A 288358-nucleotide genomic window follows, 5' to 3' on the forward strand; every position below is an offset into this window, starting at 1 on the left:
GGCAGCACATTACACTTGTTCGTATGCTAAACCAATACATGCTTGCTCATCGGCAAAGGAAATGGAAAATTACACTTACAAAATCCCACATATGCCACAGATTTCAGAGTTTTCTGTAAATTGTTTTACATTCTTTGCTGCTCTTTTTTATGTTGGTTTATTTGATCTAGGTCATCCCCACCCCCCAAAGCTAAGAGGGTAGTTGGGAAGATCTGGAAAACCTGTATTTGTGAGCAAGCAGTGCGGAAATAACAAAGGTAGAAGGAAGAGAGAAGAGGTAATAAGTGTATCAGAGAAATAAAGGGAAAAAATGAAACAAGAGGCAAAGCAGAGGGAATACAAATGGCAAAATGTACCTTATTGCCTCTGTGGGCTTCAGGTTTATTTTGATTTGTTTCAGATTTTAATTTATGTCTTTGAATAAGAGTCGGTTATACTAAAATATACTGTTCTACCACACACAGTACAAATTTAGGGCCTGATTTTCAGAAGCATTTACACGCGTAAAACTGGGTTTTACACGTGTAAATGCTAGGGATGTGAATCGTGTCCTCGATCGTCTTAACGATCGATTTCGGCTGGGAGGGGGAGGGAATCGTATTGTTGCCGTTTGGGGGGGGTAAAATATCGTGAAAAATCGTTAAAAATCGTGAAAAATCGAAAAATCGAAAAATCAAAAAATCGAAAAACCGGCACATTAAAACCCCCTAAAACCCACCCCCGACCCTTTAAATTAAATCCCCCACCCTCCCGAACCCCCCCCCAAATAACTTAAATAACCTGCGGGTCCAGCGGCGGTCCGGAACGGCAGCGGTCCGGAACGGGCTCCTGCTCTGAATCTTGTCGTCTTCAGCCGGCGCCATTTTCCAAAATGGCGCCGAAAAATGGCGGCGGCCATAGACGAAAAAGATTGGACGGCAGGAGGTCCTTCCGGACCCCCGCTGGACTTTTGGCAAGTCTCGTGGGGGTCAGGAGGCCCCCCACAAGCTGGCCAAAAGTTCCTGGAGGTCCAGCGGGGGTCAGGGAGCGATTTCCCGCCGCGAATCGTTTTCGTACGGAAAATGGCGCCGGCAGGAGATCGACTGCAGGAGGTCGTTCAGCGAGGCGCCGGAACCCTCGCTGAACGACCTCCTGCAGTCAATCTCCTGCCGGCGCCATTTTCCGTACGAAAACGATTCGCGGCGGGAAATCGCTCCCTGACCCCCGCTGGACCTCCAGGAACTTTTGGCCAGCTTGTGGGGGGCCTCCTGACCCCCACGAGACTTGCCAAAAGTCCAGCGGGGGTCCGGAAGGACCTCCTGCCGTCCAATCTTTTTCGTCTATGGCCGCCGCCATTTTTCGGCGCCATTTTGGAAAATGGCGCCGGCTGAAGACGACAAGATTCAGAGCAGGAGCCCGTTCCGGACCGCTGCCGTTCCGGACCGCCGCTGGACCCGCAGGTTATTTAAGTTATTTGGGGGGGGGTTCGGGAGGGTGGGGGATTTAATTTAAAGGGTCGGGGGTGGGTTTTAGGGGGTTTTAGTGTGCCGGCTCACGATTCTAACGATTTATAACGATAAATCGTTAGAATCTGTATTGTATTGTGTTCCATAACGGTTTAAGACGATATTAAAATTATCGGACGATAATTTTAATCGTCCTAAAACGATTCACATCCCTAGTAAATGCACTTTGCTTGTGTAAGTGGGCTTTTGAAAATTGATACAATATAAGTCATTGAATTGTCCATAGGATATTCATGTATAAGTGCACCTTACACATGTAAACAGCTTTTTACAATTACCATGATAGCACAGTATGTTACATTTACATGTGTAACTCCTTTTAACATTTCCTCCATAGTGAATACAGTAAATATTTCAAACATATTTTTCACATGCACCTTTACTTTCACTCTGGCAACGTGTGAGGCCATTAAGGTCTGGCCTGATGAGTTTGATTTCTAGAATCACAAGTATTGTTTTCTGAAACTGCACAAAATGAAGGCTTATTATTGTATAGGTGAGATCTCTTTCCTTCTCATAGGGCCAGATTTTCAAAGGGGTACGTGCGTAAGATACGCGCGTACCCCCCGAAAACCTGGCCCAAACTCCTCCTGTGCGCGTCGAGCCTATGTTGAGTAGGCTCAGCGGCGTGCGCAAGCCCCGGGACGCGCGTAAGTCCCGGGGCTTTCCTAGGGGGGGCGTTCCGGGAGGCATGTCGGGAGGCTTGTCGCGGCCAGCGCACCATCGGGGCGTTCTCGGGGGCGTGTCACTGCCTGCGCGTCATCAGGGGCGCTCCGGGGGGCGTGGCCGTAGCCTCCGGACCAGCCCCTGGACCGGACCCTGATTCGCCGGCGGCCGGCCAAACGCGCGCAAATTATGCCTGCTTCGAGCAGGCGTAACTTGTACAACAAAGGTAGGGGGGGGTTTAGATAGGGATGGGGGGGTGGGTTAGGTAGGGGAAGGGAGGGGAAGGTGAGGGGAGGCCGAAGGAAAGTTCCCTCCAAGGCCGCTCCGATTTTGGAGCGGTCTCAGAGGGAACGGAGGCAGGCTGCGCGGCTTGGTGCTTGCAGGCTGCCGATTTTGGGCAGCCTTGTGTGCGCCGACCCCGGATTTTAATGGATACGCGCGGCTACGCGCGTATATATTGAAATCCCGCGTACTCTTATTTGTGCCTGCTGAGTGAACAAAAGTACGTGTGTGCGCAAATTTATAAAATCTACCCCATAGTTTCCTTTCCTATAATCCGTCTCGGCCTGGAGCACATTTCTGGGGCTACACCACATTTTAGTAGTGATACTCCGTTTCACAGTGGCCATGGGCACAATCTTTTACGGAGAAAAGATCTATTACCGGTACCAGTACTTAAAGCCTCTCTCTCTCTCTCTCTCCCCCTGATTCACGCTACCCCCGTCACTAGAACTCCACTCCCAGACCTCGCCGATATCCGCGACGCAGTGTGCGACTCCTTCACTTTCAAAACAAATGCCGCCCTCACCCGCACTAACAACTGATTTTAATGCGTGTGTTAGCAGGCAATTTAATATCCAATTTACTAAAGGGCATAGGGAGGGAAACCTTCAAACTCCATGTGGCCACCTATAAGTGTGTTTATGGCTGGCTGGAGATCTAATACAGTATTTTATAACATGTGAGTATCTGGTCCACACAGATTATAAACTATGTATGTGTCTACCCATCACTTATGTTTGATTACATGTGAATATCAGCGAGGCATTGAAAGTGCATACTATTTTTTTTACCTATTTGATAAACATATGGACATACAAGTATATTTTAAAAGGAATTCCATGTGTAACATACTAACATAGCTATTTTCAAAAGTGAATTAAGTGCTTGAAGAGCACCTATGCAGGTAAAACCCGTGCATGGAATTGAAATTGTCAGTTTTTTGATACCTCCACCAGTTTACCTAGGTCATTGAGACCCTCCTAATTCTTCACCCTGAACCCCAGACCTCCCACCCAACAATAGCAGATGAGTCTGTTTTCAGTTGCGCTGTTTAATTAGCAGGGGTAAAATTGCACAAATAACTTGCCTCATGTATTCCCATAAATCTCTTATAAAACAGCAACTTATGTGTGTTCCTCTTGTCTTCACCCAAGAATGCCCCTAAATGCCCAATTTGCTCAGGTAAATATGCACATGAAACTAAAAATACACACATAATTTAGATGTTTATAAAATAGAATGTACACAAATATAAGATACTTATGCACATATATGCTAATTTTATGCGCCTTACGCCGTTGAAAATTCACTCCTATGCCTTATGTAAATCCAATGTTAAATGCCTCCACCTTCCTGGCCTCCAAAATAAAAGTGCCAATGGTCACCCCCTTCCCAACCTCCTGGAAACCAGAACAAGGGGCTCAATGTCCCAGTGTTGGCCTCCCTTCCCCAAAACATGACAAACAGGGGATTGAGGGTCCCAATCCACCCACCAGGGCTGGGTTTTAAGAAAGAGGCAGGGTAATTTCCTGGGGTTCCAATGCCACAAGATGTCCCTACTGAAAAACACTGAGTAGTGTTAGTGAAGCAGAGCTTCAGGGCACCTGGCACTGGTTGGGCCTACTTCTTCTTAGTATCTGACCTGGGCCGCAGTGCATCTAATGCTGGATGACAACTCTGGGCCCCCTACTTCTCCGCACCTCTAACTGCCTATGGTTTCTGAGGTCTTGAAATAGTAAATTAGGGGAGGAGGAAGCATTCACCTCTCCTACCACTGCTGCCAAGATGAACAAGTAAGAAAAAGACTGCAGAGTAATTTGTATAAGTACCTTTTTTTTTCTTTGTAAAAGCAAACAAAACACATAGAAACATAGAAATGATGGCAGAAAAGGGCCAAATGATCCATCCAGTCTGTCCAGCAAGCTTATGGTAGTATCTGCCACGCTATACAAGTCAACCCCATACTTAAGTTTCCCAGACCATCAAAGTCAGGGTCCCTGTTAGTTGCTGTTTGAGTCCAATTCCCTGTTACTTCTTGCCGTTGAAGCAGAGAGCAATGTTGAAGTTGATCAAAAGTATGAGGTTTATAGGTTAAGAGCAGTAATAGTAATATCAGCAAGTTACCCCCATGCTTATTTGTTTTCCCGAACCTCAAAATTCAATGTCCTTGTTGGTTGCTGTCTGAATTTAATTTCCCTTTTTCTGTTTTCCTCTTGCTGTTGAAGCAGAGAGCAACGATGGAGTTGCATCATCAGTATGAAGGTTTATTGGTAAAGGGTAGTAACCGCCACACTAGCAAGTTACCCCATGCACTCTTTTCTTCATTTCCATCCTCTAACCTTTAGGGATCCACGGTGTTTATCCCATACCCCTTTGAAATCTTTCACAGTTTTTTTCTTCACCATCTCTTCTGGAAGGGCATTCCAGGCACCCCTCATCCTCTCTGTGAAGAAATATTTCCTGACATTGGTTCTGAGTCAGCCTCTCTGGAATTTTTTTTCATGAATCCTAATTCTACTGATTTCTTTCTAGAAGAAAAGATTTGTTGTTTGTGCATCATGAAAACCTTTCAGGTATCTGAAGGTCTATATCATATCTGCCCTGCACCTCCTCTCCTCCAGGGTATTCATAGTTAGGTCCTTCAACCGCTCCTCATAAATCATTTGATGGAGACCACCCTCCATTTAGGTTGCCCTTTTTTGGACTGCCTCCATCCTGTCTCTGTCCCTTTTGAGATACGGTCACCAGAACTGAACACATTACTCCAAAGACCAGTACAAGGGGATTATCATCTCTTTTTTTCTTTCTGGTGTTATTCCTTTCTCCTTGCAGCCCAGCATTTTTCTGGCTTTAGCTATTGCCTTGTCACATTGCTTCACTGTCTTCAGATCGCTAAACACTATGGGGTAGATTTTAAAAGGAGCGCATGCGGCGTACATATGCGTGCGCTACCTGGCGCGCACACATGTAGGCCGGATTTTATAACTTGCGTGTGCAGGTGCGCGCAAGTTATAAAATCAGGGGTCGGTGCACGCAAGGGGGTGCACAATTGTGCACCTTGCGCATGCCAAGCTGCGCTGCCTTCCCCCGTTCCCTACCCCCACCTCACCTTCCCTTCCCCTACCTCCCCCTTCCTTTCCCCTCTACATTTTTTTTTCTGCTTTTTTTTATTTCACAATTTACTTCAGCCCTGGGGCTGAAGTAAGTTGCGCGTGCCAGCCGACTGCCAGTGTGCAATCCCCGGCACAGCAGCAAATATGGCCGCTGTGCCGGGAGACTCACCCCACCCCCACCCCGCCCCTGCCTCTGTTTGTAAGCTCTGGGATTTACACACATCTCGGGGCTTTATGCACGTTGCCGGGCCTTTTTAAAATAGGCGCAACACGCGTAGACCCAGTTATGCGCGTAACCCTTTTAAAATCTGGTCCTATCACCCCAAGGTCCCTCTCTTGCTCCGGGCACAACGGCCCTTCATCACTCATCTCATACAGCTCTTTTTGATTACCACATCCCAGATGCATGATTCTGCATTTCTTGGCATTGAATTCCAGCTGCCATATTTTCGACCACTGTTCAAGCTTTCTTAAATCACATCTCATTCTCTCTACTCCTTCCAGTGTGTCCATTCTGTTGCAGATCTTAGTATCATTTGCAAATAGACAAATTTTACTTTCAATCCCTTGTGCAATGCCACTGACAAAGATATTGAACAGAACCGGTCCTAACACTGATCCTTGTGGCACTCCCCTTAAAACTGTTCTCTCTTCAGAGTAAATTCCATTTAATATTATACGCTGTCTTCTATCCGTCAACCAGTTTGTAATCCATGCCACTACCTTATTCACAAACTTCTCATTTTATTCACAAGCCTCTTATGCGGGACTGTATCAAAAACTTTGCTGAAATCCAAGTAGATCACATCGAGCACTCTTCCTCGATCCAATTCTTTAGTCAACCAATCAAAAAAATTAATGAGATTTGTCTAACAGGTCCTTCCCCTGGTGAATCCATGCTGCCTCGGGTCTAGCAATCAGGAGGATTTTCATTCAAATTGCTATACTGTGCTTAACAAGTGATACACGCAAGAAGCAGGAGAAGTCAGGAGTAGATAGTTCTCTATCCTTTCCTTCAGCAGTGTCTCCATTAATTTTTCCACCACCGAGGCGAGGCTAACCACCCTGTAGTTTCCAGCTTCCTTTCTGCTATCACTCTTGTAGAGTGGGACCACTGCGGTTCTTCTCCAATCACTCGACACATTACCGTTTCCAGGGATCTATTCAATAGGTCATGCAGCAGACCTGCCAGTACATCTCTGAGATGCCTCAGTATACAGGTAAGGCCCCATGGCCTTGTCCACTTTCAGTTTTCCTAGCTCTTCCCATACATTCTCTTCTGTAAATGAAGTTTCATCTACCCCCATCTCCATTTACGGTCTTGTCAACCAGCAACAGTCCTTCTCCAGGGTCTTCTTTAGTGAACACCTGAACTGAAGTATGTGTTTAATATTTCCACCAAGTCTTATTCTCCCTCCACACAGTGTTCCTTGTCACCTTTCAATTTTACTATACCACTTTGGGCCTCCCTTCTCTGATATATCTCAAAAATGTTTTGTCTCCTCTCTTTACCTCTTTGGCAACCCTAATGATTGTAAAACATAAGCTGATGAGCAAGAAGTACGGAAATAAGTCTCGCCACCACCCCTGGGCAGCTGGAGATGGGAAAGGGGGGAACTAGAGCTTTGGAGGGGGTCCTGTCCTGTTTCAGAAGTCCTGCTTTCTGATGTCTATCATCACTTCTCATTACTCAGGAGCACTAATAGGGCAGGAAGTGCAACAGCTCACTCAAGGTGATGTCTAGACTGGTTCCAAAAATACAATGCCCTCGCCCGTCTGCTCTTAAATCTCATGGGGATCCCCTCCACTTCACTCTTCAATACCTCTGTGGGGGGGGGGGGGGGGGGGGCAAGTTCTGTAACCTTAGGATACAATCTTGGTCTGGAACTAAAGTGACATAGATTAGGTAAGAATTTTTGTAAATAAGACGTTCTTGGTCTCAATGTACAGGAATTTCAATTTTACAAAGCAATTTATTTTTGATGGATGAGATGAGAAACTCTGTTGGATGCAAAGATTGATTAATCTGTTTTAATTTTTTTCTTTTATTTTCTTTTTCAATATTTTTCAAAATTGTTTTTATTATTTTTAAATTTTGGGTTACATGCATAAAATGAATGGGGAAAAACATTTCTTTTCCAATTTTGGGCTAGATCTATAAGTTTAAGGGCAAAACATCATATATATTATTAGGATATACCTATCCTGAAAATGTGGTTGCTACAGGTTTAATGGTTCAGGATACAGTGTGTACACAGAAAAACAGGGAAAGCAAATACATATGCACATTTTATTTTAGAAAAAAGTGTTAAAAATGGCATCAGATGACCTCACATTTGCTCTGCAAGATAGGAGGAGCAATGAAGCACATGAGGTCATCGAGCAGTGTTTTTCATTGCAGCCACTGCAGGAGAGGATTTAGCAATAGTTTCCCAGCTTAGCATTTCAAGATCTCAGAAGGGGGCAGGTTGGTAGGGTTAGGAGGGAGAGGGATGGCACCTGGAGTAAGGGGTGGATCAGTGCTGAACCCACTGTTGACAGCTTTTAGGGATGGAAGGGTAGGTTTGGGGCATTGGATTCCCATGTTGCCAGTACTCAGGGGGTAAGGGGATCAAACTACAATCAGGAGGCCAGAAGAGTGGGAGGGGGGCTGTTGTTGGGTTTAGTTTAGATGCCAAGAGGGTGAGAGACCACTCTGAGAGCTTTAATTTTGGAGGCCGGCGGGGGGGGGCGTTCACAACCAAAGATGGACCAATGTTATAACCACTGGAGGTTACCGCTACATTTTGATTGCGCCCCTAAGATGAAACTAAGCTTTAGCATCAGCTGGTGGATTGACAGAAAGGGCCAATCTCTCTTTCCTTTTTGAAAACAGTGGCTAAACAAGGAAGCATTCAGCTTGAGAAAGTTCTGTTATCCATAAACCCCTTGGACTGGATCATCTGCATACAAGAGCACTCCAAGTGCATTTACTCAACCGTACAGGAAAGATGGGTAACATAATGTTGGATTTTATTCAAGAAAGACTGTTTCCACAGGTACAGAATGGGGAGTTAGGGGACATCATTTTTGTGTGAGAAAGTTGTACTTCCATCCCTGTGAACAGAATTTCATCTAATTTTAGAGATGATGATTTGTAGTGGGATTTCCATTTTTAGTTAATATTTTCACATGTGAAGTAAAGCAGAGAGTCCCAGATAACCAGAAAGCAGCCTGGGGATCCGCTGGAGCCTGGCATCCAGCTTTAGGTTTTTGTTTCAAAAGTCAAATAAATCGATGCTTACAGAAATGAGCGGCACATCCTTCTCATTCAAAATGTCCTTAGTCATGATTTCACTTCAGCTGGAGTGGAGCATCATCTAGAAATATGCTAAATGTCAGTATGTTTGCACTAGTTTTAGAGAGATTTGAATAACAAATCTAGCCAGTTACTGCGACATTTGCGCGGACAACTTTGCCATTTGGCTGCCCTATATCTTAACTGCAAAGTTTTGTAGATTTAGCTGCATATTCTACCGCACACTTTACCGGTTAAGTGTGGCTTAACATCTGGACAAAGTTGGCTGGTTGACCTCTGCTGTTGCCCTCCGTCAGCTCCTTATTGTTCATTCACTGTTAGAGCATACTGAAATCTGGAAAGGCTGCAATATACAAAAATGTGAGCTCTGCATTTTTTCATATGCCAGAAATAACAACGAGGTGCCCAGCCTCAAATGTTATTGAGCTCATAGAGAAAACTAATCACCCTATTTTTCCATGCATTTTTTCTTTATTTTTTTTACTAGGCAAAGAGAAATATTTTGCAGGAAATATCCTGTTTTCCTCCTCACAGTTTTTTTCATGTCAGTCTCTCGCAAATTCTCTCATTTTCTTTCTCCTTGGTGCTCCTTTTCAGCATCAGACGTTCTGTTGTATTCAGCAATTGTTTTCTCTTTCCTTGCTTTTTCCCTGTCTTCTCATACTGAAGAGCTGGGCATGTAAATGGCAGATAAAACTTACCATAATGTGGGCAAGTGCACAGTGATGTACATAGGGAAAAATTATGTTTCCCATGAGAAGCACCACCCAAGAAAAGGATCTTGGTGCCATTCTGAAAAATACTTTGAAATCCTTCAGGAAAGCAATTAAAAAGTTAGGCTATTTGGAAAAGAATGGAGAAAAAAACCCCCCCCACTGAATTTAATAATGTCTTTGTATAGATCCATGGCACAAATGCTATTTAATAAACGATTAATCAAAATTAGAAAAGGTAGCGAGAAGGGCAATAAGAAATGAAAAAAGGGAAGGAACAGCTTATGGCTATGAAGAAAAGTGAAACAGCTTAGGGCTCTTCAGTTTGGTGATGACTGAGAGGGCATATGAGGGAGGTTTATAAAATCATTAGTAAGGTGGAACAGATACTGTAAATAGGGGGACAGCTATTTACCCTTTCAAATAGTACTAACACTAGGGGACATGCCATAAAACAAACAGCATATTTAAGACAAATTGAGAAAGTATTTTTTCACTCAGTACCCAAATTGGGGAATTTGTTGTCAGAGGATGTGATCAAGGCATTTAGCTTAACTGGTTTAAAAAGGGACAAGGACAAGTTCCTGGGGGAAAAGTCTATTGTTGACCAGATGGACATGAGAAAGCCACCGCTTATTCCTGGGAGATATTCTTTGGGATTTGCTGGGTTCTTCCTACTTATCCAGATTGGTCACTATTGAAAAAGAGGATGCTCGTCCTGATGGACCTTTGGTCTGAGTCAGCATGGCACATCTTATGTTCCTATGTCCCCTCACCCTTGCTTTTCTATTGCCCAATCTCCCTCACACCTGTATTTTTCCCTCCTTTTGAGCACTGTACCCAATATTGCCCCTATCTCAACAGTCCAGTCCTGTCTCCTTTCCCCTCTGACATCTCCTAGTTCCTTCTCTCACTGACTGCTTATCATTTGATATTTTCCAGCACCAAGCAGTGAGAAATTAACCTCATTTTCTTTAAGTCACAATCCAGAGCAGAGGGACTGACGTGAGGAAGCAGCAATGGCATTCAAACGGATGGCAGAGTCCATTCTTAAGCACTTTAACCATCCTCTGCCTAGTTCATGGCTTCCCAAAACTGTCCTGGTGACCCCAAAACCAGGATATACACAATAAATATAATTTTATTTATTTGTATGTTTTTTTATACCGAAGTATTAGCGTCGGCCTTCACCCCGGTTTACAATTATAACGATTGGCAACCTAGACTATTTAAACTGATTGCATGCATATTCATTATGGATATCCTGAAAGCAGACTGGCTGTGGGATCCCAATGTCAGGTTTGGGAAGCCCTGGCTCAGTTCCTCTTATGAGAAATATAATTAGGTCTCTTAAGGGACTGTGTCATGCAGCAGTCCCAGCCAAAAGCAGAGTGCTGGGATATGAAAAAAAAAAAAATCACATTAGCGATATTGATAGTGGCAGCAAATTTGGTATTTTAGCTACTTCCTCCTTCCCGTTCATTATTGAATATTGCGACGTTTTCAATGCACCAGCAGGATCAGGTTGTGGAAACAGTCCTGGTCCAGATCAGAGGGCCAGGTCCCGAGAGGAGACAAGGCAGCAGCAATTAAATCAGCTGCAGAAGTGGTAAACTTTAAAAATAAAGAGGATGTGTCTCATACGTTACCTGGCCATATGAAAGAATGATGCATATGAGTAGGTGACTTGGTAATAAAGGAGAAGCTATCCTTTGAACTGTGTATGATGATCACTTAGATGTTGCGTGTTTTTGTGGAATGAAAGTATTACTGCTGTAGGTGGGGTTTTCTAAAGCAGGAATACAAAATTCCTCCCCTAGATGGGCATAAGTAATGTTGTTGTGTTTCAGGTTAACCAAGCTGTACAAATTTAACCAGATGTATTACATGATTATTAATTGTGATTAGCTTGAAAATCAGAACAGTTTGCAGCCCTTGAGCACTGGAATTGTACATCCCTGATCTAAGGTAAGGATGAGTGGTTTGACTATAGTAAAGCACAGCAGCTGTTTCACCTCCTCATCCCAACGCCACTGTTAAGCCTGGACCAGTAGTAAGCAGGAAACCAAAGCCCTGCTGGTGGGTAAAGGAAAATGCAGAGCTATGATGAACTGTGTAGGTTCTACTGAGAGTATCTGCATGGATTATTAAGCAAAAATCAAGAGATAAGAGAAAAAAAAAAAGTGAAATGTGATGGTTTTACAAATGGGGATCTGGGACAAAGTTCTGCCTTGCCAAGCTACCTAGATAGAATCTAGCTAGGCCCACAGCAGCTGTTTGTACCTATTTCAAATTTGCTACAACATGGAGGGCAATTTTCAGACACTACTTAGCTTAAATGTCTCTGCTTGGTACCCATGTACCTTATGTTCGTAGGGAACTACACAGGTGGTTTCCCTTTGAAAACCACAGATTTGCAGATCAAATCTATGTGCACTGTGTCCATAGCTGCCCTCTCCCGACCCACAGGATGCATGTTTTTATCCAGCCGGGGCCCAGTTCATGCAGGCCTATTGACCTGCAGAAATGGTTTGGAAAAGTGGCTTCATAAAATTAAGCTAAAACTTGATAATTTGAATGTATTCTGTATGTACTAAAGTCCAGTTCTGTATTATTTTATGTAGAGCTAAATGCCAGAAACCCCAAAATCAAACATGTAAGCCCTCAATTTGTTTGAAGTCTAAGTAGCTATTTCAGATTTCATCTTTTTTCAATTTGACATCACAGTTTGAGCAAGCTCAGTGTGCTTTCTCCACCCATATTGCATAGAAGCATAAGGTCTTCCAAAGAGACGCATGCCCAAAATATGGGAGAGAGTAAAATGAAATCGATAAGGTACTTTTCAGCATGGAACAGGAGTATCCTTAAAAAAAAAATCATATTAACCAACCACACTATCATAAGAGATCTAAACAAGGCAACACCACTCCCAAAGCATATAATTAGGGCGGTATTTCATTCGCCATAGCCATCAATGAAATCTGGGACTCTTTCTGGCATGAATATCAGATGGACTCATAATTTGAAATGAATCTAACACATGTTTTTTTTAAATCTCCAACTCTGTTGAGTAAATAAATGCAGGACTGGCATTAGGAGGCAGCAAATAGGTTCATTTCCCAAGGTCCCAAAGCCACAATGGGCTCCATTTCAAAGTCACGTTGCATCACCAAGCCTTGGTCAGTGATGCATTATGAGGCCCTGCTTCTGCAGCTAAAAGGAAGATGGGGCTGGCCCCCTCTCTGCTACCTTTTGCCACCATCTCACAATTCCCATTACGAAAAACTGGGGACAGGGGAGCGGGGAATGAAGGGAAAAGCTGAAAGACTCGGGAGCGGAAAGAGAGGGCCTAGGATCTGGGAGGGAGCTTCTACCATGGGTCCTAGTGTGTCTAACATCGACCCTTCACAAATGCACTAGATTTACTGATTGAACAATTAAAAATATATATATATGTACCATGGGCAAAATTCTTTTGAAAATAATGTTCCCAAATGCTTTCAACTAAAAGATTTTTTTTCCTAGCAATGTTTTAAATTAATTGTGTCACAGCCATTTACAGATTTAGGATTTTGGCAGCCCTAGGCACTGTAGATGTTGTTGCCCCCCCCCCAAGGTTGGCCAACAGGGAGAAGAAGTGTAAGGCACATTCCCCTCATTTCCAGTGCAGCTCAGGGGTAGATTCTGTGGCAAAAATTTAAAAAATTCTATAGCAAATTGACAAACATTATACATTACATTGCATTACACAAATAGTTTTACAGCGTCATTTATTTTACTTTTATTGGGTGAGGATCTCAAGTATCAGTATAGGAAGGAGACCTCAGGGATGGGAAGAGGATCAGGAATGGGGTCTGGAGAAAGCAGAAGGACTAGAGATGGGGAGGATGGGAGAAAGGGAAGATTAGGAATCTGGGGTGGGGGAAAGGAGGGTGAGAGAGGGAGTCGATTCCAGGATCTGGGGAGAAAGGAGGAGGTAGGAAAGAAAGGAGGTGCCAGGGTCTGGGGGAGAGAACACAAGATCAAGGGAGGGAGGATCTGAATTATAACGGGGTCCCTACCATGTTCCAGTCCTGCTCTTCCTTACAGTCCCTCTAGCATCCCACTCAATATAACATACACACACACTTGGCACCAATTATTTCTCGTACACACGAACATTGCTCACCTATCCTCCTTGTTCCCCTCTCTCTCACACACAGACACATGCCCTCCATCTGATCCCCCAGCATTTATTCCCACCCTCCCAATGATCTCTACCCAGACCCTCTTAATCTCCTCAAAATGATCTCCCTTTGCTCTGTCTGTTACAGGCTCACTTCCCCTCCTCTCCCATTCCCTGCACGCTACCTGAAGGAAGGCTGGAGAAGAAAACAGAGGGCTGTTCTCTGAGATTCAGCATAACTAATAGGCAGCAAATATTCAACCAGTCTACTCCCCCCCGAGTTTTGCTGCTCTGGGCACAGGCTTAGAGTGCTTGCAGACAAATCCAGGCTGGATTTTACCAACAAGCACAGGTCGATAGAGCAACATACTGTTAGGGCTAGCATTCTGCATATTACATCGGGGTGTGCATTGTACAAAGTTTTGTTTAGTTTGCTTTCATTTCATTTTTATTTTTTTTTCATTCCTTTAGCTACGTTTTATATCACTTCTTTTGTTTTTCAACTTCAGTTTTGTTTTTAATGTGCACTGAATGAAATTAGTGTGCGCTAACTTGAAACAGTACTCGCTAGTTTGAATTAATGTGCACTATTTCATTTTAGTGTGCACTAAAACTGAAAAAACAAAAATTGCCATTCATTAAAAAAATGACATGAAATGTCATTGCCTCTGTCATTTCGAACTAAAGCACATCCCTAAGTCTACAGTAACTGGCTTGCACGGTAAATTTTCCCATTTATTGAAACTGATTTTCAGAAATAATAATTCCCAGAAAAATCTTTAGCACAATTCACCTTTCTTTACAACAGAAATCTGAAAACCTGTCACAATGAACGTGATAATGAATCTAGACACCGCAGTCTTGAGGATATCAGCTGCCAGATTTATTTATCTATCAGAAAAAAAAAATAAATGAAAACAGAATTTTAAATAAATCTTTAGATAACATTGATCCTCCCCCCCCAACCACCACCACCACAAGTTGAACAGTTCAGATTTCATTTTACAGGGACTTGCATTGTGCTGGGTGTTTTGTTCAGTGAGTCATTGCCATGTACAATAAATACATGGTATTTTTTCCCTGATGACGCCTTCTTTCTTAGTACCCTACAGTTCCACTCCAGGCAGTAAGTATCCCACACAGACATTAAAGAACAGAAAGCATGTAATCAATATTTTATCATACTGAGTTTCACTGAGGCTATGACTAACTAAAAGCCCAATTTTTGGAGGGATGCTTTTTCCCTGAACTCAGTATCAGCCATTCCATTGTCCGGGGAGGATTTTATTTTTTCCATATTTAGGTGCCTTTTATCTACATGTTAATAAAGAGCAGATGAAGAAAATCTTGAAAGTGCAAGCCATATTTATTCTCATAACATGTAGGAACATGTATAGGAAGCTGTACATAATGGGGTCATTTTGTAACATTGCAGATAAGTTACGCGCACTTGCCCACTTTGAAAATGATCCTGGCAAAGCGTTGCACAAAAGTGATACCTGCCGAAACGTCTGCACAAATCCTTCCCTTAAAATGTATGTGCATATGTTGTAAAATCCGAAAGTGTGCACATAAATCCAAACTCCTCCCCCCAGTTCCAGCCCCAGGAATGCCTCCGTTCCGTCCAGATAAACTCACACCCAAACACAATACACACGCATAGATTTACCTGCATTTCAGATTGACAGTTTTGTAAAAGATGATTTTGGCGGGTAAAACAGTTTTACCCACAGACGTCCCTTTGATGATTATCCTCCCTAAGGGCTAGATTTTCCTATGTCGCAGGGCTCCCTGAATCGTGCGTTAATGGGGGCTTTTGCACCCAATAGCGCCATCATAAAAGGTGGTGGTATCGGGCACGAAATAGGCAGCAAAAAGGCTCCTTACCTTTTCGCTGTCCACGCTGTCTTCGTGGCGTTCGCCCCGGTGCCGCCCTGATTCCTCCTGTTCCGGTCTTGACGCCACCCCTTTTTAGCGATCGCACGCGACTTTTCACGGGCGATCGCTTTGGAAAATAACCCCCTCGGGATCAGTTTGAAAAGCATTTCCACAGGTAAAACAGTGTTATGCCTACAGATTTGAACTTTTAAAAAAATGAGCCTGCTTGATATGAGGGTAAACTCATGTGCGTATATAATGTTTGCACCTGAGTATACCCGGATTGAACGGAGGCATTCCTGGGGGTGGACACTGGGGAGGATTTTGGATTTAAATGCATACTTTTGGATTTTAAAGTATGCACACACACATTTTCATCGGAAAATCTGTGCAGATATTTTAGTAGGTGTAACCTGTGAGTGTAGTTTTGCCAGGATCATTTCCAAAGTGAACTTATGCATGTAAGTCCAATCTGAAAGCTGGTGCATCTTATGCATTATGTTACAAAATTACCCCCAGTAAATCTATTAAAGGCATCAAAGGCTTCTTGTGACATCTCCAGGCTTGAGGGTTTTGAGATCCCAAGAAACTTTCCATGCTTTTAAACGGCCTCAATTTATATTTTTGCTCATAAAGGAGAACTATCATTTTAGGGGCAATTTTCAAAATACCCACATAAACGCAAAGTCCATGGTTGCTTCTACCTGTGGACTTTGCAGCAATTATCAAAAGGGAAATTACAAGCATACTTTCCCTTTCAAAAGTGTCCATAGAGATTTGCACCTGCTTTTTCTGTGGATACTTTTTCCCTATAAAATAATGGATGTAAATTTGAAAATAGCACATATAGATGATCTTTCCCATTCCTGGAATGCCTATTCTCAATGTGGGGAAGAGCAATGCACATTGTTCACTTCCCGCGCACACTTTTACCAGGGCAATGGGTGTGCAATTTTCAAAAATCAAAATACCTGGGTAAGTGGCTTTTTAAAACTATACTGCTCATCAGACAGTAATCATGTGAGTTGTACAAAGCAAGAGCAAAACATCTGGGCAATCAAATTCCAAGTATTTTCCATTGTAAAGATTGTATGCATACACAATGCTTTGATTTACAAAACAGTTAATGTGCCGAGAAAAAAAAAATGTGTTTACAGTAACAGTGATGCCGTCAAAGACATTGCATCTCATTTCAGTACAACTCGGTGGAACTAACAAATGCTTTTGTTTTTCATTTTTCCTCAAATTGCTCGTTTGGAACTTTCCATCTGCATGAAGGGGGGGGGAGGGAGGAACATACAGCTCCAAGACAGGCAGGCCCAGCCCTGTTTTTGCCCCTCCTCATGCAGGGAGAGGAAGCTCCTAATTTCCCAACTGATTTATCTCAGAAACACAGAACTGCATTCACACATATGTAAAAAAAACCAGGACTGGCTCAACTTGGCCCCACTATCCCCCCATCCCAGGATATGGGACTAAATGATCCACCTATTAAACATTACACATGTGCAACAGTTAAAAAAACAAACAAACAAAAAACAAAGATAAATGCTATTTCAATGGTTAATCCTGAATAACACAGTTAACAGGAGAGTGTCATTTTACATACGTTATGTAAAAAAACCGGGAACAATAGAAATAATTAGGTTGCGTAGTATATTGCTGTTGCTTTGTACAACACAGCTTATTATCTCCCAACTTAACGAAAGCTCCACGATTTTTGTTATAAATGGGTTTTAAAATTCCTCTCCTCCCTCCACCTCTGTTCGTCTTTCTCTCCTACATTTTGCAGTAAGTGTACACCTTCCCATTTCAGTGCAGTAAATGGCATGGATTCTGTCAGCCCCAGTCCTTCTCTGGTAACCTTCTCAACTGCTTAGAGATCACTAATAAATTGTAATACGCCTGAAATCGTTGACTGCAGCTTTCTAATTACTATGAATTCCCTTATACCACCGGTTGCCAAAGGGCAAGCTTTAACTCCAAAGGACACTAACAGGGGGTGGTGGGATAGACAAGTATCTATTTGAATTAACAAAACTATCTTGGTTAACATAAAATCAATATTAAAGTGTTTCTGTTCCTTATTTTTCAAATAGTTTTGTATGGAAAGGGTTTTACATTATTATTATTATTTTTTTTTAACATATCCATGTCCAAACTTTTCATTGTAACAAAAATATACTGCAAACCTATTGCATCAAAGGATCATTGGCATACACTGTCTCCACCGTGTATTCAAAACTATCTCTAAAAGCATTCTAAGATGGCTTATTGTGAACTGGAAATACATTTCCATGCTTACTGGAGAAGGAAACTTAAATGAAATTTACATTCTACTTTAGATCAGATGCATGACCAGAATGCCATTCTGCCAGTGTGGATGCAACCGTCCCACGTTTCAGTTTTGGCTGAATTGCATAATAAAAATGTATAGCTTATTAATCTGTTTATTTTTTTTTTATAATTGCCTTTATCAACTTAACCATTGCCCAAAGGTAGCTTTGCAATCACATCCACTACAATTTTCCAAGTGAAAGTTTTTTTTATTATTATTATTATTATTATTATTAATAAGGATTTCTTTTCATTTTCTTTCAGAATTTGAAAAGGAGGCACTCCTGTGAAGTATTTCCTTTCCTAACTCACTGGACAGCTTAAATTCCATTTTTCCTCAAACTACTGTAGGAAGCAGAAGTTTCAAAAAGGTGCTAATAAATCTTGAATAACAGCATAGGGTTTTGTTTTTTTTTTTTACATACTGAATTAATACATTTCTTGCTTTTGCAATTCCCTTTCTAAAAGAAAATTTTAAAAACTCAAAAACATTAAATTGTCTTCCAAGCATATTGGCTCACGTTTAGACTTAGTATCCAAAACAAGTTGATTGATATAATCAGTGCCAGCACTACACACTCACGCAGTGACTTCATTGTATTTTTTGACAGTTTGCAAATAAGTGAAGTCTCTGTTCCACCCCTCCCCCCCAAAAAAAATGTTACAAAAGGTTCTGTAGAGTTTTCCCTTAGCAAGATGACGCTTACTGTCCATTTGTCAATGCGCATAAAAGCTGCTTACAGCATAGCTAGGGTGTAAGCTATTGTCTAAGCAATAAATGGTTCAAGTTACCTATTTTGTCCTGAAATGCTACCTGTAGTTACAGCACTGCTTATAATGGCCATAGTAAATTCAGCATCAAGGAGAATATTACAGAAAAGACAGCAGAAGAAGCATTAGCGTTATCTAGTATTTATATATATTATCAACGTAACACAGCAGTAAAAGGTTTAAATGCATATTAATGGGTACTGTGTCTAAAAATTACTAAAGTACCTATTTAGTGTATTGGATATATTTCCAAGGAGTGCTTGCTGTGTCTAGAACAGCATAATTAGATATGTGACTTAGTACAGTTAATTCCTATTGATTAAATAACTTATTTAAGTATGAAGGGAAATGGAAGGAAATAGATGTTTTTCCCTCATCATGAGTCCTTATTTACTGCTGACACAAAAAAAAAGAAAAAAAGAAAGAAAAGACACACACACTACATGTCATTATTTCACCCAAGATGACTTTGAAAGGTTGATAAAATGAAGTTGTGCTGTGTTGAAACAGCAAGGTGGCACCAGATGCAATGTGTTTTGTTGCACGTCTGAGATTTACTTTGCGGAAGATTCACAGGAACAGAGAGAGAACATCAGCTTTCATATGCACTAACAGTCCAATAAGATAAAATGAAAAATAGAGCTCTTTAAACACCCATTAAAAAAAAAAAAAACAAAAAGAGGAAAGGCACAAACACTTTTAGCTTCTAAATATAAATTCTTCGTTTCAGATTTAGTATTTTATAATTGGCATGACACAATTGGGAATGACAAAAATTTCTAAGGAATGATTAGCTGAAAACATTATTCCAAACTGCTATTTACACAATGAGAGTTAACTGTACTACTGACACGCAGAGAAAATGTACAATATATCTTATGCATGTGTGAAACAAAACAGACATGAATATAGCATCGCTGTACTTGAAACTTGTATGTTCTCTTCCCAAGCTTAAGTAAATAGTAAACCCACCCTTTTCTTCCTGTTACATACAAGACAAGTTTAGATTCCGACCCACCCCCTAAAATAAAGTGCGCTGTCCATGGCAGACCATAGGAATAATGCAACAGGAAAAGCCCCTCTGCGTACTATTTAATAAAAAAAAATAATAATGAATTGAAGTGAATTTTGCTTTTCTCAAGGTCTTGCAAAAGAAGAAAAGCAGGGCCTCTTGTCCTGTCGCTGCTGTTAGTACACATAGCCTTCGTTGTACGGATGGGGGTTGCAGTAGCCGCCCTCTTGCATGTAGGCCATACTCTCATCAAAGTGGGAGAGTGGCACCGTATCCTCCTCGTTAATGTGACGTTCCATATCCGTCTTTAGCAATGGCCGCTGGTTGTCTGGAAAGGCCATGGAGAAAAGCGCTTCTGGGTCACACACAAATTTGTAGACATATCTCTCTCCAGCCACCTTGAAAAACAAAAAATAAACATGCAAAGTCTGCCTCAGTGAGACTTTCATTAGCAAACCCATTACAGTTAAATGAGCTCATGGAAAAAAACGTTTCATTCCTTAATGTTTCTTACTTTAATTCATGGATTACACTAAAGCTCACTGTTACTTGTAATATATGTTTTACAAAAATGTCCTCAAGAAAGAGGGAGAACTGGTGTCTGAATCATTACAAAAGTCAATGGAAAAATACTTGTCATGTTTACTAACAAATACTGACATTAGATAGCACCTTTCTTTCTCCTCCCTCCTCTTCCCCTCTTCATGATAAGCATCCACAATAAGTGGATCTTCCTCTTCCCTTTCTACCCCTACCAGCCTCATTCTTTTTTTCTCCTTTTCCAATGCCACCCCCCCCACCATAATTCCCCTGATCCCATCCTGGCACCAACACAGTATGGGAGATCAATGGGAGCACATGCCTATGGTTGCTATTGCTCTGATCCTATAGGTTTTCCTGTTTGGAGAGGAAACTTAAAGGGGTAGACCAGCTGTGGGAACTGGCAGCGCATGTTCCATGTGTCCCTGCACTACTGCTGCCTTTCATCCCACTGCCTTGGAGGATTAGACACACGTTAAAGGGGAGGAGGAGGGATAACGAGGTGAGAGGAAAGGAAAGGAACCCAGACGGAGGAAGGAGTGGAGCCTGAGCGTATGAGATCAGGAAGAAGAGAAAAACATGGAAGGGGAGGAGGAAGAAGGCGAGAGCAAGAGAGAAAAGGGTGGATAGGGGATTAGGGTGAAAGGGAAGAGAAGAAATAAGAGAACAGAGCAGAAGAAAAGCAAAACTAAAAACATGAACAGGTAGCCTGAAGGAAGCAGGATGATAGATCTCATCCTTGTAACAAAGTTTCATAATATCACCCAACCCATGGATAGCATTGTGGTGCACATGGAGTGTTTATGGAGATCACTGTAACTAGTCACCCTAAATGGATTTGCTCAGTGCCTAATAAATAAAAGGAAAATCTTAACAAATAAATATTTTGTGGGCCTAAAAAAGAACCATCCCGGAACCCCTATCTCTTGAAATCTCCCCATTAAAGATGTATGGCTGGATTTGCTCTCATAACACTCCACATAGTGTGAGCTTCCAAAGGTGGCTAAGGATCCCCTGAACTTCCAATGATGCACAATTTTTCCTGCTGTCCTGTGCGAACTAACTCTTCTGTGTAGTGACCCTCCTCCCGACAAAACTTAAAATTACAGCTGTGTGCTTGGCAGAGGCTGCTGCCCCTAGATGAGTGCCTAGAAATCTAGCCTGTATACGTGCTTCCAGAATCGGCAGAAACAAATCTAACAGTACTCAACAATATGTTCAATATACTGCTTGGTAATTACATGATCTAGATCTGACATTTAAACAGCAGTGTCTCTTTGAGGTTGGTACACTATCTCTCATCATTTATGGAAATGAATTGGCTTTGGTATTTTTTGTCTCTGGATTTTTTTTCATTTCTAATTTTATATTGTTTCTTTTCCTGATTGGTCCTAGTAATGTCTGTGGCTTCTGTTTTTTATTGCTCCTTTTTGTCCACTGTGGTAACAATTTACTTCCCAGGTAGTAAAAATGAACAAGAAACTTCAAGCTAATTTTCAAAGAGAAACTACCCTGACATTCTCTCTAGTTTTAGCAAGGTCTGTGGGCACAGATGGGTACCATGGACTCTGTACCTCTCACTGAGGGCAGAGTCCACTCAGGAAAGTACACATGGGGGAATTCAAAATCAAATCTCCTGTGCACTCCCCATGCCCAGGGTAGACACCCTATGATTAAATCTATCCACCATGTGGAAATAGACAGTGGGGCGGATTTTAAGAGCCCTGCTCGCCTAAATCCGCCCAAAACCGGGCGGATTTAGGCGAGCAGGGCCCTGCGCGCCGGTGAGCCTATTTTACATAGGCCTACCGGCGCGTGCAGAGCCCCGGGACTCGCATAAGTCCCGGGGTTTTCGGAGGGGGGCGTGTCGGGGGCGGGGCCGAGCACCGCGCCGTTTTGGGGGCATGTCGGGAGCGTTTTTGGGGGGCGGGCCCGGGGGCGTGGTTACGGCCCGGGGCGGTCCGGGGGGTGTGGTCGCGCCCTCCGTACCCGCCCCAGGTCACGTCCCGGCACGCTAGCGGCCCGCTGGCGCGCGGGGATTTACGCCTCCCTCTGGGAGGCGTAAATCCCCCGACAAAGGTAAGGATGGGGTTTAGACAGGGCCGGGCGGGTGGGTTAGGTAGGGGAAGGGAGGGGAAGGTGAGGGGAGGGCAAAAGAAAGTTCCCTCCGCGGCCGCTCCGATTTCGGAGCGGCCTTGGAGGGAACGGAGGTAGGCTGCGCGGCTCGGCGCGCGCCGGCTATACAGAATCCATAGCCTTGCGCGCGCCGATCCCGGATTTTAGCGGCTCCGCGCGTATCTACTAAAATCCAGCGTACTTTTGCTTGCGCCTGATGCGCCAGCAAAAGTAGGCCAAATTGCGCGGTTTGAAAATCTACCCCAGTTAGTTCTAGTCACTAATGGCTGGGCAATTTTCAGCACCCTGGATTTAGCCAGGAAATTCTCTAGTCTATTTAACCAGCAGAGCAGGGCTTCTCATACTTCTTTTGGTGGCCCCACATCTAGTCAGTTTTTAGGATCTACATAATAAATATGCATGTGATAAATCTGCATTTAAACTAGAACAAGGAGGAAAGCAGACAGTCACTCAGCAGTGCATGGTTTGGAGGAATGTATAGAGAGGTTCCAATAAAAGCAAACATAGTCCATGTGCCTACATGTAACAAATCACCTTAGCTAAAGATTTCCAAATTATCAACTGAAAATCAGGTTGTTACTACAAACAAAAAACACACTTTGAAATGTCTGTAAGATGGGAGAGTTCGTGTATAGCAGTAAATGATGAGATTGACATAATTGGCATCATAGAGACCTGGTGGAAGAAGGATAACCAATGGGACAGGGCTATATCAGGGTACAAATTATATTGCAATGATAGGGAGGATCAACTTGGCGGGGGTGTGGCACTTTATGTCCAGGAGGATATAGAGTGCAACAGGATAAAGATCATACAAGAGACTAAATGCTCAGTAGAATCTATATGGGTTGAAATCGCATGTGTGTTGGGTTAGAGTATAGTGATAGGAGTATACTACCGTCCAGCTGGACAAAATGGTCAGACAGATGATGAAATGATAAGAGAAATCAGGCAAGCTAACCAATTTAGCAGTGCAGTAATAATGGTAGATTTCAATTACCCCAATATTGACTGGGTAAATGTAACATCAGGACATGCTAAAGACATAAAGTTCCTGGATGTAATAAATGACTGCTTCATAGAGCAACTGGTTCAGGAACCAATGATAGAGGGAGCTATTTTATATTTAATTCTTAGTGGAACACAGGATTTGGTGAGAGAGGTAACGGTGGTGGGGCCATTTGGCAATAGTTATCATAACATGATCAAATTTAAACTAATAACTGGATGGGGGATAATAAGTAAATCTACTGTTCTAACACTAAATTTTCAAAAGGGAAACTTTGATAAAATGAGGAAAATAGTTAGAAAAAAAACTGAAAGGTGCAGCTGCAAAGGCTAAAAGTGTTCAACAGGAATGGGCATTGTTTAAAAATACAATCCTAGACGCACAGTCCAAATGTATTCCACACATTAAGAAAGGTGGAAGGAAGGAAGGCAGAATGATTACCAGCATGGTTAAAAGGTGAGTTGAAAGAGTCTATTTTAGCCAAAAAAACATCCTTCAAAAATTGGAAGGAGCCATCTGAAGAAAATAGGAAAAAGCATAAGCATTGTCAAGTTAAGTGCAAAACATTGATAAGACAGGCGAAGGGAGAATTTGAAATGAAGTTGGCCATATAGGCAAAAGCTCATAATAAAAATGTTTTAAAATATATCTGAAGAAAGAAACCTATGAGGGAGTAGGTTGGACCATTAGATGACTGAGGGATTAAAGGGGCTCTTAGGAAAGATAAGGCCATTGCAGAAAGACTAAATTAATTCTTTGCTTCTGTGTTTACTAATGAGAATGTTGGGGAGATACCAGTTCCGGAGATGGTTTTCAAGGATGATGAGTCAGATGAACTGAACCAAATCACTTTGGACCTGGAAGGTATAGTACGCAAGATTGACAAACTAAAGAGTAGCAAATCACCTGGACCAGATGGTATGCATCCTAGGGTTCTGAAGGAAATCAAAATGAAATTTCTGATCTATTAGTTAAAATTTGTAACCTATCATTAAAATAATCCATTGTACCTGAAGACTGGAGGGTGGCCAAAGTAACACCAATATTTAAAAAGGGCTCCAGGGGTGATCCGGGAAACTATAGACCAGTGAGACTGACTTCAGTGCTGGGAAAAATAGTGGAAACTATCCTAAAGATCAAAATCACAGAGCATATAGAAAGACATGGTTTAATGGAACACAGTCAACATGGATTTACCCAAAGGAAGGCTTGCCTCACAAATCTGCTTCATTTTTTTGAAGGGGTTAATAAACTTGTGCATAAAGGTGAACCGGTAGATGTAGTGTATTTGGATTTTCAGAAGGTGGTTGACAAAGTCCCTCATGAGAGGCTTCTAAGAAAACTAAAATGTCATGGGATAGGAGTCGATGTCCTTTCGTGGATTACAAACCGGTTAAAAGACAGGAAACAGAGAGTAGGATTAAATGGTCAATTTTCTCAGTGGAAAAGGGAAAACAGTGGAGTGCCTGAGGGATCGGTACTTGGACTGATGCTTTTTAATATATTTATAAATGATCTGGAAAGGAATACGATGAGTGAGGTTATCAAATTTGCAGATGATACAAAATTATTCATAGTAGTTAAATCACAAGCGGATTGTGATACATTACAGGAGGACCTTGCAAGACTGGAAGATTGGGCATCCAAATGGCAGATGAAATTTAATGTGGACAAGTGCAAGGTGTTGCATATAGGGAAAAATAACCCTTGCTGTAGTTACACAGTTAGGTTCCATATTAGAAGCTACCACCCAGGAAAAAATCTAGGCATCATAGTGAAATTGTCGGCTCAGGGTGCTGCAGCAGTCAAAAAAGCAAACAGAATGTTAGGATTTATTAAGAAGGGAATGATTAACAAAATGAAAAATATCATAATGCCTCTGTTTCGCTCATGGTGAGAAAGCACCTTGAATACTGTGTATAATTCTGGTCGCCCTATCTCAAAAAAGATATAGTTGCGATGGAGAAGGTACAGAGAAGGGCAACAAAAATGATAAAGGGGATGGAACAGCTCCCCTATGAGGAAAGGCTAAAGAGGTTAGGACTTTTCAGATGGAGAAGAGATGGCTGAGGGGAGATATGATAGAGGTCTTTAAAATCATGAGAGGTCTTGAACGAGTAGATGTGAATCGGTTATTTACACTTTCAGAAATAGAAGGACTTGGGGGCACTCCATGAAGTTAGCAAGCACATTTAAGACTAATCAGAGAAAATTCGTTTTCACTCAACACACAATTTAGCTCTGGAATTTGTTGCCAGAGGATGTGGTTAGTGCAGTTAGTGTAGCTGGATTTAAAAAAGGCTTGGATAAGTTCTTGGAGGAGTAGTCCATTATCTGCTATTAATCAAGTTGACTTAGGGAATGGCCTCTGCTATTACTGGCATTAGTAGCATGGGATCTTCTTAGTGTTCGGGTACTTGCTAGGTTCTTGTGGCTTGGTTTGGTCTCTGTTGGAAACAGGATGCTGGGCTTGATGGACCCTTGGTCTGACCCAGCATGGTAATTTCTTATGTTCTTATGACCCAGCAAAAGCCAGTTAATCTCATGCCTATTAATTGCAGATTTCCTGAAATCCAGACTAGTTTTAGGGTCAATAGAAGAATTTTGGGAAGCCCTGCAATAGAAACTCTTTTCTCTAAAGAGTGCAAGGTATGGCTACAAACTGGAAAACTTGAAAAGGGTACAGGTGACTATATTTAAATTAGATCCTCAAAATTATTTTTAAAGCTATTTTTTTTATTAATTCTGAGAAGCAAATTACTAACAAGATAGGTAGAAGGTCATCGTGTGCATCACTCCAGCTTTATGAGAACTGAGAACATGGGAGCTACTAATGTAAAGGAATTTATATCAATAAATAGAATTTCTATTGACTCAAACGAAAATGGTTTACGATTTAGGAAAATGTAATGTATAAGTGGTGGTTCCCCACTGGTATAAAAGCTGTTCATCCTTGAACAAATGAGCCTGCACCCAGCTAATCTGATCTTCAGGCTATCCACAATGAATATGCATGAGATATATTTGCAAACAATGAATGTATCTGCATCACTTAGTGTTATTACATGTAAAGGATGTTCTATAAACCATCCAGCAATAGAATTCTAGTCAATGAAATGGATCCCTATATAAATACAATTAATATATTAAGTGACATATGTTCATGTATGTTTAAACTAGCAACATGTGAACTATAGAGTTAAGTAGTCAAGCAGGTGAAACATTAGCAACAGAAATATCAGGAGAGGCTATCCTTTCAGCATGACCTACAAAACCAACATATTCCAGTGCAGTTTTTAATCACCCTTTTCCCCTATTTATACATCTCCCGCTCCAGAAAACATGCTTGGACAACTCAAAAACCCTCCAAAGCTTAGACGATAGAGGGAAGCCTCCTCGGAGACTGATGCTCTATGACCTTTCTGGCCTGGATAGGTCACTGCAATAGAAGGTCGATTTTAAAAGGAGCGCGTGCGTATCCATGAACGAGAGGGTCCCGGCATGCGCACATGGACGCGATCATTCTATAACATGCACGCGGGGTGGGGGAATATTCTAAAGTATGCACGGCGACACAATCGGGCCTTTGCCCAGTTCCCTCCCAGTCTGCGCCAATTCAGAAGTGAACTGGGAGGGAACTTTCCTACCCCTACCCCTATCCTTCCTCCCTCTTCCCCTCTCCTCCCCGACCCCTAACCTTCCCCATTTTTTAAATTTTTATACTTACTGCTCCTCGGGAGCAGAAGTAAACTCTGCGTGCCAGCCGGCTGCCAGAGCGTGCTTCCCCGGGACAGCGGCTAATGGCGCTGTCCCAATCTGCCCCCCACCCCACCCCCACCCCTTTTGCAGGGCTCGGGGGTTATGTGCGTGGCCGGGCCTATTTTAAAATCCGTGCGGCCCTTTTAAAATCAGGCCATGATCGCAAGCAATCTTCTCTCCTTGCTCAGAACTGGGCATATCCCCTCTAATGCATGGCCATGCCCTGCCTGCCCTGTCAAAGTGCTGTGAACTGAGGATTGGCTGCATTCCAGTGTGTGTTAATGCAGCCTTAGGATCTCACCTTTTGCATGATTCCCTTCTCATAATAGTAGCGGAGTGAACGGCTAAGCTTATCATAGTTCATAGCTGGTCTATTTTTCTGAATCCCCCAGCGACGTGCCACCTGCCACAGAAAAGAATAATTATTGATTTGTTTAAATGAACCTAACAAGTGAATTCTGCTCTCAGAAACTCTGTTAAAAAAAACATGTTGCATGCATCTGCAAGAGAAAAGAAATGGTTACTATGAGACAACCTCCATCTGATCACATTACAATATATAAGCTAAAGATAACTTTCTCTCTCATTGCATCCTTTCTAAAAAAAAAAGAAAACCACTGGTATAAAAGCTGTTCATCCTTGAACAAATGAGCCTGCAAACTGAGCATGACAATGGGAAATTTACATGACCGTTTCAGGGTTGCAAGAAGATTAATAACAGTGAAATTTGTACCTGTTCCCTCTACAATGAGCAGGGAAATGCCTGGCCCCGAGTATGAGCAGTCCAGCTCACTCACAAATTTTCAGTGCCAGGTAGATGCATCAGGCAGGATGTAATGATGCCGAGCTAACCTAGCGCATTAGGATTTTAATTTAAACGTAATTACAACCTTAGAAACTGTTTTTGCAGGTAAACTAGCACAAAGTGGACTACAACAACATTAAAACACACACAACACTGCATAACAATTACAATATCACAGTTAAAATTCAGAATAAATTAAAAGCTATGGAGGCCAATTTTTGAAGAGATTTGCACAGGTAAATGAACATTCACCTGTGGAAAACCCCCTTTGAAAATGGCCTTCCCCTTCCGTGGGTGTATATAATTTTCCCAGTGGGGAAAGAGACAGAACCAGGGGCTGGTAGGTTGAGATACATTGGGGGATTTCATTTTGCATGTGGGATAAACATGTGTTATTTATCCCACATGCAAAATATGCAGGTAAAAAAAATATATATTTTAGGAAGTTATGGTCAACCTCTATCTTGCTCAAGCAACTCAAGTTAAGAGGAAAGGTTTTGTATCTTTTTGGCAGGAAATTATTTCCTTTGGGTTTTCCTTTGTACTCCGTTACCCCTGTAAATACGTCAATAGGGGTGACAAATGTTTTATTTTGTTCCTGCCTGAACAATTTTATAGAGGCCCAAAGGCCACTTACCTCCTCCCTGTACCCCAAGTATCTTAGAGCTATAAGCATTATACCGCTGTTATTACTATGTTATTGCCTTTTCTTTGATTATGGTTATCTTCAGTATACTCTCTTTTGTTATTTCCTTCCTCTCTCCAGGTATTTTCTGCATTGATGTAGATAACTACATTGTGACTGTCGATTTGAATTAGCATTTTTCTTTACATTTTGATTTCTACTGTAGAAACCATGTATTTCTGTAACAAGCAATTAACTTTGTAATTTAAAATCTCATAAATAATTTAAAAATTGCTACAATACGTGCCATAGGATTTACTCACGTAAGTGCACTTTACTCGAATAAATGGCTTTTGAAAATTTCTATAATGTGTTACATTTAAACGTCTAATTCCTTTGAACATTAACTCCATAATTTTTAAAAAGTGAAACCAAAAGCTAAAAATGAAATTTACCCAACCACCCTGTCTACCCCCTCAATCGTAATTTCCATCAAATCCCTCAAGCACCTCCCACACCTCCTCCAACTTTTAGGCCCCTTCATATTTAGACGCTATTGACAAAATTTAAGAGGAATTCCAAATTTTAAAGTTTTTTTTTTTTATCTCTGATCACAGGGGTAGAAGTAAAAAAAAAAAAAAAAATCAAGTTTCTATTAAAAATATACAGTGAAAATGTGCTGAAAGGCAAATTTGCTTACCATAAATGGGGTTGTCCTAAGATAGCAGGATGAATTAATTATGATATATATGTGACATTATCTGACGGCACCATACAGATCCATCTCTCTAGCTCAGTAACATTTTACCACTGATCATGCATGAGAGTTCCCACATGCACACCCTGCCGTATGAGCCCTTCGGTCGATTGTAGAACTTAGCTTTAGATAGGTAGTTCTCTCCAGGGATGTGGGTGGGTATTAAGTATGGCTAATTCATCCTGCTGCCTACAGTAAGAAAACTTACCTTCTTCATTGGCAAACCGGTCTGAATTAGCCATGACATGTGGGCAGTCCCAAATGAGGTTGCAGTAGCGCACTTACTGAAAAAACCAACCTGAACCCCTTATGGAGAGTGGAATATTGGGTGAACAGGATGGGCAAAACTGCTTGCCCAAAGCTACTGTGAATTCTAGAGAGATTGTCTAGATTGTAATGGGACATGACGGTATAAACTGATGACCAAGTTGCAGCTTTACTTTTAGGTGAGTCATTGATTTAGCCATAGCTCTTACTTGATGCGCCTTTGCAGAATCTGGAATCTGGAGGCCAGCCAGAGCATAGCAATGTGCGATACAGTCTGAAAGCTAGTTGAACAAAATGTGCTTGGCAACAGCTATTCCCTGTCTGTTAGGATCATAAGAGATGAAAAACTGAGAAGCCTGACGATGGGGTTGCGATCTCTTTAGATAATAAGTCAAGGCCCTTTTGCAGGGCAGTGACTGGAAGGCCTTATCCCTTTATGTGCATGAGGTCTTGGAAAGGACATAAGCAAAACAATGGCTCAATTCAATTAAATGCCGAAACTTGGGGTGAGAGTGAAGCCCCACTTTGCTGTGGAAAAACTGTAGATATAGAGAGTAGTGAATAAATGCTTGTAGCTCGTTGACCCTGCTAGCTGAAGTGATAGCAACTAGAAACACCAATTTCCACATGAGAAATTTCAAGGAAGCTGACTCCAGAGGTTCATAGGGAGGCTTCATCTGTTGCGCCAAGATGACATTGAGATCTCAAGGCATTGGTGGGCATTGTTTGCCATAAATCTGAGCTTCAAAACCAGAGGATGGACAGAGATTGGCTTTCCATCCACTTGCCAATGGTACGGTGATTTACTTTGACCGATGATGCACTAGGGACCAAAGAGAAGGGGAGAACAAGTACTGAAGAGGATCTTTTGGAGTAGAGGTGAACAGATTCGAGAGGCCTGCCTGACACCAAGATGAAAAATATTTCCGTTTAAAACTATACTCTCATCCAATGAACAGCTTTCTGGCCAAAATCACAATGTCCTCAACCTCAGACAGTGATAATGTTGGACAATTGAGCACTCAACATTCATGCTGCCAAGTTCAGAGAGGGTAGGATCAGATGACACAGACAACCGTCCTTTTGGGTTAGTAAAACTGGATTGTGCCCCAGGGGGATAGGCAGGCAGATTGGCAACCTAATTAAGGGAGCCATACTTGCCTGGGCCAAGGTAGAGAAATTAGGATAAGATGTACCCAGTCTTTGAGTACGTTCTACACTGTCCTCACTACCAGCAGAAGTAGATGAAAGGCATAAAGCAGATCTGCATCCCACTTAAGCAGAAAAACATCTGTAGTGGATCTGAACTTGCTTTGAAGAATAGATTAAAAATTTTCAACTTTCTTGTTGTCTTCTGAAGTGAACAAGTTGATTGAAGGGCGACCACAGCGGTCGAATAGCCTGTCTGCCAAACTGGTCTAAGGACCACTCATGGGAGCAAAACATCCTGATGAGGTGATCCACTTGGAGAAAAGCTTGGTGATTGTGAGCCCACTCTCAAATTCTCAGCGATTTCTGGAAAAAGGTTCAGAACCCTATGCCTCCTTGTCTAACTCATCCCCTCCTGTGAGCAGTGTCCCTCCCACTTACGATGGCAAATACGTTTAATAGGGTTTCTGTGTTGAATCACTGGATACTGCATGCAAGAGTGGGAGCTACAAGAGAATAAAAGTTCAACTTCCAACCAGGGATCCAATAGGAAAGAGGGTCTGAAACCCACCCAGCTAATCTCCCAGGGGTAGAGAGGGAAGGCAGGGGTTAAATCAAACCAGATGGAATCAAAATTAATTTGGAGATTTCAATATTTCAACTATATTATTTCATAAATATTAATCAAGCTGCAATATTCAGTAGTGAAAACAATTTTTATACAACTATAGCAAATAATATAACATTTAAAAGAGCTATTTTCAAAAGCTATAAAACTATTTGAAACTGGTTCTCACTTATGTTAGGCTGTAATCATCAGATAAAATAATATATTACACTACAGACTGTTTTATAATAAGAATATTTTTCTGGTGTTAATTTCAAAGAATGTGTTTCTTTGATTTTTTTTTTTTTGCATATGTGATAACACTTCTCACAGAAACACTGTAAGGTAAGAATGTTAATGTATTGTTTTGGTTTTTTTTATTTTCTTGGTAGTTGTTTGTATTTTAGTTTCTTCTTTTTCTTTCTCTTGTGTTTGTATTTCTGTTTCTGTGATGTTAACTTTCACTTTGTTTCTATGGATGCTTCTGTCTAGCTAGACCTCGCTCTGACTCAGTTTGTGTATATACACTAAGCTGTAAATTTCTTGAATATGCAGCTTGTGTTTGAGACTTGCAAATGTAGCTAGAATCCAGTGATTCATCTCCCCACCATAGCTAGCTTGCAGGTTACTGCTAGCATGAGTGACCTACTGTTATGACTGTCGGTCGCAGACGGCTGCGACCGATTCAACTCACGTCTTGTGCTGCCCTGCTCTCCTCTCCGGGTCTACTCGCAGCTGGGGCCAGCCGCTGCTGCCGCATACCTCAAAGCTCCGCATGGCGGCTGGGATGCCGCTGCCACCCACGCCGACTCTGGGCCTTCCTAGGCGCGTGCGCGCGCTCCCAGACTTTCCTTTGAAGACCCAAGGGCGGGAACCTCAGGGGCGTCCCCACCGGATGACATCACTAGGTTGGGATTCTTAAGCACTGCCTTCGCCCCTAGCAAACTGACTTGGCAACGAGTTCCTTTGCTACTGGTATTCCTGCTATCTCTCGGACCGTGGCTCCTGTTCGGACCTTTCTGCGACTCTAGACCTGGGATTGGGTACCTGCTCCTGGGGGCCTGCTGCACTTTACTTGGAGACTCGGTCTCCTGGCCTCCCCCGCTCCTCGGGCTAGCCCTGTGCCTCCCAGAGATCCTGGTTGCTGGTTTGGAGATTCGACGAGCTGCTTCCCCGCTCCTCGGGACAGTGCCTACACCAGAGAGTGCACCTGCGCCTCCCCACTCCTTGGGGCAGTGTCTACATTCTACACCAGTGACTTGCCTGTGCTTCCCTGCTCCTTGGGGCAGTGCCTACGTTCTACACCAGTGACTGTACTCTGCACCTCCCCCGTTCCTCGGGGCAGTGCCTCAGTTTCTCCATTGGAGATTCCTTCGTGCGCATACCCCGCTCCTCGGGGTTGCTGACGTCACTACTTCGGAGATTCAACTTGGGCTTCCCCGACCCACGGGACGGCCTATGTCATCAACCAGAGCCTCTCTCGCTACGCAGCCCCGCCCCCGAGACAGTCTCTGCTGCCTACCTCCAGAAGTTCCTGTCTCGCGCTCCCCGCTCCTCGGGGCCTGCCTAGCGCCTCACCGTTGGAGGTTCCTGCTCTGGCACCTGCATCTCCAGCTCTCCTTGACTACTGTGAGTTCCTCTCCGAACTGTGTCTCTTACCCCGCTCCTCAGGATCTCTCACAGTACTCTCTCTACAGGCTCCTGCGGTCACGTGGCAGTGACACAGGTCGCTCTTCTCCTCTACCATCATCTCCTGCTGCAGCTGACCTCACCTCCCGACGGTGAGGACCTGTGGGGCTCCTCCCCGCAGATTGCATCAACCCTCACCTCGGGCCAAGGGCCCAAACCCACGAATCCTAACACATGCATAGCTAGGGAGCACTATTCTCTCTTGCTTTTCACCGCTTTCAGTGTGCTGTCTCTCCTGTAGCCTTCCCATCGATATCCTGTACTTAAAATAATCTTAAAAGGAAATATACTCTCTACTCTGGCACCAGTACGTCATGCATCTAAATGTTCTCTGGGTGTTGTCCTATAATTTTGCTGAAACTGGTTTTATAACTAGTATAAAATAAATAATTGAATCCCCCTAAGGTTAATTCTTGAAAGAATTATTATATTGTTTTCATACACTCACTTTTCTGTCTGTATGGAACAGTTTCTTTTCTGGAAACATATTAACTTAAACATTATATATTGAAGTAAGATGTTGTTTGAAATGGTGATTTACAAGTTGTAGTACTTTAGTCACAAAACCTTTTTATGGTACATAGTAACATAATAACATAACAATGATATCAGAAAAAGACCAACTGGTCCATCCAGTCTCCCCAGTATGTTTCTTATAGTAGTAACTGCCACTCAGTGCAGGTAACCTCCAAGCCTTATGTTAAGGGTAGTAATATTTACAATCAAAACCAAGTAACTATCAAATGCATAACAAAATTACTGCTCGGAACATTTTTGCAGGATGAGCAGCCTTCTTGATAATTCAGACAATGCTGCTTGAACATGCTTTGGACGTGGCTGAAGAAGCAGTCCTGCACTTTTTCCCTAATGTCTGTGTATCAGTACCCCAGACCGAAAAAATCAGGGCCCAGCGTTGGCTGTCATCTGAATCCAATTCCCTTTCCCCCCTGCTGTCGAAGCAGACAGCGATGGTGAAGTTGTGTCAAAATCATAAAAGATAATTGGTTAAGGGTAGTAATGCAGTGCCTTCTGTTAAGGGTGATAGCTGCCGCTCCATGCAGGTCACCCCCATGCACTCTTTTCTTCATTTCCACCTCTAGCCTTTAGGGATCCACAGTGTTTATCCCATGTCTTTTTGAATTCGTTTACTGTTTCTGTCCTCTTCATCTCTTCCAGAAGGGCATTCCTGGCATCCAACACCCTCTCCGTGAAGAAATGTTTCCTGATGTTGGTTCTGAGCTATCTCCCCCCACACCCCCACCTCAATTTACAATTTGTGACCCCTAGTTCTACTGTTTGCTTTCCAATGGAAAAGGTTTGAAGATCATGCATCATTAAAACCTTTCATGTATCTGCAGGTCTGTATCATATCCCCCCCTGAGCCTCCGTTCTTCCAGGTGCACATACTTATATCCTTCAGCCTCTCCTCATATCTTTTCCGATACAGACTCCACACCTTTTTGGTCGCCTCTTCTGTGGACTGTTTTCATACTGTCTCTATCCTTTTTTGAGATGTGGTCTCCAGAACTGAAAAACAGTACTCCAGGTGAGGACTCACCAAAGACCTGTACAAGGGCATCACCACCTCCTTTTTCTTACTGGTTATTCCTCTCCCTATGCAGCCCAGCATTCTTCTGGTGTTAGCTATCGCCTTGTCACATTGCTTCACTGCCTTCATATCTCCAAACTCTATTACCCCAAGATCCCTCTCCCAATCCGTGCACAACAGTCTTTCAACCCCCGCCACATACAGCCCCCATCACTAAACTTCTCACTAGCTTTCTTCAACCACTTGTCATATGTATACATTACAGACTGCTACTATTTTTTTGTATGCGCAATATGCTTCAAGGAATAACTCCAGCTTCTTTTAAGAATTTACTTCTCAGTGTTTGTTGTCACCCTAAAATTGCAACAACTGTATTAACTCTGTTAGAACTGAGGCAATAGATAGCACTCAGCTTATTTTTCGCCCATTTGTTTCTTTTGAGAATTCTCTAAACAATCTTTCATACTTCTATAAAAGCTGGTAAATGTTCTCCATGCAATCCAGCTAGAGAATTATTCTTAACAACTCTATCTCTTACCTTTAGGTTTTCTCTCCAATTTTTTTTAACAAGAATATTTTCCCATTTATACTAAAACAGACACATCAATGTGCCTACAATTGTTCCTTCAAAATCTATAGAGCATTCACTGTATATCTGCATTTAAAGCAGAGTTCAGCTGCAGCACTTCTGACAAGCACAACAGAAAAATGTTTTCTCCTCAGAGATTCTAGACTGACAGATTTTTCCATCCTAGAGATATCCTTCTTCTTCTGACGTTATAAGAGAAAGTAGTGCTTATGTGATACTTTAAAATGCTGTTTATGGTATTGTATACCTCTGCCTAAGATAGTATTATAGGAAATAATTTTTTGATATCATTAGTTTTTAATAAAATGGCCCAAGAAACTCCAGAGGAGATGGTCACAGGATAGCTTAGATGTTCTTACTCTGGCTATCTCACCCTGTTGTGAACATTTCTGACACATGAGCCAGCTTGGTTGCTATGGCGATGGCTTCAGTACCTGTTTCAAATAGCAATTCTGCCAAGCCATGCTCTAACATGCCAAAAACCCGGACTGGACTATCTACAGTTGTCTGGACTGGAGTCTTTTTATGCAATAAATTTGTATTTTTACATTCTTTTTCTCTAATTATGTTTATTAGACATTTTAAGAGATGTCTGATGTGAGCTTTGCCAATCCTAACCTTTATTTTGCCCCATTTAATCTTAAAGAATACATCAATTTTAATTGTTATTAAACTTTTCTCTTAATTTTTAAATGTAATGAAGGCTAATTTGGAGGTCTCTCATGTCTAGACTGAAATCCCCTGTGCTTTCTTTTACATATTCTGTGAATTTTAAGTGATTTTAATCACTTTTTGTTGGCACTGGAATAATCACTATTTTTGTAGTTTTTAATCTTTGAAAACCCCATCTGGGGTTTCTGTAGGGCTCACTGACCTGTTTTATTTCCTCGTTTTTAAAGGTATTTTATTTTTCTTCAGTTCCACCATGGTCCTGGAAGTGATGTCATTGTGGCATCATGAAACATCATGGCCTGCATCTGACCTTGGCCCCCTTAGACAGCAGCAGCAGCTCCCTAACACTGCTGCCGCATGAGCAAACTCTGTAGCAATAAAGAAGGGCCACCATGAACTCCGCCCCCACAGACCAGGAAGAAGCAAAATACCTCACCCCAGCAACACATCATTGTCACAAAACTGATTCATTCCCACACTCTACCTCCTGCCTTAACCCCGCAGTGCTGCCAGGAAGCCTTTCACAGCCTAGTGGCTGACAACAAACACAGCCTTATGCTTTCTGGACTCTGCAGCTATATGCTGCTCCAAAATTCTGCCTCCACCATTTCTACAGGCTAGCACTGCTCCTAAAACATGGACTCATCAGTATAGCTATGGGTCATGACAGCTCCTTAAGCGAGGAGAGAGAAAAAAAATGTCTCTGTAGCACAACTCTGCCCTGCTTTCCAGCCCTGTCAGCTCTATCACATGTGTCAGCCACGAAGAATTCAAACCGGAACTTTAATGTTTTTAATTTAATTACGAAGGCCTCTTCTGTTGCCCATATTACATTTGTTTGTTAACAGAGAACATTTCTAATTGGTTTTTGGCTTGGATCAAAATTCTTTTTTCCTTGAAGGAGATGCAAGAATACTCTCAATGCATATCAGCTGGCACATAGCTCCAAATGGGGCCTCCATATCTGGTGGGATCACCCTGTGAAAGTTGAATTCATGTTTTGAATTCAAAGTCTTGAATTAATGTTCCATGAATTCAAAACTTTAACAATAGTTCACAATGCAATTTACAAAGAAGACAACTCCGCCCTCAATAACATGATTCAGAAACACAAATCTCAACGTACAACCAGAACAGCCTGCAAGCTACACCTAGACATACCCTCTCTTCCTTTAGCAAAGCTTACCAATACTAGGAACAGAGCCTTCTCCATCGCAGGACCCAAATTATATGGAACTCCTTACCACAGTACCTAAGCACACTTAGCGACATCAAAAAGGAACTCCTTCAAATTCCTTCAAATTCCTTCAAAAAGGAACTCAAAACATGGTTATTCAGCCAAACTTTCAGAGATGGTGTTGGTTAAACTGCATGCAACTTCCAAACTCATTCCCCACCTCTGCTTGACACACACTAATCTTCTCGAATGTTCCCCTCTCTCATTTCTCACCTTACCAAATCCCTCACCCATCCATGGACTCCTAATGTTGTAGCTTTTTCAGTGAATAAAAAGTCTTGCCCCCTCCGCCTACCGAATTCGGACTCTTCCTTCAGACCAACATACCCATACACGAAGAGCTATATGCACCCTATGTCCGACGACAAACGCACCTTATGTTCGACGATGTACTCTAGTTTCTATGTAACTTGCTTAAAATTATCTTTTGGTCCACTCATATACATGGTCAATTCATGTGTTGTTAGAAATGTTCGTTTCTAGATTGTAATAGTCGTTCAATTAATAAGTCTCTCGTTCAAATGTACATTTACTGTTATAACAGTAAATGTACATTTACTGTTATAAGTTGCACTAATGTTCATAAAATCATAAAAATGTTCATAAAATCGTTTACCTGTGTGAATTTTAATAACCTTTCCTTTCTCTTCCTTCTCAGCCAAGTTCTTATCACCCTGTTATATGTAACTGCCTTTTCAACACCATTGTTATAGTTATGTTTACTATGCACCCCTGTTTTATGTGAACCAGCACGATGTGACTGCTGTCTCGAATGCCGGTATATAAAAATCTGAAATAAATAAATAAATAAATAAATAAAATGTATTAAGTTGTTCTCATGTAAACCGGAGTGAAGGCAGATTGCTATACTTCGGTATATAAAAGACCAGATATAAATAAATAAATAAATAAATAAATGTTGAGGCGGGTCATTGGGACCACATACACTCCTGCTACCCTGTGCACCAGGGCAACCAGGATTGCTTAGGCCGAATCTTGATCCCTTTGTGGTAAATTATGGACCATTGTTTGAAGACAATATGCCAGATATGATGCAAGGAATATGTTCTCCTCTAATCAGTCTGTCCATGCTACAATGCACTTAATTCTCTGGGAAGTAACTAGGTTTGACTTGGCAAAGTTGATTATGAACTCTAGTAACTGAAGGAGGTGGCTTGTCTTCTGCAGGGAATACAACAAATCTGCTTAGGAAGGTCCTGTCACTAGCCAGTTGTCTAGGTAAAGAAAGTCACAAAATCCCTGGCAACAAAAGTGTGCCACCAATACTGCTAGGCATTTTGTGAAGATCCTCAGAGCTGCTGACAGCTTGAAGGGAAGAACCTTGTATTGGTAGTGAGTAGAATCCACTGCATAACTGAGGTATTTCTATTGAGATTGATGGATGGTTATATGAGCATATACATCTATCAGATTCAGGGTATACATCCAGTTTCCTGCTTAAATGAAGGACAGGATGGTATGGAGGGAATAGGCTCTTGTTCAATCTTCATAAATCCAGGATGGGACTCAACCCCCATAGGAAATAGCAGGAATAGAATCCCTGTCATGGTCTTTGGGAGAGATGGGCTCTATCGCCAGATGCCTGAGAAGCAATTTCACTTAGAGATGGAACTGGGTCAAGTGAGACAGATCTGAATTGACGGCTAAACATTGGTGCAGCACTGGAAAATGGAAGAAGTGCAAATGGTAATCAGACTCCACAGTTTTGAGTACTCAACCATTCTTGGTGATCTTCAGCCACTCTTCAAGGAACAGATAATCCTTCTACCACAGCCTGAGGGTTGAGTTTCATAAAAAAACAGGTCAAGGCTTAGGCTAGGCCTGTTGCAGGGTCTTAGGCTGATGTCTCTCATGTGGACATCTGTATGCCAAAAGCTACTGGTGATATAGCACATGTGGGGCGCAATACCGTTGAAATTGGCGAAACGGGCATCTCTGGAAGGAGGAGCACTTAAAAGCAAAGTAAAGATGACTAGAGGAAGAAGATTGCTCTGATCTTGTCAATAAGGACTGAATGGCGGCATGTTTTTCCTTAACCTGGGTGGTGCTTTTTCTGATCTTAGCCCTGAAGAGATTGTAATCCAAACCTGGAACATCAGCCAACTTGTCATGCAGGCTGCTAGTTCTCAACCAAGCCATCTGGCATGTTCCAATTGCTGCCACAGAAGATCTTGCCGCAGTGCCAAATGATTCATACAATGACCTCTGGATGCATTTGCACTCTTTCATATCCAGAAAAGCCCACTGATAGCTTTTCTATACCTGTCAAGAGATTCTACTAGAGGCTCAGCTTGTCAATGTAGTCATGTAAGTATTGTATCATACATAGTTGGCAGGCCACAATGTGCATATTGAGCATCGAGGTCTGAAAGACTTTCCTCCCCAACAGCCTAGGACCCTTACCCGGAGGGTAGTTGAAGATTCTAGTCTTTTAAACTCATTTTAGCACCAATTTCACTACACCTAAATAGCACAATAGTTGAACTAACCCAAAACCAAGAGCTTGTTGAACTAAGAACATAAGTTATGCTGGTCAGACTAAGGTCCATCAAGCCCAGCATTCTGTCTCAAACAGTGGCCAGTTCAGGTCACAATTACCCAGCAAATCCCAATAGTTGATATATTTCTTGAATCTCACTCTCAGGGATAAGTGTGGGCTTTCCCAAGCCTAGCCAGCTAATAACATTTATGGACTTTTCCTTCAGGAACTTACCCAATCATCTTTTGAACCCCACTATGTCAGTTTCCATGACCATGTACTCCAGCAATAAATTCCATAGCTTGATTGTGTGCAGAGTGAAAAAATACTTCCTACAATTTGTTTATCTGCTGGTTGCTAGTTTCAGGGATTGCCATCTATCCCTAGTGTTGTTTGAAAGGGTAAATAATAATTCTCTAATTACCTGTTCTCCCCACTCATCATTTTATAAATTTCAATGATATCCCCTCTGTCATCCCTTTTTCAAGCTAAAGAGTCCTAATCTGTTTATCCTTTCTCCATAAGGGAGCTTTTTCATGTTCTTCATCATTTTTTTTGCCCTTCTCTATACCTTTTCTATGTCTGTTTTGAGATGAGACAACCAGAACTACACACATTACTCAAGGTGAAGTCAAACGATGGCTCTAATCAAAGGCATTATATTATTCTCTGTTTTGTTTACTGTTCCTTTCCAAATGATGCCTAACATTTTATTTGCCCTTTTGACTGCTGCCACACACTGACCCAAAGTTTTCAAGCTATTTTTCACAAGGACTCCAAGATCCTTTTCCTGTGTAATGACTCCTAACAGATAACTCAGCATTGTGTACCTGGAGTTGGGATTATTTTTCTCTACATGCATTACTTTGCACTTGTCCACAATAAATAGCATCTGCCATTTAGAAGTCCAGTCTCCTAGTCTCACAAGATCTTTCTGCAGTTTTTCATAATCCACTACCTTTTTATCAACTGAAAACAATTTTGTGTCATCTGCAAATCTGGTCACATCACTCAAGGCTCCTTTCTTCATATCATTTATGAATATGCTAAATAACACAAGTCCTGATAAAGAACCTTCAGGCAATCCACTAACAACCTTTTCTCCATTTCAAAAACGGATCTATTAGTCCTACTCTCTGTTTCCTGTCTTTTATCCAGTAACCAATCCACAATAAGCCACTGCCTCTGAACCCATGACCACCCAATTTCCAGAGGAATCAAAAGCCTAAAAATCCAAATATGATATATCAACCATCTCACCATTATTTGCATGTTTATTTACACCCTCAAAAATTCTAGTAAATTGGTAAGGCAAGACTTTCCTTTGCAAAAGCCATGTTGACTTCCCGCCATTAAATCATCTCCATTTATGTGGTCAGTAATTTTACTTTTAAGTTAGCTTTGACCATTTTACCCAGCACTGATGTCAAGTTCATCTGTCTATAGATTCCTGAATCACCACTGGAGCCCTTTTTTAAAAACTGGCATAACATTGGTCACGCTCAAGTCTTCTGAGCGTCTTCTGCTGTTTTAAATGACAGGCTGCAAATCACCAGAAATAGGTCTGCAATTTCATTTTTTAGTTCTTTTAGAACTCTGGGGTGAATACCATATGGTCCCAGCGATTTGTTATTCTTTAGACTGTCAATCTGAGTTATTATGTCCTCCAGTTTCACAGTGATTCCATTTAGTCACTTACTCATCACCATCAAAAAACGGTTCAGTGAGCATATGACCCTGACATCCTTCTCAGTAAAGACAGAGTCAAAGAATTAATTTAATTTTTCTGCTATTTTCTTGACCTCCCTGACCATCCCTTTTAGCCATCAGTCATCTAGTGGCCCAATTAACTCCCTCACAGGCATTTTGCTTCAAATATACTTGAAAAAGTTTTTATTACTTGTTTTTACCTCTACGGCAAGTTTATTTTCAAATTCCCTCTTAGACTGCTTTATTACATCTAACTTGCCAGTGCTTATGCTCTTCTCTGTTTTTCTCATTTGAGTCTGCTTTCCATTTTTTGAATGATTCCCTTTTGGCCTTAATTGCCTTTTTAATCTCACTATTAAACCATGCTGGCAATCCTTTGGTTTTCCTTCAACATTTCTTAATGCACAGAATACATTTTGTCTGGGCCTCAAGGACAGTCATTTTACACAGGGCCATGCCTCCTGCAAGTTTTTAACTTTGTGGATTGCTCCTTTTCACTTTTTTCCTAACAAATATAATTGTATCATACTCTCTCCTTTTATAGTTAAACGCTACTGCAGTAGTCTCCCTTAGTATTTGCCTTCCAGTGATTATGTCAAATTTTATTACATTATGATCATTGCTGCCAAACAGATCCACCACTTTTATCTCTTGCACTAGGTCCTGCAATCTAGGTCTAATTTAGTTCCCCCTGTCATTGATTCCATGACCAACTACAGCATGAAGCATTCATTGATGGCATCTAGGAACTGTTCCTCCTTTGCATATCATGAAGTGACATTTACCCAACTAATACTCAGGAATTGAAGTCTCCCATTATAATTGTGTTGCCAATTTTACTAGACAGTCTAATTTATGTTAGCATTTTAATGTCTGAGTCCTCATCCTCGCCTAGTGGGCAATAATATATACACCACTACAATACTCTTCCCTTTTAACTTTTGAATCTAGGTCTAATTTAGTTCCCCCTGTCATTGATTCCATGACCAACTACAGCATGAAGCATTCATTGATGGCATCTAGGAACTGTTCCTCCTTTGCATATCATGAAGTGACATTTACCCAACTAATACTCAGGAATTGAAGTCTCCCATTATAATTGTGTTGCCAATTTTACTAGACAGTCTAATTTATGTTAGCATTTTAATGTCTGAGTCCTCATCCTCGCCTAGTGGGCAATAATATATACACCACTACAATACTCTTCCCTTTTAACTTTTGAATATCTAGCCATAAGGATTCCAGAGTACAGTTTGTTTCCTGCAAAATTCTTTACCCTGCTTGACTCTATGCCATCCTTAATAGAGTGCCTCTCCTCCACCAATATATCTGCCCTGTCATGTAGATATAATTTGTAACCAAGCATCACAATTTCCCATTGGTTATCCTTTCCACCATGTTTCTGAGTTACCTATTATGTCTATATCTACCTTTAGCGCCATACATTCTAACTCTCCAGTCTTATTTTTCAGACTTTGGCATTTGCATACAGATGTTTTAAAGTAGATTTATTTGTACTTCTATTTTTATATGTCCCCACCAACCTGCTTATTATCAGATGGTACAGGCACTTTGGAGTCATTTTTATCTGTGTGCTCTATATTTAGATATATCTAGGTTTTTTCGGCTTTTACAACCACCTCTATTGGCACATTCTAATTTACTTGTTTTGCTAGTATTCTGCAAGGATACTTAAGAACATAAGAACATGCAATACTGGGTTAGACCAAGGGTCCATCAAGCCCAGCATCCTGTTTCCAACAGTGGCCAATCCAGGCCATAAGAACCTGGCAAGTACCCAAAAACTAAGTCTATTTCATGTTACCGTTGCTATTAATAGCAGTGGCTATTTTCTAAGTCAACTTAATTAATAGCAGGTAATGGACTTCTTCTCCAAGAACTTATCCAATCCTTTTTTAAACACAGCTATACTAACTGAACTAACCACATCCTCTGGCACCAAATTCCAGAGTTTAATTGTGCGTCGAGTGAAGAACTTTCTCCAATTAGTTTTAAACGTGCCACATACTAACTTCATGGTGTGCCCCCTAGTCTTTCTATTATCTGAAAGACTAAATAACCGATTCATATTTATTTATTTATTTATTTTTAATTTTTACATACCGACATTCTTATATCCGATGTAAATCATACCGGTTTACATTAAACAGAATAGCAGGAAATATCTACCCGTTCTAGACCTCTCATGATTTTAAACACCTCTATCATATCCCCCCTCAGCCATCTCTTCTCTAAGCTGAAAAGTCCTAACCTCTTTAGTCTTTCCTCATAGGGGAGCTGTTCCATTCCCATTATCATTTTGGTCACCCTTCTCTGTACCTTCTCCATCGCAATTATATTTATTTTGAGATACGGCGACCAGAATTGTACACAGTATTCAAAGGGGAGTCTCACCATGGAGCGGATACAGAGGCATTATGACATTTTCCGTTTTATTCACCATTCCCTTCCTAATAATTCCCAACATTCTGTTTGCTGTTTTGACTGCCGCAGCACACTGAACCGACGATTCCAATGTGTTATCTACTATGACGCCTAGATCTCTTTCTTGGGTTGTAGCACCTAATATGGAACCTAACATTGGTTAATTATAGCATGGGTTATTTTTCCCTATGTGCATCACCTTGCACTTATCCACATTAAATTTCATCTGCCATTTCGATGCCCAATTTTCCAGTTTCACAAGGTCTTCCTGCAATTTATCACAATCTGCTTGTGATTTAACTACACTGAACAATTTTGTATCATCTGCAAATTTGATTACCTCACTCGTCATATTTCTTTCCAGATCATTTATACTGTATATATATATTGAAAAGTAAGGGTCCCAATCAGATCCCTGAGGCACTCCACTGCCCACTCCCTTCCACTGAGAAAATTGTCCATTTAATCCTACTCTCTGTTTCCTGTCTTTTAGCCAGTTTGTAATCCATGAAAGGACATCGCCACCTATCCCATGACATTTTACTTTTCCTAGAAGCCTCTCATGAGGAACTTTGTCAAATGCCTTCTGAAAATCCAAGTACGCTACATCTACCGGTTCACCTTTATCCACATGTTTATTAACTCCTTCAAAAACGTGAAGCAGATTTGTGAGGCAAGACTTGTCTTGGTAAAGTCATGCTGTCTTTGTTCCATTAAACCATGTCTTTCTATATGTTCTGTGATTTTGATGCTTAGAACATTTTCCACTATTTTTCCTGGCACTGAAGTCAGGCTAACCGGTCTGTAGTTTCCCGGATCGCTCCTGGAGCTCATTTTAAATATTGGGGTTACATTAGCTATCCTCCAGTCTTCAGGTACAATGGATGATTTTAATGATAGGTTACAAATTTTTACTAATAGGTCTGAAATTTCATTTTTTAGATCCTTCAGAACCTTAGGGGCGGATTTTAAAACGAGCGCAAATAGCCTACTTTTGTTTGCGCTCCAGGCGCAAACAAAAGTACGCTGGATTTTAGTAGATACGCGCGGAGCCGCGCGTATCCGCTAAAATCCTGGATCAGCGCGCGCAAGGCTATCAATTACGTATAGCCGGCGCGTGCCGAGCCGCGCAGCCTACCCCCGTTCCCTCCAAGGCCGCTCCGAAATCGGAGCGGCCTCGGAGGGAACTTTCCTTTGCCCTCCCCTCACCTTCCCCTCCCTTCCCCTACCTAACTCACCCGCCCGGCCCTGTCTAAACCCCCCCCCCTTACCTTTGTCGGGGGATTTACGCCTCCCGGAGGGAGGCGTAAATCCCCGCGCGTCAGCGGGCCTCCTGCGCGCCGGGACGCGACCTGGGGGCGGGTCCGGAGGGCGCGGCCACGCCCCCGGGCCACCCCGGGCCATAGCCACGCCCACGGGCCCGCCCCCGGAACGCTCCCGACACGCTCCGAAAATGCCGCGCGGTTCGGGCCCGCCCCCCGACACGCCCCCTCCGAAAATCCCGGGACTTACGCGAGTCCCGGGGCTCTGCGCGCGCCGGTAGGCCTATGTAAAATAGGCTTCCCGGCGCGCAGGGCCCTGCTTGCGTAAATCCGCCCGGTTTTGGGCGGATTTACGCGAGCAGGGCTCTGAAAATCCGCCCCTTAGGGTGTATACCATCCGGTCCAGGTGATTTACTACTTTTCAGTTTATCAATCAGGCCTACCACATCTTCTAGGTTCACCGTGTTTTGGTTCAGTCCATCTGAATCATTACCCATGAAAACCTTCTCCGGAACGGGTATCTCCCCAACATACTCTTTAGTAAACACCGAAGCAAAGAAATTATTTAATCTTTCCGCAATGACCTTATCTTCTCTAAGTGCCCCTTTAACCCCTCGATCATCTAACGGTCCAACTGACTCCCCCACAGGCTTTCTGCTTCGGATATATTTTAAAAAGTTTTTACTGTGAGTTTTTGCCTCTACGGCCAACTTCTTTTCAAATTATCTCTTAGCTTGTCTTATCAATGTCTTACATTTAACTTGCCAACACTTATGTATTATCCTATTTTCTTCTGTTGGATCCTTCTTCCAATTTTGGAATGAAGATCTTTTGGCTAAAATAGCTTCTTTCACCTCCCCTTTTAACCATGCCGGTAATCGTTTTGCCTTCTTTCCACCATTTTTAATGTGTGGAATACATCTGGATTGTGCTCCTAGGATGGTATTTTTTAACAATGACCACGCCTCTTGCACACTTTTTACCTTTGTAGCTGCTCCTTTCAGTTTTTTTCTTACAATTTTTCTCATTTTAATAAAAGTTTCCCTTTTGAAAGTTTAGCACGAGAGCCGTGGATTTGCTTACTGTCCCTCTTCCAGTCATTATTTCAAATTTGATCATATTATGATCACTATTGCCAAGCGGCCTCACCACCATTACCTCTCTCACCAAATCCTGTCCTCCACTGAGAATTAGATCTAAAATTGCTCCCTCTCTTGTCGGTTCCTGGACCAATTGCGCCATAAAAATGTAATTTATTCCATCCAGGAACTTTATATCTCTAGCATGTACTGATGATACATTTATCCAGTCAATATTGAGGTAATTGAAGTCTCCCATTATTACCGCACTACCAATTTAGTTAGCTTCCCTAATTTCTCTTAGCATTTCACTATCAGTATCACCATCTTGACCAGGTGGACGGTAGTATACTCCTATCACTATAGTCTTCCCCGACACACAAGGGATTTCTACCCATAAAGATTCAATTGTGCATTTAGTCTTAGGCAGGATGTTTATCCTGTTGGACTCTATGCCATCCCGGACATAAAGCGCCACACCGCCTCCCGGGTGCTCCTCTCTGTCATTGTGATATAGTTTGTATCCCGGTATAGCACTGTCCATTGGTTGTCCTCCTTCCACTATGTCACTGAGATGCCAGTTAAGTCTATGTCATCATTCACTGCTATACATTCTAATTCTCCCATCTTACTTCTTAGATTTCTGGCAGTAGCATACAAACATTTCAAAGTTTGTTTTTTGTTTGTATTTTCATTCTGCTTTTTAACGGATAGGGATAAGTTAGAATTTTTTAGCTCAGCTGAGTTTTTAGTTACAGGCACTTGGACTACTTTTCTTATAATTGGAACCTCACTGTCAGGATGCCCTAATTCTAAGGTCCAATAAAGCAAATCGGAAGGCGGTCCCACGTAGCCAAGGCAAAAAACAACAAAGGGACTACCTTACACCGTGGAAGATTTTATTAGAGGTGCCCGACTCGAACTGAGTTTCGCCAACAAGGCTGCATCAGGGGCTTTATGCTGTAAACATACTCTCACCACAGTAAGAGTCAATATACCAATCTGTGTATTGATTGTTGCAATAAAACTTACAACGCAGCGATCTGTCAAAGAACAAATAATACTGCAATTAAGTCCATGTCATCATTCACTGCTATACATTCTAATTCTCCCATCTTACTTCTTAGATTTCTGGCATTAGCATACAAACATTTCAAAGTTTGTTTTTTGTTTGTAAGAACATAAGAACATAAGAAATTGCCATACTGGATCAGACCAAGGGTCCATCAAGCCCAGCATCCTGTTTCCAACAGTGGCCAATCCAGGCCACAAGAACCTGGCAAGTACCCAAAAACCAAGTCCATTCCATGTAACCATTGCTAATGGCAGTGGCTATTCTCTAAGTGAACTTAATAGCAGGTAATGGACTTCTCCTCCAAGAACTTATCCAATCCTTTTTTAAACACAGCTATACTAACTGCACGAACCACATTCTCTGGCAACAAATTCCAGAGTTTAATTGTGCGTTGAGTAAAAAAGAACTTTCTCTGATTAGTTTTAAATGTGCCCCATGCTAACTTCATGGAGTGCTCCCTAGTCTTTCTACTATCCGAAAGAGTAAATAACCGATTCACATCCACCCGTTCTAGACCTCTCATGATTTTAAACACCTCTATCATATCCCCCCTCAGTCGTCTCTTCTCCAAGCTGAAAAGTCCTAACCTCTTTAGTCTTTCCTCATAGGGGAGTTGTTCCATTCCCTTTATCATTTTGGTAGCCCTTCTCTGTACCTTCTCCATCGCAATTATATCTTTTTTGAGATGCGGCGACCAGAATTGTACACAGTATTCAAGGTGCGGTCTCACCATGGAGCGATACAGAGGCATTATGACATTTTCCATTTTATTCATCATTCCTTTTCTAATAATTCCCAACATTCTGTTTGCTTTTTTGACTGCCGCAGCACACTGCACCGACAATTTCAATGTGTTGTCCACTATGACACCTAGATCTCTTTCTTAGGTTGTAGCACCTAATATGGAACCCAACATTGTGTAATTATAGCATGGGTTATTTTTCCCTATATGCATCACCTTGCACTTATCCACATTAAATTTCATCTGCCATTTGGATGCCCAATTTTCCAGTCTCACAAGGTCTTCCTGCAATTTATCACAATCTGCTTGTGATTTAACTACTCTGAACAATTTTGTGTCATCTGCAAATTTGATTATCTCACTCGTCGTATTTCTTTCCAGATCATTTATAAATATATTGAACAGTAAGGGTCCCAATACAGATCCCTGAGGCACTCCACTGTCCACTCCCTTCCACTGAGAAAATTGCCCATTTAATCCTACTCTCTGTTTCCTGTCTTTTAGCCAGTTTGCAATCCACGAAAGGACATCGCCACCTATCCCATGACTTTTTACTTTTCCTAGAAGCCTCTCATGAGGAACTTTGTCAAACGCCTTCTGAAAATCCAAGTATACTATATCTACCGGTTCACCTTTATCCACATGTTGATTAACTCCTTCAAAAAAGTGAAGCAGATTTGTGAGGCAAGACTTGCCCTGGGTAAAGCCATGCTGACTTTGTTCCATTAAACCATGTCTTTCTATATGTTCTGTGATTTTGATGTTTAGAACACTTTCCACTATTTTTCCTGGCACTGAAGTCAGGCTAACCGGTCTGTAGTTTCCCGGATCGCCCCTGGAGCCCTTTTTAAATATTGGGGTTACATTTGCTATCCTCCAGTCTTCAGGTACAATGGATGATTTTAATGATAAGTTACAAATTTTTACTAATAGGTCTGAAATTTCATTTTTTATTCCTTCAGAACTCTGGGGTGTATACCATCCGGTCCAGGTGATTTACTACTCTTCAGTTTGTTAATCAGGCCTACCACATCTTCTAGGTTCACCGTGATTTGAATCAGTCCATTCTGCTTTTTAACGGATAGGGATAAGTTAGAATTTTTTAGCTCAGCTGAGTTTTTAGTTACAGGCACTTGGACTACTTTTCTTATAATTGGAACCTCACTGTCAGGATGCCCTAATTCTAATACATCACTAGTATCCTTTGAAGATACCTCTTTCCAAACCATGCACTGCTGAGCAACTGTCGGCTTTCCCCTTTGTTCTAGTTTAAAAGCTGCTCTATCTCCTTTTTAAAAGTTAGCGCCAGCAGACTGATTCCACCTTGGTTAAGGTGGAGCCCATCCCTTCGGAAGAGACTCCCCTTTCCCCAAAAGGTTCCCCAGTCCTAACAAAACTGAATGCCTCTTCTTTGCACCATCGTCTCATCCACGCATTGAGACTCCGGAGCTCTGCCTGCCTCTGGGGACCTGCGAATGGAACAGGGAGCATTTCAGACAATGCTACCCTGGAGGTTCTGGATTTAAGGTTTATCAAACGCCTTCTGAAAATCCAAGAACACTATATCTACCGGTTCACCTTTATCCACATGTTTATTAACTCCTTCAAAAAAGTGAAGCCAACATTTATATACATGGAAGCACTTGTTTCTTCACTTGTTTCTTCTGAAACAAGTGCTGCTGAGCAAATGTTGGCTTTCTTCCATGTATATTCCTCCATGTTATAGTATTAAAGCTAGCACCAGCAACCTGGTTCCACTTGGTGGAACCCATCCTGTCAGAATAGGCTCTAACTTCCCTAGAATGTTCCCCAGTTCCTAACAAACTCTATTTAAGTTTCATTTTCCTGGCTACTGGGGGAGCAGGAGGTTGAGTTCGCCCATTTTCTCATTTGTAAATCCCGCAGGATTTAGGGTTGGAAGGTGTTTACAGAATCCAAAAGTAGTCTTTGGTTCAAGAATCTTTGTCCTTATGGTTGTTGACGCCAATCACCTTGACCAACTTGTCCAGGAATTTAGATTACAAAAGGTATTCTGGTGGAGATGAATGCTCTGGCAGGTCAGTTAAGGGGTTTGAGGGGATCCACTCAGACCCTTCCTTGCAACCAAGAGGTAGAAGGCCACTAACCCATGACCCTGATGAATATGATGGTGATTGTGGCATGATCCTCAGTCATCTCAGAGGGGAATATTCCCAGGGCATGCTCCAGACAGTGGTGTCCTGTGCCCCATCCTTGGACTGGCTAGATTCCTTTGCAGAGAGGGACTGGTGAAGGCTAGATCACACCTCTAGGATCTCTGATGGGTACTTCCAAGGTGCAGAGGTGAGAGAGACCCTCTGCTGGGGGAACAAATCCAACATTCTGGACAGGAGAGATCAAAGGGTGCTCTCCTTATTACTTGCTGCCAACAAGGTAAATAAAGTCTTCATCAATTGAGCCATTTGGTCTATGGACTGTTGTGTCCTTTGACTTGGAACTGGGAATGAAACATCCTCCTCTGAAACTAGCATAAGGTCCTGTGGAGCTACTGCTGGAAAGGGCCCTGTACCTGGGTTAACTGTGCTGGTGCCTGCATAGTGACCAGAGGCACCTTAGAGCATATAATATCCTGAGTCTCCAAACAAATTTAATGATCAAGGAGGTGAAATGAAGATAAAGACACCAATCAAAATGGCATGAGCTGACTATAAGGAATCTCCTCCAGGACCAATGCAAGGCCTGTTTTGCATCAAGTGTGCTGAAAGTGTCAATAGCACCAAGGACCGGTGTGCTGAGGTCCTGTGCATCGGCAATGCCAATGGATGTATTAACAAAGCCAAGATTGGATACAATGATGGAGCAGAAGCTTTATCTAGCTTGAAACATCAGACTTCAAGTCTGATGTTTCAAGGCCCTGTTCATTGAAAATGCATGCATTGGCAATGATTTCAGCTTCAGTGGTGCCAACTGCATTGCCAGCTCTGACAAATGGTGCTTCTTCTTATTTTTCTTCTGAGATGAGCCCTAAGAGGCGAGGGAAGCAGCCTGTGGTGTACTGAGGTGCTCGTTGGCTCTTGTTCTTCATGTTTCCATGTCTTACATGACCACTGAACTATGGTAGATCCAGAACCCAGTGCCGCAATTTGGTGAGTTTTGCTTGAGGAGCTGTGGCTCAACTAGGTACTGAGGAAGCCTGAACAGGCCCGGTTCTGAGAGAAAGAATGACTTTGAGTTTTCATTGACCTTCAAAATTCTTCCATCTTCCAGGCCCTGTTCTTTTGGGACCTTGGTGTCATTCAATCATAGTCGTAACAGTTAGCTGAGTAATGATTGGGTCCCAGGTATCTGTAACAGATGTCATGGCCTCACTGGGGACATCATGTCACAATCAAAGTCCTTGAAGCCAGTGGAGGTGGCCTTCTTGAAGCCAAACATCTTTTTTTTGTGTAGCTTTGAAAAGTACCGTTGAGGGGCTGCTGAGGCAGAAGGCAACTTGAAAGTGAGTTAGAACTTATATAGAAGTTAAAAATTAAATTAAGCAGAGAGAGAGGGAACACATCCAGGAGGAAGCTTGGACAGAAAAAACTGAGGGGCTCACGAGGCAGTGCACTTGCTCAGTAGCTAAAATTTTACTGACGTAGAGAAATGGGTCCATTCAGTGCTGTTGGATGACATCACCCATGCGTCATGGGTAATTCAGCACTGTTTGTCGACAAAAAAACCAAGAAATTATAATTTTGATCTATGTTAATCAATTCAATCATCATGAAGAATGACTCTTTGTGTATGTTTAGCCCATATAAGAAGACGTTTCTATTATATTCCTACTTTTAAAAATATTGCTTGTAGTTTAAGTAACTCAGGAGCTGATGAACCAAAGTGCACTGACATAGGGGTAGATTTTAATAAAGTACGCCGGCGCGAACAAGAGTACGTTGGATTTTAATAGATACGCACGTACCCCTTTGAAAATCTGCCCCAAAGTGTCTAAAAGTGCATACTGGTCATGCAGAGTTTATTGTATGTATTAAAAAATAATGTTAATGAGATGTAAATGTGGCCCACATTACTGCAGATGCTAAAGTACATGTACACATGTCTCCAAAGCATTTTGCACAAGCACTTTTTTTGTTGTGCAAACAGGTGAGCTATTTTGTATTATAGGGCAGATTTTAAAACCTGTGCGCAGTCACAGATTTGTTCACGCAACATGGCGCAAAAATATTTACGCCTGATTTTATAACATGCGCGCGCAGCCGCACCCGCTGCACCCGCACCCGCCCCTCCCCCTCCCTAACCTGCCTCCCAGCCCTATCTAAACCCCCTCCCCCATACTTTTGTTGAAGACGTTACACTTGTCGGCCCGCGATCCCAGGCACAGCGGCAAATGGACGCTGTGCCTGGAGGCTCAGGCCACTCCCCCTCCCCGCCCCTTTTTGCAAGCCCCGGGACATACGCGCCTCCCGGGGCTTGCGTGCACCGCCAAGCCTATGCAAGATAGGCTTGGCGCACGCAGGGGCAGCTTTTCGGGGGTTACGCGCGAAACCCTTTGAAAATCTACCCCATGTCATTAGCATAAATTTCACTTTAACATTGTCGCAAGCTAACTTATGCTTCTTAACAGTGCCGTTAGCCACTTGCAATAGCATTTAACTTGAATAAACACTTGTCACAGTGTTAACACCCCTAATAGTTTTTATAGGATGCAGCTGAATATTTTTCAGGCCTTGATACCTTTTAAAGGACCTTTAAGGGACCAACGTATGAACAATCCAGAGCCAAAGCAGTATCTGAACTTTCTAGAACATATATGTCCCCTCTCAGATGTGACCATCAAAAAGGGACAGATCTGAAGAAGAGACATGCAAGGTCTTGAAAGCTCAGGTACATCATCATCCCTGCATAATTCTTACGCTGATCAAACAAAAGATAACCACCTCTGAAGAATCCAGTTTTTTTTAAGGATCAATATGGGTCCTAATACTCTGCTTTATAGGTGGGAAGGAGAATAAAAACCTGAAAATATCTAGCAAGCTGAGCTATGGCTTCACTACATTCAAAATCAAATCAAAATTTCTTGAATTTGCCTTTCCCAAGGTGACTCAGGTCAGGGTAAAACATTAAGGGCCGGATTTTAAAAAGGTTACGCGTGCCAGGCCTATTTTCAAAAGACCCGGTGACGTGCGTAAAGCCCTGGGACGCGTGTAAGTCCCGGGGCTTGCAAAAGGGGGCGGGGAGGGGGCGGAGCCAGAGGCCTGCAACACAGCGGCTATTGCCGCTGTGTCGAGGGATCGCGTGCTGGCAGCCTGCTGGTGCACGCAAAAGGTAAAATAAAAAAAATTTTTTTGGGGGGGGGGAAGAGTAGAGCTAGGGTGGAGGAAAGGTTAGGGGAAGGGCTGGGAACATCAGGTTAGGGGGAACGGGGGAAGGCAGTGTGGCTCGGCGCGCACAAGGTGCACACGCACATGTACGCCTCTTTATAAAATCTACCTCTAAATAAGCATATGCAATTCCACTAATTTCAAGACCATCAAATACGGTACAGGATTACATTCAGAAAGAAATGCCAACAGTTCAGGATGCATGGCCATTACAGACAAATGAAAGGCTCATTTATGTACTGGCCTCAGGAACTAACTCATATTTCAGTAAAAGGAACTGCAGAGTACTGGTGTACCCAGTATGTTTCAACATGACACTGCAAGATTCGATAGATGCACTTATTTAGAATCAAATACTTGAGTGTATATTCGTTAAACAAATGTGACAGTTGTCCTATTCTCAGATTTCCATTTTTAAGGGGGGCAACTTTCAAACTGTCCACACTGGGACAGAGAGCATGCTTTTACCCATGGGCTTTGCACTAATTCTCAAAGTGGAAGTGTGCATGATTTCTCACTCTGAAATCATCTGAAGGCACAAAGTGCACACAGTCACATCTGCTTTTATTCTGTAGGTCAGATTTTGCTGAAAAAGTGCACACCTAAAGATGAAAATGCCATCTATGTGCGTACCTTTGGCAACATTGGGGGTGGGGGAGGAGGAATACATTTTTTAGACAGCAAGTTAAATGGGTAAAACACTTAAGAAAAACATTAAGAGAGAAAGTATAAAAAGCAACGGTAGTCTAAAACATCCATCTTTATTAAAAAATACTTACAAAAATGTCAGACGCTACATTTATTTCTTGTATCAGCGGTGCAATTAAAAATACTATATCATATTAGGGCTTTCAAATAAAGAGCAGCAAGTCACATGTACCAAAACTGGTACTATCAATTCACGGCATAAGATATAATCATTAGCCCATGCTGTGTTTTCTCTTTTTTTTTTGCTTCTTTTTTTGTTTTATCTTGTTTCTTATGCACTGTAATTAGAAACCATTTACCTCATATGCTATTGTGCTGTTTCTCAAAAATGGACAAAACCCATACTGTTACTCCTACGAGAAAAAACGTAACTTTTTTTTTTATAAGGGCTTTTTTTTTTTTTTCAATTAAACCACTTGAATACAAAATACTGTTGCTATCACTTTGTACTCTTTTAAGTTATAACCCACTACCACACATAGCTTGAATTGTTGATTACACCAACTATTACAACAACCCGACGCAGTACTGCGTTTCGAGATGCCACAAATCAATGATCTCTGCGTCAGGAAAAATAAATAAAATGTACTTAACAGCAGTTCACATATTCTAGTGTGAGATCCCCATACAGCCAGAGGGGCATTGATGACATAGAGATAGACTGGGCAAACTAGTGGACTAATTGGTAAAACTGGTCATTTCCTTCATGCAAACATTGTAAAATGTGCTCACTTACATATATAAAAGCTGACTAGTCCTAAGGAAAATACGCAAACAACATTTCCTCATATAACTGCTTAAAATTAGGAACACACATATGCTCACTAGGTGTATTTTATACAGGGATCGATTTTAAGACTCGCGCACACGCGTCAATGTGCGCATGGTTCCCAGCACGCGCACATGGACACTCTGATTTTATAACATGCATGTGCTGGCACACGCATGTTACAAAATCTGATGGCTGCATGCGCGCGCGCAGATTTTAAAATCCGTGCACATATGTGCTGGCGGCCAGTGGCACGCGCACTGGGGGGGGGAATGTTCAAATTACGCATGGTGATGCGATCAGCCTTTTTTCCAGTTCCTTCCCAGTCCACTTCAATAAAGGAGTGGACTTGGAGGGAACTTCCCTAGCCCCCTACTTAACCTTCCTCCCCTTTCCCCTCTCCCCTCTGACCCCTACCCCCTACCTACGTACCCTTATTTTTTTTTGTTCTGTAACTTAACCTCGCACTCTTCTTCTGCAACAAAATCTCCAAACTCTTGCAACGCTTTCCTTCCACTTCCTAGCCCACTACACCCCTCACGCCACACTAAATGTCTTTGAACCTACCTCCTCCTCTGAGACAGAAGCTATACTAAAGAAAATGAAACCAGCACGGCACCCTTCTGATACCATCCCCACTAAATCTCTCTTGTCCATACCTAGTATAATAGCCAAACCCATCGCTGAAATCATTAACTGCTCCCTTATCCTTGGAAACGTACCGCCAACCCTTAAAGCAAGCTACCATCGAACCCATTCTCAAAAAACCTAATCTTGACCCTTCTGATCCCTCTAACTTCTGTCCCATCTCAAAACTTCTTTTCTTGGCTAAAGTACTTGAAAAAGTAGTAAACCTCCAGCTTTCTGACCACCTGGAAAAACATAACATCCTTTTCCCATCACAATTTGGCTTCCACAGATTCTTCAATACCGAGACACTCCTAATTTCCCTCACTGACGCCATTCTAAAAGGTTTTGACAAAGGCCAATCATACATACTTGCCCTACTTGACATATCCTCTGCCTTTGACACTGTAAATCACAGCATCCTATTAACGCATCTCAAAGAAATTGGAATATCTGGAACCCCCCCTCCACTGGTTTGAATCGTATCTAAACAACAGACTCTACAAGGTTAGAATAGATGACAGGTAATCTAAACCTATCCACCTATCCAGGGGTGTTCCTCAAGGCTTCACCCTCTCCTCCACCCTCTTCAATATCTACTTGCTGCCACTCTGCCAACTCCTCTCCGATTTAGGCCTCACTCACTTTATTTATGTGGACGACGTCCAAATCCTTATCCCCATCACAGACTCCTTAGCTAATACCCTTAAAACCTGGGAAAACGCCCTATCTTCGATCTACAGCCTCCTCAACAGCCTAAACCTGGCCCTCAAAACCTCCAAAACGCAACTTATTATCATCTCGCCACCCCATAACCCCATAAGCGCCCCACCCCAAGCAACTACATTCTCCCAACAAGTATGAGACCTCGGTGTCACTATAGATAACCACCTCAACCTAAAAAGATCCATTGGCTCGACAATGAAAAATTGTTAATTTAAACTAAACACCCTAAAGAAACTTAGACCGCTCCTCCACCTTAACAATTTCCGCACTGTACTCCAAGCCACTATACTTTCCAAAATAAATTACTGCAATTCCCTACTCCTCGGTCTCCCCAAAGCCTCGATTAAACCTCTACAAATGCTTCAAAACTCTGCTGCTAGAATACTCACAAATTCCCGCAAAAGAGATCATATCACCCCCTTCCTCAGAGATCTTCACTGGCTCCCTATCTCCTACCGTATCGTCTACAAAACTCTCACCATCATACATAAAACCTTACATAACCAGAGCATGCACTGGCTAAATGACTCCCTACAATTTCACACCCACAATAGACCTACCAGATCATCCTATAAAGGCACTCTTTGCATACCTTCACCTAAGCTTTCCCACCTTACCACTACAAAAGAACGTGCACTATCCATTGCAGGTCCATCAACCTGGAATTCCATGCCACCCGATCTCTGACAAGAACAATGCACTCAGAAATTTAAGAAAAAACTCAAAACCTGGCTTTTCAAACAAGCTTACCCTTAACCCATCATACTGCACTTTCAACTCCTTGTTTGATGCCTAATCCATGGTTTTTGTAACCACTCAGTTTTTGTTCCTATCTCATTGTTCGCTTATTATTATTATATTGTTATTACCCTATCTCTTGAAATTCCTTACTCATTGTTTGCACATTGTCATCATATTGTTATTAACCTATCTCTTGAAATCCCTTTTATCTTTTGTTAACAATGCTCCAGTTTTATGTAACTCTCTATCCTGTTAATACTGTTCTATGTAAACCGGCATGATGTACCTACGAATGTCGGTAGATAAAAACCCTCAAATAAGTAAATAAATAAATAAATAAATACTTCTCTGATAAGCAGAAGTAAGTTATGTGTGCCGGCCTGCTGCCGGCGCGTGCTTCCCCAGGACACTGTAGAATGGTGCTGTCCCGGCCCATCCCGCCTCTTTGGAGAAGCCTGGCACTTCGGCATGTAACAGGGGTTATGCGCATAGCTGTGCCCTTCCGAAAATGCACGCAGCACGCGCAAGGCCTAGCCACGTGCATAACCCCCATTATTTACGTGCATGGCCCTTTTAAAATCAAGTCGATAATGTGCACGCACTTGCGCGGACAATATAAAATTCAAGCGCATGTGTGTTCACGCCCATATGTGCGAGTATATGGACATGTGCATGCGTGTTTTAAAGTTACTGTTCCTGCAAAATGAGATGAAAATGGATTGTGAAACATTTGCATCATTTTGTGTAACAAAGATCAATGATTTGGTCAGAACTCTAGATTATTCTAAATCTTAATAATCTACCAGTTTAAATTCCTAGCCAATTATGGCCAGCTAGAATAATTTTGAATTATCTACATTAATGGAAATTGAAAAATATCTCAGGCAATTGAGACATTCCATTTGTGTAATTGACCCATGTCCTATTGGGGCTTTAATAATTGGTAAAGAATTATTTTTAAACGTAATCTTTCACATTGTTAGATGTTCTCTATGGATTGGTATTTTTCCTGAAGTATTCAAAAGAGCTATTGTAAGCCTAATTTTAAAGTGCGGTACTCTATCCATAGATTCCTGTTCGTGCTATAGGCCTATTTCAAATTTACCAATCATGTCCAAGGTCCTAGAAAAGTTGTTTTACAACAGCTAACAACGTATCTGAATGATCATGAAATTCTAAGTCCTCATCAGTGTGGTTTTAGACAAAGACATAGCACAGAAACTCTTTTAGTATCGGTACTGGATTTTCATCTTCGTACAATTGAAGCAAATAAAACAGGATTGCTGTCTTCCTTGGTCAGTGCAGCATTTGATACAGTAAATTGTTTATGCCTATTTTAGAATTTTAGGGCAGATCTATGACTGGTTCACTTCTTATATAACATCAGGATGCAGGACACCAGCAACAATCCACATGAACTCTTTGAAAACTGGGGTCCCACAAGGATCCATTTTATCAGTAACCTTATTTAACATCTATATTGGTCCATTAGCTGTAATTCTAGATAAATATGTCTCATTCTATAAGATTTATGGTGATCTCCACCAAAAACATGAACTCCCAAGTCAGGTACTTCAGGTCAAAGGTCAAAATGAGTTTTCATCAGCTGAGCTAACACCACGTTGAATTCCCAAGACATAGCAGGAAGCATTAGAAGAGGCTTCAACTGAAGCAGGCCCCACATGAATCATACAACAGAGATGGCCGTACCATCTACACCTTGGTGGTATGTGCCAATTGCACTGAGATGAACTCTAACAGAGTTGGTTTTTAAGCCAGTTTCCTATAGGTGTAGAAGGTAATCAAGCAGTTTTTGTGTGGGGCAGGAGAATGGATCTAGGACCTTCTGCTCATCCCACATGGAAAACCTCCTCCACTTCAGTCCATAGGACTTTCTAGTGGACGGCTTTCAAAAAGCCACAAGGATCTGAGACACATCCTCTGAGAGATCGAGCAGTTGCAATATTAACCTTTCAACGTCCAGGCTGTGAGCGACAGGGCCTGGAGGTTGGCATGCCATAACCTGCCTCGATGTTGCAAGAGCATCCTTTGCATTTCTCCAATATATGAAGCTATAAACATGCACATCTCTCCAGGAAAAGAGAATATTTTCTTTTTAACTCAACAGAAAACCTTTTTCAAGCAACAAGTTTTGATATTTGTTGTAGAAAGCAAGAAGCGAAAAATCCTAAATAATATCAAAACAGGATTACAAGGAATAGAAAAACCCACATTATCAGCCATATATAGCAGAACTTTACGCCAGAATCTGTGGCGTAAAGAGATTCATGGCCAGAAAGTATGACTCAAAGTATCAAGAAGACAGGAGCATTTCAAACAGGTTTCACTGGAAGCTATGTTCCCCCAAAAAGCTCTACACTGGGAAATATAAAAACAAGTGAGGAAGTTACATTGTGTTTCTTGTAAGAGCATATTAGTAGATCTTTAGAATTTTTATATATCTTTGAGCCTGTCATTCAACTGTAGCACAAAAAAACTAAGCAACATCTTTTAAAGCTATTTACAAAATGGTAACCTGTCAATGGATCTAAACTTAAGTGGTAAATCAAGTCACAAGTACTTGGCAAGTACTCAAACCTTAAATGAATAGATCCCAAGCTAATAATCTTTATTGATTAATAGCAGTTTATGGACATCTGCTCTTGGAACTAATCCAAACCTTTCTTAAACCCAACTATACTAACTGCTGTAACCACATCCTCTGGCAATAAATTCCGAAGCAGCCCGCTGGCGCACGCAGATTTACGCCTGCCTCTGGCAGGCGTAAATCTGTGGATAAAGGTAGGAGGGGGGTTTAGATAGGGCCGGGGGGGTGGGTTAGGTAGGGGAAGGGAGGGGAAGGTGAGGGGAGGGCACACACTTAGGGGAAACTATCCCTTAATCCTCTAACAATGGTACCTTAAAGTTCCTGATGATCCAGGGCCCCACAAGCACCTTTTCTTAAAATGGCACCAGTTGCAAAATATATTTTTACAGAGCCAATACAGTTACGTAGCTATTTAGATAGACCATCTTGTACCTAAGTGAATCTAGGAGTAGTTGGATAAGAGTAATCACGGTTATTGGCTAACCTCAAGTCTCAGTATTCAATTTCAAATTATTTAGATTACCTATGATCTGCTTAATATAATCTTGGTCTTCCCCTATTTCCTAAATATATTACAATGTGTACCAGACCAGGATATTGTATTTTCCTTTTGTTGTAAAGTGAAGTATGTTCACAATTATATTGTTTTTTTCTTTTCTGGAACATGGAGAACGCATTGAAATATTTTCTTGTAATTGAAATTATAAAATTAATAAAGTATAAATTTAAAAAAAAAATAAAAAAATAAAATGGCACCAGTTGACCCCTGACATTTCCTACTCCCCCTCCACCCTGCAAAGGATTACCAGGTGTTAACCAGTATCATTTTGAAGGGCACTGATGAGCCAGGGGCAAGCGGGGATTGCTCATTTTCCCATTGGACCACCAGGGATTTTGAGGTCTTTGTTGAAAGTTTGGGGGGTGGGTTCCGTAAGAGCAGGGATGCCCGTTACCTTTACATGGAGGGGCAGGACTTGGGTGGTCTTTGATAATACTTCTGAGGTCCAGGTGGGAGTGTGGGTAGAGGGGACTGGTGTGACACCATTACTCCACTAGGGACATGCGCCCTTGGATGTGGACATTTCAGCATATTGTGAGCTCTTTAAAAAATTGGCAGCCCCAGAACTGGAGACCGGAAACGTGCAAAGCTCCTGACCACAGTAATGCATTATTTATTAAACTGTGGTACTCAGATATCATAATTTAGTAAATCATGTGGTAATTTTCCTGCAGTGAAACAACATGGTACTGTGTTTTTTAACTACAACTTAGTAAATTGGCATCTAAATTAGATAAATTTAGCCAGTTAAATTTTAACCAAGTACATTTAAGAAATATTCTGCAGTAAACCTAGCCAGTTAGGTTTAGCCGAAAATTCACCAAATGGTAACTGGCTATAATTTAGCCAGATATCTTGTCTGCTTAGCAGCTGCCTGAAAACTGACCTCTATGGGGATGATTTTATAACAGCTCTCCTAAATTATGCAGCTATTTGTCATGCAAGATAGCCTAATTTTAAAAGCATACGTCAGCTATGAAAATTTTCCCACCAAATGTACTTCTACAAAATTATATCTGCTGTTGTGGGTGCAGAAACGTTTTGGGGAAAAGGTATGCACATACTTCTGAAAATTCCAAATTATGCATCTAAGTTCACATCCCTCTCCAACTCTGCACCTGGGAACGCTTCCGTTCCGAACAGGTAAACTTACACGTGGACAGGCAGCACGCACCTAAGCTTTCCTGCACCATCAGCTGGGCAATTTTGTAAAAGGCCATTTCTATGGGTAAAGCACTGCTTTTAACAATGGAAATGCCTTTGAAAATTGCACTCCCAATGTTTAAAATATTAGCAGAGGTGCCTGGATAGGTGATGCCTTTCTGTTATCTGGCTCTCAGTTTATTTTACATATTCCATAAAACTGTATAGAGAGCAGTACATTTATTTTATTCTGTTTATATTCTGCTTCTAATAGGCACCCCCAAAGCAGATTACAATAAACATTACATACAACATCAGACAAATATTAAAAAAAAAAACCTTACAGGCAGGAGAGAGGATCAATAAGCATCCATCGTGTAATCCCTGTCAATAGATTAAAATGAGAAGGGCTTCCTGTGACCGTGGGCAAGTCACTTCCCCCTCCAATGTCTTAGGTACAAACTTTAGATTGTAAACCCTCTGAGAATATGGAAATATCTATAGTACCTGAAAGTAATTCACTTCGAAGTGTCAGAAAAGTGAAAAAAAAAAATCCCCTGATGTTTTGGTTTCAAGAGATCGATGCAGAAGCACTTAAAAAAAAAAAAAGAAAAGCAAAACAGAAAAGGCCATCTCAGCAGTCACACTATGTGCAGCTTTGCAGGAGGCATGGCTCCTACCTATTGGGCTGCAAGTGCTGCAGAGGTAGCACCAACACACCTGCAGGGAATGCCAACAGTATGTTTCAAGCACTGTTCACTTGTGACACGTGAGGGCTGAAGGACTGGATCAAAGGTTGCTATGCAGCCTCATTGCTTAATTTGAGGCAGAGTCCCGATTTGGAACTGTAAGGTAAAGGAAATGCCAGACCTGCGATAACTTGTGTCATAGCATAGAGCCTCACTGAAAAATAAAAGGTTGATCTGCTTTCCTTGCCCTGCCTGTCCGAAGTCTAGCACAGCTCTCTGTCGGGAGTGAAGGGGGCCAGAAAGGGCTCCAAATAAAAAAAAAAAAAAATGCTCAAAGGACCAGCGGCGCTGCAGGAAGGGTTACGGGCTGGTGGATACGATTCTAGTTGGACATAAGCCCTGATCTCTGTAAGGGAAAGGGTATAAGGGATGGAGGGGGGGTTGGGGTGGGGTGCGAGTGCTGTGGCATGACGGGAGTGTGGTGTGAATGGTGATGTGTGGGTTACTGGAGTTTGCAGGTATTGTGGGGGGAAGGGTTGAGGGGAGAAATGGTAAAATGTGTTGGGATGGAGACGTGGTCGCTGTTCTGTTATTGTGTACCACCTGTTTTTCCTTGGGTTGTATCAGTTGATATGCATCCTGTTTTTATTTGCTGTAATGTGGGACTTAATGTCTGCCAATGTTTCCTCTCAATAAAAAATTATTTTGCAAAAAAAAAGGACCAAGTTGCTCCTTCACCTCAGCCACGTGTATTTATTTATTTTTCAGTAAGTGCACTATTTCTAAATTTGAACAAATAAGCACTTATAAAAGTAGATACTTAGCAAAAAAAAGTGCAACAAAAGCTGAAATCAGTGAGTAGCCGCAGTCCATTACCTGTCGTTTGTTCCTCCCTTTTGTAAATAAAGCCAAAATTATTTAAGAAAGAAAGAAAAAAGTCACATACTGTTCTTTTATTCATGACCTCTGCTTGAGAAGCAACACCTACCTCCTCAGGTTCAATCAGCTTAAACTCCATGCCTCGGCCTGTCCAAGCAATGAAGTGAGAATTTGAGGGGTCATCAAGGAGAGCTACCAAAAACTGCCAGAGCTGAAGTGAGCCCCTCCGTTGATATGTGGGCCCCTCACGGTACAGTCCAGGCTCCTGTTTAATATCACCTGAAACATATATTAAACAATTAGCTCTTGACTTGCTGTGGAAACTGAGCTTGTAGTCTATAAGCTTAATTTTAAAAATAACTCTGGCAGTAAACCTTCCAGTACTTAAAAAAAAGCAAAGCAAAACAAAAAGATAGGGAAAGCATGCAGAAGCGTGAATTTGGGAATGCTTTCTGACACGGGTGTGGGGTATGGCTGTGTACTGAGAAAGTGGAGGAGTAGGTCACGTGACTTGGGTCCGATCCACAGTCCTTACCCCAGTCACATGGCTGAGGCAAGGGCAGGTCAGCGCCATTTTGGAAAATGGTGCCAACCGGGTCAGGTGCATGGGTGCACACTATTAAAGGGGGGTTCTGGAAGGGGGGTGGGGGTCAGGGGTGGGAGGGGTCCAGCACCTGTTTTTTTGATGGGGTGGGGTTTTGATTGTTGGTCTTTAGGGGGGTACAGGGGACTGAGGGGGGCTTGATTGTTGGACTTTGGGGGGGTCAGAGTTTTGATTGTTGGAATTTAGGAGCCGGGGAGGGGGAGGAGTACTAAATGGACTTTGGAGGGACCAGGGGGTAGGAAGGGGATGCCTGATGGACTTCGGGGAGGCTGGAGCCTCAAATTAATTTTATGGACTGGGGGATCTTCTAGATGTTCTTGGGGAAAGGAGGAATTCTGGATGGAGATGAGGGGAGGGGTGTGGGGGGGCCATCGCTGCCGATTGGCAGCCCCAGGTTGAGTGGGTGTCAGCACTGACCTCCGCTCAAACTACCATTTGCTGCTTTTTTTTTTTCTCTCTCTTTAAATGCGTGGCGGGAGCCTCGGGATCCACATTATTGTCCTGGGCCTCCTGTAGCACATCTAATGCATTTCAAGTAGGAGTAGATATTTTATCGCAGCTGACCACCTTCTTGGTCGGCCAAGATAAAATATTTACATAAAACTGACTAGTAATGGCCTTCTTTGCATGTATTTGCAATATTCATGCATGCAAATCACATGCAAAGAAGATCACCGTAATAGGGAAGGGTATGTGTGTGGGGAGATGCAAAATATCATGCAATGTAACACATGCTAGAGCCCTAACACGGTTTGATGAATCACCTGGTAAGTTTGTACAGGAGCCAATGGAGGGTAAAGTGACTTGCCTAAGGTCCTAAGGAGCAGCAATGGGATTTGAACCTTCTTGCGTAGCCCTCTGCTCTAATCACTAGGCTATTCCACCACTCCAATTCACTTACATCTTCTAACACTTCAACCTGAACCCACTCAGACCTCCCATCCAAAAGCTATAGACAAAAGACAAATTCAATTTCAGCTGTGCATGCCAATTAGCAGGCATAAAAATATATGCATGCTTACTGCTTACAAAACAGCAACTTATGCATGTACTTCTGAATCCTGCCGGAACACCTCCAGGCAACCCTTTAATTTCCCCTGTTAATATTTATGCACGACATTGCAAGTAGGTGCATTCATGCACAATTTAAATATGCTTTGATAATCAGACCCCTTTAGAGGTCGATATTCAGTGCCAATTAGCTGGATATCTGGCCAAGCAGTGCTGTTTGAATATTTGGCTGTGTTCAGCAGCTGCCACGTAACAAGATAAATATCCGGCTAACTAATCAACTGGCTAAACAGTGTGCGGGAGAGGGACATTCTATGGCATGGTCCGTGGGATAAGTTAGACCAGCCACTGAGCAGATCTAAAGTTAGCCCAATAAACTTATCCAGCTATTAGTTATCCGGGTATATTCAGTGACATAGCTGCACCACTGAGAGGCCGATATTCTAAAGGAATTTAGATGGATAACTGAAATATTATGTATCTAAATGGCCGAACCACAATATTAAATGGCTTAAGTGGGGGGCATTCCTGGGGTGGGAGGCAGGCAGAGTTAGGTCTACTAACTCCAATATTCAGAGTTAGGTCTACTAACTCCAATATTCAGAGTTAGGTCTACTAACTCCAATATTCAGAGTTAGGTCTACTAACTCCAATATTCAGAGTTAGGTCTACTAACTCCAATATTCATAGTTAGGTCTACTAACTCCAATATTCAGAGTTAGGTCTACTAACTCCAATATTCAGAGTTAGGTCTACTAACTCCAATATTCAGAGTTAGGTCTACTAACTCCAATATTCAGAGTTAGGTCTACTAACTCCAATATTCATAGTTAGGTCTACTAACTCCAATATTCATAGTTAGGTCTACTAACTCCAATATTCATAGTTAGGTCTACTAACTCCAATATTCAGAGTTAGTCGGTGAACCTATCCGGCTAGCTCTGGCTGTGCTGTAGGGCTGATCTAAAGATAGCCAGATATACATATTCGGCTTACCTTTAACATAGCTGGGTATATTCAGCAGCACTGCTGAGCCTCTGAATATCCTGGTTAAGTTAGCTGGATAAGTGCATCTGGCTAACCAACGTAGCCTCTCAGCACCTGAATATGCGCCCCTGAATATCCCAGACAACTTAGCTGGATATGTTCATCCGGCTAACTTGTTCAGCTAGGAAACAGCTGTATATGAACCCCTTAGTCTTCTAAAATTTGCCCCTACATGGGCAGTAATTATTACGTGTGTCCATCAGTGAATATGCATTCTCAACAGGTGTGCAAGGTGTTTTGTGGTAAAATTAGAATATAGGATAAGGGAACAGAATGTATTGGTAACTCTAGCACTTAACAGCATATTCTGCCATTTCTAACACATAGGCACTCGCTATTAACAACTAGGGTTGTGCAGGGAAAAAATATTTGTTTTCGTTTTCGGGAGTTTTTTTTCCCTATGAATTTCAGTTCCTGGATTGCTTGATTTGTTTAATTTGTGAGAAAAAAACAAAGCAAAATTTAAAAAAAAATTTAAAAAAATGGCCTAAAATAAAAAATGGGGGCATCAGGGGCTCCTGCACGCCCGGAAAAATGCCGGGGCCAGGAACCCCCCCCCCCCCCAGTCCCTACTTACCCAGTCCAGAGGGATCTGCTGGTGAGGCCTCGGCCCAGGCCGAAGCCTCGGCCTTGCGTAGGTCGAGGTCGTGGCGACTTTACTGCTCCCTCAGCCCACTCAAGGCCGATGCCTCGGGCAAACCCAGGCCCTGACATCAGGGCGTGGCCCGGAGGCCGGGTCCCGAAGCCTGAGCCTCGGCCAGAGCCCCGACTCAGGCCTGATGCTGCGACCCGGCCCAGAAGCCAGGTCCGGACCCCGGGGCGTAAGCCCGGAGGCCGGGTCCCGATGACGCGGCCTAGACCTGGACCTAGGCCTGATGACGGAGCCTGGCCTGGAGGCCGGGTCCCAACGTCTGGGCCTCGGCCTAGGGTCAGGCCCAGAGCCCAGAGCCCAGGCCTCGTGGCTGCTCCCTCATCGTCCTCTTCTTTCTTCTGACGCTGTCTGCCGGGGTTTTGCCGGAGTTTCCTCCGCATACTCACGTAGCAGACGGCGTGATGTTGATGCACGGCGATTGTACGGCGATGCTGTACATCAAAATGTCGCCACTCGCTGCGGTGAATGCGCCGGGGTTAATTAACTCCGGCGCAACCCCAACGGATGCGTCCAAAGAAAGAAGAGGACAATGAGGGAGCAGCCGTGAGGCCTGGGCTCCGGGCCTTGCCCTGACCTAAGGCCGAGGCGTCAGGCCTAAGTCCGGATTGTGGCCTAGGCCGAGACCCAGACATTGAGACCTGGCCTCTGGCCAGGTTGTAGTGTCTGGCCTGGGTCTGGGCCATGGCCCCTACTTTGGGCCTTGGCCTATGCTTTAGGCGATGTCCTGGCTTTGGGTCTAGACCTAGGCCCGATGCATTAATTTCAAACAAATGTAATGAATAAGGTTAGTTTCATTTGGGGGGGGGGTCCGATTTAGTTCAGTCCCCCCCCCCCACCGAATGTAATGAATTGCCCCTATTCTTCGTGTTTTTTAAATTTGTTTGAAAAAAAAATGCATATCCCTATTACCCATTAAAGTACATGACAACAAGCTCCTGACAATTAAAGGCAAATCTTAGTTGCTGTGAAATATTTTATCTTTTTTTGCTCAGGTTAGTTGCTATTCAAATATTTCACCAAAGTATAAATCTTTAAAGAATAACCTTAAATGCACTTCTGCAACTTGGTAGTTCCAAGAAAGTAATGAATTGTTTTTCTGTTTCCAGAGTGGCAGGAAGAAAAGAGGCTGTAGAACTGAAGGGATCTGTAGACACATATGCAATATCTTTCAGCTGGTGGCGAGTGGTGGGGAGTTTTGGGATGCAATCTGATTGCAACAAATTAGGGAGCTCGGTTCATCCTTAATGGGGGGAAATAATAATCAAATTGCCCACATTGGTACAAACCCTGAGGATATTTTTCACCAGTGTGAAAAAGTACCCAGTGACATTTGTATTTATTTCTATGGGTTTTTTTTCCCCTTGGAAATAACGTGCATACCTTTGAAAATATTATCCATGCACATTATTTCCTTACCCGGACCTTAAACTACCTTAATACCTCCTCTCAATAGAGGTAAAATGACCTACGTTTTAGGACAAAGCACAGAACTTTACCCACACTGAGGGGGGGGCATTTTTGAAAAAGCCCATTTCAGTGAGAAAATAACTTTTTTAACCATAGAAATGGCTTTGATTATTTCCCTACCCATTAAAAACAAACCTTATTGGACAGCACAGGAAAAATATTGTTGTATATTTAAATATAATGTAATGTTATTTCAGTCATACTGCACTGAAGGTGAAAATTCAGATTCCTCCAAACAAGGGCATCATGCTAATACGACACAAAACTTTGAAGTGAACTCTCCCACCCAGATGTTACGTTTGCTCTTTACTGAACTGTCTCCCTGTTTAAAACCATGTTGCTCACAGGTCCCTCTTTTCTTCTGGCATCACAGCTGAGAAAGGCAGAGGCTGGAATACAGATGTGCTTTTATTCCAGCATCGCATGAATCTATTATTCTCTAATAATAGCACATGATATACACAGCATTGCACATCACTTAGAACCTACTCTCTTATGCCATCCTCCAAAAAAAACAAACAAACCCCTTTTTCAAGAATGAGCCACTTACTTAGCTGAGGGCAGAGGCCAAGTCAACCTTTTGGCAACAGTACCTCATGCTTTCTTGCGAGGATAATCGCACGGCTATGCCAATTGGTTTGCTTGTATTCAAGAAAGCTGGGAAAAGGCTTGATTAAAAGATGTGCTCTTTAAAATGAGTCATGGAATTCCTATAAATGCTAACTGATTATGGGTACTTTATCCAAATGCCTAATTTCCTTTCCTTGAATCGACACACAGATGGATAAGGGCATTAACTTGCATCTGATGAACTGTCTGGATGGAGTAGTGTGCTTCTGACATTTAATCAACATTAGACATTTATTAACTGTTACTGCTATTTTCATTGCCGGTTATTACTTTGCTAAACCAAACTTTATTTTATTAAGTTCCTACTGCAAGCTGGAGTTTAACAAAGAGGCTGCCTTAGCTGGCAACTGAGCTAATCTTTACTAGAATAACCAAGCCATTAGATTTATAATAAATATGGTTTTAATTTGGGAATGTTTAGCCACTATTTGTTTTATTTATTTACACTTTTAGATGGTGCTTTTCCCAGGCACCTTTACAACAAAGGTGCAGCGTTATCCATAGTCACACGGTGCATGATAATGAATGCAAGTCAAACAGCGGAGAAAATCAGGAATTGGGACAAGCCTATTTAACAAGATGAAGTTTTGTGACCAAAGACAGAGGCTCTTGGACATCAGGAAAAGAGACTGCGCGAAAGATGAGCTGCTGAAAGAGAAAAGGCCTGAAAGTGAGAAGCAGCCTCTTTGGTACATGGGATGTAGAGAAACCCATGGGATACAGAGTGCAGAGAGTAAGACGGCATGTAGTGACAGAAAAGAGCAGATAGATAGTGAGGAGCAAGCCCACAGATACATACCAAGGGTAAAAATGACAAGCGGCAGTGGCACTTTATAGAATAATCATCTGACAAAGTGGAGTGTGTCCTCGAAAGCTCATGCCTCACTCAATAAACTACTTAGTCTACAAGATGCCACTCGCCTTCTGTCATTTTTGCCACACCAAACTAACACGGCTATCCCTCTGAAGAGTCCCACCACATCCTGAGGATAATTTCCAAAGACATTTCTGCAGGTAAGACAGTGCTGTAACCAGGGAAATGGCCTATTATAAAACTGCCTATCCAATATGAGAGTAAAGGTACTGGCGTGAGTCCTGTATGCCCATATGTTTACCTGGACTGAGCCGAGGCATGACAGAGGGAGGGGAGGGGGCACAGGAGATGGGGAAGGGTTTGTACTTTGGGGCACAATTTTCAAAATGCATGTACATTTTCTTGAAAATTTTCCATGCACACAATAGCAAGTTTAATTGTGTGCAAATAAAACTGGTGGGCTAATTTCCGAAGCAAACTTGTGCATGAACACCCGTGCAACGAATCTGTTTATTTTGCCAGCAAATGTATAGTAAGATTGTAACAGCGTCAGAAAAAGACCAAAAGGTCAAAAGGTACAGCAAGGTACAGCAAGTTTCCTAAGGTAGTAACCGCTGCTCCGTGCAAGTTACCCCTATGTCTCTTTAAGAACATAAGACATTGCCATGCTGGGTCAGACCAAGGGTCCATCAAGCCCAGCATCCTGTTTCCAACAGAGGCCAAACCAGGCCACAAGAACCTGGCAATTACCCAAAATTACCCAAAAGAAGATCCCATGCTACTAATGCCAGTAATAGCAGTGGCTATTCCCTAAGTCAACTTGATTAATAGCAGTTAATGGACTTCTCCTCCAAGAACTTATCCAATCCTTTTTTGAACCCAGCTACACTAACTGCACTAACCACATCCTCTGGCAACAAATTCCAGAGCTTTATTGTGCGTTGAGTGAAAAAGAATTTTCTCCGATTAGTCTTAAATGTGCTACTTGCTTACTTCATGGAATGCCCCCTAGTCCTTCTATTATTCAAAAGTGTAAATAACCGATTCACATCTACTCATTCAAGACCTCTCATGACCTTAAAGACCTCTATTATATCCCCCCTCAGCTGACTCTTCTCCAAGCTGAATAGCCCTAACCTCTTCAGCCTTTCCTCATAGGGGAAGTGTTCCATCCCCTTTATCATTTTGGTTGCCCTTCTCTGTACCTTCTCCATCACAACTATATCTTTTTTGAGATGCGGCAACCAGAATTGTACACAGTATTCAAGGTGTGGTCTCACCATGGAGCAATACAGAGGCATTATGACATTTTCCGTTCTATTAACCATTCCCTTCCTAATAATTCTTAACATTCTGTTTGCTTTTTTGACTGCTGCAGCACACTGAGCTGACAATTTTAAAGTATTATCCACTATGATGTCTAGATCATTTTCCTGGGTGGTAGCTCCTAATATGGAACCCAACATTGTGTAACTATAGCAAGGGTTATTTTTCCCTATATGCAACACCTTGCACTTGTCCACATTAAATTTCATCTGCCATTTGGATGCCCAATCTTCCAGTCTTACAAGGTCCTCCTGTAATGTATCACAGTCTGCTTGTGATTTAACTACTCTGAATAATTTTGTATCATCCGCAAATTTGATATCCTCACTCGTCATATTCCTTTCCTGATCTTTTTAGGGTAGTAACTGCCACTTGCTGGTTACCCTCAAGTCTTATGTTAAAGGTAGTAATATTTAAACTCAGACATGTTACCTGAACATGCTTTGCTTTTGATCTAGGCTGCAGAAGCAGTCCTGTGCTTTTTCCCCTGATGTGTGCGTATCAGTAACCCAGACCATAAAAGTCGGGGCCCAGCATTGTCTGTTGTCAGAATCCAATTCTCCTCCACCCCCCTACCCCAGCTTGGTGGAGAGCAATGTTGTAGTCGCACCAAAAGCATCAAGGTGAATCAATTAATGGTAGTAATCCCATGCCTTCTGATTAAGGGTAGTAACTGCCGCTCCAGGCAGGTTACCCCCATGCACACTTTTCTTCATTTCCTACCTGAAGGCAAGGGTACATGGGGTAACCTGCCTGGAGCGGCAGTTACTATGCAGGCTATTAAAAAATTACCCTCTTAAAGCTGGAGACAAGAAAACTTAAATATTGCTTGGAACTTAATCAACAGCAAGTACTTGACAGCTCAGTACTTAATTGGCAGTGTAACAAACACAAGAGCAGAGTAAATGAAAAAAATATATACACTAGAACTGAATATGTGCCACAAAATTCTGAAGAAGCTGGAGAGGTCAACTAGAGCAGTTAGGAAGACCACAAGAAGATTTTAGCAATAGTCTAAGCAAGGGAAGAACAGAGCTTGTAGAAGAATATGACATACTTCCTAAGTAAGAGAGAAGTAGATCTTGCATATGCTTCAAAGATGATTGATAGTGAAATAGATTAGAAATGTGCAAACTGAGAGAAAATATGGGACTCATACTTACCAAAGGATTATTGAGAATAATGGACTTATGCCTCCTTGAACATAAGAAATGCCATTCTGGGTCAGCTCAAAGTCCATCAAGCCCACCATCCTGTCTTTAATAGTGGCTATACAAAAAAACTGGCTGGTGCGACAATGAAAAGTTGGTAAACCAGTAGTTGCATTGAATTACTAATAAAAAAAAAAGAGAGGTTTTTATAACCCATGATTGCAACTACTGGTTTCAATAAAATCTGACGGTATAAGTTCAGTCAATATCAGTGCTGAGGTCTTTTCTTCTCCGATACAAAGTATCAATGTTAAAGATAATTTGTAACTAAATAATAGCAACTTTTCATTGTCCCACCAGCCAGTTTTTTGTATAGTTCTAATAAGATACTGGTGTTTCCCAAGGATCTTGTATCTGCTTATGCTCATTAATAAAAATGATTTGGCCTCTGTTGGAAACAGGATGTTGGGCTTGATGGACCCTTGGTCTGACCCAGCATGGCAATTTCTTATGTTCTTAAAAGAAGCTAAGTAAGCAATCATATGGTGGCAGCTAGTGGCCAGTCCTGATTTCTAGAAGGAAGCTCAGTTTGTGGCACATGGCCTAGGACTTTTACTGCAAAAGCTGGGCTGAATTAGAGAAAGAGAGGCAGATATTTTCCAATGAAGGCTGGTTCCAATTGAGCTGGAATCCCAAAGGAAAAGGAGGAAAATGACAGGCCAAAAAATAAGGCAAGAATATTTTCAAAGGGAAAGGTAAACATTCCCATTCTCTGCGCTAGTTTATTGTGATACGGAAGATCACAGTCTTCAATTACAGACTGGCAAATGTATATAATACTTAAATCTTTACATCATATTATTGTTCTGTACAGCGCACTGTAAATTCCTAGGAACTCTGCTAATAAGCTCACTTCATAATGAGATAATTGGAATGATTCTGTTTCATGTTGGCACAGCAAAGTTGAAAATTCAAAGACAAAAACCACAGAACTAACCAAAGCAATTAATGATTGAATTTGTACTCCAGCTGACCCTGCAGACTTCCATCACAGTCATGAAAGCAGAAAAGATTAGGTCTGACTTGAAAGTGCTACTGACTGGCTTTAAGTATATTCCTAACAAGATGACAAATGCTACTGAAAGCACGTCCTAGTGCACCTCCTAGTATAAAATATTTTTTTTAATAACTGGGCAACTTTTATGTATAATAATTCACCGTTCTTTGGACAACATGGGGCATGTGGCTGCGTTGATCATCTGTAAATCCAACACAGCTTTCTGTTCCACTTTGTTAATTACAGGACCAGCTTTCAATAAAGCTCTAACAGACTCTATGGGGTAGATTTTCAAATACCGCAAATAGGCGTACTTTTGCTGGCGCATCAGGCGCCAGCAAAAGTACGCGGGATTTTAGTGGATACGCGCGTAGGTGTGAGGTAATAGCTACGACTGAGGAAACACTGTCCAGCTTCTACAGCTTAACCAGTGGGAGGGGCTTCCCTCACAGCTGAATCAACATTAAATTCTGAGTTCATTCTCACTACTGTAAGCCAGCTGTCACCAACCATAATATCTACTGTTCACAAGTATCTCAGTGGGGTAGGGGAGAGGGAATTGCAGAGCCTCAAAGCCCCTCTCCTCTAGACTCATGTTTCCTTTTCATAGTCCCATTGCACACTGGACACTTGAGAGGGCAATACTGAAAGAGAATTCCATAGGTAACAAGAGTATGCTGAAGGAAAAAGGCTCTTTGAATACTGCCCAACCTATATGTATTAATTTGTTTACTTATTTATTTAAAAAACTTGTGCACCTTGCGCACGCCGAGCCCTAGGGGAGCCCCGATGGCTTTCCCTGTTCCCTCCGAGGCCGCTCTGAAATCAAAGCGGCCTCAGAGGGAACTTTCCTTCCGCCCCCCCCCCCCCCCCCCACCACCTTCCCCTCCCTACCTAACCCGCCCCCCAGCCCTACCTAAACACCCCCCTAACCTTTATTTAGCAAGTTGCACCTGCCTCTGGGCAGGCGTAGTTTGCACGCACCGGACAAGTGCCAGCGCACAATCCCTCAGCCTAGCGGCCCTAGGGAGGCCTCTGGCCCCTGCCCTGCCCCGGACCACCCATGCCCCACCCCTTTTTTCAAGCCTCGGGACATACGTGCATCCCGGGACTTGCGCGCGTTGCCGGGCCTATGCAAAATAGGCTCAGTGCGTGTAACCCCCCTGCGCGCGTAAATCCAGCTGGATTTACACGTGTAGGGCTTTTAAAATTTCCCCCACTGTTTCCAAAAGAGAAATTACCCATAGAGAATGCAGATGTAAATCTCTGCAGGTAATTTTTCTAGGAGGCAATAATCAAAGCAAACTATCTGCGTAAAAAAAGTACAGAAAAGGGCAACCAAAATAATAAAGGGGATGGAATAATTCCCCTATGAGCAAAAGGCTAAAGAGGTTAGGACTGAATAAACACGACTGAATAAACACGAATTGGTTGTTAACTCTTACAAAAAGTACAACTCTTACAAAAAGTACAAAGACTAAGTTGTACATTTAAAAATACTAAGTTGTACATTTAAAAATAATAAGAGAAAATATTTTTTTTTACACAACACATAATTAAGCTCTTGAATTTGTTGCTAGAGGATATGATGAAAGCTGTTAGTGTAGCTGTGTTTAAAAATGTTTGCACAAGTTCCCGGAGGAAAATTCCATAAACCATTATTAATACAGAAACATAGAAATGACAGCAGAAAAGAACCATATGGTCCATCCAGTCTGCCCAGCAAGCTTCTTAAGGTAGTAACAGCCACTCTGTGCAGGTTACTCCCATGTTTCTCTTAAGGATAGTAACTTAATGTTGAGTTGCAGAAATCCACTGCTTATCCCTGGGATAAGCGGCATGGTATCCATCTACCCCTTAGGATCCTGCCAGGTACTTGTGATTGGCTTGGCTACTGCTGGAAACAGGATACTGGGCTTGATGGAACTTTGGTCTGACTCAGTATGGCAAGTCTTATGTTCTAAGTATCCACAGAGTTGGTAGTTTGATTATTACTTCCTTAAGAAAAGATTCAGAACAACCCTCATTTTTTCTTGCAATGCTCAAGTGGTGAAAGAAATGCCAGAAGATCAAGAAGTTGTTCTTACGCTGGAATGTCTGGGATAAGGGAATGGTTTCTATTTATTTCTAATAAAAATGTCTTCTCTTCCCACCATTAGAAAAATAGAGTAGGTGTACAGAAGTTGCTTGTGACTTGGTTTACGAAGCATTCCAAATTCTCAAATGTTCCTAGTCTAATGGAAATCCATTTTAATGGAGTTCATCTGACTTTTTCTCAGTCCAATCTTTAGAAAACATGAACTTTCACCTCTGAAATGTCAACATTTTCAAAATCTTGGAAACATTTTGCAAATTTCAAGTACATTTTGGAAGTGGAAGTCAAAACCTGACATTCTTCCCCGGTGAACATTTTTATCGTTTGCACATTTCATTGCACACCCTAAAAGAGGTATCCTAACTTAACTTAAATATCAAGGGCCTATTCCGTTAGTGCCAAGCCAGTAAAGTTCCATTTACTTCCTAATCACAACAAAATGTTTGCTAAAGTTTGTTGGGAGATGTAATTTACCCATCAGTAATACATAACACTACTTAAAGCCCCCTCCCCCCCAGCAAAGATAAATATTGTAATATTTCCAGAACAAAGAGCAAAGAAATGTGGACAATAACATACCATCAAACTTCTCTGGAACCACGCAAGTGTCGTCATAAAATTGCCTGGGTCCCTTCTCAAACATGCAGCCTGTAAGTGGAAAACATGAATTTGTTTACTAAGTGCAGAACAAGAATATTGTACTTAACCTACACTGGGCAATTTTCACAACCAAGCTCTTGGCCTGTCATTATCCCTTTCAGAGCAGTTAAAACCTATGCCTGGGTGTTCACAATATGTGGATTTTTAGCCACACTGAAAAGAGGGGGTTCTTCTAGTTGTGTTTAGTTTGGGGGAGTGACACAGCGCGTGGCATTTTCCAAAACAGGCATGCTATGTTACCATCATCCTCTCCCTCCCCCGCCCAAAGCCGTCTGCACAAATAGCAAGTGTAGAGCAGGCAGCTGCATTTAGCACACACACTTCTCGACAGCTAATATTCAAAAGGAAACTTCCCAGATCATTTCCCTTTGAAAAATTAGGTTAAAAAGTACCTATACACTTTGCAAATGCATGAGCTATTCAAAACTCCTCCCACACAGATTAAGGGGTAGATTTTCGGCAAACCGCTCAGGAGGCCAAACAGATTGTGGTGGAGAATTCTCCTGAAGTGTGCCTGCTTTCTTTAATCAGCCTGCTCTCTGCACAGAAGCTCCTAAGGTTAGCTGGCTAGATTTAAGCCACCTGGCCCTGTGAATTGGAATGGCTGGCCAGCTCAGCAAGCTAGCCCTGAAAATCAGAGCTCCCTCCAGCCCCACCACACTCCTGGGACTGCCCAGAATATCAGTGGCTAAGTCTACCCGCCTAGTTTCACTAGGCAGCTAGATTAACCTGCACTGCAGGGCTACATCTTCAAAGGGAGCAATCTAAATGGCTAACTCCACAGATGGCTAAGATCACTTTGAAAACCTAGCCCCAAACTCTCCAATTTGCTTTACCTGCAATTATCTTAACATTTGCTAGGAACCTTCCGCAGAGTAAAAGTACATGCTCTGTGGCACTGCCCGGGAAAAAGAATTCAGACGCTATTTTCTGAAGAATGAACCGCAATGCTTCCAAATTATCGGCATTACCAATTCCCCCAAGTAAAGCTGCAATCTAAAAAGAACAGGCCTCCTCCTCATATTACAGATGCCTGTGCAACATCTGACCCGCAGAGCAGGTGAGTGATACTGTTTGCTGATTTAATTCTTTATGTAACCCATGTAAAGGCCACAACGTCACAAAACTTGCCTTCTGTTCTGTTGGGGTGAGCCAGGAAACCTTCTTGCCGCATGTAAATGGAGTGGCAGCTAGGCACTTCTGCAAGAAGAAGACAACGGAAGTCAGGAAAGTGTCTCAAAAATGAAACCGCTGCAAGTTAGCACTCGGGCAGGCTGAAGACAGAAGGCTGACGGAAAAAGGGGGGGGAGGGGGACAAGTCGCAGCAAGAGCGAATCTGTCAACAAATAGCATTTCAGAGGGGAGTACAGGGGGCACAGCCAAAAGAAACCCACGACAAGACGCATGCTGATTGCGTCTTAACGCAGGCATTCAAACACTTTCCTTGTAATCTACTTCAATAAACATCAGCAACCGCACTGGTCAGAACTCATTTACACAAATGCAAAGCTACATTGTATTTTCTGTTATTTTACTGCCACTTACATGATAAGGCACCTATTTTATAAACAATTTAAGCAGTCGATTCACCCCTTGGCATTTTGAGCATTCACTTGGTGATGAGCGGCAGACATATAGGGTGTGCAGAATAGAAACTGCAGGAAAAAAGATTTACTTGGTGGGATATTAAGAGCAGGCAAATCTCTTTTCAACAGGATTTAGAAAAAGAAATTCAGGGCACAGAGGCACAGCTGCCACCCCATGCACCATTAACACCCTAAGCTCCACCTCTGAATTGACACAGTAGGGGTTAGTCACACAAGCGCCCATATTCAGGCGCTAGGAGGCTGTGCCCTTCAGCCAGTTATACATAACCGGCTAACTAGTGGTGGATATTCAGCAGAGCAGCCGCACCGGTGAATATACCCAGCTATTTTAAATATAGCCAGGACAGCCCTTCAGTTAGCCAGTTAACTTATCCATATAACTCCGTTCTTCCTTGGAACTCCTCCCACCCTGCCTTGGTCACAATCCTGAGTGAAAAGTTTCATAGACTATGTTCAGCATGCATATGTGTGACTTGTCTGGCAGGGACAAGCTACAAAAGACACTTTCTGGACTTCCGTGGTAGAAGGAAACTGCAGAAACATCTTGCACAATATTCCTGGGTGAAGACAAGTCTCAGAACCTGCCTTCACCTGCTCCATAGAACACAGCATGGCGAGCCCTCCAGCTCCCAGAGAGTAAGACCTAAAGCATTATCTGCCTGGTAATTTAGCAAATCTTACTTTCTGCTACTCATTTTGTCTAAGATCACAAGGCAAAGTAAATAAGGGCAAAGGCTTAAATTTATCTTCTGTACTAAGCAGGAGTCACCATAAACTATTACTGTAATTTGTACTAAGGTAATAAACTATCAGACTGATTGACTTCCTGGTCTCTCAAATTATTTTCGTCTTGTTACTAGTCTTATTCCTAATTCCACTAAGAGATAACACCATCCCCTTCCACAATTTATTTACCTCTCCGATCCATCTACACAAAATATATTTATTGCTGAGAAGAGCACAAGTAACTTTCTAGGGTTTCCCTTTTTTTCATGTAGTTCCCTTTATCTTCTCTGAGAAGAAAAATGATACATTTTTATTTTCCTCTTAAGAAAAAATTGTGGGAGCTGGGTTGTACCATTTTCTTTCCTGTTTCTCTTTCATAATGCATTTATGTGTAGCAAGAAGGATAGAGCTCTCGAAAAACGCCATCTCGGAAACCTTTCTCACTGCCTTTAAAGAGACAGTAGTGCTTTCTTCCTGCCTATCCAAAAGCTCCTTGATGGGATTGGCATGCTGCAAGGGCAATATTTACAATCCCTGCTGGGAGAGAGTCTCACCCCTTCCTTACTGGTGACCCTTAGAGGGTAATTTTCAAAGTCAATCCTTTACCTGCCAATATAGGATTTTTGAAACTTGCTCCTCCTATACGCAGGTAAACACATGCATGTAGTGCCACTAAGCACATACTTTTACTGAAGAAGAAGAAGTGGAAATCATTCTTGGGGGCTGGGTTTGGAATTGTGCTGCTACTTCTGAAAGTTCAAAAGCATGTGCGTCATTTTAGTCAGAAAAATTCCGCACGAAACAGCAAGTCAGGGCGAGTAAATTTCCTTAGGCAATTCTCAAAGTGAAAGCGCACGCGGACGTTCATTTTGAAAATTAGTGCAGGTGTGCAGGCAAAATGACTTTGGAGATATGCGGCCAGTCTGAAAATTAACTCCACGGTGGCCAGGTTTAGGGGCCTCTGCAATAAACTTTAGAGTGCATATCACGACCTTTGTGTGCATACTATGTAGGAAGACATTCCTGGGCACGTTAAAGGGATCTGAAAAGAAGTTATTGTTATTATTACTATTATTTAAATACCGTCAATCTGGGATACAAACTTGGCGGTTTACAATAAAGCTAAAATAAAATGCATAACAAATAATTAAATCATACATTAAAATCAAAATACAAGTCTGCCTCAAAAAAAATGAACATGATAAATAATCAAAAGTTTTTTCAAACTGACTTCCATCCATGTTAACCTATGACTGCTATCCTTTATCTGGGAGCTGAAATGCAATTCCAAATAACCATGTTTTTAGGTCTTTTTTAAAACACTTGGTTTCTGATTCCAGTCTCAATTTTCCTGGCATGGTGTTCCAGAGTTTGGGTTTGGCCACTAAAATGCATCTATCCCTGACTTCGCTCAAGCATGCCCCCAGTATAGTAGGGATTTACAGCAGACCTTTATTAGCTGATTTTAAAGTTCTATTTGGGGAGTATAGATGCATTTAACCATTCCATTTTATTATTATATAGAGAATTATGTATAATTGTTGTTTTGTATTGTGCTTGAAATGTGAGTGGAAGGCAATGCAAGGGTTGGTGTAATGTGTTATAATTTATTACAGCCTGTAAGAATTCTTGCCATCGCATTCTGTAGAATTTGAAATGGTCGTATTGTTGAATATGGTAGACCATGTAAAAGTGAATTGCAGTAGTCAAATTCACTGAAAATTAGTGTATGAAGAACTGTTCTAAAATCAGTTAAATGTAAAAGTGATTTTAGTCATTTTAGTATGTTTAACTTATGATAACTATTCTTTAATTTTGATTAAAGTTTTTTTTCATTGAGATGCCCAAATCACACCCATAAGAACATAAGAAATTGCCATGCTGGGTCAGACCAAGGGTCCATCAAGCCCAGCATCCTGTTTTCAACAGAGGCCAAATCAGGCCACAAGAACTTGGCAATTACCCAAACACTAAGATCCCATGCTACTGATGCAAATGATAGCACTGGCTATTCCCTAAGTAAACTTGATTAATAGCCGTTAATGGACTTCTCCTCCAAGAACTTATCCAAACCTTTTTTGAACCCAGCAACACTAACTGCACTAACCGCATCCTCTGGAAACAAATTCCAGAGCTTTATTGTGCATTGAGTGAAAAAGAATTTTCTCTGATTAGTCTTAAATGTTTTACTTGCTAACTTCATGGAATGCCCCCTAGTCCTTCTATTATTCGAAAGTGTAAATAACCAATTCACATCTACTCATTCAAGAACGCTCATGATCTTAAAGACCTCTATCATATCCCCCCTCAGCCGTCTCTTCTCCAAGCTGAACAGCCCTAACCTCTTCAGCCTTTCCTCATAGGGGAGCTGTTCCATCCCCTTTATCATTTTGGTTGCCCTTCTCTGTACTTTCTCTATCGCAACTATATCTTTTTTGAGATACGGCGACCAGAATTGTACACAATATTCAAGGTGCAGTCTCACCATGTAGCAATATAGAGGCATTATGACATTTTCCGTTTTATTAACCATTCCCTTCCTAATAATTCCTAACATTCTGTTTGCTTTTTTGACTGCTGCAGCATACTGAGCCGACGATTTTAAAGTATTATCCACTATGATGCCTAGATCTTTTTCCTGGGTGGTAGTTCCTAATATGGAACCTAACATCGTGTAACTACAGCAAGGGTTATTTTTCCCTATATGCAACACCTTGCACTTGTCCACATTAAATTTCATCTGCCATTTGGATGCCCAATCTTCCAGTCTTGCAAGGTCCTCCAATAATATATCACAATCTGCTTGTGATTTACCTACTCTGAATAATTTTGTAACATCCGCAAATTTGATAACCTCACTCGTCATATTCCTTTCCAGATCATTTATATATATATTGAAAAGCACCGGTCCAAGTACAGATCCCTGAGGCACTCCACTGTTTACCCTTTTCCACTGAGAAAATTGACCATGTAATCCTAGTCTCTGTTTCCTGTCTTTTAACCAGTTTGTAGACCACGACAGGATATCACCTCCTATCCCATAACTTTTTAGTTTTCATAGAAGCCTCTCATGAGGGACTTTGTCAAACGCCTTCTGAAAATCCAAATACACTACATCTACCGGTTCACCTTTATCCACATGTTTATTAACCCCTTCAAAAAAATGAAACAGATTTGTTAGGCAAGACTTCCCTTGGGTAAATCCATGTTGACTGTGTTCCATTAAACCATGTCTTTCTATATGCTCAACGATTTTGATCTTGAGAATAGTTTCTAATATTTTTCCCGGCACTGAAGTCAGGCTCACTGGTCTATAGTTACCCGGATCGCCCCTGGTGCTTTTTTAAATATTGGGGTTACATTGGCCACCCTCCAGTCTTCAGGTACAATGGATGATTTTAATGATAGGTTACAAATTTTAACTAATAGATCAGAAATTTCATTTTTGAGTTCCTTAAGTACCCTAGGATGCATACCATCAGGTCCAGGTGATTTCCCACTCTTTAGTTTGTCAATCTGGCCTACTACATCTTCCAGGTTCACAGTGATTTCGTTCAGTTCATCTGACTCATCACCCCTGAAAACCATCTCAGGAACTGGTATCTCCCCAACATCCTCATTAGTAAACACGGAAGCAAAGAATTCATTTAGTCTTTCTGCAATGGCTTTATCTTCCCTAAGAGCCCCTTTAACCCCTTGGTCATCTAAAGGTCCAACCGACTCTCTCACGAAACAATGCGACAAGGCGATAGCAAAAGCCAGAAGAATGCTGGGCTGCATAGAGAGAGGAATATCGAGTAAGAAAAGGGAAGCGATTATTCCCTTGTACAGGTCCTTGGTGAGGCCTCACCTGGAATACTGTGTTCAGTTCTGGAGACCGTATCTACAAAAAGACAAGGACAAGATGGAAGCGGTACAGAGAAGGGCGACCAGGAAGGTGGAGGATCTTCATCGGATGACGTACGATGAGAGATTGAAGAATCTAAATATGTACACCCTGGAGGAAAGGAGGAGCAGAGGTGATATGATACAGACCTTCAGATACTTGAAAGGTTTTAATGATCCAAAGACAACGACAAACCTTTTCCGTAGGAAAAAAATCAGCAGAACCAGGGGTCACGATTTGAAGCTCCAGGGAGAAAGATTCAGAACCAATGTTAGGAAGTATTTCTTCACGGAGAGGGTGGTGGATGCCTGGAATGCCCTTCCGGAGGATGTGGTGAAGACCAGAACTGTGAAGGACTTCAAAGGGGCGTGGGATAAATACTGTGGATCCATAAAGTCAAGAGGCCGCCAATGAAGAGTGGGTGACTCGCCAGAATGTCAAGAGGCCGCCAATGAAGAGTGGGTGACTCGCCAGAATGATGGCTACTGCCTGGAGACAATACCCTTATTCAATAAACGTACACATGCTTACTGTGACTCCAACATCATTCTAGCTTCAACAGCAAGAGGAAATGTGGAATAAAGGATCTGCACTCACAAAGGGGAGTAGCTGGCTTGTTACGGCGGTTACTACCCCAAACCAAATAAGCCTGTTACTTCAATTTCTATGCAAATACAGCAGAGCTCTCTGCTTCAACGGCAGGGGAGAAGGAAAAAGGGTTCACACTCACAAAGCGGGGAGTAGCTGGCTTGTTACGGCGGTTACTACCCCAAACCAAATATGCCTGATACTTCACTTTCGATGCATATCCAGCATAGCTCCCTGCTTCAACGGCAGGGGAGAAGAAAAACAACCAATAAGGGCTGTATAACATAGTCTGAGTAAAACAAATAAGCATGGGTGTAGCTTGCTTATTGCGGCGGTTACTACCCCTACTACCCCTAACTTATCAGCTAGATATTCACTTGGATGCAGCTCCATCACTGCTTTCTACATTAATGGTGGGGGTGGAAGGGAAATAGAACCAAGAGCTAAGAGAAACAGATAAGTATGAGAGAAAAAAGTGTGTGAAGCTTGCTGGGCAGACTGGATGGACCATTTGGTCTTCTTCTGCCGTCGTTTCTATGTTTCTATGTTTCTTGCTTCGGATATATTTAAAAATGTTTTTATTATGAGTTTTTGCCTCTATGGCCAACTTCATTTCAAATTCTCTCTTTGCCTGTCTTATCAATGTTTTACACTTACCTTGACAATGCTTATGTTTTATCCTATTTTCTTCAGATGGATCCTTCTTCTAATTTTTGAAGGATGTTTTTCTGGCTAAAATAGCCTCCTTCACCTCACCTTTTAACCATGATGGTAATCGTTTTGCCTTCCTTCCACCTTTCTTAATGTGTGGAATACATATGGACTGCGCCTCTAGAATTGTATTTTTAAACAATGTCCATGCCTGTTGAACACTTTTAACCTTTGCAGCTGCACCTTTCAGTTTTTTTCTAACTGTTTTCCTCATTTTATCAAAGTTTCCCTTTTGAAAGTTTAGTGTTAGAGCTGTAGATTTACTTATTGTCCCCCTTCCAGTTATTAGTTTAAATTTGATCATGTTATGATCACTATTACCAAGTGGCCACCCCACCGTTACCTCTCTCACCAAATCCTGAGTTCCACTAAGAATTAAATCTAAAATAGCTCCCTCTCTTGTTGGTTCCTGAACCAATTGCTCCATGAAGCAGTCATTTATTATATCCAGGAACTTTATGTCTCTAGCAAGTCTTGATGTTACATTTACCCAGTCAATGTTGGGGTAATTGGAATCTCCCATTATTATTGCACTGCCAAATTGGTTAGCTTCCCTGATTTCTCTTAGCATTTCATCATCTGTCTGACCATGATGCCCAAATCACACCCATATTCTGATAGTTCTATTTTTGTTTATTTAGCTGTGCAATAGATGATTGGGATAGAATGCCCATGCATGGACATGAAGCAAAACTATAACAGTAAGTTTTGCTGGCTGAATTCAAACGTGGAGACCTTACTTTGAAGGGGGATAATTTTATTAAATTGTTTTTCTTTTAATTTTCGAAAAAAGGATTTTTTAATTGCTTTTTTTGTTTCTTGGGCATTTTTTCTACTTAGTTTTAGAAAGGAAGAGTAGAAGGAAGGCCTTTTAATTTAAATTTAGAAATTCCCCACACCGTATCAAAATTTTAATCATTCCCTTGTAGGTCACTACCAGATAAGTAGTGAATACACTAATACATTTAAAGGACTCAAACTGTACTCCAACAGAAACCTAAACGTAACTAGGAACTGAACAAAATTAAGAAGAAGGCAGCAGCCCAGCAGCAAGAGGGGCCTTCTAGTTATTTGCATCAAGTATTACATGTATGTATGATTTTTTTTTACTCGCCAGTGAGAGGTTCTATATGTGCACCCGGTGCAAAGAGCTCCCGTTTCTCAGAGAACAAGTCTGATCTCTAGAGGCTAGAGTGGCAGACCTGGAGGAATTGAAGCAAACAGATAGGTAGATAGACGAGACCTTCAGGGACACAGTAGCCAAGTCTGGCAGCCCTGCTGCTGCCTTGGAGGAGGAAAGTCTCCTGGTTGGAGAGCATCAACCTGGTATGGCAGGAAATGATCCTACAGCAAGGACCTGCTCTCCAGGTGATGCAATGTCCTCTCACACCGAGGATGTCTCTCCCAGGGCTACAGCCCAGGAAGGAAGGGTTAGGTCGGCCGTCACAGTTGGTGATTCCAGTATTTGGAATGTAGATAGCTGGGTGGCTGGTGGGCGTGAGGATCGCCTGGTAACATGCCTACCTGGTACGAAGGTGGCAGACCTCACGAGTCACCTAGATAGGATTTTATATAGTGCTGGTGAGGAGCTGGATGTCGTGGTACATCTGGGCACCAATGAAAAAGGAAAATGTGGGAGGGAAGTTTTGGAATCTAAATTTAGGCTCTTAGGTAGAAAGCTGAAAACCAGAACCTCCAGGGTAGCATTCTCTGAAATGCTCCCTGTTCCATGCGCAGATCCCCAGAGGCAGGCAGAGCTCCGGAGTCTCAATGTGTGGATGAGACGATGGTGAAAGGAAGAAGGATTCAGTTTTGTAAGGAACTGGGGAACCTTTTCGAGAAGGGGGAGTCTTTTCTGAAAGGATGGGCTCCACCTTAACTAGGGTAGAATCAGCATGCTGGCGCTAACCTTTGAAAAGGAGTTAAAGCTAGAACAAAGGGGAAAGCGGATAGTCACTCAGCAGTGCATGGTTCCGAGGTAGTTATCTTCGAAGGATATTAATGAAACATTAGAGTTAGGGAATGCAAACAGAGAGATCCAATAATAAGAAAAGTAGTCCATGTGCCAATAAGTAAAGAATCACCTGAGCTAAAAGATTCCAAATTATCCATGACAAATGAAAAGCAGATTTTTAATACAAACAAAAAACACACTTTGAAATGTTTGTATTCTAATGCCAGAAGTCTAAGAAGTAAGATGGGAGAATTAGACTGTATAGCAGTGAATGATGACATAAACTTAACTGGCATCTCAGAGAAATGGTGGAAGGAGGATAACCAACGGGACAGTGCTATACTGGGGTACAAATTATATCGCAATGATAGAAAGGAGTGGGGTGGCGCTTTAAGTCCGGGATGGCATAGAGTCCAACAGGATAAAGATCCTGCAAGAGACTAAATTCACAATTGACTCTTTATGGGTAGAAATAGCTTGTGGCTGGGGAAGAGTATAGTAATGAGTATACTACCGTCCACCTGGCCAAAATGATGAGACGGACAGTGAAATGTTAAGAGAAATTAGGGAGTCCAATGAAATTGGTCGTGCAGTAATAACAGGAGATTTCAATTACTCCAATATTTACTGGGTAAATGTAACATAGGACATGCTAGAGAGATAAAGTTCCTGGATGGAATAAATGACAGTTTTATGGAGCAATTGGTTCAGGAAATGAAAAGAGAGGGAGCAATTTTAGATCTAATTCTCAGTAGAGACCAGGATCTGGTGAGAGAGATAATGGTGATAGGGCCGCTTGGCAATAGTAATCATAACATGATCAAATTTGAATTAATGAAAGGAAGGGAGACAGTAAGTAAACCTATGGCTCAAAGTTTCAAAAGGGAAACTTTGACAAAATGAGGAAAATAAATAAAAAAACTAAAAGGTGCAGCTACAAAGGTAAAGAGTGTGCAACAGGAGTGGACATTGTTTAAAAATACCATCTTAGAAGCACAGTCCAGATGTATTCCATGCATTAAGAAAGGTGGAAGGAAGGCCAAACGATTGCTGGCATGGTTAAAAAGTGAGGTGAAAGAGGCTATTTAGCCAAAAGATCTTCATTCAAAAATTGAAGAAGGATACATCAGAGGAAAATAGGATAAAGTATAAGCATTGGCAAGTTAAATGTAAGACATTAATAAGACAGGCTAAGAGAGAATTTGAAAAGAAATTGGCCATAAAGGCAAAAACTCATAATAAAACTTTTTAAAATTATCCAAAGAAGAAAGCCTGAGAGGGAATGGATTGGATTGTTAGATGATCAAGGGATTAAAGGGGAACTTAGGGAAAATAAGGCCATTGCAGAAAGATTAAATTATTTCTTTGCTTTGGTGTTTATTGAAGAGGATTGTTGGGGAGTTACCTGTTCCGGAGACAGTTTTCAAGGGTGATGGTTCAGAGGAACTGAACCAAATCATGGTGAACTTGGAAGATGTAGTAGGTCAGATTAACAAACTGAAGAGTAGTAAACCACCTGGACCAGATGGTATACACCCCAGGATTCTGAAAAAACCCAAAATGAAATTTCAGAAGTATTAGTAAAAATTTGGAACCTATCATTAAAATTGTCCATTGTAGCTGAAGACTGGAGGGGGCCAATGTAACTTCGATATTTAAATAGGGGTCCAGGGAAGATCCAGGAAACTATTAAGTGGTGAGCCTGACTTCAGTACCGGGAAAAATCGTGGAAATTTGCCTACCCAAGGGAAGTCTTGCCTCACAAATCTCCTACATTTTTATGAAGGGGTGAATAAGCATGTGGACAAAGGTAAACCAGCAGATGTGGTATATCTGAATTTTCAGAAGGTGTTCGACAAAGTCCCTCATGAGAGGCTTCTAAGAAAACTTAAAAATCATGGGCTAGGAGGCGATGTCCTTTTGTGGATTGCAAACTGCTTAAAATACAGGAAACAAAGAGTAGGATTAAATGGTCTGTTTTCACAGTGGAAAAAGGAAAACACTGGAGTGCCTCAGGGATCTGTACCAAGACCGGTGCTTTTTAATATATTTATAAATGATCAGGAAAGGGCAAGACGAGTGAGGTACTTAAATTTGCAGATGACATGAAATTATGCAGAGTAGATAAATCTCAAGCAGATTGTGATAAACTGCAGGAGAACCTTGTGAGACAGGAAGATTGGGCATCTAAATGGCAGATGAAACTTCATGTGGACAAGTGCAAGGTGATGCATATAAGGAAAAATAACCCTTGCTGTGGTTACCACCCAGGAAAGAGATCTAGGTGTCATAGTGGATAATACATTGAAATTATCAGGTCAGTGTGCTGTGGTGGTCAAAATTAGCAAACAAAATGTTGGGAATTATTAGGAAGGGAATGGTTAATAGAATGGAAAATGTCATAATGCCTCTGTATTGCTCCATGGTGAGACCGCACCTTGAATACTATGTGCAGTTTTGGTCACCATATCTCAAAAAAGATATAGTTGCACTGGGGAAAGTGCAAAGAAGGATGACCAAAATGATAAAGGGGATGGAATGGCTCCGCTATGAGGAAATGCTAAAGAGGTTAGGGCTGTTCAGCTTGGAGAAGAGATGGCTGAGGGGGGATATGATAGAGGTCTACAAAATCATGAAATGACTTAAACAGGTAAATGTGAATTGGTTATTTACTCTTTTGGATAATACAAGATTAGGGGGCACTCCATGAAGTTAACAAGTAGCTCATTTAAAACAAATCGGAAAAAAATTCTTTTTCACTCAACACATAATTAAGCTCTGGAATTCATTGACAAAGGATGTGGTTATGGCAGTTATTGTAACTGGGTTTAAAAAAGGTTTAGTTAAGTTCCTAGAGCAGAAATCCATAAACTGCTTTTAATCAATAAGGAGTAGTAGAGGAAAATTGGTTCTTACCTGCCAATTTTCATTCCTGTATTACCACAAATCATTCCAGACTCCTGGGATTTGCCTCCTTTCCAGCAGATGGAGACAGAAAAAGTTTCACTCACACTGCCACATAACCCAAGTGCCATCTGCAATCCCTCAGTATTGATAAGTACCTATGCCAAGATAGTTACAATACCAACAGCAACAATGAAATAATATCCCCTGAACGAGCAGTAGGAAATAGAAACTTAGAACAAATAACTTTGCCTACACTAAAAAACCTTTGCCATTCTTCAGATTAATTACAATAGCAGATTGAGTGGACTGTCCAAATCTCCCTTTCCTCAACTGGGTGGGATTCTGGACTTATCTGTGATACTACAGGAATGAAAATTAGCAGGTAAGAACCAGTTTTCCTTTCCCAATATGAACCCAGATCAGTCCAGACTCCTGGGATGTACCAAAGCTTCCCTAAATGGCGTGGGACTGCAGGAGTCCCACTCGAAGTGCACTCTCACCAAACCCCATGGCCTCTGGGGACTGTACATCCAAATGATAATGCCTGGCAAAAGTGTGCAATGACTTCCAAGTAGCCACCCTGCAAATATATTGCAGCAAAACCTGCTGACTTTCGGCCCAGGAGGCCACCTGGGAATGAGAAGAATGAGCATTAACCCCTCTGGGACAGGATGACCCTGATAGATGTATACAGAACCAATGGCTTCCTTTAACCAGCACGCTTTTGACATCTTATGACCCTTTTCTGCGCCACTCCTTAGCACAAAAAGATGATCCGAGAAACGGAAGCTGTTAGTGACATTAAGATACTGAGACAATGCACACTTGACATCCAAGAGTCGCAACTCTCTTGCATGAGGTGCCATAGCCTCCAAACTTGTGAAAGACGGGAGCTCTACCAACTGACTTAAGTGGAATGATGATAACACCTTCGACAGAAAGGAAGGAGCCATCCTCAAGGAGACCCCCAAATCCAAAATTCTCAAAAACAGCTCTCTACATGACAAGGCCTGATGTTCTGAGGTTCTCCAAGCAGAACAAATTGCCAAGAAAACCACCTTCAAAGTGAGATCTTTCATAGTAGCTCTTTTAAGAGGTTCGAAAGGCGCCGTACACATACTCTTATGGACTAAGTTAAGGCTCCTGGAGGGGCATAGCTTCTGAACCAGAGAATGCAAATGCTACGCCCCCTGGAAAAAACACATCACATCCAGATGCACAGCTAGAGCCTTTCCCTGTACCTTGCCTTGAAAGCAGCCCAAAGCCACCACCTGAACTCTGAGTGAGTTAAAGGACAAACCCTTCAAAGATGATTTTCTTTGCAGAAAAGCCAGAATATGTGCCATGGAGGCCCACATAGGATCAATCCCTTGCTCTGCACACAAAGCCTCAAAAACTCTTCATATCCTCACATACGCCAAGGAGGTGGAAGTCTTTCTAGCCTGCAAAAGAGTAGAAATGATATCCTCAGAATGTCCTTTTTTCCTTAAGCGCTTCCTCTCAAAAGCCAAACCGCTAGACAAAAGCGAGCTGCCTGATCTCAAAATATGGGGCCTTGATCCAGAAGCTTTGGCAGATGAACAAGCCTCAATGGACCATCCACCGCTAGGTCGATCAGGTCTGCAAACCAAGGCTGCCTCGGCCACTCTGGCACTACTAGAATTACCTCACCCGGATGGATCTCCATACGCCGCAAGATTTTGCCCACCAGCGGCCACAGTGGAAACACAGAAGAATGCTCCTCGGTCAAGGCAGAACTAAGGCATCGACTCCTTCTGCCCCTCATTCCCTTCTTTGACTGAAGAACCACGGGGCCTTGGTATTTCGGTAAGTTGCCATTAGATCCAGGTGTGGCCTGGCCCATCTGTGACTGATGAGGCGCATTGCTTGCTCTGACAGCTCCCACTCTCCGGTATCTAGCTGTTGCCAGCTGAGAAAATCTGCTTGCACATTGTCCATGCCTGTGATGTGAGAGGCTGCTAACAACGCCGGATGCTGCTCTGCCCAGCTGATTAATTTCTGGGCTTCCTGAGCCACCACCTGACTCGATGCTACCCTGTCAGTTGATGTAAGCCACTGTTGTTGCATTGTCCGACAAGATCCTCACTGGCTTCCCCCGCAACAGAGGTAGAAATGCATGCAGAGCCAAATATACAACCCTTATCTCTAAGCGACTGATGGACCGCAATGCTTCCTCTGCTGACCACTGCCCCTGTACAAATGGTCCTGGCACACCACTCCCCACCCGGAGAGACTGGCATTGGTGGTAACAATCATCCAGTTCGGAACCTCCAAGTCCAGTCCTCACCTCAACTTGTCTTGAACAAACCACCACGAGAGACTGGATCTAGCTAACTCTATAAGAGTTAGCAGAAGCTGAAACTGCTCCAACTGATCCCAGCGGGAAAGCAACACTAACTGTAGAGGCCACATATGAGCAAATGCCCAAGGAACCAACTCCAAGGTGGAAGCCATAGAACCGAGAAACATCAAGTAATCCCAGACCCTGGGCACCTGCTTCTCCAAATATCTGTTGACTTACGCCTGCAATTTAGTAATGCGCTCCTTGGTGAGAAAATCCTTCCCCACCTTGGTATCGAAACATGCCCCAGAAATTCCAAGACCTGAGTAGGGGAAAGATGACTCTTGGACAGATTGACTATCCACCCCAGTGATCTCAGGTGCTGGAGGACCAAGCCCACTGCCTGCCGGCAAAGGACCTCTGACTTCGCCCAAATCAGCCAGTTGTCCAGATATGGGTGAACCAAAATGCCTTCCCTCTGGAGGGCCGCTGCCACCATGACCATCACTTTGGTGAAAGTCCTGGGAGCTGTCGCCAAACCGAACAGAAGGGCGCAAAACTGAAAATGCTTTCCCAGGACCATGAATCTTAGATATCTTTGATGACTGGGCCAGATTCCTATGTGAAAGTACGCCTCGTCCAAGTCCAGGGAAGCTAGGAACTCCCCCTTGTGCCCTGCCACAATTACAGAATGCAGGGTCCCCATTTGAAAATGAGGAACCTTGAGAGCTACATGTACTTTCTTCAAGCCCAAAATTGGGTGGAACGATCGTTCCTTTTGGGAACGACAAAATTAATGGAATAGCGACTTGTCCCCGTTCCTCCAGGGGAAGAGGAACAATGGCTCTCAGCATTTGAAGGCGACTGACAGTTTGCTGCACCATCAGCCTTTTTCCCTTGAAAGTGCAGGGGGAAACCATGTACAAGTCTCATAGTGGATGAGCAAATTCTAAAGCATAACCTTGTCTTATCACGCTTAAGACCCACTGGTTCAATATGATCTTAGCCCACTCCTCATAAAAAAGAATCAACAAACCCCCTATAGCCGGAACCAAGAAGTGGACCATTCTCGCTTCATTGGGCCAATTTGGCACCGCTCTGGCTACAGCCATCTCTATTCAGCCTTGCCTATGAAAGGACTGGTTTCAGGACGATTGCCTCCCCAAGGACTGCTTCTGGATGTCACTTGAAACCCTGCTAGGCCAAAAATGCTTATTCCCTCTGAAACGAGACTGCAAAGGAAAGGACTCTTTCCTTACTGTGGCTTATCCTCAGGCAATTTATGACCTTTATTCTCCCACAGATGTTTGATCAGCTCCTGCAAGTCCCGCCCAAAAGAGCAGCTTCCCTTTAAAAGGTAACGCTCCCAACTGAGACTTGGATGAAACATCCACCAAGTTCCTCAACCAGAGGAGTCTCCTGGCTGAAACCAATGACATCATTGTTCTGGAAGAAGTCATAATGAGGTCATATAACGCTTCAGCTCCATAGGCTACCACAGCCATGGGCCGCTCCATATGTTTCGCCTCTGAGCTAGACATGGCCTTTGTCCACCTGCAACTGCTGCACCCAGTGCACACCTGCCCTCAGCATAAAGCTGCTGCACACTGCTGCACGAATGCCAAGGGCAGATACCTCAAAAATCTTCTTGAAGTGAACTTCATGCTTCCTATCCTGAAGGTCCTTTAGCACTGTAGAACCAGCCACTGGAATGGTAATTTTCTTAGCGACAGCCAAAACCGAGGCATCCACCTTCAGGAGCTCAAGAATATGCTCAGGCAAAGGATATAACTTGTTCATTGCTCTACTATCCTTCAAGCCAGTCTCAGGAGTACCCCATTCCCTGAATACCAACCTCTTAACTGACCTATGGAAAGGTAAGGTTTTCGCCGGACCACGTAAGACATCCATGACCGTGTCTATGTCTTCCTGATCCGACTCCTCTCGTGGGACCTTTATCTCCAATTCCTCCAGAACATGGGGTATCAGGGGACTCAATTTATCCTTGTGGAACAGCCTAATCACCTGTGGATCGTCCCCTTCTACAGCTGGGGCCTTCCCCAGTGTTTCTTCCGGGTCCTGGTTCACCATAGCTGGATCTGCATCCTGCGAATCCTGTGCCCGCAGATCTTCATCCTCTGAAACCTCAGGGAGGTTATCTGCCACGCTCGCTGGTGTGGACATCCCTGGGACTCACCGAACCTTCGTAGCCCCCACAGCTTGTGAGAGTCTAGCCCTCTTCTCTAGCCACAGATGAACCAACTCCTCCTGCTCAGCCATGTGCTGTCCCATGGCTTTTCTGGCCATGTAAGCCCTGTGAAGCAACAGGACAAAGTCAGATGAAAAATTAGAGGAGTCATCCAAAGCCTCCTCTAGGAGGTCCTCACCTTCTGACTGAACCCCCGGAGCCTCCTGGCCTCCTCCAGAGGTCTTATCAGCTGAGGATATAGGAGGAGGGAAATCCCCTATCCCCTTCACGGCCCGCAAAGCAGCCACGAATGTGGATAAAATGACCACCGTTTCCGCGCTTACTGGGAAGGGGTCCTCCACAGCGTGCAACGTACCAGAAACCCTTCTAGGTACACGCCACCTACCCAATACTGCTGCGAGTATACCTAAGATGTCCTCTCCCCCAGAGAGGCACCATGAGCAACAGCATTCACGGGAAAGATGCACGTGCGTCACTACAGATCATTTATTTATTTATTTATTTAGGATTTTTATATACCGGCATTCATGATACAATCATATCATGCTGGTTTACAATTAACAGGGGGTGTAAACAGTAAAAGTACTGGAACAAGTGAGAAGAAGCATTGAAGTTACAATAAACAAAGGATGATCAAAACTGGGAAGAGAAGGAAAGACTATAGGAATTTAATATAAGAGAGGAGAATTATTTACAATGTTCTGCAGTGGCTGACTATGGATGTTGATGAATTGAGATTTAGTTGGAGTCTGGAAAGGCTTGTTTAAACAGCCAAGTCTTAAGCCTTTTTCTAAAAGTTGGAAGGCAGGGCTCCTGTCAGAGATCAGGTGGAATGGAGTTCCATAACGATGGTCCAGCTGTTGAGAAGGCCCGCTCTCTCAAAATTAGATCATGCAGCTCAAACCACACATCATGTCACCAGAGCACCAGGACCGCGACTACTAATAGCCGCCAGAGGATTGGGGGGAAAAGAGAGCCACATGAACCTCTCTTAAGAGGGACAGGTTCCTCTGCCAGCCCACCATCAAGCACACACACTGCTTTTCACTGTTTGTTTTGTTTTTCTTTTTACAAACATTAGTAGGGCTGTCAAATCCACAAAGAGTAACTAAAGAACACTTCCCTGCAAAATGAAGACTAGCCACAGGATCTATCTGTCCTCCTGATGGCGAGGGAACTGGGACCACCAGTTTTCTGCCCCTACCGGTGATCAAGAACTGAGCAATAAAGGGTCCCCAACCCCCTGCTCATCCGCCTCAAAAACAAGGGGGAATGGCCCCACCACTACCTGGGAGGCTATCTCAAATAGCCCAATTCTTGTTTCCCTCTTTTCTTTTTTTTTAATTAATCTCAGACTGCAGGTTTTGCACCTCCACCATCTGCTGGAGACAGAGAAATACTGAGGTACTGCAGGTGGCACCTTGGGTTATGTGGCAGTGTCAGTGAAACTTTCTCTGTCTCCATCTGCTGGACGGGAGGCAAAACCCAGGAGTCTGGACTGATCTGGGTATGTACAGGGAACTTGGGACCTATTCTCATTTAATGTTTGGGTATTTGCCAGGTTCTTGTGACTTGATTGGCCACTGCTGGACACAGGATACTGGGCTAACCCAATATGGCATATCTTATGTTCTTAAGGAGCATCATACGGAAATGAAGGGTAAGTGTGTGCTTGTTAAATAACGTGGTATGCTCATCTTCCACACTATTTACCAAGCACTCACTAATAAATGCTATATAATATCTATCTCCGACTGGTGTTAACTTACTAACATGAGCCTCTTATTGAGTGAACGCTAAATAGCATGTTCATGCTAAATTGAGCATGCCCATGAGAGAGTACAGCTAACTGGAAACAGCCTCAAAAAAGGGTAATGGGCAGGAGATGGCACTGTATAACTGTAACCACAGTTCCACAGAGATGAATGCATTTGTTCACATTTTCTCTTTGGTAAAATAAAACTTCAGATAAATACACTCTTTTTGAGGGCATTTTTACCAGCATCCACATATTTCAGTACATACTGCAAATATGTCTTCTCCAATAAAACAAACAGTTACACCTCACAGAGGCTTTTCAACTATTGCTTCTTATTTCACAATGAGCAAGGCACAGAGTTTTCATACAGGACTGGAAACATACAGGCTCTAGTCCTGGCATGATTTATTTATTTTATTTATTTATTTAAAAATTTTGTATACCGACGTTCGTTATGCAAACATCACATCGGTTTCCATGCAACATAAAACTGGCCAACAGGGCTTTACAATGAAACTGATAGAAGAACTGGGGGGTGGTAAGAGGGGGGAAACCTGAAGGGAAATTATTGTACAAGAAAGATATAAGCGAGGTAATATGATTATAAGCGTGGGAGCATGATTATATATAGGCAATAAAATTATATACAGAAATTATATACAAGTAAATTTTTTACAATGAAGATGATTTGGGTAAGGGGGGGAGGGGAGAGGGGCAGGGGAGGGGTTTGGAGAGGAGGAGTGGAGGAGTGAAAGGCGGGGGGTTCAAGTGTATGCTCGTGCGAAAAGCCACGTCTTGAGGTTTTGTCTGAATTTTTTGGGGCAGGTTTCGTGGCGTAGATAGGTGGGGATAGAGTTCCATAAGGAGGGTCCAGCTAGGGAAAGCGCACGTTGTTTGGTGGTTGTTAGGTGGTAGAGTTTGGGGGATGGAGTGTGAATGTTTGCTGTGTAGGGTGTTCTGGTGGGTTTGGAGGGGAGACGGATGTGTAGACTGTCAGAGAACCATAGCATGTCAGGATTGTGAACGGCTTTGTGTATGAGGGTGAGGGTTTTAAACTGGATTCTGGCAGTGATAGGAAGCCAATGTAGTTGTTTGAGGACAGGTGTAATGTGTTCTTTTCTGCGGGAGCCGGTTAAAATACGTGCAGCTGCGTTTTGCAGTAGTTGAAGGGGGGCAAGGCTGTTTTTCGGGAGACCTAGGAGCAAAGAATTTGAGTAGTCTATTTTGGTCAAAATAAGGGCCAACTGTGGGTTCATTGGCCAGTAAACACTGCTGACACTTACATGTCTGTCCATGAACAAACTTTTTGTGGGAGGGCCAAACCCCACCCTCTGGCTAATCACAAAAGCAGAAGCTGACTAGCCAGTGCTGACCCCCACCAACCACCACTACTGTTCTTCCTCTACATCCCCTCTCCAATGTGAATATAAGTTTTCACAGGGTACCAGCAAGATAGTGCAGACATGGAAGAGACGGAGAAAATGAAGCGACAGAGGAGACACAGTTCAGCATGCCAAATATAAATCTGCCTTTCTTTACACTACGTAAATGTACATCCAAGCAATAGTTCTCAAAAAACAAAAATGTTTACTGCCATTGACATTGTTATTGTGGTCAGAGACCATGGTAGGTATTCAGAGATTTGAAACTGAACTAGTCTGAGACTCAAATGCTTTTTTTCAGTTGGCCAGTTGTTTTGGTTTGAGTGAAGAGCTCATTTCTTTGAGCTTTTAAATAGCAGTAGGCTGTCTTGTGCAGCCATCGTAATTCTTATACTACAGGGTTGTTGTAGAGACAGTGAATGGTCACATGCCAGTTCTCTTCTTAGTTTGGGTAGCCAAATTCCTCCCCAAGTCTCTTCTTTGCATGTTCTCCTTTGTCCCCAACCACATCCACTCACACTGCTATCTGAGGTTCCTTACTGACAAAGAAGACAAATGGCTCTAAACATGCACTCATGCGAGTTTTCTGCTTTCCTGGAACTCTCTGCTGTCCTTTGAGCTCTTCATCTGGAATGTACTAGCTCTTCCACATATTCCGTCTGCATATATAAGCAACCCCAATGTGTTAGGATTACTCCTCCTGGAAGACAGCAGGAGTCATTAAGAAAAAAAGAGAACTGAGCATGTTCAATTCAGTGTGCTCAAACTATTTAGCTTCCCCTCAGTTATTAGGATCCCACTATTTAGCCAGTGCATTTTAGGGTTTTTGTGTATGAGAACATCATGACCATGCTATTGGGGACATCTCTGGCCATGCTCAGACAGGGAGGCTAACTTTCAAACAACTGCGTGTGGCAGCAAATACACATGTATGTGGGTGTGAGTAGATTTATTTATTTATTTATTTATTTTTTGTTTTTATATACCGATCTTCCTACATTAGATGCAAATCAAACCGGTTTACATAGAACAAAAGAAACTTGCCTGAAGGCATTACATGAAACAATGAACATTTATGCAACTTTAAGTAACATAGTCAAAGAGAAGAAGAACCAAGTATACAATGTGAATTATATAGTAAACACTGTAAATAAGAATTGGGTAACATATTAATGAAGGTCATAAGTAATAAAGTCTAACAAAAGAATAAACCAACAATTTGTTGTCCTTGTACTAAGCTTAGTTAGGGAGAAGGAAAGAAGATAAGTAGAAATAGGAGTGGAGAATATCGGAAGAACCAATAAAAAGGAAAGAAATAAAATAAAATAAAAATAAAATAAGATAAAGATAAAAATAAAAATAAATAAATAAATAATAATAACATAAAGGAAAAGTCAAAGAAGTGACTGAGGGTCTCTTCAAAGGGAGCCTGAGTAAATGTGAGAGACTAATAACAATAACAGAGAGGTGTAGCGAGAGATGGAGAGAATGCTTTAAGCTAACAAGAGGATTCTGGAAAAGCAAGCTTGAATAACCAAGTTTTAAGTTTTTTCTTAAAGGAGATTGGGCAAGTCTCTTGTCGGAGGTCAGGAGGGAGAGTGTTCCAGTTAGAGGGACCTGCAGTGGAAAAGGCCCTTTTTCTTAGAGATGTTTTAGCTTGAGGGATGAAGAGGGTACCTAGGTATGCTTTTCTCAAAGGTCTGGTGGAATAGTTAGGGCGAATCTGGAAAGTGAGATCGAGTGGGGCAAGATTGTGTAGGTTTTTGTGCATGATGGTAAGCACTTTGTAGATGATTCTATATTTGATGGGGAGCCAGTGGAGGTTGTAAAGGATTGGAGTGATGTGATCCCTCTTTTTTGTATTTGTCAAAATCCTGGCAGCTGAGTTCTGTAACATCTGTAATGGCTTTATAGTTACAGCAGGGAGACCGAGCAACAAAGAGTTACAGTAATCAATTTTAGTGAGTAAGATTGATTGGAGAACCGAACGGAAATCATAGAAGTGTAGAAGGGGTTTAAGTTTTTTAAGGACTTGTAATTTGAAAAAGCAATCTTTAGTCGTATTGTTGACAAATCTTTTAAAGTTGAACTGGTTGTCCAAGAGGGTGCCTAAATCTCTTACGTACGAAGAATTTTTGAAGTTATCAGGTATTGTTGAAGGGAAGGTAGGAGGAGAGCGGTTATCAGCCTGAGGTTGAACATTTGGGTGAAAGGTTGTTTCTCTAGTAAGGAGGTTTTCATCATGAGAGATGATTAGGAATTCTGTCTTGTCTTTGTTGATGACTAGGTTAATCTTAAAGAGGAGAGAGCTGATTTCCTGGAAGCAACTGTCCCAAAAAATGATAGTTTTTTGTAAAGACTCCTTGATGGGTATGAGAATTTGGATATCATCCGCATATATGTAATGCTTGATTTTCATCTTGGTGAGGAGGAGGCAGAGAGGAAGAAGATAAATGTTGAAAAGGGTAGGAGAAAGTGCAGAGCCTTGTGGAACACCCAATTTGGAACTGATTGAATGTGATTGATTATTATTGATTTTTACCTTGCATGATCTATTACGAAGGAAGGAACTGAACCAGTCTAAGGCAGAGCCCGATATGCCAATATCCATGAATCTGTCAAGCAGAATTGAATGGTTGACTGTATCAAAGGCAGCCGAAAGATCAAGTAGAATCAGGAGGTGCGATTGTTTTTTGTCCATGTTCACAATGATGGAGTCAGTAAGCGAGATCAGAAGTGATTCCGTGCTTAGAGATTTACGAAAACCATATTGATAGAATCTTGTGTTCCTCCAGGAATTCTGTGAGTTGTTTATTCACTATTTTCTCCATGATCTTGGCAATGAAAGGCAGGTTGGCAATGGGGCGGAAATTTGCTGGGTCAGTAGTTGATAAATTGGGTTTTTTTAGGAGAGGTTTCAAAATAGCTTGTTTTAGAGAATCGGGAACTAGTCCTTGAGATAACGAACAGTTGATGATTTTTGCAATGGGTTTGGCAATGGTATTTGCTATTGAAATGAGGAGGTTTGATGGGATGGAATCTAGAGGATGAGATGAGGATTTAAGTTTTTTCAAAATATTTTCCACTTCAAGAGAGGAGGTGGTTTCAAAGGAGTCTAACCTGGCAGTCGTCTGTGGTAATGGTGTTGTCTGATGGGGGTTGGGAGGGTTGGGTGTAGTAAACTGAATGGTGAGATTAGTAATTTTGTTTTCAAAGAAGTTGGCCAATTCATTAGCTTTGATGAGAGCGTGGTCATCATGAATAGATGGTGGCAATGGTTTTGTGAGGGCCGAGATGTAGGAAAAAAGAGCTTTAGAATCGAAAATGAAGTGGTGAATTTTTTTTGTGAAAAATTCTCTCTTTATTTTGAAAATAGAGTTCCTGTAGGTATTGAGGGTGGATTTGTAGCTTGCTAAAGTTGAGGGAGACGGATTTCTACGCCAGATATGTTCTTTATTTCTGAGTTGAAGTTTGATTGCTTTCAGTTCAGGCGTGAACCAAGGTTTTCTATTGTCTTGAGCTTTGTGAATCACCTTAGTGGTTAGGGGGCAGGTTTGGTCTGCGACTTTGTTGATAATAGAATGCCAAGAATTAATGGAGGAGATTGCATTTGAGAGGTCTAGCTGTGGTAGTTCCTTTTCAAGGTGATTAGTTAGGACTTCTGTAGAACATGGTTTTCTGAAATGAACCGTAGTTTTAGGGAAGGATGGGGGAAGAGTGTTAGCTATTTCGAGGGATGTGGTAATAATTTGGTGGTCCGACCAGGGTACTGGATTACATGTCGGAGTAGATGCGAGAGAAATACCTTCATTAATGAAAATCAAGTCCAAGGTGTGGCTTGCTTTATGAGTTGGGTTGTTAATGATCTGTATGAAACCCATGTTCTGAAGTGAAGATAAGAAGATTTCACAGTTGTGGGAGAGAACAGCCGAATCTACATGAAGGTTGAAGTCACCCATTATTAAAGCAGGAGAGTCGTAGTTGATGTGTTTAGCAATGTATTCAATGATGGGAGATGGTTCAGCATCAATAATTCCAGGTGGAGCGAAGATTAGGCATATTTGTAACTCTTTAGATTTGAAGTATGCACATTCAATATTAGCAATTTGGTTTGAGTGTTGTAAGGTAATTTTTAGGCCTTTCTTAGCTGCAAGTAACAGGTCACCACCTCTTTTCTTCAGTCTGGGAATCGAGAAGATGTCATATGATTGTGTGGGGAGTTGATTAATGATTACTGAGTCTGTGGATTTTAACCAAGTCTCTGTGATGGCACAGATATCAGGATTGGTGTCTGAGAGAAAATCATTGAGTATGTGAGATTTTTTAGAGAGTGATTGTGCATTGAAAAGGGATAGGGTAAAAAGGGAGAGCCCAAGAAATTGTGTGATAGGAGAAATAATGATAGGGATTAGCCTTTTTTGCTGGTAGGTGTGAAATTGAGGTATTTTCTCTTTAATTCTCTGGTGATTGTGAATAATGGGGATGTTAAAAGCGTGCATTTTGAGCGTGGGTAAGAAGAGGCGAGAGAAACCGAGTATAAGAGTACTAAAGGAGTCTGGCTTAAAGAGACAGCAAAAAAGCCAAAATAAATTAGAATAGAGATAGCCCTCAGGGAGTGCACGAAGGGGCGCACAAAGGGGCCAGTCCCTTTGTCGCGCACCTTTGGCGTGCGATGCAGGCGCGCGGCGCCTGAAGAGCAGGGAATTTAAAAGTCCCTCTAGCTTTCTGATTGGCTGTAGGTTAGCTAGTTGTTTTTGCTGGTAGGCGGGTCTTAGAGCCGCGCTGATGGGCGGTGCGGCAGGCTAGATGGGCAGCGTGATCGGTGGCCGGATTCGCCGGGGGCAAGGAGGAGTTGGAAGGCCTTACCCAGACGGGTCTGGGCGCCGATCGCGCAGGCCTCCCTCCTTCCGAACATGGCAGCAGCGGCAGCAGCGGAGCTCCAAAAAAGGTAGCGCGGCGCCTGAAGAGCAGGGAATTTAAAAGTCCCTCTAGCTTTCTGATTGGCTGTAGGTTAGCTAGTTGTTTTTGCCGGTAGGCGGGTCTTAGAGCCACGCTGATGGGCGGCGCGGCAGGCTAGATGGGCAGCGTGATCAGTGGCCGGATTCGCCGGGGGCAAGGAGGAGTTGGAAGGCCTTACCCCGACGGGTCTGGGCGATGATCGCGCAGGCCTCCCTCCTTCCGAACTATATTTACTATATTATTTTACAACATGCACGTATCTCTATCTTGCAAATTATGTACATTTGTAGACTTAAGTGTGAATCTGTTCAATAGAGATGTGCTTCGGGTAAAAACTATGCGTCGGCTTTGTTTCGGCCCCCCCCCTCCCCCCGGCGGGAATTTCATTTTTCCTGTGGTTCGGATTTTTTTTTGAGGAGGCCCCGATTTTTGGGTTAGTGCGCACTAACCTGGCAGAGTTAGTGCGCACTGCCGGCAGTTAGCGCACACTAACTCAAAAATGAATGTTTTCCGAAATTTCGGAAAATATTCAATCGTTTTTTGGTTCTCCTGAACCATTCCGAATTAGGCAATTTCGTTGGCATTGCCTAATTCTGGAAAAATGATTGCACATCCCTAATGTTCAGTGCATTGAAACCATGTATATCAATGTATTGATTGTGTGACTTTACCCACCTATTTTAAAAATATGCATGTGTATATTTTACTCATGAAAAAAAACCTAGGACTTACTCGTGTAAGTCCTGATTTATGTAAGTTGGTGTATTTTATTACATGCATGTGCCAATGTTACCAGTTTTACCAATTAGTCCACCATCTTACCCAGTCCTTCTCCAGGTCATTGAGGCTCTCCTGGTTCTTCAACCTGAACTCCCCCCAGTTCACCCAGACCTCCCACCCAGTCAGCACTACACAATAAATGCATTTAATATCATTTACACCAGATAATTAGCACATGTAAAAATATGCAAGCAAGTTGGAAAATGTATGCATTTGTCTTTTAAAATAATAACTTACACACGTAACTGTTGCCCCCCCCCCCCCCCCCGGGCATGCCCCTTTTTTACACATGTATTTCTGTGCAAAATTGAAAATATATGTATATGGTGGACTTTTATAAAATACAGAATATGCGAGTAAAATCTACTTTAAAAGTATTTGCTCATTTTTATGCATATAACATTTTGAAAATTCCTTTCATCTTTTTGAATCACTCAGACACATAAGGGGAAGCATGTTCATTTCATATTTCTTGGTTGTTGTCACATACTGTATCTTTGATATATAGACCTTTATTATACGTATTCTATGTCTTTTGGAATTATTCACATGCTAACAGTTTCTATCTATTATCATCTCAGGATGGGCTGTGTGCAGTAGCGAGTTTGCAAGATTGGGGGAGTAGGCGAGGGGAGGGAATAGGGGAGAAAATTACAGAAGCTTTATTTGTATTGGTCCTTTCATGAGTTAGTTTGCTTTGGTATTTGATTATTGCTGTGATAATCCTGGGGCTTGTTGAGCATATGTTTGACAATTCATAGACAAAATATTTTGTTGATGTATTTACATTGCTTCATTTAACTCAATAAAAATGGTTGGAAAAAAAACATGCAAGTTAGATATTTTTTCAAGGATTTGATAAACATTTTTTTAGTAAAACTTTTATTACATAGGACCCTTAGGAGTGAATTTTCAAATGAGTTACAAACTTAAATATAGCATATACTGCAGCAATTTTCAAAAGCCAATTTACACACATATCCATTTACTTGCATAAAACCTTTTGAAAATTACATCCTTAGGGTCTACATTAGCTGGCTTCTGAAGAGAGCCATGGTTTGTGTCCCTTCTTGAGGACAGTCACTGGTCTTAGCTGGGAAGGAGATACAAAAATAGAGGAACAACGCTGGATAATTGCAAATGAAAACTGATTGCACTATATCTCAGCCCTTCTCTGAATGAAGTGAAAGTACAAAGGAATAAGATGAAATGGTTAGACCAAACCCAAACCATTAGAATGACCATCTAAATAGCCTTGTTAAAATCCCCATGTATTTCTTTTGGAAAAGGTTTTGTGGTCTGATGAAACCAAAGTGAAATATTTTGATCTCAATGCTATGCCATGGGTATGGTGTAAAACAACAAAGCACATCACCCTGCTAATAAATTTCTTATAGTAAAACATAGCGGTGACAGCATTATGTTGCAGGGATGTGCATTCATTGGGTCATTTGTTTTGGCCATGTGTGCATATCACCTGATCAGCATGTATGCGCACAAAAACGATGATATTCACGCATGTAGGTACCCACCTGAGTATGTGCATACTATCAGTTTTGTGCACATACATTTTTATTTTTATTTATTTATTTAGAGTCTCTTCTATACCGATAGCCATTTGCACATCGTATCGGTTTACATAAAACTAATAACTTTTGGGCATGGCCCTTACAAAGAACAATCGAAAGACAAGTAACAAAAAATATATACATGCTGATCAGGGGATACACGCACATGGCTGAAACAAATGAAACGAATGGCCCAACGAATACAGATCCGTATTACGTTGTGAGGATGATTTGCAGTGGTGGGGACAGGGAGGCTCAGGAAGATTGAGGGAAAGATGGATTGTGCAAAGTGCAGGCAGTTTCTGGACGAAATTCTGTTCCAGTTTGCCATGGATCTGATATTGAGGAGAAGATTCACCTTTGGGCAGGACAAAGCAAAAACAACAATGGCGTGGCACTGCAAGTTGAAAGTGAATGTCTGAATGGTCCAGACAAAGCCCACACCTGAATCCAACAGAAAATCTTTGACAAGATGTGATAGTGTAGAGTCGTCTTTGGATTTAGGGAGGCTTGCAAGAGGATAGAAAACCAGCTAGCCTCCGGCTTTCAACAAAAAAGCACTTTTATTCTTCGCATAAACAGAAATACAGTAAAAAGCCCGCTTAGCTCAGCAGTGTTACATTAGAAGTCAACAAGGTTCTGGCATAGTTCCTTGAGCTTCCATCTCCCTTTTTGGGTCAATGTGCTCCTTTCTGAGTGTGAGCTTTTATTCCCCTCTCCTGGAAAATGCCCTGTGGCCTGAATTCCCACTCTGGGTATTTAAGATGTTCTGGAGTTCCAGTCTATAGACCTCTTCACACAAGACTTGAAGACAGCAGTCTACATATAATCGCCAGCCAACTTGAAAGTTCTTAAACTCTTCTGCCAAAAAGAATGAGCAAAAACTGCAAAATCCCACTGAGTAAAGTTGGTAGACACTTACCCTAAATGACTCATGGCTGTTACTGCTGTAAAAGGGGTTTCCACCTAATATTGAGTAAAGGGGTGTGGAGAGTTATACAATCCAGAATGTTTGTATTTGCTTTCTTAATTACTTTTGAGATACCTCCACACAAATTAGCTTGGTGGAGTTAGGTACAGATGCTGCAAAGTTATAAGGGGGGAGAAACATACACAAACACAAAATGCAACACACACAGACATTTCCCATCCGATAACTTTGTTTGTACTGAGCAAATGCTAAAAAGAAAGCAGCTTGGCAGAACCTATCTACGACATATGCTTGCCAACACACTCATTTAATCACACATGTCCCACATTCTCACATGCTCTCCCACACATATACACTACTTGCACTTGTAGCTACACTGTAAAAATCATAACCAGACACCTACACAAATTAACATCAATCATACTCATACACCACAAAAACTATTTAAAAAAAAAAAAACCTCATAGGACACTAGTGACCAAAAACAATTTTCTTTCACCTTTTTTTTGTACAAAAATGTAAAATTCCAAAGAAATAAAACTTTGTTCTTTTTTCATATCTCTCTTGGGACAGAGTGACTTGCCAGGTTACTGGCACCTCTACCTCAGCGGTGGAGGGCCTCCTTCTCCAAAGTGGGGACAGGTTCCTCCACTCCTGAGGAGCATCAGGTCATAGTGAGGCTATAAAAGAAAAAACAGTGTATTAGACAGCACATAACACAAACACCAGTGAACCAAGGAAATGGAAAAAAAAGGTGAGATACAGCACACATGTATAGCTCTACTTTTAAGAGGGGCCATGCTTTCCACTCCAGAGTAAACCCCAAGGGCACACATGCATACATGCATTCAATGGTGGTAAATCCAGACTGGTGAACTCAAGCTTTTCAAGAGGCAGCTCTATGGTCTGAGTACTCAGAAGAAATAAGAGGCGGGAAAACAATAACATACCAGAAAAATAAAGTAATAACTTAAGAATAAAAAGGCAACATGCAAAGAAGAAAACCCATTCAAAGCCCAATTTTATAACAGCTTACCCTAGGGCTGAATTCCACGAGTACTTTGTATACAGGAACATTAGCCCTAATTTTCAAAACAGATTTATGCAAGTTAAGTCTGCTTTGAAAATCAGTGGGAACATGTGTACCTTTTCATGGAACAGGAGCAGAGATTTCCACCTGCTAGAGAGCAGGTGGTGTAAATGTCCATGTGGATACTGATGCACATACTTTGAAAATTAAAAGTACGTGTGTAAATGATTTCTCTGCCCCATCTCTGTCCCTGGGAATGCCTCTTTGCAGTATGTGTAAAAGTGCACATGAAATCACTTCCATGTATACTTTTATGCGTACAATCCCCGAGGTAATTTTCAAAAGCTTATTTGCAGACATACAATTATGATTTACATATGTATATGCTTTCAGAAATTACCCCCTCAGTGTAAAAATGAACACGACATTTGGAATTTGCATGAGAAACTCCACATGCCTTTCCTTCACATACAAAAAAAATGAGGAACCCTTATGAGTGAAAAAAAAACCCAAAAACATACCTAATTTATTTCATTCACATAGACAGGAACATACATTCACCTGAACAATTTATTTAATTATATGTAAAGACTTCATAAAGGAAAGATCCAAGACTGCTCCATATGGTTTGTCAGTGCCTTATGAAAACACCATGACAGGCTTCAAGACCATTCATTCCTCGGTCGTATGTTCATTTGTGAAAAGAGTTGCAAATTATTTTACACAAATACTCAACACTTCTTCAGGGGTTAATGTTGAGATACAGCGATGAGAAGTCATAAGGATCTCTTTGAACTTTGACAGCCGGTTGGTGTCTTCATCCTCATTGCTGAATCTCAACCTTAACCCCTGAAGAAGAAAGACATTTTCAAAATGCAGCAGTGTTGGTTATTTTTGTAAAAGAATTTGCAACTCGCTTCACAAATGAACATACCACCGAGGAATGAATGGTCTTGAAGCCTGTCATGGTGTTTTCATATTTCTATGACCTGAAATAAATATTGGCTTTCCATGTTACCTGTTTTGATCTCGTCTGAGGCATTTTACTTGCATTTCAAAAAACTTAAAAAAAAATAAGCATAAAAAAAAACCAAGCAATCTCAGAGGGTGAACTAAACTTTCTAAGGCCGATTGGAAACATTAAGGCACAGTTTGATAGGACATAAGGTACTGACAAGCCATATGGAGCAGTCCTGGAGCTTTCCTTTATGAGGTCTTTACATATAATTAAATAAATTGTTCAGGTGGATGCATCTTCCTGTCTATGTGAATGAAATAATTTACTTATGCTTCTTTTGTATCCAGGAGGGAAATGTGCCCCAAGCATAGAAATGAAACAATGCCACAGCAAGCGCACATGCACACACACACACACACACACACACACACACACACACAACATAGACATAAGAAATAGGTGTGCATATGGTACAGATGGATTGTCAGACAAAACACTGTACAAAGTACCACAACTCAACACTTGTTACATCAGCTTGCCATCCAGATATGGCTACCATAGGAAGTCTTCCGTTCTGCCTCATAGAGACATTCAGAAAGGAAAGCATGTAACATAAAATACTCACGAGGCTGACAACCAAGACCAGGCTTCAGGGATCTCACGTTCTTACAGGTCCTTCATAAGCCATTGAGGCACCCCTGCACCAACTAACTGATCCTCCTGATGGCCAGGAGGCACGGTGCTCCACTCCAATTCCCAGAAGAAGTAATGATGGGGGTCTCGGTCTGAAAAACACAAATAAGAGAACAAACTAACTAGTTATTGGCATACAAATAATTCACAGCTAATTCTTAATCCACTGTTAATAATCATTCACTACCTGGTAGCACACAAAAGACCCATCAACAATGTGTGAGAACCCTACACTTCTCATACACACAATATGAGAAAAAAGATGGATACTTACTGGCTCTGACAGATCCTGCTAAGTGGTCATGTTGGGGATCTCAATACTGGTGCTGGAAGACCAACTATGCAAAGCCTGAAAGAGGGTGGCTGGCAGCGGCAGCTGTTGGCAATACCTTCAAGGCTCTCAGCCAGGCAACGATCATGACCATGTGTTGCCTTTGTGCTTAGAAAGGGCAATTTATTTGATTAACGGACTGAGATAACCCTGTCTGAAAATTGCCCTTCTTAGCTCGGCTAAAAACTTGCATACTTTTAATAGACTGAGGATGCACGCCCAGAGGTGCGATTCAATAGCCAGAGTATGAGGCATTTCTAAACATAGGTGCACTATTTTCCCTCTCAGCTGGTCAGACAAAAGAGCAGGGGCAAAGCACGCAGGTGCTTTTAATGCAAATCCTTTTAGGATGTTTTTCTTTCACAATTAGTGTAATTCATGCACACCAAAAGTGCGTGGAATGATTCCCCTATGAGGAAAGGCTAAAGAGGTTAGGGCTTTTCAGCTTGGAGAAGAGACACCTGAGGGGAGATATGAATCATGAAAAATCAATAAAATCATGAGTGGAATGGAACGAATAAACACAAATCGATTGTTTACTCTTTCCAATAGTACAAAGATTAGGGGTCCTGAATTTGTTGCTGGAAGATGTGATAAAAGCTGTTAGTATAGCTGGGTTTAAAAAAAGATTTTTACTAGTTCCTGGAAGAAAATCCATAAACCATTTTTAAGTGGACTTGTGGAAATCCACTGCTTATCTCTAGGATAAGCAGCATGGAATCTATTGACCTTTGGGATCTTGCCAGGTACTTGTGACCTAGACTAACCACTGTTGGCAGCAGGATACTGGGCTTGGTCTGATCAGAATGGAGAATCTTATGTTCTTATGCCTGTGCAGGCTATTTGAGAATTATCCTCATGGTGTTCTCCACCACTGTAAAGCTAGTGCATCTGAACTATTTAATAGGTTCTACATCTGTCTGCACGCTTTTAACATGCAGCTAGGTAGACATTGCATGAAGCTAGGTAGAGAGAACATGGTACACATCTACTCTTCTTTCACCTTTCATCCCTCCAAATCACATTAAATCTTCACTGATGGTAACTGTGCTGTTCGTACGTATGACTGTGCATGTAAAATTGCCTCCAGAACCACCCCGCCCCGAGTTACTAGTGCCCCTCTTATAGCGGGTATAAATAGTAAACTTTTTTGTGAGCTTCTACAGAGGCTCTCTCTCTCGCGCTCTCTCTTGCCAGCAGCAGTGATAAAAGCCTGTCTGGGCACTTCTCAGCTTGCAATGTGAAAATATCACAGGTGCAATAACTTTATCATATGTTGAGGTAAAATATCTATGCGAAGCAGTGCCAGGAAAATTACCCTAACCATGCCCCTTTTTTTATCGCAAAATGATAAATCTAGGCCTCTGTTTGGTAAGTATCCAATATTAGTGTAACATGGCATATTGACAATAAAGTTGGATAAGAGTCATCAGGAATGGGCAGTAAAGTTGTAGAGGAGTCAGGAAAAGCAGATAGAAGAGAATTCTGTTCCAGTTCTATATTTAATAGAAGTTCAAACAATGAAATTATATATTTACAGATTCAAACTGTACTAAGTGATTTACTAAAGCCCATATTTACCTTAACTAGTTAAGCATGGTTCCTTTAAAGCAAACCTTGACTAGGAACAGCAGACTAACTGCATCTCTTCTTCATCCTTTTCCCTCAGAGTGAACAAAGTGATGAATTAGTTTAGACACTGCTTGAGTGAAAGGCAACAGAGAAAGACAGTAAATGGAATTCATGCCGATGAAAGAAAGGCAGTTAGTGGAGTGCCTCAGGGATTGGCCCTTGAGGCAGCTGTGAGCTATATTGCAGTGGGATTAGAAGGCAAAGTGTGCCTTTTTGCAGATGACACAAACATCTGCAGAGGAATGGATAGCCTTGAGAAAACAGACAGAATGAGATGGGATCTAAGAAAGCTTGAGGAATCACTGAGTGCAGGACAGTTCATCTTCAGAGCAAAAAAAGTGCAGAATCATGCATCTGGGGAGCAGAAATACAAGAGAGCAGTATTTAATTGGGGAGGGGAAGGAGTGAGATACCAATATATATCAAACAGGAGACCTCTGGGTGATCATGTCTGATGATCTCTAGGGAGTAAAGCAATGTGATAAGGCAGTAGACAAAAAGAGGGATGATAGACTGCAGTGAAAAATATATTACCAACAGAAATAATAAGGTGATAATGCCTTTCTACAGGTCAGTGGTGCCATCTCATCTAGAATATTGTGTTTAGTTCCAAATACCATACCTCTGAAAGGATACAGACAGGGTGGAGAAGCTCCAGAGAAATGCTACCACAATGCCATTCAAGTTGCTACCCTCTCTCCCCATGCTCCGTTTCCCACCCTACCCTCTTTCCCTCCTCAATCTCCTTCTTCACCTTACCTGCCCACCCATCCATCCCCATCCACCCATCCATCCCCACCCACCCATCCCCATCATGATATTAATTAGCTTTAAATAACAGAAATGTCTTCGGTGCAATATAGAAATTGTATCCACTCTCAGAACCGGTATTGTATTAGATACTATTTAGTTTTTGTGTTGGTTTGTAAAGGTTTAATAGTTACATCAATATTTTATTGTATGTTATACATTATTGGATGGTCCACAGTCTGTACAGCCTGTTTTCCATCAAAACTGTTATATGGAATTTATTTTATTTAATACCTATTAATAATGTCAATGTAAAGCTTGTTGCTAAGTTATTGTTAAATGTAAACCGCGATGATGTATTTCTCTACGTACTGTGGTATATAAAAACCCTTAATTAATTAAATAAATAAATAAATAAATAAATAAATGGTACAGGGTATGTACCAAAAACTGTATGAGATGAGAGGTAAGGATCTAAATAAGAATCCCTAGAAGTTTGGAGAGAGAGGGGCGATATAATAGGGTCATTCCATATCAAGTGGACCAGGGGTCCATGCTCAACCTCCTCCAAATCGAACAAAGTTTTGCAAGGATTTTCTCTAGGGTCTCAAACAAAACTGTATTACATTTTTCACCTGGACCTCCATTGGTTGGAGAACTAGAAGCAATTGAATGGAGGTCACCTCTGAGTACCATGCTCTGCGCAACTTAAAATGGCCATTTTAGTAGTAGAGTGAGGGAAAGAGCCATATCTATCGCTGGGCCTAAATTATGAAATTCACTTCCGGTTGATTTGAGATTGCAGACACATTTTTTAATATTTAAAAAAAATCTAAAAACCTGACTTTTTAGACAAGCATATGGAGATGTAAACCAAATTAAGCTATAGACGAGTGTGGAAACAGTTTGAAGTAATGTATCGAGCTGGAATACCGACATGAGTAAATGAGGCTACAATTAGATGGTATGTTGGTTTATGATTTATTTGATTTTGATGTTTATTTCACAATTTTATTTGAGTTTACAGTTTATTTGTTTTTATAGATGATTTTAATTATAATTATTTATATGAATTTTATGATGTTTTATTTTAATGAGCTAACCATTTTAAATTTTAGTTAATTTTATTTTTATGCTGTAAACCATTACAATTATAATCAAAATATCAGTATATAAAATATTATAAACAAATAAATAGATATAGTGGGGGTAATTTTCAAAAGGAGTTACACATGTAAATGTAACTACTATTGTAGCAATTTTCAAAAGCCATTTACTGGAGTAAAGTGCACTTACACAAGTAAATCCTATGGACAATTCATGGCATATATTGTAGCAATTTTCGAAAGCCCACTTACTCAAGTAAAGTGCATTTACTCGAGTAAAACTCTGTTTTACTCGAGTAAATGCTTTTTAAAATCAGGCCCATAGTCTAGATGCTACAGCCTGACAAGACCCCTCAGGGACTTGAAATTTTGTGGATTAGTACAACCCCAGGTGGTAAGTCCGAGTGCAAAGTTTGGAACATAACGTGAGCCTGCCTCCCTTATTATGGGCCAGCAAAGTACCGGTATGTGAAAAATTTTACAAAAGAAACATAAGGCCAACTTTGACTCCTCATTGCTCCTGACCTATACTTTGATTCAGGCTCTGACACGACCATTAGTCATGGCCCATGGCATATACGTATAAGATTTGCTCTAAGAGGCTTTACAGGCAACTGGAAGCAAAGGTAAAATTATATAAAGACACGATGTCACTTTTTTATGCAAAGTTTTGCCAATTTTCAGGTGCAAATATTTTCTACTGTATAGTTTTTAAATCTTTGCTTTTTTCTGTCATTTGAAAGAGCATCTTTTTTTTTCTACAAAAGTTACCCTGTTTCATTCTGGACTTGATCTTGTTTTTGGTCAGAATTAAGAGCCCCAATGATATACATCATTTGCATGCATGGATGTGCTATGTTAAATAAAGGCATCTTTGGCGCCCTGCTGTGTAACATGCAAATAAGCTAGAGATTTATTTTATTTATTTTTTTTATATACCGACATTCACCCGTGGGTATCATATCGGTTTACAAGATAACTTTTTTGATAATGTGACAGTGGTCATATTATCTTTACATTGTAACATAGTAACAAACATTGTGCAGTGCTTACCATACTTGTAGCTTATGACACATCTTGCTTCAACATACTTTGATAAATAACCCCTCAAAATGTACATTTTATTGTGCTGTGTTATTTACTGCATGCAAGCCTAAAACATGTAAAAATATAACCTTCACAAGGAACTTTGCTAATGTCATGTTAGCAGTGTGTTGTGACAGAGATTTTGGGAACGTGCCCTGGCCTGTGACACCATTGTGCGCTTTGTGGTATCAAATTATTCTTTGTTCCAAAGGAGGACATTGAAGCAATCAGACCTGTTCAGGATGAGAGGTTTAGCAAAGGTCATATACTTGCTGGCACAAGGGAAAATCATCAATTCAAGCCCATTAATGCAACTAAAATTTGCATTAGCAACATTTCAAATGACGTCACCTTATTCATTACAAGGATTCTACAACATGAACGTGAATATTTTCCTGCCCTTCTGACCTGGTCAGTATTTAGCTTATCCCTGGAGTCCTGCCAGGTCATTTTACTGGCCTCCCCCTAGAGACACCTGTTGGATTCCAGAAGGGCACATTATTGCTACCCTTGATGCATTCATAACAATTTTATCATGCAGGCAGTACATTTATTGACAAGCCACTTTGTTACACATTGATTGGGCATTGAAAAGCATGTGCAAGACAGGAAAAAAGACAAGTTAATTTTTGTAAAATCTGCAGTTTAAGCAATTCTTGTATGTAGTGTCTTGCCTTTTCTTGTTTTGTGCTTAAATAAAAGCTTGGAAACCTGGGGCTGGTACCAGTGGCGTAGCCACGGGTGGGCAGCTGCCCACCTAACTTAGACCTAGGCCCACCCAACTGGCACCGGAACTGCAAGGCTGTTGCGGGATACCATCCCCGCGACAGCGAACAAGAGAACCCACGCCTCGCGCGCCATCACTGCACACATGGGAAAGCGCTGCTGCGGCCGTATGGCCAACCAATCTTCCTGTTTGGGGGGGGGGGGGCGGAAGCGCCATGCACAGCTTCCGCTTCCTCCCCCCAAAGCAGGAAGATCAGATGGCCTCTCCTGCTGCCACCGGCCTCCTGCTATCTTTGGGCCATATGGCCCACCGAACTTCCTGTTTGGGGGGGGAGGGGGGGGGGGATGGAAGCACAGCGCACAACTTCCGCTGTGTATTTCTTATATTTTTGTATTTTGCTCTTTCTTAAGTATTCCACTGTTCAGAAATTTTAGTTTCTCAGGCTTTCTATTTTGGTTTTATCTGCATGTTTCTGTTTCTAATTTATAGTCTCTTATTTCTATATTAGGTAAGGGTCGGTCTCAGTTTTGCCTGTGTGTGACAGAAATGCAGTATTTCTGCTAGTGTGTAGTTTCTCTGTAGTAGTCCAGCTTGTTCTGTTATTTCCGTAGGTGATGTATTAATGTTCTAGGGCCTGGTGTAGTATTTGCATTGCTGCTTTTTCATAAGGTTGCTGTTATTTGAATCCTGAGAGTCAGTGATGTGACTGTATGGCAAGGTTCTAGATACCTCTTTCTTTGCAAGAGTTTGTGTTACTTCACAAAACAGCAGTGGAGGGTTATTTTTTGCTGAGGTGACACCAGAATTTGAATTTTGTTTTCATGTTAGTTGTAATATGAATTGCCCTAGCTCTGTGCTGCACCTGTTCTGATGATTAATTATATTTTATTGTATTTATGAAGATTTCTGGTTTTCTGCAAAGATGGTTCATGAAAGAATACATTAATTTTTGTTTTATTACATGATTGGATCTGATTGTTTTCTATACTTGTGCATTTATAAACTGCAATAAATATAAAATAAATTTTGATTAATAGGGAATTTTTAATGCTTGTAAGTGCTAGAAATAATTGAAGTAAATTATTTTAAAGTTTCATACATGATGCATAATGGCTGTTGCAAATTACTAAGAAAGCCATGCTAGGGTGCAGTATATGGCATTATTTATCAGTAAAAAAACAACTAGTAGACCTGCATGCCTACAGCCCACCCATGTTAACCTTGTGCCCACCCAAAAAATCAATTCTGGCTCCGCCACTGGCTGGTACCTTGTCTGGCTGTCTGGAGTGGCCCTAAGCGATGGGGTTGTCAATTTTGCTGAACTGGCAGTGGCATAGCCACCACTGACCAATACATACGGGGGCAGATTTTCAAAGGGTTACGCCCCCCCAAAAAGCTGCCCCTTCCAACCCCTGCGCGCACAAGCCCCGGGACGCGCGTAACTCCCGGGGCTTTCCTGGGGGGGGGCGTGTTGAGGGGTACATGTCGCGGCCGGCGCGTCATCGGGGGCGTTCCAGAGGCGGGGCTGTGGGCGTGGTTCCGGCCTAGGGGCATTCCGGGGCATGGCCGCGGCCTCTGGACCAGCCCCTGGACCGGAACATGGCGCACCCTACCTTGCTTCGTAGCGTCACGCCAGGCCCCGCCACAGGCCTCTGTGTTGGGGCACTCGGCCACGACCCCCGACTGCGGCCCCCGCCCACCCCGCCCCCAGACCGCCCATTTTACGAAGCCCCGGGACATTCGTGCGTCCCGGGGCTTGTGCGCGCTGTCGAGCCTATGCAAAATAGGCTCAGCGCGCGCAGGGGTAGGTTTTCGGGGGTTACGCACGGGTCTTATGCGCATAACCGTTTGAAAATCTACCCCGTATGTGCAGAATAGAAAAATTGAGAAATAGATAGATACATTTTCTCTAGCATTGATTTCAGTAAGTCATACAGAGAGCAATTTTCAAAGGGATTTTCATGAGTATTGTGCACGCCTATATATGCATATAAAAACCATATGGTGCACAAGTTTGGACTTATCCAGATAAGTTCCGATTTATCCAGCTAAGTGGCAGCAAAGCCACTACTTAGCCAGATAAGTCTGAAAAAACACTACTTAAACTGATAAGTCTTAAAAAGCTTCTTATCCAGCTAAGTAATACTTGTAGACTTAACCGGCTAGATAATATTACTGGATAAGTAATGTTTTAAGATTATATGGTTCTTATTTAGCCGAATAAGATTGAAAAGTGCCACTTAGATGACAAGTAGTGCTTTTCAGTCATATCTGGCTAAGTATCACCTTGCTGTTACTTAGCTGGATAAATCAGAGCTTGTCCAGATAAGTACCGCTACTTATCTAGATAAGTCGGAACTTGTCTAAGTAGCAGCAAAGGCACTACTTAGCTGGATAAGCTAAATTTAGCCAGATAAGTGGGCACAAATGATATACACGTGTATCTTTATTTCCTATTTTACAGGGATATGCAAATAAATTTTACACATGTGAGTTAGACGCATTTAAGCTGGCTTTTACACGCATAAATTGGGGGATTTTCTAATATGTGGGCAACACTGAAATAAGGAGTTTTATCAATTAGTCTACCAGTTTGCCCAGTTCACCTGCAGCTCCTGAAGACCCTACTGGCTTTCAGTCTGAAGTACTCTCCTTTCACGCAGATCCCCCACGCTCATATTTTTCACATTTAAGATGTTTACAATCACTCACCCCAGATATACAGCAGGAGTAAATATAGGCGAATAATGTGCTACATTTACATACATAAATTCCTTATAAAACAGCAACTTATGTAAATGTTGGCCCTTTCCCAGAACACTCCTGGCCTGCCCCGTTTTTACGCGTGTAATTTTACTCCCAGGCCTTGATTTATGAGCATGCCATTTTTTTACATGCAACTTTTAAAAATTCACCTTATATATTTTCCATGTGAAAAATTTGTGACTTGCTCATGTAAAACCCCTTTTCACCTGCAGAAGTCAGTATATTTTAAAACATGTGCATGTAACTGAAATCACTAGTTTGCTAGCATCTTCACCAGTCCTTCTCCAGGTCATCAAGACCCTCCTAGTTCTTCAATCTGATCTCTCCCCAATTCACCCAGACCTTCCACCCAACTAATAGCAGAAAACAGACAGGTCTGATATCAATTATGCAAATTAGCAAGTATTAAATTATGTAAATAAGTTGCCAAATATACATATGTAAATCTGTTATAAAATAGCAGCTTGTGCGTGTACCTCTTGGCCTCACCTGGAACACCCCTAAAGCACACCTTTTTTGTGTGCTTTATTGTCCGAGCAATACCAAAAATACATCCATACTTTTGATGTTCACAAAACAGCATGTACACGAGTACAAACTACCTATGGGCCTGATTTTCAAAAGAATTTACATGCGTAAAACTGGGTTTTACGCATGTAAATGCACTTTGCCCATGTAAGTGGGTTTTTGAAAATTGCCACAATATATGCCAGTGAATTGTCCATAGGATTTACCCGCATAAGTGCTCTTTATGTGCATATGTGGCCTTTGAAATTTGCTATGATATTATGTTACATCTGCATGCATGACTCCTTTGAAAATTCACCTGTATGCATGTATTTTCTAATTTTATGCACATACATGCTAATTTAACGCATCAAATGTTTTGAAAATTCACCCCTAAATGTATAGTTTTGGTCAGAAAAATCAGCTGCAAAAATATCTGATGCAAATCTCTGCAGGTACTCTCCTTGGGCAATTTTCCAAGTATATGTGCGCATGTACTTTTACTATGAAAACTGGTATAAAGACCATTGGTTAAAAGTGCCCACAGACTTTCCAGCTAAGCGGGTAATATGAAAATCAATGTCTGCCTTTCATTTGTTTAGGTGAGGTACAATTGTAATATGATTGCCTTGACGCATAATTGGTATCTTTATTATTTTTTTATCTTGTTGCACAGTTTTGTGTGTATGTGTGTGAGTGCGAGCGTGTGTGGGTCTGTGTGTGTGTATAAACTGTGTGAAGGGGAGTGTATGGCCTGTGATCTAATGTAAGCCATTTATTCCCACTAAACACAACTAACTACTGAAAAACTTCCCTCTGCACAAGCACATCATAAATGGCATTTCTCTGCAATTTTTAAAATGAAGTGAAACTCCTGGCAGTGGGAGCTGACCATGCAGCCTAGCTGTACTGTCTAAACAATGCATTCCCCATTTACTTGTCTTGAATGCATCGGAAACAGTTTCGTACCATTTCTAATCACGTTCCATGAGTGCCGAACATAATTCATTTTGTAGTTTAAAACCAATGCCCCCAATTCACTGGGTAGAAAAAGTAAAATCACACCGGTGCTGTACAGTATCATTACAGTCTATCAGCTGTACCCTGAACAAACCCATGGTAATAAACTATGAACTCCACAAGTTAATTATAATTTGCATCTAGGGGCTTTTAATATAAGCTGGATTGTGATAGCGTGCTGTAAAACCAACCTACACAACAGATTGGTTTATTTTAATAGTCCACAGAGGACTGAAAAAAACAAAACATGAGAGACGAGATTTTCCCCCATGAAGTATGGTTTTGCTCTCTTAAAGTGATAACAGTTAAATTATGACTATCAAAGCGGGTCAGACACTAATCAGATTGTAGATATATCTCCAAAGTGATTATTCAATCAAATGACTAACATGGTTAATTAGGAGACATAAACACTGCTCTGAAGTTCATCAAAGTAATGACTTGACCAGAAAAATGACTGCTAATTAAATTGCATGCTGCTTCCATTCCTATATTATCTAATAAAAAGTTCAACCAAGGAAATTTAGCATTTACAGATTCAAATTGTACTAAATGCTCTACTAGGGCCCAGCAGTCTCTTAACTAGTTAAGCCTGGATACATCAAAGCCAACATTTACTAGAAACTGCAGGCTAATTGTATCTTTTCCCACAGATGCAGGCAGAGCTACAGCGCAATCAACATAACACAGCTCAATCTTCATTCTATTTCTAAAGTTGATGTCTCTAAGATGCTCTGATTTCACTGCACTTGGCTCTTTCAAGCTCTTGAACCGCACAAAGAGAAATCAATGGATAGAAAATAAATACTCATAGCAGGATCCATATTCACTTGCTGGCCAGATTGGAAAGTTAGCTAGATAAACGTATCCTGCTAATTTATACTGGATACATAGAGGCATGGCTGACTATCCACAGCTATTTAGGATTGCTTTCATTCAGTTCTAAAGTTATCTGGCTAACTTACAGGTCGATACAGGTCGGATAATGCTGAATATCAATGTTTATCCAGCTAAATTTGCCCAGAATGGCCTTGTCCTGCATCTGACTTATCTAGTTAACTTTTTAGCCATATAAGAAGACAACTGGATTAAGTACCAGCTATGGAGCGTGACTGGATATTCAAATGGATCCATTTGTCCAGCTAATCTGAATGTAGCCGGACAAATGGTGTTTAATATGGACCTCAGCATACTTAAATCTTTCTCATTAGCCTGCTACCCCTAAAAACAATAAACCATGTGCATGACAGATCATGTAAAAGTCATCACAAGGAAGTCTGATATTGTTGCTTTTTTCTCAATGGCAAGATCAATTTATAACCCTCCAATGTTGCAGTCAATGAGATGTCTATTGACAACTATCAGCATTCAATTATTCCTTTTGCATTGTCCCCAGCATAACATTTCTCTTTTCAGGTGGATAGTAAAAGCCAAGAAATATCATGATCCAATTGCCTATATGAGGATGCATGTACAATTAGTGTCCAAGTAACAGCGCATATCACAATTAAAAAAAAAAAAAAAAGCCACATATCTAAAGCTGTAAATGGTTCCACAGAAAATTACATGTGATGAAGACTTGGAGGTAATTTTGAAAAGGGTTACGCACATAAATGTTACATACTATCGTAGCAACCTTTTTAAAACCTACCCCTTAAAGCGCATTTACCCACGTGAAAACCTATCAACAATTGAAAGGCATATATCAGAGGTGACTAACTCCAATCCCTGACAGCCACAAACAGGCCAGGTTTTCAGCATATCCACAATGAATATGCATGAGTTAGATTTGTATGCACTGCCTCCACTGTATGCAAATCTATCTCATGCATATTCACTGTGGATATTCTGAAAACCTGGCCTGTTTGTGGCTCTCGAAGATGAGAGGTGGCCCCACATCATAAGTGAGTACAAAGGCCAATGCGCGAATAATATGTGCTGCATTGAAACCATGTATTTCAATGCACTGAACGCATGTATTTTACCCACCTATCTTGAAAATACATGCAGATATTTTACGTGCAAAAATGAAATAGGACTTACTTGCATAAACTAGAATTTACAAGCATAAAATGGTGTAGTTTAAAGCATAGGCATGTTAGTGAAATTAACGGTTTAACCAATTAATCCAACTGTTTGCCCAGCCATCGAGATACTCCTGATTCACCCCGGTTCACGTTCACTTAGACCTGCCACCCAGTCAGCACTACACAATAAACAAATTTAATATCACTTACGCCAGGTAGTCAGCAGGTGTCAAAATGCATGAATATGTTGGCAAATGTATACATGTGTCTTTTAAAAAAGCATCTTATGTGTGGAATCATTAGCCCCGATCAGGAACGCCCCTAGATCACCCTTTTTTTTTTTTTTTTTTTACATGTGCATATGTGTGTGTGAAAGTGAAAATACGTGTGTATTTCGGACTTTTATAAAACATAGAATACATGAGTAGTGTCTACTTGTGTGAATACAGGCTAATATTTTTGCAGGTATGGGCTTGATTTTCAGAAGTATTTACACACTAAAAACTTGATTTTACACATGTAAATGCACTATACCCATGTAAGTGGGATTTTGAATTGTCCATAGGTTTTATCCATGCTAAGTGCACTTAACGCGGGTAAATGGCTTATGAAAATTGCTTTGATAGTATGTTAAATTTACATGTGTAATGCCTTTGAAAATTCACCTTTTGGAGAGCAATATTCAGATAGCCGGAAAAGGAACAAGTTATTCGACTAAAGTTAGCTGGATAACTTGTCCCAGATACTCAGAGGGGTAAATGTCTTGCTGAATATCCCCTCCTTTCATCATCTGGCTACCTTTATCCGGGTAGTGTTCAATCCTAACCAGTGTACAAACTCATCCAAAAGGCAAAGAGGAGACCATCATCCTCAGCTCATTGCCCAGATCTTACAGGTAGATCTTAGCCCAAAATAGGTTAATTAATGAATTGATTGATTTGCTTAAGATAACAGAGCTAAATCTAGACATGATTCTTTACACAGTGGACAGCCACAGGTGGGTGGATTGGGAATTCATAACAATAGTTTGATCAATGTGGCTTGCAAGGAAAAAACAGATGTTATCTTTACGTTAAAGAGAAAGAGATGAGCATCTGAAAGAGCTGTCACTCTGCTTAATGCTAATTAACCTGCCCTTTATTTGTCATCTCAAAGAATGAGATTTGGTAAGACACAAAATAGGATGCAAAAACCGCATTAATATTTGCTTGCATGAGTGCGCAAGTCTATAATCCAGAGCTTTCCAAACTTTTCATGTTGGTGACACACTTTTTAGACAAACATAATTTCACGACACGGTAATTCAGTCTACTAGTAACCAGAGGTTAAAGGTTAAACGAACGAAACATATTTCGACAATTTATGTATGTTTCCTTAAATATATACATAAATAAAATGTTTCATGACACAACCTATCTCATGAAAACCTTAAATTTATATTAAAAATATATATTCCAAGATTCATGTTATTGTTATAATTTATGAGAAACAATAATAAAACAAATTGTCTGCCCCCACACCCTCATCTCTCTCCTCCCCCCAGCACATGTCTGGCCCCCCACACACTCATATCTCTCCCCCTCAAGCACATGTCTGTCCCCCCAGCACGTTTGCCCCCCACTCACTCATCTCTCTCTCCCCAGCACATGTCTGGCCCCCACACTCATGTACCTCGTCTTTTTGATTGTTGCCAGTTAAGTGCTTCACTCCCTTCCATGATCACCAGACACTGCTGCTTGCAGTCAGTACTCCTCATGGCCAGGCCTCATCGGCAGCAGCAGCCAATGCAAGGATGGCTGGGCTCGTTCCACCCACCAAGCCCCCCAAAAAAACGCGATTGACAGCAAAAATCACCCAATAATAAGCAACCCATAAACTGAAAAAAAAAAGTGAATCTCTAGAAAAAAAAAAGCCCAAACTCGCATCAGAGTTGACCGGGCTTGCGCGACACACCTGCACACTGCAGGCGACACACTAACGTGTCCCGACACACAGTTTGGAAAGCTCTGCTATAATCCATTTTCAGCGGAGTAAACTCTGATGCCTACTTTCTTTCCTTCTCCTGTCTGAGAAAGGTAGAGGGAAGGGCGGAGGGAGCAGGGCACCTCCACAGGTAGTAATAAGATTGTGGGGGTAAGGAGCAAGAGATGGTGGAAGGAAGCTCTTTGGGGAAGGAAATTATTGTATCCGGATTGTAAATATGCTGTAATCTGCTGGTCCGAGCCTTCCACAACAGGGTGAACTGTATTTCTACTTAAAATATAGTAACAATTTGTAATGTCATATCTGTGTAAACTTACTTGCATGTTCAAATTCATTTCTGCTCATTGTAAAGATAAATTCAACGCAAAGTTTTGTCCTGCATTTTGCCTTCCTTTTTGGGGGGTGAATGTCATCCTTTCGGGGTACTCGGCCTCCTTTCTGGAGGTGAGCAGCCTATTTTTCGGGTATTTCGAGATGTAGGGATACTAGCCAAAACTAACTTTGGTGCTGACATGCTACGTTCCCACCGCCCCTCCTATGGACACAGAATGAGAGAAAAGCCTTAGGAAGAAAAGGTCCTTTATTCCACCTGCCGGCCATGTGACTCCTCCCTGAAACCGGCGGCGGCTTGGGAGGCTGCGAATCCTTTTTCTGGAGAGTGGAGGATGGCTAAATCAGGTCCTGGGCATCAGCTAATCCTAGGGCAGGAACAAATTGTTCATCACGTTTCCAATCTCTGTGCATTTGAATTGCCCCCTCTTTTCCTCAGCTCTCTAAACAGTGGAAACATAGCGCACTTGGAAAGCTGAACCCTCTCACCCGGAAACCAGTTAGAGTGGCTCCGTTCTCAGACTGCTTAAAGCAGCCAGATAAAAACCATATCTGAGGCAAATGTAGAAGTCTCCAGATCTAAAGCTCCAATAGTTACATGTGTTTAATTCTGATAATGGGATGATGCACTTTCTAGTATTACTACTACTGCTACTGTTGGACATTTCTACAGTGTTACAAAGTGTATGCAGCACTGCACAGATATGCTTAAGAGACAGGCAGACATTTTCTGTATTTATTTACTTAGATTTAAAGACGCCATTCCAAACAGCTCAAAATTCATGACAAGGAATCCAAAAATTATAATATAATGTGCAAGCACACACGTCGACGGATTAAGACAAATAGGTGTTTGCGGAGAAACAAGGATAAGATTTAAAGTCTCAAAGGCAGGTTAAGATGTGGAACTTAATAGATACACCGGAACAATATGAATTTAGTCTCAAAGAGGACAATTTCAAAAATGTAAATGGCTATTTAACCGGGTTAAAGGGCTTTTGCAAAATTGCTCACCTTGTATGAAGATACAAGTGCGTGCTTTGTTCTACAAGGCAATTACGTTTGCATGGAGGTGTTCCTGGGGCAGGCTTAAGCCAGGGGGAGGCAACACAGTGCACATAAGTAATTTCCAATACTATGCACACTGTTTTAGCTGGAAAAATGTATGCACAGAAAAAGCAGGTGCAGGCCTCTGCGCGTACGTTTTCCTTGGGCTGCTGTCAAAGGGAATGTAGATGTATAGTTTCCTTTTGAGATCCGCTGATAAATCCACAGGTAAAATAACCTACGGGCTCCGCACTTGATCGTGCAGTTCCAAAAACTGCTTCCATACGGGCCGATTCAGTAAAGTCTGCGGGAGAGCAGACGAACGCCCGCTCTCCCGGCGCGCGCACAGGCCACAAGCCTGTGCGTGCGATTCTCTATTTAAATGAGGCCCGACGGTAGGAGCGGCGGCTGTCAGCGGGTTTGACAGCCGATGCTCAATTTTGCCGGCGTCGGTTCTCGAGCCCGCTGACAGCCATGGGCTCGGAAACCGGACGCCGGCAAAATTGAGCGTCCGGTTTTTACTGCTTTTCTGTGCACTTTCCCAGTGCTGGCAGAAACTAGCGCCTACCTTTGTGTAGGAGCTAATTTCATAAAGTAAAATGTGCGGCTTGGCTGCACATTTTACTTTCTGTATCGCGCAGGAATACCTAATAGGGCCATCAACATGCATTTGATGGCCCTATTAGCATGTTGAGGGTGCTATTAGGTTTTGCGGGTTGGACGCGCGTTTTCCGCCCCTTACTGAATAAGGGGTAAGGGAAAAACGCATGTCCAAGGGCAGGTTAACGAGCGCACTGTACTGTATCGGCCTGATACTGTCCAAGGAGTGTGTCAGGAAAGGTTTAACAACCTTACCCTGAGCAAAGTGAGAGCACTTAGCATTTCTGCTTAGAACAACTCATCAGCAAGACATTTTTTTCAGCCAAAGGGTAAAAACTTAGAAACTAAAATAGCTTTTTAATGTGCCTCAAGTCTAAGGATTCTTCCTCTGAACAGAGAAGAGAACTGTTTTTGTTATTCCTTTTCTAGTTTTTCTCCTTGGTGGTTTTACTCCAAAAATTAAAAAAAAAAACAAAAAAACTTCCTCGTTCTGCTTTCCTCTTTGCTGCTGCTGCTGCTTCTCCTCCTCTTTTCTAGCCTGTAAATCTAAGTTGGACAAACACAGCCTGGCTGGAGTGACATATTTGAATGGAATTCAGACCAACCAGTTCCTGTTTATCTTTCTCATTTGAGAATGTAAGTCCTCTCATTCACTACACATTAGGAACACTCTAAGGCCGAGCACGGGGATCGCGTTACACAGGGGCACGGCCAATGAGCATTAATCATTATTTCAAACAATCTTGGCAAAAAGACTGCAGCTGAGGGAATGCTACGCCCTTCAAGCTTTGACTAACGAGACATTCCAAGGTTTGGTGTTTTTTTTTCCTGTTCTGCCTCCATTTTATGAATGAAATGCTAGACTATACAAAGTCCATTCATGTAAGAGCTCAGCTCACAAGGGCTCAGCCCTGAGGGATCAATCAGTCCTGGGAGAGGCCGATGTGATTGGTTTAAGACAGGCTTCAGCCTTCCATTACCGATTTAAAATGCTGCTCCCGTCCATCTGACCTTTGCTAATGCACAGAGAGTAAATCCAGGCTGTGCTCTCAATTCACAAATCTAATCACTAGCCAGTGCCACTTACTGTAACTGTAGATTTATGTGATATGTATACATTTTTTTACCAAAAAAATGATAGAAGACTGTGGCTTACAGAGTTTACAAATTCTGAAATCTGCAGCCGAGCAAATGAAAAGTGTGTTCTGGATATATATATATATATATATATATATTTATTTTTTTTTTACTCTGTATACATTTATACAAACCACATGGCACATATTTAGCATATGTTGCTGCCCTCAATTCAATTTATACCTAAATTGTTTTTTTTTTCTATTTTATTTTGTTATAAAACTAGCAGAGCATACTGTACAGAACCTCTCTCTCTCTTTTCTGCTTTCCGTGGGTCTGCATTCATTTTGTACAGTGGTACTGTAATGCAAGTAAGTTATAAGGCCAAGCTTCAAAGCATTTCTATGCTAAGAAATAGCCAGAGTATTTACCCAGGGAAAGCAGCCAGTCTAACAGCACACTTGGGCTTCCATGACAGGTGTGCTTGGAAGGGGCCTTCCCAGGGGCTCGTACAGGCTGGGAGAAAAAATTGTCATGCGTACACAACGTTTTCACAAGTTCAGGCACTTTCAGATCGCTGTGGTTCTGAAGTGTCCCTCCCGATGCAGCCAATTTGGCTGGATGTCGGTGGACCATATGTTTCTTGCCATTTCCGATGCTGGATGCCTGGATTTACATTAAAAATAGATTATCACCTTAGCCAAATTTCTAGTTTGTTTATTGCATTGGTTACAATGACAGACTCTACATTATCCATTCTGTATATACAATATGGGGTAGATTTTAAAAGGTGCACACGGGAGTAGATTTGTTCGCGCAACCCGGCGTGAACAAATCTACTCCCGATTTTATAACATGCACGCGCTGCCGCACGCATGAGTAACTTGCACGCACCGGCTGCCTGCCGGCGCGCCATGTTCCGGTCCGGAGGCCGCAGCCACTCCCCCGGAATGTTCCTGGGCCGGAACCACGCTCGCGGACCCGCCCCCGGAACGCCCCCCGATGACGCGCCGGCCGCGACCCGCCCACGACACGCCCACCCCAGGAAAGCCCCGGGACTTACGCATGTCCCAGGGCTTGCGCGCGCCGCCGAGCCTATGCAAGATAGGCTCGGCGCGCACAGGGGGTGGAAGGGGCAGCTTTTCAGGGGTTAAGCGCCTAACCCTTTCAAAATCTGCCCCTATATACATATATAATTGTCTTAAGTATAAACTTAGGACTAGATTTACTAAGCTGTGATATGGTTACATTTTTGTACTTTACGTCTTATGTCCTTTAATGAATATGCATTTGAACAATTCAATTGATAGATATTAATGCCTGTTTATGAATACTTCCTATGGAACCTGTCACTATGTGTTGATACACAACTATGAATGTTATTAGTGTAAACTGTTGTGATGGAACGACAGTATAAAAAATATCTAAATAAATAAATAAGTAAATAAGTAAATAAATAAGTGTGTTACACTCTGTATATTACAACAATATGGCATGCTTGGGCCAGAAACCCGCCTCTATTATAATGAGCTGATTTGCATGGCAGTTGCATGGCTGAGTTTTGAAAATCCATGGTAAAGCAGCTCATGCATACTTAGTCCTATGTATACAAAATAATACGGCTTAGAAAAATCAGCCCTGTTATTTTATCTTGTATGATGAAGCAGGAGTAACTACTTTCTTACGGAAGAATTGGGACGCTAGCGTAAATCCTCAATGGTCCTGCAGGAAAATTTAAAGGCCAAGAGACTCTAAACACATATCCCTAAATCTGATAGAAAAGCCCCTGGGGGTCTCTGGAAAACCCCACCGAGGTGGCTGAGGCCCCCCCCCCTCCCCAAACCCACAGTGATGGCCCGCTCCCTTCCCAACCCTTCCCGCTTCTCTTAATAACTGGTCCCTCCACTGTAAAACATACCCTCTCTTCCAAGCCACCTCCTGGAACAGTCCCCCAACCCCTATGTCCGATTATGAAGAAATCCCTGGGGTCTATTGGCCTCGAAGTCCCCTCCCTCGCCCACTGTCAGAAAAAAAAAAAAACCTGGTGTTTGGAGGGACACCCAGACCCCCATCCCATCACTTTTCCCCAAGTATCACTGTTGGACAGTGAGGGCTGAGTACATATATGTGCCAAATTGTAAGTGGGTCCACGCATGTGCGTGCAAATGCCACTTCTACCGTGTAAATCATGGAATTTTAAAAAGGGACAGGCACTGACACTATTCCCAGTTTCACCAGTTCATCCCCAGTTAAGAGACAGGTCCTCCAAACCCCCCTAATTTAATAGCCTTCACTTTCCCCAGTAAGACCTGACCCTTAAAACCCCACGGATCTGCCTATTTTTCTTTAACTTGCACGTCATCCGTAGCAGAAGTAAAGTTACGCAGTGGGGGGCCTCGGCGTGCAACGGATCACGCAAGTATTTATGCAAATTTCTCAGGTTTACACCCTGACATGCCCATTCCCCACCCAGACCACATCCACGTCCCACCCCCTTTCTGAAAAATTCCGAGATGTGCACAATGCGGGAGATACACGCATATCTCAGCAGCTTTTAAAATCTGCTTGGCACGCACGAGCCCGACATATTCGCGCAACCCCTAATTAATGACCATGTCAGGCTTTTAAAATTCAACTGTAAGCATGTAAATAGCTTTTGAAAATTGCTACGATAATATATAACATCTACGTGCATAACTTCTTTGAAAATGACCTCCCCCATGTGGTTACTTTTAGACATTTCTTAAAATCATTGATCACTAAACAAAAATTTCAACCAAAACTAAAATGTAAACTTTCTGCAAATAATATCACAAGTTTTGGTTGTGGACAACTTTTTAATCTTAGTGAACCTTCCACCACTCTGTCAGAACAGCCTTTAATTTCCATTTCCGTTTTTTAAATTTGATATTCCACCATTTACCGAAGCATCCAGGAAAGTGATCTGGGTTCAGATGAAAGAACAGCCCTTGGCTCCAAATATCTTTTTGGAAAGAAAGTGTAAACAGGGCCACCATGAACATTCCAATGCCATCTGGAAAATATGGCCTTTTTGGCTGGTAACATGCTATCTCAATCACTTCAAATTGGCGAGCTGTTTTTCTTTCTACCACCCATCTCATCATAGACCATGGACAAAAACGTACAGCAGTGAGATGTTCTACTTGTGCAAGACCCGGAAAAACATTCTGCTGAAGGGAGATGCCATGATATCGTGCACTGAGACCCGCTGCATACAGGGGCCGATGTAATAAGGTGCGCCGAAGCTGCCGCGGGTTTGTGTTTTCCCACGCAAAGTCCTATACGGGGATGTAATAAGGGTTTTCTGTGTGGGAAAAAAGTGCATACGAACACTCTCACAACCCGTGGGTTTTCCAGCTCGAATGCCTGCTAACAGCATGCAAAGGAGGTGATCAGCTAATCATAGGCAATGCAGGGAGCCCATTTAAATAGCAAGGACAGCGGACAGTGTAGGCAGGCACAAAGATTTAAAGGGACTAAAGTTATGGTGCGAAAAAGCTGACCAATAAGAAAGCACCAGTTCTCATTACTATTTAAATGTGGCTTTGTATTCAAGGTATGTTTTGTGCCGAAATATTTATGGTATGCCCTGTTTTCTCTATAGTCCTTTAAGTTTTAAGTTATCGTGAGTTGCTTTTTGTGTTTACATTTTAGTTGTTGGAAACATACATTATAAGTGTCCCTCCCGACACAGCCTTCTGGCAAAACACGGGGTCCGTGTCGGGGGACCCGGTTGAAAACTATTTACGTCTATGACGGATGAGCAATGGAGTTGCCGTATTAAGAGAACTACAAAATTAAAATTTGAAATATATGTCATTACAAATTTTTCTGTTTGGATTGTATTTATTTTTTTGCATCTCCTTTGATGTGTGGATGATTATTTGGAGTGCAATTTTTTCCTCTTTCTGTGTTTTGAGAATTTCAACCATGCACATGTCAGACAGAAAGGGACCTAAGCAGCAGGAGGGAGAACACACAGACCAAGTAAAACCTGTAACAGCACTGAAAGCAGGTACATATGGTCAGAGTGGGTGAACTAAGTGCTCCTCACCTGCTGACATCTTCTTCTATGTACCTGCCAATGACTGAGAAGAACCCTGACCTCCTGAAATGGAGGAACAATGAACTGTGAACCAGGGAAGCCAGAGTCCAATCCTGCTGACACTCCTAACCTTTGTCAAGTCACTTCACCCTCCACTGCCTCAGGTATAAACTTCAGGGGCTCATTCACAAAGGCCATTTACCGTGCCATAAGTAGCCTAACATGGGGATAACATAAGATATATCAAATACCTTGCATTATTCTGCTCCTGGCACCATGCATATTAAAATTACATTAATTCTCTAATTTATGCAAATCAAATAATGCTGCTTGCCTCAAAAATCACAAAGTGTGTTATTTGATTTGAAATTAGATGCAACTCAAGAGCTGTAGTTAACTTAACCCAGGAGCATTGGGACACTAATGAACATCCTGATGCTCCCGGGACCATCGCTTAAAGGGGCTGCTCGGACCCACGTCACCTCCTCCCATGAAAGTTAAGAAAGCACTCCGGAGGTCTGCATAGACCCTCTCCCCATCCTACCCACACCATCCTTTTAAGCAGCTGTCTGAAAAATAAAAAAGTTAAAATAATTTTATAAGTCTTGTTATGACTCCACCCCCAACCTGGCTTACCTCCATAATCACTATTCTAACCCTGATGGTCTAGTGGGAGCCTGGAGTGCCTCCTAAGCTCTGGGCACAGCAGCGACCATGGCCACAGCAACCACTTCTTTCATGTGATGGACCACCAGTACCATTCTTAAAGATGGCTGCCACTAGGCCTGGAGCCTACGTGGCACTCCAAGCCCCCGTTAGACCACCAGGGCTAGAATAGTAAGTCTTAGGGGGCAGAGGTTGGACTAGGTAAACTCTGGGGCCACATTTTTTCTTGAAGTCGAGGGGCTGGGGGTTTGGGAGATGAGGCCAGAATGGGTCGTAGAAAATTATTTTAACTTTTTTTTTATATGTCTGCCTCCGGGGCGGCAGATGGAGGTGGGAAAGGGGTTTATGTAGACTCCTGGAGTATTTTCTTAAGTTTCAGGGGGAATGAATTATGGTCGAGAAGTCCCTCTAAGCAATGACAGTCCCACAGTCCCGGAGCTGCCATCTCCTGTTATTTAGGGGCCATTTACCTTCACTGTATTTTTCTGGGCAGCATTTTACCACCAGGAAAAATATCACAGGATTTATAAAGCAGCTGGGTCATTTACTGCTGCTTTGTAAGTCTTGCCTCATTTTTCCATCCAGGAAAAGTACCACAGCTTTGTAGTGAAGGAGCCCCTTAGATTGCAAGCCCCTTGGGGATAGGGAAATACCTATAATACTTGAATGAAAATCCACTTTGAAGTGTCACAAAAGGAGGAATATAAATTAAAAAAAAAATCTTTACAAAAAAATCTTCACAGTCCAAAATGTCGTCTATAGAATCCTTGTCTCTCCTTGTTATTTAAGCCGTTCTTTATTTATTTATTTTAATTTCTATGCCGGTTTACAATTTCAAGCAATTCTAAAGATAAAACAAAGTTAAAAATATAAATATACAAAGTTAATAAAATAAAATAACAATATGATAAAAATAAAACAAAATAAAATATCAACAACATTAAAACAATAAAAGGTGACCAAACACCTCAACTGACATCTCCATATTGTGCTGTTTTATAAAATCTCGTCAAACTCCAAAAGCTTGCTTGAACAAACAGGTTTTTACTTTCTTTTTAAAATTCTGAAAATTTAGTTCCAATCTCACCTCATTTGGGAGGGCATTCTATACCAGTGTTACAAAATTGACTTTATGTGAATATCCTTTTTTTTAAAACTCATTGCTGTAAAGCTACTTACAGCAGCTTAGGGTAGACAGCACTCCGTACAAAAGCCAGATGTGGTGCCCCTCCCCCACTAGACCTCCTTTTCTCTCGTCAGTGGATACTATTGGATCTTATCAAACGTCCAACACCTAGCAACACCAACATAAGGATCTCCATACATGGCTTAGCAAAGAAAGAAATTCCACTCCATACATGGCTAAGCAGAAAATCAAGTCCAGTTTCTCCTGAGTCATTCCCCTGCAGCACACAGAAGTGACACCTCCCTCTCTGCTGCCTGTAAAGCTCATGCTGGTGTTGATTGCTCCCTTCTCCCCAAGTCTACTTTAGGCCTGAGAATACAGTCATGCCAGGGCACAATGAGTTTTCATCCTGGTGGCGTAGCTGGCAGGCAGGTGACAAATGTGGAAATCAGTCTGCCCAGAGTCCAGCAGCGTTTGCTCTGCTCTGTTCTCGATCAAGGTGGGAAGCTATCTGGCTAAGACTAATCAGAGAAAATTCTTTTTCACTCAATGCACAATTAAGCTCTGGAATTTGTTGCCAGAGGATGTGGTTAGTGCAGCTAGTGTAGCTGGGTTTTAAAAAGGTTTGGATAAGTTCTTGGAGGAGAAGTCCATTAACGGCTATTAATCAAATTTACTTAGGAAATAGCCACTGCTATTAATAGCATCAGTAGTATGGGATCTTCTTAGTGTTTGGGTAATTGCCAGATTCTTGTGGCCTGATTTGGCCTCTGTTGGAAACAGGATGCTGGGCATGATGGACCCTTGGTCTGACCCAGCAGAGGCTCCTGCAGGCACTGGTCCATGGCACCACCTGGAAGGGTACCCTTCATGCATGGTGCCTTTGTGTAGCTACACAGGTTGACATCTCCTAAAGCCGGCCCTGAGGGCAGTAGAGCATTTCCTACCCCTTCTCATTTCCAAAATAATCATGTTCAGCTTTCTCCTTTGCTCAGACTAAACTCCTAAAAAGCTGAAAGTGGTCACATTGTGTTTTCCTTCAGTGCAAGCTGTCATCTGATGAAATGAATATCTAATTCTTTCTCAGCAAGGATTTTCTTGGGGAGAGCTAAAAATGCAATATTGTATCATCCCTTGACAGCTTCCATTGCTTTAGTAACAAATGTTGTAATGTTCTCAGTTGGAAACTGTCCACAGCACCATGTCTATTATCACCACCAGGAATCCGACTAGGGTTAGGCACATTCTGCTAGCACTGCTCTTTGTGTAAGGTTTTTCTGTTTGCTTATGTGAACCACTTTGAACATGGCAGCCTGCCTTCCTCCATCAGATGAGTTAACACTGTCTTTTGGCAGTATTACCATATTGTTTGAGTGACAAACTTTACAACTGGATGACACAAATCCTGACCCAGCTAAGGACATGACTTCTTTCAACTGAAGATCCAAACGTAATCCTGCAGTCATTTCACAACCCCTTGTCTCACCTCTTATCGTTGTCAAAAGAGATGTGGCTCTTATCTGTATGTCATCCAGAAAAGAATATAAAAGAATATGAATAAAGATCCCTGAAGCAGGGTGACCCCCCCGCCCCCCGGAGCTAATACCAGGCCAAATGGAAGGACTCTGTATTCAAGATGATGATTGAATTCCCTGTGGATGCAAGGAGCACAAAATATAAATTTAAATAAAATAAAATAAAAAAGTTAAAAAAATAAAATAAGGAGCACAGAAAACAGATTGGACAGATTGCCTAAATGATAGAAGAAAAGCATTCCATCCCCAAAATCTCCATTAATTTGTATTTTCTCAGTCTTCTGATAAGTCCAACATTAGGCCCTCTACCTCCTGCCGCCACCCCCCATCCCCCCCCCCCCTCAGTACTCTTTTGGTATCATAAAATAGTTTGAGCTGCCAAATGAAAAACTCTCACCTATTGGTAACAAGAATCACTGCCTTACAATCTCTCTCAGGGTCTCTCCCTTGTCCTCGTCTCTTGAGAATCTGGAGCAAAAATCTCTTGCCAAGAGCGTGGATTTGAAACACTATTCTGTAACTTAGCACACGTAACATCTGCGTGTTGCTTATTGAGCAGAAAGGCATTGCAGAATGCCCAGGGTCACGGAAATCTCTCCTCAATGCCTGTCCGGTCTCTGAATAGGTGTCAGGGACACTGTTTGAAATGAGCTTTTCCGGCTCCCGTCTGCTATGCTTTTCTTTCAGTCTAAAAGAACAGGGGGGAACTAGGAGCTTGGAAGCTCATTTTATGGTTCGAAATTAAAAACCTCTTCCTGTACAATTTCTGAAAGGGTCTGCAAGGAAAGGACCTCTGAGGCTCTTTCTTCTGAAACCAGAGAGACTTTTTGCTTTCTGCCAGCTCTTTTACAATCTTATCCAAATCTAAGCCAAATAAGTGTTTATCTTCAAAGGGTAGACTCAGAAAAGTCAGAAACATCAATAGACCCCCTTGCTTTAACCAGATGCCCCTCCTGGTAGATCCCTCATACACCATCACTTTGGAATCACTGGCCAAGTTCACTAGAACATAACCATCCAAAGCACAGGAAACCTTAATCTGGACCTGTCTTTCAATATCCTCGGGAACTCTTTCTAGCTAATGAGCAAATTTAACAATGGGTCTGGAAATAAAGGCTGAAAGCATTATAACCTGTAATGTGGCCCCATAAATTTGTAAACTCTTTTAAAAGCCATTTCAACACGCCTATCCATGTTATTCTTCATGGATGAAACTCATTCTGTAGGAATAACTGTGCACTTAGGGGGTAATTTACTAATCTGCAATATGGGTATAACGCACAACAAATAGCGTTTATCATGCGATATACCCATAAAGATAGATTTTAAGAGCCCCACGCGGGCCCACGTGTGCGTGCGTTTGCCAAGGTGCACACATGAAAGCACTGATTTTATAACATGCGTGTGTCTACGCGTGCATGCTATAAAATCCACTATCCGCATGCACGATTTTATATCGAAGTGCGCATGTGAATGCAAATGCCGGCTGGCATGGTTAAGTGAGGGGATTTTAGTAGATGTGCGTGGCGACGCATTAGGCCGTTTTTCCCTGTTCCCTCCCAGTTGTCCCAGTAAAGGAGTGGACTTCCTAAACCCCCTACCTATTAGCCCCGACCCCTAAAACCCCGCTGACTACCCAAAATGTTTTTAATTTACCACTTACCACAGCAGCCGCAAGTCACGCGATCGTGAGAATCCCGGCACAAGCTTGTGCATGACACAGACTTATTGGCGCTGTCCCAGCCCCCCCATGCCCCACCCAGTCTCCACCCCCAGCCTGCTCCTTTTTGCAAAAATCTTTCCAATGCGTGTACCGAGAGAAACGCGCGTGGACAGCGGGCCTCTTAAAACCGCACGGCCCGGTCATGTGCGTATCTCACGGATTTGCCGCTTGTAGGGCTTTTAAAAATGTGCCCTACATTGCAGTGATATCATGTGATATTTAACCCCAAAATATGCCATTATTAAGATACACCGCGTTCATGTGATCTGCATGCACACATTTTCCAATTCACATGTAAAGCTGCTCATGCCTAGGTAAGTCAACACAAATTCATTAAAAGGGCTTGGCCAAAATAAAAAAAGATAAGCCATGTTAATTCCTGAAAGGTTAGCTATCAAAGAGCAACAGGCCATTAACGCATTCCCAATGCTCTGAGGCTGCTATTTAAAGGGTCATGCAGCCCGAAAGAGCCCCCTCCCAAAGTGTACAAAGACCCCTGCCACCTGCCAAGGCGGCCTAGAACTTAAAAAAAACCAAAAACCCCTCCAAATGTCACATGGTGACACCTCACCCCCATGCCAAACCCTTCTCCATGCCAATAATGACCCCCTGGTTAACCCCCTCCCTTCCCAAAGCAATCAACCTCGCTGCCACCCCCTCCCATAGATTTAGATTGGTGTCTAGTGGGGCCTCTCAGATCCCCTGGACCCTTCAGACCTTTACAAGACGCTCTGGTGATCCAGTGGAGGCCTGCAGCACCCTTAGGCCCTGGGTCAGCAAACACCATTTTGAAATATGGAATCGATTGGCCCAGGTCCTGGGGAGTGGCCCTGGCTGCCACTGGACCACCAGGGAGTCTTTTAAAGGTACAGGGGGTTCTAGAGAGCCCAGGAGATCCCCACTAGGGATTTAATCTAATAGAAGAGGAGTTGGGGGGAGGTTGGATGCCTTGGGAAGGGGGTTTGAAAGTAGGGGGTTAATCGGGGTAATATTTTGGCAAAGGGGAGGGGTTTAGGATAGGGGCGGGGAATTGCCACTTGGAACCATTTTTTTCTTTTCTTTTTACTTCTAGGCTGCCTTGACAGGCGGCAGGGGGTGTAGGCAGGGGGTTTCCAGCCCCCTGGGACTATTTTACACTGTTACGGGGGAGGGCGTTTTGGGCCTCTGCTGGTCCTTTGAGACCATGGTGGTTCCAGACGAAGGGAGCTGCCATCGTGTGCAATTTCTCCTACCTCCACGATATTTTTTTTCTCGTGGACGTATTTCCACGAGAAAAAAATATCGTGGAGGTATTGCCGCAATATTTTCTCATGGGAGGGGGCCAAATATCACAGGAATTCCTTCCCCACAATATTGTGACCCTCGCATGATAAAGTATTGCTGCTCAGTAAACAGACCCCTTAGTTTGTCCTTATACAGCAGTATTATTTATTTATTTTATTTAACATTGTTTATATTCTGCCTACACTAACCAGTGCGTGCTAGGCAGATTATAGCAACAAAAAATTGGGTACATGTAAAATACATTCATATTAAAACAATGAAAACAAGCATAAAAAGGAATGTCCGTACTTACTCACTTAGAAGTGTACCTCCATAACATTTGGGATGAAAAGCCTGCCTAAACAGCAATATCTTAAGTTGCTCTCTAAATATTTTACTATCGCTACAGGCTTGTACAGTCTCAGGTAGGACATTCCACAGCTTTCACCCTGCAACACAAAAAGTCCTAAGCCATGTCTCCTGCAATCATGCAGTCTGAATAGTGGGGATTACAAATAAATTCTTGTCCTTGGACCGTAGGGTCCGAGTCGGGACATAATAATTACGTAAATCAGCTAAATAAGAAGACCCTACTGAATTCAGGGCTTTAAATGCAAGGACCAAAATGCTAATCTCTGTCCGAAATCTTACGGGAAGCCAATGAAGTTCTTGTAACCTGGTAGTAAATATGCTGCCAACGCTGGCCGCTAACTAAAAGGCGAGCTGCAGAATTCTGCAAAAGCTGAACTGCTCTCAGTGAAGCAGCAGGAAATCTTATGAATAAAGAGTTGCAATAATAAACTACAGACAACAGGAAAGCTTGGACCAAAAAATCATCTTTATCAAGCACATACCTCAAGGGCCTCAGCAATCTTAGCTTAAAATAACAAGACTCTAGTATCTTCTGTATGTGATCTCTAAATGTAAGTCTGGCATCAAACATAAAGCCCATACTGAATCCATGAACGGAACAATTGCATCCAATATTTTAAGATCACTAATATTATGTGTTTTCCAATATTCCAGCTCTCATGCAAAACAAATTGCTTCGGGCTTCTCAAGACTCAAAATTAGGTGGTTGTTTTTCATCAACTCATTACTCAAACGCGGACTTTTTTTCAAAAAAAAATAATCATTGCTTTAGAATCTCCTCTCACCACAAAACACTACTGGCTTATCTTTTCCTTCATAACTTGCCTCTCTTGCAATTCAAGTAAGCACATTCTTTTTTAATAATCTTCTTTCTTGTAGAATAAAACTACCCATCTTGGATCCCAGAATGAGCTCTGCCTTTCTCTCCATCTTAGTCTCCTTTGCCTCTGACACCAGGACTAATGCCACCAGTCTGGTGAACAGCATTATCTCTGTTTCAGCAAATAACCAAGGCCTTTTATCCTCCTATAAATATTTACAAATATGAAAAAAACAGAGATGATAAATACCTTTCAATGTATTCTCATATATTCAATTTTTTCATGTACTTTTTTTTAGTAGTGTTTAATCAATTTTTATATATTTTTTTTAAATAAAACAAGGGAAAGACTTCAGAGAGACTACTGGTATCACAACTGAGATAGTCAGTTCTTTTTTTTTTAATATTTGTAAATCTTTGTAGTGAAGTTTTTGGGGGTTTTTTTTTTACTACAGTCTTGCGATCACTTCATTCGCTTTATGTACTAAGTTGACCAATGTCATAAACTCTAATTCGACTCTGGCTCACCTTCATACCAAGTAGTTTTTTGTGCTTAAGATTGCGCTGATTGCACTGAAAAAATGTCAGTAGAAGACACTTCTGTCCTGAACACAGACTTGGGAAGGGTTCAGACTCATGCTCTTTTGGATTTTCAAAAGTACGCCCGTAAAATTTCCCAAAAAACATTGGGGGTAGCTTTTCAAAAATACGCACGGGTGTACATGTGTCTGCGCTACCCGGCGCGCACACATGTACTCCCGATTTTATATCAGGGGGTCGGCGCGTGCAAGGGAGAGCACACTCATGCACCTTGCGCATGCCGACGCCTACGGCCTTCCCCCGCTCCCTCCCCCTATTCTAACCTTCCCCCCCTAGCCCTACTCTAACCACCCCTCTGACCTTTCTCTTATCTTTTGCTCCCTCCTCCAGGCAGGCGCAAGTTGTTGCCCGTGCTGGCAGCCTGCCGGCACGCGGTCCTCCAACACAGTGGCCCCGCCCCCGGACCGCCCCTTTAGTAAACCCCGGGTCTTAGTCGCGTCCCGGGGCTTTACGTGCATCGCCGGGCCTTTATAAAATAGGCCCGGCGCGCGTAAGCCGATTTACGCGCGTACAGCTTTTAAAATCCGGCCCATCCTGCGCACATTTTTGCAGATTTAATTGCATAACGGGTAGTTATTGTGGGATCCTTTTCAAAGTGAACATACACGCATTAGCTCAGTCTGAAAATTGGTGTCAAATGCAGATTTCTCCCAACTTCCTTATGCTGCTGTTACAAAGCTGCTCCCCGCCCCCCTCCCCCCCAAAAGTATTTGCACAGCTACCAAACAACCAGAACTGCATTTTGACAACACAGTTTCAGTAATATTTAAATCACAAAGGTTATGTGGAAAGTCCAAAGAACGTGAATGCAGGCAATGAAACGTCAAAACAAACGAGCATTCCAAACAATGGATGAACAGTAAAAGTAATGACGATGACACTTTAAACATAGGCTGCTAAAGGACCTTCATAACACCCGTACGTGCTTCTTATTTATGCACGAAATTCCCGGGTCATATTTAATCACTGGTCCTAGATAAACTTACACTTTTTTTGTATATTTGTTATGCAGTCTACTTTCGAAACATGACGTTATGTCGGGTGCACCATAACATAATGCCTATTGCTGCCGCTGCTTCTTAACAAAGTACTTCTCTTCCAACAATCAAAGGGAAGTAATTTTATTTTATCTTGCATAAAAAATATACAAAATATAAAATCCAGGCCGGCGCGCACAGGGGGGGGGGGTAGATTTGCCCAGTTTACACATGGTGACGAAGTCGGGCCTCTGCCAGTTTCTTCCCAGTCCGCTCCAATTAAGGACTGGGAAGAAACTTTTCTACCCCCTACCTACCCTCCCCCTCCCTCTTCCCTTCTCCTCCCTGACCCCTTTGAAGGCCCTATCTTTTTTTTTTGTTCTTGTTTTCGAACTTACGCTGGCAGGCTGCTGGCACGGGATCCCCTGGCACAGCAGCCTCCAGCTCCACCCTGCCTCACCATCGGACCATCCCACCCCGCCCCCGGGACCACCCCTTGCGTGTAGCAGGGGTTATGTGTGCGGCCGGGCTTCTTCTAAAATGCTCGTGCCGCACACAAGGCCATGCCGCATGCGTAACCCCCGTTTTCCCCTCGCGCAGGGGATTTAAAATTTAGCTGATATTCAATAATGCAGCAGCACTACTGAAGACAGCTGGTTATCTTAAAGTTAGCCAGCTAACTTTAGGACAGCTCTTTGGCCTGACCACACTTAGGACAGAGATTTATCAAAATGTTATAAATATAGTGGAAATAGCACCGTGAAAGAAAGAGGGCATGGTTAAGCTAATTTCCCTGCTCCCGCATCACACAGGTAATTTCCACAAGCTGCAATAAATTTGTCCCACCAACACTCATTTTCACATCGAAAGATGATTAATCCACCCCAGGCGCGTTACCGACCAAAAAGCATTTTATTGCATATGTCGTTCGGTGGGAGAGAGAAAGAGAAAGAGAGAGAGAGAAAGAGAGAGAATCTATAGAGACCAATATGTAACTTTACTATTTCTACCAGTGGTTTTCAACTTTTTTTCTGTCGGGATACACCTGACAGATGCTTCTCACATGCGTGACACACCGAACACATGATCATCACGGGGTTAAATGTAAACATACACTCTGTATCTACAGGAACCGCCCTGACCCCCCAACAATGGGTGCAGCTGAGAACTAGAACATTCCCCGTTCAATTTACCATACAAAACCAGATATTTCTGCTGTCATCTCAGTAACAGCAACAAGCTGTCGGTACTACCAGGTGCAAGAGCCCTCCTTATGAAAAGACAGTAATTTACCACCCATGCATGTCTTATTAAGAAAACACAACAAATAAGATTGATACAAATGCCTACGCGCTAGTTAAATACCTCAACTCGGTCACACACCCTTCACCAAGTACAGAAAGACTACAGATTACAAATATGGAGATAGAAACTGGAATGGAAACCCAAAAAAGCCACGCTGCATGCAGTGCGGACCTGGAGAAATGGAAAGAGAAATATAGCACACCTAACAGACTCCTAGGAGCTGCAATAATGTACACAAATTAATCCACACAAAGTTACACCTGTATTATGGAACTCATTCAAACTGTAAGAACCCTACCTATCAAAAGGCAATGCTACAAATATTTAACCAGGCACTAAACACTTATACACCTCCTATTAAGAAAAGAGAACAAGCCAAGCTGCTATAGAACCCTACATAGAAAGTACAATCTTGCAGAATAGCCTTACCTGGGTCACACGTGCAGAACACAGACAGACCCTCACCAAATACAGAATAAAGCGGCCATCAATTTAGTTTTTGTTTTTCCATTGTTGCACTGCATATACTCAGTCTGGCTTCTTGCTGTTTCCAGTTCAGTTTGTCTACACATTTTTATTTATATATTCCTCAAGAAATATAAAAATAATTCTAAAACTAGAATACATGTTTCAAAACAACTGATAAATAGAATAACAACCAATCATTAAAAACTTATAAGAATTATTAAAAATTATTTAAAATTCTCCAAACACCAATAAAATATTTCAAGCAGCAGACACTTCACATAATACCCAATAATTAAAATGGCAGTCAGTCAGGAAAGAAACTTAAAAAGCCACCTTTACTTACCCTCTCCAGCAACCCTCCTACTCCTTTCCCTTGAAGGCCAATAGCACACACCAGAAGCAGCAATGGCTGCTGAAGCTCTGTCCTCGGTGTCCTCTTCCTTAGAGCCCATGACTAATCTGTCTAACACTCAGTTTGTCTCTCACACACCAGTCACCTCCCTGACCAATCTCTCTTTCTCTCTCTCTCTCATACACACACACACACACCAGTCACTTCCCTGACCAATCTCTCTTTCTCTCACACACACATCAGTCACCTCCCTGACTAATTTCTCTGTCACACCCCTGACCAATCTCTCTTTCTCTCACACATGGACCAGCCACCTCCCTGGCCAATCTCTCTTTCTCTCTCTCACATACACACACACACCAGTCACTTCCCTGACCATTTTCTCTCTCTCATACAAACACGTCACCTTCGTGACCACTCTTTTTTCTCTCACACATACCAGTTACCCCCTTGACCATGCTCTTGCTCTCACATGTTTTCTTTCTCTTACTTACACACATAGTCTCAATCACACACATTCTCTCACATACTTACACACATTCTGGTTCACTCTCTCTGTCTCATTCACCCACCACACCCAGCACACATGACAGCTACAGCACAAGGAAGCTGGTATGCTGCTAGTAAAGCAGAATTGTGACAGGCTGTGAACTGCAGCAGGAGTGACTCCCCTGGCCCCGCAGCGGTAAGAAGGCAGCACTCAGCTTGCCTGTGCTGTGATCAAAGCAGGGCAGTAAGCTGAGAATGTGGCCGCAGGAATTTCCTGCCGCATGGCTGTTTGGGAAATCTGTTGATTTGCTGTGACCCAGTCGCGTGGATTTCAGGCCATGCAGCTCTTTGGGAAATCTGTCGATTAGCTGCCAGTCAACAGAGCCAGCTAACTCAGTTACACCCCTAATTAAACCAGTTAAATTCTAGCTGTCTAGAAATTATAGCCAGATAAGTGCCCAGATATTCATTTAGCTGACTAACGTGATTTAGCTAGTAAAATGCTTCTGAATATGGACCTCAACTTTTTTAACTAAATCACTTGCTGGATGTATTTAGAGATTTTTTACAGCTTTTCCCTGCTTTATAAAAGTGAATTATCTTCATTTTCAAATGCTCAGACAGCTGTTTATTGGAGCCCAACGCAATCAAAACAACAATCACAAACTGAGAGACTAGAAGGGTCAGAGTATTTGTTCAACCATGGTATTGTCTTCACCTGACTAATTGAAGGCCTACTGAGTTAATTAACATTTTGGGCCTTATTAATGACTTTTTAAAAAAATAGTAATGAATCAAGTGGAAAAGTGTCCAAACTTTGCACATGCCATATTCACTATTTTAGTATTTTCCATCTGTTAAAATCAGAAAATGAATAGTAATTTTGCAATAACAATTGCAGAAAGATGTCATGCTTAACTTTGTACCATGCAGAGGCTGTCAGCTTCTTTTTACTTAGAGATTCAGTGACATACAATTTGACCTGGGGTGCCTAAAATTTGTATACAATTGGATATACCACAATTATTTACTGTAATTTATGGCAAATACCAAAGGGTCAACTTTTCCAGTGTGTAAGAAAAATACTTTTTTGATACCCATGGATAAATATTAGGGATGTCCATTCATTTGAAATGACACTGTCTCTGTTACTTCTTGCTGTTTTAAAATGAAAGGATAGGAGAAAAAAAGAAATTGTGTGTTTTTCTTCTATTATTTTTAGAGCACACTATTTCTAAGTAATGCCCACTATTCAGAAATAGTCTGCCCTCTATCCAAAACATAAAAAAAAAATCAAAAAATCAAAAATAGGAAATCAATAATGACAATAAAAATCAACATGAAACATTTTTTTTTGGCCTGCACATCGCTAATAAATATTAATAGCTGAATTTTCAAAAGAATTAACAGGCAAAAAATATAATTTTATGTATGTAAATGGGCTTTTGAGAACTGTCCAAGAGGTGTGTGCGGAAGCTATTTCGCACATACTTTAATATGCAGTAGGAAAAGGAATCCCAGGAGTGGAGTTGGGGGTGAGGAAACCATTTACATGCAACATTTTAAATTTTCAACAATATGCACATACATCTACACATACGTACTGCTAAGGTGAAGGTGTAAACATGTGCCTGTATGCCACAGCTGCTAAGTTTCAAAGTGCATAAGTCTTCGGGCTAGAATCTTCGTGTACTATTTACATGCAGATTAGCCCACCACAGGCCATTTTAAAATTACCTTCCCTATGATTACTTGCCATATGGCTACTGCATTTTTTAAAACTTTAATTATTAATATCCAGCATGAAATTCTTTAATATAGCCTCATGCCTGTAAAGTAGACAATGTCCTACCCTTACAGGAACAGCCACTTAGAATTCTTGAATTCTATATGTCAGGTAAAATGTTCAAATGATTTTACTACCTGGAAACAGACTAATAACAGAAAGGAAATTCACACTCACAGCAGCTTGTGTTATGCTTTTTAACCTTGCCGTATATGTAGTGTACTTACAAAAGGCCCTTTTAATAAAGTGGGATGAATACCCATTGTTGCACCATGCTTGTGAAGGCATGTATTTGCTGAGCTACAATGATGCTGAAGTTTAGGAAACTGCAAGCGATGGTGTTACTTCTCGCACTTCTGCATTAAAATGTCTCACCTGATCTGAAAGTAGCATCCTACACAGAGTCAGAGGAGCTTCCATCTCTGTTCCCATACAGTTCTGGAATATTCTTGGGGAAATTCTCTCTCTAAGTTCCAAGTTCAGGCATTAACTTTACAATGAGAACTGAAGGGAACAATGGTTTATCTGCTGTGCCCAGATCTTTGATTTTCAACAGTGGAGGGATCAGGCCAGCAGAATGTAGTCTTTCTTTAGGTGGCAACATGAACACACATTGTATACCCAAAAGGCACACAAAAAAATGTAATTGCTGAAATATTTTTAAATAATGTATTTTTAACTGTGACAACATTCTCTAACAACTCTGCCTTCCCACAATGTATCATTTACTTTTTAAACAGACAGAGCAAAATCTTATTTACCTGAGTCGTAAGCAAAATCTCTTGGTTCCTGTTTAATCATTAGAGGAGGGGGAAAATTTTGATTGGCTGCATTTCCAACCATAGTGCTGTGTTCATAAACTGGATCATGGTACTCTTGTTTAAAACCTTGCGGTGGGAAAGGAATGTTTGGCTCAGACATCTGGCGTTGGTACATCGGGCGTCCTTCCCTCGGCATCGTGGGCAACGGTGGGAAGGAATTGCAAGGCTCTGAGAGCTGGCGGCGAAATCTGGGAGGCGAAATAGAAAGTTTACTTGATGCCCTGTGCCTGATAATTAATAACACAGTGACAAGACTCAGCACAGCGAATGATCTGCGCTTTCTTACACTTAACAGACAAAAGAAGTCATACTGGTATGTCCTACCATTCTCAATGGCTGAACATACCATACAGTCTTGGTTGGTACCATGAAGAGAAAAGACAACTGGCTCATTTACAATGAAGCCCATATTTGCAAGGAGGAAATTTAATCAGGTATATTTACCAGCATAATTTTTCCTCGATATTCAGCAGAACATATGTAGTAAGTGTTCCACTGAATACGCCCGGATACAGTTAGGGGTAGATTTTAAAAGTTGTGCGCGTATGGTTCCCGCCACGCACACATGAACGCGCCGATTTTGTAATATGCATGAGCCGGCGCGCGCATTTTATAAAATCGGGTGGCCGCACGCACATGCGCGCCGGATTTTACAATCCGCGCGTGCATGAGCGGGCAGCGCATGCAAGGGGAGATGAATTTTTGCAAAGTACTCACGGCAATGCAATTCGGCCTTCCCCAGTTTCCTCCCAGTTCGCTCCAATTAAGGAGCGGACTGGGAGGGAACTTACCTAACCCCCTGCCTAACCTTCCTCCCCACCCCCTAAACCTATCCTACCTTTCCTCAATTTTTTTAATTTTATTACTTACTGCTCCTCAGGAGCAGACGTAATTTACGCGCGCCGGCCAGCTGCCGGCGTGCACATCCCCAGGACAGCAGCTAATGACCGCTGTCCCAGCCGGCTTCTGTCCCATCCCTCCCCGCCCAGACCATGTCCCCCGGCCAACCCCTTTTTCAGGGCCCAGCACTTGTGCATGTATTGGTACTTACGCGCATGTCCAGGTCTTTTTGAAAACGCGCACAGCGCACGCAGGGCCAGACCACGCTCGTAAGTACCAATTTTTAGGCGTGCCAGGCTTTTAACATTCAGCCGTTATCTGGTTCATTTTAGAACAGGTATTTTTAGGACCAGATTTACCTGGCTAGCTTTGTTCAGAATAAGTGAAAATGTGCCCCAGGAACACCCTGCCCCCTCCCCACCCCCACCCAGTGCCATCTCCTTGTACCAGGGTTAATGTTGTGTGGGTAATTAGCTCCCTGGACACAATTAGCTGGGGAACCGGGAGAAATATTCAAATCTCAGGTTTTCTTCAAGTAACTCCAAAAATTACCCAGATAAACTTGTTGAATACGGACCTCCATATGTATAAGGACAAATTACTACTTACCTGATAATTTCCTTTTATTTATTTATTTATTTATTTATTTCGGATTTTTATATACCGACATTCTCAATACAAGTATCGAATCAGGTCGGTTTACATATAACAAAACTTTCGCACAAAAGGCGTTACATGGAACAGCGTTTCTTAACATATAATGTATAACATATAGCATATAGCATGTAACATATAACATATAGATATTAATAATAAAATTAAATATTACATAGATAATAATAATAGTAACTCGTCAACAGGACGTGGGTAAATGTTCGGCATGTTTAAAGAGAGAATAAATATCTAGAAAAAATAAAGGGTAGACTAAATTGTGATATGAGGATACATAGACCATGTTGATGTGCAAAATATGCGAGAAATGCATGAGTTAAGGAAGACTGATGAATCAGAGAAGAAGTCTTAAACAGGTGAGTTTTCTTTAGGACAGTCAGATGAATCCTCTTGATGCGGGATTATGCACCCCCACCAGCAGAAGGAGATAGAGCAAGCTGATGTCACAGTATATGTACCCTTGCAGTGATATCAGCCTGGTAGTATTCTCTTGAAAAGCAGACTAGCAAAAATCTAGATTAAAAACAGATAACTATTTCAACCCTCGGCCAACAAGCAACACTGAGCTCAGACAAGAAACCTATTAACAACACTAGTCTAGGGATTGGACAAACACTTACCAGTAATCCCTGTAGCACATAGTCACACAAGAGGGCCATGGTGCAAACAATCGGCAGCCAAGTGAGGGAAGCTGGATTCATCTGACTGTCCTAAAGAAAGGGAAATTATCAGATAAGTAGTAATTTCTCCTTCTTAGCGTCCAGTCAGATGAATCCAAAACAAGTGGGAGGTACCCAAGCTACTTCCAAATAGGGCAGGAGGCTGCCCACAGACCTGTCAAAACCATACATGCAAAAGCTGCGTCCTCCAGGGCCTGCACATCCAAGCGATAAAACCTGGAAAAGATGTGTAAGAAGGACCACGTCACAGCTCGGCAAATGTCAACGTGAGACAGCAACCTAACTTCCACCCATGACACTGCCTGAGTCCTAGTGGAATGAGCCCTAACCTGATGCTTGCTAGCATCAACATATGCTGCCATGGACTACCTCCTTAATCCAGAGGGCTACTGGAACTTGTGAAGGCATACAGCAACTTCTCTTCCGGCCATGCCTGTACTAAGGCCAGTTCTCCTTGTTTAGTACAGCCATGAAGAACAAACAGGCTATCTGTTTTCCGTAAAGGCTCAGTAACCTCTAGATACTGGATGATATGTCTCTTGACATCCAAGCATCACAACAAATAATACTCCCCTACATCTCTCTCTCTGTCCAGAGACAGCAGGGAGATGGAATGAGTCAAGTGAAATTCAGTGATCACCTTCGGAAAAAGGAAGGAACAGTATGCAGCTATATCGCCCCTGGAATCACCTGGAGGAAGAGCTCCCGACAAGACAAGGCCTGCAGCTTGGAAACTCTCTGTCACAAGAAACACCGTTTTCAAAGTCAGTAACTGCAAGGACAGGTTACGCATCGGTCTAAATATAGGACCCGCTAAGAAATCCAAAACCAAATTAAGATTCCATAAGGGTACTGGAAACCGCAAAGGAGGAAGATGTTTTACTCCTTTCAGGAAACAGGCTACATCCAGATGAGCTGACAAGGAACTACCATTTACCTGGCCCCTGAAACAGGCGAGAACCACTATTTGAACCTTTGAGGAATTAAGGGCCAAACATTTATTCAAGCCATCCTGCAAAAATTCCAAAATGAACGGACTCTTGGCCGAATGAGGATGAATACCCCGATCCTTGCACCAGGCCTAAAACACTTCCCAAACTCGCACATAAACCAAGGAGGTGGAGAATTTTCTAGCCCTAAGCAGGGTGGAAACCACTATAACCGAGTAGCCATGTTTCAGCAATCGAGCCCTCTCAAGGGTCATACCATAAGACCAAACCAAGTTGGATCTTTATGAAGAACCAGACCCTGAGTGAGCAGGTTCCTTGTGCCGGACACATAAGGGGTGAGTCCCCAAGGAGCCGCCACAAATCTACATACCACGGTCTCCTGGACCAATCCGGAGCAACCAAGAGCACCATCCCTCTGTGGCGCTCGATCCTTTGAATCAACCTGCCCAACATGGGCCATGGAGGAAAGGCATACAGCAACTTGTCTTCCGGCCACGCCTGTACTAAGGCATCAATCCTCAATAACTTTGGATCGCTCCTGCGACTGAAGAATCATGGAACTTTTGCATTGCGAGAAATCACCAGGAGGTCTAGGAATGGGGAACTCCAGCAATCTAGAATCAGCTGAAACGCCTCGTCTGACAACGCCCATTCTTCTGAGTCCAGACTCTCCCTGCTAAGAAACTCTGCTCTTACATTGTCCTTTCCTGCTATGTGTGAGGCTGAGATCATCTGGAGATGCACTTCTGCCCATTCTATAAGCAGATCTATTTTTTGCAACACTTGCTGGCTTTTGGTTCCTCCCTGCCGCTTGATGCATTGTCGGACATTATCCAGACCAATCGACCCTGCAGCCTCTCACTGAACTGCAAAAATGCCAACTGGACCGCACTGGATTCCAGTCAATTGATATTCCAGAGAGACTCTCTGTATTCCAGCACCCTTGTGCCATCAGCTCCTGTCAGTGAGCTCCCCAACCAAGGAGGCTTGTATCTGTTGTCAGTATTAGCCAGTTTGGTGGTGCTAGGGAAACGCCCTTCCTTAGATGATCCACCTGCAGCCACCACTGCAGATAGGAGGAGATTTCCATCAATAGGAGGAGCTGAATCGAAAAGTCCTGAGACTTTAGGTTCCACCGAGACAGCAGGGAGCACTGAAGAGGACGCAGATGCACCCTCACCCACGGGACCACTTCCAGAGTCACCGCCATTAAGCCAAGTACTTGCAGAAATGACAATACGGTCAGGTGAAGAGTGTTTAAAAATAGACAGAGTTGTGCCTTCAACTTTTGAATGCTCACGTCCGGCAGGAAAACCTTGCCATGCCTCGTGTTGAACTGAACCCCGAACAGGCTGAAGACTGCTCTTGGCCAGGTACACCACCCAGACAAGCTCCTGCAACAGGGAGATCACCTTGCGGGTCACTCTGCAGCTCTCTTCCAGTGACTTGGCTTGAATCAACCAGTCGTCCAAATACAGGTGTATGAGGATCCCATCTTTTCTCAATTCTGCCGCCATTACCACCATTACCTTGGAAAAGGTCCTTGGAGTGGTGGCCAGAACCAAGGGCAGGACTCTAAACTGATAATGGCATCCCAGAACTGATGCTCTAGTCAGATGGGAATATCATGGTACGCTTTGGACAGATCCAAAGAGGTCAGAAATTCCCCCAACTGCACTTTCATTATTACTGAGTGCAATGTCTCCATGCAAAAATGCATCACCTGCAGATGATGGTTGACACCTTTGAGATTCAGGATGGGACGAAAGGCGCCCTCCTTCTTGGGCACAATGAAATAAATGGAATATCACCCTGTATTTTCTTGAGACTTGGGCACTGGAACCACAGCCCTCGGTCTGATGAGCCTTGCCAATGCAGTTTCCACTGCCTGCTATTTCTGCGGTGAGTGGCAGGGAGACACCATGAACACATCCTGAGGAACACTGTGAAATTTCAGCGCATATCTGCCAGTTCTGATTTCCCAGACCTTGAAAATGCTCGGAATTTCTGAGCAGACACTGTGACTGAGCTGAAGAAAAACCCCATTTTGGTTTCCTTACATAAGGCCTCTTGTTTTTTCCCCATGATGGAAGCCATTCAAGAATTAATTGATCTTGAGTGGGGTGCCCCAGAGGCTAATTTCAAAGTGAGCCAAGTTTTGGAAGGCCTGTACCCTCTGGATCCAATGGCAAGAGAGTGTTTATGTTTTCCGAAGGTAGATGCCCTGGTGTGTGCAGTCTCCAAGCGGATCACTATTCCCGTGGAAGGAGGAGTGGCCTTGAAGGAAGCTCACAATAGAAGGATTGAGTCTATCCTTAAGCAAGCTTTTGATGCAATGACCTTGAAGATCACTTCTTGTTGTTCCTTGGTGGCTTGATCTTGTTTTCTTCTCTTCCAAGAGGTCGATGACTCTGGAGTGAACCCCAGGGCAGCTATGGAGCCAGCTGCTGCTTTTTTGGAATATGCGGGCTGTGATTTGGTCTGCTCTTCAGCCAGAGGAGTGGCTTCTATAGTAGCAGCCAGGCGTCAGTTATGGCTGCTAAATTGGTCAACTGATGTGACCTCCAAGGCTAACCTTACCAAATTGCCCTTTAAAGGCTCACTATTTTTTGGGAGTGAGTTGGAAAAATTGACCAGTAAGTGGAGCGAATCTCCGGTTCCTCGATTGCCAGAGGATAAGAAGCAGATCTCATGCTCTTTTAACATGGGGATCCAGGCATTTTCATCCCTATAGAGGAGCAACCCTTGAGTGAACTCAACCTTTCGATAGATCTCAGTCCTTTTGTCCCTGACAGCCTAGAAGAGGTGCAGTTTCGGGTAGTGGACCCTCCCAATGAAGGTTTGCCAACCCACCCCCAGGTACAGGAGATAGGGTGATGCCTCTCTCTTTTCTATCAGAGGTGAGTTGAGATCACATCAGATCAATGTCCTGGAAGTGATACAAGAAGGATATTCCTCAAGGGAGTCAGGATCGGCGTCATCATCCGTGTCATCCGGACCTCGATCTGGAAGCCCCGCTGCTACTCTAGCAGTACTCCAGTGCTTAACAGCAGGTCCCAGCAAGGTTCCCACCTGTGACTCTGCTCTGGGAGTATTAGAAAGGGCTGAAGATTGCACCTTGAGAAAAGATTGCACTCCCTGGAAAAACTCTACCCACGAAAAGGTAGAAGCATCCAATCCCGGAGGTACTAGATGCTTACTTACTGAGTTACCATCCCCTGCTGAGGAACCAGTTAGGGGAGATCCAAAATCAGGCACCCCACCAGAACCATCTGTACCCAGGCTTATATCCGGCTGGGAAGAGCCAGGCTTAGTGAAATCAGAGGAAGGCAATTCTCCCTGAGCCTCCAAAAAGTACTGGCACAAGTTAGCGGGCGCTCCTTGCTGAAATGCTTGAATACGACAGGCAGCACAAAGAGAAAGACGCTTAGGCTTCTTAGGCTTAGACTCCATTATGGCCGACAGTGCATTTAAGCGGCAGCTGGATGTGTGCATCTAGCTGGTTTTTTTTTGTACGTCCAAAAATACTAGATGACTAAAAATTAGGTGTCCAATACTTAGGGGTTTCACACCTAGGCGTTCCAATGCCTAGGCATCCAAAACTTAGGGGTCCCAAAAATAAGCACCGTAAAACAATTTAAATACACAATGCAACTTGTGCGCCCAGGTAAGCGTGTGGCCAATTAAGGCGCCACTGAACTTAGATGAACATAATACAAGTCCCAACTAAGTGCCCAAAAACTGGATGCACAGCTAGACGCACATGCCAAACTGACAATCCTGTAGAGGGCAGCCTAAGAAAGCATGCAAAATGCCATTCCGATCTACCATGCGGCACGTAGCAAAAAAGCTTCAGAGCAGGGCCTAGCCTACAGAGGCTGTTCAAGCCACCAGGCTACCAAGTCCGTCGGCTTCCCACGAAGCAGGACGAATGTCGGAACGGCATGCTGAACACGAGACCGGAAAAAAAGGAAGCCCTAGGCTACAAAAGCCTCCTTTTATATCTCTGTAAATATATAATTTTTTTTATATATCTTTAAAATTTACCTGAGCTCAGCCTTACCTAGCTGAGTATAGACACAATCTCTGGCTGCGGGAGGAAAGGGCATATGCTGTCACCACTGTGCTCAACTTCTTGCACCACTGCCTTTCAGCCACTTAAGCAGCTAAGTCCACGCCAGCTGAAAAACCAGCTACCGGACCAAGGCACTCATCTGAGGGACCACGGAAATCACCTCAGGAATTCTCAACTGGGGGAGGGACCATTTGGTATCACCGCAGGAGAATGGGGCGAATGTAATATCCTTAATTCTCCTTTTTTCAAAATGAAGAAATCCCCATTAGGGAGATGCATGTCCACTATCTGCTGGAGACGGAGACTACTGGCAGGCTGATGTCATTGCAGGGGTATATATACTGTGACGTCAGTTTGCTCCGTCTCCATCTGCTGGTAGGGGTGCATAACCCACTTGTTCTGGATTCATCTGAATGGACGCTAAGAAAGTGAACATTTTTATTAATATAAAGAAGGTCACCTTTCTTTTAAAAGTACTTACGTTTTAAAAGAAAGAAAGAAATATTAACAGCAGGGATGCACGAGAGAGAGGATTATTCATGACATTGTGTTATGTTATTGAGTCAGAAGATATTAAAGAAATAAAAGGATATTTTCTTATTGTGGGTCTACAGAGCTGCAACTAAGTCATCAAATCAACTTGCTTGATACTAACTGGTGGTTGCCAGGTTTTCAGGTCAAACAGTCCCAATCCTAGTGGTCAAACTCAGGGTCCACATTAGTTGAGTCACAGAGGGAGCTACAGTTTGTGACTCTGGTGGAGGACTGTCACTACAATAGCTGCGCAGAAGTGGACGGCAATATAAAATGGGGTAAAATACTTGTGAATAATCAAAATTGAAGGCTAATAGCACCATAGTTCAAAAGAGGCTGGTACAAGTTGAGATCACACACATACACACGCAGAACCTTTGATCATTTCTTACCTATGGTCCATGGAGTAGCTGTTGTCTGGGATGGGTTGGGAAGGAGGGAGATGAGTAGGGAAAGCCTGATCAGGTTTTGGAGTCTGAGCAGGGTTGGGTGATACATGTTGCAGTGGTGACACTGGAGTACTTGATGGCGTTGGTGGGTTGGAGGGCCTCATTCCCACTTGTGGTTTTTGATCATAGGCACTGCAAAAAGGGCAAAAATGTGTTGTTCTTAAGGTAAGACTTGACAGCTCTATTTGTCAAAGTCAATAGCTAGAACTAGCAAAATGAACCAATTGTGTGTTCACAGTAAAAGAGTAATTTTAAAAAGAGTTACACGTGTAAATGAAACATAATATCGCAGCAGTTTTAAAAAGCCATTTACGCATATAAAGTGCACTTACACGTGAATACCCTATTGACAATTCAATGGCATATACTACTGTAGCAATTTTCAAAAGCCCACTTATATGGGCAAAATGTATTTACACAAGTAAAACCCAATTTTAAACATGGAAATGCTTTTTAAAATGTTTAGTTTCTTATACAGATTAAGTTTACAAGCATAAAAAAAATCCACCTTTACTATTCAGTATAACCTGAAATTCTCCTTTAGGGTGTCACATTAATGTACAGCACTTTAAAAGCAGTCCGCAACTGTGCCAAAATACATTACAATAAATAATATAAAAGATATAAAGCTTTTTATGCAACACATTGTTGAATGCATACATTTTCATCTCAAAGAACAGAAAGCCAAAGGGTCCCAAAAAGCCCCATAAAATAAAGATTTGGCAATTCCTTGATTAGTAAATTAGAAAGTTGCCTGAATATATGTGCTCCACAACTGTCTTACTGAATCTGCAAAAGGAGCGGCCCTCTGTCACTCATCAAGGTATCTACTACAGCCTTTAAATCTGATTATAACAATGGGCAACTTACACCACTATACAGATTCATCAAGGGCCGAATCTGGGCAAAAGTGTTTCCTGGCTGTTAGATAGAAACTGACAACATCTAGTGGTCCACTGGGGAAAATAGGATGTCTCTAATACAAAATGAATGTAAAAGTTATTTTGGCCATGGGTGACACCTTGTTAATTCCCATCAGCACTGACAGACAGAGAACATGACTCAATCATGACTCTTTCTTCCCATGGGATCTTTGCAGTGCTATTCCAGCTTTACCTAAGGTTAACAGTCATGGCTTCTCCTCAGGGCCTACCAAATATCTGATTATCTCAGCACTCAGTCCTTTTTCTCAGCTTCAGCATAGCTCTCAGGAGGCAAACCTTGCCCCAGTGTCTTCATGCAGTGCTGAGCAAATGGACAAATGAGCCTTTTATTTTCACATTCTCAAATCAAATTCTGGTGAGCTGAGGCTGCTTCTAAAGTTGATCCTATTCATGGGCTTTCCAGGTACGGGAAACAAATTTAAGACCAACATAACTGCAAGAATCTAGAAACATTACAATGCACTTATCATTTTGTGAAGTGTGAACTAGACATCTGCACATTCATCTGTTTACGCAATCCTATTATATGCGCCTCATTTGATGCAAACCCTAGTGATGCTATTGTGTTCTGTATTTTTTGTTCTGTTGTAACTCACATTTAGTAACTCTACTGATGGAAAAGCATGAAATAAAAGATAATGATGATATTATATTACAAATATTAGTATTTTAAGAAAGCTCAGTGTGACAAATTGCTCAAAATGAGCAATGACCATGATAAGGAAGATGCAATTTTTACTATCGCCAAGTAGATACACAATTTTAAAAGTAATAGTAGCTAGAGCCTCACTTTCAAACTGTTAGTTTATATCATCATCATCATCTTTTTTTATGTTATTGTACTTTCTGTTACTTGGTTGTACCATACTTAGGGTGTTTCTTTTACAAGTTGGTGAGCTATACTTTTAACAAATAAATAAATAGACAAACACACACTAGCATCCAAAAGTGAAGCTTGCCAGCATGTGTTATCCTGATATTCTGTAGTATGCACCAATACTATTCCACACATGCAAAAGAGTGGTCTCTTATACACTATCATCAGTGGAGAAGGGAAACTTAGTGTGTGTAGTTGCATGAATCTATTGTATTAAATCTGCACTGCTAGACTGCTCAAAGGATTGAGTGTAGCTCTGAAATGGAACAAATGATATGCAATTGTTTTCTAAAAGTGGTAATTCTTATTTAATTATCTAGTTACGTATTATAGAGATATTTCCAGTATACAAAATATAAAAGTGTTCTCCATGCATTTTTAAAGGTTTATTTATATTTAAGAGGAAGGAAGGAAGGAAGGCAGGCAGGCAATTTGAGTGCGAGAGAATGCACATTTTTGAAAGGCTATTGACGGATAAGCATATCACAGCAGCTAAGTAAAAATGGGAGTGAATTTATGTGATGGGAGAGGTTAGTCAATAGGGGATTAAGTCTTGGCTCTGGAACATATTGATACAGGTGATGTTATGAATAGGAGCTTTATGGTGTTTATATCATATTGTTTATATATATTAGTCTATTGTGTTTTTTTTATTGTTAACTGTTTTATATGAATATTTTATTTGATAATTTGATTCTTCAATTCAATTTGATGTTTCATTCAAATATGCTTTCATGAGGATGGATATAAATTTATTAAAATAAATAAAATCATTTCATATTTTATAAAGTACCATGGTGAATGTCGGAAGATCAAGACCATTTGATTCACCGAGTCTATCTGGTTTCTCTTGCCAAAGAATATCTCAGAGCATTGTTGCAGCTTCATACTGATTGACCTTGCCTCCTCTTCTTGAATGCTAGATTACATTTTATTTATTTATTTAGGCATTTATATACCATTATTCCAAATGAAGATCACAACAGTTTACAATATCATCATTAATATTCTTGGTTAATAATCACATACTGTGTGTTAATATTCACATTCTAGGTTAACACTGTAATAAATACATGTTCTGGTTCATATTCATACATATTCTAGGCCCTCACGATCATAAGGAGTTAATCTAGTTCATATTCGTCCATTTTTGGTCAACCCAACGGTAAATACAGGTTCTAGATCAACTAACAATACATTTTACATTGTTCTCTCTGTACACATTGGCTTTGATTTCTCCCCTTTCTGGCCCTCTAATGTTCCATGGGACTGAAAACATAGGGGTAGATTTTAAGACCTGCTTGTTGCGCATGTTGGCAGCCTGCCGGCATGCGATCCTCCGACACAGCGGCAAATGGCCACTGTGTCGGAGGCCTCTGGCCCCACCCCCCCCGGACCGCCCCTTTAGTAAAGCCCCAGGACTTAGACGCCTCCCGGGGCTTTACGCGTGTTGCCGGGCCTTTATAAAATAGGCCCAGCGCGCATAAGGCACTCTATGAGCATAGAGTTTTTAAAATCTGGCCCATAGGATTCTAAAATTAGTTCAATACTCAGCCCCACCCCTTCCTCTGACTATTCCCTACCTTCCCTTACCAGTGCTCGCTATATCTGTCGCAAACATGATCAAATTCTGCCACCATTTTGGTTACTACTGACTTAAGACCAGAGATGAAGGATCACATATCGTGAAGTGTGACAATCCAAGTGCCACCCAAAGTGCATTAGAGTCCAGATGCCAATAAATTACAAGTACTGCCAAATTAGTGAATCTATATTCATATCAATGAACGATGCAACTTTTTTACTAAACTAAGCAATCATTTTGTTTCTGTGCTGTTCCTTATTGCATGAGCCGGAAACATGCCGCTGGCTTCCTTACCTGACATTGTACAGGCACTTTTCCCCATAGCGGAACTTGAATGGCTGTTCTTGACTGCAAGCAGAACTGAGTTCTGTACAGGGACTATGTGGTTCTTTCTTGATTTTCAATGGGAGACCATGAAAAGCCACTACAATGGAATAAAATGTAAATTAAGAACATAAATACAGAAAATGAAAGCATAACCAGTTGGGAAAATCAGACACTGCCGTGAATTAAACTGCAGGAATTTTAATTTGGGTAACAATTTCAGTGTTCAGCTTCTTTGTACATACAAAAACAAATACAGAAATTATCAGCACTTCTGCTCTTTGGTCTGGCAGTTTTCTCCTACTCCTTTGTACTTAACAGCTAAACTGAAAACAGAGTTGGGATCCATCATCATGTGCCTTCATTCAAAACCATCCAAGGTTTTATCCTTCTGCCCCAACATTTTATATCCTCATTTCAACTCCTTTAGCTCAGTCACTGCCACAGCAGCCTTTAGCAGGGGTCCACAAATTGCAGATCCCTCCAGAAACAGCTAATTTGCACCCCAAGTTTGGCCACTACGTGTTGCTATTGACAGATAACTGAAAATCCCTATCCACCATGCCCACTAGGGGCTGTGAACACTCCCTCTGCGCTATCCCCAGTCTCTGTCCAGCTGGCCTGGGAAATGGAAGATCTGACATATAAATCACAGCACTTTGCAGTGAGGAGCCACCAGACTGGCCCCAGAATGTATTAAGTAAAAGAATGTTGAGTTTAACTCTAGTGATCTAACTGGTTGGATGTAGTGCTTCAATTCTATAGAAATGCCCCTTGTTACTGTTTTAGAGATTCAAAATAATCATGCTAACTGCTTCTTTTTGAAAACTAACATGGAGAATGCCTTTGCTCCTTCAAAAACAAAACAAAACAAAAAAAAAACCAGTATGTTATAATAATAATAATAATTCTCCATGGACAAGACATTTACCCTATGTAAGTATCCTCAGATCAATTGCCAGCACACGCTGTGTCAATGAGTGGATTATTGTTCAGTATCTCATTCCTACCAAATAATAAGAAACTATAGCTTCTTTATGGCTGGCATTCCTGAATGTGTTCATTAACATATTTATTGCCCTCGAAATATCTTGGTCTACCTGATACTGCAATTCGACCTCTCGAACTAATTCAAAATTCTGCAGCTTGAGTTTTAACTGGTTCTTCAATAAAAAATCACATATCTCCTGTTCTGTTTTCTTTACACTGGCTCCCAATTAAATACAGGATCCGATACAAAATTCTATCATTCACTCACTCATTCATAACCCATCCTCAATTTGGCTTGGCACTATCCTCTGAATTTATAAAACTACCAGACATTTGAGATCTTCCACCCGTCTAGCTAGATTGGATATTGCAAGAAAAAGAGCCTTTTCGGTGGCCAGCCCTCTGCTATGGAACATCTTACCAGCTTCCCTTCATTTAATCTCAAATTCAAAAGAATTCAAAGAAACACTAAAAACATATCTTTTTTCAGAAGCATTTAATTTACATTCCACAGACCACGCTTAAATTTCATTTCCCTATTCAATTTCTTTAAGGCACGGACAGTCTCATATTAGTCTATTCTGTACTGCGCTTTTGTTTTATTATTTACTCTTATACGGTATATTTTACTTTTGTTTTAATTCACATTTTATTGTTACCTAATCGTATTATATATGTTTTAATATGTAAACCGTTTTGACCAATATTTTATTGAAAAAGCAATATATAAGCAATTTTAAATAAATAAATACTGAATGTACCATTTCTCGCTTTAAGTTTAAATATTGCACCTAAATCTCCTCCAATTATATCCTACTCCGTTTTGATGTTAATTACACTCATGAAAAGTGAACTAACTTATGTAAATACATCATTAGACCAATTTTTAAAAGGCAGCTGAGTTCCTGACTAAGACAGACAAAATTTGACTGACTATATTAAACTCATTTCCAGCCAAACCTAGGGGGTCATTTATCAAAATGCGATAAGGCGTTTTCGCATGCATTAAGGGCTTATGGCATGCGAAAAGCCCCGTTAACGCATGTGATAGGCCCTTACTGCATGTGAAAACGTGTTTAACGCATGCGATAGCACCATATCGTATGGTGCGATGCAAATTCCGAAAATAGGAGGAGTTAGGGGTGGAGAGTGGGCTGGGCTAGCCTGTCTGCGAAGAGCTATCGCACAGCCGTAATGCCGATTTTAACTACACCTCTTTGAATTGTGTTAGACTGTGCGGTAAGTTTTCATCGCCCTTGGTGAATTGAAGGGTCCGGAGCCTTGGGGGGGGGGGGGGAGAGGGAGAGGGAGAGAGAGAGAGAGAGACTGGCCACAATGTTATGGCCCATAGGTAGGTATTTGTATCCCTATGGTAGGCCCACCTAGTAACTCGAGGTGGGGTTTAGGTAAGAGTGTAGGGGGTTAGGGGCCACTTTGATATTCTACGTGACACCTACGAACAGAACAGTGGTCTCTTGTGAAGATTTGATGGCCTTCGGAGTGAGGAAACTCACTCCAAGATGAGATTTGGGCAAGGTTCTCTCAACCTAGATTGATGGACTCTCTCTCTCTCTCTTTCTCTCTCTTCGCACAGGAAATTAGCGCAAATTGCGATAAATGCTATATTAGCATAAAACACGCCCCTTTTGCTATTGCATGCGGTACTTACCGCATTTTGATAGATCCAGGCCCTAGGTAGTTAAATTTTTGGCTGAAAGTGATCTTAAATATAGACGGCCAAAATACTGCATGGCTGGCTAGATTTAAGCTGATTAGACTTGGGAGCCTAAAGTTAGCTAAAAATCAGTGCTAGAAAGCTAAAATCCCTTACTTTCAAAAATACCCTTCCTCTGAAAGTGGCGATCCCTGCTCCGACTCACCAGATCTTATGCAAAAAGCTCCCTACTTCCCCGAACTTTGCCAGACCCCCTTTGCAACACAAAGACCCCCATCCCTTCTGGAAATTTCCTGATCCCCCTTTAGAACTCTCCAAAAGCCACCTGAGTTGAGTCAGCAGGAGGATGCAGTTTTACCTCCTCCCAGCATGGTATCCAGCATTGCTCTGGCAATACCTAGCGTCAAGAGCAATGCTGGACGACAGGCTGATGGGAAGTAAGAATGTGTCATCCTGATGACTTGGCTTTAGGAGGGTTCTCCATTTTCCCCATGCATCTCTGCTGTTTTTCCTTCTTTTACAACTGTTTTACTTAAAAAACAAATGTTTCTGAAAAAATATTTTTTAAACCACTTCTCTTTAATTTTCATTTTTCAAACGTGGGAGGATGGAGGCTCCCGTTAGAGCCCTGAGCTGCAGGCCAATCTGGTGTTATATTGTACTGCCGAGAGCCTGATCGTCTGCTCGCAGGCAGTTTTCCAGCCCACTGGCACACTCACAAGAGAAGGCAGCACATTCATTTTGCACAATTTGCTTTACCTTCCCACATGGAGTTGGTGGATGTAAAAGGCCGTTAAATACTAAATTATTCCTTATCAAATCACCATCATCTGGAGTCATGATCAACACTAATTAAATTACTTTCACTCAATACGGCTCCAGCCTGCTGTCTCAACTGCTACATAACGTTTTATTTGGCTTACAGTACCATCCTAAACTCAAAGCAGAGATGCTAGATAGAAAGCATTTATATCGGCTGTATTTTTTAATTAAGGCTTACCATCCCCACCCCTTTCTTCTCAAGTGGATGGGTGTGCAAAATCAAGTAGATGAGCTCTTTCATTTCATCTAAACAGACAAAAAAAAAGCATTCCAATCCCCAAAATTATTTAATAGGTGTTCTTTATCTTAGTTACAGCCAAAGAAATATAATGGCAGTTATGAAGCCCTGCAAGAAGCCTGCACACGGCCTTACAATGCACAATTTTGTGTAGCCCGTAACTGCAAACGGGAACCAAGGTGGTCTACCAGAATGCTACCCACACGGCTCCACTGTGAGTTTCACCCTCTATAACCACAACTTAAGGCTGGTGGAGGAAGGCAAAGGTATCATATGAGCTCAATCTTAAAGAAGTGCTGGTAAAGCCGAGCCACTCTTTCACAGTTCAGTCCAGACTGCTTATTCCATTGCTATTCAAGGGCTAACTGTGCTAAGCATTTTCCCTACGGATGCTTTTTCCTTTCAGACACAAACGGAGGAAAACTCTTTAGTGCATCACTGTGGCAGAATGGTGGGGGGGAAGGGGGAGGGGGGGAAGATAACGCTCTTGCACTTTTATTTGATTTGAAGCCATTTAGCGTTTTAGAATATTTAACCTTAAAAAACTGTGTTCCCTCTCACAGGGATAACATCAGATGACATGAGACCAACAAATGCTTTCATGCACCTGTGGGCAAAGCCTTGCCACTCACCTATAACACAGAAACAAAGCCAAATTTACGGGCAACACGTTTACCAGTAACTGCACACACAGCTCGATAGGGGCCTCTTCATTACGTGCAAGGCTAGGGGCGCGCATACGTTATCTGGCGGAAGTCAGGGGGCAGTCTCCAGGCCCCGCCAGCTGTCAGGCAATGTGCCTGCAGCAACTTCAAGACGTTTAGCTCCATTGGACTCCGGTGTCCGGAGCTATCCCTGCACCTGCAGCAAGCGGTTGCAAAGAAATTAAAAAGAATCACGCTCTGGGCACATCCACTTAATGCTTGCTCTCTTGGCGCCCACAACTGAGTTTGGGCGTTTGTGTGTTTTGCAACCCAGCCCCCCTGTTCCTTTAAACAAGATCAATGTGGGCATCTGACCTATGGGGTGGACACTTATCTTCTGCATGTAAATAAACGTATGTCATTTAACAATAAATTCAAATAAGTGCATAAAAACAATTTCAGCCAAGTTGATATCCCACCACCACCAAGTTATAGATAAACAGACAGATGCAAAGAGGAAGATCGCTGCACTGATAAAAGCAGAGTCACCAGCGCTTTGAATCCATCTTCCAATATATACAGAAAAACAGCAGGCGCTTGAGATACAGCACAGCCTTTTCCAACACACTTACTTCTGTCAGGACCCCCTCCTTCCCCCTATGCACACCAAAATCCATTACTAAAGGGCGTAATCTCAGCTATCAGCGCAGAGTGCCTTTTATGGAGCCATTAAACCATTTCTCTTGTTTACTGTGCCTCAAAAAAAAAAAAAGACGTGAATTATGCCTGTCACCAAACCAGCGACAACATTTCTAAACTGCTATCAAAATGTGAACCGAGAAATACATTTAAGGACTGGGGGAGGGGGAAGAGAGACCGGCCATCCACTATTTTCAGGATTCCTCTGGCTTGCACCATCTGGGAAAGTGATCATCTGATGCTTCTGAACAAGGGCTTTATGTCCTAGCTTAGCTACAAAATGGGTGAGCTTTGATGATCCTGAGGATTTGTGGTCTAAACACTGAAAGAAAGGAAGCGGAGGGTGGCTGTTTAATCTTTAATGGACGGGTTGCCATATTCCCCCGACAGGCTCTGATCTTCCGACGTTTTCAGAAACAAGCCCATGATATTTGGCGCTGAAACCAACAACTTATTTTTTTGACTATTACTTTATAATGAATCTCTGCTCTCATGTGTGAGACTTTTAATTGGTTCTTGCCACCTTAACCCTCCTCTCCGGAAGACTTAAAGCACCTGTAGTGTCGTCTACCATTAAAAAGGGAACCACAAAGCAGATGAGAATTCACCGGGGGAAAGAGATGACTTTTAAAAAGTCAAGAACGGCTATGAAAAGTCAATTTTATGCAATGCTCCAATTCGACATTAGAGACAGGAGAAAAACATCACTAAAAATAAGCATTGAATTGGTTATGGTTTCTAAGGTTATGGGAAAGGAGGAGAGGGGATATAGATGTGAAGATGGGAGGAACGAGGAAATGGTAAGCACGACGGACACTCCCTCAGCAGTGCATTTACATATAGAGGAGTCGGATTAGCACAGACTATGTACAATATATCTGCTACCGGGGGTCCAATATAGATGCATGTGCTTTTCTATGTAATAACAACTGAGAACTTTGTAGGAAATTATCCTCCCAGGATACCCTTCTGTGTCTCTCTAGATACCCTAGTCACAGAGACACCACAGCGGATTCCCTGAACCAGAAAAAAAGGAGAGCTTCCCTTCCACCTGCACGTTGTATTCTCCGGACCAGAACAAAAAGAGACCAGAGGATTTTGCCATAAGATTCTGCTGTCAGGTTTGTAACATGTCAAATATATTCCATCCATTCTGTTTTAATATAGTTTACAAAAACAGATCAACAAAAAAAAAAACCACTCCCCACTGCATTAAGTAGCTCATGTAAACATCTACTTTGGTACATGAGCCTGTAAGAGCACAGTAGTACAATTGAACAAAAAGGGAAGTAATACAAACATTTATTTTTCTGTCTAATGGAAAACACCTGAGCACATGGAAGAGACCTCTACCTCCACCTCAGAGGCAAATTTTAAAAGCCCAGCATGTGCCAAAATCGGGAGCTGGGTGCGCAGGTAGGAAATGCTCGCCAAGCAGAGATTTTCAAAGCTGCCTACGTGCGCGCCCATCTCCCGATACGCGAATATCGCACTCTGATTGAAAAAAGGGGTGTGGTTTGGGCGGGGCCTGGGCATTCCGCAGCGGGGCTAAGAAATGTCTGTGCAAATACGTAACACGCCCGGGCACACACCCAGATGCAGTGCCGCAACATTTTGCTTCTGCTATGAAGGAGAAGAAAAAAAAAGCTAAACAGGCATTTCTGAGAGGTTTAAAGGGTCTGGACTAACTAGGGAGAAGTAAAGGTTATAAATCTGAGAGGGTTTGGAGGGCCTAGCTCTACACTGGGCAAACTGCTGGATGAACTGGTAAAACTGGTCATGGGGTGGATGCCCGCCGGTTATAACATTCTTCCACTTGCATGGTTCATACACAAGATGTGCACAGCTGTGTGCGCCCAGTCGCAAAGCAGGGCACACACATACATGCAACCGGGCTATTTTAGAACAATTGCGCCAGCCACGTCCCTGGGCGCGCACTGACACACACACACACGTCATTGTGCCGCATGCCCCTTTGAAAGTTATCATCCCTGTCTCTCCTCGGGCAAAAAACAAAAGTAAATACATATTATTATTAAAATGGCTGGACAATTAGAAATCAGCAAATTAATACCGAACGATGCAACAACTGAAGTGATTTGCAGTCTATTAACGTACTGATGATGATACAAGGTCTGAAGTTGGATCAAACTTCCACTGATCCAATAACAAAATTTACTGACCTGCAAACCAAAACAAACAAAAAAGGATGGCACAAATAATCAAAATTAAAATTATCGAACTGCAAATAAAGGCTACCGTATATGTATATACATACATATAACCAATAAAAAACCAATAAAAACCTTGTCTATCCTCTTTCCTTCCATAGTGGTACTTCTCTGTCCCCCTTTCGTCATTGTCTCTCATCGCTTCACATGGTGTTTCCTTTCTCATTCACCTTCCTGACCAGACTTACCAACCAAAACACAGATTTTAAAAGCCTTGTGTGCACAAAAACAACCAGACATGCACATCAGTGGGCTGCACGGGAGCTACATGAATTTTAAATAGCCAGGAATGGCGTGCATACATCGATGTATGCATGTGCAGAAAATTGTAGCCTATAATTTTTCTTTGCTACTGGTTAGGCGCTGTGAATATTAGAAAGAGAGAGAGAGAGAGAGAGAACCTCTTTATAGGGCTCAGCCTGATACTCTATATATGGACCATTGTAAGGGTGCACTTTGATTCGGGGTGACTTTTCGGAAGGTAGGTTAGGGTTAGGGGGGTGTTACAGACACATTCACAGGTATCCATTGTAAAATTGACCTCATTAAATAATTTTTGATCTTATAAGTGATGAAAAGGAGTTGATTTGTACACTGAGTGTCTGCTAGCTTGCTCTAAGATGTAAGGGACAAAACTTGTTGAACGTTTCTAGTCAAGGAGAAAAGAACAAGGGTGATGCAGTGGCTGGGAATCTTCTATGGGTCTCCAAACCAAGAAAAGAAGGTGGATGCTTTTTCTGAACAATTTATAGAGGCACCCAAAGAACATGCTCTAATGAACTGAGACTTCAACTACTCCAGTAAAAATGATGAAAATGACTAAAAAATGCAAATATAGTGAAATGACTTTAGATTTTATTTTGATGGTTAAAAACCCCTGACAAATGCAAATTCATTAAGATCTGTATAATCATACATTGAAGTCTGGTGTGCAAAAGTAGAGGGTTTCTATACCATAAGTCGCATATCCATTTAGGTCCACCCTGTATAGTCTGGTAACTTAAACAGGCCCTAGCACTGGAGTAAAATATGCAGATCTCAAATAATGATATTACACTGAAGCTAGGAATGAAATCATTTTAGTCATTATTAGCAAGTTGGCTCCTTGTTAAAAAAGACACCATTGGTCAGTGGTCAAAAGCACTCCGAATACAAAAGACAGGAAACCTGCCCCTCCAAAGAAAATGCAAGTGGACTAATTGCAAAGGAAACTTTCTGTAAAGGCCAATAAAAGTTTCACCTGCTCTCAGAAGGAGAAAGGACACAGTAATTACACAAAAAAAGCCTGCAATGGCCCTGCCAGTAAACACATTGTGAGGACACACGTAGTCCCTTGGCTTGATGCTTTCAAGAAGTCACTATGCCAGAAATCTGCATGGTTAACAGAAGATTCTGTCAACACATTTTCAAGCAGATTACTAATCTGACACAGGGTTTCTTCCTGTGCCTCCCCCTCTCCCCACCTCTCCATACCCTCCTCTGCAACCTGTTTCAGCATCGAGTTTATAAATGGCCTGATTATTTAATTCAAAATGTCTTGCAGCTGCTGCCATAGTTTTATCAATATCTAAAAGCCTTCAAGTTGGCATGATCAGTATTTGATATTGTGTTTTCCTCTTTTTTTTTGCTGTGCTAAACTTCTACTGGGAACCCTTCCATTTGTGAAGTCTGTGCACCGCACTGCAGGGTGGGAGGAGTTACATAGAATCACTTGGCCCACATTTACACTAAATTGCCCAAGAGCAAACGTCCTTATCAGGGAAAAGGTAATCTGTGAATGATGACCAAAATGCTAAACTAAAATAAGCAACCCACGCAGTCAGTAACCTGGCTGCTCAGTGACTCCATGACTTGGCAGCCATGCTCTCTGTTACTTGCAAAATATTTTACTACTTTAACTGGTCTTTGGCAGCTCAAATTGCTTAATATATCCACAAACGACAGGAAGAGGGCAAGGGAAGGCAAACCTGAAATTAATTTACTAACGATTCACCTCTTTCTGCAGTTTGTGTGGCAAGTACCAGTGCAGGATTCTGGGCATTCTAATTTCATTTCTTGCCTTCTACACCTAATACGAACGCCACTAGAAATCCAAGTGAAATAATCCCAGCGTGCGACATATACTGAGGTCTTTACTTCTCAAACAGACTGATGCAATACCGTGCGCTCAGGCTAGCGCACAGGTTAACCCACAGTTGGACGCACATTTTGGATGTGCATCCATAACCCCTTATGCAATAAAGGGATTAGCGTCCAAAATGCACATCCAACCCAGCACGTAGCTAATAGCGCTCATCACATGTAAATGCCATGTTGCTGAGGCTATAGCCAGTATTCCCTTATATAAAAAATAAATGTGTGCCCGATGCACACATTTTTACCCTCAAAAATTAACACCAGCCCCGGAGCTAGCGTTAAGTCTGCAGGAGCCCGAAAAGTTTACAGAAAAGCAGAAAATACTGTTTTTCTGTGGTTCCTCAGACTTAATATCATGGCGATATTAAGTCAGAGGAACCACAGAAAGCAGCAACATGAAAAAAAATAATAATTAAAAATAAATGTGCAGCCAGAGGTCAGGTTAAAAAAAAAACAAAAACGGATGCTCGATTTACCAGTGTCCATTTTCCTAAGCTGTGGCTGTGCACTGGTTAGGAAAATGGACGCTCGTAAAATTGTGCGAACATTTTCCTAACCTGCGCACAGCCACTCCTCTTGGGCGTCCGATGTCGAGGATGTGCTCGGGGTGCACAATTTTCCCTAGCACCTCTTTTTAACACAACGGCTCATTAGCCAACTGCACTGCTCGCCCGGGAGAGGCGGATGGGCGTGCATTAGCAGAGCGGGCACTCGATCATGAGTGACCTTTTTTCACGCACGGATATCGCATCGGCCCGAAAGTGTGTGTTTGTGCGTATGTGTGTGGAGCAGCAGGCTTACTCCCAGTGCACAGGGGCGAGACGGAAGTACTGTATCAGAAAAAGAGCACATACAGGAATGCTGGAAATAAGGAGGACTCAGCAAAAACATTTCTTTCGGTGGAGGGGCAGTTGCAGGATTACATTTCTTTCAGAACCTGACCTTGTGCCTGCAATCAGGAGAAGCAGGGGAGAGACAGAGAGGAAGAGAGATAGAGAAAGAAAGAAAACCATGCTTTAAATAAATTACTACTGACAAACTCTAAAAATAAAGAAATATGGGAACTTTTTTGGCTATTTATTCTGCAGGTATAATGACATTAATATTTAATTTGGTTTTTTTTTAATTTACAGGGGAATTGTAAGCATTAAAGACATATCTACCATGCCAATGAAAGCATGATCTTTGTTTATTTCAGCTTTGTTTCAAATGCCCTTCTCGAATGAGTCGAGTACCAAAAAACTGCTTTCGTATATTGCGGAAACATCATGAGCAAGATGAATTGTCTGTTTAGGCTTGTATACCACCTTCCTCCTCCAAACAAGAGGTTGAAAGAGGAATGAAACAGAAAACTAGAAAAGCTTGCTTCATTCTTGAAACTTGATAAATATTCTGGGAACTGTATCTTTTTAATGGCAAAATATAGTTTCTTCACTAACTTAACACATTTTGGGCCAATCAGAATGAGCCTTATCATGCAAATGATACTGCACTATGAGGAGTGTGTTTTGGGGATTTTTTTATGATAGAAAGAAGGGTTTTTTTTATGATAAAAAGACAACACTACTTCATTATTTCAAATAGAATATTTAAAAAATAGCTGAAAATGTCAAATACTGAACACAATAGCCTTGGGAAATGTATTTATCTGTGTATTCTGTAAAAACTAAATGATTTTCAAATAAAGTCAATGCATAGAAGTCTCAGCTGATAGCAATCTGATGCCCCCTACTCTTTCAATCTGCAGAAAGGCCAAACGGGAGTAGAGTTTCGGCAGGTATTATTAGAGCTGCAAGGGCCAAGTGTAGGGAAGAGTTGAAGGGTATGCAGGCTGCCGAGGGGGGCTCTATAGTTTCACCCAATGGCTGGATCTACAACCCAATGAGCCAAAAACAATTAGGCCACTTCACAGCTAACACTTGTCAAACTAGATTAGTAGTAGTTGCTCTTTCTCCACTGAGATGGCAAAAGCAAACTTCAGTCAGCACAAACAGTTCATTTCATAGCCTGCAGGATGTAGCAGTGAGGTAAAAAAAAAAAAAAAAGTATTTTACAGGATCCCTTTAATGCTCTTTCTCTACCCATGTTTAAACAGTAGCACCCAACTCCATGCTGCCCATTCTCGCCCCCCACCCTCCTTAGAAAAGGGAAGCAGATGTTCCACAGCAGATGATACCATTTTATATTTGAATTTATAAATAACAATGCAGTAAAACTATGATATCATAAGCTGTATGACAGGCTGTTCCACCATGACAGTATAACAGTTTGGATTTAAGCACAGCACTTAGCATAAATCACACAGAGAAAATCTCTGCACTAGTACTGATTCAGACTTATGCTTTTATGGTATGTGACAGAAAAATTATTTGTGCCTCTGTGAAAATCTTAGTATTACCAAGAAGATTCAGTTAAACACGTGAGTGGAAGTACTGCTTTCGGTCCTTCTGAACAGGAATACTTCAAACCTGAGGTTTCCTTCTCTCAGCATGTACAAGATACCACAATGCCATATACAAGCTAGTCCAATCAAAGCCAGCAGAAAATCTATTATTTTACTAGCTTACCTAAAATTGTTACTGTCTAAAATATTTTACTGTGCATAACAGACATTTTAAAATGTTTATCATCAAATCTGCTTGTTAGTTTAAGAAAGGGAAGATTTTTTTCAAGCTTTAGTGTACTTAAAGTATTATAAAAAGCTTGGGAGAAACTGAGCTTTGTGATACATCAGACTATCACTTGAAGGCACGTCAAATCCCTATAAAAGTGACAAGACCCCTCAGGTATGTTAGAGAAGTGGGACTGTAAGACTAAGAGATATAGAGGAAAAATGTGTTGAGGTCAACAAAGAAAAAGCTGGAATATTGAATAAACTGAAGATGAGACATTAATTGTATCAAACTCAGAAACCGTCAGCATTATAGATAGCCTCGCACCTTATAAGGTGGTTCCAGCCTCAGATTGTAAGAGAACCCCTTGTTTTACAAATGATTTTCAGAACTGAAAAGGTCTCTGCGACGTTTGGAACAGTACTGGAGGAAGATTCAAACTGAGGCATTGAAGATTAGGGCACATTCAGTTTCCTATAAGAAGGCCATTAAGATTAGTAAGCAGCTTTTTATTAATGAGAAAACAGAAGGATTAGTAAACAAGCCTCATTAGTTGCCTGCAAGGAGAACTTTTCTGTCAACTGTCAACATATAGAAAGACATGGTTTAATGGAACAAAGTCAGCATGGCTTTACCCAAGGGAAGTCTTGCCTCACAAATCTGCTTCACTTTTTTGAAGGAGTTAATAAACATGTGGATAAAAGTGAACCGGTAGATGTAGTGTACTTGGATTTTCAGAAGGCGTTTGACAAATTTCCTCATGAGAGGCTTCTAGGAAAAGTAAAATGTCATGGGATAGGAGGTGATGTCCTTTCGTGGATTACAAACTGGTTAAAAGACAGGAAACAGAGAGTAGGATTAAATGGGACAATTTTCTCAGTGGAAGGGAGTGGGCAGTGGAGTGCCTCAGGGATCTGTATTGAGACCCTTACTTTTCAGAATATTTATAAATGATCTGGAAAGAAATACAACAAGTGAGGTAATCAAATTTGCAAATGATACAAAATTATTCAGAGTAGTTAAATCACAAGCAGATTGTGATAAATTGCAGGAAGACCTTGTGAGACTGGAAAATTGGGCATCGAAATGGCAGATGAAATTTAATGTGGATAAGTGCAAGGTGATGCATACAGGGAAAAATAACCCATGCCATAGTTACACAATGTTAGGTTCCATATTAGGTGCTACCAGCCAAGAAAGAGATCTAGGCATCATAGTGGATATCACACTGAAATCTTCGGTTCAGTGTGCTTCGGCAGTCAAAAAAGCAAACAGAATGTTGGGAATTATTAGAAAGGGAATGGTGAATAAAATGGAAAATGTCATAATGCCTCTGTATCGCTCCATGGTGAGACTGCACCTTGAATACTGTGTACAATTCTGGTAGCCGCATCTCAAAAAAGATATAGTTGCGATGGAGAAGGTACAGAGAAGGGCTACCAAAATGATAAGGGGAATGGAACAGCTCCCTTATGAGGAAAGACTAAAGAGGTTAGGACTTTTCAGCTTGGAGAAGAGACGGCTGAGGGGGGATATGATAGAGGTGTTTAAAATCATGAGAGGTCTAGAACAGGTAGATGTGAATCGGTTATTTACTCTTTCAGATAATAGAAAGACTAGGGGGCACTCTATGAAGTTAGCACATGACACATTTAAAACTAATCGGAGAAAGTTCTTTTTCACTCAACGCACAATTAAACTCTGGAATTTGTTGCCAGAGGATGTGGTTAGTGCAGTTAGTGTAGCTGTGTTTAAAAAAGAATTGGATAAGTTCTTGGAAGAGAAGTCCATTACCTGCTATTAATTAAGTTGACTTAGAAAATAGCCACTGCTATTACTAGCAACAGTAATGTGGAATAGACTTAGTTTTTGGGTACTTGCCAGGTTCTTATGGTCTGGATTGGCCACTGTTGGAAACAGGATGCTGGGCTCAATGGACCCTTGGTCTGACCCAGTATGGCATGTTCTTATGGTAACGGAACCGATACAGGAGGGAGTTATATTGGACTTGGTGTTTATCAACAGGGACAGAATTTCTGATGTTGTAGTGGATAACCATCTCGGTTCCAGTGAACAAGAGAAGAGGGTTCATTCTAAGGCAAGGTCCTAGACTTCAGGAAACTCCATTTTAACTTTCTTAAAATGGGGAAGTAACTCAAGGAGTCGTTAGCTGGATGGGAAAATCTAAGGGAAGTAGAAGGCAAGTGGGCAAAACTAAAAGGCAACTAATCTTTTGTTAGGAAAGTAAAAAAAGGGAAGAGGAAAAAGAGGCCATTATGGTTTTCTAAAGAAGTAGCTGAAAAGGTAAGGGAGAAAAGGTTAGCATTCATAAACTACAAGCGATAGAGAATTAGGAAAACAGGCGACAATATCTGGAAAAAGTAAGAGAACCTGGGAAAGTAGTCAGGAATGTAAAAATTCAAATAGAAGAAAAAATAGCAATTATGGTAAAACAGGGCAGAGAAGACTTTTTTTAGATATGTTAGTAATAGAAAGAAGTTCAAAAGTGGCATTCTGAGACTTAAAGGTGAAGAGGAGGAACATGTAGAGGCTGATAAGGAAACAGCAAATGCAAAGACCTGGAGCAGGACCACAGAAAACGAACACAAATAAGACTGGAAATGAGGTAAACCTCCATCAATTTTCAGAAAAGTGATTCATGAGGAGCTAACTGAACTTAAAATAGATAAGGCAATGGGCCGGATGGGATACCTGAGGTTATTAAGGAAACTTTGAGATGTCTTGACAGCTCCTCTGGCTGACCTTCTCAGTGTTTCTTTAGTCTGTAGTAGTCCCGGAGGACTGGAAAAGGGCGGATGAGGTTCCTATTCACAAAAGTGTAAGTAAGGAAGAGTCTGACCTCTGCGCTGAGCAAACTAATGGAATCGCTGCTAAAAGAAAGGATACTACAATTTTTGGAATCCAAGGTATTGCAAGATCCGAGGCAGCATGGTTTTACCAGAGGTATCAGATGAATCTGATAAATTTGATTGCGTGACCAGAGAGTTGGATCAAGGCAGAGCACTAGACATAGTGTACCTGGATTTCAGCAAGGCCTTTGACATGTTTCTGCACAGAAGGCTTATAAATAAATTGAGCGCCCTTGGTATGGAACCTACAATGACTGACTGGCTTAGAAACTGAATAAGAGATGGACAAAGATTAGTGGTAAATGGAGTTTTCTCTGAGGAGGAAGATGTTACTAGCGGTGTGCCTAAGGGATTGGTCCTTGGATCAGTTTCAACATTTTTGTGAGTGACATACATGAAGAACTGTTGGGGAAGGTTTGTCTTTTTGTCAATATCTGCAGAGTAGTTTTTTTGGTCTGATTGCTAATATCAGTTACAGTCCTTATCCTATATGTGGCTCCATTAAAACACATACAGGCCGATACAGTAAAAGTCACGGGAGAGCGGGTATTCGCCCGCTCTCCCGGCGTGCGCACAGGCCACTCTCCTGTACGCGTGATTCTGTATTTAAAAGAGGGCTCGCGGCAAAAAGAGGCGCTAGGGACACTAGCGCATCCCTAGCGCCTCTTTTTGGACAGGAGCGGCGGCTGTCAGCGGGTTTGACAGCCAACGCTCAATTTTGCCGGCGTCGGTTCTCAAACCCGTTGACAGCCACGGGTTCGGAAACCAGACGCCGGCAAAATTGAGCGTCCGGTTTTCAACCCGTGAGCCGATTTCACTTTTTTTTTTTTTTTTAACTTTCGGGACCTCCGACTTAATATCACCATGATATTAAGTCGGAGGGTGCACAGAAAAGCAGTTTTTACTGCTTTTCTGTGCACTTTCCTGGTGCCCGGAGAAATTAATACCTACCTTTGGGTAGGCGCTAATTTCTGAAAGTAAAATGTGCGGCTTGGCTGCACATTTTGCTTTCTGAATCGCGCGGGAATACCTAATAGGGCCATCAACATGCATTTGCATGTTGCGGGCGCTATTAGGTTCGGGGGGGGGGGGGGGTTGGACGCGCTTTTTCGACGCGCTATTACCCCTTACTGAATAAGGGGTAAAGCTAGCACGTCGAAAACGCCCGTCCAATTGCGGGTTAACAGTACTGTACTGTATCGGCCTGATAGCATGTCTCCCCTAGAGTTCTCAGCCTATCATAATTGTCATCTTCCAAGTAGAGGCGCAACCTTTCAGGTGTATACAGGTTTTAGGCCCTTGGTTTTCCACGTGGCTGCCATGCAGGAGTTAGTAAAGGTCATGTTCTGATATAAAATATGGCCAATATAGCAGAGTTGTAATCCTATTGGATGTGCCTCCTTTGGTGTTAGTGCATTTTTTACTTTGTGGATACACAGACCTAGGGCAGGTATGCTGATAGACTCCAAATCATCAGCTCTGTGCATAGCATTAAGATAAGAGAAGGTGTTGTCAGCTGATAACCACATGAGCATTGCCAAACTGCTCCCAGAGGTATCATGTGGAAGGTGTGATGTCCTCTGCACTTTCATTGATGTTTTGTTGAAATACATGCATTTTTGGCTGCTGAGGCCTGGAGGTGGCCATGTCTGTCACAATGAATAATCAGTGAGCATATATGCTTCCTAAAGATGTCTGACAGGCTGCCTTTTGTAGACAATTTTCTATGAGTAGTTATGACTCTGTCTACCTCATTAGCAGGTAGGGACAAGCTTGGCCCAGACATCATTGTTTTATGATGAACTGCCCAGGAACAGCAAATTATTGCCTCTGTCCCTTACCAGAGTACAGGAGGGAGTCTATAAATGTGTGTGTGTGTGTGTGTGTGTAATAGGAGAATTATCTATTGGTGATGTAGCAATGCTATATATGAGTGACCCTTACAGTGAAAATACTCAGTCTTGTTAGTACAACACTTGGAAGGTAATGTTACAGAGCACCACATGTCACATAGGCATATTGATAACCTGCACAAAAGTATGGAAGGGTTACTAGTACTCATGTTTCTTGAAAATTGGTAGATGTACAGTGCCAGAGACAGCAAGAAAGATCTGTTGCCCCCAGGAGGCCCAAACCGAGCTAATTGGGTGCATATTATTTCTTTGTCTTGATGGATTTGTGTGGTGGAAGTGTGTGTGGGGGGGGGGGGAGGGGAGGGTGCCTTACTCAGCAGCTTGAACAGAGATGGAAGGAGACTATCTTGGCCAACAAGCTTGAAAGACCTCTGACCTTCTGGCCTGTGACACAGAGCACTGGCAGCAGTTAGGTAGGCCATTTTCTGGCACAGCGCCGGGATGGAGAGCACAGCTATGGTAAAAGCCATGGGAAAAATTATGGTAACAAAAGGTTTGTAGAATGTGGCAAGAGACCTGTGAGAATACTGAGTAGGCTACAACAGAGGAAATGGTGGGGGCTGAAGAAACAGGGCCAAAAGTGTCAAACTTTTGACAAAGGTAGGACTACACAGTGAAGACCGAAGGCAAAATAGTCAACAAGAAACGTATACAAATGATTAAAACTGGTGACACCTAAGAAACCTGTCATTGCCTCATGGTGGAATCAACTTATTGTCAGATATCAGACTTTAGGAATGCCAGCACTTAACTACTACTTAGGGCCCCTTATCAGAGAGCATTGTGGCCTGTGTATGTGTGTGTGTGGTGTGTATCTGGTGAGTGATGTGCTGTGTAAGCCTTTGTCTATATCTGTGTCTATGGGGTGGTGCGAGTCTCTGTGTTTTCCTCCTTACCACACAAATGCATCCACCAGAGCATGCGCAGTGTGTGCACCCAATTAGCTTGCACTGGCTTTATGCACAAGCAGTCATGTGCTTCCACTCTTTATGGTGGAAGCAACAGGTATGATAATGCGTAGGCAGTTACAAAATGGCCTCACACGTCGTTGCATTAACATTCCACCTTAGCCTGACCCTGTTTATTCATTCAGCCGAGAGGTGGGTGAGAACATCGGCAGTGTAAGAGCTCAGGTATCCAGTGTCACTTTGTTGGATGAGTATGAAATAGTGTTGATACCTGGCCGCAGGTGTTTCCGTGTAGTCACTTTTTTATAACTCTCATAGTGTAGCTTGGGCACTGTGCCACACAGGCAGAGACCTACATACTTATGAAACAAAATGGCAGCTGAGCATATAATGTTGTGGTCTGGGAGGTTATCAGTGGCCTTACAGCTGTGCTGCAAAAGTAAACCACACTTTGCACCCAGACTTTCAAAGTTTCCCATTAAATGGATGTGTGTGCATCCATCGCTGCCCACTATGTTACAATGTGAAACGTAATGGCCTCATTAGCACAGAGTTCACGTTAGAGCGCGAAGATGAACATACATTAGAGTAATGGGTTTTTATTTTGTAAGGGAGAATCTGCTTGCTGCATAAGCAGTTAAGTATCTGATCATAATATGAGAGTTCAAGAGCTGCTCCATCTGTGCCTTGGGTTAACAGCACATCTCTGCACCAGCCTGTATGCGTGGTAGGGTGCTAGTCACTGTGCCTGTCTGCCTGTGGGCTTTCTGGCTTGCTACGGTTTATGAAGGTCTGGTTGTTGGGTGTGTTACTGTCAATGTGTGGGTCTCACTGTTTGTCTGGGTGACTAGCAATCTCTGGCAAGTAGGGTATGGAGGGGAATAGGCCCCCTGAGTGTTTACTTGAAGCCTGTAAGCCCATGAGTATGTCAATGGAATCTTGTATGCAAGATAAAGATATAGCAAAAGTGTCCTTTCCACCAATGTGAAGCAGTTTTGCTGCATTGTAATTAGCAGAGATGTATTTATGAAACACCAAAAAACACGTGAGGCATTTTTAGCAGGCAGCCACAAAGCCAACCACTGTCTGTAAGGGCCCATTTTGAGGATAATGAAGTTGCCCAAAGGAATCCACTTGCATATATGTGTTTCCATTGAGGCAGACAGTAAGCACACTGACGCCACATACCCTGAATGGCAGAGAGCTAGACACACACTTCCAGACATTAACATCCTAAACTTATATAAATGTGTGCATGCCTGGTATCTGTATATATGTACACAGTTGCACATGCATATCTTAAACTTTGCCTGGAAGCCACCACTACTCGATGTCCATGAAGGGAGGGGGGCTCTGGGTGTCATTGTTTCCAAGGCCCTGACTTGGCCCACAAGAATACAGTATATACTCCATCAGGCACGCAGTAGTTTAATAGGCCTAGATGTGGTAGAGGACACTTATAGTCAAGATGTACACCTGTACTGTGCTGCAAACAATGTGTACTCCTGGGGGAATTCTGCGCACAAAAACTTAAAATTCTGCATATTTTATATTGGTCAAAATAACACAGTTTACATGACAGTTTAAGTAATACTCCAAATACAATAAGGCTTAATTATCTCACGTATCGAACATAAAAAAAAAAAAAACCCTTCCCAATCATGAGGATCACTCTTTATTTCTTTAAAAAACAGACCGGGAATTAGTATGGGAGTTCGCAGTACTCTTTCAATACAATCTCCAGGCTCTTGCCCGTAATGGGTTTCAACCAGTATCATATGTGAGCACTAGATTTTATGTCATTTACTTCTTCCCATATATTAATTTTTAATCCATTTTATTCCTTTCCTAAAAAAAACTTTTTTTATTCACTTTTAAACCTTCTTCACTTTATTAAAATAAATTTTTTTAAATTTTTTACTTATCTTTCAATGACTCTCCGTGTACTTGACACTTCTCATTTACTTGAAAATTCTTAAATTCTTTTACTACCCGCTGCAGTGCTCCCACTTATCTACGCCCGACATTGACAATGTTTCGGCATGTTGCCATACCTTCTTCAGGGGACATAATGTTGCTTCTCTTTTGCAGCCTGTCCAGGCTTCACATCGCAGCTCTCCAAAATGGCATTCAAAACTCCTTCACAATCTCCTCATATAGGCTCCCACTCTCTGGCACCCACATTCAAGCACCCCCCCCCTGCTCTCTCTCACACCCTCTGCTCTCTCTCACACTCCCTTGCTTACCCTCCGTGGTCTCTCTCACACACCCCTGCTCTCTCACCTTCCCTGCTCTCTCTCATACCCTCCTGCTCACCCCCTGCTCTCTCTCTTTCTCAGCCCCCTCTTCCCTGCTCTCACTCTCTCACACCCCTTCTCCCCTCCCCTTCTCCCCCTCCCCTCCCCCTCTCTCACACCTCCTTCCCCTCCCCTCCCCCTCTCTCACACACACACCTCTCTAAACACATTCACTCTCACCGGGGCCTTCATCTACTCTGCGAACAGAGTGCGTCTCGCAGCACACAGAGGCCTTCATCTTCGCCGCAAATGTTGCGCACTTCATTCACAGGCCGCCAGGGCCTTCATCTTTGCCGCAAATGGCGCACACTCCGCGGCATGCTGGGGTTTCCTCTGCCATTTTCTAAGCAGAATTTGGCAATTCTGCATGGGGGGGTGGAATTCTGCGCAAATTCTGTTCTCCACAGTAGCACAGAATTCGCCCAGGACTACAATGTGGTACACCTTCTGTGTAGATAGCCAAGCCTAGACATCAGCTACTGTGTTCCTGTCCCTGTAAGTAGACCTTCCCGAGAGAGTCTACAAGCATCCTATGGCTTTTCAGCACAGAATGACCATGTACAGTAAAGTATACACTCTTGGGGGAGGGCGACCAATGAACACCTTACTATACATTTACACTCTAGAAGTTCAGCTACGGCTGCACCAGATGGCAAGGTACGAAGCACTGGGACAACATTCATACTGATGAACTGTAGGTACGCAGGCCAGAAAGTTGCTGCTTGGATGTGACTTGCCAGCCCATGGCAAAATAGCATTGTCTGGCAAATGGGTGGTGGGACTCACACAGTGTTCCCACTTTCTGTCTTGCTATGCCAATTAGCCCTAGCTTCACTTGTGCAATGCAAGCATTGAGTGTGGGAGTAGTACACCTGAAGCAACAGCTTTCTATGTGTTCCAATGTAGCAGAACTGTATCCACGTCTCAGCTACTATTGTATGGGGTGTCCTGCTGCTGAGGAACACATTGAAAGCATGTGAGTCTTGCATGCCTCTCAGACAGCTGTGTACAATATTGTGGTTATACTATACACTACCTTCTCTATTCTACTAGATTATATATACAGAGGTCCATAATCAAAAGACATTTAAATGGAGAACTGAGTTCTCTAAATGGCTAATATGGCATATCAGCCACTTATCCGGCTATATTATAGCCACATAAGTATTTATCCAGCTAATAGTTTATACCTTCCCCCCACCACCCGGCACCTGACATTCTCCCACCCAATATCTTAAGAGGGCCTATTCGTTAACATACTGAGTGGGTAAGTGGGAGAGCACCAGGTGCCTGGGAACAAGTAGTAGTGTGGGGGGCAGTAGATGAAGTCTACGGTTAATATTTAGCTGGGATAGAGGAAAGGAGGAGAGCCCTAGCCTGCATAGTCTCTCATCCTCTTCATCATTTTTGTCACCCTCCTCTGCACCTTTTCTAGTTCTATTATGTCTTTCTTGAGATGGGCAACCAGAACTTCACACAAATACTCAAGGTGCAGTCACACAATGGATCGATACTAAGACAATATGATAATTACTGTTTTATTCTCCATTCCTTTTCGGATCATTCCTAACATTTTATTTAATTTTTGACCACCACCGTGCACAGAGTTGAGGATTTCAACATATTGTCCAAAAGGACTCCAAGGACCTTTTCCAGAATAGTGACTCCCAATACAGAACCCAGCATCATGTACCTGAGGTTGGAATTATTTTTCCCTATGTGCACTACTTTGCACTTTCTACTTTAAATTTCATCTGCCATTCAGTTGCCCAATCTTCCAGTTGCACATGGTTCTTCTGTAGTTCCTCACAATCCATTGTGTCGCCTGCAAATCTGATCACCTCAGTCATCATTCACTTTTCCAGATCATTTATGAATATGTTAAACAGGTCCCAGAGCCTACACCTGCTGTACTCTACTAACAACCTTTCTCCATTAGGAAAACTGACCATTTAGTTCTACCCTCCGGCCCTTTAACCAGTTATCAATCCACAAAAGAATAGTGCCTCCTATCCCGTGACTTTGTAATTTCCTAAGAAATTTTTCATGGGGGACTTTGTTAAATGCCTTCTGAAAATCCAAGTACACTATAATCAACTGGCTCACCTTTATCTACATTTCATTTACATCTTCAAAGAACTGTAAAAGAAAGGTAAGACAAGACTTCCCCTTGCTAAAACCATGTTGATTCTTCTCTTTTAAGCAAAAATATATCTATAAGACCAGTGATTTTAAGAATGGCTTCTATCATTTTATCCAGCACTGATGGCAAGCTCACTGGTCTATAGTTTCCCGAATCATTCTAGAGCCCTTTTTAAAAATCGGTGTCACACTGGCTACCTTCCAGTCTTCAGGAATCATGACTATTTTAAATAAAAGGACACAGGTTACTAGTTAACAGATTTGCAAGTTCATGATTTAGCTCTTTTAGAACTCTGGGGTGGATGCCATCTGGTGCCGACGATTTGTGACTCTTTAGTTTGTCGATCTGATCTATTACACCTTCTATTGTCACAGATATTTGTTATAATTGCTAAGAATCTCCGCCATTAAAGAACACTTCAGGTGACAGTATGTTCCCAACATCCTCCTCTGTAAATACCAAGGCAAATAATTCATTTAGTTTGTCTGCTATTTCCTTGTCCTCCCTGAGCACCCCTTTCGTCATGCTTTTTGTTTCAAATGTACTTGAAAATTTTTGTCTCACTGGCAAGCTTTTTATTATAGTCTCTCTTGAGCTGTCTGTTTTACATCTAACTTGCCAGTGGTTATGCTCATGCCTATTTTCATCATTTGGGTCTGTTTTCCATTAAGTGAATTATGCCCTATTAGCTTTAATTGCTTCCTTTAACTCACCATTGTTGCACGTCCCGGCCGCGTGGGTGCCATGACCGGGCCTGCTCACCTAGCACTCCTGTCTACCAGCTCCGGTTCCTCATCCCTCGCAGCCACCGCCAGTGCCTCTCGTCCATGGCACCCCCGGGTGTCTCCAGGCCCATCGAGGCCTTCAGTCTCGCAGCACTCCTCATGCCAGGGCTCGGCGTCCTCCATGGCATCGGCCCCGCCCCGCCCCGCGGCATGTGTGGACCACTCAGCCCTTTAAAGGGCCCAGTGCCGGAAGCCAGTCTGCAGCACCCGATGATGACCTCACATAGTCTGGGTATATAAGGCGAGGCCCAGTCCCCAGAGCCTTGCCTTGGCAAATGGGTCGACACCTCGATGTTACTAGTTGCTGTTCTTTGTTCCTGCCTTACCTGCTTCCTTGTTCCAGTGTTCCTGTCTTGTTTCAGTGCTCCTGCATTCCTGTGTTCCCGTGGTCCTCCCTGTGTTCCAGCGTCTCTCCTGATTCCTGCTTTTAGTTCCTCCTTGTCGTACCTCCTCGGACTGACTCACGGTACTGACCCTTGCTTGCCTTTTGACCACATTTGACCGCTGCCTAGAACCGACCACTGCCTGCCTCTTGACCACATTTGATTGCTGCCTGGAACAGACCACTGCCTGCCTCTTGACCATGTTTGACCACCACCTGGAGTGTTTGCAAGGGTAATAGTTTGCATGAGGCATGGACATTGTTAAAAATTATCATTTTGGAAGCCCAGATAAAATGTATTCCATGCATTAAAAAAGGTTGAAGGAAAATCAAATACTTCCTGCATGGTTTAATGGTTGTTGCGCTGGAGGTGGACCCGTGGCCTGGTGCAGGATTGGTATGGCCCTCTGGTCTGACCCAGAGAGCGCCTGCCACCAGGAGGAGGAGCACACAAGGAGACAGAGGCTAGCTGGAACTTCACCAATAGCAATTCGGGGTTTCTGTAGGTTGAGCCCTTGGGTACCCAGATACCTGGACTTAGGTAGGCCTTAGAGGGTCTCCCAGAGAGGTAGCGGAGAGGTGTGCCCACCACGAGCAAAGGTGCGTGGTTGGTGAGGAAAGGAGGAACTAGACCTGAACCAGGATCACCAGAGACTTCTGGAATGCAGCAGGAGATGAAGGTCCTCTAGGCGAGATAGGCAGCACCTACTGGTCTAGTCTGATGAAGGCCGAGCAGGCAGGTCTGGTAGTCACAGGAGCAAACAGGGTATCCGAGTGTAGCACAAGGGTCAAAGCCAGGGAATCAGTCCGAGGATGGTCAGCCAAAGCAAGGGTCAGTTCCAAGGTCAGTCCGTACATAGTCAGGATAAGCAAAGGTCAGTTCCAGGTGGTGGTCAAACATGGTCAAGAGGCAGGCAGTGGTCTGTTCCAGGCAGCAATCAAATGTGGTCAAGAGGCAGGCAGTGGTCGGTTCTAGGCAGCGGTCAAATGTGGTCAAAAGGCAAGCAAGGGTCAGTACCGTGAGTCAGTCCGAGGAGGTACGACAAGGAGGAACTAAAAGCAGGAATCAGGAGAGACGCTGGAACACAGGGAGGACCACGGGAACACAGGAATGCAGGAGCACTGAAACAAGCTGTGTTCCCGTGGTCCTCCCTGTGTTCCAGCGTCTCTCCTGATTCCTGCTTTTAGTTCCTCCTTGTCGTACCTCCTCGGACTGACTCACGGTACTGACCCTTGCTTGCCTTTTGACCACATTTGACCGCTGCCTAGAACCGACCACTGCCTGCCTCTTGACCACATTTGATTGCTGCCTGGAACAGACCACTGCCTGCCTCTTGACCATGTTTGACCACCACCTGGAACTGACCTTTGCTTATCCTGACTATGTACGGACTGACCTTGGAACTGACCCTTGCTTTGGCTGACCATCCTCGGACTGATTCCCTGGCTTTGACCCTTGTGCTACACTCGGATACCCTGTTTGCTCCTGTGACTACCAGACCTGCCTGCTCGGCCTTCATCAGACTAGACCAGTAGGCGCTGCCTATCTCGCCTAGAGGACCTTCATCTCCTGCTGCATTCCAGAAGTCTCTGGTGATCCTGGTTCAGGTCTAGTTCCTCCTTTCCTCACCAACCACGCACCTTTGCTCGTGGTGGGCACACCTCTCCGCTACCTCTCTGGGAGACCCTCTAAGGCCTACCTAAGTCCAGGTATCTGGGTACCCAAGGGTTCAACCTACAGAAACCCCGAATTGCTATTGGTGAAGTTCCAGCTAGCCTCTGTCTCCTTGTGTGCTCCTCCTCCTGGTGGCAGGCGCTCTCTGGGTCAGACCAGAGGGCCATACCAATCCTGCACCAGGCCACGGGTCCACCTCCAGCGCAACAACCATTAAACCATGCAGGAAGTATTTGATTTTCCTTCAACCTTTTTTAATGCATGGAATACATTTTATCTGGGCTTCCAAAATGATAATTTTTAACAATGTCCATGCCTCATGCAAACTATTACCCTTGCAAACACTCCTTTTAATTTTTTCTAATGTCCTCATTCTATCATAGTCCCCTTTTTAAAGTTCTATGCCACTGTTGTAGTTTTATTTAATGTTCTCCCTCAAGTGATTATGTCAAATTTGATTTCATTATGGAGAAATTACTACTTACTTAATAATTTCCTTTTCTTTAATGAGGATAGGTGGATCTACAACCAGTAGGTTATGTACCTCTACCAGCAGATGTAGACAGAGCAAAGCTGATGTCCGGTATATGCACCCTGGCACTGACATCAGCCCACCAGTATTTTCTGCAAAAGCCAACTGTGGGCAAACTAACAAAACTTGATTATTAACAAACACTCCAGCACTCAGCTAACAGGAATCCAGTTAGCTTAGACAAAGAGTGTAATAACACTAGTCTAGGGACTGGACTGACACTTACCAGTAAACCCTGGAACACTTAACCATGCATGAAAACAATTGCACAAACATCCAGCAGCCAAGGGCAGGAAGATGGATCCACCTATCCTCATTAAAGAAAAAGAAATTATCAGGTAAGTAGTAATTTCTCCTTTCTTAGCATTTGGATAGGTGGATCCATGACCAGTGGGATGTACCAAAGCTATTCCCGAACAGGGCAGGAGACTACCCACAGTCCAATAATTACCGCACATGCAAAGGCTGCGTCCTCCTGGGCTTACACATCCAGGCGGTAATGACTGGAAAAGGTATGTAAGGAGGATCACGTTGCAGCACGGCAAAGCTCAATGGGAAACAGCAATCTAATCTTCTGTCGTCGCATTGTCTGTTATGGTTAATGGTGTTTGGGTGGATCCTTGGACACTGTGGCAGCTGACCACACCCACGGGGGGCAGTCCCGTGAGGGACCACGGTGTCAGGCTAGACTCTGGACACACAAACACAGATTTGAATCTTTTATTAAACAGTTTGAATGACCACCAGAGGTGGCGGTAGATGAGGGTGGCGTGCACGTGCGCGCCCTAGAGGTACCTTGAAGGAGAATGGCAGGAGGCAGCACCAAAGCCGCTCCGGGGATGCCGGAGAGAAAGGCAAGCAGACGCCGCCACTGCCATCAATCCAAGGTGAGCGGGAGGAGCCGAAAGTAGAGAGGGGTAGGCGGGGCGAAGCCATCGAAGACTGACGGACGCATTGTCTGACATTATCCAGACCGTTCGACCCTGCAATCGGTCGACGAATCGTAAACATGCCAACAAGACGGCCCAGGCTTCCAGCTAATTGATGCTCCAGAGAGACTCTTCTGTATTCCAGTGCCTTTGTACTGTCAACTCCTGACGGTGAGCCCTCCAACCCTGGAGGCTTGGATCCATCAACAGTATTAACCAGTTCGGTGATTGTAGGGAAACCCCCTTTCCATAGAACGTCCGCTTGCAACCACCACAGCAGATGTATGCTGATCTCCACCAGTAGACAAAGTGGAATCAAATAGTCCTAAGACTGTGGACTCCAACGAGCCGAGTGTGCAGAAGAGGGCGCATATGTGCCCTTGCCCATGAAACCACTTCTAGGGAGGCCGTCATCAATCCGAGCACCTGTAGATAAGACCACACTGTCAGGCATATTGTTTCTGTCAATAGTTGCACCTGTGCCATCAGCTTCTGAATGCAATCTTCCGGCAGGAACACCCTGCCTTGCTTCATGTCAAACTGAACCCCGAGATAATCCAGTGTCTTGGATGGCTGTAGATTGCTCTTGGCCAAGTTCATCACCCAACTTAGTTCCTATAGCAAGGCAATACCTTGCGTGAGACCCTAAGGCTCTCTTCCAAACTCATGGCCCGAATCAGCCAATTGTCTAAGTATGGGTGAACCAGAATGCCATCCTTTCTCTACATTGCTGCAACCACTAGGCTGAACTTGAAACTGATAATGTTGCTCCAAAACAATGAAACGCAGAAACCGTTGATGCTCCAAATAGATGGGAATATGAAAGTAAGCCTCTTGACAAATCCAGAGATGTCAGAAACTCCCCCGATTGTACTGCCATTATCATTGAGCATAAGGCTTCCCTGCGAAAATGAGTCACCCAAAATTGATGGTTGACTCCCTTGAGATCTATGATGGGGTGAAAGGAGCCCTCATTCTTGGCCATAGCAAAATTAAAGGAATACCGGGCCATATTTTTTATGACATGGGCACTGGAACTATAGACTGCAGACTGAGGAGCCTTGTTAGCGTACACTCCAATGCTTGTCTCTTCTATGCAGAGTTACAAGGAGACACCAAGAAACTCTAGAGTGTAGACATTTCTTATCACCTGCATAACTCACTGGTCTTACGTGATCTCGACCCATCTCCGATAAGAGAGAGACAGATGACCCCTATCTCCTGTTCCCGGGGTGGGTCAGCATACCTGCATTGAGAGGCTCGTGGGGCACCACTATCCAAGCCTGCGCTCCTTTCAGGCTGCCTGGGTCAAAAGGACTGAGACCTACCCAAAGTCCGAGTCCTCTGAGAAGCCGCTCTCTATAGGGTTGAAAGCATCTGAAACCTCTAGCAAGACCTCTCATGCTGAAGAAACACAGCGTCTGTTTCTTATCCTCTGGGAACTTGGGACTCACCCCACTTATTGGCCATTTTTTTTCCAGCTCACTCGAAACAAGAGTGATCCTTTAAAGGGCAATTTTGTAAGATTAGACTTGGAGATTGTATCAACCAACCAATTCCTGAGCCATACCTGCCAAAGCGTGGACCAGATCGCAGCCCGCATCTGCCAAAAACACATCTGCCAGTTTCATCACTGCCCTGAAATTCACACCAAATTCATCGACTTCCTGAAACTAGAGCAAGCTACCAGGAAGCAAAAGAAGCTATCTACAAATTCACTGCCACCGCTTCGAGGCCTGCTTAAGGTTGACCTGAAGGGATAGATGTCTGCTTGGTGACGGCACACACAAGCACATCTACTTGCTCTCTCACAGCCGGATCCAGGGGGTACAGCCCTTCCAAAGGTCATTCCCCTTTAAAAATTAGCTTCCGGAGTGTCCCATTCAAGATCACTCAATTCTTGAATAGCCTCCATAAAAGGGAAGAAATATAAGGCTTTACGCCAAGAAGTCAAAATGGGATCTTTCTTTGGCTCAGAAATGGAATCAGCCCCCCCGGCATGCCCAGTATCTTCAATGCTTGAATTCCCAGACATTGAAGATACTGGGCATGCCGGGGGGGCTGATTTTGGCAGGTATGGCTCAGAATTGGTTGGCTGATACAATCTCAAAGTCTAATCTTTCAAAATTGCCCTTTAAAGGATTATTCTTGTTTCAAGTGAGCTGGAAAAAAAATTAGGGAGCGTCAGTCCTGTGCCCACTGAACTACCTTCCCCCTCTGACAAACCAGTCAGGGGAGCCCCAAATTCAGGCAAAACCTCTGGCAGCTCTTCTTTTTATTATTATTCATTCCTGCATCATGCTGGGAAGGACCAAATTTAGCAAAAATGGGGACAATTCTCCCTGAGCCTCCCAACAGTGCTGACACAAGTTAGAGGAAACACCAGGCAAACAGCACAAAGCTTAAGGTGCTTAGGCTTCTTTGCCATCGGCGCTATAGAGCTTTCAGTATGTTCCAATGGGTATCTGAGAACCGTGTGTCCAGCTATACTCGCAATAGGCACTTGAAAAAAATAGGCACTCAAAAATTAGGCACCTAATACATCATTCAGATAGACGCTCAACTGAGTGCCTACCCAAGCGCTCACTCCATATGCAACATAAGCGCCCGCCTAGGCATCCTTAAGCCCACCTCTGTGCGGCCATCTAGGCGCCCCTACATGCACAACTGAGTGCCCAGGTAGGCATCCCTTTGCACCCAACTGAGCGCCCAGCAAAGTGCACAACTAGTTTAAGTGCAAACTGACGAACATGGCAGCCTTATGCGCAGTGAAAAAGCGCGCAAACGCCGCTGCGGCCTACCACGCAGCGAACAATCCCAGCCTGAGAGTGGGGCCTAACCCAGAACAGCTGCTCAACCCACCAAGCTGCCCAAGTCCCAAAGTTCCTCCAGAGGCGGGAACAGTTGTCGGATCGGCGCACAGAGCCTGGAGGGGAGAGGAATTCCTAAAATCAACTCCCCCTTACCTCATTTCTCTTTTCTGGCTGGACGGAGAGAGGACACAGACCTTCACCACCACGCTGGGCTTCCTGCACCCGCTTGCCTTTCAGGGTTTTCTTTTCTTTTTACAGCTAAGTCCACGCCAGCTGAAACTAGCTACTGGACCAAGGCATCTGAGAAAGGGATCCGAAGATATCACCTTAGGAAAACTCGACTGAGGAAGGCACCATAAGATATCGCCACAGGAGAGTGGGGTGAATTAATTTCCTTCTTATTTTCTCCTTTCTCTTATTTTTAAGCAATCCCCAGTAGGGAGATGCACATCCACCATCTGCTGGGGACGGAGAATACTGGCAAGCTGATGTCAGTGCAGGGATATATATATACCGTGACGTCAGCATTGCTCCGTCTCCATCTGCTGGTAGAAGTGCATAACTCATTGGTCATGGATCCACCTATCCGAATGATAAGAAAGATCGCTATTGCTTAGCAGCCCCTTCATACCAGGTCGTGCAATCCAACAAGACTAGAGCTAAACTAGCTGCCCCTCTCATTGGTTCTCAGACCAGCTGCTTCATGAAGCAGTCATTTATGGTATCTAGGAACTTATCCTCTCTAGCATGTCCCAATAAGATACTGACCCAGTCAATACTGGGGTATTTGAAATATTCTATTACTGTGTTGCCAAATTAATTTGCTTTTTCAATTTAAACTAGCATTTCATAATCTGGTTCTTTATTTTGGCTAGATGGCCAATAGTATACACCCACTACTATACTTTTACCAGTCACACATGAATTTCTATTCGTAACAATTCCACACTGTATTTTGATTCCTGAAGGATTTTTATCATGCTTGACTCCTTGCCATCTTTTACATATAATGCCACCTCTCCACCAATTTGATGTGCCCTATCACATTGATATAATTTATACCCTGGTGTCACAGTGTCCCGTTAGTTATGCTCCTTCCACCACATCTCTGAAATGCCTATAATGTTTATATCCTCATATAATGCCATATATTCTAGCTCACCAATCTTAAAGGTGAATTTTAAAAGCCCAACACATTCATTAATTAGGGGACACAAGAATATGTTATGCTCTCATGTGCCAAATGGATTTTAAAAGCCACCCAGACGTGAGCATAAATGCTGCATGTACATCTCGGAAGTTTTCAAGAAGGGGCGGGGTGTGGGCGTGGTATCGGCATTTCAGGGCGTGAAGCTGAGATATGCACATAAATACTTACGCAATCCAATGAGCGCCAATACCTCGCCCTGTAAAATTTACTTCTGCTATGGATGCCACGTAAATTATAAAATAAAGATAGACAGATCAGCAAGGTTTTAAGGGTCGAGGATAACTGGGGGGAGTGAAGGCTATTAAACCGGGGAGGTCTGGAAGACGTCTCACTTAACTGGGTGAACTGGGGCCGAATTGATAAAACCGGAAATGGCGTTGGTACATGCCCCTTTTAAAATCCCCCGATTTATATATATACGTGCGCAAGTTACAAAACAGCTGCATCCCTGGGCATAAGGTGATAAATGTGTGCACATGTATGCCCGCTGTGCCGGTTTGAAAGTTACCATCTTACTGTTCAAAATTTTGGTATTCACATAAAAACATACTTTAAAATGTCTCTATTTGTACTTTCATTACTATTTGTGTTCACAACTTGCTTGTTAGCAAATGATACAAGCACTTTAGTTTCATTCATGTCTGGGCTACTTCAGCCTCTCTACTGGGATATTCATACTTCCCTGTTTTGCAATTATCTTTGGCAGATATATCCCTCCGAACCATGCGTTTCCAAGCAACTGTTGGCTTTACCCCATGGTCTAGTTTAAAAGCTGCTCTATCTCTTTTTTAAATGTCAGCGCCAGCAGCCGGGTTCCACTATGGTTAATGTGGAGTCCATCCCATCAGAACAGGCTCCCCCTTTCTTTGAATGTTCCCCAGTTCTTAACAAATTTAAAACCCTCTTTCCAGGACTACGGTCTCATCCATGCACTGAGACTCTGGAGCTTAGCCTGCCTCTGGGATCCTGGAATGGGGTGCATTTCTGAGAATGCAATCCTGGAGGTTCTGGATTTCGGTTTCCTACCTAAGAGCCTAAATTTAGCTTCCAGAAGCTCCCCCATGCACCTTCCCATGTCACTGGTACCCATATGTATCATGATAATCGGCTTTTCCCCAGCACTCTCTAAAATCTTGTCTAGGTGGTATGTTAGGTCCATGAACCAGGCAGGCAAGTTACCAAGCGATCTACACACACACCAGCCACTCAGCTATCTAAATTCCTAATGATCAAATCACCTACTACAATGGCTACCCTAAACCTTTCCTCCTGGGCACACAGCCCTGGAGACACATTTTTGGCGCAATAGAATAAAGCATCACCTGAAGGACTGGGTCATAGCTACAGGATAACCTCCTGCCTCACCAAGGTTATGGTCCCCTGCCAGGTGACCTTGCCCTTCCAAAGCAGCACAAGCGCTGCTTAACTGGAGTTGGGACTCTTCTATTATGTTTCTGAAGGTTTCCTCTATATACCTGTCTGCCTTAGCTTCTTCAGGTCTGCCACTCTGACTATCCAGAGATTGGACTGGTTCTCTGACAGCCAGGAGCTCCTTGCATCGGGTGCACACATATAAACTCTCACCAACAGATAGATAATAATCATATATGAGGCACTTGGTGCAAAAGACTAGAAAGCCCCCAACTTCCTGCTGGATTTCTGACTGAATCCTAATATTATTGAGTAGCTAAATTTTTATAAGCTGATTAAGCATGTCTCTCAATTTAAGGGTTTTTAAATTGAACCAGATTTTTAAATTATTTATTTGGTGACTTTTAAATCTGGGAGGGTAACTTTAAAACATGCGCACATGCACCCATATAAGCATGTATATGCCTGTATATGGGTGCTCGCAAATCTACTCTGATAGCGTGTATATGATATATGCAGGTTATAAAATACATGTAATGATGTGATGTTACTAAATGAATGTCAGTATATAAAAGCCACAAATAAATAAATATACCCATCAACATGCATGTACATGTAAATAAAAAATGTATGAATACATTATTTTACTTATCCAGACAAGTTCTGAGTTATCCAGATAAATAGCAACACTTGTCCGGATAAATTTTGCTTTATCTGGCTAAGTATGGAAAAGCTGCTACTTAGCCGGCTAAGTTTTAAAACACTACTTATCCAGCTAAGTCATTTAGCTGTATAAGTCTAAAAGATGCTACTTATCTAACTATCTGACTTAGCAGATAAGTGGTACTTTTTCGACTTATCCACTTATCTGAATTAGTCGCATAAGTAAGTTTTAAGACTTTTCCAGCTAAGTAGCTGGATAAGTGCCAGCAAGTGCCGCTACTTAGCCGGATAACTCAAACTCTGACCAGATAAGAACCGATTTCAAGATTTACCCTGATAATACAGAATTTATCCAGATAAATAAGGTGCAACTGCTATACTCGCATAATTTTGCATGTAACTTAAAAAATATTCATGTGGAGATTTTACTTGTGTAATTTACACGCATTTATACCTTGTTAGTCGGCTTTTACAAGTATAAATGGGGAGGTTTCTAACGTGCGTGGCAATGAAATTACCAGTTTTACCAATTAGTCTACCAATTCGCCTAGTCCATCTGCAGGTCACTGAGACTTTCCAGGCTCATCAGCCTCAAATCACACCATTTCACGCAAATCCCATCCCCCCCCCCCCCCCGTCAGTATTTCACTTTTAAGACGATTACGATCACTTACTACAGATGTAAGGGTTAATTTTAAAAGCCCAATGCGCCCCGAAATTAGAGGGATACGCAAATGTTGGACTGCTGCTCGCCGAGCAGATTTTAAAAACCACCTGTATACGCACGTACATGCCACTGCGCGCACAAACGAAACGTTTTCAAAAATGGGAAGGGGCATGGTCTGGGATGGGCATTACAAGATTTAACCATGAAATTTGCGTGGAAATATTTACACACAGTGGCGCACACCGGGGTCCTCTGCCGCAAAACTTTACTTCTGGTATGGACGACATGCACATTATAAAACGAAAAAATCTAGACCAATCAGCCGGGTTTTAAAGGTCGGGGCTAACAGGGGAGAAGGGAGGCTAATAAACTGGGAATGCTTTGAAGTCCTATCCCTTTACTGGGTGAACTGGGAATGAACTGAGAAAACCGGCAATGGCCATGGTACACGAGCCTTTTAAAAATTCCCCCCCTTAGGAACATCAAATTCCCCCTCTTATGCAGCAGAAGCAGCATTTGCGTGTACATGCATACGTCCACGTGCGCGCGGTCAGGCTGTTTTATAACATGCATACATGTATGTGCGTATGTTATAAAATGGCCGAGTCCTTGGGCGAGGACTGATGAACATGCGGACATGTGCGCCTGCGCGCTGCTGTGAAAGTTACTGTCATAAAGCAAATGTAAAATTTGCGAGTAAGCTGCCAAATGTACACGTGCAAATTGCTTAGAAAATAGTAACTTACTTGCGTAAATGTTGGCCCCGCCCTGCCCGTTTTTTGTTTTTTTTTTTACACACGCAGATTTACTTGTGGACCTTTACTTATGCGTGCATTTTGAGATTTATAGAATAGCATATACCCAAGCATATGCTATTTTATAGGCGTATCTGCTGAATTTTACATGCACAACATTTGAAAAAATTCACCTTTAAGGTTTTTGAATTGATAACTAGCAGGCCGATTCAGTACGGTACACTCAGGCCGAGCGCACCGTTAGCCCCCGTTTGGACGCGCATTTTCCATGCGCTATTATTACCCCTTATACAGCTAGGGAAGAGCTAGGGAGAGCTCGTCAGGTAAGTGGGCGCTCGCCTCAGAGCGCCGGCTCTCCCGCGCATTTTACTGAATTGGCCCGTGTGTAACTTATGTTAGTTTGTGAATGACCAGCAACACTAAAATTAGCAAATCACTAAAATCTGGGTTAATTTTATGTTATTCTAAATCACTAATTGACTCTTATTTGGAAAAATTTTCCTCCTAACTGGGGAGGAGGGGGTGGGTTAATCTATATAACAAAGAATGAAGTGGCTGAGAATCAAACTAGGAACTATTAATCTCAACTTTTCAGATGAAGTAAGTGAGTTTTGCAAATTCACAATTCTAATACTTAACAAATACTAACTTTTACTAATTCAGAAAGTTAATCTAAAGTCTATTTTCTTAAACACACAATTTGCAAACAAATACTAACCTATAGTTTACAAAAATAATTCAACGTCTGGTATCCCTAAACACACAAAATTCATAACACCTGCAAACAATAGCCTTAAAAACTAGCGCACAATCAGCCCGATTTTAAAATGCACGCATGCATAAGTATCAGGGCTTACGTACATTACTGGGCCCTGTGCGCATTTTCGGAAGGGCTCGGCCACACATGTAACCCCCATTTTGCGTCAAAATGTTGGGCCTCTAGAAAGGGGCGAGCTGGGGGTTGTGGTCTGGGCGGGGCGAGGGTGGGCCAGGACTGTGCCATTCCACGCTGTCCCAGGGAAGCGCGTGCCAGCATCCAGCCAGCGCACAGAGATTACTTCTGTTCCTCCGGAGCAGTAAGTAGCAAAATAAAAAATTTGGGGATAGTTAGGGTAGGTTTAAGGGGCGGGGAGGAGAGGGGAAGAGGGAGGAAGGATCGAGTTAGGGGTAGGAAAGTTCCCTCCCAGTCTGCTCCAACTGGGGGGGAGGCCTGATTGTGTCGCCATGTGTATTTTTCTAAAATTCCCCCTCCCCGAACACAGAGCAGGCCACCCGCCCGTAAATGCGTGTGCTTACATGAAAATCCGGGGCGCATGTGCGTGCATGCCCTGTATTTTATAACATGTGCGCGCCAATCCACGTAAGTTATAAAAATCGGAGTATCCACGTGCACACCGGGAACCGCGTGCACACGGATGCACACGCGCAGGTCTTAAAATCATCCCCAATATGCACAGCCAGTAATACTTTAGCCCTTTCAGAAATTTGTTTTTCAAGATTTAAGCGTTCTTTCCCAGCAAGTTCAACCTACCACCAGCAGATGCAGGTTCTGCTGGTTCCAGTGGAATATAGATGGGCAGTTGTCATTCCTCTTCATAGAAGGGAAATAAGGAGAAGGTTGGTAACTATAGGCCAGTTAGTCTGACCTCAGTAATCAGTAAATTAATGGAGTTACTACTAAAGGAATGGATAATGAGGTTTGGTGAATCCAGGATCCAAGGTAGCAAAGGTTTACTAGAAGGCGATCAGTTCAAACAAATTTGATCAGTTTTTTTGATGGGGTGACCAAAACATTATCTGATGTGGTATACAAGGATTTTAGTAAAGCTTTTGATAAAGTCCAACACAGGAGGCTCATAAACAAAATGAGAAACCTATGAGTGGGCTCCAAGCTGGCAGATTTAATTAAAATTGGTTGAGTTATAGACAGAGTGCAGTGGGTTCGTTTTGGTATGATCTAGTGATCAGTCCTGGGTAAAGTTCTGTTCACTATTTTTATAAGTGATACTGAGGAAGGGTTAGCAAGAAAGGTTTGTCTCTTTGAAGATGATACTAAGACGTGATAAAATGGACACTCCTAATAGAATAGATAAACTGAGATGCAATCTAAGAAAACTTGCAGTCATCAAGTGTTTGGCAGCAAAGAATTAATATAAAAATTTGTTGCATAGTATCATCTACTTGGGGTCAAGTACATGCCAAAGAAGCAGTACATAATCTGTACCATAGAGGATGTACTGATGATGTCAAGGTTCTAAAACAGTGTGACCAGGCAGTGAACAGAGCCAGAAAAATAGTAGAAATAAAAAGATGTGATCCGGCCTCTGTACAAATCCTTGGTAAAACCTCATCTAAAGTAATGTATCCAATTCTGGAGGCTACATCACCAAAAGGATTCAGAGTAGAAGGCTATCAAAATGGTGCAGTCTACCCAACAGCAAGCCTTGACAAAGCTTGGACACCAGGGCACTATGGCATCTATAAATTGCACAATGATACCTGGGATTTTTGCACTGAAATGCTAGAATCACTGCCCCAGGACAACTGCCTTTTTCTAGTTAAGGCCTGCATTGCACATCTCTAAGTGAGTCTGAGCTATGCAGAGCATTTAATTCCTGCACTGGTCTCGTAGCACTTGAAACAGCAAGGCCAGCGTGGGAATTTGTGGAATGTGTGGTTCAAACTCACTGACAGAAGTTCACTGTTTGCCCTGACCAGAAAAGAAAAGCTGTTTCAGAGTAGAGGCTGCAGCAGCATTTGGAGAGGTAGCCAGCAAGGTGAGGATGAAGATGTAACAGAGCAAACCGACAAACTAAAGAGCAGGTGGTATACATCCCAGAGTGCTGAAAGAACTGAAAGATGAAATTGAAGACCTATTATTAGCAATTTGTAAACTATCATTAAAATCAGCTACAGTATCTGAAAGTCTGGAGGGTGGCCAACGTAACCCCAGTTTATAAACAGAGTTCCAGAAGTGATCCAGGAAACTACAGAATGGTGAACATGATGTCAGTGCCGAGAAAAATGGTTTCAATTATTCTAGAGAAAAAAATTACTGAACATAAAGATAGTCATAGTTTAATGGGACAAAGCCAACATGGATTTAGTCATCTGCTACATTATTGGAAGGCGTGAATAAACATACAGATAAAGGTGAGCCAGTTGATATAGTCTATCTGGATTTACAGAAAGCGTCTGACAAAGTACCGCATGAGAGACTCTTGAACAAATTAAAAATCATGGGATAGGAAGCAATGCTCTATTGTGAAATGAGAACTGGTTATACAATAGAAAACAGAGTAGGACTAAATGGTCAATGGACAGAATAGGGCTAAATGGTCAATGGAGAAAGATGATTAGTGGAGGGCCCCAGAGATCTGTACTGGGACCACTGCTTTTTAACATATTTATAAAGGGCCTAGAGATGGGAACAACTAGTGAGGTGTTCAAATTATTCAAAGTTGTTAAATCACTAAAGGATTGTGAGAAATTGCAAGAGGACCTTGCAAGTCTGAGCATCAAAATGGCAGATGACATTTACTACTGCTTAACATTTCTAAAGCGCTTTGCAACATACGCAGTGCTATGCAACATACACAGTGCTATGCAACATACGCAGTGCTATGTGGATAAGTACAAAGTGATGCACTTAGGGACGAGCAACCCTAATAATGGCTCCACAATGCAAAGTTCCACATTGGAAATCACCACCCAGGAAAAGGATCTAAGCATTATACATATGTTGAAATCCTATGTTCAGTGGAGTGGCCAAGAAAGCAGAAATAGAATGCAATGAATTATTAGGAAAGGAATGGAGAATAAAACAGAAACTATCATAATGCCTCTGTATCACTTCACTGACCACACCTTGAGAATCGTGTGCAGTTCTGGTCACTGCATCTCAAAAAAGATGTAACAGAATTAGAAAAAGTACCGAGAAAGGCAACCAAAATGATAAAAGGAATGGAACAATTCCCCTATTAGGAAAGGCTAAAGAGGCTAGGACTCTTCAGCTTAGAGAAGAGATGGATGAAGGAACATATAATGGAGGTCTATAAAATGAGTGGAACAGGTAAATGCAAAGCAATGGTTTACTCTTCAGAAAGTGCAAAGACTAGGGGGCATGCAATGAAGTTTCTAGGTAATACATTTAAGACAAATAAGAAAATATATTTTTTTACTCGATGCTTAATTAAACTCTGGAATTCATTGCCAGAGATGTGGTAAATGCTGTTAGTGTAGCTGGGTTTAAAAAAAAGTTTGGACACATTCCTGGCAGAAAAGTCCATAAACCATTATTAAGCTGAACTTAGGGGAACCCACTGTTTATCCAAGGGATACGACACATGGAATTTATCAAACTTTTAGGATCCTGCCAGGAACTTGTGACCTGGATTGGCCACTGTTGGAAACGGGATACAGGGCCTGATGGACCTTTGGTCTGATCCAATATGGCAAATTTTATGTTCCTATGTCCCTATATTATTTTATAGGTTCATTAAATGTTTCTACAATTGTACAATAAAAAAAGAGATAAAAGCAGATATACTTTATTTTACAATAAAAATCTGTAGGGCAGCACACTTTAGAGAATGCATTTATAGATTCAGATAAACTTCTTGATGCTGAAAGCATGAAACTAACTAATTCATTCCGAGCATATACCAGCTTCCATTATGCACACCGTGCCATGTTTTTATGGTCTATGTAATATGCTAAATAGAAACAAGAACAGGCCCAGTTCCAGAATTTTCTTTTTTTTTTTTTTTTTTTTTTATTAGGGGGAAGGAGTGGGGGGTTGTAAAACACCAAAGGGATCCAGTGATAAAGGTCAGAGGTCTGGGAACCTACACAATCAATTTTAGTGGCTCTGAGAAGTATTTCTTGATTAACCACAAAAATCATTAAACCAACTAACTGGCCTTTACATATTTAACATCTTGTAAGGAAAGTTTATCATCACGGTAGATGTATTTAGTTATTTATTTATTTGAAATTCTTATCTTCCACAAAATCTCAAAACAATTCCTTCAATGCAGAGTACATAAAATTAAAACTGTCAAAAATAAAGAGATATAGGACTAGCAGTTCCAGGAAAAAAAACAATTTGCAAGAGGTTCAGGTAATTTCCCTTCAGAAAAGATTTATAGAGTTTGATATTCGAAGGCTTTGTCAGGGTTAGGTTTGGAGTTATTTGGACAAAACCCGAGATTTCAATATTTACACCTGCTGGCATTTGTCTGGGTACTCATTACTCATACAAATTTTAGGTGGATTCAATAAAGAGGTGTTCCAGATGAGGGGCTAAAAGTTTAGCCAATAAGGGCTGATATTCAGCGCTAGAAGCCTAAAGTTAAGAGTAGACTTTTAAAAAATACGTGTACGCCTCTTGCGCGCATGGATGCGCGATTTTATAACATGCACGCGCCTGTGCACATGTTATAAAATTGGTGGCGCACGCAAGGGGGGGGTAGATTTTAGCTACTTTTGCACGGCGACACATTGCTGCTTTCCCCAGTTCCCTGCCCCCTACCCTCCCCTCCCCTCTCCTTCCCCACCCCTAAATTCTATTTTTATTTTTACCTTTTTGGGCCAATTTACTTCAGCTCTCGAGTAAGTTGCGCGTGCCAGCAGCTGGCCGGAGCACAAGGCTCCGGGATGTCCCAGCCCGCCCCCGCCCCTCCCCGCCCAAAACACACCCTCCAGCCCGCCCCTTCCAAGAGGCCCGGCACTTGAGCGTGTACCGGCCTTTACGCACGTGGCCTGGTCTCTTGGAAGATTCGCCCGGCGCACACAAGGCCCAGCCACGCGCATAAAGGCCGGAATTTACGCGTGCCGGGCATTTAAAATCCGCCCTTTAGTGGGGTGAGTCTGGTTGGAAAAATAGCTGTTTTGCGTTTAATCGGGCACATCCAGAGGAACATTTGTCTGGCTAAGTTCCACTGGATAACTGTGTAAAGTCACCCGGGTATATTTTCCATCCACTGGCCTGATGAATATCGACATCATAAAATTCAGCCTAAAAGCACAAGCTCTCATACATTTTTAAAGGCTGTAAAACAAAAATTTCTAGAAACATTTGAATAAAACAGCGACACACTGGGTGTTCAACTGTTGTGAGTTTGGAGGGGCAATCTCTGGTTCTGGTTTAAAAAATTAAGACATTTTTGCTATCCGAGAAAATTAAAAAAAAATCACTCAAGCCAATGTGTTTTAACTGAGCTTTAGGAGAAGTCCTTCTGTTTTCACCTCTGTTTCAAAATGTCCCTGAAAACAGCATTTGAAAGTGAGCCATCCTAATCAGAGATTCCAAAATTCCTCCTGGGCTTACTCTGCCCCTCCAGGGACAAAATGAGCCAGGCACGTAGTCCCGTCTACCCCTCCCCCAAAACTTTCTTTTAAAGAGGAGTGGCAGGAGTGCACGGTGAGCGCATTTTTCTTCCCTGGAGTGTGCAACCCCTCTACCCGGCCCTGGGGTAGCCCTCTCACTCCTTGCTCTACTCTGTCCCACCCAGCTACAGGCCTCTATCACCTCCTGCTCCCCCTTTCCCTCAGCTCACTTACTCTCCTCTCTCTCCGCCCCCCACCCCCCGGCCTTACTTCCCTACCTCTGCTGCAGCCCTCTCTCCAGTCCAGCAGCCCTCCTACTGCCTCCCGAGTCCTGACAATGCATCCTACTCCCACCCCCCCCAGGGCTCTGACTGGGGCCAGCGATGCTTCCACCTCCTGAACCACGACAGGGATGAAAACCACGACGTCTCCCCGGGGCCAAAGACAACGATGCCGCCAAGTCCCAGCTGAATAGATTGTTGAAACCCTGATCCTTAGGGCACAATACTGTTTTTCTAATAATAAAATCACTGTTATCCTTGGTTCTAGTCTATGCCTTACTTATTTATTCCTTCTTTTATCTCTCCCCTGTTTTCCTTTTTTATTTTACTTGCCTCTTCAAATTTGATACTGTTAACTCTTTTCTTCTCTCCAGACAACTTAAAGTTGCTTTAACTATTTTTTTTGTCTCTTTGGGTGCTCGCCAAGCCTTCTAACGCTATTGTTTATTTCCCCACATCTGTGCCTTTCAAAATGCATCTCTTCCCCAAGCCTTCTTCTCCTTCCCTCTTTAATCTTTTTCACCCAAGAGATGGCTCTCCCAATTATCTTGTCCCCCGCCCCTCTCTCGCCACCCCCATCCCCAAGCCTCTTGATCCCTTTCCTCCCTCCTCTCTCGCGGCCGAGCCCGCTTCAGCTTTTTTTCCGAGCCTCGGCAGGTCTCTTGGTCACGCTGCCTCCCTCCCAACATCCCCACTGGGCTCTCTCTCTTCCAGGTCAGGGATCCAGGAAGTTTTAATCTTACCCACCTCCCTTACTTTGTGCTGCAGCAGCAAATGTGGCAAAAAAAAAAGTCATCTGTGAGACAGCGCCATGAGTGCGGAAGAGAGGCTGCATGGCCAGTATTTCATGGTCCCCCTACCGTGGTGGGGGGGGGTAGTAGTGCTGGTGGAAGGTTTGGGGGAGAGGAGGGGTGGATGCAGGAATCTGAGGGTGGAAGAGTGATAGAGCACAATGTGCCTTGAGGTTGTCCAAAATACCTTTAACCAAGACTTACACATTCATTTGGGAACGTTAACCAACAGCAACACAGAAACAAATTGCACACTATTACAACACTGAATAATTTAAAGCTTTCAAAAGTTACATAATGCAATTACTAAACTGGAAAAAAAAAAAAAAGAGTCACTCTGCCATGGGGCTTTGCCCTGGGGGAGGGAGGGTTGTGCAACGTAATAACAGGAAAATTGTTCCTTGTGTACAGTAATTATTTATTTGATTAACAGTTCCGCTGCCAACCTCTGCCTTTACCACATTTAGGACAATGATCATTCCAACACTGCGTACACACGAAACAATTCTTATTAGTCTTGTTTATCCTTTGGAAAACTACAATCCTCTACAGTCAGAATGTGGACAAAACTAGCAAAGACAAAGGAAATAAAGCCAAGATATTTTTGAAAACCTTATGAATCTAGATGATGAGCTGAAAGATAATATGATCACAGGCCTTGGTCTCCTGAAATTCCACAGCTGTGCAATATCTGAGCCTTGCTGTAGAATTGCACGGTCCCTCACCAATATACAGGAAACCAGAGTGGGGTGCACTGCTGGGCACATGGATGTGCAATTCACTTACCCAGAGATCTCCTTTCTTCCCCCTTCCAATCTCTCCCACCCACTGCTCACCCAGCCTGCGACAGGAGAAGAACGAGAGTGCCTCAAGTCACATCCTCCTCTGCCACCAGGGTCCAACTGATTCTTTGAACCATGTGGCATTATATTATCCCACAAATTGAAAAATGCGAGTTGAAATCCAAGCAGCAGAAGGAGGATTTGGCGCGAGGTGCTGCCACCCTCCCTCTAACCAGACCAGATCAGCAAGAGTTGAGAGCGAAAAGGTTTTGTTTATTGGGCTCCACACGTCAGAGGATCCATTCTCGTTTGATTCCTTCTCTGAGCTGTCCAGCTGATCCTGTCTCCCTCACACCCCCAGCCAATTCCCCTCACTCACTCACAACCTCACAGCCCCCACCCCAACCCTGCTATCCCCTCCCCTCTCCTCTGATCACTCCACTCTCTACCCCTCTCTGCCTTCTAATCCTCCCTTTTCCTTGCCAATTCCACCATGTCTGCTACATGCTAAACCAGTACTTCCCAACCTTTCCAACCCCAAGGCACATCTACATTAACAAAAAGCCGATGTTCCCTACTGCATTGCCTCTATAGAGTAGGCAATGCAGTAGGGAACATCGAGAGGACTCACATGGCCATAAGAAGAGCTTGGGAAGCACTGAAATCCCATTTAGTCTCTCTTCCAAATTTTAAAACAAACAGTAGGCCAGCTTAATCTACATACAACTGCAGGATAAGGGAGAGCTTGGTGTGATGCGGCCAGCTGGCTTGGTTAGTAACCTTGCTGCCACATCTCCTTTAATGCTGTGGCTCCCAGCTCTCAGAATGAGTCACATCCAGTGCTCAGTGCATGCTCTCCACAACTCTCTCCACCCGGGAGAGAATAAGAATAAAGACCAAAAGAGCTCAAAGAAGGTGGTGTCAGGAAGGGGACGAGGAGGCAGTGCTGAAGGGCAATATGTATCCTGCACAAAGTGGGACCCAGCTATCCCTGCCCTGCATGCTGCCCACTGGATTACCAGATGCCAAGGCTCAGGCTGCAGCTAGGAAGAGGAGGCATGCTCGATTGCACACGTTCTCAGAAAGAAGCCACTGCGAGTTCAAGAGTCGTCGCTGCTATCTCTTCGTGCTGCAAGAGCAGAGCCCAGGTGCTGGTCTGGATTTCAGCATTAGGCAGTGGCACACCAGCTAGGAAACACACTGCACCCGTAAACCTACACCGTTCTGGGAGTAGGGGCCACAAATCAACAATAACAAAAATAAAAGGAAAGGAAAGTGAAAAGAGTGCTGATCTAATACACTGAAAGGATAACCGGGGAATACTGCCTCGTGGAAACGCTGGAGTTCAATTAGCAGAATGACAAAAAACAATCCAACAGGAAGTGCACAGAACTCTTTACACAGGAGAAAGCCTCTCCTTGTAAATTATCTAAAAATGGAGAAAGTATTAGTGCCTGAAACAATGTCAAGAGAGAGTCAGCCTGCCACGCTAGATCACAGGCAGAAAACTCGGAGTACGTGTGCTGTGTCCTGAGGGTGAACCTAAGGAATCTAAAAGTCTACAGCAATAAACATTTATTTATGTATGCATTCTTATGTTTCCGTAGCCTGTACACTGTTCAATGCGGATAACAGCAGCACATACCTAATTAAAGCAAACATCTTGCATATATTAATTAAAGAAATGTACTGTACACACAAATTGAAACTCAGTTTGTCATTAGAAATGTAAGCAAAGGCTGTCATAAAGAGCAAAGGCTGAAGTTTCTTGCCAAAAGACAAATAATCAATTACTTCTCTTAAATCAGGGGGCAATGAGTTCCTCAAAACAGGAACTGCAAACAAAAATGCTCTAAGACGTGTCTCCTGTAATCTACATTCAGAAAGAGGCAGAAGCACCAACGGGTTCTGCCCTGGGGAATGTGATATGGGAAAAACAAGCCCATTGAGGCAAGGAGACCCATTCAACCAAATGGTTAACATGTATCATTGATTTGCTTTCAATTATGGATTACAATGGATTTGCATGAGAGCTGAACTAGAGACTGGCTGAAAAATTGCTCTCATAGGTTATGATCCAAAACCCTTCCCCAAATTCAGGGAGTTTTCTAAAGACAGGGTTTATGTGAGCCTCGTCCCTGATTACAACTAACCAATGCGCTAGAAACAGAGTAAAAATTACAAAACCCCTGGAAGTAGGACAAGCTTTTGGATTCTGATCCATATTTGTTATTTTTTAGACACCTCTATAATCCAACTCTCCTTTCTAGGCCCACGAACACAGAAACATAAAATGTGACAACAGATAAAGACCACACAGCACATTTCCTCCTTTCTTTTCTCATACCGTAGACTCTGCTTGAATTCCAGCTCTGCATAAAAACACAGAGGTTGATATTCAGCGCCACTTAGCCTGATAGATTCAGACTTACCTGGCTAAGTGGCATTGTTTGAATATTTGGTCGCGTTCAGTGACCTACACTTAGCCAGTGTAAGTGGTGGGCAGGACGGGAGCATTCCAGGGCATGGCTACTTATCTGGCTAACTCGGGCCTGGATTCATTATGCTGCGGGTTTTTTTCGCAGAAGAGACCCCACTGTTGCAGGGGGCATACCCTCCCCCGAAAAAGTATTGTGGCTCTATTACCACATTGTTTTGTTTTCCGGTAAAATCTCCGAGATAAAACACCATGGCATGGTCCTTTAACAGGTAATGGCAGCCCCCAACACACAGGGTCACCATTGCCTTAAAGGACCCAACTATCTAAAAACAAAGTGGCGAAAAATGTAAAAAAGGTATCTGGGGGGTCAAACATGACACCCCTCCTCACCCCGGGAATGCCACTCGAGACAGCCCTGACAATAAAAGTATAGAAAGAGATGGTCTTGTAGGTGTGATGACAGTCCTTCATCCCCAATCCAGTCAACATTGATAAAATAAAGGCCACAGGGTATTCCCCCACCGCACCCTCATTCAATTAAAAAAAAAATTCTAGGCAGGTCCCCCGACCCCTTCCCCCAACTCCCAAATTAAAAAAAACATTGTTGAGCTACAGTGATCCTCCCTCCCCCCCCTCCCCCCCAAATGCCATAAGTCGAAAAAAGAATTGTTAGCATATAGTGGGGCTCCCCACCCTCCAAGCACCCATCCAGCACTCCATTACCTCAAATCCCTGAAATGCTGCAATCAGAAAGGCCTGGAGCACCCCCAGCCCTGGGCACGGTTGGTGCCATTTTCCAAAATGGCGCCACCCTGACACTGCCTCAGTCACATGACTGGAGTGAGGGCCGGTCATCAGACTACAGCCACATGATTGCAGTTCGGTGACCAAGGCAAGGTCATTTTGGTGCAAAATTGTACCGACCAGGCCCAGGGCTAGGGGGCACCCCAGGTTCTTACATTTGCAGCATTTCATGGATTTGAGGTAATGGGTGTGGGAGGGAGGCTTGGGAGGGGCCCACTATTCCCCAACAATTCTTTTGTGGACTTAAGAGGTCCGGGGGGACCACTAAAGCCCAATGAGGTTTTATTTAATTCAGGGGGTGAGAGAAGAAGGAGTGGGGGATGACCTCCCTAGAATCTGTTTTTATTGAATGGGTGATACCCTATGGCCTTTATTTTATCAATGTTGACTGGGTTGGGGGGGAGCCTTCATTGCATGAACTTTTGCTGTTAGAGCCGCCTCAAGTGCTGGCTGCAAGGTGAGTAAGCAGTCATATCTGACCCCCACACACACTTTACAACTTATTTTTTGGGAACAGCTGGATCCTTTACATTTAATGTGGGAGCATCAGGACCCACGTTACAGTTTTGATGCCCCCGCATTAATTCAGCATTTTTCAGAAAGCTGTAGCTAAAATAATGTGGCTGACAAACTTCTAAGTCAGCCACGTTATTTTATTTACATCAAATTACCTATGAATGAGCTGCTTTCCATGGCTTTGCAAAATTCATGCATGCAAACCAGCTCATTCACATAGGGGAGGGAATTTAGGCCATTTTATGTAAACTATCACAAATACCATGCAATATCACCTCACTGGGGATAAATCGCATAATATACACTGTTTAATGTGTGTTATTGCCCCATCATGGCTTGATGAATCTTTCAGTTCGCCTGATAAATGCTGATATTCAGCCTTATTTGGCTAAGTTAGCTGGATAGGTTAGACCTAATAGCAGGTCTGAAGTTAGCCAGATAAACTTATCCGACTATTTTTTAGATTGTTGGGTATATTTAGCAGTGTTGTTATGGTTGTGGACCCTTGAGCCGGGACGGGTGTTAGCACCACCACAGAGGGAAGGCCCTCAGTGGTTTCCGTCGCCGGTAGTTGGTGAAGGTGAGGTCAACCCAACTGGAGCTTCACCTATACCAGCCCTCGTTCCCGGCAGGTTGAGCCCTTGGGTACCGGGGCCGGCAGGACTTAGGTGTGGGTTGCCTCAGCGAGGCAGAAGCAGAGAGATGAAGACAAGGTCAGGAGTCTGAGTCTGGGCAGGCAGCAGAGAAGCAGAAAAGAGTCCGATCTGAGAATCCGGTGCAGGCAGCAGGCAGGCAGAGACGAGGAAACCAGGCCAGGGGACTAGACAAGCAGCAGACAAGCGAAGACGCGGAGCAAGCCACGGGTCGGTACCAGGAGATCAAACTGAAGAGAAACTCAGGAACTGAAGTACAAAGGAAGGAACAAGGTCAGGAACTTGAGCAGGAACTGGAGCAGGAGCTGGATCAAGAAGCGAAGGAACGCAGCAACTAGCACTCCGAGGAGACAACCTGTTGCTAAGGCGAAGAACTGAGGACTAAGGCAGGGTTTAAATACCCCTAAGTCGTGACGTCATCGGTCGGGGCCGGGCCGAAGTTTCCCACAGCGGCCCCTTTAAGAGCCGGAGCCTCTCACGCACACGCGCCTAGGGAAAGCTCCGCAGAGAGCAGGACAACGGCGTTCGAGCCACATGGGAGGCCGCAGATGGTCGGCCCCATAGCAAGGAGCACCGCATCCACTGGGAGGTATGCCGGCTTGCAGCGGGCAGGTAGGGAGGGACCGGCCATGATCTGCCGCAGCCGGGAACCACAACAGTAACCCCCCCCCCTTACGCCCCCTCGCAGAAGGTCCAAGATTGTCGGGGTGAGTACGATGGAAGAGTTGGAGTAGGGATTCATCCAGGATGTTTGATGATGTCTCCCAGGTATTCTCCTCGGGACCGAATCCCTCCCAGGATTTCAGATACTCCCAACTTCTCCGATTTCTCCTCACGTGCAGGATCTCCTTGATTTGATAGACCACGTCTTCTTCAGAAGCAAGCTCCGGAGTCTTGGGTGGAGCAGCATGGAATGTGGAGAGCACCAGTGGTTTTAGCAGGGACACATGGAAGGCGTTATGGATCCGCAAATTGGTGGGGAGGCGTAGACAATAAGCCATGGCACCCAACTGCTCACTAATAGAAAACAGGCTGATGTATCTTGGAGCCAGCCTCATAGAGGGGACCTGAAGGCGAATGTGGCGGGTGTTGAGCCACACCCGATCCCCTGGGTTGAATGAAGGAGCCAGTCGGTGATGTTTGTACGACACTTGTTTAGCAGTCTTGGCGACTTTTTGAAGATTGGCATTGGTGGAATCCCATAGCTCGTGGAGCTGCTATGCCGTGAGCTGTGCCGCTGGGGAGGATACCGACAAGGGCAGGGGTAAAGGTAGTCTGAGTTGCTTACCAAAGACCACCTGGAAGGGAGAAGCCCCGGTAGCAGAGTATACATGAGTATTCTGAGAAAACTCCGCCCAAGGTAGCAACAAGGCCCAATCGTCGTGACGGCACCTTACAAAGGAAAGGAGGAAGGTCTTCAGACCCCGATTAACCCGTTCTGCCTGGCCATTCCCCTGGGGGTGGAAAGCCGTGGTGAAGTCCGGTGGGATTCCGAATTTTTTGTACAAGTAGTACCAGTATTTAGCTGTGAAATGGGGACCACGGTCAGAGGTGATGTGTCGAGGCAGTCCATGGAGGCGGAACACATGCTGCGTGAACAGTCGTGCCAGTTCCAAGGCTGAAGGTAACTTGGTTAACTTCTGCACGATGGGTACTCAGATCTTTGGAGTAGACTTGGACGTCGTCAAGGTAAACGATCACACACTTGTTGAGCATGTTCCGAAACACTTCATTCATTAGGTTTTGGAAGACCACTGGTGTGTTGCACAAGCCGAAATGCATCACTAGGTACTTGTAGTGGCCATCGCGAGTATTAAAGGCGGTCTTCCATTTGTCCCCAGGCCCCGCATAGATCCAATTTTGTAAAGATCTGGGTTCCCTGAAGACGATCCAGGAGTTCAGGGATGAGGGGGAGAGGATAGCGGTCCCGGAGAGTAATGGAGTTGAGACTCCGATAACACTGGGGAACAATTTTTAACGTAATTCCTGTTGAGTTTGATTTTTCAGCTGTTTTAAACTTAAATATGCATGCTGATTTCAAAACTGCAGTTAGTTTTCTTCTATCACATCAAGTCTTTTCTCTACAGCCTATCTTAGGCCTGGATTTATCAAAGTCCCAATTGGCCATTCAGTTTGTTTTCGTGAAGACCATAAAGACATAAAGAGAGTCAATGATCTGTTGCAATATCAGAAGCACAATTGGATCATCTGTGTTGACCTTAAAATGGTCTGCTTACTTCTTGGTCAGCAACGCTGATACACCAAGTATCCCTGTTTTCTGTGTATGTGGGACAGAAGAGCTCGTGAGAAGTATTGGGTGCAGTCGAATTGGCCTCCAAGATCTGACTTCAAACCTGGTGATCCAAACATTCTACATGAGCCACTTGTTGACAGAAAGAACATTATATTCCCACCTCTGCACATAAAACTGGGTCATATGAAGCAATTTGTTAAAGCTTTGCCAACTGAAGGAGACTGTTTCAAGTATCTCATTTTGGCATTTCCAAGCCTGTCGTTTGAAAAGATAAAGGCCGGTGTGTTTGACGGTCCACAGATTCGGCAGCTCATTAAAGATGAACATTTCATAGGACAATGTCAGAACTCCAAAAAAATGCTTGGTTGTCATTCAAAACCTTGTCAAGGACTTTCTTGGAAATACACAGGCACAGAATTACACCGAAATTGTCCAGAAACTCTTAGAGAGCTTCAAAATTCTTCGTTGCAACATGAGTATCAAGGTGCATTTTCTGCATAGCCATCTTGATGACTTCCCGAAAAACCTTGGTGCAGTCAGTGATGAGCAAGATGAACGATTTCACCAAGATTTGAAGGTCATGGAGGCATGGCATCAGGGTAGACGGGATCTACATATGATGGCTGACTACTGTTGGAGCATCAGGCGAGATTGTCCACAGATTGAACACTGCCAGAAAAGCTATAAGCTTAAATTTTTACATTAATATGTATGTTTGGTAGCAGAACTTTACTACTTGTACACAATTTGACTTACAGTAACAATATATAGCCTTTGTATGAATAAAATAACTCTAAATAAACAGTATATTCAGGTAATTTTTTCTTATATTTCCTTTGTATGTACATTTTGTATGATTCTTGGGACAAAGGGAGGGTATCCGGTACCTTAAAAAGTTGACGTGATAGAGAAAAACTGGGGTCATTTTTTGATTCAGATGTGAAAAGTTAGTCAAAAACAAGTGTCAGATCTAACTCAACGAATATTGTGTTCCCCAGTGTAATCTATACAGAGCCTCAATGAACCATCCTTTTTGGCTATGAAAAAGAATCCAGCACCCGCTGGGGACATGGATGGTCGGATGAAGCCCCGATCTAGGTTCTCCTTGATGTATTGGGACATCGCCTGAGTTTCTAGAAAAGACAAAATGTACACCCGGCCACTGGGAGGAACAGTATCAGGAAGAAGATTGATTGCACAGTCAAAGGGACGGTGCTCAGGTAGCATTTCTGCTTTTTCCTTCAAAAAGACATCCGTGTATTCGGCGTACTGAGGTGGTAATGGCAGAGTGGTGGCAGCAAGCAGGTGCCGTGGTCGAGGCAGGTCCTGAAGGCAGGTTGAGAAACACTCAGCCCCCCATGAGGCTATCTGGAGGGTCTCCCAGTTGATGGTCAGAGAGTGCTTACACAGCCATGGGAGGCCCAACACCACGGATGGACGGCCTTGTCCAGAATCAGGAAGGAGATTTCTTCCTCGTGCAGTACTCCAGTCCGGAGGGTCACAGGGGCTGTAGAGGAAGCCACTCGTCCAGGCAGAGGATCCCCGTGCATAGAGGAGATCAGAAGCGGAGGTTTGCATGGGAGCCCCAGAAGTTGTAGTTGCTTGACAAGTTCAGCTAGGATGAAATTTTCTCCAGCTCCAGAGTCGATAAAGGCCAGAGTTGTGAGGGATCCCCTAGAGAAATGGAGGGTTACTGGTACTGTACATTGGGGAGCAGAGTTGATACAGCCTAGGGTCAGCTCCCCCGAGACACCTAGGCCCAAGAGTTTGCCCGGATACTCTGGACATTGGGCTAATAGATGACCTTTTTGCCGCAATACAGACAGAGTCCGAGAGTCCAGCGCAATTGCTTCTCCTCAAGCGTTAAATGGCTTCAGTCTAACTGCATAGGCTCCTCGCCATGGCCCTGGGGGGACTCGGCGGCGGCTGGGGAGGTCAGTGGATGGGAGAACGATGGGGCCAGAGGAACCATTCGGCGTCCAGGTCTCAGCTCCTTCGTGTACTGCTGAAGGTGCCGGTTGATCTGACGCGCCAGGTCAATGAGCGCTTCCAACTCCTCAGGCAACTCTCAAGCTGCCAGTTCGTCTTTTATTCTGGAAGATCCTCTAAGAAGATACTCCGCAGGCTGTCATCCCGCCAGTCTAATTCGGAGGCTAAGGTGCGAGGCAAGGCAATGCATAGCATGGCAAGGCATGGCACAACAAGGCATGGCATGGCAAGGCAAGTTATAATCAGGTAGTTAAAAGTCCAGAACTCTCAAGAGAGTGCAGGGCCTCCACCACTCACAGACACTCGGTGAAGAGCAGCACAGAGAATAGGATGAACGACAGCCCCTCAGGAAGTCCAGGAACAGAAGGAAGGAGGTTGATGAGCAAGGTCTCTCAGGCGCCCTACACAGCCCGACCGGGCTGGTCGCGGACCACTCTGTCCAGTACGTGCCCTACACAGCCAGCCAGCTGGTCGCAGACAACGAGGGGAGTAGGGCCTGCCCTAGGAAAAGGCAACATCAGGATATCAAGGATGGAGGATGATGACGTCAGGAACACCGAAGACATCTGGACATAGATGAAGAGGATCTTAGGCCCCGTGAAATGAAAGAATCCCGCCAGTGCCCTACACAACCCGGCCGGGCTGGTCATGGACCACAGGGATGGAATGGTGGAGCCTCAGGAACATGGACGAAGAACTTCAAGACATGAAGACATCAGAAACATCTGAGACGGAGGACATCTAGAACATGGATGAAGACATCAGGGCTGGAACGGAACATCAGGACACTGAAGACATCGGACAACAGAACAACTGGAACCATAAAGACATCAGAGCGGAAACCGGAAACATGGACTACGTGGGATCCCATGAAGATGAAGAATGCCAAGCAGGAGCAGGAAACGAGGGGTCCTCAGGAGACCAGCTCCAGAAAGGCAAGCTCCAGGGAGGAAGTTGCTCCTTGCGAAGGCCAGTAAGGACTGGCTGAAGAGCCCTTTTGTAGGGCTGAATGAAGGAGACACCCAAGGAGGAGTTAGCAAGACCACTCCCTCACTAGCCCTTTAAGAAGGGCAGAGAGGCACGGCCCCGCACCTAGAGAGGGTGCAGGAACAGGAAGAACAAGACCACAGACAGCGGCCCTGCTGCCACTGAGGAGCGCAGGAGCCGGAGCTGGGCCATGCAGGCCCCGACGTTGGAGGCAGCATCCAGCCGCAGAGAGGCCTCCAGGAGCGGTTCCATGCCACAAGTGAGGACGGACGTTGGCAGCGGGGCCGCAAGGCGATGACATCAGCTGCTCCAACCGCAATGGTAGGAGCCACGGCACAGGAACAAGGCTTCAGGGAGACCTCCAGGTTGTGAGGGAGCAGCAGCGGCCCGGGCCGCAAAGGTAAGAGCCTGCTCACGGCCCTGCCACGAGCGGGATCGCAACACAAGGAAACAGAAAATGGAGTTCTGCAACTTTTTTTTTTTTTAAGTGTATAGAAATATGTGGAGAAAGGTGAGCCAGTTGATAAAGTTGATTTTGTAACAAACTCCAAAGATATTGGAGAGCGTGGGATAAAAATAATTTTAAATAAATAAATGGATTTTCACAAAGTGTTTGTCAAAGTCCCTCATGAGAGATATCCGAGGAAATTAAAAAGTCATGGGATAGGGGGCAGTGTTCTATTGTGGACTGGGAACTGGTTAAAGGATAGAAAACAGACAATAGGGCTAAATGATCAATTTTCTCAGTGGAGAAAGGTGAATAGGAGTGCCCCAAGGATCTATTCTGGAATCACTGCTTTTTAACATATTTATAATTGACCTGGAAATGGGAACAAGTCAGGTGATCAAATTTGCAGATGACACAAAATTATTTGAAGTTGTTAAATCACAAGAGGATAGGGCAATGGCCAGCCAACACCATTATGGAAAATAGCTTCGACCAGCCTAGGGCTAGTGGTGTTCTAGGCACCCACTACACCACAAGGGATTCTTCTTGAGGTAAGAGGCCACCACTAGACTACCAGGGATTTTTCTGAAACAAGGGAAGGCCTCTATAGACGCCAGGACTTGGTTTATGGTAGGTGGTGCCGGGTATGGGGGAACATTGGATGCTTGGGGGGGGGGGAACTTTAACCAGGGGAACAATGGTAGGGGGAGCAAATTTAATGCTAGGGAGAAGTTTGGGAAGAGGCCGAGCATAACCACGCAATTTTTTTCTCACTTTTGTGTCACCTCTACTGGCGGCAGGGGCTGGGTGGGGGGGGGTCTTGCTTGGTCCCTGGGAGGGGCTGGGCTCTGTGCAAGGGGGGTTTTCAGGGACACATTGCCCTTTAAAAGGAAGGTTGTCCCCATGTGGGGTGGGCTGCCATTGTGTGGTTTCTATGCTTTCATGGCGCTATTTTGTATAGCGGATTTTTGTTTGTGATAAAAATCTAACCATGAAAATCCTGCAATATTTTCCCAGGCAGGGACAAAATATTGGGGAACTCACCCACAATATTTCACCCCTCCCATGATAAAATATCAAGGTTTGATGAATCTCCCCCTTAGTGCACACTATTTTGATTTAGACGCATTAATTTCATTAGTGAACATGAATTCAAAATGAAAAGAAAAAAACAAAGCATATCCCTAATAAAAATGGCTTTTTTTCTGTTTTGTGTAACTTCCGCTACATATAAGCAAAACCTAACTTTACAATTAAGAAATAGTTCCTCTCTGAAAAGCAACTTCCTTAGCCAGTACCGATATGGTTCTACGGCCAGATTCACAATCAACATGGCAGGGACAGCATGTATTTCTCCAGAGCTGTCTGAAAAAGCTGTTAAATCTAAATTGTCCAATGAAATAGAGAACAATTCAAAGTGTTCCTTTTCATGGGTGGTGGCAACTAGAAAACTTGGTGATTGGAGGAAATGTTTCTGGTGGGATTTTTAAAACATTATGACGATATTTTTTAAGCATTTCTAAAGCTGAAAACGTACCAGAATTAGGAATATTTATGAATCACAGATTTCTGCATTTATATTTTCCAACTTATTATGAAAAAAATATGTTATCTTTGACCAAGACTGACATATTCAATTGAACTATGTAGCAAGCTCCATAGCATCCAATGTCTTGTTACAATCTGCCAAGTCTCTCCCTCGGGTCAAATCCATCTCAGTATCAGTTTGCAAATGTGTGGATAATTGCAATATTTTCCCAGAAAGGGACCTCTCAGTGGCCAGCCAAATCACCTCCAAATTGAAAACAGGGCTTTTCCAGGAAAAAAAAACAAACCTGCCTCAGACAGCTCAGAACCCACTCCTTCCATGTATATACTGGCCCCTTTTCGGCTCTGGTGCCTCCACAACCCCTTCAAGGGACATTGCAGATGCCAGCAACTCCAAACACTTAGGAGCTGCTGCTGCTCCTCTGGGTTGATGACATCATCACTCGGGGACTGCCCCAGTGTCGCACCGTTCGAGATCCCTGCAGCTGGTTCTGCTGGCATCCCCCACGCCTTCAAGCTTAAGGCGATGTCCATGAAGTGGGAGGCCAGGGGCTCACAACTCCCACCAGCAAACCAGTGGAAGATACAGGTGTTGCAGCCCAACGGTGAACAAACCGATCAATCAGACCAGGGAGAAAGACCGACCCTGGGTCTGCGGGGAAAGACTCAGGTCTTACCCTTCCTCTTAACCATCAGGAACAAATGAGCAAGAAATAAAACAATAAAACTGAGAGACAGGGCGTGCCCACCATCTTGCTCCATCCTTTCCAATGAAAAATGTTTGCTTTCTGTGCCTTATTTATACCTTTGGAAGACTATCTTCAAAACAATTTACACAGGTAAAAAAAAGATCTTCCCCACAGTAGGTGACTATCCTAAAACCGCTCTCTCTCAGTGTGGCTAAAATTCTGCACCAGTGCCTCCACACATACTTTCAGCCATTCTGAGAGGAAGTTTTCCCGGCAGCGTGTTCAGCACGAGGGAGGAGGAGTCAGGCACACAGACTGCATGCTCAGCTCGAGGAACATTCTTTTCCATGAAAAACGTATTCACAGAAAAAGCAGGTAGAAATGTCTGTGGGTCGTCTTTACCTGCAGCAAAATTTCAAAGTATGCACATGCTTGCTTTTTTTTTTTTAAATTTGTTTATTTCCATGAGATAAGTATACAAGTGAACTTTGTCGCATGTGGACAGTGGCACTTGGGCCCCCATGAAGATTATGAATGTCTCTGTCATATTCCTCTATCCCCTCCTCTGGGGTTCACAAGCTATCTTCACCTCCCCACCTCTAAGGATCTGCGGTGCCTACTCAATGTTCTCATACATTTTCCCTGGGTATTCTGTGGGACTGATTAATCAGTCAATATATCTCACCTTAGGTGAGGGATTTCAAAGGGGTTACTTAATCATCTGGGTACTGTGTGTGGCTAATTAAATACTACTCACCCTAGGTGAAAGGCTCAATGGAGTTACTTCATTTCATTAAAAAAAAAAAGGACTAGAGGGGTGCAGAGGTCATACCCCTTGGGAAAGCCCACTACTCGAGTGGAGCGAGCTTCTAGCAGAGTGACATATCAGCAGAGTGAGTCGCTGGGAGGTGACGAATCTTCAGAGCATACCGATACAGCAGGGAAATTAAGAGTGCCCTGATAAACAGCATTTAGAAAAAGCTCAGATGGATTTCAACAAAGAACAGACAAACAGGAATGATTCCAAATTAGATTAATCAGAACCAGAGTGCAAAATATATCAGAATGAGCAGGGCTGACCAGATCAAACTAGTGGTTGGATGCTATGGTATGTTAAGAATGGCACAGAATCAAATAGGATAAAATTCTGCAGGAAATTAACTCAACTCTGGAACCTCTGTGGACAGAAATCCCATGCATGATGAGAGAGTATAGCTGAGTGACCAGGAAAGTGGCACAGACCATGAAATGTTAACAGAAATTAGACAGACTACCAAAATTGAATACACAATAATAATGGAAGATATCAATTACCCCAATATCGACTGAGTGAATGTCTTATCAGGGTATGCTAGGGAGTTTAAGTTGTTGATGCCGGAAAACTAAGCTGCTTACCTGTAACAGATGTTCTCTAAGGACACCAGGATATGAAGTGCTCACATGTGGGTGACATCAATTTACAGAGCACAGTGCGGAACAATTATACAAAAGCTTCTAGAAGCTTTTAGCATTCTTGAATAAGCATGTACAGCACAACCTGTCACCGCATTACATGAGACCCCCTCAGATCTTAATACAGCTGTTTATACTTACTATAGAGAACCAATGCCAAAGGAAGATGAGTAGGTTTTGTGAGCACCTGCATCCTGCTGTCGTCAGAGAATACCTATTACAGATAAGAAAATTAATTTTCTCAAAGAACAACCAGAATGTGAAGTCCTCATATGTGGGAAATCCCTAGCTGCAGGACGCCCCTAATGAAAAACAACCAGAAAACATTGCCAATGGGTAGAAGTATTTTTGGCAGCAACAAGCCAATATTTTATTTTGATTTTACATATATATATCAACCTCAAAATAATAATAACAAGCCCTGAGGGGATGGAGTTGCACTCTAAACTTCAAATGGATTCTGCAGGACAGACTGGCCAAACCTAATATCACACAGAGAATAACGATCCAAGCAATAGTGAGATTGTGGACTGAACTTTATGTTGCAGCTTTGCAAATCTCTTCACTGGAGACCAAGCTAAGGTGGGCCACTGATGTCGCCATGGCTCTAACACTATGAACTTTGACGTGCCCTTCCAAATTCAGGCCTACATGGGCATAACAGGAGTAGATACAGTCTGCTATCCAATTAGAAAGGGTTCGCTTGGCAAAAGCAGTTCCGGGTTTATTGGGGTCAAAAGAAACAAAAGGCTGAGTGGACTTTCTAAAGGCTAAAGTTTGCTCCAGATAGAAGGCCAAGGCTTTTTTGCAATCCAAACTGTGCAAACCTTTGTGAACAAATGGCCTGGGGCAAAATACTGTAAGGACAATTTACTGATTAAGGCGGAAGTTAGGCACTACCTTAGGAGGAACCAAAGATGCTTGTGCAGAATCACCCTATTACAAAAGTTTGTGTAAGGTGGATAAATCACTAGGGCCTGGAGCTCACCGACTCTGCATGCCAAAGTGACTTCCACCAAAACTATTACCTTCCTGGTTAGGTACTTCAACTCACAGGAGCTTAAATGGCTCAACAGGAGTTTTCATCAGCTGGGTCAATACCACACTGAGATCTAATGACACTGTAGGAGGCCTGACATTAGACTTCAGTTGAAGCAAGTCCGACAAAAACTGAACAACCAAAGGCCGCACAAAAATGGGTTTATCTTCTTCATGGTGGTGATAAATGCCAACTGCATTAAGATGAACCCTAACAGACTTAGTCCTTAGACCAGACTCTAAAAGATGTAGATATTAATCAAGCAGTTTTTGTATAGAACAGGAGAAATGGTCTAGTGCCTCTTTCTCATAGCAAACGGCAAACCTCCTCCACTTTAAACCATAGGATCTCCTCAGGGAAATCTTCCTAGAATCCAGAACAATATGAAACATCCTCAGTCAGGCAGGTCAAAGGAAAGCAGAGCTGGTTATCTATAACAGGGGTTCTCAGAGGACAACAGGATGTCAGTCCTCACATGTGTGTGATATCATCAGATGCGGCCCCGCACAGAAGTTTGACTTCAAAGCTTCTAAACATTTTGAACATACCCCATTGGGCATATGCAGCCCTAATCTCTCCCCCCGTGGGGTCCCCCTCCACCCATGAAACAATTAAAGACTTGGATAAACAACGCCAAAGGTAGATGGGAGGGTTTTGTAAGAATACATTTCCTCCTGTCCTCGAAGGGCCTCTGCTTTTGATGGGAACACGAGAGCGAAAGATATCTCCTCCATGGATAGAAAAGCTTCCTTAATGCTCCACTTGTTTACCTTCTAGAGAAGAAGGAAGGTCTGGAGTGGCAATAGAGAGGGTCTGAAGTGTAGCGCAGTGTTCTTTCTTTTCAGCCACCACTTCCTTGACCTTGCCCCCAAAGGGATTCTTTCCACTGCAAGGCCTGCAGCCATGTGAGTCTGTGGGCACCAATACTTGCTACAAAGACTCTCGCGATGCCATCTCAAAAACATTGAAGGCTGACCAGACTATGGGTTTTCCACATTCCATGTCTTTGTCCACTAGTGACTCTAGGGAATCATACTGCTTGTGAGGGAGGTGCTCTGAAAAACCCTTCACATCCTTCAGAATGTTTTGCAAGCCTTGGCTTATGAAGCTATGAAGGTATTGAACATAGCTCCCTGATAAATCTTCCTCCCAGCACAGACCAGAAGAGGGACCTTTGTGTGATATAGGTTTGCCAACTGACTCCAGATTTTCAGGGCAGGTTGATCCAGTCCTCTTTCTATCTCCTGGTCTTCTTGGGAGAGATTTTCAAAACAGCCCAAATTGTTGTAAAGTCTATGGATACTTTTACCTGCAAACATTGCACCGGTTCTAACATACTTTCCCTTTAAAACTACCTAGGGAAAAGTGCCCACACAGATTTGCATCTCTTTATTTCTGCAGGTATTTTCCCTTCAAAATAAAGAGATGAATTTTAAAACCTGGGCACTTGCCAAAATCAGGAGATGCGTGCACATGTAGGACATGTGCATGTCTATCCAATTTTAAAAGCCGTCGACATGTGTATGCATTTCCCGATAGGTGACCATCTCACTTGGAAAGATAAAGGGGCTTGATGTGGGCTAGGAATGGGTGTTCTGGGGTGGAGCCAAGAGCTCTGTGTGCAAGTACCTATACGGCTGGGCAGGTGCCCAGTCCCAACGCTGCATATGTTTACTTCTGCTCTGGAGGAGTAGCTTAAAACAAAATGCAGACATCCCTGAGAGGTTTATGGGGTCTGGAGTAACTGGGGAGTGAGTGCAAGCTAAAGAACCAGGGGGGTTTGGAGGACCTAGTTCTAGACTGAGTGAACTGGTGAAACTGGCCATGGCATGGATGCGCGCCTGTTATAAAATTACCCCACTTGCGCGGCTCAAACTCGATTTACGCTGCTGGGTGCAAACAAGCTTAAAATTAAGTACACAGATGCACACACTTAGGCTATTTTGGAACATGTGTGCGTATGTGCATGTATGTTAAAAAAATTGCCGCATCTCTGGGTGTGCGCCGATGCTGGCACCCCCTGTGCCTGTGAAAGTTACCATCCTTGTGCATAGACAAAAACTATGCATGTTATTTCCTGCCCACCTTAACTCTGCTAATGAGCTGACCTCTTTTTTTTCCACAGGTAAAAGTATGTGGTTGATCCCTGAATATATTTTTATTCACAGAAATTCTGGGTAATTTTTAAACAGCCAGTTTACTCAGGTTAATAGCCATTTACCCAGATAAATGGTTTTTGAAAATTGTCCTCTAATTTTCTGACTCCCTCACAGGCTTCTTGTTTTTGAAATACTTGAAAAATATTTTATTGTTAGTTTTTGTGCCCTGGCAAGTTTCTCATCAGATTTTCTCTTGGCCAGCTTCATTAATAAGCTACATTTACTTGCCAGTGCTTATGCTCTTTCTTATTTTCCTCATTAAACCCTGCTTTCCATTTTTTAAATGATGCCGTTTTGGCTTTAATAACCTTTTTTACTGAACTTTTTAGCAATGCTGGTAGTTGTTTGTTCTCCTTTCAACCTTGTTTTTAACTTGTGGAATACATTTTATCTGAGCTTCCACGGTGGTAATTTTAAACAATGTCCATACCTCAATACAGATTTTTAATCCTAGCAACTTCATTTAGTTTCCTTTTAACTACTTTCCTCACTTTATTGCAGTCTCCTTTTTTAAAATAAAGTTCTACTGCAATAGTTTTATTTCTTCTTTTCCCTCCAGAGATGTCATCAAATTTGATTGTATTATTAACACTAATACTAAGTGACTCTACCTCTTGCACAAGGACTTATGATCGACTAAGAGCTAAATCGAAAGTAGCAATCTTTTTGTTGGTTCTAGGACAGGCTGCTCCATGAAGCAGTCATTTCTCCAAGGACATGTGGTTGATGTAATCCACCAGACCTCTGTGTGGGAAGATTATACAAAAGCTTCTTGGCATGCTCAGTTGAATATGTGTAGTACCACCCTGTTGTGTAGGACCCCATAGTTCTTAGGTTTCTGCAGAGTCCTTTGGACATGATTTTCCCCCTTCTCTCTCTTGATTCTTCAAAATATTTCTGCACGGGGCCTCCCAGTTTTCTGATTCCATTCTTCTTAGTTTCACTGGGTAAGTTTTGCAGTCATCGACCAAAAAGTACACGGACATCAATGCACTGGAAGGTGCAGATCAAGTTTTGATAAAATTAACCAGTTTATTCACCCTGCTAGTTTTTCAGTCATTATCCTACATGAAGAAAGCTACTAGCTTTAATAAATGTCTCGGGTGTGACACATCATGTCTACTGTGGCTCTCCATAATAGATGTGCATTTTGTATGATGTAGGATCACAAAGCCTCTGGGTGTTTCACATATTGAATGATGACCCTAGGGGAGGCCAATTCCATTGAGAGCTAATAAAAAAGCTCTTGAAGAGAGTTAAGCTAGTAGCGCATCAAGAAGACATCAACTCCCCTTGACATAGAGCAGCCATAGGGGCCAAGAAGGTAGGCCATCATCCAACTCTTTCTACCCGAAGAATGCAAAGGGCTCCACAACTTCGGTTCTGATATTGAGAAGCTCTGATGATGTGCATTGAAGGAATGCCAAGAAACATGAGGTATTTGATGCTGAGAGGGGGAAAATTCTGCTTGCTGCTATAAGTTCCTTGCAGCATTTCTATAGTGAGGACAATTCATCCTTTTACTCTCAGGAATCGAAACAGTTTTCAAGGATCCTGAGGCCATCTGCTACACGCTAGGAAACAGTGATTGCACCCTTTCAGATAGTACTGAGCCTAGGGAACAATCCATGAATGTAACCAGTGGCAGATTTAAAAGAAATTTAAGAATGTATTCTTTCAGTCAGGATACAATTTAGCTGTGGATTTTGCTGCCATAAGATGTGGTATGAGTTAGTAGTATAGCAAAGTTTTAAAAAAGTCCGGGCAAGTTTCTGGTTGTTAGATCCATTAACAATTATTATCCAGACAGACTTGGTGATGACTATCCCTTACTTCTGGACGTATTCAACAGAAATACAGTTCCTCATTCAGATCTGTGGGGTATTTGCTATTGACCTGGAATGGCCATCATGCTACTTCTTATATTCTTATGACAAGAGTATGCCTTTTTATGCCCTTACTGTAAATACCATTCCATACATTTGCTCTTAAATGCACCTTAAGCGCTTTCTTCCCTTTCTTATCACCCCTAATTTATAATTCCAACCCCTCCTAACCTGTCCCTACTCTCATACCTAATTTCCTAATATCCCTTTACTTTCCAGTCCTGTTTAACTCAGCTCAGTTAAACCTAAATGATAGTTCGGTTTTAAAAGATTCTACTTGTTTTATGTTTAAATATATATATTCTTACTTTTGTTATATGTATAATGTTTATTTAACCCTGTTAAATGTATAACGCTCCGGCGTAAGTTCCTGTTCATTGTACACCGACGTGATATCTTTGATGAGCGGCGGTATATAAAAAACTTTAAATAAATAAATAAATAAATAAATAAGAGTATACACATTCATACATACTTAGATAGAAAGAAATTTTCTAACAGCCTGCATCAGACTAAAATCTGCGGTTACTTTGGACCCACAGATTTTATCCCCAATTTCAAAACGGACTTATGCGCATAAGCTCGCTTTGAAAATCTGCAGGTATGCCCAGTAAGCAGGTCAGCATACTCACACAGAGCTGCAGCTGCTCCTAAGACGGTGGAATCTTGTATGTTTAGGATTTGTGCGCATACTGTCAAAAATTAGAAGTATACACATAAATCTTTTGCCCACGACTGCTACTCCACCCCTCCCCCGCAATGCCATTTGCGAGCGCACGTCAAAGGACTACTGGAATAGATTTACATGCATATTTTTACACACACTGGCCCCCAGTCGATTTTCTAAAGGTGGTTTAGGCACATAAACTGAGTTGTATGCACATCAGTCCTGTAGAAAATCCACCCTATAATACACACACTCTTACTGTGGGGGTGAAGAAATGAAGCACAGCTCAGCTCAGCTGAAATCCTGTCTCTGGATCACTTCAAACATTTTAACTCTGTCACCTAAGCTGAGCAAAGTAAAGTTTGCAGCAAAGTCTCAATTTCATTTTTTTGTGTGTGATAGGCCAAAGCCAGTAAACAACGGGATAGATCTGGCATGTCTGATAAGCTTTTGTGGACTTCATTCCAAGGGAACTAATCCATCTATGACATAGGCTACCACCGCCTCATCCAAGTCAGAATTATATATAATATCTGCGCTTCATCATAGACATAATTCACAAGAGAATAAAATACAGAATTTATTTCATTGAATTTAGAATAACAAAAGACTCTTTCAGGAACTGAACTTGAGAACCATGTTACATAGTGACACCACAGGCAGCAGACCTATCCTACAGGCCAAAAACCTAATCGCATTTATACACATTATATTCATTACATATGCAAAAGCTGCTGAATTCAGCTCACTCAAGAGATGTCTTCAATTTATACGCTGCTACTCTTTGCTGGCAAAGTGAGGCCTCCATAGATGCAGCACTTGGCTTCCAATTTTCAGTGAGCCCTATGCTGATCCAGCCTGGCCCACTCAAACAACCAAAGTAAACCCTGATGTCTTTCATAAAATTTTACAATGACGCGCTGGCAAAATAATCAATGTCAGCATGACAGTCCCAGAAAGGACTACTGTAGGAACACAAAAAATATATAGGGAAGATAACTTTCAAACTGCATGCGGCAGCATATAAGCATGTAAGTGGCCGTGCATATGTTTGCTACAGTGTTTTATACCACGCGCGTATGATCATAGGATCATTTGCGCATTTAACAAAATATGCGTAATTCTATCAGGCAACATACGCACAAATACATACAATGCATTGAAACCACGTGTAATCAATGCACTGAACTCGCGGACTTTAACCACCTATGTTAAAAATACACATACGTATTCCTTTCACACATACGTGTGAAAGGAAGCTAGGACTCACTCACATAAGTCCTGATTTACACACGCCAGTTTTAAAATATGTGTGCTTCAAGAAAATTAACCAGTTTACCAATCAGTCCACTAGTTTGCCCACTTCTTCTCCAGGTCACTGAGACCTGCCTGGTTCTTAAGCCTGAACTGCCCTCGGTCCACTCAGATCTCCCAACTTGTCTTTACTACACAATAAACATGTTTAATATCACTTAAACCAGATAACTAGCAGGTGTAAAAAATCCCTGCAAAGCTGTTAGCCCCTGCCCCAGACCACTCCATTTTTTTCCCCACACGCATGTGGTGCGCAAAAATGAACGTACGCGTGTACTTTCAACTTTTATAAAACAGGAATACTTGAGCAGAGACTGCTTATGCACATATATGCTACATTTAGGGAGGATAACTGAAAAACATGGGTGAGTGTGCCCATATGCGCGGATGGATGGACATGTTGGCACATTCACACTATATAAAGAACGCGCAAACCTACCCAACATGTTCGCATGTCAAAAAAATATGCATCGTGTATTTCAAATATACTCACATATATTATGTCTTATCCGGCTAAGAGGAGACAAATATCTGGCTACGTAGTGCTGTGGTGACTTATCTGGCTAAACAAGACTGTTTAAGACTTATCCAGCTATGTAAGAGAGCCAGAGAAGTAAAAGGAAAACGCCACACTGGGGGATAAGTAAGATAGACGGATAACTAAGAACATAAGAAGTTGCCATACTGGGTCAGACCAAGGGTCCATCAAGCCCAGCATCCTGTTTCCAACAGAGGCCAAACCAGGCCACAAGAACCTGGCAAGTACCCAAACACTAAGAAGATCCCATGCTACTGATGCAATTAATAGCAGTGGCTAATCCCTAAGTAAACTTGATTAATAGCCGTTAATGGACTTCTCCTCCAAGAACTTAACTAGCATTTGAAGAATCATCAAGCTATCTTACTTATCCAGTTTTTTAAGACTTATCTGGGTAAGTGGCAGACATTTGCTCCGCACACATATTTGTGCTCCTACTTTTAATCATTTACACAAGGAAATGTAGCCGGCGTATTTTTCTTAGCACTTGTCGGCTTTTATGCGTGTAAATTATCAGATTTTATAACCTGCACGTGAGAAGGAAATTACCAGTTTTACCAATTAGTCTACTAGTTTACCCAGTCTAACTCGAGGTCATCAAGACCTCCTTGGTTCTGGAGCCTGCACTCCCCCCCCCCCCCCCAGTTTATCCTGCCCCCTCACCCAGTCAGTATTTGCCTATAAAGAATTATATTCTAATTTACACCTGATAATTAGCAGGTGTAAATATAAGCAGGTAACGGCCGTACATGCGGAGCATTCAAGGGTTTTAAAATAGCACCTTATGGGGTAGATTTTAAAAAGCATTTACTCGAGCAAAACTGGTTTTTGCTCGAGTAAATACACTTTACTCAAGTGGGCTTTTCAAAATTGCTACAATATATGCCATTGAATTGTCCATAGGATTTACTCAAGTAAGTGCACTTTACTCGAGTAAATAGCTTTTGAAAATTGCTACGATAGTATGTGTCACATTTACATGCGTAACTCCTTTGAAAATGACCCCCTATATGCATAAATCTACACTCCACACCAGAAAGAGCTGGGCCACCCCTTTTGTTATATGAGCCAATTTATTCACGCACCATGACTCGTGCATGTATATTTGAGGTTTATAAAATAGCAGTTGCGCAAACATGCGCTATTTGTGTGCGCATGTGCTCATTTTTACACACGCAACTCTTAACATTCAACTTTATGTGCGTAACATTTTGAACATTCACCTGGCAATATTCAGAATGAACTGTCTCTCTAATCAATAATGCTGAACAACTGAACTTGCTGTTGAACTATAACCAGCCAGAAACATCTATCCAATCAGCATATGATTTAAAAAAATGGACTGTACCATTTACATAGCAACAAATGCCAATTACATTAAATATTTAATTGCAAAACATTAAAATTAAGGACGAGAAAACACCACTTCTTTCAAGCTACCAAGCATGACCACCTCTATGCGCTTTGCATGTGCATGAAGACTGACATTTCTTCTCTCTTAAACTTAGGATGGAGACCCTACCCAGTCTTCCCCTCCAAACGCAGGACAGCACTGAGACCAGCAAGCTGTGCAGTGTCTCTCTAGACATGCGTGTAAGGACCGACGCAGAAGCATCTACAAAGCACGCCCTTTTAAACAAGAAATTGTATCTTGCCATGCCTAAGAAATTAAGAAAAAGCTTCTGAAAGAACAAAAAGCTATTTCATTTTTTATTTGGGGGGGGGGGATGTGAAGGGAGGGAGGTGTGGTAGGGAAGCAAAAGCCTGGAACGGTTACTGGACTTTGAATACACAGCAATCTCCTTCTTGGGGAAATCGTAGTTCTCACTGCAGTATTCAGCCTGTTGGGAGAGATGAGTGAGCTGGGCATGATCAAAGAAGCAACACCCAGCAAGACACGACCCAAAGTTGTTTTCATTAATTCCTCAAGGTACAGTGACAGTCAGTGTGGGAAAATAAATTCACCTAAGCTTTCAGCTTTTTATGGTCACTTTCCAACAGCAAAATGTTAAAATGCATTAAAACACATTAAAATGCATTATTTTTTTTCTCCAAAGCACTTACTTTTTTTTTTTTTTTTTTAAATCGGTAGCAGTGAGATAAATTAGAAATTTGTTATTATTTGGATGGATATGATGTTATACTATTGGGCAGGCAGCGAATGAAGACATTTTGCTGTAGCAGTAAGAGCCAGGTGAGCATCCAGCTGCGTGCAGTTTGCCTCATGTAATTAGACGAAGAGCTTACCCTAGCACTGGTTGCAGCGGTGAGTTGCTTTGGATAAAACCTACAGGATTCAGAATGCCTCCTTGACAATTTCTGGGTCAGAGTACACAGAGAGGACAGTGAACTATGAGCAAACTACAGACGAACTTACACAAAAGTCTAATGTTTGACTCTAAACAATATTCAACAGCAGGGCAATCACTGTATCTAAAGAACTGACAACATTAATAACTGTTTGACAATTTAATTAATAGCTCTGGTATCTGCAGTTCTCCATTAAAATATGATTTTCCTCTTTTGGGGATTTTGGTTTTATTTTCACAAGGGCTTCATTTGTGTGCTTGGGTATTTCACACTGTCATGAACCGAGCTGGGTTGCTGTTAAAAGAAGGAGAAGCATACACAGTCTCCAAATTTGTGTTTTAATCTTTAACCAGTTACTTCCAGGCCTCTGATCCCCCTGCATGGAAGATACAGTGTAAAAAGAAAGAATACTGAGCCACAAGCACAACAGTGGGTTTCAGCAATGACACTGGACTTCTAGCATACCTAAGGCTTCCCATTGCTCTCTGCAGCTCTTAAATACAGGCAAGGTGTACTCTGTGCAAAACTGGAATTATGATGTCTCTGTGATCTTATATTGCTGCAGTTTGGTTTGTTTTTTTTTTAATTTAAGGGGCACTATAAAACTGGCTGCATCGATTTTAGCATGCTTTATGGCTTCATGCGGTACATCAGGCTTTCGTACCGGAATAACGAAATGCAGCGCATGTGTGCACTTGAGTGGTCTCGTTAAAGGGAGCACAGCCCTTAGAGTGCAGGCACATCCTTTCTATATCCCTTAGGGGTCCCCCATGCTACTCGTCCCCTAGATACCCGAGTGACGTAACTGGAATATCTTAAAATGCCTCACCACACAGATTTTCAAGGCACTAATTTTAGTTTTGCTTAAATTCACATTTGTCTTCCTGAACTCATTTAAGGGAAAAAAAAAAAAAAAACCCCTAAAACTACCCGCCCCCTGCTTTCCTCTGAGTAGCAATTGCTTTAAATAACTACTGTAAAATGCACAAGCATCCGCTTGGTACCAAGGCATTTAGCTGATATCCTGTCACGCTCTATAAAAATGCGTAATTTAAGCAAGCTTATTTCAGGAGCAGGCTTTTGTTTAGGAACTTGTAGTAGACAGTAGTTCATTCAACTGATCTGAATGCTCAGAGTTTGCCCAGCGGCAGAGAAGCAGCAATGGACTGCAGTGTTATAAGCAGATTAGCTTTGAAAGATGTTACACAGAGGTGATGTGTTCTATCTGAAGGTCAAATGTGAACTCCCCTGCTCTCAGTGTATCCCCTGCCGGTCACAACATACGCGTGACACTGACAATAGCCTTGAAAAAGGTCAAAAGGTCCCTCAGGAAGATGATGTTTCTAAAGTAGCAATTCAAAAGTAATTATTAGATGGGGGGAAAAAAAAAAAGAGACAATAGCCGGAAGTATGTTACCTTTCTATACAAGCAATTTTGCACACTTATTCACTGTTGATTTGATTAGTAACACCCAGTCTCCAGTAAAGTCCAAGAAAACCAAAGCATTTCAATATGATCATACAGAAAAGGGTCCACTCCACACTGTACGCAGAAATGTCTTCATACACTGCCTCTTGCTTCAAAACCAGATATTAGAATGTGATTTGGTAAAGCAAAAATGAAAAGAATAGCTACATAATAAACATTAACTAACATACTTAACCATAGTTAAACTACATAATTACCCAATGGAACTGAAGTTTCTGTCCTCTTCATAAGAACTTTCTGGGGGTAATTTTTAAGAGGATTTACATGCAGAAAGTATAAATTGGCTTTTGAAAATCATCTGGTGTGTGTGTGTGGGGGGGGGGTTGTGTGGAGAAAAGTGTGTGCGTAACTGCAATCACAGGGGTACACTGCCCCGCACTCGCAGAACGTCGCTCCGGTGCACAAAGTCGGGGCAGGGAAAGCATGCATGCATACATTTTTAATTGTCAAAATTATGCATGTAAATGTGTATATTTATTAGCTTCAGTTTATAAACTGCTTTCCTACTGAAAAGCTCCAGGCTTGGGAGCACAGGTAACTTCCTGCATGTATGTATGTATGTATCTCTCTCTCTCTCTCTCTCTCTCTCTCTCCAGACCTTTTAAAAATCAGTTTTCAGCTGGGTGTACAAATTGTTATTGTGCGGCTCCCAGTTGTGTAATCACAACTTGTGAAAAGGGTCAAATGTACAAAAGGGTTTCTCCCGTTGCGTATCTATGGGGAAAAGGCTTAGTACCTAGGCCCCTGTATTTGCTCAAAGTGACCCTATAAATTTCTGGTCTTCCTCAGCAGTACCGCACACAGTGTGTGTCTGTAGACCGCGGCGTCTCGCTCCCTTATAAGGTCCAAAACGGTCTCTCTCAGTGGACATGGAACCTGAAAAGTCCTTGAGCAGAGACAGCAAAGCCTGAGAAAGAATGCCCTATCTCATGGCTTCTTTATTATGGAGGAAGGTTTGGGGGCTTTTTTCCTCCCCTATCCTTCACCCTGAAATTCCTTCACTCCTGCTCCCAGGTCAGAGGCATACGGCATCCTTCTGGGGGCCATAGAAGTCACTAATGTAGCAACCAATTCTCTGCTATTTTCACTGATTGATATGATTTCATTTGCGATAATATGATGCACTGCATTAATACAAAACAGACTACCGCACCACCACATGTTAATATGATATATTATGGAAGTGACTTCAGTCTTAACTGCATTTTCAGCAAATGTGAAATAAAAAGCTTCAAAAACAGCTGTTGAAGAAAAGGCAAAATCTGCAAGCAAAGTTTAGCAACGTCTGATAGGCACAATTGTCTCGCTGCACGCAAACCATGCACGGCTTCCTCAGAAGTGAATGCTAGAATTTCCTTCTAGGCAACAGTATGGCTCAGATACAAGCAAGCAAATCACAGCTTCAGTAAAGCACATGGAAAACATCAGGAACTTTGGCCACACACAAATATGAGCTAGGAAGAGAGTCAAGAATAATTTGTAGGGTTGATGGCCCTAGCTAGCATTATCTGAGTTAACCCCCATCACTGCTAGTTCCTCACTGTGAAACCACTTACCTTCCCCAACAAACACAAAGAGGAAAATATGTTTATGAATAGGAACATGCACCTAAATTTTACCAAAATGGCATATCTGCTCAATAAGCTAGCTGATTTGGGCAGCCATTTGGCCAAGCTCATATTTTTCTCCTTGAATCTTTCTTCCTCTTTCATTGTTTTCCTTTGCTTCATAACTTGCTTCGAGTGACTGGCGCAGCATGTTTTGTAAAAACAAAAACCTTGGCACCGAGTCTGTGTGGCTAAGGCACTATTTAAAGCCAAGTTCGTTTCCTTTCTGGCTCAGTTTAAGGCCCACCCTATCTGAGATAAAAGTAGCCTAATCCATGCACCTGCTGATGTCAGACTTGACAAGCAAACCAGCAGGGATACTGTGGGCAAAATAAATGAGCTTCCAGAACGCAAATGCTAGAATTAGAAACAAAAAAAAACAATAAAACAACAGCAAAGGGAAAAAAACAAAAAAACAACCCCTTACACATCAGAGATGAGTCATAAGATATACTTACAATTTTCAGTCTGGTAGTCTGGCACAAACTGCTCGTCATTGTCAGGCACCTGAGCTGTGAAGGGGGGAAAGACAACACATTAGGAAAGATGCAGAATTAGGATTATCACACTGTATCTGTCCGGCAGCCTGCATCAGTCCCAGGACCCTACTACACCCATGACACAAGCGTAACAAGCTGTGACAGGCGCAATGCCTTGAATTCTCAATAAGAAACAAAGCTTTTCAAAAGGTCACTTTCTAATATGAATTATAAGAACCTTTCCGTTTGACTTACCCAGGGTCGGATTTAAGATTGTGGTGCCCATAGGCAGGACTGGAGAGGGGGAAGGGGGGAGAGGCGACAGAGTGCCATGGCTCTAAAGCAGGATCCTCTTCACCCAGGTATCTGGCACCTTCAAAATGTGGTGCCAGTTGCCTATTTTGCTTATCATGAAATGGGGTGGCCACTGGGGCCATGGGCCACACAATGTTTTGCACCATACAGCATCAGCAACTAGAGAGCTGGGAGGGGCAGAAGCAGAGATTGGATTTTTGGTCCCACCAACCACAAAGGTGTTCCACTGCTATACCTGAATCTGACACTGCCAAGCCATAATCATGTCTCACAGCTGTTACGCAATAAGAGATTCTCTTGATTTTCTACTTAGTATGCTCTACAAGGAGGAGGGCAAAAAGGGTGCTGTTTTGGGAATGCAGGTTGACCTGGGCTAACACGAGATCTCTTTTGCACCTAGACTACCCAAAAATAATTTTTATGCAAAACACTTGCTCTGAATTCACAATGCTACTGTCTTTACTTGTGCAATTATTAAGAGGCAAAGCAGAGCTGACACAAAACAAGAACGGAGTCGGCAATTTCATCCTGGGAGAATAAAATCCCAAAGAATGACTGAATGTGGACCAGTACAATGCACGCCCTTCCCCAGAACGGTGTGCATTGCCAGTTTGCCAGCGTGGCCTTCATGCTTGTAATCAAGTCACAGTTACACACCCAGACATAATCGCTGTTTGGCCTTCTAAAGTGAGCTTGATCATCTGCTGGAGAACCGGATGTTATAAAAAACTATCTTAGGCAAGGAAATAAGAGCAGGTTGCTGAAAGAGTAATGCAAGGGCCATAAAGGAGTTGTGGAAACTTGCCAGTCTAGCCTCTCCAACTAACATCTTGTGAAGCCATGCACAGCCAGCTCTAAGTCATGTCCACAGAGCATCAGAATAAGGATTTGCTTGTTAGGGTCATACTGAAAATTTCTTTTATTTTGCAATCTTGATAATACTTGAAAATGCATTCATAATACATTTTTTAAAAAAACGCTAGCTATACTTCTCAATGATGCAAGAGATTTTCTGCAAGTTCAGTCATGCTTAAGGATCCTGGATGCCTAGTTCTTACATGCAAACCTCATGCACTGCTATAACTGACACAGAACTCCCAAGAATTCAGGAAAAAAAAATCCTGGGAAACTGATAAAAAGCCCATCTGCCATGCCACGTGGCATAGTCTCACTAAAATTATTTTCTTCCATGTATTCACAAAATGATTTAAAGTCCCACACCATCTCATGGTATTTTTTTTTTTTAAAGAAAATAAAATAAAACCTGACTTGAGAATCCTTAGATGTGCTGCCCACATTTAAGCCACGCTGGCCCAACAATCTCAGCAGACACCTTAACATGGCAGCAAGAAGGTCCGAGAGGTTCAAAAAATTGGGAATTTATACAGGGAAGCTACGCTGAAATAAAATTCCACAAACCACCCAGGCTTCCATCTGAAGTCAATATTACCTCAAATTTGAAGGTGCGGAATTCCCAGCTAAAACTGAATATTGACAGATTAAAACGGCAGTACAACTGAGCCAGTTTCAGGTACTGTTCCACATATGAGGAACGCTTCTTGTTTTTCCATTTTCTGGAGGTCGCGCTAGTTTAAATGTTCCCTCCCCAGAGCACCCTGCACATGGGGAGCTCCCTCTCTCCGGGCAATTCCTTGCCAAAAACAGGCCAGCTATCACGGGGCAGCTGGGTAGGCAGCACCGGAAGCCCCCGCAAAACAGTAAAGAAAATTACTTTCAAGTCCATGCTGGACTGCTTCCTCAGAGAAGAAAAATGACCATGGTAAAGTTTAACGTCGGCTTCGCGCAAAAGTGCTGCTGTGTTATGGTCCCTGGCCACTTTCTGCAGGGGGTTTCCCCAAAGGGGGTGCAAAATCACCCGGAGCAGAATCGAGGAGGAAAAAAAAACAGTGTAAGCATGCGTCTTTCCCTCTGCAGCCAATGTGCCCAGGGCACATCAGGGGAAAATAGAAGTGCACGTCTATATTGTAAGCCCTCTGGGGATAGAGAAATACCTACAGTACCTGAATGTAAACCGGTGTGATATCTCGATTGAGATCGAATGTCGGTATATAAAAATAATAAATAAAATAAATAAAAAATAAAAAAATATATATCCCTGCTCCATATCAACAATCCTGCTCAAAGGTCACTCTGCCATTTGAGAAATTACAATTGGGCGGTTTCCCTTAGGATTCAGGAACTGGGAGTCAGAATGCTCTACCGCAGAAACACGGGAGGCGGCGAGCTTCAGAAGTAAAATTCTTCCACCCTGCATCGCAGGATGCACTTAAAGCAAGTTATTATTTCATATTCGCAGAGTTATTTTTTTTTTAAATAGAATGCAGTCAAAATGCAGCCCACTCCATGTCAGGTTAGGGGCTACCTAAGCGTTAAACACATCACTCAAAATGGCAGGGTATTTTAGATCCACATTTTCATAGCCAAGAGCAAAGGATAAATGCACGCGATAAGCCACGGAGACATTTAACTTGGATCCTATGATGGGAAATGTGGCTGAGGACATTACAACTTTATTTACATGCATGCCTCATTAATTTCTTTGCCTAAAACATTACTAGACTCCATAATTTAGCAAAAAGAAATAAATTCCTGTTCTTTAAAGCGTGTTGACTAAGCACAGATATTACTGAAAAACAGAGTACAATATGGATAAGTGAAACTCAACCTGTTTCCACTTCATGGAACAGGCCGCCATAAAACATGACTGAAGTGATCCTGCAATAGAATAAAAATATTTTCTTCGCCCTTACTTAATTAAAGGGGAAAAAAATGAGATAGTAAAAAAAGACCAATAAAATGCTTTCAAGGAGATTAGTCATGTGGATTTTATTGATAATAGCAGGAGCAGCTCCACCAGCTCCTTCCACCTTAATAGACAAGTTGCCATCCTGTCTCGGCGTCTCTCCTGCTCGAGGAGCTCCGGAGCTTGTTTTTCTCCCCCCCACGCCTGATGCAGAAGAGAAAGCTGCAAAAGTACAGAATTATCTTGAATAAAAAAAAAAAAAAAGACACCAGGGTCAGGGCTTTCGTTTCATTGTCTGCCTTGACTCTCTTATAAAGATGTTTCTCCCAAATCTGAGCAAACCTCAAGATAGAAGGGAGGTGGGGGTGGGGTGGGGGAAGAGGAAGTAAATCAATTCTGCAAGGAGGCACATAAAAGTGATCCTATTAAACCTTTACTTAAGGAAGATGTACTGTGTCAGGAAAGTTGATCCCTACTTGGGAGTGGAAATGAAAGCTTTCCTGCTCCCCCCTCCCCTTGCATTCTCAGTGTGCAAGGGGTGGGGGGGGGGGGGACACCCATGGGAGCAGCATCCAAAAAAAAAAAAAAAAATCTACCTGCCAGCTCCAAAGCAACCCAAGACAATTCAGATCTCCTCAATAAACAGGAAACTGTATCCAGGATATTCAAAAGCGAAATGCTCATTTTCTAGTGCCCTGCACACAATGCCGACCTGCTAAAACTGCATTCAATCAGCCTAACAAAAGCCCAGCAGCCGGACCAAACAAGCCATTTGAGGTGGGGAGTGGGGGTTACAGTGTTTTGTTCAATGGACTAGAGAGGAAGCCAGCCTGACAGTGCCCAGTCAACTGCAAAGCCCTAGGCACGCTCAGGGTTAACGATTTAATTAAAACCAGCTCCATCCACTGTAACAATGACCCGGAGCCAAACAAGGCAGAAGACGCATGAGTCATTCTTTCTGCCTGTGAATGAGACAGCTGATCTCCTAAGCAATTTCTCAAGACAAGCAGTCAGAACTGGAGTTCTGCCTCCATTCACAAAAACACAGTCCAGCACTCACCATGTGCTCCAACCACAGCCTTTTCATGTCACACCCTTCCAGAAAGCTGCAGCAAAGCAAACTTGAACTCGCTGCACAAGCACCGTGATCCGCTCGTTTTGTCCAAGATGCAGCCCAAGTCCATTACGGAACGAATTTAAAAAATTGCAAGTTAAAGCCAAGGGCAGGCGGGTGGGTTTAACCCCCTCCAGCTCCTGCCCGATGTCAAAACTTCCAACATGCATTCAGAAAAAACTGGAAGGGAATGCAGAAAACCATCAAGGGTTCAAGATGGACTGGCATCTTCACTGTGCTTTGTTGTCCACTAATCTAGAAGAGCAACATTTTCAACAGTTAACATCCGACACCTTCCTCCATGCTCATTTAGTCTACTTTGCTCTGATCAGAAAAATCCAGAACCCTGAGTGATGATAATTCTGCTACGTACTGTCATCTTAAACAAATTCACAGATTCAGTTTACGCAGTGTATCAAAGCCCTAACATTTTTTTGGCATCATGCTGCCATGTATTTTGTGAGTCAAATGTGGTTCTAAGAAATCTGCCGGAGGCTCAGACGCCATGAGACTGATTTTCAAGGGCTGAACATGCCACATAATCCGGCAGGGAGCAGAAAGCAGGGTCTGGGAGTCCTGCAGGACTCAGCACAAGGGATGGAGAACGAAGAGACTGTGGTGGGACGTATGACATTCGTGAGCCTGCAGGCTGGCTGACTGAATCAACTCCACAACTGCAGAGCGACCTCCCCTCTCCCTTGGCCTTTCACAGAAAAAGTTAGCTTTGGGGGGGCTACGGAATGTCTCAGCACTAAAAGGAAGGCTTATGGGACAGGATGATAAAAGGTATCAGGAAAACCGTACCGGCAACAGATTACAAAGGAAGAATAACAACTTTAGAATTAAAAAAACAAAAAAAACAATCCTTTTCAGAACGTGAAAAGCCTCAAATGCTATAGCCCTGAGCCAGAGAGCTGTGCTGTTGGGCAAATCGACTTAAGCTGACCGCTTACTACTTCACTGCCAGTCTCCGGTAGCTGCGCTGGACGAGGGGGACAGAGCACGTGCATTAGGCAGCTCAGAATCAAGGTAAGAGACGGTGGAGACAGGGCCTGTGGTTTGTGCTACTTACTGAGACTGGCGGAAAGGTTGGCAGCAGTGGCTGTAGAGGAGGAAGCACTGGGCACCATTACAAGACAAAGCCGCATCGCTGCAGCATCGTGAGGTTGGCAGCCAAAGCCTAAGTGGGGGAAACGCTGGCCAAGTTATCATCTCTGCTCACTTGCCCAGCGTTCGGGCAGACTCCTAGAGCTTCCCCTGCATTGTTTTTATATGTCCGAACACCCCCTCCCTCCCCCCCAAAAAAAGGAAGAAAATATGTATTCAGAGAATCCCATAGATCTTTCTGCGTAATTTATGCAGTTTATTTGGTTTATAATCTGCCTCTCAAGCACGTCAAAGTCGATTACACAGGAGTACTGTGGGTATTTCCCTATCCCCAGAGAGCTCACAATCTAAATTTGTACCTGAGGCAACGAAGGGCGATGTGACTTGCCCAAGGTCACGAGGCAGCGGCAGGATTTGAACCCCCAGCCCCGCTGCTCTAACCACTTGGCTGCACCGCCACTAGTAACCCAAATCCAATCCAAAGCAGCCGCTAAAATAGCACTCATGAGGGGTAGCTAATTATTTTTTTCATGATCTTGCCTAACTAAATTCTAGAAGACTTCCAGAGGATGACAGGTCTGCAAAAACCAGCATCATGAATTATCTGGATGTTCTGGAAACCCGAGTTCCTACGATGCAATGGACTTGATGTGCGCCAAGCGTATGCACCTGTTTTGTGGCTTTAGAAAAAAAAATCCTTAGTAGACCCAGGAGTGCGCTAAGGCTTCCAACAGACCCGCACAAAACCTATCAAGGAAGGGACAAATACTATTTGTGTGTTGCTAAAATGATACCATACCCTATATTTTGTTGTTACACTAACATCAACTTAATCATGCTTTCCTACAAAATGCCAGTACCTTTTTATTTTTGGCAAACAAATCAGAACACTTTTTCTCGGGGAAAAGAAAAAACTTACAAATGTTAGCAACACACTGCTAATGATAAGTACCCTAACCAAACAAGAAAACTGCCTACAATTTCAGGAGGATTGCTACAGTAATAGATTGGGGAGGGGAATGATGCTCACGGATATTCAAAGGTAGATGCTGAGTCACTGCTCGTTTGGAAGTCAAATAAGCTCACCCCAGGACCACTGAAAACGGAGCGCGACCTACCGTGGACAGTGCGCACTCAAACTGGAAAACCTGTCCAACAGATTTCAAAAGAAATCTCTAAGAGAAGAGAAGGGCTTTTTTTTTTTTTTTTGCTCGACTTGCTTGGGCTACCAGCTACATGTTGCAATGCTTCAGCTAATCGGTGACATTTTCAACACTGAGGAAAAGGCATTACTAAATACTATGCCTTGGTTAGGATCATGATGCTGAAACAGGAGAGTTGAAAAATAAAGGGACAGAAGACCAGAAGACTCTCCTCTGCCACTGCTGAACGGCAGAAATGTTCGTACAGCCCGAAAGCATGGCCCAAGGTTACTTTCAAACCTCAAATGAATAAAATGGTGTAAGTTTTAACCATGTTCTCCAAAAACAGCGTAATGTTATTCTGGCAGTGACAGAAAAATATGACCTAACTTGCAATAAACACTGGAATCATTATTCTTAAATCTATTTGGTGTACTTCCTCAACCTGTTGACAGGAACTGCCCTCCCAACATAAGTGGAAGCTAGATTGCTAGCATATATCTTTCAGTTTCTGCTTTTCCTTCCACAAAAGGACAAAACATTTCAGATTCACTAAACTATATTTACACAGAAGATGCCATGCTGAAACACATGGGATGTCTATAAACTGTGATTAACACACAGCACTTCCACAATATAGCATCAAGAACTAAAACAACATGCAGTCAATACACCGCCTTGGGCCAGTGATACCCACTGCCCTTAAATATACAGTACAATAAGTTTTTCTGCACATTTTAAACTTCACTAGAAGGAAAAAAAATTGCATTACACCTTTAGATTTGAGATTTGGCCTTATGCGAACCCACTTTTGTAAAGCATTTTCGCATAGTTTAAAATCAAATGAGGACGGTGTACCTTTCAGTGGAAATATGAGAAAAGTTGGAAACATAGCATATAATGCCGAGTACTGCAATTAGTTGAAAGGCATACTTTTCCTAAAAGTGCCATGCATTCACTTGCCTTTTAGGACACTACTCGGGAAGGATCTCTGTCCATGCATGCAGTTCCTTAGCGCGTCAGGAAATTTTCTATTTAGTTTTGCATTAAATAGTCCAAAACAGCAATCCAGGCTGCCCTTATTTATTTGCTGGAAGGAATGTCCTCAGAAAACAGCCAAACTTTAAAGTATGCAGACAAATATTACGCCTCAAGTACTAATTACGCCTCCATCAATTTTTGCAAAGATTCTTCATGGGTGCTACAGCACATCTAAACTTGCTATCTTGGATTTGACCTGGTTACTACCCAGTGGTGGGGAGGGGGGGAAATGAGGGTTGAAATCCTGGGTTTAAAAACTGGTTGGTTACCATCACGTTGCTTAAAAAGGGTCACCATGATTAAAAATGTCATGGTCACTTTCCCCGACTACAGAGTCTCAGGAAAAAGAATATGTAAACAATGCACAATCTGCCAAATTGGCAGCATTCTAGTTTCAGAAGATCCAGAAGGGCAGACATGGACAAATGCAGGCGGGGATAAACCAGGCTAATTCCAAGTTTGCTTTCTTAGTTAAGGTCTTGCATTTACTCAGATCAGAGAATTAAACAGACTAGAACAACTCTCTACCTTGCAGCTCTGTAAATACTCTGAACTGTTTGCAAACTTTCATTTAAACTGCGCTGAAAAAAAAAAAAAGAACAAAAATAAGGGGTCGTAAAATAAAACAACAACAAAAGTATAATCTGCTGCTGTTTTGTGTTCCAGACTTTTGCTTTACTAATTCAAATGATGCATTCTTTTACAATTAGGTTTTAAGGGGAAAGTGTGCCGTGTCCTGAAGTCTAATGAGAATTCCAGCATGAGTGAATACTATTCCGTGACAATTTTTCATCTAGTCAACTTTCAGAAAGGCTTAGACTTGTACAGACAAGAATATGAAACTGATATCATGCTCCCAGGATTCTTATCCAGGCACACTTTTGATAAAGTTCATAAATGCCATTATTTTTAAGAAGGGTCCCCCCCGTTGATTACTGTGTACACTTGGATTCCAAGAGCAGGGTATTTGCAAGTCATTAAAAGTCTGATCTCAACCCCCCCCCCACCCCACCCCTAACCAAATAGAAAAAAAAAGCTACAATTTACTATTTCAGGAACTTAACCATTCATAAACTAGAATCTCACAAGTTTCCTGTCACTTCCTTATTCTCCCGGAGATTCACACTCGCTGTGCACATGGCACTTCCCGTTTTCTAAGACTCTTTGTTGGCTTAGAATGAATAAATTCTAATCATCTTCTGCCATGCAAACCTACGCAGAGCAGTAAAAAAGCATGAAAAGTTAGTTTCATGGGCCAATAGATTAGGGGCACAGGTTTCTCAAGGCTTTTCATGAAGGTCTTGCAATGTTCTAAGCTTGAAAAGGGAAAAGTAGGGGCAAAACGTTAGACATTTGTTAAAATAATTGACTAGTAGGGCTGCAACATTGTGTTGCTGCACTTAACCCAAGCATCTTTCTATAGCCAGTGAAAATCCTTCTGTCCATCTTCTGAAGACTCACAGAAGAAGCTGCTACTCATACTACTGTACAGCAGAAAGCATCCACAGCCCAATACACATGTTCTATTTCCATAAGAGAATTGCAACTGAAGCTCTCCAATAATCAAAAGCTCTTTATTTTTTTTTTAATCTTTTATTTGCCAAATTCGGCACAGCTACACTCCAGTTTTCATTTACTTCCACCTACACACACAAAAAAAAAAACCCTGTATACTTAAACCAGTAGATTGTAAATCTGAAGGCAAAAATTCTGTGAAGTCACAAAAATACAGTACAGAAAAAAAAAAAGTACACTGCCTGGCAAACAGAGCAGAGCCACAAATCAGACCGTGAAAAATGCTTTGAGCATCCATTGTTTTCAGTGTCAAGTTCACCACAGAGTACATTGAGCACTTTAAAATCTAAAGTGAGCTCTCAACTATATTAGATTTCAGGTTAAAAAAAAAATATCATAAGAAAAGCTGTCTCTCACATAAACAAACACACCACAAAGAGCAGGAACTTCCAGTGACTGCTAATAGGGCTCGTCTGCACCCAGGTTTCCTCCAAGTTATTTTGCAGCCAGATGCAGAAACTCTTTAGAAGTAATCTAAATTCTGATTTCTCTTCAACTGTTTTCAACTGTTCTGTTTCAGACTGCATCTTGAAAGGCAATTTGAAAATAAGAAAAAGTAACCACCGCAGAAAGAGTCTGTCATTATATTCAACAATCAACCCTGCATGTAACCAAATACAAGACATGCGGACAAACAAGCAAAAAAAAAAAAAAAGTTGCACTCAATTCTAAAAGAGCGCTGAAATAATGTATATATTATATATATATAATATATATATGTATTTCTTATGTATCTGATACGCACCTAAACTTCTATGTTGTGAGCAAGATGGAAAGAAGACACTTGCACTTAAATCTTGAAGCATCCCGTCCTGATGAACGCAGAGAAACGAATTTCTGCCATCAGAAAAGTACTCCACCAGAACACCAAAGAATCATGTGTGCTGCTTGAAGGTAAACAGCGAGCCCAACTCTGGCTATAGGCAGTCTCTCGAGATACAATAATACAAACCTGATCAATTGCAATTAAAAATCTGAGCAGAGCCTTAGAACCTGAAGGTCTTGGTGCATTAGTACTTGCCAAAAGCAGATGTGATTGTGAGCTGGAAGCAATTTCTCCGGGTAATTTGTGATGACACTGGGTAGAGCAGCCCCAGAGTCCCCAAAGACAAACTCATCAGAGGCTCTAATGTATGCATGACACATGAGGTGGCTCTTTTAGAGCTCAATTAATTGGGCTGAACATTAAGACAGCAAGTTCAGGACTCTTTTTTTTTTTTTTCTCCAGAGTTGCTTTTTCCCCCTCTCCACAAGCAGGGTTGTTGTTTCAGGTTCTTTTCTCCCTCTTTTTTTTTTTTTTTGGTTTGGTTTGGTTTCTGTTATCCTTACCTTCTGCAAGCCATGTCTCCTGCAACTGACTCAGATCTTGGAAGAGTTCTGAAAATGAAAGTGAACATATGCAGTGAGGGAAAAGAAACACATTGCTTACCCTTTCAGATGCTGATGCTAAACTAGAATATGCCTGTATGTATATATCCCTGAAGATTAACACATGTGTTTTAACTGTGTCCAGGCAATCTGGTGAACAGTAAAATATTTAAGATGTAAAGTGAAGGCGGCTTAAAAGAACGACTACAACTATTGCATTCCTAGCTCCTTTGCAACAGTAAGTGCCTAAGAAAGATGCAATCTATAAGGCAACCAAATGTGAAACAAACTGACCTGAACAAACAAGGCACAATAGTCTCATTAAATCTATAAAACAATCCCTGGCCATGAGCTAGGGCAATATCTGGGAAATAAAAAATGTAAACGAAGGGAAACGGGCTTATGATCAATGGAGAGGAGTTAACAATTGCAAGACTTTTTTTCATAAGGGGCAAATCTCATTTATGCTACAAATGGGGGCTCCCATTGCTTTGAGAGAAAGGTGTACCACTACAAGAAAATTAAAACCCCATGAAACTCTCCTCCAGCAATCTGGGCAGTGTACAACCCCTCACCTTCTGAATCATGAGCCAGGTTTCTGTTAATGAATTTTCTTTTCCTGAGGTTCGTTGGTCTCTCATTACAGCTTCTCCCACGCGAATTCTAAAAACAGGATATATCAATTACTTGAAGAAAAAAAAAAAGCCCTTGGCTCTCTATATAAACAGCAATGCCGAAAGCCGGGATTGGTCCCTTGCTTGGCTGCACAGCGTTCATGCCTCAAAAACAAAGTTCCATAAAGGGGCTCCAAATCTTTATTTCGCCATTCACAGAACAGTTAAAGGTGACTTACGAGAGGCTGAGGGAAGAACGCTTTGCGCCTTTCCGCGCCGGTGCAAAACTCGCACCAGATTTATCAACGAGTAAAACATCCTATTGCTTTTGTTTTGGATGAGAAGATTTTAATAAATCGCCCCCCCCCCCCAAATGAGTTATTAGTGACTAGCGAGCTAAGCGTACGTAAACAGACAGATAGACGGATACACATGTCTATTAATTATGACATGTGCCTCAACACACGCAGAAAATCACAGCCGGCAGATATATTCCTCGCAAGTCAGTGCTCTCACAGTGTTAACATTTGCGCTCATCTCAATGTGACACTTCAACTCTTCAGAAACTTACAAGTTAAACTCTTCTTTAAAAAGATTCACCAGTGCAATAACTAACCAAAAAAAAAAAAAAGGCTGCTACGTTAGTCTACCACACCGCTTGATAAGGCAAGAACCACACAGAACAGAGGCAGCACAACAACAGCCTGTCCGCCAAATCCCTACAGAAAGGCTGCAAGCGTCAAGTTCATAAACAGCAACTTTTGAATTAATCACTCACATTGGTGACCGTGTAAGGCACTTGCTGGTCATAAAATCCATCCATTCTTCAGCTCTTATGCAAATCTTAGGCCTGTGTTTTATGTTCTGGGCATTTATCTGGAGATTTCTTCGGGATCTGGAGAGCTATCAACCTGGAGGGAACAAGATGGCTTTAGGAAAAAAAAAATGATGAATGAACCGCTTGAATTTGCATAGCTAATTACCCTTCCACAGTCCCATTCATAAAACCCCATTTCGCCGCCCCAACCTGGATTTTACAGGAAAGCTCGAAAAAGCATCTCGCATCGAAAAACACCTTTCCAGAGCAGCATCTATGCGAGGCGAGATATTTATTCGCAAGCCTGGTGTATCCTCTCTCCGATCTGTGCAACTGGCAGTGCTGATTCTGAAACGTCTGCAAAACTAGTAATGGCGATCAACATGATTTGTTATGCACCTAACGGGAGTAAGAATCGGAGACACCTTTTTTTTTTTTTTTTGCTTTTACAGGGATCATTTTTGTTCGGACTCAGCACCGTGCAATTATTTTGAAGTTGAGGGTACAGAAGAACATTTTTTTTAAAAAAAAGTTATTTTTCTTTTGACCGAGACCCACCTGAAGGTAACGCAGAGCGATCGACTGCAAAATATTCCCTCCACACGTAATAAAACCATGAATTATTTTCCAGCGCTTTCCCCCCCACCCCCCACCTCGGAAGCCGAGAGCGCCGCTGAGCAGGGCTGCCGAGTCGGTGGCTCTTCCTCTGCTTCTCCTCCAGGGGCCTCCAGTCTCAGCTGATGGTTCGCTCCCTCCCATTGGCTCCCCGTTTCTTTCACAGGATCAGATTTCGGGCTGTCAATCAGGCTCCCCCCCCCTCCCTCCCTCCCTCAGATAAGGAAAACGGTGGCCGCTCGGCGCGCCCCTCCCCCACCTTCCCCGGTGCGAGCTGCCCACAGACACCACCCCAGAGGGGAGCAGGAACTGCCCCGAAAGAGACCATAGCGTTCCCCCCTCCCCTCCCCCCACGACATGCACGTCGCTACGACTGCTGCCCGCCTGCTATTTTTAGCCCCGGGAAGTCGGCTTATGTGTGTATGAATGTAATCAGTTGATTTTCTTGTTTCCTAAAGTAAAGGGGAAAGGTGATGCCAGAGGGCAGGGGGTGCCTCGGGAGCCTGCCGCTGCTGACTGCCCGGGGAGGAAATGAACAGGAAGGAGGGGGGTGAGGCACGGACAAATCGAATACAGTCAAAGCCGGGGGCAGCAGACAGACCGTGCAAGTGGGACCGACGCCAGCCCGCTCTGACCCCCTCCGGCCGGAGCGCTTCTTGCGGGAAGGCCGCAGGCGCTGGGGTTAGAAGCCTTTCCTCACCCGTCAGGTCTCAAATTTCCAAATGGATCCTAAAGCCTTCTCTGCTGAAAGAAAGCCAGGGACGGGGGGGGCTTTAGAATCAAAGAGCTCAGCGGATGGCTTCTTGGTTCTATTCTTTTACAGGCACTAAAGGCACACCCTGTTGTTGTTGTTGTTATTATTATTATCGCTGTTTAACTCCGATGCAAACGTAGTCGCCCTGCAGAAGATCTTAGCCAGGATCTCCTATTTCAGTCCCGCACGTTACAGTTCACATGCTGGATCGTGCAAGCTCTGCGGCCAGCCCGGAGCCCGGTGTAAGGAGTGCGAGCAAAATAAACGGAGGATGGGTAAACGCTACCAGGCCCTTTGCGAGGCTTCAGCCAGCACGCATTGCTTTCTTTTCTTTTCTTTTTTTTTTTATAAATTTCAGGCGGATATTATTATGTATCCAGGCTACCTTGCCCTGTAATCTGAGCAACAGTTTGCAAAAGACTAGCCTGTCTCGAGCCGGCGGGGGTAGGATTGGTTCCCGGGGCAACGGCAGGGGCGGGGGCGGGGTTTGGCGCGGGTCCTACCAGGGTCTGCGCGACAGCCAATGGGGGCGCGTGTTTTTCCAATCTGATGGATGTGTTTATTCATAGACTCGCGGCTGAGGTTTGCCTTCGGGGGCCTGAGAGCTACAGAGCTTCATTCACAAAAATTCCGCAGTGGGTCACATGGGAGAGGGAGAGGAAAGAGGCCAAAGTTACTAAAAGAAAGAGAGTGGAGTGGAGGGGGGAGAGCGAGAAGAAAGAAAACACCTGGAAAAGAAAAAAAAAGAGCAAGACCGAAAAAGCAGTTTGAAAAAGACAAAAAGAAAATCAAACTTGGGAGAAAGAGGGCGTTGGGGATGGGGGGGGACTGCATTTAAAAAGAATGCAAAACTAATAGACAAAATCATGTAAGAGAGAAAAAAAATGCCAGATGGAGCACGCGGACAAAACAGCTTTGCAAGGCTGCCTTTTTGGATGTTTGGGTAGGAGCTAAGAACTTTTTTTTTTTTTTTATAGCATTTAACATCTTAATAAAGGTCAACTCTTACAGAATAAGAAATTTCTTCAAATACAGCTTACTCATATATATTATTATTATTTCTGTTATTTTCAATTAACCAAATATATCGTAGGAAAACGGAGTACCAATTAAAGTTTAACAGCAATCTAAATGACGCAGTTAAAAAAGAAGGAAATTAAGTCTAGGAGCTAAGAACTTCTGTGCAAAAGACTTGCCCAAGCTTCCACTGTGCTGCTGTGCAAGCCAACAGACTACAATACAATTTTTAATCTCCATGTTTCTTAAAACTGTATCGCAAACAAGCCGATACGGTAAAATTCACGGAAGAGCCGGCATTCCGAGGCGAGCGCCAGCTCTCCCAACGTGCGCCCAGGCCACTCTCCTGGGCGCGCGATCCAGTATGCAAATGAGCGCCTGCAATAAAAGGAGCGGCGGCTGTCAGCGGGTTTGACAGCCAAGGCTCAATTTTACCGGCGTTGGTTCTCGAACCCGCTGACAGACACGGGGTTGGAAAACGGATGCTGGCATAATTGAACGTTCGTCTTTCAACCCGCAGGCCGCCGGCCGATTTACTTTTTTTTTTAATTTTTGATTTTGTTTTAAATTTTGGGGCCTCCAACTTAATATCGCTATGATATTAAGTCGGAGGGTGTACAGAAAAGCATTTTTTTTCTGCTTTTCTGTACACTTTCCCGGTGCTGGCAGAAATTAACGCCAGCCTTTGGGCAAGCATTAATTTCAGAAAGTAAAATGTGCGGCTTGGCTGCACATTTTACTTTCTGTATCGCGCGGGAATAACTAATAGGGCCATCAACATGCATTTGCATGTTGCGGGCGCTATTAGTTTTGGGGGGGTTGGCTGCACGTTTTTGACGCGCTATTACCCCTTACTATATAAGGGGTAAAAGGGGTAAAAATAGTGCATCGAAAACGCACGGCCAAAAGCGGGCTAACAGTGCGCTCCACTGGAGCGCACTGTACTGTATCGGCCTGAAAGTGACTTACAATGACACAAAGAAACTTTAAAAAAACGCAACACACTAAGGGCTAGGTGTTCAGGAGGTTATTACCCATTTAGTGGGTAATTTTGTGACATCACACATAAGTTAGACAGCAAATGTGTGCATAAATTACACCAATGTTCAAAGTGGACTTGCAAGCATAAGTCCGCTTTGAAAATGTTCCCAGCAAAACTATGCACATGAAATTACACCTGCTATTCTGTGTTTGTAGGTTTGCTGAAAGAATTTATGTGCTTATGTTTTACAATCCAAAAGTGTGTGTGTGAGTCCCAACCCTAACCAGATTTTTTTCCCCGAAACGCCTCTTCCCTGTGTGTGTAAAAGTGAAGATAATGCAGTTTGTATATATATAATGTTACACACACATCTCAGTCATGCCATTTTCTAAAGGGCTACTTCTCTGGATGAAGCACTACTTTACCTGCAGGAGACCCTTTTGAAAATTGTCCCTTTTGAAAATTGTCCCTTCCCCAATATGTCAATTTTCAGATTTTTTAACGTGGGTAAAGACAAATTTTCAAAATTGTTACCTACCCCTCTGTGCCCCACACCCCATGTAAGCAACTCAACGTATGTGCACTCTGACATCCCTGTACGTTTAAGCCCAGCAAAACGGCAGGGAAATTAAAGTAGGTACTCTAAAGCATGCCCTTTGCACCTGCTTCTAGGCACCCTTGTTCTCTGCCCACCCCACATTTACTCCATAGGAAGTTTCCCTTTGAAAATGAACTTGCAGGTACTGCATGCTACCTGGGCACTTTGAAAACTGCCCCTTTTGTATCAGTGGGAAAAGAGCTTAAGTACATACAATTTATCAGCCATGGGATGGAGAGGAGAGAGAGAGAAGAAGTTTTGAAATGAAATTTGAGAAGGATAATATGGAAAATCTTGCCATCATCTGTGGCTGGATTATAAAAGAGAATACAGAGCTCTACTGTTAGCCAAAGTCAATACTGAGTAAGCAGTTCAGGAAACAAGAGAAAAGTACATTTTTTATGTACACATTCTCTTCTAAAAATTTTCCTTTTATATAATTAAAAGCTAGGAGTGCGTGACTTTCTAACATATGTTAAGAAAAGTATGTTACCCTTTTTTTTCCCACTGGCCTTCCACCTCTTTGCCAGTCTCAGCTCCTCATACAGGGCAAGCTGTACTGTTTGAACCCCCTCTAGTGGTGAGAGATAATTACAGCTAAGGAAAAGGAAGGCTAAAAAAAAAAAATCCCTTATTCTCCTTACCTGAAAGCTTTTGACTTCTGGTCACCCGGAGATTGGCATGGATTAGTGGGAGGGGAAGGGATGTGCACAGACTTTCTCCACTCTTATAAACACACATGGGCATGCTCAGACTCAAAAAGATATGCACATGCTCTGTCTCAGGCACTTATGCTCACACACACACGCACACACACACATTCTCCCTCTCTAGGGATCTCTTGGTGGCCATGGGGCCTCTTCTTAACTTGGGCCGGTGAGCAGGACGGGATTTCTTGGCAGCTGCAGGCCTTCTCCAGTTGGGCTGCTGGGTGACACGGGATCCCCTGGTGGCCGCAGGATCTCCTCCAGTTGGGCCACAGGATGGGACAAGATTCCCTAGTGGTAGCAAGGCCTTCAGTTAGGTCGCTAGTTGGGACAAGATCCCCAGTGGCTACAGGCCTCCAGTGGGGTCACCAGATGGGGCAGGATCCCCCAATAGCTGTAGGCCCTCCTCCAGTGGTACCACTGGGTGGGATGGGATCCCCCAGCAGCCACAGGGCCTCCTCCAGTTGGGCCGCTGAGCAGGATTGAATCCCCTGGCAACCATGGGGTTTCTTCTTGGGCCAGGCAGAATGGAAACCCCATTCCCCCAGCAGCTGTGAAAAATTGATTCCTTAGCAGCCGCTGGGTCTCATCTTCTGCTCAACTGCCGGGTGGATGAAATCCCTCGACAGCCATAGGGCCTTCTGTTTAGCTGGGCCACCACAGGTTCTCTCTGTGCAAGTGCTCAGCTTGCACTGTGGGTCGCGCCATCCCTGCTTTTGCCCTGGCTAAGACATTTTCTCGTAGTGATGCCCATTTAGGGATTTGAATTCTATGGATATGTGTAGAGAAGAGAAGTCAAACATGACTCCAAGGTTATAGTCTGTGGGGACTGTGAGGATCACAGTGTTATCCACAGAACTAGAGAAAGGAGGAAGAGGGAAAGTGAGCTTGGGGAGGGGGAGAGGGGAAGATAAGGAGCGCTGTTGTGGCCATGCTGAGTTTTAGGTGGTGGTGGGACATCCAGGTAGCAATGTCAAACAGGCTGAGATCTGGGACTGAATTCCTAATGACATTTCTGGTGTAGAGCGGTAAATATGGGACTTATCAGCATAAAGATAATATTGAAAGCCATGAGAGTAAATCAGAGCACCCAGGGAATTAGTATATAGAAAGCAGGACACCTGAGGCCAGTGGCGTACCGAGGGGAGAGGGCGGGGGGGGGGGGGGGGGGGCAATGACCCCGGGCACTGATGCCAGACATGGAGGCCCATACGGCCTCCATTGGACCTCATTCCACCTGTAGCTGACCTCATTCCACCTGTAGCTGAGCAGTTAACCTGTGCTGTGCGCTGGACGCACACAGCAGGAAGATCGGCGGGGCCGTGGTGGAGCTCATCTCACTGCGGCTCGAAGGAAAAGGTCACGGCCAAACCTGCAGGTGCGCCTCCTCCTTCCTGTCTGTGCAGCACCAGAAGAAAAACGTTGCCGGAGCCATGCAGGCAGGAAGGAGGAGGAGCATCGACCGCGTGCAGAAGAGGAGCAGCGCATATGGGCTGTTGCAAATCCCATATGGCAGCATCCTGAGAAGAGGAGGAGGCCTGGTAGCAGGGCCACCGCGGATCCCACGTCACGGGTGGCCTGAGAAGATCAGGGCTGCTGCAGAGCCCATCCCCTGGCGGCTCACGAAGAAGAGGCCCAGAGGTGACAGAGAGGCTGAGGGCCTGTGTAGTGTGTGTGTGTGTGTGTATGAATGAAAGTGAGTTGAGAGATTGTGTGTGTGTCTGTGTTTGAGAGTGAGTTGAGAGATTGTGTGTGTATGAGAGTGAGTTGAGAGACTGTATATGGGAGTGAGGACCTGAATGTTTGGAGAAACAGCATATGAGAGCCTCTGTGTGTGTGAGAGAGAGAGTATGTGACAGTGAGAGCCTGTGCTTGAGCAAGACAGCATGTGGGAATGAGAGAACCTGTGTGTGAGAGTGAGACAGCATGTGCAAGAGAGAGTAGTGTGTATGTATTATGTATGAGAGATCATGTGAGAGTGAGCTGTGGGGCATGAGGCAGCATGTGAGTGTGAGTGCCTGTGTGTGTGTATGTGTGAGAGAGACAGCGTGTGAGAATGAGAACCTGACTGTGTGATTGAGGGAAGAAAACAGATGGAGAGAAAAGAAACAGAAAACAAAGACCCTATAAAAAGAATTGGCAAAAAAAAAAACCAAGAAAGGGAAGGTGGAAAAAAGCTGTGACCAACCGATTAGAAAACTAAGATTAGACAATGTAATGTAAAGGGCAAAAACCAGATCAAGAATGGCTTGAGATGAAAGAAAGTCAAGGCAGTGGTGGTGAACAGTACGTTCAAGAAATTTAGAGGAACAAGGGAGGAGGGAGATAGGACAATGGTTGCCAAGACAGGCAGGGTCTAGTGAGTGTTTTTTAAGGAGCGGTGTGATCACAGCCAGGCTGATGCAATACTGGCGAGTGTTAAAAAGGCGCTCATGATTGAGTGCCTGCCCCCTTAATGTGTGCCAATCCACCGCTCCCAATGCAAATGCAAATGGGCTGCCATGGTAAAAAAGGAGGCACTAGGGGAAATTGCGTGCTCCTAGTGCCTCCTCAGCAGCAGGTGCCCAGAGAGGTGGCTGCCAGCCACTTAGGAAAATGGACACTCGTTAATTGAGTGTCCCCTTTAGCTAACCTGACTGCCGGCACCCTTTTTTTTTTTTTGGGACATAATTTTGTAGTTCCTCTGACTTAATATTGCCACGATATTAAGTCAGAGGAAGTACAGAAAAGCAATATTTTCTGCTCTTCTGTACACTTTTTTGGCTCCTCCAAAATTAACACCTACTCTGGGCAGGTCTTAATTTTGGCAAGTAAAAATGTGCGCCTCAAGTGCACTTTTTTTTTTTTTCCATAGGGGGAATAGATAATAGCCTCATCAATATGCAATTGCCTGTGATGAGCGCTATTACGTATGCGTGTGATTGGACTCGCTAGCCCCCGTTTTACATTGGAGGTTATGGATGCGCGTCCAATCGCGGGTTGAGCCGTGTGCTGCAGCCAGCACATGGTATTGCATCGGCCTGAGCGTGTTTGAAGGCAGTAGGAACTAGGGATGTGCATCGGGTGCCCGATCGTTTGTGCTTTCGGGTTTGTGTGCCCGCAGGAAAATCTCGTTTTCCCGCGGATCGTCTTTTTTTTTTTTAGTAAAAAATCATTTTTCGGCTTAGTGCCCGCTAACAAAACAAACAAAAAGTAATGTTTTTTTGTTAGCGGGCACTAAGCCGAAAATCGATTTTTCACGAAAATTCGGGGAAAATGCAATAGTTTATCGATTTTACCGATATATGACGAATTAAGAAATATCGTACGATATTTTAATTCATCATAAAAATGATGCACATCCCTATAGGAACAGTGATAGGTTGAGGATGTGACAGATGGGAGGGATGACTGCAGTGGAAATAGAACTGAGGAACTTAGTGGGAATGGAGACAGAGGAACAAGTAGTGAGTTTGGAGGAGGAGGAGAGAAGATGGGCAGTTTCCTCCACTGTGATTTCAGAAAAGGAGGCAAGAGTGGCAGAGACCAGGGGAAGAGTAGAGGTGTGACGTGGGGGAGAGGAAGGTAGAGGTGACCTGGTTGAGAACCCAAGACTAAATTTGTGAATCTTGTCATAGGAGTAGTCAGCAGTAATCTGGGCAGAGAACGAGTGGGGGAGGGAGGTGAAGGAAGTTTGAGGTGGAAATTGAGTGTTGTAAAGAGGGTTGGATGCAAGGGCAATAGCAGATTGGAAGAAGGTCAACATGAATTTGAAATGTGTGAAGTCAGCATGAGCATGGGATTTTAGCCAGATGCACTCTGCAGAGCGGGCACAGGAGCGTAGGAAGCAAAATCTAGGGGTAAGTCAAGGCTGGCCTTACAGGACAGATAAAGTCAAGAGTGTCTAAAGTAGAGGAGATTATAGTGTAATTAGAAACTGCTATTGATACTGTGAGCTCTATTCTTTTGGAGAGAATGCATTTTTGTGGGAATTGGTAACAGTGTAGTGGGCTGCTTCAAATTTTATTTGTCCAATCAACAGCAGCAAGATAGAATATGGCAGTCTCAGTCCACCTGAAAGCTTGATTTTTTTCCCAAGGCTTTGCATTGCCTTCTGCCTTGTTGAATTTATATTTGCAACCTCTCTGTGCTATTCTAGCTGCATATGACATAGTTTTCAAAATATATGCTGATGACATACAACTGCTTTTCTCAGTAGGTGATAATCCATCTGATACTATTGAATCCCTTTTAAGTTGCCTGAAGGCAGTTAATATTTGGTTGAGGCAAAACAACTTGTACCTGAACTTTGCCAAAACATAAGTCTTATGCATTGATAGGACACCAATTCCAGAAAATCTGGTCTTTCTGATGATTGATGAGGTCCCAATTATTATTATTTTTGACGCATAAGGAATTTAAGATTTCTCATCGATTCACAATTTTCTTTGAAACTGCAATTAAATGTCGTTATAAAGGCAGCATTTTTTAAAATTTAGAATAGTTCATTCACTGAAATACCTCCTGCCCATAGATGTCTTTTCCTTAGTTTTGTTCAAGCCTTTCTGTTAACAACTGTGGAATATTGTAATTCTCTTTACATGGGTCTACCTAAATATTATTTGAAAGCACTACAATTAGTTAAAAATGCTGCACCATGTCTTGTGCTGAAAGAGATCATATAATGCATGCATTAAAGTAGTTGCACTGGCTGCCAGTGCCTATGGCTCAGTGAGTCAATTTTACGATGATCAAATAACTTTTTAAGGTTATCCATGGTGAGGATCTTTCTTATCTAACTGAGTGGCTTGCTGAGTACATTCTACCTCATACTTTACCTTCTGCAGATAAACATTTGTTTAAGGTACCCTCCTTTAAAGGGATATACCGTCAGGAATGATTTGGCATATGAACTCTGCAGTATAGGTTACTATAAGTTATTTCAAAAAAAGCTGAAGGCACACCTTTTTACATTGACTTTTTCCTGACTTATGGTTTTACTAGAGAAAAGTGCCCAGCATTATTGCGTAGTCTGATCTATAACAATCTGTGTGTATGTTTGTTTGTGTGTCTGTGCCTCTGTGTGTGTGTGTGTTTGTATGTGTTTGAGAGAGCTTGTGTATGTGTATGTCTGTGCCTGTGTGTATGGGGACCTGTGCCTGTCTGTGTGTGTGTGGGAGGGCTGCAGCTGTGTGTATTGGAGGGGCTGTCTGTGTGTGTGTATATATATGTCTGCCTGTGTGTGAGTGGCTGTGTCTGTGTGTGTATTTGCCTGTGTCTACCTGTATGTTTGCATGCATATATATGTGTGTTTGTATGCCTGTGCGAGCCTATATGCATGTGTGTGCTAGCATTTGCACATGTGGGAATCTATGTGCGCTTTTGCAAGCTTGCACACACTTGCACGTGTTTGTGCTCACTTATGTTAGCTTGTGTGTGCCTATGAGTCTGCACCTGTGTGTGTGTGTGCCTCTGCCTGTGTGTGTGGGGAAGCATGTGCCTTTGTATATGTGTGTGTGTGTGTGTGTGTATGTGTGACTCTGTGTGTTTGTGACAGTGCTTTGCAGACAGACCATATTGTCTTTGCACACTGCAGCTGCACCTTCCATTGTTCTGGGTGCCTCCTGATAGCCACAGACAGACATGAGAGTGTGACTAACTTGCTGACCGACCAACCCAAGGGAAGGCGAAGAGATAGAGGATTCTAGGCAGGGATGGGGGAGAGAGAGGGTGCTGGACACTGCAGAAAGGGGGTTGATGCTGGTGTGCTGAACAGGGAGTGAAGGGGAAGAAGAAGAGCATGCAGTGGGTGGAGAGAAGAAAAGAGTAGAGATACTGGACGGGGGGACAGAGAGAAGGGATGCTGCGCACTGAGGAAAAGGGGCAAATGGAGGGAGATGAAGGACTTGGCAGAAGGTTATAGGAAAGTAAGAGCTGGATGCTATGCCAGAACTGCTACAGAAGGCAGGTGTGTAAGGTGGAGGGTGCAAGATTGAAGGTTTGCCTAGGGCATTTAATACGTTTGCACTGGCCCTGCATCTTTGTGCCATGGCAGGGAGTTGTCATACTGCGGGTATATGCCAGTATAGTCACTGAGAACCAATGGTAGCTATGCAGTCACTGCAGTGGAAAACTTGTGCAAGGAAGGATGGCAAAGGATGTTATAAAATTGCACCATAAGTAAGCACACATTCTCTGTTAACTGTATCAGTTTGTTATGCAAAGTGATGCAGTGTTTTGTTATTTCTGTTAAAATATATCTGTATTCTTCTCAGAGCCAAATAAAAAATATAATAATATTCCTTTGGTTTATTCAGTAATTGACTTTGAACGTCTTCTTTTGAGATGATAGTGACAGTTCTATATAACTCAGAGGAATGCAAACATTTATACCCAGGTCGAAACCTCTAGGAGGCAGAAGCAAATATTCCTTGAGCCAGACCAGATGCCTTTTTGTGGAGCATTAGAAAAAATGTGCTGTGGTTCAAAGACTGTCAGATCTTCAGCCACTCACACAACTTTGGATTCCTGCAGATCTGAGGCCTGCATAAAATTGCTCAGTAATCACTTATGTGCACTTACGTTACATATTCTAACGGGTGCCAGAGTAAATATTCTGTTCATAATTTCATTACATTCATAGTACTTCTGATTATATTTGTATACGGCAGTTTTATAACAACTTATTTACATTGCATTGCTTATGGAATTGTTGAGTAACTGGAATTTTAAAGTAAAACTGTAATTAGACATGCAGGTGCATCGCAGATTTAAATATTAATTGTGTTGTCTTGTGTACTAAGTTAAGATTACTATTTTGTGATGCCACCGTGCTTCATCAAGAGAACAGGAATATTCATTGTTAGCAGCAGTTTATCTTTTTTTTTTTTTTCTGTAATTTGTAAAATACATTTTATGTAGGCTGCACAGCTATGTCTATTTATGTTTTGGCTTATATACCGTCTTTCTTGTCCACCAAAGAACCTCCAAAATTGGTTTACAGCAACTCACAAAATATTATACAGCCGCTTCTTTGAAGAAAATAGTATGACCTAGATTTTGGTGAGCCTTGTTATACCACAGCTCAGCATGGTCAAGTGTATGTTTGACAGTTTGCGAAGGACTGAACAGATATACATTGTCAACGCTTGTCAACCAAGACCAAAGAACCATCCTGCAGTCACTCCCATTTTTTTAAACATCCACTTTTCCTAAAATTTGTAGACTAGCTTCTTCAATGTAAATTCAAGACTAAAAATCTGAGAATGCTTAGAAACATGCATTGAAAACTGCTGATCCAAGTGACCTGATTTATCATCATTTTTGTCTCACTTTTTGCCTAGGGGGCAAAAAATCTTTTGATATTCAGGCAGGCCCCAAAGTGTCTCTGATGGCCTAAAGCAGGATGACAGTTCAGTTGTCACTAATCACTAATCCCTATTAGGACTGACTTTTGTCAACTGTGCTTGTCCATGTCAAATCTGAGTAACAATGGAATGTAACACTTTGCTGAGTATTTTGAGCCTGAGAGCAGTAGGATTTATTTACATTTGGGAGTGTTGTCTATACATTGGAGGTCAATAATAAATAGTGCTTCAACTTCTACACAGAGGAAGATAATTATTGTAATCAAATCTTTTTGGAGGTTTTTATATGTTTTGCAGAAGTTAAAAGGAAGTTAATTACTTTTGAAAGTAAATCCACATAATTCTTATGTGTTATCTAGAAAAAGCATTTGTAAATATGTAGAAATTACAATTATTATCCAGTGCAGATTGGGGATCATTCTTATTTCTTCTGTATACTCTTGTACTCTACTAGCCTCAGGCTGATGATTGGGGTTGTTTTTGCCCATAATTGTCATATAATAAAGTAGGTAGTGAAGCTAACTAGCTAGATACTGGATGGCTCAAGAGAATAGGCACAGCTTTTCAGAGCATTTTACCTCTAGGTCATCAGTTTAAATCCCTGCGAAAGTTGCTTATACCAAAGGTTGTAGTGACCTTAGTCCAGTTGCATGGGTTATAGCAAGCAATGGCATTCATATCGTATCTTTTGTCATATTCATACGACTCTGTGAATTCTGTTGCCCATTGACTTGTGACAATGGCAGGATGTAAGAGAGAGCCATCTATTGAGAATTATAGATTTTTCATTCTGGCAAAAGAAAAAATATGCAGGCAAAGAAGAGAGGACTTATTTTAAATATTAACCTTATTCCTTGAATATATAATAGTATCAAAGTGAGAGATTTTGCATAGTTACAAAATTGGTTAGGTTGAAGAAAGACCAAGAGTCTGTGTAGTACAACCTTGTGATTGTCTGACAGCCCTTGTGTACAGACTGGGTGGGTGAACAAAGAACAATTATTAATCTCCTTTTGAAATGTACTGGGATATATGAATTTGGGGGAAGGAGTGGCCTATTAGTCAATAACAATGGATTGGGAATCAGGGAAACCAAGGTTATTCAAAAGCCACCTCTCCCTCTGATACTTCTTGTTATCCTGAGCATGTTACTTTATCATTTGCAAAACGGAGCAGCCCTACTGTTTGAAGAGTAAAGTCTCATACTGAATTGATATGTAAACATTGTTAGGTTGTGAATAAACTGGATATCAGTTAACTGTTTCTTCAAAACTATTTGGATCATTTTTGTGATGTAAATACTATGTTGTTAAAACACTTGTGAATGGATAGGCTTTTGTTTTCTATTTCTTTTTCAATTTCTTCTTTCATTTATATATTGTTATTTAATAAATTAGTATACAAGTGATGCTTTTGATTTTTTATTTTTAAAAACAAACATTTTTTTGAAAAATAAAACTTCTCCATATTTACAATTTGATAGTCTGTAAGTCCACTGACTGTGTTATATACTTAATAACAGTTTAGCATAAGTGTACATTTGTTCTTTTTTGATATTCCTTATGGACACTTTAACATTTTGGGTGACTGGCATATATATGATATGTATGTTAGATATATGTACATATATAACACGTTTCCTTCTCTTCAAAAGGGAAAAGGAGAAAGAAAAGTGAAGCAACCAAGAAAGAAGGAAGAGAAAACAATTCCCTTATGCCCAGAACTAAACCTTCGGATAAGCAGAAACAAATATCCAAAAAGCAAAAACCTGATACTATGAGGCATATGTACTAAGTTAGTAAGTTTAAGGAACTGTTAGCACATTTTCAACATACTACTGAATTTCCAATGTACTAATATGTTTGAAATGTTTATAATACTAAATGATGCAAGAAAAAAGATCCTGAAGTGTTAAACTGTTGGAAAAATGATTATTTCCACTCATACAGCAGAAAGTTAAATGCTACCCTAGTGGGGAGAGGGAGAATCGCCTAGCACTCTGGACATGTTAATCACTTTTGAGTGCACAGGGCCAGATTTTAAAAGGTTTTACCTATAAGCAGTAATTGTGAGTTGTAGTGGGGTGTTCCTTACCCAGAGGTCATGGGTGGTACAGGGAACCTGGAACCCATCTGCCTAGATCCTCCCCTCTCCCAGCTTTGTCTCTCCTCAGAGTCATGGTATCAGCTCTTCAGCAACAGCAACTTCTTGGAAAAAAGTTCAGCTGGGGTCCTGGGAGTCCTCATGCACTGACAGGTCTAGTGATGGTGCTACCACATCTTCCCACCATAGAATCTTGTGAAAAGGCTGAAGTGCTGCTAGGCCTGACAGAAGACAATGGCCCAGCCCCACACTGAATTTCCTTTAAGGAGCTGCTGATGCTGCAGGGCCAGTGCTGCCCTGCAGAACAAGTGGTGCCACGGTAGGGCCAGGTCTGGGTATTAGTATGGCAGCAGCAGAGCGCCAACATCTACAAAAATCTCGTGCTGGAGGCAATTGCCTACATTGCAAAATCCTAAATCTGGGCCTGTGTGTACTTTATCTGTAACCCAAGTGTCTCTGTCTTCCTTTCCTGTATGCTATTCCATTTTCTTCGTCTTTCACCAGTATAATGCCCCCATTGGTATTTCAAGTTCTGTAATTTACAGCTAGATTCATCAAAGTGAAATAAATATAAAAGAAATAGTGCCCGTGATTAAAAAAAAAAAAAATCTGCGCGGTTAGGCTAATTCCCTAACTTCCGCATAACATAAGCTATTTCCACCAAGTGAGAAGCATCAGCGTGTCGCATGATGTGCCATCACATAGCGTGTAATTAACCATGTGGTGTGTCATTAACCCCATAGCGCATAGATTTATGCGTGGTGCACCTTTTTGTTTGTTTATATATAGTGGTTTCCTGCAGCTGCCTCTTTGAGGGTGTGCTGGTAGTTGGAGAGAGAGGAGGCAGGTGTTGTTGGTTAGTGGATAGTTGGAGGTTAGGAGGTTCTTGCGATTACTGAGTGATTTGTCCTGTTTGGTGTTCTCTTCTATTTCCTTTTTCCTTGGTCTCTTTTGTCTTTTTCTGTGTGTGAAAATTTTTGTTAGTTTGACGCATTTGTCTAACTTTGTATGGAGGAGTGAGGAGGAGTGGAGGAGTGAGGAGGATTGGTGGGGTGGAGGAGTAGAGAAGTGAGGAGGAGTGAGGAGGTATGGTGGATATAGTGATGAGGAGGAGTGAGGATGATGGAGCATGAGACTTGTGGGGAGACAGGAGAGGAGAGGCGTGAGGAGAGGAGGGAGGAAGAGGAAAGATGAGGGCAGGAGTGCTAGGAGGAGGCGTAGGAATATGGACAGGGACAGAGACAGGAGTAGAGCTAGGCAGGAGAGAAGGGATAGGAGACAGGAGGGGGAAGGGGGAAGGGGATAGGTAAGCTAGGGATAGAGAGGGAAGAGGGGAAGGGAGTTTGTAGGACAGGGGCAGGAGTGGGGGAGGAAGGGAGGGGAGACTGGAGTGGGAATGAGAGTGAGAGTGAGGAAAGGGAGGACACCTCTCTGAAAGAGGAAGTGGCACTCCCTTCTGGAAGCCGCAGTAGGACACCCTCATCACAGGGCTCTCAAGTTTAGCACTGAGGACAATGAGTTGTTCATTGCTAGGGTCCTCAAGCATTATCCAGTGTTTTTTGGGAACCATGCAGCCAGGACATCAGAGGCAGCCAAAGGTCAAATCTGGCACACCATTGCCCAGGCGATATCAAGGTAGAGCAGAATAGAACACAGTGCAGAGCAGGTGGCCCACAGATACCGGGACATCAAGGCCCAATTAAAGATGAAGGTCTGCAGCTGCGATAAATACTTCTGGCAGACCAGTGGAAGAGCCTCTTGCCTAATTGTACTCACAGTCATGGAAGAGCACCTCATCCAGCGGCTGGGAGCAGATGTGTTCGAGGACATGGCTGAGTGGCTAGATACATGCGAGCCAGAACCGGTAAATTCACCTTACTCTAAATGGCCAGGCTGCTACAGTTGTGCACATTAGGGATGTGCATTCGTTTTGACGTCCATATTCGTTGTATTTGTGGAGTTCTGAAACATATGGCAAACCCCCACGAATGCAACGTATCACTAACGAATAAAATCCCCACCCTCCTGACCCCCCCCCCAACACTTGCCAAAAGTCCCTGGTGGTCTAGCGGGGTCCTGGAGCATTCTCCTGCACTCGTTCCGTCGGCTGCCAGTATTCAAAATGGCACCGATAGCCTTTGCCCTTACTATGTCACAGGGGCTACCGGTGCTTTTTGGATATTTGTTTCTACTTATCCGAAGGTTTAGTTCTGGGCATAAGGGAATTGTTTTCTCTTCCTTCTTGCTTGGTTGCTCCACTTGGTTGCACCCATTGCTCCTACCATGTGACAGGGGCCGACCAATGGCACCGGTAGCCTCTATGCCATAGTAAGGACAAAGGCTATTGGTGCCATTTTGAATCCTGGCAGCCGACGGCACGAGTGCAGGAGAATGCTCCAGAACCCCTGCTGGACCACCATGGAATTTTGGCAAGTTTTGGGGGGGTCAGGAGGATGGGAGGTTGTAGTTAATTAAATTGAAAGGGTTGGGATTGGGTTTTTTTTTAACTTTAATGGGAAACGAATACCATATGTAACTAATGGACAAATCGGGGTTCCCCCGAAAACAGATGTAACTGATTTGGGTCCCGACGAATATGAATACTGAATCGAACGTATCCGTCCCTGCTGCACATCCATAGTGCACATCATTTGGCATAAGATACATTAATTGAAATGCAAAGTGCGCATGTCATGCCATGCCAAATGTTCCATGTGTGTACCTCTGAACTTTGGCACTTATGTGTTCTTCTTTGTTTCCACAGCTCTTACCCAGGACTCTGCTGGTCCCAGCATCAAGCCCCAGGGAGCAGCAGTAAAGCTGGACTTTTCCATGTCCCCTTGCTTATGGATGCAGAGACCCAGTTCAGTGAGGAGGAGGAGCAGCAGCAGCACAGCCCACTCCTGGAAGCTCTGGGCTCAGCAAGTCCAATGAAAGTGAGCTTGAATATTTCAGCCTTAATAGATGAATTCAGCTTGCAATGGGACACTGTTCAGCCAGTACCACCTTGCTATAGCACACCACATCACCAGCACAAGATAGCAGGCACTGCAGTGGAGTAGCTCACCAGTCCCCTCATGCTCCTTCTGGAGCCTGAAACTTCATCTTGCCACACAACTAGCACAGCATCAGCACCAGCATTGTCACCAGCACCACCACCAGCACTGCCACCAGCACCATCACTGTCACAGGCCTCCATGCAGGAGCAGCTGGACTGGCTGGAAAGGAACCATTGTATCAACCTATACCATATAAGGGCAGAACTAGTGCATCTGAGAAGGGCAGTCAATGGACACACCCAGGCCCTGCATGCCCATTTGGCAGCACAGGCACAGAGTCTCACAAAAGTAGCAACATCAATCAATAACCTCACCAGTGTGATGACAGATTCTACAAAGAATGCCGGAGCCTGCACCTGTGCCTTCCCCAGCATCACAGCACTCCACACCCTGCAGCAGTCCCCAGGCTGAGAGATGACCCAGGGGTAGGTCTCCCAAGAACATGCAACCCCTAAATGGCAAGCCATGGTGTGGCAAAGGGCAATGAAGAATGGAATGCAAACAGCTGGTCTCTAATGGATAAGAACAGACTTGTTGGACAAGCCAGGCCAGGCCTCTGTACAGAGTTCCTGTGCTGGCTAGATGGAAGAAGCCTGCTGGGCCCAATCTGAATACAGAGTTTCTGTGTCAGCTAGATGGAAGAAGCCTGCTGGACCCGTACTGACTACAGAGTTCCTGTGCTTGCTTGATGATGGGGATTGTCTACTGTGTGCCACTATTATCCTGAATTCTACTTCCAATGCCCTCCTCAATGCTCTGCCTGTCCTCCAGCCTCTTTGAGGTCATCTCCAGTCATAGTCCAGCTGCTATCTCTTCTCATCATGTCTCATCTCCAGCTCCTGCTGCTAGTGACTCATCTCATCTCATCCTGCTGCTGTCTCCATGCTGGTGTTTCATCTCATCTTATTCTGATGCTGCCTCCATGCTGCTGTTTCATCTCATCGCTTCCTACTCCTGGCTCCATGCTACTGTGTCTTTAACTGGGACTCCTGTTTCATTGCTGCTGTGTCTTCTCCTGGACTTTGGCTTCCATGCTGCTCTCTCTAGTCCTGGTCCTGCTGCCTTCTTGGTATACTGGGCTACCTTGGCCCTTAGGCTATTCCCCCTTTGAGTGAACTTTTTCTACATGGACTGTCTGGGGCCTTCCCTTGAACCATGTTGCCTTAGCCCTTAGCCTCTCCCCCTTTGAGTTCACTCTTTCTATATGTACTGTCTGGGGCCTTTTTCTTAACATCACAAAGTAAGACTGCTATCAGCTCTAACTTTAGAGCTGTACTGTAGCTATTGGGGTGCCACTTCCACTTTCTATATTATTTGCTGAAATCATTATTGTGCCAAAAGGATAAGATGCTAAGCTTGTACATGTAATGATGTCATTTCTAACAATGTTATGTGCTATTTGCTATCTTGAACCTGCAGAATGTGATTACCAAAGATGTTGACTTTATTTATGTATTTATTTATTTATTTATTTAATTATGTATTTGCTTGCTTAAAAGTATTTATAACCTGTGCCCTCCAAAGTTTGGGGTGGGTTATAGCAATACATTCATAATTAATTCAAGGACACACATTAAAACAATAAATAACGAAAAATAACATATAGTCTTGAAATAAATAAACCTAAAAATAGATTGAAGTAAGAATAATATAAAATAGATAAAAGAATTTAGGAATAAATAAAAACAGTTGACTACATTTGTTCACTAAGAAAGTGGTAATTTGAAAATGGTATTTGAAAAATGGTATTTGAAAAATACACTTTCTGGTTAGGTCATTTCATTATGTGCTTTTTGCTTAAGGGTTCACTAGATGCAAGGTTTGCCCTCCATATGACCTTGCATGCTAGAGTGCCCTTGCACATTCCAACTATCCACTTATCTAGCAGGCAAGACCATTTGGGTTAGACTATACAAGTGAACACTCAGTATATGCTCCTAAGCAAGATAGCAAGAGCTAAACAAGAAGCTCCTTGTTGTGGAGCTTCACTATTGGCTCCTGTTGCCTTCTTCAGATAGCATTCTGTTAGCTAACTGTTAAGTAAATGGACCTGTATTTGAGATGGATACTAGCTAGCTAGTGTTTAGCTCCATATGCTCTCTGGTATAATAGGTGTCGAAATGCTTGGCTATAGGTGTAGTAGCTATGTCTTCACTTTGTGAAGATATATCACCTCTGACCATACAATGGCCCTTCTCTCTGGCTATGGCACCAGATGTTCTCATGATATTACTCTTTTGTCAGAGGCCTATTGAAAAAGTAACTCATGCACAAGGTGTGGTTCATCTGTAGGGAGCTGAAATGTGCGGCTGCAGGTTCCTGATCCAGAGAATACATTGTGTATATGTAGAGCTTGCGTAGTGTTAAGGGGAAATTATAGTCATACCACACAAGACTTTACCTTGAGCCCCCTTAATTGTGTCATCACTCCACTTCAAAGGGTATCTATACCCAACCCTTTTTAGATTTCACACTAAATAATATATGTCATCTACTTGCAGTCTGATGGAACAGGGTGCCAGCTGCTGTGTGATAACTGAGGAGGAAGAGTGAGGGAGTTGTGTCGTGTAGAAAATACCCACAGGCCAAGAGCAGAGGGTCTAGAGGGCTGCTGCTGCTGCTGTTGCTTGTGATCAGTCAGACTTCCACAGACTTCCCTATAGTGGGATGGCTTGGGGATCAGTATAATACACATTAGGGATGTGCATTCATTTAGAATGAATTAGGCAATTTCAACAAAATTGCCTAATTTGTCCTGGTTCGAGAGACCCAAATCCCGAAATGGATTTTCCCCGAAATTCGGAAAAAAAATCATTTTTTGGGTTCGCGCGGAGGGGGAGGGGCACATTTATTAAAAAAACAAACCCAACCCTTCAAATTTACTTAATTACAACCCCCCCACACCATCCCGATCCCTCCCCAAAACGTACTGAAAACCCTGGTGGTCCAGCAGGGGTCCCGGGTGCGATCTTCTGCTTTCGGGCCATCGGGCCTGCCAGGAATCAAAATGGTACCGGTAGCCCTTTGCCCTTACCATGTGACAGGGGCTACCAGTGCCATTGGTCAGTCCGTTTTGCCGAAAAAAATTAAAAATAAACGTAGGAAAACAAAGTTTTCCACGAAGCGCCCGACCCAAAAACTTAAAACTAAGCACATCTCTAATATACATGGCCAATGTGTATGTTCCCTGGACTGTTTGTCAACAAACATTATTGATGTCTGTGGCAGTCTGTCCCTAAATGCTAATGAGTTAGTCTGAGTCCTTATTTGGCACAGATTATCTACACCTACCCGCATAAAAGACAGCTGTCAGTGGCACATATGAAACGTACTTTGAGGTACTGACATGGGCCCCTCATTAAATGTGTGTCTTGCAAGAGACCAACACAGAAAGGGAATAAGCTATCATGCCACCTACATGAGACTTCTGGGAGCAGTAGGCCTATACAGAGGTGGCTCAAGGCAATCTGCTGCCTGAGGCAAGGAATGAGATGGTGCCCCCTCTGTCTGCGCCCCAAAGGCAAAGCACAGGTCAAATTATCGAGAGGGTCATGGGTTGCAGAGAGTCCCCTTGGACTCTTGCCCTTCCAGTGATTGGAAATGCTACAGAAGGGGGAAAGGAAGGGTCAGAATTCCCAAAGAAATGGCAGACAGTGTTTCAGTGATGATATTTCTTGGAAGCTGGCAATCCTGCTACACTCCCAGGAACACTACAACCTGCCTCCCACATTTCCACATCATTTGCCCCCTGGAGAAGTGGGAAATGGGTGAATAGTGGCAGGTTGGTGTGTGGTGCACTCTCTCCAGGTCAGTGCAAGGATAGCAGGTGCACTAGGCAAACTTTACACACTATACCTCACCACACACACACAATTAAAAGCTGTGCATTTTTAATAACAGATTGTACATGAAAAAAAATGTTCATAATCTTCCAAGGTAAAAATATTACAGCAACATGTATATTATTTTTACATGCACTGCATTGGAGCCAACCAGAAAACTCTGCAAAAAAGAGATTTGGTCTATTGTAAAATACATTTGATGTGGGCTTGGCCTTCAGAAAGCCATGAGTAAACTGAATAACAATAATAATAGTAAACCTATTATGTTTACATTGTAATCTGCTTAGTACAATATGTTTGATATAAGCAGCCTAGAAATATTTTAAATAAATAAACTCCCATACCAAAACAGCACTAAATGCCAGCACTCAAGCAGTGACAACCCTGCCTTTGAAAAGACAACACTACAAATAAGACACCAGATTCTAAAACACCTATACACCTCCTATTAGGAAAACAAAATAAGCCAGGTTGCTATATACCTACACAGAAACCACATGTCAGCAGAATACGTCCCTTCGATCACACATGCACAATACAGATGGATCAACACAAAATATTAGAGATGTGAATCGGAACCGAAATCAGATCGGTTCCGGTTCCGATTCAAAATCTTAAAATTTTTATCATCTGGCTCGATTTTTTTTTTGTTATCGGCTGCGCCCGATCCGATAACAAAAAAACCCTCCCCCACCCTCCCGAACCCCCAAAAACCGTTTTAAAATTACCTGGTGGTCCATTGGGGGCGCGGGGAGCGATCTCCCGCTCTCGGGCCATCGGCTGCGTTAATAAAAATGGCGCCGATGGCCCTTTGCCCTTACCATGTGACAGGGTATCCGTGCCATTGGCCGGCCCCTGTCACATGGTAGGAGCACTGGATCGCTGGCACCATCTTTAAAGTGGCAGCCAATGGCCCGAGAGTGGGAGATCGCTCCCTGCGCCCCCACTGGACCACCAGGTAATTTAAAAAAGTTTGGGGGGGGAGGGTCGGGGAGGCTAAGGGGGTCAATTTAAAGTGTCGGGTGGTTTTTTTTTTATCGGGCCATCGGCGCTATTTTTTTAGTAGCAGCCAAAATGGCGCCGATGGCCTGAGAGCGGGAGATCGCGCCGGGACCCCCCCACTGGACCACCAGGTAATTTAAAACATTTTGGGGCAGTTCGGGAGGGTGGAGGATTCATTTTAAAGGGTCGGGGTGGGTTTAGGAGTTGTTTTGGTATGCCGGTTTTCCCGCCCTCCCCCTCCCCCGATTTACGATTTTTCACGATAAATCGGGGAAATTTCTATTGTATCGCGACGCTAACGATTTTTGACGATTTAAAAAATATCTGATGATTTTTTTAAATCGTCAAAAAACGATTCACATCCCTACAAAATATAGAATAAAATATAAACAGAAATGTGCAGACAAAAACTGAACTGGAAACCGCATGAAGCCCGACCTGTATACAGTGTAACAATGGAAAAACAGAAACACCATCATTCCTCATAAAACAATAATAAAATCAAGAAATATAACATTAATCATAATAGTAAAACTATACTAATAGAAAGAATAAATATTTCCAAATGACTGATGAACAGGACATCAACATTTTTTTTAATGTTCTAAAAGAAACAATAAAATATTTCAAAACAAGACACATCAAATAACATTCATCAGTTAAATCTAATAAGAATAAAAAAAAACAAACCCCACTTTCCATACCTGATATCTTTTGATTTCCAGTCACCCTAAAATTGTTGTGGATTGGTGGGCACACAAACTTTATCCTCTGTCTCTCACACACATACTCACATGTCCATTCCCTCTCACACATATACTGACACATACATACACATACATACTTTTATACACACCCACATCCTCTCTCACAGACACTGACACACTCTCAGGCTCTAAGTTCATCTCTTTCCCCCTACCTCCCACACACAGCTCTTACTTTCCTGGATTCTCTCATACACACACACACTCTCACTCTCACAGGCTCTCTCTCTCTCTCTCTCTCTCTCTCTCACACACACACAGTCAAGCTCCCATTCATTCTCACACTGCTCCCCCCCCCCCCCCCCCCACTCCCAGGAATGCATACATTCATTCTCTCACACATATGCTTAGGCAAGCACCAATTCATTTTCACACACACACACACACACACACACACAGGCATCCATTCTCACATAGACAGACCCCAGGAAGGCATCCATTCATTTACCCACCCACATCTAAGCAGTTACACATACACACCCATACACAGGCTCTCAATTCTCACTGACCCACACAGGTTCTCACCCCCCCCCCACACCGGCACACACACACAATGTATCCCACACCCACAGAGCATCTCACCTGCACACACAGGCTCTCACCCCCGTCCAACACACACACAAGCAGTCACCCATCTACCCAGGCAGGCAGTCACCCACCCAGACACATACACAGGTATATATATATATATATATACACACACACACACAATTTCACACATACACACACACACACACACACATGCAGTGATCCACACATGTCCACAGGGCCTAGGCCTTTTTCTCAGTCACTGTGTCCTTCTCCTCTCTTAGGTCATCGTGTTTATCCTGATGCCATATCCTGCTGCTGTGGGGTCAGTCTCACGGCAGTAGGAGATGTCATTGAGATAAATGTGACTCTTCATCTCCTGCTGCCGTGGGGACTGTCTCACGGCAGCAGGAGATGAAGAGTCACATTTATCTCAATGACATCTCCTACTGCCGCAGGTCTTGCGGAAGCAGGAGATGATGTCAGGATAAATGCAGCTCCTGCTGCCCGGGGTTGCCACTGAGCAAATCAGGCAGGGTTTGGTTTATCTCTGCCTGATTCGATGTTTCACTTTGAAAGCAGGGTGAGACGGTGGCTGAGGTAGAGGTGTTTTGGAACGGCACTTTTTGCTGCCTTAGACTGCCACCTCGCCCTGTCTTGTGATAGAACCATCCCAGGCCTATAATTCAGCACAGTAACTGGTTTACTATGGAGGCAGATTGTAGGCTCCTGTGGTCCTCAGCTGATAACACCTTTTCTAGCCATTATGCTATAAACAGAGCGAAGAGGGCGAGACAGGAAGCGAGGGAACAAAATGCGGGAACGAGGAGGACGGAACACACAAGCGGGAACAAAACAGAACAAACGAAAAACAGACAGAGAACAGCACAAACAAGCAACAAGGGGAAAACAGCACAGATGAGCAACACAGACACAGCACGAACAAGCGCACCCACACACACAGAGCACAAACAAGTGCACCCACACACACAGAGCACAAACAAGTGCACCCACGCACACAGCACAAACAAGCGCACCCACGCACACAGCACAAACAAGCAGAAGCAGGAAACAAGAAGGGGGGAGGGCGGGGCAAACTACAGCAACATCAGGAGGAGCGCAGGCACCTCCTGCAGGTCGAGGAACTCCATCCTGGGAACAAGGAGCAGATGGTCTGGGTGCAGGCGCCTCCTGCAGGTCGTGGGAACCCAGACAGCTGGTGCCTCCAGCAGGTCGTAATCAGTGGCAGAAGCTGGTGCCTCCAGCAGGTCGTAATCCATGGCAGAAGCTGATGCCTCCAGCAGGTCGTAAAACGAAAACCAAGAAGAAAAAATTCTGGAACCAAACAAGTCCATCACAAGCACAGCTCACCGAGCTCATGGCCTTTGGATTCTGTTACGAGTGTGCGAGAAGCGCGGTTGCCTCCATAGTAGGTGGTGAGCCCTTGGGCCATGGCAAAACTCAAGGAGGAGCCCCAAGCCACACCGTGGGAGGTGAGCCGGTGCAGGCATGGGGAGCCAGGCGAGACAGACTAAGGGGTAAGGAGTGGAGTCTGACCCTCAGCCTCCACTCCTTACCCCTCCATGGCAACCAACACTGGGATGTTGATTGATGAACGGTCCTCCGACTGTTCCAAGCCCTTTCGGACCTGCCGCTGGGTACTGCATAGGGCGGCAGGCCGGACAGAGGCGAGGGCAGACAGAGTCCTTAGCATACTGAAGACATCAGACGGGGGCTGAAGCAGACATCCAAGACAGGGCTGAAACAAGACATCAAGGCAAGGGCTGAAGCAAGACACGGGCACTGTCTCTCAGGGCGCCCTACACAGCCAGCACGGCTGGACTGGTCACGGACCACCCTGTCCTACAATCGCGGGAGTGGACACGTGCATGGAAGAGGAAGCGGAGGGTTACTGCACTCCTGGCAGTCAAGGCAGGGTAGGTTGCTGCACTCCTGGCAGCCTAAAGCAGGTTTTGCTGCACTCCTGGCAGCCTAAAGCGGGTTTTGCTGCACTCCTGGCAGCCTAAAGCAGGAAGGAAAGGCAGGAACTGGATCAGGCACTGGATCAGGAACAGGACATCAGGCAACATCAGGAACAGACATCAAGGCAGAGACAGGACGAGGAGCCATCAAAGCAAGCAAGACCATGGAGGACCTCGATCGAGGAAGAGGTACAGAGGACTGTAATGCTCAATCTGAAGGCCCACTGGAACTGAAGAGGAAGACCTTTTATACAGCTGATGTGGGCAACTCCCTGGGAGGAGTTCACTTGGACCGCCCCCTCACTGGCCCTATAAAAATGGCGAAAAAACCCATCTTCAACCACCCTCCTCAGCTACAAATCGTGCCTCAACTCATACAGAAATGACATCAACAAAACTAAAAAAGAATATTTCTCCAAAAAAATTCACCACCTTATCTTTGATTCAAGAGCTCTTTTCTACTATGTCTCAACCCTTACCAAACCCCCAGCACCTACAATTCCAGACGATCAAGCTCTCAACAAAGTGAATGAACTAGCAGACTTCTTCGACAATAAAATCACCTCACTCCTAGCCCCCCTCAAGGGATCATCTACACATCTAAAGCACGTAAACAACCACAGCTCCCAATCATCGCACTCAACCTTTCAACATTCATCACACTCATCAGTTCAACAAGCATCAAGCCCTACAATCAAACAATCACAACCTTCATCGCACTCAACCATCCAACAATCACCACTTTCAACCACCCAACAATCACCACTTTCAACCACCCAACAATCCAACACAACCCTAGCAGTGCTTGCCACCTTTGAGCTTACATCTACACTAGAAATAGAGAACATCCTCAAGAAGATAAAACCGTCCTCGCATCCATCAGACCATATTCCGTCAAACATACTGAGTATGATCACTAACATCACAGCCAAACCTATTGCTGACATCATTAACTGCTGTCTCTCCCAAGGCCAAGTCCCGAACCAACTTAAGCTGGCCATGCTCAAACCGCTCCTCAAAAAACCCAACTTGCCCACTTCAGACCCAGCTAACTTCAGACCAATAGCAAACCTTCCTATTATTGCCAAAATTATGGAGAAAGTTGTTAACAAACAACTTACAGAATTCCTGGACGATAACAACATCCTCACCCCAAACCAATTTGGCTTTTGTAAGACCAGGAACACTGAAACACTATTAGCCTCACTATCAGACATCATTATCTTTAATCTGGAAAAAGGCCAACCTTGCCTCCTAGCACTTCTGGATCTCTCCTCAGCGTTTGACACCGTAAACCACCAGTGCCTCCTGCAACGCCTAAATGACATTGGCATCACAGGAGCAGCCCTCAACTGGTTCAAATCCTTTTTGGAGAACAGATCATACAAGGTCAAGATAAATAACAAAGAATCTCACGCCATCGATTCCAAGAGGGGGGTACCGCAAGGATCATCCCTCTCCCCGACTCTTTTCAATATATATCTTCTCCCACTCTGTCACTTACTCACCAACCTCAAGCTAATACACTTCCTATATGCGGATGACATTCAAATTCTCATCCCTATAGAAGAATCACTACACAAAGCAATGTCATACTGGAATACATGCCTGTCAGCTATCAACAAACTACTCGCCAGCCTCAACCTGGTTTTAAACACAAACAAAACCGAACTCCTCTTTATAGCACCAGAAAACTATGTCTCACCCACACCTCCTATCTCTAGCCAACTTACGGATACTTCCTTGCACTCCACCTCGCAACAAGTAAAAGACCTGGGGGTCATTTTAGACAATGGATTCAGCCTCAACAAATTCGTTAATAACACAACAAAAGAATGTTTCTTTAAACTACAGACCTTAAAGAAACTAAAGCCACTCCTGCTATACAGAGACTTCCGCATGGTACTTCAAGCCATCATACTACCCAAACTGGACTACTGTAACTCCCTCCTACTAGGCCTACCAGCATGCACCACCAAACCACTTCAGATGGTCCTAAATGCCACTGCAAGAATCCTCTCAAACGCCAAAAAAAGAGACCACATCACTCCAATCCTTCATCACCTCCACTGGCTTCCGATTAAATACAGGATCCAATTCAAGTCCATAATGATGATACACAAGGCACTACACAACATAGCTCCCCTCGACTTAACGTTTCAACTTCAGCTACACACCTCCATGAAACCGACGAGAAGTGCGTATCAGAACAGACTAATCACCCAACCGGCTAAATCCTCCCTGAGGAAACGCGCACTTTCCACAGCGGGCCCTTCACTATGGAACTCGTTACCTCCAGACCTCCGCCTTGAATCTGACCACGCTTCATTCAAAAAGAAACTTAAGACCTGGTTGTTTAAACAAGCATTCCCAGAGATCTAAGAGCAGGAAGAAAGTCATGTTTCAGACTATTCGCTCTTTCCCCAGCCCATAGCATATAACTTCACAAAGAGACCAGTTGAAATAATCGGGTCATTTATTTATTTTATCCCTATATAATCATATATATTATATTCAATCATGTTTAGAACCTTCTAAACACGCTATTTATTTATTAACTCGTTTGTTATTTATTAACTGTCAGCAACGAATACTAATTCATTAATTTAATTAATTAATATGCTCAATGTTCAATGTTTATGTTTAATGTTCAATGTTAATTAATATGTTCAATGTTCAATGTAAACCGCTAAATGATGCGATAGTTCTTGTTTCTTGTAAACCGGGGTGATATGTATTTTATACAGGAACCTCTGGTATATAAACCCTATAAATAAATAAATAAATAACTGAGATGGAGAGCTGCGGGCCAGCCCCTAGGGAGAAGGGCGTGGCAAAACCAGGAAGTCCAAACCTAGCCAGCAAGCCACAGGCAGGCCTCAGGAACAGCTAGGCCTTCCAGGCCCTGGAGCAAATCCTGGATGGTACACAGGCGAGGCCCTGGCTTTGAGGCGGCCTCCAGTGGAAGGTGAGATACCACCTGTAGTGCAGCAACAGGGGGGATCGTAACATTTCCATGCCCTATATCTCTGGACCTCTCACAGGAGTTGTCTCTGGACCCCCAGAAGTGTTTGGGCACCCTACAAGGTCTTCCTCAGGACCACCTGTAGTGCTATCCTGTGGTTAATCTGTGTTGTAGCTCACAGACCACTCAGTAGTGTCACCTTCTGGGCACTCTGTGTTACTACTTCTTGACAAGACTATGAGGATCCACTCCAAATAAAAGTTGACCACTAGGAGCTCGAGTGGATCCAAGATGGCGACTTAGCTTCTCATGGTGTCACATCTCTTTTTATGTTTTCCTTACCATGTTACTGTGCTTCATTCCAGCTGCAAGCAAAGGGCTAATGAGAGGGAAGTCTGTTTGCCCACTGCTGAGAACCCGATTGTCGGTCCGATGGATGAACACGTGAGGCGAGAGGTTTGTTTACCGGGGAGAGAATCGCTGGAAGAGAGCTGAGAAGTAGAAGTACTCAACTCCTTCCCTGATTCACTGACATTGTTGTCCCCAGTGGAAAGGACACCACTGTAAATCCCGCTGCAGCTAGGATTCTTTCACCCCAACGGAGCTCGACGTGCTCTGATGATGCTGTGCCGCCTGAGCCCCGTTCTGAGACCATGCTGTCTGCCTCCATTGCTGCAGAGTCCGGCAGAGTTTTGGCCGGCGTTACAAGAGCAGTTCCCCTCAGAGGTAGTCGTCAGCATTTGGAGGAGGAACTTCCACAAGGAGGAACTTTACCAACAGATTTGCCTTCTCTCAAGCTTTTTGTCATGGTAAGACCTCGTATATTCTCCTTAGAATCTATTTGGGATGCTATTGTGACTTTAAATTCCAACATAACAGCTCAGTTAAATCCTCTAGTCCAACAAGTCACCCATGTTGGAAATCAAGTTCAATCTTTGAAAGAGGAGAATGTGAAGATGAAAACAGAAATTGATAATGTGACTGTGTAACATCGATTACTTATGAAAGAAAATCAGATTTTGACCAACAAGATTGAGAATCTTGAAAACCAAATCTGTGGAAGGAACTTGTGCTTTATTAATTTCCCAAAAGTTCCCTATACTTTGGCAAAAGATATGTGGAGGAAAAATATGTTAGAAATATGAAATATATCTGAACATGAAATTCCACCAACTGCTAGGATTTATTAGGCTTCTGATTGTGAAATTGCTTAACCAACATCTTTAATTGTTTCTTTTCTTCTAGAGTCAGAAAGGGATTGGACTCTTATGATATTTTTTAGATATCACTCAGAGCTTTTTCTTAATTTCAAAGTTCGTGTTTTCCCAGACTTGGCTAAGTATACACAAAAAAGAGAAAACAATTTCTCTTAATAAGACCTACATTTTTGCAATTGGGTGCAATGTATAAAATGCAATGAAATTTCTTATATTTTCTTTCATCCATCTCAGTTATCTAATGTTCTTGTCAACAAAGGGTTAAATGCAGTAGGAAATTTACCTTCAAATGCTAGCTGACTTTCCACTAGTTGTGGATGTGTATCCTTTCTATAGATTTAATACTCCTCCTTAAGCTAGTTTTTTTTCCTTATAATTGTAATTTCTTTGGAATTGTGCTTGGATCCCTACTTTGAGGACTTGGATATTTTTGGTATTAATAATGTTTCTTCCTATTTTGATAGTTTCTAGCCTGTATAGGTTATTTTTCTATGTATTTATATGCCAATTGTTTTCTTTACTCAAGATTTGCTTGAGTGTATTTTGAAATGCAATAAATAAAATAATTAAAAAGAAAAAGTTGACCACAGCTTAGTGTGCTTCCTGGTTTTATTTTTACTCAGCCCAGGCCTGCTGACTCCTTGCAAGGCTCTCTTGTAATGTCCTATCTCCCTCCTGGAGATTCCGGATCAGTGCTTGCCAGTTATCTGTAATCAGGCTCTCAGACTGTTGCATTCCGGTACTGAAGTATCTAACTGCTGAACTCAAGATTTTCTCATGGGTGCACACCTTCCCTGCAGAGTGGCTTGCTGGCTGAAAGAGGGCCCTGCCCTGTTTCCATTCACTACACTCAGAGCACACTCTGGCAACATTTCCAGGACCACACTATGTTCAGCACAGTCCTGCTGCACCAGTGTTCCTTCCTCTTTTCTTTTTTCAAGGCAAAAAAAGTAAAAAAAAAATAAAAGCGTGCATAACCAGCAATAACTAAATCACTTTTAGTCCCTATCTACCTCTAGCCGGGCTTCTTCCATTATCCGGTATAAAACTATCATTTTCTAGCTGTCCCTTCAACTAAGCCTACTCACAGTTTCCTCTCTACCTGATATTATTTATTTATTTATTTATTGGATTTTATATACCGGTGTTCAATATGAAATATCTCATCGGTTTACATTGTGGCTGTTCAATATAGAATATCACATTGGTTTACATTGTAGCTATGATCAAGAAGTTGAGGTTTTCTTGTTGTACATTGTAACATCAACATAACATCATCTAGTTCATATTTAACATTGTGTTTGTAACTGCATTATAACTTCAGTAAAAATGTGTTGAACATTGTAATTAACTCTTATTTCACATTGTATTTGTTCTTATTTAGCATTGTTATCAAGTCTTATTTAGTATTGTAACTTTAAACTTACTTATTTCTTACAAAGGGGATTAGACTGTAACAGTAACGAGAGTATGGCCTATGTAGAGTTTTGTTATTATGGCTCTGACATTAAATTCTTACACAGGAGATTGAATGAAAAACAGTCATGGCATGAATGTTGATTTAAAACTGTATGTCCAAAGGGTTATCCTATCATGTGATGTCCTCGGAAATGGGTATTAAAAGTTTGTTGCTAAGTCTTTTTGGAAAAGCCATGTTTTTAGTTTTGTTTTGAAGGTTTGCATTGTTGTCTCCAGTCTTAGCTGTGTTGGTAAGTTATTCCAGAGGGTAGGTCCGGCTACAGATAGAGTGCGTTCTCTTATCGTGGTCAGGTGAATTGCTTTTGGAGAGGGGATGGGGATGAGTACTGTGTTGTTTATTTATTTATTTTATCTAAAAACTCTTCTATACCATCGTTAAGTTATTTCACCATCACAACGGTTTAGAGAAAGGCACAATAAGGAAAACCTATAATTGGTATAGATTACAAATTATACATGTGACAACATAGAACAGTAACATATTTTAATAAGAAAAGACTATGTGTTAATTAAGGCTTATATGTCGGTTGAAAAACTGTCAAGCAGTTCAAATCTAGCGTTAATATGCAATTGGAGATATTAGAGGAAAAAAACTGATTATTTTGTGCGTCCTTATCTGTTGTTGGAGCGGAGGTTCCTTTGTGGGTTGCGGAAGTAGAGAGATGTGTTCGTCCAGTTGAAGTTGTCAGTGTAAAGAGCTTTGTGGATGAGGGTGAGAACTCTGTATTGGATTCTGGATTGAATGGGCAACCAGTGTAGGTTTTTAAGGATAGGTGAGATTTGGTCCGATCTTTTACTGTTTGTGAGTAGTCTTGCTGCTGCGTTTTGGAGTAGCTGCAGCGGTCTGAGAGTGGATATTGGGAGGCCAAGCAGGAGGGCGTTACAGTAGTCCAGTTTGGAGAATAAAAGTACTTGGAGGACCATTCGGAAGTCATGGCTGTATAGTAGTTGTTTGAATCTCTTTAGGATTTGTAGTTTGTAGAATCCGTCTTGTATTATTGTGTTAATATACTTTTTGTAGTTTAGTTCGTCATCTAGGATGAAGCCCAGGTCTCTAGCTGTGGAGACTATTTGCTTCTTTGTTTCAGGTGCTGTGCAGTTTTGGGTGTTTAGTGTGGTGTAATTGGGTTTTTTTTAATATGTAGGATTTCAGTTTTTTTATGGTTGAGGGAGAGCGACATTTGTGAGAGTAGTTGGGTTATCTTCTGCAGGTGTGTGTTCCAGATTTTTATGGTGGTTTCAAGGGATTATTTCAGGGCAATCAGGATTTGGACATCATCTGCATATATGTAATATGATAGTCCTAGTTTGGATAGGAGAGTGCAGATGGGGAGGATGTAAATATTGAAGAGGGTGGATGAGAGGGAAGAGCCTTGAGGGACGCCGTGTGGGAGGGGGATTGTATTGGATTCTGATGAATTCATTTTGACTTTATAGGTTCTGTCTGATAGATATGATTTAAAACATTTAAGATTGGAGTTGCATAGGCCGATATTCTTCAATCTGGTTAAGAGGATTTCATGGTTGACGGTGTCGAATGCTGCCATATGGATGTGATGCTGTATGGATGTATGGATGCTGTATGGATATGATGCCATATGGATGCTGCCATATGGATGCTGCCGTATGAATGTGAACCTTTGTATGGATGTGAACCTTGGACCGAGGTGAGAGATGACTCCACCCTGTGGGTCTCACTGTCGGTAGGCGTGGTCTCAGTATCAGGACACAGCTGTAAGTCAGACTTTATTATGAAGGAGAGAGAAAGGAAGCATAACCCGAGGAGCGGGGGATGCAATTAAGGTGCAGATCTGAGCAAAACCCGTGGAGCGGGAAATGCTGTCAAAGTACAGTTTCTGAGCTGAGGGTAATACCCCAAAGTAGTACTTCAGAAGTGACGGCCCGGTAGTGGTCTGCAGAGCAGGGAATGCCGAAGATGACTTGCATGGAGATGACGCTGCTGAGGTAGTTTGAGGGTCAGGAGCTCAGATGATGTTCAAGAATGATGAACCAGTATCCTGCAGTGCAGGATAGAGTGTAGCAATTCCTGCTGGTGAAGTTGCGGTAGTGGCTCAAGGTCTGGGGTATGCCACAGGGAATCCCAGCGAGGCTGAAGAGAGATGAAGTAGAAAGTACTTACAAGGGTTGGTTCCAAGAGTACAGGCAAGAAGGCCCTCCGAGGAGCGGATAGCCTGTGAATGTGGAAGATCTCATCTTTGGGTGAGTTTCCTCACTCCAAAGGTCATCAAATCTTCATAAGAGAGCACTGTCCTGTTTTTAAAGATGGTGCCGGCCATCCAGTGCTCCCTCCATGTGACAGGGGCTGGCCAATGGCACGGATACCCTGTCACATGGTAAGGGCAAAGGCCATCGCGCCATTTTTATTAGTGGCAGCTGACGGCCCGAGAGCAGGAGATCGCTCCTGGGACCCCCACTGGACCACCAGGTACCTGTAAAATGTTTTTTGGGGGGTCGGGAGGGTGGGGGAAGCTAAGGGATTAGTTTTAAAGGGTCGGGGTGGGTTTTTTGTTTATCGGCTCGGGCACAGCCGATAAACAAAACCGCAATCAGGCCAGATGAAAAAAAAAAAACACGATGAGAATCGGAACCGGAATCCGAACCGATTCCGGTTCCGATTCACATCTCTACTGTATATGCAAGTAGTGAGAATATTACTTCAGTTCTACCTAGCAATACTGTAGTATATACATCCATTGTAAGTGAAACAGATGACAGTGCAAAGGCAACATTGGACTATGCAAATTGGTTCATTCATGAGGCCAGTACAATAGAAACTACATTGGCTGCACTTTGTTGTGAGGGATGTAGTCTCATAGGAACTTAAAAATTTAGTGTATAATGATATCATTGAAGCTACTGATTCTTCTGAGCAAGTTTCTCCAATTTTTGTGATTCAGAAAAAAAGGATATTTGTCATTGTGTGGACCTGATGAATGCAAACAAGGCAGTATTAATGGATAGCTATCCATTCCCTCACATACATGAAGGTCTGTTTTACTTTAAGCATGTTCCTTATGATTTAGCATCAGCTCCCTGTGCCTTTCAAAAAATGATGTCACTAATCTTTAAGAATCAGCCAGAAGTACAAGGCTATCTGGATGACATCATTGGAACATAAGAAATGCCATCCTGTGTGAGATCAAAGTCTATCAAATCCATCATCTGTCTCTGGCAGTGGCCAGTCCAAGACACAAGTATCTGTCAGATCTCATGTAGTAGACCTATTTCCTGTTGCTCGCTCACTGGAATAGCTTTGTTTAGTCTACCTGGCTAATAATATTTTCTGTATTTTTCCTCCAGGAACTTGTCCAAACTTCTTTTACACCTTGCTATGCTAGTTACCTTCAACTTGTCCTCTGGGAAAAAAATTGCACAGTTTGATTGTGCGCTGAGGAAGAAGTAGTTTCTATTATTTGTGTTAAATCTGCTGGTTGTTAGTTTCAGAGAGAGTTCCCTTGTTTTAGTGTTATTTAAAAGGGTAAATAACCATTCTTTATTTACCTGTTCCATCCCATTCATGATTTTATAAAAAATCTATAATGTCTTTTTTCAAACATCTCTTTTCCAAGGTGATGATACCTAAACGCCATGGCTCTCATAGGGGAGCTGTTCCATTCCAGCATCATGTTAGAAATGTCAAACCTATCTTAATAATAAGGATTTTGTTAGCCTACTTTCCAAAGTAAAGAAGGCTTATGAGATCACCATATCTCTGTGTTTATGGGATCCATTTATTTGCATGGATGTGCATGCAAGTCCTGTAAAATAGGCTGTATTAGCTCTGCATGAAACTTCTTGTTATGCAGATGTGTTTATTAAACTGTGCCATGAGCTTTAATGGCAAACATATTTGCAATCTATATTAATTTTCCTGAAAGAAAAATTCAGTGTCTGGTTTTACCTAGTATATTATATCAGTCAATTTTGCTTAGGGAATATGTACAAAGAAGCAGAAACACTGGTTTCCTGCTACCACGGGAATTGCAGAAGTTTCCAGCCATCCAGCTACAGATTTGGTATCCAATATTATGAACATGTTACTATTGGAAACATAATTTTAGTTTCAAAATCAGTTTTAGTGCTTCCTTAACTTCCTGCCCCCGTTAAACAATTAATTTTGGTCATTTTTAAGGGTGGTTAATAAATGAACTCAAACTGAACTTGGAATTTCATTTTCAGAATTTGCAAAAGAAGAGAAAAAAAAATCTGTTTAAAGAGCTGGTTCAGCAAACAAGGAAAAACAAGTGGTGCATACACAAATATAACAACATCTAGATCAAAACCTGACCCAGGAATGGCTAGAGAGAGGTGGATTTAAACTAAGGAATAGAAATTAATATATACAGCACAGGACAGTGAACTACTGATGAGATGATTTACAGAAAGCATTAAAAAAAACAAAACAAAACCCAGACAAATACAGATTCTGTAGCTCGGAACTGGAAACTGTAACTTATCTTGTTGCTGGATGCAATGTGCTGATGTCAGAAATGCTGTATACAGAAAGGCACAATATGCATGAGCCAGATTTGCAGGCATTGACTCCATTGTATACAAATGTATCTCGTACATATTCATTGTGGATATCCTGAAAACTTGGCCTGTTTGAGGCTCTTGAGGACTGGAGTTGGCCACCCCTGCACTATAACATCGCTGTACCAGAATAACACTTGAATCACTACCCTGACCGAATTGTAGAGAATGAAGACGTTGTGATCACCTGGTTCTTACTTATTCCAACCAATAAAAAGCTTGATGCTAGAAAACCAGACATAATGATAAAGTAACCCCCTCCCCCCCCCCCACACATACATACAAGAATGTCATTACTAGAGAAAAGTCAGTACCAATTGACTATTCTGTACTATGTTTGAAGAGAGAAAAGAAAATGATAATAGCGTGACTTTCAAAAATATGGCTTTCTGGCAAAGCAATGCTTAAATCTCCCTTACTTTAATACAAAACAAGTCCTATGTGTGGGTCAGACATCTTGCAATCTGTCAGTCAATCTGTTGAAAGGTGAGTGGATTCACAGGCCTGTGACAGGAGAGTATAGCTTTCTTTGACAGGCAGTGGCAAAGGCAATGTTGCCAGTTTAGTTCCCTGTCATCAAGAGAGGTTAATCTGATTCTGGTTTGCAGATTTATTTTTCCAGTGCCATCTGGTCCTTGTCAGGCAGATCACTTTAAGTTGGTTATTTGGAAACTCAGTAATAGACCCAAATCTGATTCATTCATTAACTTCTTTATTATGCATGCATTATTTTTGTAAACTGCATTAGTTTTTATTAATTTTGCAGTATATCAATTCATAATAAACAATACTGCAAATAGGGACTACTATGGATGGCAAATTATGTAGGTGCATGGCTTGCTGGTGAGTAGTAATCTATTACCAAATAGTTAGAAGACCTAGGTTTAATTTCAGCTCAAACTCCTTATTCTTGGCCTGGCTGAGGCTGGAAACGCCATTGTAGGTAGACTCGAGAGACCCAAACACTGCAATCCAGTTAACAAGCAGAGGCAGGACAAAGAGGAGCACTGGAAGTACAGTAGCTCTGATGGGAACAGCATCCTGCATTCTCAGTGACAGGATTACTTCACTGCATTTGGCTTAGAAGTAGGAGGAGATGTAGAAAGAAAAAAAATGGAAAATACACAAAGCTGTCCTCAGTAGTTGTGGGGAAGTGGATGGGAAGGATTGACAAAACAATAAAGCATAAACAAAAACATAAGGAAAGTTATTATTGAGAAAATTCCTGGCAGGAGACAATTTGATGGCGTACATAGGTGATATAATGCAAAGTGAGATACTATTGAGGGTGCTCTAGAGAAGATATGAAAATAGGTATACAACCCCTGATATAATACATGCACATTGAAAATTAAAATCTAAAAACAGGATCTTGACTCAGTGCAGTATCTCAGTCACTGAATTTAGAAACCATTTTAGAAGAAGCCTGAGATCAGATAGGTTCTGTGGTATTATATCAAGAATGAGCAGAGAAGATGAGTCATGCAGACCTTAACTGCTGTCATTTTCTCTGTTTCTATGACTCTGCTTCCAAGCATTCATTTGCAGCTTCTGCTTGATTTGCCTAGTTTGTTTAAACTGAGGAGTTGCATTAATGAATTTATCAATGATTGTTTCTGTGCAATAACCACAGTCAAATAGCCACCAATAATTTGGGTCTTGCTTAGGTAACATGGAATATTTCAGCAACTATTTCAGCCTGCTAAGCTAAGCAGACCTGACTAGACACACATGAAGAATCGAAATAAACCAGTGTATTAGAGTCTAGAAACAGTTTACATTTAAACCCATAGCAATTACTCCTGGGGAAATTCTGCTCATAAAACTTAAAATTTTGCAAAATTCTGCATAATTTATATTGGGTCAAAATAACACAATATAGTGAATATACATGACAGTCTGTAAGTAATTAATTTTAAATGCAATACAGAAAAAAGTTAATACTTAAAGATGCAGAGTTTAAAATATTTAGAGCAGAATTGCCCTAGAAGTTCACTGTATGAGTGTCTCTCTACCCTCTTTCCTTACTCCCCTGGCCTGTCTCTTTTCAATTTGGCCTCTCAGGCCCCAACTCCTCCACCTACCACTCTCTCTCCCCTCCCCCTCTAGGCTCAATCCCTTCCACTCTAGCTCCACTCCCAGAATTTGACCCCTCTCTCAAAACTACCCTTCACACAGGCTCCCTCTGTCCCTCTTTCTCTCTCACTCTCCCACGCACACACACACACACACACACACACACACACACCCTCATACAGGCTGCCTTACTCTCTTGTGCACACACACCTACACAGGCTTCCTTTCTCTCATGCATACCCCCTCACACAGGCTACCTATGTCTCTTTCACACACCCCTGCATACTGGCTCCCTCTCTCAGTCACTGCCCCCTACACATAGGCTCCCTCTCTCTCTCACACACACACCCATCCTTTCATACAAGCTCCCTCTCTTGCTCGCCCCCCCCCCTACCAATAGGCATCCTTTCACTCTCACACACACAAACACATTCCTATACACAGGCTCTTTTGTACACATACACTCACCTTCTCACAGGTTCCTTCTCTCACAAACAGGCGCCCTCACGTACTTACAATTCCTTGTTCAGATGCACCAGCTCCCAGTCTCTCACACATATATACTACACTCCTTCACAATTTCTTCACATAGGTTCCCTCTCTCTGGCACCCACACTCACGCACCCTCACACATGCTCTCTCTCACCCCCCCCCCCAGGCTCACATTCTTACACACACACACAAACTCTCACGCTCACTGAGGCCTGCTCCATTTTCGCCGAGAGCAGTGAAGATGGAACAGACCGTGGTGTGCTGCAAGGGGAGGCCGTCCTGCTCACGGCAAAAAAGGAGCAGGCCCCGGCATACCACGAGTGGAAGCCATCCCACTCGGGGCATGCTGGGGCCTGTCACATTCTGCACATATTCTGCGCAACTGAGCAGGTGAGGAATTCTGAAGGGCATTCCCCCACAAATTAAGCCCTGCAGCTTTCGTTAAAAGCTAGTGGAATAGCCCAAACAAAATGGCAGGATGAAACATCATGGCGAAGTGCATAGTTGCATCATGAAAGGTTTGTGTGAGTTTCATGTGCAAAGGTGATGGAGAATGTGAGTGGTGTATTTCTTTTCAGTGTTAGTGACTGCTTAATTTTATTGGATGTGGTGTTTGTGGCCAACGTGTGTGGCAGTTGTTAGTTGTGTGTGTGAGAAGCTGTTCATGATGTATGGCATAAGGACAGAGTACCTGAACTGAGTTGTAGTGCAGCCCAACACTCATGTATACTTACATGGTAAGACAAGACTTCTCCTTGCTAAAGCCATGTTGACTCTTCTCCTTTATATATATGGCCAGTAACTGTGTTTTTAAAAATGGCTTCTACCTTTTAGATTGGCACTGAGAACAAGCTCACTAGTATATAGTGACCCAGATCACCTCTGGAGCACTTTTTAAAAATTGGCATCATATTGGCCATCTTCCAGGCTTCAGGAATCATGGTTGTTTTAAATGATAGTTACAGATTGCTAGTAACAGGTTAGCAATTTCATGTTTTAGCTGTTTTAGATCTCTGAAGTGGATGTCATCTGATCCCAGTGATTTGCTATTCTTTAGTTTGTCAATCTGACCTATTACAACATCATAGACATTTGTCTTAGTTGCTCAGAATCTCCACCATTACAAAATGTTTCAGGTGTGGGTATGTTTTGAACATCCTTCTCTGTAAAGACCAAGGCAATTAATTCATTCAGTTTTTCTGCTGTTGCCTTATCCTCCCTGAGCACTCATTTTGCTCCTAGGTCATCTAGCAGCTCAATTGACTCTCTCACAGGCTTTTTACTTCAAATGTGCCTAAAAAGTGTTGTTATTAGTTTGAGGCTCACTGGCAACCTTTACCGCAAAGTCTGTCTTGGCCTGTCTAACTACTGTTTTACATCTAACTTACCAGTGCTTATGTTCTTGTCTATTTTCTTCATTTGAGACTGCTTTCTATTTTTTGAACAATGCCCTTTTAGCTTTAACTGCTTTTTTAAACTCAGTAATAAAGTATGCTAGCAGTTGTTTGGTCTTCTTTTGACGTTTTACAATGCAAGGAATACATTTTATCTAGGCTTCCAAAATGGTATTTTAAAATATGTCCACACCTCATGCATACTTTTAACTCACGCAACCCTTTTTAAAGTTCTATACACCTGTACTGGTTTGACTTAAGGTATTCCCTGCCATGAAGCAGTCATTTATGGCATGTAGAAATGTAACCTCTCTAGCATGTCATGATCAGACATTGAGCCAATCAATACCAGGGTAATTGAAATCTCTCTTCCTCTTCATCCATTCAGAAGAGTCCAGACCACACCAACCAGCAGATGGTGACAGAGATAAATATCCTCACTGATATCACCCCTTACATACTTTCATGCTGACATCAGCCTGCCAGTATTCTCTATCTCCAGCAGATGGTGGGCAAGCATCCCATGCTGTGAACCGAAGTCTGGATAGATGAAGATGATAGGGGACTGCTTTAGAGGTGAAAGTAGAATATTCCCTACCTCACATGAGCATGATCCTGGGCCCATTTGCATCAAATTAGGTAGCACCACAGTGACAGACATAGTCAACTTCCTCTGGTTGAGCAGGGTGCTTCCAGCCCTCAATAATTTTCCCCAATTTTCTCTCTTCCCTCTTTTCTCTCCCCCCCCCCCCTGCTTGCTGCACCCCCTCTAGCTTCCTAAATTCAAATTTATATTTTGGCTTCTTTGTGAGTTCCTAGTTCTTTAAGGAAGAGATGAGTTGAACCTACGTTTGGTCTCTGATGGCTAATAAAGTATAAAAAAAAAAAGATAAAGAAAAAGGAAAGCCGCTGGGGACTTGTGCTGAGTGGCTGCCACTCAGAGCAGAAACACAGGAGAAGCCTTCTGGAGAGTGAGTGCTTGATCTCCATTGTAGGGACTGTTGGCAGAGGGGGAATGGTGGCTGGCCCAGAGTGCAGAAAGCAACCTATGCTCAGCAGCAACTGCAGGCAAGGATGCTGCACAGTAAAGAGTTCAGAGAGAGATTTGCCATGTTTGTGCAAAGTACTGGGGATTATTTTGGAACACTGATTCTTCTGGCATTCTGGGGAAGGAGGCTTCCTTCAGCTGGACTGGCTGAAGTATTTCTCTCCCTGGTGAAGTGTTCACTATGGCGCTACGACGGCCATTTTGGGGAATGAGGAGAAGCAGTTTGGTGGTGCAGCAGAGAATAAAGGGGTCAGGATCGGTTAATTCCCCATAGGTTCCACTCCCTGATAGGAGTCAGAGTCTCCTCTAGGCTGCACTGGGGAGCAGGACACTGGTGTGTCAGCCTTCATGGCAGCATTCGGAAGTCTTTCCTCTGTTATTCTAAAATTGCTTCAGCCCGATATAGAAAGGATCACGGGAGAACTCTGTGTTGAGCACCCGCTCTCCCAATACATGCTCAGCCAGCTCTCCTGGGCAATCCTATATTTAAATGAGGGGGTCGCACTAAAAGGAGACACTAGGGATGATTACACACTCAGAGCGCCTCCTTGGCTTAGGAGAGGTGGCTCTGTCAACAGGTTCAGGAAACCAATGCTCAATTTTACAAGTGTTGGTTTTCCAAACCCATTGACAGTGATCGGTTAGGAAAACGGATGCTGGTAAAATTGAGCATCTGTTCTCCTAATCTGACCTGCTGGCACATTGTTTTTTATTTTTCTTTTTTTACATTTTTAGTTCCTCCAACTTAATATTAGAGATGAGCTTCGTTTTTTACTACCGGGTCGTTTTTTGAGTCGGACGCTTCCGGGTAAAGTTTGTTTTTCCTCAGTTAGTTTTTTGGAAAAATGAACAAAAAACTAAGGGGGAAAAACGAAACCGACCCAAAAAATGATGCGGGAAAACGAAGCTCAAAAAAACCCACCCCAAGCATTAAAATTTACTATAAAACATTAAATACACCCCCCCACACCATCCCGATCCCTCCCCAAGACTTACCAACATCCCTGGTGGTCCAGCAGGGTCCTGCGAGCAATTTGTCCCTCCGTGCTTTCTGACTTTCGGGCCTGCCTCGCTCAAAATAGCACCGATAGCCTCTGACCTACTATGTCACAGGGGCTACCGGTGCCATTGGTCAGCCCCTGTCACATGGCCATCAGCGCCATCTTGTGCTCCTACCATGTCACAGGGGCTACCGGTGCCATTGGTCAGCCCCTATCACAACAAATAGGGACATATATGTTGCGGATTGCTAATACGTTGAAAACGAATGCACACCCCTCCTAAATATGTATGCGCACATTCCATGTTAAATCCCAGAATGCCCATATCATGCCCTTTCCCTGCCTAGGCCATGACCACTCCCCATCCCTTTTTTGGACTTTCTCACTTGTGTATGTATCAGGAGATAAGTGCGTACTTAGATGACTTTTAAAATATGCTCAGTGTGCGCTGGCTGGACATACTCGCGAATCTCCCAGTTTTGGTGCATGCCGGGCTTTTAAAATTCACCACCAATAGTGGAGTGCTATGTCTTTAGGCATCCTATAATGCATGCTTTCAGTCATACCTGAATAACAGACAAGAAATTAAAGAGAAAAACTTAAGAAATAAATTGTGACTTGTGTAAGTAATTAATAAAGGATGAGGGCACACTGTAAGGCATCTTAAAGGGACATATCCTAGAATTGTTACTAAAAGTTTGAATGAGTAGACATGTGAAGATAGGGTCAAAGTTACTAAGTGTGGTTTAGGCCCATTACATTTAGATTAAACATTGTGATGTGAAACCCACTGATTTAAAGGGACACTCCATCTCCTTGAAGCTGTAATCTCCCAGAGTGTAAAAATCACAAAGTTTGATTGCAAAAGTTTACTTCCTGAGCCCTGGATCACACTGGCTAGAGACCCCTGATCATCACAGCTAGAACATAAGAACAAAAGACTTGCCTTACTGGATCAGAGCAAGGGTCCATCAAGCCCAGCATCTTGTTTCCAACAGTGGCCAATACAAGTCACAAGTACCTGGCAAGTAAACAAACATTCATTAGATCCCAATAGCAGTTAATGAATTTCTCCTCTAGGAACTTATCCAAACCATTTTTAAACCAAGTTACAGTAACTGCCATAACCTCACTATGCACTGACCAAAAAATAATTTTCTCTGATTTGTTTTAAATGAGCTAATCACTAACTTTATGGAGTGCCCCCTAGTCCTTTTATTGTCTGAGAGAGTAAATAACCAATTTACATTAACCTGTTCAAGTTCTTTCTTGATTTTGTAGACCTCTATTATATCCTCTCTCAGCTGTCTCTGAATAGCCCTAAGCTCTTTAGCCCTTTATCATTTTGGATTTCCTTCTCTGCACTTTTTCCAGTGAAACTATCTTTTTTGAGATGCGTCAACCAGAATTGCACAAGGCATTCAAGGTGTGATCTCACCATGGAGTGATACGGAGGCATTATGACATCTACTGTTTTATTCGCCATTCCCTTCCTAATAATTCCTAACATTCTGTTTGCTTTTTTGACACTACAGCACACTGAGTCGACAGTTTTAATGTATTATCCACTATGATGCCAAGAACTCTTTCCTGGATGGTAACTCATAATATGGAACCTAACACTGTATAACTACAGCATGGGTTATTTTTCCCTATATGCATCACCTTGCACTTGTCCACATTAAATTTCATCTGCCATTTGGATGCCCAATCTTCCAGTCTCACAAGGTCCTCCTGCAGTTTATCACCATCTGCTTGAGATTTAACTACTCTGTATAATTTTTTGTCATCTGCAAATTTGATCATCTCACCCATTGTATCCCTTTCTAGATCATTTATAAATATATTAAAAAGTACCGATCCAAGTACAGATCCCTGAGGCACTTGTTGTGACCGTCGGTCACAAACAGCTGCGACCGATTCAACTCACGACATGTGTTGGTCTGCTCTCCTCTCCGGGTCAGCTCGCGGCTGGGGCTAGCCTCCATCGCCGCACATCTTTGGGTTCTCAAGACTCCTTGTGGTGGCCGTCTGCCGCCGCCACCCTTGCCGACTCTGGGCCTTCCTAGGTGCGCACGCATGCCACCGGGCCTCTCTTTGAAGGCCCAATGTCGGGAACCTCAGGGGCATCTCCTATTGATGACATCACAAGGTTGGGATTCTTAAGGACCTCCTTCACCCCTTATTACTGACTTGACAATGAATTCCTTTGCCTAATGCTTGCTCCTGTCTCCTCGGACCCGTGGTTCCTGCATCAGATCTGCCTGCAGCTCTGGACTCTACTTCGGGTACCCGCTCCTCGGGGGCCCGCTCACGTTCCAGTTGGAGACCCTGTATCCAGGCTTCCCCGCTCCTCGGGTTAGCACCTGCGCCTTCCAGAGACCCTGCCTGCTGGTTTCCCTGCTTCTGAGGGTTGCCTCTCGGACCACCTTCCTGCCTGGTAGACTGCACTCCGTGCTTCCCTGCTTCTCGGGGCAGCGCCTACACTTGTGACTACACTTGTGACTGTACTTCTTGCTTCCCCGCTCCTCAGGGCAGTGCCTACGATCTACATAAGTGACTGTTCTCCATGCTTCCCCACTCCTTGGGGTAGTGCCTACGTTCTACATAAGTAACTGCACTCCGCGCTTCCCTGCTCCTCGGGGCAGTGCCTTGTTTCTCTACCAGAGATTCCATCGTGCACAGCCCCGCTCCTCGGGGTGGCTCACATCACTGCTTTGGAGATTTGACTCGGGCTTCCCTGCTCCTCGGGTCAGCCTATGTCATCACCAGATCCTCGCTCGTTACGCTGTCCAACCCCTCGGGACAGTCTCTGCTATACTCCTCCTACAGTTCCTGTCTCGCGCTCCCCACTCCTCGGGGCCTGCCTAGTGCTCCTCTGTCAGAAGTTTCTGCTCTGGTACTTGCATCTCCATTCTTGCTGAGTACTGTGGGTTCCCTACGAACTGTGTCTCTACCCCACTCCTCAGGAGACCTCAGAGTATCCTCTCTACTAGCTCCTGTAATCACGTGGCTGTGATGCAGGACACCCTATCTCTCTGCCACTACTACCTGACCTCCTGCTACAGCTGGCCTTGCCTCCTGACGGTGAGGACCTGTGGGGCTCCTCTCCACAGGTAGTATCAACTCTCATCTCGCACCAAGGGTCCACGAAACCCACAAATCCTAACAGCACTCCACTGTTTACTTTTTCCCAGTGTGAAAACAGACAATTGCATCCTATTCTCTGTTTCCTGTTTTTTAACCAGTTTGCAGTCCACAAACGGACATCGCCTCCTATCCCATGACTTTTTAGTTTTCATGGAAGCCTCTCATGAGGAACTTTGTCAAATACCTTCTGAAAATCCAAATACACCTCATCTACTGGTTCACCTTTGTACAGATATTTATTCACCTCTTCAAAAATATATAGGAGATTTGTGAGTCAAGACTTCCCCTGGGTAAATCTATGCTGACTGTGTCCCATTAAACCATGTCTCTCTAAATGTTCAGCGATTTTATTCTTTATAACAGTTTCCACGATTTTTGCTGGCACTGAAGTCAGGCTCACTGGTCAATAGTTTCCCAGATCTCCTCTGTAGCCCTTTTTTTTATAACGGGGTTACATTGGCCACCCTCCAGTGTTCATGTATAATGGATGATTTTAATGATAGGTTACAAATTAATTGAAATAGGTCTGAAATTTCATTTTTGAGTTTTTTCAGAGCCCTGGGATGTATACCATCTGGTGCAGGTGATTTACTACTCTTCAGTTTGTCAGTTTGTCAGTGTGGTATTGTTAGTACCTGGAGCGTGGACCCTTGTTCTGAGGTAGAGTCTGTACCGCTATCAAGGGGAGAACTCCTCGTCGGTCTCTACCGTCAGATGGCGAGGCCTGTTGCAGATGTAGATCGGACTTCACCCTGGAAGCATGTGGTCCCCCCAGGAGGAGCCCTTAGGGACACGGCTGCTGGGACTTAGGTGACTCCCTGAAGATAGAAGATGGTCTGGATGCAGGTGCCTCCTGCAGGTCGTGGGTTCCAGACGGCTGGCTCCTCCAGCAGGTCGTAGGTAGTCTCTGTAGAGAAGTTGAAGAAATCCAGAAGCCGGTCCAAGACTCAGAGTCCAAAGAGAAGTCCGTAGCCAGTCCAGGGGTCGGAGACCAGAGCGTGGTCCAAAGCCAGTCCAAGAATCGAAGTCCGAAGCGCGGTCCAAAGCCAGTCCAGTGGTTGGGGTCCGAAAGAATCAATCCAACGAGGAGGACAGAGCAGAAGTGGGACGAAGAACCAGGATACCGGGAACACAGGAACCAAGCAAGACCACAATACTAAGGCAAGGTCTGAGGAGCAGACCTTACCTTTAAATACTAAACCCAGGAGGAAGTGCTGCCAGAGGGAGCCACGACACTTCCTGTCATGGCCCCTTTAAATGCTGTCTTCAGCTGCGCGCGCGGCCCTAGAGAGGTTGAGAAGGGGGTGGAGCCACAGCTGGAATCCGAGGCCCGCAGCCGGCCACACAGCGTCCCAGGCCGCGCGGGGAACGTCGTCTGAGGCTCCCTGCATCTGCAGGAGCCTCTGCTGAGATCCGACGCCGCAGGTAAGAGTTAGGTCCCGGCCGCGGACCGCCGCAACCGGCGGCCATGACAGTCGGCCCCAGTCGCGGACTGCCGCGGCCGGCGGCCATAACAGGTATACTTCTTCCAGTTCATCATAATTTGGTTCTGTTCATCTGAATCATACCTTTGAAAACCATCTCCGAAAAGCATATCTCCCCAACATCCTCTTCAGTAAACATTGAAGCAAAGAATCTGTTTGGTCTTTCCACAATGGCCTTATCTTTCCTAAGTGCCCCTTTAGCTCCTCGAACAATTGCTCCATAAAACTGTCATTTATTCCATCCATGAACTTTATCTCTCTAGCATGCCCTGATGTTACATTTACCCAGTCAATATTGGGGTAATTGAAATCTCCCATTATTACTGCACTACCAATTTGGTTAGTTTCCCTAATCTCCTAGCATTTCACTGTCCTTCTCATTATTTTGGCCAGGTAGATGGTAGAATACTCCTATTGCTATACTCTTCCCCAACATACAAGGGATTTCTACCCATAAAGATTCAATTGTGCATTTAGTGTCTTGCAGGATCTTTATCCTGTTGCAATCTATTCCATCCTGGACATAAAGCGCCAGCCCGCCACCAAGTTGCTTATCTCTATCATTGAGATATAATTTGTACCCTGGTATAGCACTATCCCATTGGTTATCCTCCTTCCACCTTGTCTTTGAGATGCCAATTAAGTCTATGTCATCATTCACCGCTGTACACTGTAACTTTCCTATCTTATTTCTTAGACTTCTGGCATTAGCATACAAACATTTCAAAGTGTGTTTTTTGTTTGTATTAACATTCTGCTTTTCAGTTGTCAGGCCTTGGTCTGCACTGGCAGACCAAGGCCAGTGCCATTAATTTATCCCATAAAAAAGGCACCTGTCTCCCTTTCTCTATCTGTCTCCTTAGCAGCCCATCTAGTCTCTCTCTCCTCCCAGCCCCATCCCATCATTCACTCTCTCCAGCCCCTCCCTATTTGTCTCTCTCTATCTCAGAGCTTTAGCCAGGCAATTTGACACCTATGGCCCACGTAAAAAACTGCACCCTCACCCTCGCCCAATACACAACACATGACACCACAAGTTGGGAGACTTCAATGTTTGTACAGCTGTGCCCTTGGCCAGTGCATGGATATTAGGTGCCCTAGGAAAACCTTACAGCCTTGTACTCCCCACCCTATCACACCTTCCTCACACACAATTAAAGTTATGCATTTATAATAACAGATTTTACATGAAAAAGAACATTCAAAGTACAGTCTTCTGAGGTAAAAATATCACTTACAATATGTATGTTATATTTACATTCACTGTTGAGGTGCCAACCAGAAAACCCTGTAAAAAAAGCAAGAGACACTTGGAACCTATATGGTATTAGACCTAGGGGTAGATTTGAAAAGAAGCACACGCGGCCTACATGTGCGCATGCTACCCGGCGCTCGCACATGTACTCCTGATTTTGCTCCTCCAGATTTACGCATGTAACCCTTTGAAAATCTGGCCCCTAATGTAATACATCTTGGGCATAGGCATGACCCTCAGAGAGTCACATGAAAAAAATAATTTCTACATCAAAACAGCACTAACTGCCAGCACTCAAACAGCAACAACCCTGCCTATGAAAGTTAATATTATAAATATAACACCAGGCCTAAAATAGTGATGAACCTCCTATTATGAAAACTGAACAATCCAAGCTGCTATGGATCCCTACACATGTGCGTGCCTGTTCATGTGCGTGCGTTTCCCGGTGTGTGCACATGGATGCAGCTATTTTATAATACACATACGCATGTTACAAAATACAATATCCGCGCGCACATGTGAGGCGGACTTTAACATCCACGCACACATGTGCAGGCAGATGGCCTCCTCCACATATGGGGGGGGGGTGGATTTTAAAAGCCCAAGCCAGCGAAGCAATCGGGCCTCCCCCAGTTCCCTCCCAGTCAGCTCCAATTAAGGAGTGGCCTGGGAGGGAGCTTTCTTATGCCTAACCCTACCCTTCCTACCTCTTCCCCTCTCCTCTCCTCTCCTTTCCTCCCCGATCTCTACCCCTACCTAACTCTTACATTTTTTTTTTTTTTTTTACCTTGCTGCTCCTCTGGAGCAGCAGTAGTTTCCATGTGCTGGCTGGCTGCCGGCCCACGCTTCCCCAGGACAGCGTTGAATGTCGATGTCCCAGCCCAACCCTGTCCAACCCCTCCCCACCCAGACCCCACCCCCTGGCCTGCCCTTTCTTAGAAGGCCAGCACTTGTGTGTGTATTGGTGATTACGTGCGTGGCTGGGCCATTTAGAAAATGCGGGCAGCGCACACAAGGCCTGTCATGCGCAAAACCACCGGTATTTGCACATGCGGGCCTTTGAAAATGTACTTGTAATGGAATACCTCACTTCAGTCACACATGCAAAACACAGACAGACTCAAATACAGAATAAAGGGACCATACAGTATAAATAGAAATGTACAGACAAAAACGGAACATGAAACCGCAAGAAGCCAAATTCTGATTGCACTGCTACAATGTAAAAAACAGAAACATTGCCATTTCTCATAAAACAATGCCCTCAAAACATGGGACGTAGCCCTTGCACCAGTTAGTCCAGCAATTAGTATGCTGATACCAGATCCTAAAATTGTTGATTTAAAATAATTGCTGCCCACACACACACACAAAATGTACACACACCTAGTCACTCCTTGCAGTGAGAATTGGGGGGGGGGGGGGGGGTCTGGGGGAAATGGGGGGATTCAGGCTGAAGAGCCAGGAGGAGTGGGCAAACTGGTAGACTAATTAGTAAAACTGATTATTTCATGGCTACGCACATGTTAGAAAATCTCCCAACTTACACACGTAAAAGCCGACTTACGGGGGATAAATGGATCTAAATTACATTATAAAACATACTTGCATATCCCTTTGAAATTAGAAGTAAAGATGCATATGTTTATCATTAATGCTCACTTATCCAGCTAAATTTGATTTATCTGGTAAAGTAACACCTTTGCCTCTACTTAGCCAGGCAAGTTCGGATTTATCTGGCCGAGTAGCAACAAGGCGCTGGATAATCTGAAAAATGCTACTAGTCCATCTAATTAGCGCTATTCAGACTTACCCGGCTAAATAAGATATCTGGCCAAATCTGGAGAAAGCTCTGGTTAGCCAGCTATTTGATTTAAGCGGCTAGGTAGTGCTTTTCAGATTTATCCATCTGAGTAGTGCTTTTTTCAGACTTACCCAGTAAATATTTTACAATCTGCGCATATCGTATGTGCACAGGGTATAAAATATTGCAGCAACTTTGCATGCGCCAATATACAGTGAGTAGATGAGCACACTTGGGCTACTTTGAAAGTTATGTTCTTTCTAAGTGCAGAAAGGGGTCAATTTTCAAAACCGTGCGTCGATTTTATAAACATGTGCGCACCGGCGCATGCATGTTATAAAATCTGATGTCCGCATGCACATGTGCACTGGATTTTAACATCCACACGTGCATGTGTGGCGGACCCGGCTTTTTTTCTAGTTTCCTCCCAGTCCACTCCAATTAAGGAGTGGACTGGAAGGGAACTTCCCTACCCCTCCCGCTTAACCTTCCTTCCCTTTCTCCTCTCTATCCTGACCCCTAACCCCTACCTAGCTACCCCAATTTTTTAAATTTCACTACTTACTGCTCCTCCGGAGCAGAGGTATTTTCCGCACGCTGGCAGCTGGCTGGCACATGCTTCTCCGGGGCTGCGGCTAATGGCCGCTGTCCCAGCTGGCCTCCGCCTCGCTCCACCCCTCCCCACCCAGATCATGCCCCGGCCCACCTCTTTTTCAGGGCATGGCACTTCTGCACGTAACGGGATTTACATGCGTGGCCGTGGCCATGCCCGTTCTAAAATTTGCGTGGCGCACGCAAGGCCCGGCCACGCGCGTACCCCCTGTTTTTTGACGCGTGTGGCCCTTTGAAAATTTACTTGTAAGGGAACAGAGCCTTGAGGTAAAGAGGATCGCACGCGTGTGCTCAGTTTAGTGTGTGCCTTCTCTTTGAAAATTGCTGTGTGCAAAGTACTCCTCCGCGCGTAGGGTTTTGTCTGAAAAGTCTGCCTGTTTTGAATATTCCATCCTCGCAATGTCTTTCCCTCTTGAGATCTAAGCGCACCCTCGGGCACGCGTCCTCTCAAGGCAGCTAAAAGTACATGCATTGTGGAAAACTGAGCAGATTTTTTAGGAGCGTCGAGGGTGGGCCATTTTCAGACAGCCCATTTTGCATGGATAAAATGCTTTTCCCCCCACTGAAATTGCTTGGAAAATTGCCTTGTAATGGTGTTCACATGCTACGGAGGCAATGTTTTTGCACACACACACATGCTAAAATTTAGCACATTACCCATTAAGTGGCATTTTAGTGTGTGCATTACATTTTTAACAACACACACACTAAAATATGTTGGCGCAAGCTTTAATACATGGGCTTCTTAGGGGCCCCAGACACTAGACATTTTTCTCAGACCCACAGAGGGCCAGATATACTAAAGGGTTTTTTCCAAACTTGGGCCTGATTTCCTAAGGACTTTTTTTTTTTGTTCCAATCTGTTTATATGGGAAAAAAGCTATGGGGAAAAGGCATACTAAATCCAACCTTTTGTGTCTTTGAGTAAAATACTTAGTGCATCAGCCCAAGTTCTATGTATGTTTTTAATGTAACCCATCTAGGGTCTTGGTATTGGTGGGATTTAAATCTGAATAAATAAACATTGAGAGAAATGTTTTGTAGATAGAATCCCTAGAGAACCATTCTACCTGCATTTGTCATCCACCAGTCTTAATCACTTGATAGGATTCTGAATCACTGTAGCAAGGGTGAAAAGATGACTAAAACTACTTCCTAATACCCTAATATTCATTTTTCATATCGCTGTGCTCTGTTGTACAAGCTGAATCTCACCAGACTTACTTCGTTATGTAGATGGAGCCATTGAAAAGCCAGAACCCACCACAAGGGCAGGAAATATAGTGTGTGTGGTCACTTTGTAGAACCTTTTTATGAACAAATGTTGACTGACGTCCTTTGTGTTATTGATATGGAATATACATCATCAGACAAATAGAAACCATTATTTTATGGATCCCTCAAAAAAGTAATCATGGCCTCATTTATTCACCATTTCCTACAGAGAATTACCCAACCTATAAGAGATGTGTCTCTGCAACATACTGTCTCATTTTTGGTTTTGCTCTATATAGACATTGCGTCACTGAAAACACTGCAAGTGATATTTCAAACATGTTGTGAATGACAGTTCCACTGTACCTTATTAGCAAATCACTTAGTGCTGCCTAATCAGTCAGTAGCACTGCTCTTCTTATCGCTATTTTGTCTGGAATGCATGTTTCCTTAATTGTTTGATAGCTTGTGCTTCTTGCATATTAAAATTATAAAATCCATCTACCCAGTTGTAAGTGTACAAAAGAGCCAGGCCTGGCCCTGAACCAGACTCTACCCTGCTGGAGAGTTACAATTCAGCCTCTGTGCCAGACTGGATCTTGTCACTTACCACCAAGCAAGCTGAGAATTCTGCATTCCTGCTCTCAGCCCAGACCTGCAATCCCACCCCTGAGGACTCAGATTAGTCCTTAGGGGGTTCATAAGAGATCACTGTGTTTTTCCTAGTGTTGCCAGCAAATAGATGGCTTGGGGGTTGCACTAAGAATCCAGGAAGTAACTTTGTATATGTAACTCTGCCTCGGGTCAGTAAGAAGGTTTGTTAGAGGGTTCCTGCTCTCTAAGAGGTCATCTAAAGGACAGAAACTTCTGCTACTGCACAGTTCTTGCTTAACTGCAAGATCCTTCCTGTTAAGGAGGGGTTGGAGGGGGATTTACAAAGGTTTCAGCTAATGCTGAGTGATGGGAGGAGGTGGCATTCCTCCAAAAGGGAGGATGTGAAGAGAAAAGCAGTACTGAGAGGCTTGTGGTGAGAGGAGAAGAAAGGTGTAGGGTCCTACACCAGGATCCTAAGCAGAGAAGCAGTGTTTGGGGGATTGAAATTGTTTACGACCATTTATATGTCACCTAAAAGGCAGATTTCTCCCAAGACAAAGGGAGATCTTGTCAAATGGGATAGGCCACGCTGGAGGTGATTTTGCTGAAGCGTGTTTGTCTGATGCAGAGACCCAAACCCATGGGGCACATTGCAGAAGAAGAGGTGACTTACTGATACATATCTACTGTAAGCAACTCTTGTTTATTTATTTTTTGCTACTGTTGGACTGTATTTTGAGACACTGTTTTTGAAAGATTTCAGAAATTCTACTCTATTTTCCTTGGACTGTAACAATAAACTCTACTCTTGTTTTGAAAGCAAGTCACAGTGAGGACCTTGAGTTTATTTCTGTAAGTCTCCCCTTGGGCCTCCCAGAATATTTCTGGCCCCCATTTGGTGATCCCTGGTGGACAGAGACTGATCCTGTGGCTGCAGCACTGTCACTTACCACCTCTGCAGCCTTGAAGGTGACCCCTGAGGAAAGGGGGTGTTACATAGTCAGACCTAGATTCCTTGTGTCTTGAACCTACTATCCAAGTATTCTAAGACCTAGATGCCTTGTGCCTCATATCCATGTATGCTGAGACTTCATTGGGCCTTGAAGAACCTGGTATCTGTGGTGAAGGTCCATACTCAGTAAGCCGGCGAGCAGACAAGTTATCCAGTTAACGTTAACAGGCTAACTTATCATGAATATTCAGCAGAACACATCTCTCATTCAGTATGCTCATTTAAAGTTATCCAAGTAAGTTTACCTGGATAACTTTAAGCCTGCCCGACTGTATTCAAAATGTAGCCAAGTAGCTTAAAAAGACAACCTTAAGGGGCCTACGAGACTATTCCTGCCCCAACCTCCAAAATCCTTAAAAAGTATTAGGGCATAGCACTCAATTCCATCTCCAATTTACAAAATAAATTTTAAAAAGTGTCATGGGCTATAGCGGCCTGAGGTCCTAACTCACACATGCACATTTTAATTCAAATTTCACCAACCATCACATCCTCTCCACCCACCCAAAACCCCTGTCCTGATCCTGCTACCTCTCCTGGAACCTCCAAAGATTAGCTGGTAGCTGGTACAATCTTATCTTGCCTCTGGCTGCTTCCAGTGTTGCTCTGACAGCAATCCTGGAAGCATACACTAAGAATGTTTCTGTCAGAACAACACTGGAAGCGATTGGGAGCACTGCAAAACTGTTCCTGGCTCATATTTGGGATGACGTTTGGAGGTTTTGAGAGGGTGGACATAGGGGATACTGTTGGGTTGAGAGGGTGGAGTGGTTGATAGAGGGAACCAGAACCAAGGTTTCAATTAAGATTTGTATGTGTGGGGGAGAACCTTGGGCTCTATGGCCTATGGTTTTTGTTAATATTTTGGAGAGGTTGGAGGGAAAGCAAGTGCTATGTCTTGACATCATTTTGAGTATTTAGGGGGTTGGGG

The 288358-nt window shown here is 42.9% G+C and overlaps 1 protein-coding gene across 4 annotated transcripts; it reads right to left on the reverse strand.

Annotated features, from left to right (window-relative positions):
* Window positions 1-14603: 14603 nt before the first annotated feature.
* Window positions 14604-236404, reverse strand: ETV1 (ETS variant 1). 4 transcript variants are annotated; one of them, XM_029588997.1, is made up of 13 exons: window positions 236089-236404; window positions 234735-234867; window positions 233918-234005; window positions 233304-233351; window positions 222896-222949; window positions 153475-153604; window positions 149718-149906; window positions 141515-141762; window positions 76398-76466; window positions 75186-75254; window positions 62862-63031; window positions 27486-27587; window positions 14604-20138 (listed from the first exon to the last, which is right to left on the reverse strand). In XM_029588997.1, the coding sequence occupies exons 2-13, from the start codon at window positions 234777-234779 to the stop codon at window positions 19917-19919; spliced, it is 1434 nt and encodes a 477-aa protein (XP_029444857.1). In that variant the 5' UTR covers window positions 234780-234867; window positions 236089-236404; the 3' UTR covers window positions 14604-19916. The 4 variants fall into 4 exon arrangements, with proteins under 4 accessions (XP_029444857.1, XP_029444855.1, XP_029444856.1 ...); XM_029588995.1 differs by lacking the exon at window positions 236089-236404 and adding an exon at window positions 235332-235487; XM_029588996.1 differs by lacking the exon at window positions 236089-236404 and adding an exon at window positions 235332-235466 and having other exon boundaries at window positions 234735-234885.
* Window positions 236405-288358: the final 51954 nt, after the last annotated feature.

This window comes from Rhinatrema bivittatum, chromosome 2 (assembly GCF_901001135.1).
Source record: "Rhinatrema bivittatum chromosome 2, aRhiBiv1.1, whole genome shotgun sequence".
NCBI classification, from domain to species: domain Eukaryota; kingdom Metazoa; phylum Chordata; class Amphibia; order Gymnophiona; family Rhinatrematidae; genus Rhinatrema; species Rhinatrema bivittatum.

What these genes read in the sequence shown, in the direction of transcription:
- ETV1 (XM_029588997.1), bottom strand. Translation starts at nt 234,779, where the DNA reads ATGGATGGATTTTATGACCAGCAAGTGCCTTACACGGTCACCAAT. An exon ending in TGCCTTACACGGTCACCAAT is followed by an intron (nt 234,006 to 234,734) that starts GTGAGTGATTAA and finishes TCCTGTTTTTAG; the next exon opens with AATTCGCGTGGGAGAAGCTG. An exon ending in GGTTCCAGAGAAGTTTGATG is followed by an intron (nt 63,032 to 75,185) that starts GTATGTTATTGT and finishes TATATGTTTCAG; the next exon opens with GTGATATTAAACAGGAGCCT.